At 41.3% G+C, this 252,195-nt stretch overlaps 4 protein-coding genes across 7 annotated transcripts; 2 read left to right on the forward strand and 2 right to left on the reverse strand.

Annotated features, from left to right (window-relative positions):
- Positions 1-1,842: 1,842 nt before the first annotated feature.
- Positions 1,843-12,238, reverse strand: LOC306702944 (protein kinase C and casein kinase substrate in neurons protein 1-like; the record flags this gene model as incomplete). The annotated part of the gene is made up of 9 exons (XM_079168709.1): positions 1,843-1,952; positions 3,814-4,010; positions 4,682-4,788; positions 4,893-5,013; positions 6,458-6,633; positions 7,182-7,337; positions 8,579-8,814; positions 8,993-9,149; positions 12,179-12,238. The coding sequence occupies 9 exons, from the start codon at positions 12,236-12,238 to the stop codon at positions 1,843-1,845; spliced, it is 1,320 nt and encodes a 439-aa protein (XP_079024835.1).
- Positions 12,239-40,770: 28,532 nt separating this feature from the next.
- Positions 40,771-44,585, forward strand: smim29 (small integral membrane protein 29). 2 transcript variants are annotated; one of them, XM_079170471.1, is made up of 5 exons: positions 40,771-40,859; positions 41,335-41,685; positions 41,815-41,840; positions 41,972-42,077; positions 43,094-44,585. In XM_079170471.1, exons 2-5 carry the CDS (start codon positions 41,578-41,580, stop codon positions 43,160-43,162), a joined length of 309 nt encoding a protein of 102 aa, XP_079026597.1. In that variant the 5' UTR covers positions 40,771-40,859; positions 41,335-41,577; the 3' UTR covers positions 43,163-44,585. The 2 variants fall into 2 exon arrangements, with proteins under 2 accessions (XP_079026597.1, XP_079026598.1); XM_079170472.1 differs by having other exon boundaries at positions 41,981-42,077.
- Positions 44,586-44,729: 144 nt separating this feature from the next.
- On the reverse strand, positions 44,730-52,271 carry hmga1a (high mobility group AT-hook 1a). Of its 3 annotated transcripts, none has more exons than XM_079170444.1 (5): positions 52,244-52,271; positions 50,011-50,129; positions 48,961-49,041; positions 47,490-47,561; positions 44,730-46,772 (listed from the first exon to the last, which is right to left on the reverse strand). In XM_079170444.1, the coding sequence occupies exons 2-5, from the start codon at positions 50,107-50,109 to the stop codon at positions 46,707-46,709; spliced, it is 318 nt and encodes a 105-aa protein (XP_079026570.1). In that variant the 5' UTR covers positions 50,110-50,129; positions 52,244-52,271; the 3' UTR covers positions 44,730-46,706. The 3 variants fall into 3 exon arrangements, with proteins under 3 accessions (XP_079026570.1, XP_079026568.1, XP_079026569.1); XM_079170442.1 differs by lacking the exon at positions 52,244-52,271 and adding an exon at positions 50,884-50,958; XM_079170443.1 differs by lacking the exon at positions 52,244-52,271 and adding an exon at positions 50,854-50,900.
- Positions 52,272-116,370: 64,099 nt separating this feature from the next.
- On the forward strand, positions 116,371-233,387 carry LOC306704185 (metabotropic glutamate receptor 4-like). Its single transcript, XM_079170429.1, has 10 exons — positions 116,371-117,029; positions 178,995-179,211; positions 199,439-199,574; positions 202,567-202,721; positions 203,393-203,533; positions 216,027-216,227; positions 222,809-222,945; positions 224,304-225,239; positions 229,761-230,007; positions 233,252-233,387. Exons 1-10 carry the CDS (start codon positions 116,496-116,498, stop codon positions 233,299-233,301), a joined length of 2,754 nt encoding a protein of 917 aa, XP_079026555.1. The 5' UTR covers positions 116,371-116,495; the 3' UTR covers positions 233,302-233,387.
- Positions 233,388-252,195: the final 18,808 nt, after the last annotated feature.

A 252,195-nucleotide genomic window follows, 5' to 3' on the forward strand; every position in this document is an offset into this window, starting at 1 on the left:
TACGCACGTCAAGGAAGTGGGACAGTTTAATGATAGTAGTCCTTTTTGCTATGCTGGACAGCTTTACTCTAAGACACAACTTGTGAGCTGGTGATGTGTTTCTCCTCATGTGTGAGACCCAAACCTGTCAAATCCTGTTCCAGACACAGAGCTAAACACATCTGACTGCTGTTGGTCCAGTGACATTTTAAAACTTCCGGACAACTAAGTTATAAAAAGCATCGGTTCCATCTAATCAGAGATTTAGGTGCAACTCGTAGCAAGATAACTCACTCATCCACATCTGATGAATTCCTGCTATGAATTTAATTTCTACGTATTAAGTTTGAAAATGACCATTTAATGCACTGTGTGTGTGTCATCTTACATGCAGTGCAGCACTGGGGACAAATGTGTTCCCTGTGTCATTGCGTGGTGTTTTGCAGACAAATGAAGTTTGGGTGGACTGGGAGGCAGCTACAAGTTGATCCTCACTGAAGCTGTTTCACATGTGATATGTGAAGTTATTGCATGGAGAGAAAACAGATAGTTGATGGTATTGGGTCATTCTTTGGCTCAGCGGGGAGACGGGCCACATAACTAGTGCTTTTTGCTAGGTAGGGCATTAAATGACGGTGGAGAACCGTGTTTAGACAACGCGCCCTCTTTCGAGCCCAGACACTAGTACATTCATGTCCTGTTGAAGAGGCTTCGATCTTCAGACAACCGTCTGCCTCCATTGGCCCCTCGCTCTGGAAGAAAAGTGCCCGGCACAGGCAATGTTCAGAACCAACCTCTTATACTGCAGTGGCAACCCCCAAGAAGATGACTTGATCCCACTTTGCTCTGAGGGAATGTATCACTCGTGTTTGCAGTAGTGGATTAAAATGAGACCAGAATTACTGAACCAAGAATGAAAGCCTCTGCAGAAACTGTATATCCTTTCCTTGGGTTGCATGGAGATGATATTGTCAACGGGTTTGTGATGCTAAGAAAAAAAGAAATATGTCAAAAAAGAAACAAAACAAACAAAATCAGTTCATCAACAAGCTTCCTTTCATGAAAACAGAAGCATGTCCAGAAGAATGTGATGCTAGTCAATGAACTCTGCATTTTGTAGTTGAAGTGTTGCATCAAGTTGTAGCCTAAACGAGGCTGCAGGATTCAAGGAATGCAAGTTTCTTTTTTTTCTCTTTTTTTTTGCATAGCACATGCTGCTATGCAAAGTTCAGAAACAGTTAAAAACACATAGCACTGCACACACTGGAACAGAGGTTGGACCAAATCACAAAGAAAAACAAAAAAACAAAGAAAACAAAAGGATACTGTTTGTGGTACATTTTAACACTACACAGCATTCCAGATGTAAGGATGACGACTGACCACACACAGCATTAAAAATGCTACACAAAGATGGCATCACACCGTATATACACAATGCAGGTTTAGAGAAGCTCGTCTTTGTCGAATGGGCATAACTGATTATATTATCTTCCCATATTCACAAGAGAACAGACTGCAGTTTACTGCAAGTTTAAATAAGCTGCATTATATGTTAAATACAGCTACACATAGAAGCAATGTGTTCCTGCACTGTCTTGATGTTATAGTTGAGTGTGTATATACTGGAGTAACTGCTGCTCCTGTTTTTAAATGTGTAAGTCCACCCACCCCAAATGCTGGATAAAATATATTATATTGATATATTGTCTTTTAGGTTACTAAGTTTTTATTTAGGCAAGACTGCTTGGCGCATCTGTTGGGCAAGGGATGTGTTGCTCTTAAGTCTCTGGCTATGTGCGATGCAATTGGACGGGACAGTTCAAGCTTCCTCCAATGGCGTGTCCTTGTCCAGTAACGTGACTAGATTGGCTCGACATAATTGGCCGGGTACAGTCCCTCTCGGCCAGTGTCCAAGCGACCTCTACACCAGCCTTGCTCGTCTTCGTCCTCAGTCTTGGTCAGTTCATCACCTGTGAAGGAGACACCACTCCTGAATGAACACGCAGTCTTTTGTGAAATAGTGACTGTAAATCGAAAAATGAAGGTATCTATAAATTAAAGCTCCACATTTATTCTGATTAATGCACTCTAGGTCTTTTGTTTGTTTTTGTACTGTATCGGAATACAGTCCCCCAGTCCCAGAAATATTTGGCAAATATTTTTGAAGTTATCTAGCCACTTAAAAGGAAATTGTTGGGAGGGTTAGATGAGAAAGTCGATATGGTTTTCGTGCCTGTACAGTAAATATTAAAATACTGTCAGTAAAAGGTTAGCTTAGGTTTCTTATATTCCAAGAAACCGTTTGACACAAAACTCCAGATGAAACAACAACTTGTCTTACACTTTCACATTTTTGTGTGGTAGGGGAATACAGAATTTGTGTTTTCGTTCTTGTTGGTTTAAAGGACCAGTGTTTAGGATTTGGCGGCTTCTAGTGGTGAGGTTGCAGATTGCAACCAACTGCAATCTGACTGCATGAGAACTACGGTGGCCGACGCAAAAACGTGAAAAGCCGTATCTAGAGCCAGTGTTTGGTTTGTCCGTTCTGGGCTACCGTAGAAACATGATGGTGCAACATAGTGCACTCCGTAAGGAGGACCCGCTCTGTAGATATAAACGTCTCATTCTGGGGTAACGAAACACAGTGATTCCTATTTACAGTAAATAAAGAAAACGTACTTATTAATATCATATTACATTTCTACCAATAGATCCCTATAGATGTTACATACTGGCCCTTTAAAATGATCCAAATTTAAAGATGAAGTTTTCTCACAAAAGGTTTCTTTATGTAATGAATTTAATTTAAATTAACTTGATAAGGTAACGCGAGCAAAGTTTCACCCCAGAGTGAAGGCAGAGTAAGTTAAAGGTGCCCCGTGGAGCTTCTGACCACCGGTGGCATTATGGAACAATGTTTTCATGAGCGGGTTCCTGTTTTGTTTTCGCTCACATGAACGCACAACAGGTACAAGCACATGTGTTCCTCGATACAATTGAATGCTTTTACACTATTTTACTGAAGTACAGAAGAAGAACCAAGAAAAGCAGCGATGTGCCAACAAAATGCAAAGAGGAAGTAAAGGAGGATGCAAACAATGCAGGTTTCTAAATATAAAAAATCAAATCGGCTTTAGGGATTTTTCTAAGATAAGAAAACAATTCAACATGTTTGTTAGATCTCAAAGACACACACAATGAGTTTTGGTGAGTAACACTTATTGTAAATAGTAACTTTGCTTACAAAATGTCCACAGGGCAACCTTCTTTTTAGAAGAAGAAGAAGAAACTAACAGAATTTACATGTGGGTATTAACCGTCTTTAAAGACCCTTTAGTCATTGCCAGATATCCATGAGAGGACTTAAAAACACCTCATCTCAAACTGTGTGCTTCAAGATAGGACCTGGATGTGCAGAACAAGAGGATGATGAAGATGCAGAGCTGTGGCTTCATCAGTAGCTTTTCTGAGTAAAGCGTGTTGTTAAATCGTTAGTCATGTCGCTGTGTTGGGCTCTAAAGCACGTTTTACCACCATTTCCCAAAGAGCTTGTGTTAATTGGTGGCAAGTGCCTGTAATTTGTTTTCCATGTGGTAATTATTGACTAACCACTGCTATCTATTCTAGAGAGGAAGTGAGCTGTAGAACAGAAACCAGGAGAGAACTGGTGATTTTTGACCACCTGGTTGATGCCACAGCTTGTCATCTTATGATTAAACTACAGCGTTCCAGCCCCTTTATAAACATTAATACGTTCATAAATGAATGAGAACACATGAACTGTATGATAGTAAATCATATCTCCTGTGTCTTCTGGTCACTGACAAATACCTGCTTTGAAGGTGAGCTCATCCTGCTCCTGGCCTTCATAATCATAGAGAGCTCGGACACGGACGGCTTTCCCAGTGCTGGAATCTTCTTCAAAAGAATTGCCGTTCCCGCCGTTTTCGTTGCCAGAGAGCGTAGCGGGCTGCTCGTCATCGGACCACTCGGTCGAGTAAGCTTGGTTTTTTTCATAGCTGCTCACACTGGAGAATAGAGGAAATGCAAGGTGAGTAAATAATAAAAGTATTTTCAAAGTCAACAAATTGTCAACAAATCCCACAAAAAGGTCCAAACCAACACATATCGTCTGCGTAGCTTATTCCTTATTAAAAACAAATTAACAGTCGCATCGTTGCACCGGGAGATGTTTTCCTTCTTATGAACATGGGCACTGTAGTTTATTTAGAATTGTTCCCACGTAAACCATCCTGCTGCTGTAAATACTCACTAACATCCAAAATCTACAGCTGAAAATAGTCGCCAACAAATACACAATTTACTCCTGATTGAGTAACTTTAACTAAAAACTACAGCCGGTGTGTTTCAGGAAATGATTTAGCCATTTAAAAATGTGAAAGTATGTATTCATGACCCATTTTTAAAGATGTGTGTACATTAAGGCCCAATGGGCTTGGGAGTGGGAGCTGTAGTCAGTGTGTATTGAGACAACACTAAAACTTGTTAGTTTTGGTCTTTTCATGAGATTTGTTGACACAAACACTAATATTACCCATCTTATCCTTCAAAAAAAAATGTATTTTAGAAATACGAGTTCAGGCCATGCAATGTAATGATGACATTCTTAACGAAATATAATTTCATGATCATTTATGAGTGTGCTTTGCAATGTGCTTGTAAACAATAGATTACTAACCTGCTACGGTCACCAGGTGGAGCCACATGGTCGGTGCTCGGAGTGGGTGGAGCTCCGTCTGGTTTCTTCTTCTTTGGGGGAGCAGCGGCCTGGTCTGGGTTGTATTCCTGGATATTAAAGTAAAAGGAAACACATGAAACCGGAATAAAGAAGAGTACTAAATAAAGAAGAGAGTTGTCTACTGTTTGTGTATGGAGGTTCAACGTTGTACCTCAAAAGCAGGCCAGTTCATATGCATCCCAGGGCCGTGGTTGTTGCTGAACCACTTCAGATCCTCTTGTGTGTTTGACGACAGCACGGTGCGCTCCAGTTCTCTGTATATTGTGGAATAGCTGAGGAGAGGAGGAAAATGGAACAAATGGTGAGGCAGAAAAGTGCCAGAAGAGACCCGGGGTCTGCTGCCAACTTGGCGACAGAACCCACAATGTAGTTCAAATTCTGGGTTGAGCGAGATCCAACATTAGGTCACGACAAGACTGAAGTGTCCTCCAGAGTTTTCTGCCGAAGCCCTCAGCAGCTGAAGTATTTTGGCCTGAATAGTCCTGATAATCTTTTACAAGGATATTATTGTTTGTATTGCTACAGTTTCCCCAAATCTCCGCAATGTGTAAGAGATTAAAACGGTGTCGTTTTATTACCTATTTTACATGATAAACCTCTCTGTGGTGATGATGATCATACCAAATCCCCACAAAATACACACATACTATACTGTACTTTGTTTTGTTCATCAAACTAAAGCAGCCAGTGTGAATGTGTGCTTTTATTTTCAGTGGGCATTCATATACAAGTCATTGCAGTTGTAGTAAATACTAATCATTCACAGAACATGTCTAATAATCTAATTTTGTCTTCTTATAGGTGGAATCGGGAAATAACTTCTGAGAAAACAATAATTTTATATATATAAAAAGAGAGAGAGAGAGAGAGAGAGAGAGAGATTCAGTGATTAATATAATGGAAACTACATAAAATGATAATGAATATCACATTTTTTGTAGCGCATTATGGACAACCACAATAGCAGTTAAAACCGAGCTGTCGCATGTTTTCTTCTCCAAAAACCAGCCGTTCAGGGCACCACAGGTGAGGTCATGAGTAGTAAAGTGTGAACGATGAACAGTCGGGACATCGCAATCCTCTGAACAGCAAAGGGCTTGAATCACGCATGGCATCCAAAGGCAGGTTTGATGAAAGACCCTGAAAACCGCTTTGCTGTGGGTCCCGGCTTTGTTGTGACACACAGGTTAAAAACAACCCAGAATATGACAGGCATTCGACTTCAATTCAAATTCAGTTTGGCAGAAACGTCATTGACTGCAAAATCAATTAATTAGTGCTGTGAGTGTGACCGCTAATGAGAAATGCATGCCTGGTTGAGAAGTGTGTTGAGATGAATCAATTTGAAGCGAACTGTGCTGAATGTGACAACACAAAACTAATCAAACTAATCCGTTGTCAGATGTGTTTGCAATGTGATCTTTTCTGATTAAAAGTTACAGTATGCAATCATGCTCAAAAAGTTCTTTGCCCACGTTGCATACATAACGATGAACTAACTGAATTTACATCGGATTGAGGGGGAATAGTAGAAAGGTAGATGAACACTGCAGGGAATAAAACACAATCATATACACATAGCAGGCCATAATGATCAATAAATATGTCTTTTTTTAGTGTTGTACTAAATCATATGTCGGAGAAAACACAGTCCATGATCTCAAAACTGCAGCTCTATAACACTTAAGTAAAGCTGTGTCCCTTCGCCCGGCTAACCTTTGGTTCTCGGTGAGGTTGAGATGGCGTTTGATGTCCAGCAAGGCCTCCTTGAGGAAGGTCAGCCTCCTGATTTCATGCTGCTGGCACTGGTCAAACACCTGCTCCATGCACTCCATGTACTGCGGGGTGCACTTATTCAGCTCCTCCAGAGACTTCTCATACTTTTCTTTAGCCTGAGACAGAAAACAGAAAATACGCTGATAACTGAAGCCTCCGTGGAAAAGAAACCGGCGCGGTTTAGTTGAAATGTTCCTCCGAGGTTGCACAACAACTCATCTTTAAAGAGGGTTTATCATGGCGCTGTGACAATGTTGTACAACTAAATATCTGTTCCTAGAAGCGAAACACGATTGCCTGTACACTGCATACATCCATCACAAAACAACACCTTACGCTGTTTATTTGAATAAGCATATGTGAAAATAACCTGATCAATTAGCCTGATTGATAGCCATTTAAAACCCTGACAGGTCACTAATTTAAAGCTGCTGTGAGAAAAAGCCTGGGCCAGCAAGGTAAGTAAACATGACGCTTTTCTGTGTGTTTGCATAGAAACATGTCTTGGATCTACTGACCAGTGTGACAATGTTTTTTATGCATGTGATTGTGTGTATTTACGTGTTTTTTCACATCTTTGTTTTTCACTCTCCTCAAACTAAATAGAACAAAACAGACTTTTCTGTCTTCTCTTGTTTTTTTTTCTCCACGGCCTCGTTCTCACCTTTTGCATATCCTGTTTGCATTTGTCCACTTTCTCGTGGAGTTTCTTCTGCTGGTCTGCCGTGACAGAAGCCTCAGTCTTGCCGTTGGCCTCGCGGGCTGCAGCCAGCTTCTCCTCCTTGCAGGCCAAGTGGTATGTCTTCTTAGCTGCCTCCATCTGTCGGTCCAAACACAGCAGGCATTACATCTCACATACATTATCTAATGTGACCGAAGGAAGTCACATCAACTCATCTCAAAGTAGGACTGACCTTGCCCAGACACGAATTACGGATCTTAATGTGATCAGTATCTGAAACTGCATAGATGTTATTATGTCCTTGTGTCCACGACCAGAGTCATATTTTGCTACTTATGGTAAAAAAACAAAAGTACAAATACCCAAAAAACCCAGTCAGAGTCAAGGTCAGTCAGGGTCTAATATGCTGTGAGTCCTCTCATATCTTACAGGTCCAGGCCTAAAGCAACGGACCCAAACAACCTTAAACACAGTCTGTATTTAATGGTTTTAGACAGTGAAGTTTGTTCAAACGTAGCTCTCAGAGCTGTGAATCTGTAACCACCATGGATGCAGCCACAGACTTTGTCATGGAGAAACTCAAGGATTGGCCTCAACAGGGCCTCCCCTCAGACACAGCTTAAACCCACAGACACTCAAAAATTGAGCCAACATAGCCTAATAGTGCGGTTTCACATAACCTTTGACTAAACCAAATACATGAAAAAGTTCAGTGGACATATTTACCACCAGCACCGATTGGACATCCACATAAACTGTCAATAAATAACATTTAGTCCACTTAAGGGCAGTGGAAACAAGTTGGGAACACAGCGTTGACATATTAACACCTTCTAAGTTGACTTGTTAGAAAACAGTTGCTTTATTTACACATCCAGCAGTTACGGAGCAGCATTATCGTTTATTTGAAGTCGTGTTCGCTACAACCTGATGCATGTAAGTCCAACATTCACTCTCTTTTTGGTCTCCACTAACTCCTGAGAGCAACATCTGTCTCTTTAGCGGCTAAATATTCCACTATGTTCACCAGCTAGTCTCTAACGGAGTCTGTCTGCAGTTTGGTGCCAAGCTGGTTTATTAGAGCGGCCTGCTGTGGCAGAAAACGACACTATGAAAGCGGTGAGAGAGAACCGAACAGTACATTTGTGGGCCTGGCACTTAAAATCAATGACCACAAAAAAATGTAATCAATCAAAACATAGTTTTAAAAGGTTTTAAATAGTGGAGAGTGAAAGATGCGTGAATGAATGTACAGAACAACATCACCAGCACGAGGTGAGAGCAGGAACGAATCCGAGAGCAGCTCGTTTGTATTAAATGTTCCGTTACACCAAAGACAACGATGATGAGTCATATACATTTGTCTCCATCCCCCTCACCTCCTTGAGCTTTTTGGCCCACGGTTTCTGAGCCTTCTTGAAGCCTTCATCGGCCTCCTTGGCCTCTTTGAAGCCTCCGATCATTTGCTTGTGATAGGCTTCCTTCTGCCAGTTCTTCACTTTCTCGACGTCCTCGTTCATCAGGTTGTTCTTCACATCTTGGTGCAGCTCACTCACCTTCTCTGCCTCGGTCATCACAGCCAGCCAGGCTCTCTCCACAGAGCCGTACTGTGGGCCTGGGCGGACAAAATTATTCATTCCAGATAAAATATTTAGCGCAATAACACGCAGCCAAATATGAGCAGAGAGCAAACAGCAAACTGTGTAAACGGAGCTTTGGCAAATTGAAAGACAGCGTGAAGTCCGTTCATTTGTTGAGCTATTCATTTTATTGACCCCATCCCGCATGCTGACCTTTCTCAATGAGCTGTCTCCATCTCTTGGACCATGCAGTTAGCTGATCACCATACGCTTTTTCTATCTTGGCACGCTCCTGCAGGCAGCCCATGAGGTCATTGCAGAGCCGATGGCCGTCATCAACTCTCTTGACAGCACGTTTGTAGTTCCCCACCTGCAGAACATAGGAACAGATAGGTGAAAGGAACAGAAAGCAAATCAGTCTTTACAAATGTCACAGAAGAAAATCTATTAGAACATGATGTCTACATCAAAATATACAAAAGAAACCTGATGAAAATTTTATTTTTACATCTTTTTAGATATAAGATAATATGCTTCTAGATGTATATGGTAAAATGGGGGACGATTCCCCATTTGTGAAATAGGCAATGCAGGAACAGAGTTGATTTATTTTTGATCAGCACTGTTGTGATCTAGCTTGACAGTGTGATCGGAGCAGTGATTGGCAGCTGCGTGAGAGCCTCCTCGGCTCTGATTGGTTGCTGTTCTTCGGGTGCAGTAGAATCTTGCAAATGTCATTAGGAGACCTTAAAGGAACCTAATAATTCCACAGATTATCCGTCTCATGTTCGAGGATGTAGTGACAGTTTGAGCAAATATGACACAATGTGAATTTAAGTTACCAAATTAGCAGCTTTAACAACAGTTTATTAACTGAAAAGATAGTAGGTTTATGAATATGATTTCTGTGTGTACAGTATGACACATGTGCACAAACCAACACAGTATTGAGAGTCATGTGTTGGTATTAAATGTAGTAGTTAGGAAAATACCCCAAACAAGCTAATAGGCGATTGTGTCCTATATATATATATATATATATTATTTTGCTGGGGAGTTATGAATGGTTCCTCATATAACTCTGTGCGTCTCGTCCCATTTCACCCTATAATGCATGTTAACCAGCCCTGTTGGATATTTTGAAGCATATCTCCTTATTTTCTGTTTTTGTCATCCTACTCAGTGAAACATACCAGTATTCAGAGTTACCGTCTGCCAAAAATTATTTTACTGCCTTTGCTTTTAGATCTCGCCACCTTAAGCGATACCGCCTTAAAAGTGCAGTGCCAGGCCACGTGGCTCCGCCTCCTCAGTGCCTGCAGGGGGCGTGAGCTCATGGTGCATGATGAAGGGAGCGAGGAGGGGGTGGGGGATGCTCGTGCCTGTGCATGTGTAGTTATGCAATGACATGGGCTTGTGTTTGTGTGTGAATGCGTGCGAGTGCTTTAATCCTCTCGAGTGGTGTAATGCAGGAGCACAGATTCTCAGCGGTAGACGACGACGCAGAGACCGAAATACATAGAAACCACAGAGTCCATGTGTTTATGATGCAAATACATACAGTCATGCACATAGGCCTACATCATCAAACGCATAACTCGTGGAGAGTCCGTCTGCAGCGCTGCACTGTGATTGGTCCTGACACGAGCATGCATGTGTGCTTGTCCTGTTTGAGATGAGAGAGCTGCAGGGACGCAGTGAGACAGGTGTGCGACAGTATGAGCTTTGGCCTGTATGACAGATTGCAAAGTCACATCAAAACAGCACGCAGGTGGACTCGTTCTACATATGAAAACACACTTGAGCGCTTGTATTTGTGCAGTGTGGTGATTATATTAGGGATGTATTGAGTTTGAGTCGTGCTTCACTGCCCAGCTGTGTACAAATATCAACATGTCTGATGACAAAACCTGAGGATAAAGTTTTTATTCTGGCATTTATAAACCATGAGCTGACCCGAGCTGTGTTGCTAGTATATGAGGCTATAGGCAGGTGCATGTGGTGAAAGGCCGCCTCAGAGCGACTGATGACTGAGGCTCTTTGTCTTTGTCTCTGTGGGTAAGAGCCATGATACAAAGAAGACTCTGTATTGAGGGAATTCATTAACGCTACTTTGGTGCGGGTAAAAAAGTACACACACGCACACACACACACACACCACATTTCAGCACGTGAGGATGGATTGAACTTGTATGATGATTATATTTGTAGTGTCGTGTTTATTCATTTGTTGCAATGTACCCTGTGATGACACAATTTTAAAGAAATATGATGTACAATATACTGTCAAAATAACTGCAGTATTCTCTTAAATAAGAACGATAAGGCCGCGTTGAAGAAGTGTCTGTAACAGGTTCACATTTGGCACTCACATCTTAAACAAAGAAAGACGGTATTTATTGTGAAATCAATTTAAGTTGTGTGCAAATAGTTAAAGTAAATGACGGAAGCCCATTTATACCAAGACAATGATGATTGCATTGGTTTCATTCTCTTTTATAAAAGTAATTAAATCAGTTTTTTCATAGCTTGTCCTTTTGTCCACCAAAAGATAAACAAAAATAAATACAAAATATATAAATAAGCCGAAGTCTAACCCAAACCAATTTATTTGAATTTGTAGCTCATGCTTTTGACGTACTATGAGCATGTTTATTCGTATCTTTCCAAACTTTTATGTATTTACCAAATACGAATACTCATTCAATTACTTCAAAAAGTACATGTGCATGTGTTCACAAAATAAGATTTTAAAGCTAAATGTGTCAAACCCGTATGCTATAGAGACACTACTGACATGTGGCAACTGTATTACAGTCTAGTTCTACCAAAGACTAGTTACAGCTTCTTCACTTTCACCAAATGTAACTTTTTTTGAGCACTGAGACCAAAAATACAGACAGTGCAAATCTAAATTTGCATAAAAGATTTTTAGCTGCTGTTCTGCTTAATGAGATTAAGGAGGAATTCTTAATCAGGTCACTTTGAAGAAGCCCTGAATTTAAAGCAATATTTCGATATTTTTGGAAATACCCTTCCCAATGGTAGAATGAGAAAATGTATAGAACTCTCATATTTGTCTGATAAATATGAAGCTGCTTAGTGTAGCACAGCGTGTTAAAAACAAGGCAGATCTTACTCGCGGCAAGACTGCTTTTGCTTTTCAGCGTAAGACCATGCTTAATGTTTTGAAAGCCCTGGCAGAGCGACCCTCTGCGTTGAGCCTCAGTAGGTATCGAATCCTGTAAAAACTTGGTGACACTAATCTCAGTGTAATGATTCCAGTAGTGACTCTTTAGGGCTTCAGAAGCCACATGAATACAAGTCAATGTGGCGGGGACAGGCTCAGGGTTGCGGGTTGAAAACCCTTCATAACACACGTGACGGTTCGGTCTTTACCTCCCAGAAGCTGTCCATGGTGTCGTCAGCAACTGCACATTCATCGTAGGAGCCAGACATTTTCCTGGATGTGGCAAAGCACTCTAATGACTAAACCTGTCCTCTGCAGCCGAGCTGGGTTCCTCATGCACTGAAAGGCACAAAGAGAAAAAAACAATAATGTGACATCACATTACACAAATACAGGAACAAAGAAGTGCAAGCGACGTGATTGAGCAGACTTAAGATGGCCAAGCTGTGTAACAGTGAGGAGAAGCAATGTAGGAAACCTTTAATGGCAACTAGAGGAAACCTTCCAGTGTGATGGTTTCTATTTGAGACATTTATAATAATGAGATAAAAATAGTCTCCTCCGCCATGCATCCAGCGCGGTGCCCTGAGGAACGAGAGGGGGCAACTTATACTGGCGTGTCCTAGAAAAGATACCAGAGAGAGGAGGAGCATCACGGCAGCTCTGACCCTAAATCCTTCCATAGTGCAACTCATTCTTCTGACACATTACATGTGAGAGAAATCTGGAACACACACATAAACAGTACACATGCTACACTGTGTATAGCAGCCCAGAATGCACTTTGTATGCAAACACAGAATTGTGTCATTGCCACCATTACTGTTATTATAATACCATTATTACTATATCCGGTCTGTTTTGACTATTTTGCATGTGTACAGTATATGGTATGTTTTAAGCATTACCGTTGTCCTTTGTCTCTGTTTGTATTGCAATACTTTTGTTGTATCTGTAAAAACCTTTATTCTTTTTTTTGTGGTATTATTTTCTTTTTAAGTAACACAAAAAAATCGACAATTTCCTCCTAAATTTCGGATTTTTCTGGTTAATTTTAAGAAAAATAAAAAGAATTGTGAAACCCTGAAATAGAATAGAAACAAATAAACGAATACAAGATGAGCAGACCTATAGATGTCCTTTAATGATGTGGTTTAATCACCTATTACTCCGTAAACCCTACAGAATACAGTTCCTTATGGATTTCCTCCAGCGTTAAAGGTGATTCATATTTGTTTGTTTGACGTCTGGTCGATATCTTACCACCATGGTTTAAACAGTAGAGACTGCGAGGCGCTTTATCCGTATTGAACTCTTTTTGAAGCCTAATCCATTTTGCTCACATGAGTAATGGCTTACCCTTGAGAGAGAGCTCTTCATTGCACTGAAGCAACCAATACAATACGTTGCATGTGCCTCATAATAATGACAGACATTCTGTTGATAATGCTCCCTGCTCTGACATTGTTTCAAGTGGATTTTGGTTATTATCTACTTCTGCACATGGCCCTACAGTGTAAAACTTTATTAGCTTTTAATTAAAAAACGATGACAACTTTTGATAGACATCATTAAGAGCACAGTGCAACAATTGATTAATTCCAATATGCACAACGCAAATTAATTGTTAGTTAAGCGTGCTAGATAGAGGTCAATGATGAAGGATGACTCGTGGCCATGTCATAGCTGAGTCTGCAGTCTGCTGCAGCACAAGGAATATTTCGTTCAAATATGACCAGAGCCCTCCGTGCTTCATCGCTCGTCTTCCTTCTGCAGTCAAGTGCACACTAATTCCTGCAACATCCTTCATCCCTGGAATGAGTCATGAAAAATGACTCTCTGCGTTAGGCTCAATTTGCATAGGGCTGACCTCACTTTCCTTACACACAATGTAACAACATAATTGTCCTTGTGAGGAAAAATAGAAGTCCTTTAAACTACAAGGTCAGCTTATGAAGGGAAAGTATGTCTAGTTGCAGCTCCTGCAACACACTTTGTGTTTTCACACGGCGTCCACTCGTCAAAAAATGCTATCGGGGGAGCGTTCACACCCGGCGTGATTGGATCTGGTTTCAGCTGCAGAACAGGCAATTTATTCCTGCTCACTCTGTGTTTCTATGGAACAGTGACCGATGAAGGCAAGCTGTATTTTATCAAAGGCCTCGGTTACTGTCACCAGCCATCACAACAATCTGTGGTGCTTCTAACAGTCGAGGCTTTCAGGCACTGGCTATTTCAAGAAGGCACAACACAAAATAACCAAAGAACCATTTCATAAATTTGGCAACTGTGCTGTCAGTGTCTGAATCAGAGACAACTTGAGCCTTTCAGCAAAGAACTTTTCTGAAAAGAAGAAGCCTGTTTTGTACACTACTCTTCTATGTTTGATACTGTAGGAAATTCTCTTTATAGGACAACATTTTACTGAAAATAGAGGAATACTGAAGGTTTTGCTCATCCTAAAAATGACTGACAATGCCCTAATCCTCTATCATTATCTATAAAGTACAGTGTAGTCAAAGTTTACACAATCCCCTCTATATCTTTCCATCAGTTTATTGCCCATCATCATAGCTTCATCCGTTGGGACAAACACTCGGTAACCCCCTTCTTGAAAATGCGGACACAAGACCCCATTCTGCCGAACCACAAACAGCAAGGAGGCTTGTTAGCCCCCCTCACAACCTGCCTGACACAGTCAAGAACCCAAACTTGGCATCCATGAAAAAAAATATTTTATCAAGGCATAGTTTGACATTTTGGTAAATACGCTTATTCGCTTTCATCCTGAGAATCAGACCCGGAGATAGAAACCCCTTAAAAGCAACCTGTCCCCGTTTAAAAGGGAACAAAATCTGGAAACCAGATCCTCCAAGGCTCACTTATTAAGTTACTATATCTTGTTTGTTTAATCCGTACAATAAATGAAGGATGATATTGATCTTCGCATTGAATTGCCAGCAAGAAAGCAAATGCATTTCCCAAAATGTTGAACTGCGTCTTTACAATTCCACATTCTGGCAAACTGCCCAGTTAGACTCCCCTTTGAGGATGCTATTCTTTTGGCAGTTGGATATGGTGAGCACATGTTTTGTACCATATGGAGTATACATACAGTATGTGTAATCCAAGGGACCAATAATATGCTTATAATAAAACCCATTTGCAATATGTGAAGGTGAAGAATTGTCGTTATAGGGACAGGGACTAACGACCCCTTCACTCACTACTTCCTTTCTAAGATGAGAGCAGCAAAGTGCAAAACTGTGGTAATGTCGTTTTCCTTGCTCAGAGGCCATCCTCGCCATATCACGAACTACGGAAGCCTTTAGGTGACGCAAAAGGCCCTCTCGAAAGCCAGTGTACGGTTTGTCCTTTCGGGGTTTCTGTAAGAATATGGCGGTGCAACACGGTGGACCCGCTCCCTAATGCGGATATGATGGGCTCAATCTAAGGTAACGACATCACAACAATTCAGCGATTCTTAGTTTTAGGGGATTATACACTAATGAAAAAATTGTTATGAATATCAAAGCATATTCCATTACTGCTAATAGATCATCCGAAAAGCTACACACTGGCTCTTTAAACAAACTGACTCTTACTTGGTTTCCTCTTTAGGGACCTGCGTATAATCTGTTTGCATTTACTTAACATGAAAAATCCTCAAATTCCTCAAAACCTTATTGTTAAAAAATGTTTAGTTGAAGAAATAAAACACACTGAAACCCATATGACATAAAAACTTGACTCTGTGATGCAACAAGGCCTCATGCAGCTAAGCGGCCCTAATCTCAGCAACAAACACACCCAATTGGTTCTGCTACCAGTCCATCAGTCCGCTCCTCCAATTAGCTTCTACGTTCCTGAGTACAACACCTGCTGACATGAAAGCCAGTTAACCTCCGGACCAATGCCAGAATCCCAGCTCATAACAAAAACCCCGTGCATTCAGAGGCTTAGTTTAACCAAAAGTCACACACCTGATGATGTCTAGAAAGCATTTGGATTAACACGATAATTCCCAAGTTAGCGGTCCGCACGTTTCCTTAATCTCAAACTAGAGCGTGGTAAAATAATTCTGCAGCCTGGTTGATGATATGAGAGGTGAAAAGATGAAGGACGAGAGCGGGAGAAGCTTTGAGTTTGTGCAAAGACAGTGTGGACGTAGACGCCATAGAGTCTTTGCTCACTAGACTAAGCAACACAGAGAGAACGCATCACAGATCACAAGTCTTAGTTTTGGTCCATTGTGGGAGATAGTTGTGCGTAAGGGTGGAGGGTAGGAGCGGTAAGCATTGTGGAGAGGGGCTTACACTTATTATTGAGGTCAATCCACCTCAATGACTGCGAACACACCTCTCATTCTTCACTGTAGTAGTCATGATAAAGTCGGAGTACCGTTTCTAATATTAATCAGCTTTTTGCTAAACTAATTTCATATAAGTGGGACAGAACAATGTGTCCAATGCAAAGAAACAAAATACTGCAAACATAAGTAAACTATAAAAGTAACAGCTGGTCTGTACAAGACACATTTATCCATTTGGATGCATCTTTCGGTTTGGAACTGTTATCCACCCACTCACTGACCACAAGACTTGCTGCTGTCAAAGCGATCCCATTTGTAATTGAAAGTCTTTCAGGAGTCTGTTGTGATCGCAGAGGCGGTATTGTTGCCCGAAGATGACAAAATACAATGATACTAACTTTTGCACATTTGTCAGTGACTGAACACTCTTTTGCACATTCACTTACCACGGTTGGGTCCATCATTGAAAAAAAAACAATCCAGAGATTTGAAATCAAACACAACTCCTTGAAAAGACTCCTTGTGGATGTGAGAATTTGTAGTCCAAAAGTCCTTTATGGCTGGTACTTTGAATGGTTAAGTGTGTTGCCAATTTTATTTTTTGCAGCTTTGACCTCTGTGGCAAAAGGGAACTCAGAGAGGACGATAAGTCTGACCGAACCAGCATGTCTCAGAGGCTGAGGGATAATCCTGCAGTGTGCCACTTGAATAGCTTTAGAGGGGGAGGGTGCTAGCTAGGAAGACGAGCAAAGAAGCGGATAGGGCGAGTGAGACAAAAAGTGGAGAGAGGAATGTGATGTTGAGATGAAACTAATTATGTCACTATACATTGGCAGAATAGCAGCACGCAAATGTTGCACTGTTTGTTCGTTCGTTTCGGCGTGTGGACACATGCATTTGAGTTTGTGCGGTGGTGCCGGCACAAACAGCACTGCACTCCTGTGACTTCACAGTTCACAGCAACACAATTCAACTAAATACTACAAGTACCTGCACAATGGACATGAATGCTTTCAGGACATTAAAACCAAATCCTCCTGATCCATGCGAGACAAATGTTTTTGACACAGTCAGAAGCTCCAGTGTTGACAAGGAACCACGACAAACATGTAAGCTTGTTACCGTAAGAAGATTTCAGAGAGATGAACTAACTTTACTCCAGCACATTAGCAAGCACTCGCTATCTCCTGACTGATTGCACAACAGCAATTCAAAAGATTTGCTGTCTTTTTCTCTCTTTAGTACTGTAAGGTAATCAAAGAAACTACGACTTCACTTATAAATGAATGTGGCACGTCAAACACTCTGAGTAGTAATCAATAAAAGCCTTCAGTTGATGCTTGCAGTTGGTTTACGCTGCATTCTGGTTGTCTGTGGATTCTGTTTGATAAGCGCAGCATGTCCTCCTCTACTGAGGACACACAAGGAGAAAGACAGAGGGAGGTCTTTCATTGAGATATGAGCGAGGAGAGGCTGACAGACAGAAACCGAGCGAGACAACGGGAGAAGGGGAGGGGGAGGCGAGATGAAGATTGAAATGGAGGCACGGGGAGGGACGACGTGACAGGAGAGAGGTGAGGGGAGATGAGAAGGGACGAAGGCAGCAGGAGCTCGGGACGAAGCGTGGAGCTGCTCAGACAGCCAAGACCGTTCTCGGGTGGAATAGAGAGAGAGAGAGCCAACGGGGCCAGAAGGGCAGCTGAACACATCAGGACAGAGATGTGATTCATCTCTCGGTGCAGCGCGGAATAAGCAGGCTGTTGGATGTTGCCAGGAGACGGAGCTGCCTTGTGCAGACTTCACACACGCCGCAACAGCCGTGGCCGTCATTAAGCCGGCCATGTGACCGATGGTTTAGACAGCAGCAAGAACGCTGGTTGGGTGACGCAGTGTCAGCTGTCCAAACCGCAGTTGACTCGTGGGACGTCCTCGAGTCGATGCAACACACACACACACACACACACACACACACACACGAGAGGGGAACTTCAGGCGTGCGAGTGCAGAATAGAGAGGTATACATACTGAAGATTAGAGACTCATTCAAAAAAAGCAGTAATCTGGGCTAGATAATTTAAAAAAGACAGAGCAGTAGAGACAGCGAGAGAGGGGAAGTGAAGGAAAACCAGTGAGGGCGGTCTTGTGATGTATTTATCAGCTGAACCTGTCGTGCCGTGAGCCCTCTTCACTGCTCGCTGGGGCATAGAGTAGGAGAGCCAAATGTGGTCTGATGTGTTGATCCAAATAGAGAGTCTGCAGCAGAATTTACGGGGTAAAAGCAGCCCTCATCTTCTCTCTCTCCTCCATCAGCTTACTGGCCTAGGCAACAGGGGACAGCCCCTGAAACAGACTTATACTTAAACATGTATATTTGTATTTTATTAGGAAACATTGCGTCGAGCAAAACAAGTAGAAAACCGATACGAGCAAGGAAGATAAATGTGCTACCCAATCCGATGTGGTTTTGCATGGTGAGGAAAATTCTCAATGTAAACAAAACGTTAAGCACAAACTTAAGTACAGTACTTGAGTACATTTAGTTGCATCCCACCACTGCAAAAAGGGAATACATGTGGGTGGGATTCTTATAATCTGTTGCAAGATGCCACTCTCAATCTGTTTCTAGCATCAGGCCCATCAGATATTTAACAGAATACGTCTTCACAATAAAAAAACATCGAATTATGAAACACACATTTTATTCCGAATTCTAATGACATTATTTAATGAGCTGCCGGGTATTTTAACAATAAAATCTGGTCCAAAGAGGCCTGTGCCTGCGCAGGCCAGCAGTGTGGGTCATGATTTTCGAGCAAACCAACAGGATGACTCAGCTATCTGGTTATGAATGCCTCCAGAGGGGCTCTGGGTGGCTGCACAAGAACCAAGTTTCTGCTTCGTTGTTTGTTCCTTGTGTGTGTGTGTGTGTGTGTGTGTGTGTTGCCCTTTTTTCAATAAATATCGATGTGGTGTAACTGTGTGTGTTAGCCAGGTGTGCTATTGCTCATCTCCCAGAACAACAGACTACACACTAATTCATCAGCATTGAGATGTAAATAACAAAGAGGACATTAGGCATGATTTCTGTAGGGAGATGTTTTCCGTCCCGCATGGAGGTCAGAGGTCATGGTCAGCTACAGGTCATATGGAGCTGGTAGGGATTGAGCATGCTGCCTGTCATCTGACAGTCATAAAACACTTTGTACTGTGGTTCAATCTCCACCATCTGGGTTAATAAAAAGGACTACCAATGAAGTAATGGCCTGGCCACAAACGGGCTTATGGAGTACATGTTGCTAAACTGAAGTAAAAATCAACTTAATGAAAAGAAAATAACAGGAACTAGTGAAACTTGTTTCTTAAGCAGTTTAAAATGATTTATCGTGCCTAGAGTCACGCAGGTAGCAGAGCTAAAGACTGAAATGGCTCAAACTAAAGTGAGTCCTACCTACTGACTGAGTGATTCTACTGAGACAAAGAGACAACACTTGTCAGTTCAAATCTTTTCTCTGTTCTGGCCTTTCCTTAACCCCAATTGTTTTTTTTCCAAAGGCAGTTATTATGCTCCTGTAAATGTAATTACTGCAACACCTCTGAAAAACAACGCAAATACATAGTTCAATTGTAATAGATTCTTTAATTAGCAGCAAGAGGCTGTAAAACACCAAGAATTAAATTAGTCCCTCAGCGAGATCATTCAATAAGCAACAGTCATAAGGACATGATTCACTGTCTCTCTAACCTTGTTTACAACTATGATTGCAGACTAGGCACCGTGTAGACAGAACTTGAAGCATGACTCTATGATTGCACAGCTGTTTTCAGGTTTATTTGGAATATTTCAGTTCATAGGAGAAATTAGATTTTCAAAGCAGCTGTCAGAAGTAGACACCAGTGATAGGAGTGGACAGGAGGTGTCATAAGGTTTCAGTTGTCATCCAGAGGTTAACTTTCTACTTTAAGTCAAGATGAAATTAAAAATGCCTTTTCAACCTTTATAGATCACACTCCTAGTCATGTTGTGCAAATAAATGACAAAAAAAACAATCCTCGTTTCTTCCTGTAAAACTAAATATGGACTTTGCTTAGATAAGCTGGTGCCAACCAATTTCAACCAATAACATCATGACACCATCCATCAATCAATCTTCTTCAACTTTTAGCAACAAGAGAGGCGTGTGTGGAGCCCCAGTCCTCTGTAGCTCCGTATTGTTCTCATTGAAGTGGACGGAGGCACTACGTAGCCTCGAGTTCAGCATTTTGGTCGTCGCCATTTTGGTTTTTGGCTTCACTTTTCAGAACCAGAGGCTGCTGCTTGATCACGCTACATCCTAAGCCCGCCCACTTTTTAGTGGTGCAATCAAGTGCGAAGGATTTGATTTAAATCCTTCTTGCCATCTCTCAAATATTCCATTTCACTGGGGAACACTAAAGATGCTCTAACTTCTGTTTCACTGGGACTTTAATATCTGCTTCGACAACGTTCGGTTACTGGCTGCTGGAGCATTTTCACCTTTTGGATGGACATGAAACTCTCTCTGAACCATCAGAACAGAATATTAACCTTTGATTGGGAAAGCATTGGGAAAGAAATGTAGTTCAGTGACAAGCGTCACAGATACAAGACTGAGCAGATCAAAACTTCTAAATTCAGTCCTAATGAAGGGCTAAAATAATAGTTTGAGCTTTGTAGATTTTTTTTTATTAATTAAGCCGCTTTAATTAACTTAGTTTCTGGGTCATTTTTGGATGAGTTCAGCCACTGTGGGCTCTGACTGGTATCTTCTCTGCTAATGTTCAGGATCAGTTTTGCATTTTTCATGGCTCTAGGAATAGCAATGCCACTCGGTTGCTCGCTCCACCACTTTGGTCCGGACTGAAATATCTCATAAACCACCTGATGAACTGCCGTGGTCATGGTCCTCAGAGGATGACTCCTGTTGACTTTACTGTTCTCTAGCTCCATCAAGAGGCTGATATTTGAGTGAAATGTGAAAATAATGAAATAATGTGCGATAATGTGTCCAATACTTTGCTTTATGACCAAATAGCTGCAAAGCTAATTCTGCCTCAGCTGTATTTTGTGTTTAGTGCTAATCAGCAAATGTTGTGAACATTGTCAACTTTATACCTGAACATCAACATTAGCATTGTCAGTGTAAGCTTGTTAGCATTCAGCTGGAAACACCGCATGGCTAAGTACAGACTCACAGAGCCACTCGCATGGCTGCAGACTTGTCTTGTTTAGCTATATGACAACCAAACCATGAAACAAGCAAACTGTCGCATTATGCGCTCTGTGTTTCTTGGAGTATTGTGAATTTGTACATGTAGCTGTCCTGTTGAACCATCCAAGCCAGACATTTTGTAAGGATAGAAACCAAAAGTCCTTCTTCACACAGATAAACAGAGAGAGATCCAAGGTGGCTGAGACCAACAGAGGGACACAAAGAGAGAGAGAGAGAGAGAGAGAGAGAGAGAGAGAGAGAGAGAGAGAGAGAGAGAGAGAAAGAAAGAGAGAGAGAGAAAGAAAGAGAGAGAGAGCGAGAGAGAGGGAGAAATAAACTATTGAATGGATGCTCGCTGGATCCATCAACAAATTTGGCTGCTGAGCGGAAACATACATTGTACAACAGGCAGCACTTATAAACACACACACAGTCGCGACTGAGTTGTGATTTAACACAGTGTCCCGAGCGCTGCAGCAGTCGTTATGTAACTATCAGGCCTCTTGCCACAAGCTTCCTGGTGACACAAGACAGGGTTAAAAACGTCCAGGGGAGGGGGGAGGGCAGAGAGAGAGAGAGAGAGAGAGAGAGAGAGAGAGAGAGAGAGAGAGAGAGAGAGAGAGAGAGAGAGAGAGAGAGAGAGAGAGAGAGAGAGAGAGAGAGGGAAGAGAGGCGGATCAGAGCGGGGGAGGGGGAAACAGACATATTGTGATGGGTGGTGATGAAGGAATGAACTGCAGACATGCAGCAGTGGCTGTGAGATGGAGCTGAGAGGATGGAGGCTCTGGTTCCGGTCCAGTTTTTCCCGGTGTCCAGGCAGAAAGAGGGAGCAGAGGAAGGGAGGGAGTACATGAACAGTCAATCTGGAAAGTCTGCTCTTCAAACGTGCCAGCTTTCCTCCTTCTTACCGTTTAGCTGCCTGACGCCGCACTGAATACTGATGGGCTGCCTTCAAACGCACCGTCTGTACATGTGTGTACGTGAATTTATGAAAAGTAACGGGGGAGTGAGAGGGGGAGTTTATTGAAAAGTAGAGAGTGCGACGGATTATTCTAACTAGAACGAGATATGCATCGCATATCTCAAAATATTTTTAACAAAATCAGCTAATATCTTCGTTTAAAAAAAGTTTTTAAATGTTTACTGCCCCTATCAACATCGGAACTTACATGCATTTCCTTTTTTAGAAGACAAGGCTCGTTAGTAACAGCCTTTGGTTCTCTTTCCAAAGTAAACGTGACACATGAAACTGCTAAATGAAATTAGCTAGTTAGAAAAATGTATGTTCTTGATGGTAAAAATGCATGTTTGGTTAGTTTGTACAGGAGAGGGACGAGAGGAGGGGGTGCTTACACAGCAAAATGAAAACTCTCATAGTCAGCTGGATTTCACTTTTTCTTAAAGAGGAAAAGAAGTTTAAAATAAAATAAAAAAGGCTAAAAGTTCACCATCTTGGTTTTAGCCTCATACAGCTGAGACTTGATGGGAATGTCATTAATTTTGCAGGTCATAGAAATTATTAGCCAAATAGATATTTTGACCTGAATGTGACACAAGAAAAAAGTCTGAAGAACACCGAAGGTGATACAATTCATCCTGAGGGGGACATGAATCTTTGTACTCGTTGGTAATCCACCGTCGAATCGTAATTTGACTTAAAAGCACAGATGTCAACCTCATGGTTATGCTAAGAGAAGAGTCATTATATCAACAAACAGTAACATTCATCCTCTGGAGACCATGAATGTCTGGACAAAACCGACGTTGGCACCCATAGAGCCTGACAGGAGAATACATGCAACAAAACCAGTTTGCCCAGAGATCTGTCAACTGAATGTCCAGACTATAATCACCTTACATCCCTATTTATACCCAGAGGTCATAACTGACTGTGTGCCTGAGACTGAAGACTTGAAATCATATCTGAGTTGCCAAACTCAAGACCGGACTCGCGACTGGACCAAGACTTGTTTACGGCGAGAGTCAAATCTGACTGCTGAAGACTCAACTCAGCACTAAAAAAGCAAAAGCTCAAGACTGCATCATTTTTGGCACACACATGTAGTATTTATTTGTGGCAGTCGTGACAACAGATACAGCCAATTTGGCTTAGAGAGTGATGGATGGATACGTCTAATCGGGAGCCAAACTAGTGATACCGGTTGTTCAATAAAGAAGGAAGAAAAATAAATAAGTCTGGTGTAAATGTGTCCATGTAGGAATTGGCTAACCAGCCTGAAGGTGTAAACAAGCCACCAAGCCTGGGCGACCTCCCCAGCTGGTGGACAACTCTAAACATTTGACTTTAGAATTTAGAACATCCTACTTTAAAAATGTTTATAGCCAATGCTGCAAAGTGGGTCTGACAGATAACAAATACAGGAAATAAAATGGTCGGTTTTATTTGGTTTCTTGCTATTAAAACACTATTACTGGCTGTGCTGCAACAGCAAATCTAGATTGTACCACGTACATTCTTAACTTCCTCCTTCTCCTCAAAAGAGCTGTTCTTTTTTTTTATATATATAAGAATATTACAGATGTTTTGTATTAGCACCTCAAATACTTCATTTCTTCTTTCTCAAAAAGTAATCATGAATGGATGGACTTTGAGACTTTACTAAGCGGTGATATCTTTAGATTCTTAAATGATGCCATGTTGATATCGTGAAAATGCGGAATCAAATTGTTACATATTGTCCTTAATTAAACATTTTAAAATATCATGACTAAAAACTAAGAATCCCCTGATTTAGAAAATTAAAAACTGAAGAAAAAAGGCATTTCTGCAACTCAAAAATGCAACATTATATTAACACGACAAAAGGTACTTAGAGCACAAAATAATATCTGGACAAGACTGAGAGGGTATAATATCACTGCTGGTGACATTATGTTCTTTAAGTTTCCGCTAAACCTTTGAGAATACTTAGTTTACCTACAGTATAAACTCAGGCCCAGCTTCATCTTCCAGTCCAAACTGCACAGGATCCCTGGAGAAGCCTTACTGAACTGGGCCATGAAAACAACAGTCTGTGCTCATCAAACAGCTGCTTAACCTCCCCGCTGCAGTGAGGTTCTGCCGTAATACACACAATACAAACATATCAAACAAGGAAATCAATATTGCCTCGTGAGTTACTATCCTCTCCAGTGAGAGCTGCGCTTAGTGGGAGAATAAAGATAAATTCTGAGATTACCTCCTCTGAAGACAAACCCAAATTACTAAGAGAGCATAAACGTTAATGCGACCCAAAGAGACTACAGATCAGTGGTTACGGTCGACTGTGGCTGGAAGGCTGAAATGTAATACTACAGTAGCGTTGTAATCTTATACGTAACGTTCATCACGTACAGAGTAAACCAAATAAATAATTAAATAATTAAATCTAATATAAGTCTAAAAAGGGAAATTAAAATGACCTCCGGTTAGCTCAGTGACAGATGGGACCACCCTCATGAAATATTAACACCACTGACAAAGAGCTATGAATTACCTCAAGTGGTGTGCAAAGCGTTATACATTATACAAAACCTACTTAAATAGCACTTGGTGGGCTGTCTGTGAAACTTGAGGATCAAGCGAGCGGGAAGATTTGGGAGAACAGACGGCACAAACGGGGACAACTCACCTTCTCCACCAATGATAGGTCAGGTTTCCATAAACCTTAGAGAGAGCTGTTGGTCCCCTGCAGGAGATCACCTGCGGAAATAAAACATGAGATGTAGGGGGTCAGTCTTTTGAGCGTAAAGTTAACAGTAAGTTAAAGTTCTGCTAAAATGCTCTTAATGGGGATATAAATGGAAATCAGTCAAAAACGCCAATTATTAACAGATTCCGACATTGCAGAAAATAACTAAATGAATGTCAGCCACCTCTGTTTCTTTGTAGCTGTACACCAAAACACCAGCATGTTAACAGAGTTATAACCCAGTTAAACTAAAGGATTTTGATGTGAATTCTGCTAGTATTTTTGAACATGTGTCAGCAGACAACATATACACAGATATAAGAAAATAATATCATATATCATGTATATATTCAGCATTCATCTAGTCACTAACACCTACCACATTATAGCAGGATGCAGCCCACAGAATTCAACACATACTGCTCGCCCACACCACAAAACTTTAAACAGCAATATAGATAGTATTAGAGAAGTATATTCGATGTGCGATATATCAAATATTAAACTTCAAAAAGGTGGAATCCTGTTTATTACACTACTGTTTTTAAGACAGATGAATCATTTGATTGTTAAGATAAAACTGAGACTGAAATCTACAGCATTCACCAACAAGTTATATAATATATTGAAGTATAAAGGTTCAAATGAGTGTGACAATGCAATGACCACGCCACATCTGTTTCTTGAAACATCAGATACTTTGCTCTCTACTTCTCTTCATACACCGTGTTATTTACACTACTATGTGTAATCCCCCCCTGCAACACCCTGATACCATGATTACATTATGACCTACTTATATGCACTAGTGCTGGGATCATCCACTGGATCATAATGCTGTTTTTCTACATGAATTAGTCCAGTGCTGTTTGAAATGTTGAATTTACATAAAATAAAACTAAAAAGGAAAATAAACCTAAATCCCTACATTGAAATAATCTGTGGTTTGATACACTTAAAACACTTGGACTGTAGCTTCATCGTATGCAAAAACAATGAGTCGATTAATTGATTGACAGAAAAGTAATCGTAATGCAAGTAAAACTTCCAACTTCTCAAATGTGAGGATTTGCTGCTTTTCTCCGTTTTACATCAATATGAATGAATACCTTTGGGTCGTAGACCGTTTGAAGGAAATACCAAACATTTTGATGCAATGAAAACAACCGCTAGCCGAATCTCTAGCTTCAACATCACGCTCATGTCATCATACGGCCATCTCGTCTTCTCGTTAATAACAAGACGTTCAGTGGAGAACATCGATGAAGCGATAATGACTTTAATTCAGCTGAATCTGTCCTTGAAAGCGTCACGTGACTGACACAAGTTATTCTCTTTTCTGCATTTGCCACACGCCATAAACCAACTGAGGAGGAATGGTATTTAACTGTAATCTCATGTCTCATATTCATGGGATACTTTATCGCCTTCACACAATCCCTGCCAAGAAAGAAGCGTTAAATGTATTATAATGAAACAAAGGTTGAAAGGTTGAATATCCTGTAAACAATTTAATTTGGGTGGCAAAGTATTTACTCAAATATAGATTTTTCAGACCTCCTGTTTCCAAAGCATTTAAAAGTCAAATTGATCATCTTTGTAAAAACCTCAGACATGTCAATAGGGCTTTTATCGGTAATCTATTTGTGACAGTCTGTGTTTTCAGTCATTGACGTAGTTTGACTGAATGTTGCTGCTGGGATTTGTTCCTGCTGCACCTTATTATGAACAGGATGAGCAATCGGATGCCTGACAATGACCACGTCCAACAGACTCTGGCACAAATTCATGTCGAAATGCTGAGTCACAGTCCCAGTATCCTGTATTTCACCGGACTGTTCCGTCTGAAAGATACAGAGATCAGCAAGTCTCCCGGGGAAGAAATCATCAATCATTCAGCAGGTAGCGGCAGTCAGATGTTAAACTACGACTCGATTGGTGCATGAATAGAAAATGAACAGAAAACTATTTTGATAATAGATTTATCAAATTTACCAAAAAAAAAATATCTGTTTCCAGCTTCTTAAATGTGAATATTTGCTCGTTTTCTTCATGTATAATAACAAAATAAATATCTTTGGGTTTTGGACGAAATATCACATTTGACTCATACACACGCATACACATAACAACATGAACTGTTTTACTATCCAGTCAAGAAGACATCATTAAATCACATGCTTTGAATGTGTTTGTTTCTACTTGATTGTGTCAATGTTTTGTGTTTTTATTGCTGTATGCTTGTGTGTACTATACTGTATTCTTTTATTTATGTTGATAAGCCAATATGTTCTTTTGCTCTCATCTATATTCTTATATGTTGTCCTTAAAGCCCTTTGATTCTACATGTAATGAAATGTGCAACATAAATAAAACTGTCATTGCCATCTGTCTGAGTGTGCCCATGAGCAACACACCCTCTAGTGTTCAAAGCAATAACCTGAAACCGATGCACTCGCAAGTGCATTCACGTGTCACCAATTATCACCAACCGACGCCGATGCTTCACCGTCCACACCAGCATCGATCCAAACTCCAGCGCATGTTTCATGACTGGGCGCGCTGGGACTCCATTTTGAATTTGCCCCAAAAGATCATGACACACACACACACACACACACTGACTCAGGGCTCTGCCTCAGGCGGAGCCACAGCGACGTGGTCGTGGTGGAGAGGAGTGACGTGTTGGGGGTGACGCTGCGTGAGAGCCAGCTGGTAACATGGGCCTCATTCATACTGTTCCACATAAAGAAACACACTCGTTCGAGTAGAAAACTGGAGGAACATTGTGTACCGATTAGCACTACTGTAGATACACTTACAGTAGACATTCATTATTGATGTTATGATTAGCATCCAATCCTGTTGATAGTATTTCATAAAATAAATAGGGCATTAAAAGCATCTTACTTCTGTTCTTCTCTCTGGCACTTAGTGTAAAATCGAACAAACGGAAACAGATTTACGGATGGAAAAACAAAATGAGATGCTTCTTGTGGTGTTGAGGTGCCGTGGATGCTTCCACCACAGATAGAGCCTTGGCTTGTGCGTGTCCCCCGCTGCACTCAGAGAAATGAGACACTCCTGCTGCCCTTCAGACTCTCTGTTCTTACACCGCCTCCTTTTTCACACTTTGTCAGACACCACTATCTCTTCCCTTAACGGAGGAACAGCAGCCTTTAACCCTTTCGTCAACAAACACATTACAGAGGAGATATATATATAAAACACAACCCCACTATTTCACACATTGTCTTCTCTCAGGAGCATCCACAAACGCCAAATACTGACAATGTACCAAAGCAACACACAGGTCACCGACATGAGGAAACACCCCATTCCTCCAACTGAGATGCATCGACAGAGACACAGCAAGAATCGGATCAAACTGAAACCTATTTGGATGCTTGGATGCAGGTTTGAAATCTGAAAAAGTGAGCTGCACTCATCGGTATTCTGCACCAGTTTCTCCGATAGCCCTATAGCGTTGCCCTGATGCATTGTAATGAAACATAAGAGAGGAGACCAAAAGAAGGGAAAATCTCAGCTCAAAGAAATAAGTGTTCAGTAAAATCAATTATGGCTTTAACTGGCATGCGCCGTGATAAGAACAAAGCAACCTTGTCAGAAGAACTGTGCCTGTTTCTGACATCACACAATAAAGAGAAAAGCAAACAACCAAACGACAATAGCTTGAACTGCAGTGCTTCCCACAAATCCCACGCTCCCGTTAATCCTTTGTCATTATGGACATGGCCAAAAAGAAACCAAATTGCAGAGGAGTCAGATTAAAAACTACCTAAAACCATTCAGCAAAACTGCCCAGAACTATTACATTTCCACTTCCTGTGTTAAGCTTTCTATCCACAATCACTATGTTTCTTGAGGTGGACAACAGAAATGTCACAATGAGTGTGTTTTATTAACGGTTAAAGATAACCACAGATCAAGCCAGCGGTTGTGTGAGTGCAAATTGTAATTTAATTCTGACGACAAGCCTCCTGAGCAGCAAAACACAAAAACAAGTCAAGCAGGGAAACACAAAGTAAAGGTTACCGCAGACACACTGAGCGGTACCGCGAGTTAAAGAGGACATATCTGTGGCTTTACTTCGAAGTGAGAGGGAGGATAGTTAGTGTCATAATTAAAAGCTCTATGCATTGTACAAGTACCGCACACACAGACACAATCAACTGCACATAAATAGAGTACGGTTGTGAGGGTTCAAAACCAGCAGCAAAACAACCCGAGTTTCAGAATTGATACAAAAACAATAATGTGTACTACAGCTGAGAACATGTTTTTCTATTTTTAACAAGAGGCGCCAAACTTCTCAAATCTTCTCAAAAATCATAAACACAAGCAGTTGTACAATTTCTTTGCCCAGACAAAATGTTATGAAGACATTTTTAAACCAGGAACTAAAGTGAAAAAGATTATAAATCTGTCCAGACGTTCAATGGCAGCTTCTTGACAGTTTTTGATATTTGGTGTCTCACATCTGTACCAAATACGTATTAAGGTTCGATCCCCAGCTTTACATACTGGGCCCAGATGTAGGCCTATATTGACAGATCTGTGGATAGATAGATAGATAGATAGAGGATGCTAAAATATCATGGAGTTCCTGGTGATGTACTCTTAACTGGTCTCCACGGTGAAGAGTGAGGAGTCTGCTAATAAATAGCAAGTGCTCTTTGACTCCCCTTTACACAATACAATTGGATTACCCCCCCTTGACAGTATCATCATCTCCTCTCTGCAGGCTGGTGTCGGGCTCTCGTGGGGGCACCTTGGCCGCTGACAGACATGCACTCCAGCAAACAGTGGATTCAGCACCGCGGACAGCTCCAAAACAAGCTGAGGCGGGCACGAGCGAGCTGCCTGTCATCTGCTACGTCACCATTTGACGCTACACAAATACCAATAAAACCAATAAAACCCATAAGAGCCCATTTGATCGGTCTCAGTTGTATTGTAACTGGATGCTTTCGAGCAGGGCTGGTTGTTTTATTGGGGGCAGAATGTGACGCCCCGGCTTCCGTTTAACCAGAAACACACCAGCGACCAGAAAAAACATCTGCTGCTGCTAAACTCACAAATGTGGCCACGAACTCGGGTTTAGCCAGCCGTATAAGCCTGGATGCGTTTCAGCTCGGAGGCAGATTCGATGAATGATTAAATAGACCACATGCACCTAATCCCGTGTGGAAAACAGGACGCTCCTCCTCTGTGGTGCGGTTAGTTTGCCAGAGAAGAAACAATGACGCTAGAGATGGCTCCTCTCGCTTTCTGCTGTGACAACCAATTACATAACGTCGGAGCGGAGCGCTCTCCTTAACGTCCATTTCACTGAGAACCCCTCAAATATACAACATTCCTGCCTGCTATCCGGTGGGTTTGTACCCCCCCCACCCCACCACCACCACCACACACATGAAGTAGGTGGTGATTACGACATCACGATCCTGGTCTTGTTTACCCGTTTGACGCATGGACAGGAACATAAAATGGCAATCCTTGACCACCATCTCCATCTGCTTTAGTGCACTTAACATGGCAACAGCGTTTGATATCATATTCCTACCGTGGAGCTATATTTTAAGCAGGCGCACACATCGCTAATGTACACTGAGGTCAAATTCGCTCATTCTGCAGGAGAAAGAGCTGCATAGTAAAAAAAAAAACACACAACAACACCCTGCATCATCCTGTCATCTCAGAGCAACATTAGCTTGACTGTGCAAACCCAAACCAAACGACAAAAGCATGCAGTAGTAATCCAAGATGATGCAAGATGCTCCTCTGCACCCTTGGCGTGTGCCAACAACGGTACACCGTTTAAAATGACGCATGCATAATTCACAAATTGCCATGGTATTGCTGGTGAATCTGTAGCCTACTTGGTGTCGCGGCAGAGACGGGATGAGATTCCTCTATCCCCACGTCGCCCTTTGCTGAAAGGATGCTCAGCTTCTCTTCGCCAGTGCAGCGATGTGCCATCAACACAGAGACAGAGCAGAGACACACACACGGACTGACTGACTGACTTACCCGATGCTGCTGCTGCTGCTGCTGCTATAGGTGCACTACTACCCAGTGGCCTGCGCTGCGATTTATTCGGTATTTCCCCTAGCAGTGACAGAAGGTGACCCTGCGTTCTCTCTGCAAGACTCTGCATCCACTAGATCACGATGCACGCAGCAAGGGGGAGCTCCACGGCACAGGCGCGCGTCGGAGAGTGTGTGTGTGTATGTGTGTGTGTGTGGGGGGGGGGCATAGCGATTTCCTTTCAATGGACAACAAGGAATGGGCTGCAGGGAAAGCGAGCGAGCAAATGCAACTTGGAAACGGGACTTTTCAAATTCCCCTCCCAACATTAGCCACATGAGCTTATGGGGAGCTTTGCCAGATGTGTCAGCATCTGGAAGGGGGTTAGAGGAGTGGGAAACTTGCATTTTGAGGGTTTCATGAGCATTTAAGCTTCATGTGGATCACATTTGAGTCTGTGGAAAACATCTTTTTATTGATAATAGAGATAGGTAATTTCTAAAATAATATGGCAGTTTCAATAATGGGGAGAGCCCCCAATGTGACTTCCCCTTTCTAACCAATAAGGAGAGCGGATTGTAAGAGGGGGGCGTGGCCTCTGTTTCTTGCCCATCACGCCTGCATTGCACTACACTGCAGGGGAGGGAGACAGAATGTTTTTGTCCTTTAGCTGCCGAACAGGCCTACTGAATCTCCATCCACTGTTTAATGTAGGCCTACATAAGGAAGGTCTGTTAGCCTGCTGGCTTCTAAAGATGTGCAACATTCTTATTCTTGTACAATACTGTGCTGCATTTACTCAAAAGCTCATTGTAAACAGAGAAGGTACCCATAGGTGAGCAAAGGAAAGATCATAATGGACATGTTTTAGGAAACGTGAGGACGTGAAGGACTGCGGCACTGAAATCGTGCAATCTCTGTGTCACTTTTGGACGACTGATTTCTGTTTGGCAGACCCAGGGTCAGATTTGATGTGTCTGTTACCTTGATGAATACATGATCAATGGTGTTAGTATTTCACTAAAATTACAAAATCCAATGAATGGTGTTTTGTGTATTTGTAAAGGTTTTTACTCCTATGTGTAATCGTTGCATCCTTTTTCAACCTAAATTACATTTTGAGTGTAAACTCAATAAAGAGAAAATAACTAAATATGTATAATTGACTGTTTCCTGTTACATATATAACCACCAGACACTCACAGTGCAGGCTGGTTTTAGTGCATTATAGGAGAAAACATAAGACAAAACACCGTCCTCCATCACTTTTTATGGATTGGTCTGACAGGAATAAAGTGCTAATTATCTAGTTTCCATCAAAAAGAAATGCAACGAAAACACTGAAGCAAACATCTCTGTTCAATCGGGGGGAATATTCTTGGTTTTTTTTGTTTGCAGCGCTGGTCTTTTCAACTCTCAGCGGAGCGAAGCGCCCTGCCAAAGCCTCTCAACATCGAACACAAACAGGGTGAAGAGAGAAGAGGTGTTTGTTTTTGTGAGCTTGCTGGAGGAGCAAATGCCTTAAAGCAGATTAGCTGGATGCTGCTCTTGGTCTGACTCTTAGGAGCAATAACTTTATGCTCATGACATAATACGTCACAACCGTTCATTTTCAGAGCTGTGCATAAATGCTTTGATGCGCACGTGGATGCACGTGGATGATCTCTTTCTGTTGTTACATATACATGTGTAGGTGCTCACGGACTGTGTGTAACAGCTCCTCCAGAAGTGAAGACGGAATGAAATCTTTGGACTTTTTCTCCTCCCTTCCTTCCTTTCTGCTTGGAACAAACAATGCAAACAGAGAATATAAGGCCTCCTTCTCTCTGCTGTGGTTATGCTGTATACTGAGGAAAATGCAACTTCTCTGTAAGCATATGTAGATTTTTTTGTAGATTCAACGTTAGGCAAGCTATAATCATTCTGAGGAAAAAGCCTGAGAGGCTTTGATCACTTTGGGATCCACTGCTTCTGGTCTATGGTTTATTTTGACATACCGAAAGCCAACTTAAGCTGACGGATAATATAAATTTACATTACGGCACTCAGACTAAATATATGTCAGCTTTAACTGGATATACAACATGTATATGTTCATGAGAAATCTCAAATTCTACCTTCAACAATAGCCCCCTTCTTGTTAATTCAAAGATGTTTAGTGACATCTAGTGGCAACAGACTGGCAGTGCAAACACCTGCTGTAAACACAGTCAATATAATATGAGATGATTTTTCTAAATTGTGTGATAAAAGTTAAGTAATGTGTGACGTACCATACACACAAACATTTGACCCATTTAAACCTTTTACCAGTCTATTGTGTCTCTAGTCAGGAGTCAGGAGTTTAAAGCCCATCTGACCACCACAGTGAAAACCCATTCGTATAATACATTTTTGGCAACTACATTTTTTACATTCCCTGTAGTTCTAATGACACAATTGGAACAGTTCCAGCTCAGAACGCTATGATGACTGACGTGTTCTAAAGTACATTCTATATCACAGAGTGTGGAAATCAGTCACTCTAATGTCTTTAACAACTGGAGAAGAAACAACTCCGGACCCAAACCAATCCTTTAAGATCCAAACAACTCAACTGGACATAATGGCTGAACGCAGGACATGCTGCAGCTGATAACAGGTCGGCATTGCTTTGTTTTCGGAGTTTCTGAGGTCAAGTGAATCAGTGATTTATAGTCACAGGTGGGAAAGGCGAGTGACATATACAACATTTGTTTCATTTCTTTTATTGAAGTGTTTTAATTAGCAAGAAGTGATTGGGACCAGGAACAGTGTGTGGCTACTTGTAAATTGCTTCATCAATTTAAGTACAGTTCACTTGGCAAGTTGTTCATCTTGAATCAAACATGGTGGTAGAGCAATGTGAAAACAAGCTGGCAATGTTTTGTCTGCACACACACTGGGTAATCTGATTACAATCATCAAGGCGGGGCTTTTAGATACAATTAAAAACACTTATTGAGACAGGAACATGTTAAATTATGGCTATTGTCTGTATGAGTTTTTGGTGGCAAATGAGTTTCCCCACTGGGGATTAATAACGTTTTCTAACCTAATCTAATCTAATCTAATTGGAATAAACAGATACACACTTTGCTTTGGGTTTTCTTTGCAGAAATGGCACATAAATGTCCAACAAACAGAATCTTAAACTATAAGACACTGAGTGTTCTGGGCCAGGGGTGCTACGGACACGTCGTTGAATGTTTTAAACGGGACACTAAAGAGATTGTGGCTATGAAGGTCTTAAAACAAAGATATTCCCAGCACAGCAACATGAGGGAGGTGAGCTGCTTTATGATGATCACTATTCAGTTTTCTTTATGTTATTATAAGTCCCATCGCATAAAAAGTTGATGGCTGTAATCAAACTGTAATTCATCCCCAGATGTTCATACTGGGAAAGCTCAGCTCTTTGGACCATGATAAGTCCAACATCGTCAGATGTCTTGAATCGTTCCACAAGTGTGACCGGACCTTCATGATCTTTGAAAAGCTGGATATGAGCCTCTATGACTACATGTCCGAGAGAGAATGGGTCCCTATGCCCTTTAATGGCATAAGGATTGTCATCAGAGATGTAAGGATACCAGATAGAAAGCAGTATCTGAAGCTCTGTCCGTTTTCCACTCAGGCACATCCTTCTTATTCTGTGACTTGACTTCACTTGCAGGTGGCCACAGCATTAAGCGCCCTGAAGGGCCTCGGCCTGATCCATACAGATTTAAAACTGGACAACATCTTGCTGGTGGATCATCAGACACAGCCATTCAGGGTGAAAGTCATTGACTTTGGCTTAAGTCTTGAGACATCCGAAGCCTCGCCTCATCAGTGTGTTCAGCCACTTAGCTACCGGTGAGACTTTTAGACCTTTGACTTAGAATAGCTTGGACTCAAGTTTCCTGTCAGTTATTGAGACGACACTACTCTGCTGGAGCGTATTTGCAGTATTTTCTTCTGTCAGACTAGATTTAAATTCCCAATGTATTTTCCATTGCTCTTTACAAAAAAAAAAAAAAAAAAAAGAAAACTTGATATACCTGAGTTGTAGCTTTGTGCCCGGCTCCAAATTCTCATCAGAGTTGTTTCATGTTAACAAAACAGTTATCATAGTTTCTTGGCTAAAACGATGAAGTGGTCAAATTGTATTGTGTGGTATGCAAGCATTAGAAAACCCCAGTATCATGTTTCAGCTTTTTAAAAAGATCAGCAAACAAACATCATCCCGAGCCTCCTGGAACAGAGTCTACTTTAAAAAGCTGTCTATACAGCACAAGCGAAGGGAAATTGTTGAATTCAAGGGCCCACGTGCAAGTTCCTGTGGCATCCTTCTCATTTAGGGGGTGATTTATGCCCTGTTGTATTTTCATGACAGTGTTCTTCATTTCATACGTCGCTGTTCTTCCACAACCAGGTCACCTGAAATCATTCTGGGCCTATCATTTACTGAGAGCATCGACATCTGGTCTCTTGGCTTAGTAATGGCCGAGTTGCTCCTCGGATTCTCACTTTTCCCGGGGTCACATGAATATGACACGGTCAGTACCATTGCGGGTTCATTCCTACGTCCGTCTTAATGTATGTAGTAATATTTATTTTGACACGTCAGGCATCTTTAATACTTTGGCTGCTCTAAGAGCAGTCGCACCAAGCAAAGTGGTGGGAACACAAATACTCCACAGCTAGTGGCTCTGTAAGACTTTGCTTAGGCACAGTGGTGCTTTGAGCTAAAGGCTAACATGCTGATGTTTAGCAGGTATAATCTTTACCATATTCACCATCATAGCATGTTAGAGTAGTCAATAAGGACGTTTCTGCTGCGTTTTGTCTCCAGCTGCGTTTCATCGTCGACCTCCTGGGTGAACCTCCTAAGAGACTTCTGAATGGTGGAATAAATACTGAGCTGTTCTACCATGGAACTCGCAAGTGCCTTAACTTCCTGCGATGGACACTAATGGTACAGTACTTCACCCTTCTTTGACTTAAATAGCCAAACATGAATTATCCTCGATTCGATAATTTTGCCGTTAGTATAAAAGCGTTAACTCCGATGAAGAGACACTTCAAGTAGATTTTGTCCTCTTTAAAGACGCCAACGGAGTTTGAGGAGGAAACAGGCATCGAGTCCTCGGAAAACACGAGTCACCAGTTCTCCTCTCTGGACGAGCTGAAAACGGTAGGTTGACAAGTAGATGCTGCCACTAAATAGTCAATCACGAGCCAGGGAGGCCGATGCTAATTTATCTCTTCTTTAATTTTGTTTTTAATTAGTTCAGCCCGCACCAAACAAACAGTGCAGACGCTGCTGACAGGAACGCTTGTGTTGAGCTGTTGAAGGAAATGCTTCAGATGGATCCCAGGAAAAGGATTACCCCAAACAACATCCTGGCCCATCCATTCATAACAAGGAGCACCGGCAACAGTTGTTTGTAAGTGTGTATTAGACCCTCTTCTTGGCACACAGGGTATCAAGACAATAGTAGTCATTGTAGAATCCTTTACTGGCTGGTCTAATGTGTATCTTTATGTGCAATTTGAACGTGATCATAAAAGTGTAAATGTATCCTTTGGTAGCAATGAAACTTTAGCCTCTGAAACCAGTTGGAGCCAAGCAATCAGCAACAAAGACACTGCAGAGACCAACGTCGATCACAGGTAGCTGATGATTTGTACGTTTTCTTTAGGTGTGCGGTCGTAAGCACATATTTGTTGGACTATCAGTTTGAAACATTTGCTCTCTACTCGGCACACTTGTAAAAGGGGAATTGCTCAATATATCTGAGCAACAAATTTCATGTGCGTACTATTTGTTGAGTGCATGCGTCTTTGTTTACCTGTGGAACCTCTGATCATGCCCACCCTCCCGTAGATGCCCCATACAGCTGCCGGAAGGCGTCATTATGGTTCTGCCAGCTGAGAAGACCACGCAGAGGTAAGAAGCCACCAGACAGAGTATAGCTCCGTCAGGTACCATCATGTCCTCTGGGCACTAAACCTTCGGATGAGGGTAAAACAAAAAGGCACATTGAGTTAGGCTGTATTAAATCAGTGATCATGTGCATACCTAATGTACACAAACATTCAATGGGCCGGTTACTTGTTCAAACACCAGAAATCTCACCGTTTCAATAGCTAAGTGCATTTAGTCATCCTCAAATACGGTACTTAGAATGGTTACAATCAACATCTTTCTAATAATCATGACAGTGTGAGCACCGAACGGCAGACATACACACTGAGCGGCTAGTTGGTGAACACAGAGGAGCATTTAGCAGCTAGAGAGTGAGATTAAGCCCTCTGGAGAGTGACTATTGGACTTGCATCCATCCATTTGACCCAAACATGACTCTCAATTTATGATAATGTCGCTCTGAACCTGCTGGATGTATAAATAGTCAGTTTACTAACAAGTTTGCCATATTAAAAGCCAATATACAATGTTTTTGCTGCCCCCAAGTGGCACATTTAAGTGCTTGCACTTTTGAGTATTTGCATTTTATGTTACTTGTTATACTTCTATGTCAATACAATTCAGAGGGAGGTATACGGTTTACTCCACTAATGTCTAAATCAGTTTTACATGTATAATATGTGATGAGCTTACAACATAGGATGCATTGTTGTAGATCAAACTATCCAACAGTATGGAAAGTAGTAAAACAACTTGCTTCACCTCAACCAAATAAAACAGTAAAATTCTTTTAACATTTTCAACACAGGACTCTTTTTTTTAAATCAGCCCTACAGAGCTTTTTAGCCTCTTTCGTTCATTTTTTTGTAAAACTGAAAATGAATGCATATGGCTCAAAATGATTCTTGCTCAGTGTTTAGACGCGTGAAAAGCCAATTGATGGCTAATATGTTAGCCGTATCGAGAGAGAGACAAGATTGATATCAACCAGAGAGCTGGAGTCAGGGCGTGTAAGGTCAGACTTTAAAACTGTTGACGTCAGCATCCCGTCTGCATGTGACAGCTGGACTTTTTTTCTCATGTGGAAACAATATGTGAGAAGTGTCAGGTAGTGGATCCTAAGCTGATGCAGGCACAACTTTGCCCTCAAAAAGATAATGTCATTGTTTCCCTCTGGTCTAGAGAGGATTATATGGACCAACAATGACTCTCTGTGTGTGTTTGTGTGTGTGTGTGTGTGTGTGTAGTCCCCAGGCTGTGCAGAACAACATGACCAACATGACCATGGCTGAGGATGATAGAGACCACATATTGGGAACTGTCAACAACATCAGTTATGACAGCAGTCTTGTATTGGATTCCATCAGCTCATTTGTGGACTGGGACAGTGTCAAAGATCCCGACTCCTCCAGCAGTATAAACTCCTCGCACATGATTGGTAGGAAACCGTCCACCAGTCCTCCCACTCTCCATTTACAGTCATTCCTTCGAAGTTGATCAAAGCACTTGTTGTCATTTTAATTTGCAGAGGTCTGTGACCCCAAGAGGAAGAAAAAGAAGGAATTAGTCCGAGTATTCTTCTCCATCTTGATGAGTTTTTTCTGCTGCTTCAGTGTGTCTGAGGACAACGATGAGTGAAGTGCAGTCTGTGAATGTTTTGTGGTAAAAGTCAAGCTCTGTCAAGCTCAGTTCAACCTCATCAGTTTCCACTGCACTGAATCGTCACTGAATCAAAACTCCATCAAGTTCTCAGGACTTTTCCAGAGAGAAACAGCTAATAAAACAAATATCCGTTGTGATCACTCCATTGTTTTGTTTCTCTTAAACCTGTCCTCCTCTGATCTACCGACAGTCGCGTTTTCTGACGTTTTGACTGATTCAATAAAGCTACTTTTGGGCTATTCCATGCTGCTGTTTCACACCTTCAATTTCGTCTCAAAGTGCAAACTGCATATACTAAAAACAATGATAAGAAATCGAGACAGCAAAGATGCTGTGATGTTTGTTTGTTTTCCAGCTGTGAATATTACAGTATGTGGTGCATTTGAGGTCAAATGGCCTTTGCAAACAAGTCACAACGTGTCTGATGCATCCTTCAGACTAAAACTATACATTTGTTTTTTTTCCCACAAGAGGTAAGGATCTCAGAATGATATAGTTATGTCTCTTCCTTTTACATTCATCCAGCAATGTTGTTTTGTCATACATAAATCATTTTGTGACATCCCTCATACATCATAGTTCCCAGATAAGAGTCACCGACTAGTAAACTCAGTTCTGACCGGCCTTCCTTTTGTGCTGGAGAGCTTTAGAGAGTATTTAAAACTTGTTTTAAAAGACAGGAGACAGATTCATCTTACCTGGATGGATGGATGTGACATGGTTAATTATGGTAGCCTCCGTGGGAATTTCTTCAAAACCTCATGGAGTCCCTTTCGTTTCGGAATTTTCTTCCATCTGCCATCTCAGTCCTGCTTCTCTTTGTCAAAAAATGGGGTAAATAACACAATTTACATATTACAATTTATTGCAAGCTACTAAACTCGCCTATTTAATGGCTGTCCGTTTGCCCAGTTTAACAGCTCACGGGAGGCAAAGAGACGTTTTCTCTCACAACCTCACAGTTAGTCTGTTATTTTCTGCAGTACCGCTCCACACGTTTGAATATTTTTTCAACAGCGTTTTAGTTTGACATGGTGGCCACCGAGGTGTTTAATCTCAAATTATTCCCCAAGAGGTAAACATTCAAATCGGTGCTTGAAGACAGTTAACGACAATCCACATATTTCATAGAGGAAAGGTTTTCGCCAATTACGAGGCAATGACGATGGGAGTGCTCGGCAAACAGCCAATCAAATTGCAGGAGGAGGACAGCACTCAGTCTTGAGCATGCGCAGACGGATTTACCACAGATGGGCACTTGATGTTGCCCCTGCCGGCTCCTACTCTGTAAAATTAAAATACCATATTAACTTACTTAACTAATATGTACAGCCAATGATCTTACATTTGGTGATGATAATAACAGCAGCAGCCCTGTATTATTTTATGTCATGCATTTATCAAAAATGATAGGAATTTCTAAATTACTCCAGCAGATGTGACTTTACCCGTTGCCCCTACGCACGAGATTCTTTACAGATGTTTGACCAACACACAACATGGTGATTAGGTTGTTTTTTAAATGTGTTAATATATTATTAGTCTGTGAGAAAAATAAACACCACACAATGTGATGTGTTCCCGAAGTGAAAGAATATTACAGTCCCAGTTCTTCTTTAGCACGTGAGTAGATATCTTAAAATTGTTTCTGTGTAACACCGTTGCCATATCAACACACTAAGATGCTGTGATGATAGCAGATCCTGTTATTTTTGGGATGCTTGCTCCAGATGTGGTTCAAAAGGATTTGTAATTCCCCACGACACCAAATGCACAACGTGAGTGGGAATAAATTGCATGCAAATTAAATAATAAATACATGTAGAGGGGGAAGCCTTGTTTGACATATAATTCGTGAAATTATGTGTGGTCATGGTGCTTTTATTGTGACAGATTCAGACCGGAAGTGCTGCCGTCGGTACCACGCTATTAACCTGCTAACGGAAGACAGCTGCCTGCGTACCACAAACACATCATAACGTCTCTCAAAAGAGAGCTTTTCCACACCGCACAGTGAGTGACAATTTACTCAGATTGATCTAATACGATAAACAGGTCTTTTGTAGCTCGTTAGAGATAAACCTCGTCTCGCGGAGGGGCTTGTTTCTGCTTGTTTGTGCAATAAATCAACTTGTCATTGGTACCTGTGTCATCTAACGGTTACCGGAGCAGCTAACGGCAATTGTTGGCGATGATTATTACGTTAATAGGTGTATAGCATGGGATGCATTAAAAAGGTAGCCGTTAGGTCAACGCGGGGCTTTTAAAAGGGAACGTTCATTGACAGCAGTGGTTGTATTTCCGTCTGATACTTTTCCGGTTCTTGCTAGTAAGACATTAACTGTTTATATTATATTAAATTGGCCAATTTGATTGCGCAAAGCCTTTTCTTAGTTGTGCCTATTTGTAGAAAAAAATGGGTCTTTACTGACGTTACTTCCTTGATATGCTCGCGTGCAAATTATTTTCGTTCCGTGCCCCTCGTCAGATTCGTCGCTGATTAGGAAGGGCAGTGATACCACGTGGGAGTCACATGAACGACGAGGATGAGGCATGAACAACAAGGGGGCCGCTTCAGGAAAGAGCCGCTGCACACTGTCCGACACAGGGACGGGGTTCGCTGCTTGTAGAGGCCCTGCACACTGTCCGACACAGGGAGCGTGTTTGTAGAGGCCCTGCACAAGCAGCGCACCCCCCCCCCCCTCTCCCCCCCCTCTCCTGATCATATGCAATGAACAGCACCACTGAGACCCCTGCCATCATAGATGGAGATGTGGCAGTCAGCTATGTGTTGGTGCCATTTTTCCTCATCACCATTATTGGAATAGCTGCAGCTGTGGTAAGTTGCACTGACATAGGACGACCCACACAAAGTTAACTTGCTGGAAAGCGTGCATACAAGCTGCAAAATTAAAAGGCACCGTCATAACACAGTACATGTAATAGTGTTAATTATTGTCTGTTTCAGGTCATGTATATCCGTAAGAAAAGGAGGTAGGCTTTTAATCTACCTGCATTGATTTTTAGGGCACAATGCTTCTCTGATTAACCCGATTGCTTTCGCTTCTGTGAACCAGTGGACGTCATCAAATCGATGTTGGGATTTCTTTTGTGTTGTCCCGCAGAATCGACAGACTCCGTCATCAGCTGTTACCGGTTTACACATATGATCCTTCAGAGGAGCTGAACGAAGCGGAGCAAGAGATGTTGTGGAAGGAGGAGGACACACGGGTAGGATGCACCCTTTGCTTTTCAGAACTTTTGGAGTTTCGTGTTCTCCGGGACATTTCTCTGAATGCGAGTGGGACGAGTCATTGGGAAATCACATCGAAGTCGGGATCATTACTTAGAAAATGTAGTTACAAGTTATTCTTTCTAAATGTAGAGGGTTGGATTAAGCATGTCAGATCTTAACACAACTGATATTTCCACAAAAGACACGGTCGCCTAGTTCTCTCTGAGTGTATTTCTTTAAACTGTGTGGTTGTCGTTGATTGCGCCATAACAGCACATCAGTTCCTCATTTGGTCAGTCACTTCCTCCCCCACATAGAAACTTGGCTGCAAGAAGTACAGTAGAAAGTTTAGTGATAGTGGTGGTTGTAGTAATATAGTAGAAAAGTTGCACTACTCGTTTTGTTTGCAAGCCTCAAATCCCTCACAATATCTGTCTGGTGGCTAGTTTTAGTTTCTCCCAAAGTTATTTCCTAGAATCAATATTTATGTTCGGTTAACAGTAGTTACTAAAACCAAATCTATTTGTCTGAAGTTCCTCTGATACTCCTGGTGGTATAAATGCTCTAGTTTAGAAATATAAATAGATGGTTATAGATAGAATAACACTACAGGCATGACATAATTGACCTGGTTAATTCCAGTCAGACATAATGCACTGAGCCATGAGAAACACTAGGGGGCAGTGTTGTCCAAGGGTAAAGTTGTTCATTAAGTTTTACTCCACAGTTGTTGTCATATTAAAAAGGGAAGAACAATACCATCAAATACAGTTATGTATTAGTTAAAGATGCTACTATTGTTATTGTCATGTTGTCCTTAAAGGGTCTGTTCGCCCAAATCACAAAACATTTGGCCACTTACATAATCGTCATTGCTTGACACCACTCGGTAGGTGAGTCTTTTTTTCTTTTTGTGTGATTTGGGTGAACCAACCATTTTTATCACAGTAACAACAGTTTACATATCCTCATTAGAAATAATATTGTAAAAATGAACATTTTATGTCCTCAGATTGTACAAGGCTGGGCCAGAAGTTATCAGCAGCGACGCCCTCTTCTGACCAAAGATGTCAATGCATGATGGCGGTAAACCACGGCACAGAACATTCTCAGTGTGGAGAAAACCTTCAGCCATTTTTTGAAGTCATGCACAAGACAATCTTTGTTTGTCTGATTTATCTTCGCCACCGTTTTGCCGTCATCCATCCTGTTTTATGTACAGACCGAGGCTCCAATCCTGTAACAGACACGGTGCCATTCATTAATTTATTTGAAAATATTTATTCAAACCTTTCTTTTTTTTTACTGTGGTATTCACTGCTATGACTCAAAGTTAAGACATGTGTAGTCTTTCTAAAGATGAAGGCTCCTGTGGGTTTACTCTGCTGTTTACATGCATTCTGTTGTAGTGGGCGGCATGTGGCAGGCGGTTATGTTCCTGTGGGTTGCAGTAGGCATTTGCACTGACTTTAATTTGGGGGCGGTGTTGACGGTGTGGTGAGCGTATGAATGTTCTGCACTAGTTTTAAAGTCATCACTCTTGCAGTGAGAAGTTTGGATTGGTTGTTGTGAAGAGGTTGTTTGCAGTGCATTAAAAACCAATATGGCTTCTTTGATGAAATGCTTTCAGTTTTCAAGTTGCATTTGTTGACATAAAGCACTATAGTGTGACTTTTAAATTCAAATAAAGAGAGATATGAGATATTTATGAGATAGTTTAGATAGGTTGGGTGAATTATCAGTTTCATTTTGAGTCCAAAATTGAAACGTGCCCCTTTTGGTTTTAATTTCCTCCCCACGCCCCGGATCTTTTTTTGGTTTAGCCAAATCCTATGACTCTTATCAATGGCATGGTGTAATAACACCAACCCCCTCACATCCACAACATGAGCTGTGACTAGTGCCCTGAATATGTCCTGTCTAATGGCATGGCACCAACATAAATGCACCTCCAGCTGAGGATGGATGCCAAAGGTCTGACTGTACCAAGCACTCAGGAAACCTCGCTCGCTCCTTTTCTTTTCTGGACGAAATGTAACCTTCATTTGCCTTTGCAGTCGGGAATGTAATCTTAATACAACGAGGTGTTCTTTTAAGGGGAACATTTATTGGTTAGGATTATAAATGTCTTGGACAGATGATGCCTGAACTTGATGTTATGCATCACATCTAGATGTCTATCATAATGAGAGCATTTTTATAGACTTTAACTTGTGATTTGTGGACCTAAAAACATTTATGTTCCTCCGTGCTCCCCGGTCATCTTTACAACTCACTGTTCATTTTATATGAATTATCTGAAGACTATATTTTGTGTTAAAAGACAAATTAATTTATGAAATAGTCTAGTCACAATTGAAGCTGTTCTAATATCCAATCATTACATTGGTTTGCACTGGTATAACAGTTCAGGTCGCACGTGAAAAGTCAATGAACTACTGATGTAAATGTGCATTTGGCAGCACCTTCAGACTGTTGATTTAAACATGAATAAAGTGGTACGACTCGTCTTTATGCTCATTGTTATCTCAATTATTCTGCATGGTATCAAGGACTACGATGCACACCTGCAGGTCTAGTGGGGTGTTGGGTGGAAAAACTGGATGCATGACAGAAAAATTCACAAAGAAAAATTCTTTATTGACCATTTCTGATACAAATTGTTGTAGGGCACCATAGAAATATAGACATTGTACATTTATATACGGTGTACATTAAAAAGAATGATCCCATCCTATTGAGTTTACAGTATATAATTGAACGGATGTTGGCATGTAAAAATGATACCGATATTGTCTCCAGAGTAGTTTGAGGATGTTGGGAAAGATACGCGAAACGACCGGTGTACGAGTACGGCTGACGGGACAGTTAAGTGGAAAAGAGCGGCCAGTCCATCACAAACATTAGTCCATGAACATCTGAACCAAACATTTCAGTGCACCAGAAGAATAAAAACACACCTGCTAGTCTACCACAGTCAGCGAACACAGTCGTCAAGCCGACAGGTCTCCCTGACTCGCTTCACACGTTAACCTGTCTGCGAGCTCCGGTTATGAACGAGCCAAGACGTGCTGCGTGTGCGCACACAATCACAACATTTGACATCTTGGATATACCATGACAGGTTAAAAAAAAAAAAAAAAAAAAAACCTTTGTAATAACATCTTTCTAACTCACGCCAGAGGTTACATTTAAAAAAAAACAAAAAAAAAAAACAGTTAAATGCAATTACACTGTAAAGTAAGCCATTGAGTGAGGTATGAAATTCCAGGCCATGTATCGCCCGTTTGCAGTTTTCCGGGTTCGTAACTGAGGTTGTAGCAGCTTAGGTGTGTGGAAAAAACCCAGTTAAGTGGACTGTGACTGCAGGTTCCCTGACACTTAGAAATACACAAACTTTTTTTTTTTCTCTCCTTGTAGCAGACAGCGAACAACACACACAAAAGACTATTTAAGTAGATTACTGTTCTAGGTGATGACAGAAGGACCAAGCCCGGTGAAGCAGTGAGAGCTAGATGGAATGAAAAACATACTTGCAGCCCTGTTGGATAGTAAACACCACCAACTATCCTGCATTACAATCAAACTCCTTGTTTGACCAATTGCAATTTGCCTTGCGAGTGATTGGGTGAGCGCGTGGAAACTGAGGACCATGTGAAGACAAAGACGCCATGTTGAGGACAAAGACACCGATGTGACGGCATTCGTAAAAGCTCCCTGAAGAAATTACACTGATGCTCTCTGCCAACTATCCTTAAAAACACATATTATACCAAAAAAAAAAAAAAAAAGATTTGAGTTTTATTGAAAAGCAGCACACTCATGTTTGTTTAAATGGTATGTAACCCGAAGGAACAAAAACAGTAAGTAATCAGACTAACAATACACGTTACATCTCCCAACTACACGCAGAGGACCTCTTGAAGCGTAACGAGACCTGAACTGTCCGACAGGATGTGGGTAAAAGGTGGTGAAGAGGATTCTGCTCTACTGGTGGGATGGGGCAAAATCAGTTAATGCAGATTCATTTTTTTTTTTTTTAAAAGCGGGAAAAATACACCTCTACCGCCCGTTATCTCATCTTAAACGCTGAAGCTCAACTCCATCTATAATACGATGCAAAGGATAGGTTAACCACTTCACACGAACACACACAAAAAAAAAAATAACAGCAAGTATAGGTAAAATTCACCTTTGTCCAGTACAAAACATGGAGGGAAAAAAAATAAAATAAAATTCTATATGCCCTACCATCTCAGATGCAGGTTCAACAAATAAGTAACATTAAGCAGAGGAAATGTCCTACAAACCATCTTTAGGGGGGAAAACTGAAATGTCCAGGCTCCTCTGAGCACACCTTTGTCCAGTATAAAAGACTCGTGATAACATGACATGTTGAGAAAAGGACCGTTACCTTTCATGTAATTCTTAGATCTATGCTTGAGCAAAAGGTCCATCGTTCTATCCAGTGCGGCTGCATGATATTTGTACTGCGTTAACCCTCCTTTTGGCAAAGAGGCCTTTGTCGTGAACAGTGGTCATGTGGTGGCACCTGGTGTTGAAGATACAGCCCAGTTCTGGTTAACAGTAAGTCAGTATGTTGAGTGAGGTAGCATGCGTTGTAATTACTGCTCTTCTTCATCTTCCTCCTCCTCCTCGGATGATTCCTGGGATGCCTTTTCTTCCTTCTCCTGGGACAGGAAGGAAAAAAAAAAAAAGGAAAAAAAAAGCATGTTTTTACTTGTAATAAACACCACCCTTAAAACAAAATGTTATTATAAATCTCTCTGATAAACCACTATGGCATGAAGAAGACCCAGGGGAAGAGTGAGCCATCTGTAGTGAAATGTGATTCATAAGAGCGGTGAGTCACAATGAGGCATCCTGTTTTTGCTCCCTTGCTTTTCCTGCTCACACTCACTGCTGCCCAAGATGTTCATTCATAAAAATGAGAGGGTAACTTTGGGTCATTCCTCTCTGTGACTAATTCAATCCAGGCTTGTTTCAACAGTACGCCCCGACCACTCACGCACACGACACAATGCTACTACGAGAGCTTCTTCCTCCATTAAAAAACACGCTGCACGTGACATGTTACGGCAACTCATGTTTGCAGTTACAAAAAGAAGAAAACTCAACATTTGGACGAGGAACACTTTAAGAAGAGAATATCTTCGTAGGTTTAAAGACTACAGAGCTGCTCTAAAATGAACAAACTCCATAACACAAATAGCTGTGATGACTAAAAAAAAAATGACTCATCGGAGAGGAAGGATGCAGGCAGGGGAATTAGGAAAATGCAATTTTCGCCCTGCAGACTGTCATTCCAATCATAATTCAATCCGGGGCAGAATGGTTTAAAACAAAAGCGAGCCCTGATGTTGAACTGTTCGTCAGAGGACTCTTACCTCCTTCTTAGGTCTCCCTCTGCGTTTCCCCCCCACAGCCGTGGCTGCTGCTGCTGCTGCTGCTGCTGCCTTCTGTGAGGAGAAGAAGAAGAAGAGTGCAGGTTAACAGAGCGCCATCTAGTGGGCCGCAAGAGCTGCTGCCAAACGGTTAGATAACAGCTCAAAACTTCTTTTTTTTTGCAATTTACAAAGCTTGTTATTTTTTTTTTTTTATCTAAATGTGCTGAAGAATTCACGAGTAGAGAAGAGTTAATCAAACCGTCAACGAGCAGTTATGTTCAACTATCACCAAGTCGCACCAAACCGTTGTTGTTACCGTTAGCTAGCAGTGCAGATGCAGCGACGCTTTTTGAAACAAACTTATGGGCGTCAAACCTTTCCCAAAGCTCTCAAGACTGCGTTGAGGAAAATATAGGCCTACATTAATCATAATGGCAGGCAGTGATAAGTACGGGTAAGCAGATTATTTATTTTAGCCATTTCAGCTGACATTAAGCATATTTACAGCCCAGATTATTTTCTCTGCTTGTTGCGCCATGTCGTGTTTTCTCTCCCTCTCTCGTTTACTGGGTACGGTGGTCCTTGGAAAACAGTCAGAAGTGGGCCTTAAGCTACTAAAGGTTGAGGAACCCCTTGGTATAAACAAGCCAAATCTCCACAGAGCTCTGCTGCTGGCTGCCTGCAGATGGCAGTCGTAACTCTGCAGTGAGACTGATAGAAAAAAGGGGGCACTGGGTTCATTGGCTATTATCTGGAAGGCCGACAGGAACTGCACACAGGGCACTCCAGTTCGCCGGCCACCTGGTCTGAGGCTCAGAGACAGCTGGTGGGACGGAGCGGAGACACAAGCCCTCTGCAGGCTAAACCTATATCATACATGTATATGCGTGTGTGTGTGTGTGTGTCTCTCTCTCTCTTCCATACATAGCAGTGAAGACTGAGCGCACGGGGGAGCTGGAGGGTTGGGGCGGGGGAGAGAAGAAAAAAAAAAAAAATCAGTTGTTGCTATGGAGACGACGGGCAGAGAAGAACTAGGGCTGTGTGCTGGGTGGAGGCGGAGGGGTGCTTAGTGTCAGCTCGGAAACAGGCTTGCGGCCTCTGCACCTGCACCAAACTGTGCATGACAAGCTGCAGGAAGCTGGAGGACAGGAAGTACAGGGTAGAGCATCACTTAAAAATAAAAAAAAGTAAGGCAGTAAACCAAGGTCCTTACAATGGGAAACCCAAGCCAGGCTATTTCTGACACCAGGAGGAGGAGGGGGGGGCAGCTACATTGCAGCCAACCGATATATCACAAGTAACAGCAGGACGTCCTTTTTTTTTTTTTTTTTTAAGAGGATGGGGTTAGCTACCGTTAAAGCGCTAATCAACCAAGAGGAATCAAGGGTTAGATGAGGGAAGTGGTCTTGAAGCTGTGCCTACCGTTCCGGGTCAGGATACTGAAATCACAACATGGCGGGGGTTGACTTACTTTGCCCTTGGTGGCCGTCTTGTTTTTGCTGCCCTTCGGCCGTCCTCTGGACCTCTTGGGAGCCGGGGAGCCGCTTGGTTCCTGGACAATCACGACGGTGAAAATAGTTAGCATGCCGCAGAGTATCAGCATACGGCGAAACATCAGATAACATTTTACAGTTGCACGCAATACTCTCACAGGCGTAAAGTTCAACTTTAAGGACGGTGCTACTTTGACAGGTGCTCAGAGCTGCAGGAGAACCACGGAAACAAACTATGTAAACTGTTAACAACTAAAGTGTTCATGAAGACAAACACTGGTTGATAAATAGTAAACTCTGACTAAAACTAAAACAACCACACCGAGGTGCAGAAAGGGGAATATCCAAGTTACCACCGAGGGAGGAGGTGGGGGGGGATTACCATCAACTACAAAATGCAAGGTAAATTCAGAGCCTTGATCACGTGATCATGTGTGGTTGTAAGCCGTGTCATGGCGGACCGCTCTCCTGTTGCAGGAGTGTTTACAACTGCAGCTCATAGCAACCGAGCAATTCAATACTGAAACGCACCTCGCTGAGTGACAGCTGTGTGAGCCATTCTGCTGTCATCCATTACATGACGGGCAGAGGGGAGTCATATATGGGGGGGGGGGGTGAAACCTGGTTTAAAGGTGTTGGGTTACCGGTTGCTTACAAACCTGTCAAGACACACAGGAAGTTTGGTGTAGACTTCTATGCTTACGACGACATGGGGGTGAGCAAATGGTCACTCGCTGCAGCCATATGGTGATTCAGTGTGGCTCAGTGGAAAAGCAAAGGGGGGCTTATGTCACGGATATGCACGAGCACCTCACCTGCAACAACATCTACCTGAGCACTAAATGGAACAGATGTGACCGGAGGGCTTGTTATCGTTTCCTGGTTGTTTTTTTTAAAAACACCTCAAACTCCTTTCCTGCTCTTCGTGCACACGCCCACCTTTGGTTGCGTTTCAGGTCGCCGACACTCTCGTGAAACACAAACCGGATGCAATGACCCACTTTAATGCATAAATTGGCACTACTTACGTCAGAGGTCTTTACTTGGGGCTGCTTGCGGGGTCTTCCACGCCCCCTCTTCTCTGTTGCCTCCTTCTCTTTCGGCGAGACTGTCCCCTTGTCGCTCATATTTCCTCAGCTCTTCAGACCTAGGAAATAAATCACACGGGTCAGGCCTGCAGCAGGACGACACGGCGCCAAGTTCTCACAAAAAAAAATAAAAACACAGGGGGCTATTAAACTCACTGACCGCAACAACAAACCAGAAAAATGAGCGGACTGACCGCACAACGGTAACGCGTTTAACTCAGATTAATCCGCGCTTATTTCCAGGTCTATTTCTGTCTCATGTGTGCTCCTTCACGCAGCCGACGGTGCCACACAAACAAGGGATTGACTCAGTCGGCGGTCGCACAAATCTGCAAAAAGACGTCTGAACCCGCTGCTCCCTCCCCGCACACCGAGCATGTTAGAGCCCCCCCCTCCCCTTTACTGTAGTTGTTGTGTGCTGTGGTCGGCCCTGCGCGTGGAACTATCTCGCAGCGTGTCTGCACGCCGGAGACACACACACAAACACAGACCCATACAATGGCTGGTGTGTATGTGTGTGCTCGGGAAGAGACTTCCAGGTAAAACAGAGCCTGCATGGACACGTTAAGAAAAAAAGAAAAAAATATATATTTTAATATATATATATATATATGGAACCAAGCGAGGTGCGTTGGGTTAGTTTGCGGCGGTAACAGCCCGGACCCTCAACAAAAGGCAGCTTCACGTTTAAAGCATGCAACCCCACCTCGAGCTCCAGCGCTGTAAAATGTAATAAAATCCGGTTCTTGTTTTTATCAAGCATGCAAAAAAAAAAAATCTCACCGGCTCTGCCGCTGCGTTTCTTGCACTCACCTATCGCTCGGCTGTAATCGCTGCTCTGAATTTAAGACCTAATGTTTCCTTTAAGCCTGGCTGGTTGTACCCGGTTAAAAAGCCTTGAACGGCTCTATAGGCTACAGCTTTTATTCGTCAGACGACGCACAGCCCGCCCCTTTCAAACTCCCAGAGCGTGCAGTGTTAAATAAGGACCCCGCTATGAATTAAAGAAGAGGACGGTTTTTTTTTTTTTTTTTTTTTTTGTACTAAATAAGCTTTAAAATTCTTACCAGCAGGTTGAGAAGTTTTTTCCTACGACGTCCTATAAATAGCACGTGTGTCTTCAGCAGATAACAAAAAAGGGCGCCAGGCAGGAGGGGGTTTGAGGCCATTTAAAGAGCCGCCCTCATGGGAGGGCGGAGATTTGATAAATGGGCCACCAACAGTGGAGGAGCCAGGAAGACATCCTTCTTATTCCACAAGTTTGATAACAAAATACCAAAAAGCATGTGTTTAAGTGGCAGAATATACTTTCTGCTATGCAAGAAATGTTTACAATGGTCACGTATTGTATGTATGTGCTCAACAGTACATACCAGAGTCTCCACAGTGATGGTGAGTGAACTCTGACCCCCCCCCCCCTCCAATGTAAACACAAGCCGGTTTTAAACTCAGAGTGGCATTTCTTGTTATTTTCCTCTTAAAGCCAGCGGTGGAAGACACATTCAGATCCTTGAGTAAAAGCAGCAACACCACAATTTAAAACTTCTCCAACGCAAAACAGGCGTGTCAAAAATGTTAAGTAAATGTAGGCAAGTGTGCTATGTGAGTCAGCAGAAATGCACTTTTGAGTATCAAATTAAGAAGTATCTGTAAGTACGTATTTCGCTCTGAAATGTAGTGGAGTAGCAGTATAAGGTGTCATAGATCGCTCTTGTGCTATTTTAAGGTGTTTTATTGGTTGTCTTCTAGGATTAAGTCTTCTATTTGACTGTTTTAAATATTATTCATGGTTTCTTAATCGCATATCTGGCTTTTGATACACATTTATTTTTGGGATTTGTAAACCTGCCCAACAACACACAGAAGAATATATATTGATTTTGTTTTTTGTCTTTTCACTATTTTTGTTGCCATTTTTTAATCTCAAACAACCTTTTAAAAGGTCTCAGTCAAAGTTACTGACTTAAAAAATGTGGGATGTATTTTCAATACTGAATGATTGACAGACAGGGATAGTGTTCAAATATTTTTGGGAAAAAATAAAAATACACAAAATAAAAGTGCACTAAAGCAACACCAGGTTACTCCTCTGTTCTTTGCTTAATGTTCAATTCAAATGAGGTACACGTTATTTCAGTAAAAGTTCATACAAATTCACAACAAATGAACTTACCTTAAAGTTTTTCCCTGAGTATAAATGAGTTTATGTGCCCCGACTCTAAAGGACATCATTTGTTCCTCTGGGTCAAGTGATGAGTAAAATAAACTACCTTGCCTACTTCTACCTCTGTCATTCATATAGACACAGGTGAGCCCTTCACGTTATTCCCACTCGGTGTTGATGTGACCGCTTTGCATGTGAAACGGGTCCGATGTCTATTGCATGGCTGTGGGGGATATACAGAGGAGACAAGGTGAAGGTATAGACGCTCCGAACTGTTCTCTAATCAAACCGCCTACTGGTACTTTCACACCACGGTTTCTGATGTAAATGAACTGCCCATCTGGAGTCGATGGCTCCTCTGCTACGCAATTGAAAACAGATACCGAGAATGTATAGTGACCTGAGAGTGGTCCAAAAAGTTTATCATCATCTGTGCATATTTCACTTCTCCATCCGTTGTGTCAGGACTTCTCTTTGAATCACTTGTAAACAAAAACATTCAACCACGTTGTCAGCCCAAAGCCTTTGCTCATCTGCAGACAGATATCGACATACAGTACGCACATGACGAGAGGGAGTGGGAGTTTGGTGAAAAGGGGGATTGCATGGGGCAAGAATGGAGAGCGCGCTTTTCTCAATGAGTAGAATGTTCTGCTCAGCATGTGCTCGCCTTGCATGCCCCCCCCTCCCTCCCTCCCTCCCCATTTCTCACTCTATTCACTTCCTTCATCTCTATCTTCCACAACTACTTCAGCCCCATCCCCCACACCCTCACACATCTCTGCCATACCCAGACCCTAGGAGCGGGGATGGGGACAGGAAAATAGGTCCACTCTGTGTGTGTGTGTGTGTGTGTGTGTGTGTGTGTGTGTGTGTGTGTGTGTGTGTGTGTGTGTGTGTGTGTGTGTGTGTGTGAGGAATGTTGTCCGTCTCAACCATTAGCACCACCTGGAGACCAATGAGGGGACTTGACAATGTGACTGATATTAGCTTTTTGTTGCATAATCAGTCCAGACACTGGAAACTTATAACGGAGCAGCATTTCTCATCATTTTATATATTTTCTTCATTCTAATGATCGACAATGAGCAAACGCTACAAATAACTGTTTATTATCACTGTACAGACACAGCACATGTCAGCAATTTGAGTACAGTACAGTTTTGTCCGTCAATTTCAAGGACAGAAATGATAGGACGGAATTGAACGTCTTATATTTTGTGTGTAATCAGGTCAACATGTTCATAGAATTCCATTCTCAATCAATACTGCAACTGCTTGTCCACTAGTCACTTTGGCTCTTGGATTTTGAGTAGTGAGATTTATTCTGAGATCTTTTATATCAGGATTACCAAACAGTTTGACATCAGTTGGTGGATTTGAACTGAGGTTACGCTAAATCAGTAAACTGCCTCTTATCACAGGCTGATTAAAAAAAATGTTTTCTGTAAAGGAATGACCAGATCTCCACCAGTGGCACAAGAAAACCACGTAACAAGCCGTCGATTTAAATGCTAATCAAGACTTCCAAGAGACAAACACTTCCACATCAGACGCCCTCTTCAGAGACGTCTCCTGGCACGTGAACTCTTACAGCGGCTCAGGGCAGACAGAATCCTATTAACCATCAGTGGGGTCTTGGCCCACTGGCATGCTCCCCCCTCCCCCCACCTATGTCCTCCTGCCCTCCCTCCCCCCCCCCCACCCCCTCCAATATGCTCATCCGTCTTCCTCTCCAGCACGCTCTCCAGCTCATTCTAGTGATCCATTTTTAGGCACTGCGTAAAACCGCAAGAGTGCTGCAGCCAAACCAACTAACAGATGTGGACAAAACATCCTATTCCTGCCTGAGCCTGGGTTTCCCCCTGCTTGTGCTGCTGTTGGCCCTGGATGAGCCTGAACATGACTAACACACACATACACACACACACACACACACAGCACTCACATCCTCCCTCTATAGAGTAAAAAAAAACAAAAAAAGGAAAGGAGCAGGAGTGAGAGACTGGGAGAGGACAAGTGTGGGAGCAGTTGAAAGGCAAGGTGGGCGGAGATGGGAATATTTGTGTGGGTGTCTTTTATATTTCTGCGAGGGGGCGGATGGAGGTTAGTGGGCGGGGGATGGGGCCCGGCTGATTCAGTCCGCTCATGAGTAGTATCTGACTCACACAAACAGGAAGTAGCGCGTGCTGCTTGTTTAGTGGACACGGCCCTGTATTTATGTGACACCCTTAGGGATAATAGGAGCTCATTCACTACCTAATTTCACCTCCGTACATCGGTCACTGAGTCAACGCTCCACTCTCCCTTTTCAAATAGTTTCATTTCCACATCCTGAGATTTCTTGGACTGAGATCTAGCGGGTGCATCAGTCATACTGTGACTCAAGCTTGTGAAATTTGTAAGGGTGAAAACAGTGCCATATTTGAAACTTCCTTTGGCAGCAGCAGCCTTTACAAGCCCATAGATCTCTCTCTTTTTTGTAATATGTAGATATGAAAGTATGCTTCTACTCACATTCTTCTTCTAACTAATTAAATAATTTTAATAACATCCACTCCAATCAATCATGTATATTACTGTGAAAAATCATGCTTATAGTGGATCTTTTGCATAACACAATATTTAAATCGTACACCGTTCCCTCTTTAGCTTTGTAAAATCTATTAATCCCTAGAGGTAAACTCTCTTTACTTGGTGCCTCCATAAGGAGGTCAGAGGTCAGAGGTCAGCTTCAGTGCAGCATCTCTCAAGCCGACAGCAATTATTTGATGACAGATTTTTTTTTTTTTTTTACTACAGCAGCTTTTTAAATATGCAATATTTGACATTGCAAATGCAATTTTGTTTTGCAAGTTTCATGTACTTAAGTTGAGCTATTTCGGTACTTTTAGATGTATAGTTAGTATCTGTGGTCATGGTTAATAAAAGGCAGTCTGCTGTCTTTACCAATAGGTGGCAGACTCAGATTACATTTGCCAAATGACACTGAGGCCAACACCATGTAGCATCTCTGAGAAATGCCACCATCTTGTGGTGATACTTGTACATGCAGAAAATATCTTCTCCTTCCCTTAGAAGACATTTCTCACCGGTTATTTACACGCCAGGGAATTTCCATCACCGTCCACCGTGAACAGATTTCCTCTGAAGACATCCATTTCCGGTGAAGTGTTGTTGTGTTTCTGTTCATACCTCTCCACACGTCTCACCTCATCTCTGGCTGTCAAGCATGTCTCCCGGCAGCCAAAGCACGAAGCAATCACGTCCAGCAGAGGGTAGTCTTACTCTGAGAAAATCTGCTTCAGCACTGATTCCTCACCTGAGTCTGAGGTGTTGCAGGTCTGCTGTCACAGAGAAAAAAAGACAATGCGGTAAACATGAGTCAATGACGTAGACATCTAGGAGTGGTTCCAAATCCATTCACTCCAAACCATCAGTTGACTCACCTAGAAGGTTGAGGAAGAAGCCCTTAAAGTGTGTTAATATACAATTAAGGCTACTCCGAGAAACACAGTTTTGCAGGTAGCCCTCCCCCCGACCCCCCTCCCTCCATTTCCTCATTAGTCCACATTCTGCAGTGTGATTTAAAGCCTGTCCTCCAGAAATGGTAATCAGAGGCGGCTGCATTAAGTTACTACTTCATCCAACTGACCCTCATCAGGTCTAAATCCAACTAAAGTAGAAAGAAAGAAAGGAGCTCTGTCACCCTGACAGATGAGCGTGTATTCAGGGCGGCTGGGAGGGGTAACAGATGAGAGTCACCTTGGTGATGGCGCATCTGGAGTTTTAGAATTCACGCTCTCCCATCTCTGTCTTACCTGATTGATCAAAAGGGAAGGGGGCCCGCCTGCCCATTCCGGGCCTGTCAAATCCCAGCGTGGCAGCTGCAGTCCCCGGAGAAGGCGGGTAGCCCGGGCTGCGTCTGTGCCGGTTACTTATGGAGGCGATCCGGGCTCAGTTTTATCACTGTTTTTTATTTCCATTGGGAACGGAGACCAGATTCTCTCTGCTGAGCACTGATGTGATGACCACAACAAATAAAAGCCAGGCTTTACAGTTGGGGATAAAAGGTTTACAAACTTCTTCACAAAACAGGATTCAGGTCCAGCTGCAGGGTTGAGTCTCCTCGACGTTTGTCTTATTGACTGCAATTTGACTGGCATCCCCCGGTCAGGACTATTGGAAAGAGGACACTCTTTGAGAATATCACTTAAGAGGAAAGGAATATATTACCTTGTTTTTCTACACAACCTGTGCACTATAATAACTTACAGAGGCACGCCATCGATTTTGTGTTTCACTTCCATGAAGTTTGGGGACTCACAAGAGACCGTTTTAAAAATGAACGATCCAAGTTGAAGCGTCAGGAAAACAGCCTGACTCACTATTCCAGAGCCACAGCAGACATTATGCAACTGTTTTTTTTCACAGACTGAGGAGTAAAATAATAATTTAATTTAAATAATACGATGCATTCATCTGGTAAACAACACAGCCATTTCTTTGTTCTTTGTCAGTGTCTAGACAGGTTAGAAAAGAAAAATGGAAGGTTTTAGATAAGCAGATTGTATTTGGAGCCTGCAATCCAGCTGTTGTAGCTGGGAAGTCTCATTGTGGTGTCTGGAGTAATATCAGTTGACAGATCCCCTCTCTGACACCAGGATGTCCGTCTCTGGCCTTGACCACATCGCAGTGTTCGGTATCCTGTGGAAGCGGGTGTCAGATTGCTGCCTATTGATGAATGATTAGAGTTGCTGAAGATGGACTGTGGCACTCCACCCCGTGGGGGTCTAGCGGAGACGGATGGGCCCATTTGTAATGCAGAGGGTGCCCACAGCCGCATTAACTATTTAAGTGTGGTTGTCTGAGGGTATTGGTACACCAGCAGCACTGAAACAAACTACAGCAAGAGAAAGTGTAATCGTAATGTTGATGTATGGGCGCTGATTATAGGGTCAATTCTCTCAATCTGATTATCGGTGAAATGTCACTTATGATTGAACGGGAGATATATTCAAACAATACAATGTAATGTGGTACTAAAATATTCTATGGCCAACATACAGTAGGCTACAGTAGTTTTCATCTATGTATTTTACGATAGATGCCTGGATTTATTTAGCAATAATTACACAGTTCTTTCCTAGTATAAAAGGGAAAGCTACACATTTTTCAGGCACTGTTCAATTTTGAGATTTGGGGCTATTTTTCTTCCGTAATGTGTCTTCTCTTTGACTTCGAAAGAAAACATTTAGCAGACAACTTTTGGGGGGCAGTAGCTCAGTCCGTGGAGACTTGGTTTGGGAACTGGAGGGTTGCTGGTTCAAGTACCCGCATTGAGCAAGGCACTGGACCCTCAAACTCCTCCCCGGGCAGCTGAATAGTAGCTGCCCACTGCTCCTACTACGAGGATGGGGTAAATGCAGGCTGAATGTCCCTGTGTGCTGTGTGCATGTGTGACAATCTCCTTTAAATCAAATCAAGGCTGATTTGATTTAAAAGCTGTTTTCTCAAAATGTCAGACTCTGAGCCAGAAATCTCCACCCAAGCAGCCCTTGCACCAAGCTTTCCTCTCTGTATTCTGAAGGTGTTTACAGAAGGTATCATTCATAACCTGATTTATAGAACATTTTATTCCTAAAAACATGGCGAAAATAAAATTTTTAATGTCTGTTGACAGTATTTTCTGATGTATGCAGTGATAAAAAAATATGTCAAAAAGTCCCTCTGTCAACAAAATGAAACGGTAATTGGGAACCTCTTACGTCTTAATAATAGTAATCAACAGGGGAAGTTTCATGGTGGTATATATATCAGATAAATCGTTTACCATATTCTCATGGGGTGGGTCTACTGAAACACTAGCTGCATTTAAAATGGGTGTGAGCGTTTAAACCTTAATGTCAAGTGCTATTGGCTGTTGCTTTCAGTTTACTAAACGATTCAATTAGGACTCTTCACAACTGGTTACTCCGCCTGTGAACTACTTCTTTGTCTTAACACACACTTTTCTCTATACTCCGTGGGACCAAATAATCCTGACCTCAGATAAAACAGGGTAACGAAGCTTGGCAGAGAGGCTCGGCTTGCCATCCGGCTTGAAATGTTATAGTTACCGCCGGCCTGCCTCTCAGCACGGCCAGTAAATGAAACAAAGACCCATGAAATGTCGGAGGGGCTTCACCTTTGGTTGGTGTTTGTTTTCACCTCCCAACAGACACTGTGAGCAAGTGCACTTGTTAAACCTTCTACAGATGGTCAATATCTTTATCTGTTTTCCTGCTCTTAGCAGTATAAGTCTTGAATAAGGAGAGAAGGGGTACAATTGATTCCACTGTACCTTTCCTTCTCTAAATTTGTTACCCTGAAGCCCGTCTTGTAAATGTGCCCTCGGTGTCGATTGGCCTGAGGGATGGGGGAGCACGGGGAGTAGCTGGGTGCAGGGGTGAGCCATCCATCCTAGGTACCTGGGAGGAGGAGGAGGAGGAGGAGGAGGAGGAGGAGGAGGAGGAGGAGGAGGAGGAGGAGGAGGAGGAGGAGGAGCAGGAGGGGGGGGGGGGGGGGGGGGGGGGGGGTGCAGAGCAGTTTTCCACCTGCTGTATAAATCATCGCTTAGTCCATTCTGCAGCTGCAGTCCAATTAACCAAAGGGGACCCTGTGAATACAGTTAGGTGGTATGATTAATTACACAGTACCGACAATACACACCAAAGCTCACAACATCCAAAAGGGCAAAACATCCAGCACGGCTTTACTTTGCAGATTTTAGACTCCTTTTGAAGTGTCGTTCACTTTGAATGTACACTGTTATTATGGGAGGTTTCTGCCATTTTGCTGACACAGAGCAACTGTGTCATTATGTCTGTATCTGTGAATCTCTCAGACACCCACACACAAGCAAACACATACAACAAATTCACACTTTCCCTTGATGCACAGCTAAACACTGAGCTCAACTCAATGCAATTATCAGCACAGAAGATTATTTACCTCTCAGATGCATTAGAGTCTGAATGTAGCCGTGAGGCAGAGCGTTCCCGTAGTGTGGGACAAAAGCTACTTACTTTTTATGTAGCCCAGTAACTTTATTGTCCCGTTAGTGTCAGTCAAATCGGTGGCTCTGCATTCAGTTCTAAGTACTCTCTTTTTTTGCCAAATGAATTAATGTTTTACCTTTTACTTTTGCTTAGTGTTACATTAACATAGGTCATTTGTACCAATTCGATCTTAACAAAGCTTTTAGTGGAGCTCTGAACTGTGTCAAATCAATTCTACTTCTTTAGCTACATAGCATGATTTCAAAGGCTCGGATACTGGAGACCAATCTCGGTTATGGCCGCCCTTGTTGGCACCTGCGAGGTGTGGTATGCAGAAATTCACAATATCCAAATATCCGTGCTTGAACTGCCACCATGATCACCCATATGTCCTTACATACAAGATAACTATTGACAATGGCATAGCGTATGATTAAAGCTACGGTGAAGTATGGAGGGTAATAACTGCCAGAGCCAGCGGTGCGTTGCAGTGGGCGTTCCTGTACTAATCAAAGTGGGGGGCGTTCTTGTCGGCTCCTGTTGTGCGCCTGATATGGTTATTTAGGGTGCAATTATTTCCTTTTACATGGCCCGTGACAAAGCTCTTACTCTTCCTACTCCAGCTCATTTAAATAGTGCCTTTAATTGAACATAAAAAGGCAGAGGAGAATGTGGTAGGGAAAGGTTAATGGGACTGACACAAAGGGCAGACGGGCAGAGGAAGTCTAGCCTTAAGTGTCACATGCTGCTTTCTTCGCAGCCCATACAAGGAGCCAATTACGCCTGGTCAGTAATTAAGCCAACTCCGACAGGCCAGGCTCTGGCCTTCGCTTTCTGGGGAATTACAGCCATCTCCAAGACAACTGCAGGTAATGACCTCCATCCTTCTATCAATGATATGCTCACACATTGAAGTTTGACTGCTGCCACATCCAATAGAAAGGTCACAGAGGATGTAACAAATGAGAATAGAGGAAAGGAGAGACAAGGAAGTAATTGGAGGGTTTGGTCAATGGGAGAAAGACTGCCCATGCAGCCATTGTGTACTCTTTGTTCATGTCCATTCACGATGTTGCAGCCCAGAAGATGAACAATCAATTTCTGTTCCCGGCCCATGTCGCTTGTTTCACTACAGCATCAGGAAAACAGGTAAACATGGCTGTGACATTTCCAAACAACATTGAAAGTCGAAAAGCAACTTTTTAAGGTATTCATCAGAGGAATGCAGTGTTTGTGTGCCTTCCAGATGGTTTTTAATACGTTTGGCTTTGTAATGTCTTTCATTAGAACAACAGGACAAATATAGATGAAGTCTGGGTTTTTTTCACTGCAGAACATGTGGCAAGTAAGTTACAACAAACAGAGAATTAACATAGGAATTATATTTAATGAGGTTCAAAGTAGAGCATGTTTATTTGATTTAAACTGCAGATTCCTCTATTGTTACGTTCGACCTACTGGATTCACCATTAGTTTGCATTACTGGTGTGATTATTTATATTTATGAGCCTGGAAATGATATTGTGTTTGTCAGCAGAGCTTTACACCTTATGACCAATGACTCACACAGTACGTCAGTAGGTTTATTAAAGGAATAGTTTGTGAGTTTGATGAAAAGTCATGTTAGCAGCCACCTAGCTTAGCTTCAGTATAAAGACTGGAAACGGGGGGAAACGGTGACCTGGCTCTCTCCAAAGGTAACGAAATCCACCTTCCAACAACCAGTCAACTCACAAATGAACGCATAATATCTCGTTTCTTTTACCCAAAGTGTAAAAACAACAAGTTCTGCTTTAGACAGAGCGGTTGTGCCAGACCTTTATGTTATTGTATGTTACCTTAAGACAGGGTTAAGCTAGCTGTTTCCAGTCTTTATGTCGAACTATTCCGACACATCGACACCACGCTGCTGGAGGCCCAGTCTTGTGTTGCTATATGCCAGATGGAGGGAAGGGAGGCACGGGAGCACCAGAACCAGGACTATGCAGAGCACACTGTCTGACCCAGCTGCAGTAAAATGAGAGGTTTTCTTAAGGCAATCTGGTGCATAAAAACACAACCACTGTGGGTCCACAGGGACAACCAAAACATCACAAAATGAAAGTTCCTTATTGATTATTATTAATTAATTATTGATTAATTATTTCAATCAATAGATATATGACATTTAATCTAGAGGGTATATATTACAGATATATGTAACATTCGTTAATGCAGTAATTAATTGAACATTTAAGAACTCAAAGCATTTATGTTAGCGCAGAAAGAGGAGAGAGGATATTGGACAGTCTTGTCTAAAGCTCAGCTGGATTACAGCGGTGAAAACGTTTCATGAATACATGTTTAGAATCTGTCCTGGACGCATAATAACTTGATGTCACACAATGAATAGTGCATTACAGCACATCCCTTAATGAAGCTGGTATTGAAGCTGGAATTATTTCTTTTTACCATTAATGCTTGTTGCCAAACACAAGCTGGTGTACATAGAAATGTATCCCAGCTTCTATTCATAATAGACAAAGAAACAGCTGGGCTCATCAGAGTTGGAAACACACACTAGCCTAAAACAAAACACACATACATAATAAATATATCAATATATCAAGGCATATGGTGATCTGAAAGAGTAAGCTGTTTGATATTTCATCAGAATTACATCAAATTTGACTAATATTTAATTTCACAGTTCAATTTAACAACTTTCACCAAAAGCAGCTAATTACTTCATTACTTTGATTGTTTTCATGTTCACTTGAGATGAACATAGACATTACAATATCCCATGATAAACGACTTGACGAAATACTAGCAGATGCCCTGATGAAGTTTTTAAGGTTTCCATCATTTCATATTTTATTCAGCTGTGTCATCTTACAACTTTTAAGAACACACGCTTGGACGCTTACCTCCAAGAAGTTCAAGTAATAGCTAGAACTCGCTGTAAGTCCTTTAGGGGATCAGCAAAAGCCACAGATCAGACGGGTTTTTCTTCAGTTGCTGTTGGCTTTTATGAACATAAGATGAATACATATTTTCATGTGTAAATATCTTGGAGGTTTACCTCTTCTGTCTCACACAGTTTGCAGGTTTATCTTGGTGCACACCAAGCACATTTGAGCTGTTTTAAATCCTCAAAGAAGCAAGAACACAAACTGAGTTATCCTCAACACTGCAACTGTAAATGCAGTTTAGTTTTGATGGACTGGTGAGGAATATCACACGCAAAAGCAATTAAGATAAGCTTGAATGCTCAATGTACTTTTTTTTGGGGGCATATTCAGACCAAGCCATAACTCTATTTAAATGTTTCTTTGTGACCATGAGGGTAAATCCACAACAGGATGCTGCATGCAAATTCTACAGCACACACATTTGCATTCTGACAGTAGCTAAATCTGGGTATATTTTTGCTAATATAACCTCAAATGCTTTTTTTGTAGCTGGCCATTGATAATCCTGTTGAATAAACATCATTTTCATGTGTAAATATTTCCGTGGGTTCATCTTAGGCAGCCTTCTCTCCCACACGATGCAGGTTCATCTGCTGCTATACAATGCATTGTAGTTGTGTTCTGACTGCAGCTGCTTCTGAAGATTAAAACCAAACACGACTTATCCTGCGCGCTGTGATTGTAAAGGCGTTTTGGTGGCTTTTTCCAGATAGGGTGTCTCAATGTATAACAATGACTCTTGGCTGCCGCCGCAAACATTTCTCTGAATTGGATTACAGTCACACAAGGCAACATTCTGATCCTAGATAAACTGTGGCAAAGGATAAAGGAGAGGAAGGAGAAAAGCACATCTGTGAGGGCAAATGTGACAATTCATTTAAAAAATAAAACTGGAAGTCTGCATTGAAAGAATAGTTCAATATTTTGGGAAATGTGCTTTTTAAGTTTTGCCTTCTTGCTATTGTCGTACCACTACGTTAAATGTGAAGCTACAGCGAGGAGACGGCTAACTTAGCTTCGCATAAAGACTGAAAACAGGGGGGGGTCTCTTATCCCGGATACTTCAGTTTTTGTGTGGAATAAACAAATGTTACTCATGAGCTTTAGATGTGCTGGTAGGTGGATTTTGCTACCTTAAGACAGGGTAGAGCTATAGCTGTTTACCCCTATTTCCAGTCTTTACGCTAAGCTAACCTAAGCTAACTGTCTGTAGCTTCCAATTAAACACATGAGAGCGGTATCAATCTTCTCATCTCACTCTCAGAGAGATAGCTATTGAGAGTATTTCCCAAAATGTTGAGTTTTTCTTTAAGCAGAACTCTTAAAATAAAAACGTTTACACTGTGACTGTATTTGTATTCGTTTGGCAGGCTACTTATCAATGTTTTACCAGGATCCTTGTTTAGGTTTTGGCTGATTATTCACAGGCCAGACCTCAATGTAAGAAGTTAATAATTTCAGCCAAGGTTTTTTTTCACTACTTATTTTCTTGAGGCCAAGTAGCTTTAGTAATACATTAAAATTCATTAAAACAGTTGGAATCAGCCTCTCTGGATAAGTGAAGAGTTTGATGTGTGAGAAAGGAGCAAAGCACATTTTTAAGCTTACCACTCAGATCCCCAAATTACCTGAATGTATAATTTAAAGTGAAACAGCTTCTCCATGTTAATGCCAATTATGCTTTGCACTTTAACCCCTCAGCTATTTGCTCAAGAAAAGAGATAGAACATTTAGTTTGGCAGACTACATCAGAATTAAGTATTCTGCTAATTCTGCTACGCTCCCAGACCACAAGGTGACAAATTCAGTTTGCTGGCTTCGTCTGACCAACAGTGCAAAACTCAACGATAATCAATTTCTAATTATATAAAGCAAACAAAAGAGAAACAGAATATACTTATATTTAAGAAGTTGGGACAAGTAAAATATTTGGAATTGTTGCTTGAAAAGATAGACAGCTGGGGATTCATTTCATGTCAATTGACTAATATATTAATTCAGTTTAACATCCAGTTTAATGTCATAAATGTTTCCAAAATGTCTTGAAACAGTGAAAACCCATCACATAAATCAGATGAACCAAAACATTCATTAAGAATGCAGCAGTCCTTAATAGAAACCTAACCCAAAAGAAACAATTTTCTAACAAAGCAATGCCATGAATCACCTCAATACCAAATATACTGTGTTATATTTTGGCCATTTGTCCAAACTGAAATATATCCCGCTGTCAAAAACTCTGCCAGCATGCAGTTGTTGAAGGAGATGAAGTATCTGCGAATTTGAGAGTAGCTTCTCCCCGGAATGCCAGGGCCGTGTGGTATTAAAGACACCATACTAGCTGCTTAGCCGAAAACAGTAAAAGAAAAACTATTAAAAACAAAATAAGTAACTGAAGGCCTCGGGGTTTGACCCTTGAGGGTTTCGTAAGAATGCGCCTCCGAAGAAACAGACACTAAGCAAATCTAGGGCGAATCTAGTTCTGCTTAATGTAAGAACGGACAGAGATGGTTCTTGTGTTTTGCTGACAATGTCGGGTTTGAGGGAGAAAGATCCTCTGACACATAGACTGGGCCCCATGGCCAAAGTTCCAGTTCCTCTTATCAGGGGGGCCGATCACACATACACACACCCACACACACCAACTGACAAACTCACACTCAGCACATATGCACCCACACACACACACACACCCACAAGCATGACACCTATCAAAAAGGATCACGGTGTTAAGATTGCTTGATCAAGATTTAGGATGATTAAATAGTACATCCATAGAGGCTTAGAAAACGTGTAAAGCCCGAACCCATTAAGGGAACAGGCATAATAGGCAAAAGAGTACGTATAATAAGAATACTCGATTATTTTAATCATAGGCTGGGCAACAAACGATATTATGATTTTGTATTATGATTTTGTATTATGATTTTGTATTATGAGTTGTATTATGACTGATACTATGTTGTATGTTGTTGTCCTTCCTTGATCTGTGATGAGTGAGATGGATTAATGTCATACCCTGAGCACTGTTAAACATACGTTTGTGCAGAAGTTATCACGAGGGAGCAAAGGGGGAGGCAAGAAGTCCTGTGACCTAATTACAAAGAAAAGAGGAAGTCGGGGTTCAGACCAAGTGCAAGTTCAAGTTGAAGCATACGTCAAATCACAAGACAGCTGTCACGAGGCACCTGCCAAAAAGAGGATCTTGCCCTAAGATAGAAAGGAGGGGGACAGCAGATCCCCCGCTTGAGAGTCTGAAAATCTCAATTTTTAAATGTTCGAGGCATTAGTCGGGAAGAAAGACGTATAGTCTTTTGAAGGCATAAGCCTTGGTTGTTCACAGGACTTTTTGTAAACTCCGTGTCTCACTGAGTGTTAGAGGTTTTTCAGTCTTTTCAATTTTGTTCTTTACCTTATTTGTTATCATTTTTGTATGCATTGGGACCTAAATAGGAAACTTGTAATTGGCAGAAAATAAATAAGTAAACTTGTAGCGCTTCGTCAAAGATTCTTTTCCCTGTCCATCGGTGATCTCCGGCCTCCGGGAGAGGAGACACCCCCTCGGGGACGAGACCAGCCCCTGCAGGTAAGCAAGGATCCATGCACGGCTACACGACTGATTGCTCCTTTAGCACACACCACATACACCTGTTTCTAAAAAGGAGGAAGAGATCCGTAGGATAACCTGCACGAGCTTAATATCTGTTGGGCTCTAAATCCAGGGGGTAATAAATTAAGAACAGCTTCTACTTTATGAGCACCGGGAAAATTATTAAGGATTTCTAAAAAGACAGTTGACTGTTGAGATTGAAATTGAGAAGTTGATCGTAGACCAGGTAGCTACTCCTTGTTCACTTAAGGTAATTAACTGGCGAGATCAAATAACTTTGCCCAAAGGTTAAAAGGGTCATATTGGTGATTTATTACTTTGTGGGGAAAGCGACATCCCGTCGGGGATTTTCTTAACAAATCAGTCCAGAACAAGAGGCCAACGCTAAAACTTAAGGCCAGTTGAGTGGAATAATATAGAGGTAAATAAAAAGGGGCTCCGTCCCCCCTCCTCCTTCTAGCCGACCACTTCCGGCCCAGGGGCCACTCACCGGGGGAGACCGGACCTCGGGACAAGAGCCCCGTTGATCCGTGTTCACCCTGAGGGCAGACGGGGATTCTGTCCCTCGCCGCCGAGGATCCGAGTCAGAGTGCACGCAGACACTCCGAAAGATCCTGGGTCAATCACAGTCCGTCTCGGACGGAGAGCCTCTGTTCATTTGGTGGACCACACTTGTGATTAAAAGGGACTGATAAAAGAAATTTAAAAATAAAAATAAAAAACTTATTTTTTATTGATTAAAAAACTTTTTGTCTTTTAATATACATATATCTAATAGAAGGCGCGCGGAAGTATAGCTAACTAATACGTAGCCCGTCACACAGTACAGTAGATTTAGCAAGTAAATGGTTTGCATTTATCTTACGCTATGCATTTAAAGTCTTGAATACATTGAACATGCTCCACCTAAGGAATTATTCCTACTTCCCTCCCTTGTCATGTCTTTTCTAAGTGTTTTTCGTTTGTGTGTGTGTGTGTGTGTGTGTGTGTGTGTGCATCGTGAACTTTGCACTGGTTGTGTTTCATTATGCTGCATTACTGTTTTACACAATGCTGTTGTGTGATTAATTGGTGGGCTCAATCCCTGTGTAGTCCTTTGAGGCATACTGTACTCGTGATGAATGGCAACGAAGTGATTAACATTCTTTATTGTAAACTGGGTGAGAAATGTGAATTACAAACTAAATGTCATATGCTTTGATAAATACACCAAGTATAAACCTGTGTTGAATCACAAGCACTGGGACTAGTATTGATGATGACATTACATTTGAAATAATACTGTTACTAAAAGCAAAAAAAAAAGAAGGTAAAATGCGAAATTAGGTTGAATAATCAGACAGTAAATGTTGATTAACATTTTAGCAAGGAACTCCAAAGAGTGGGACACATTGTAGCACACCTTAAAGCCGCTGTTGCAGGAAGAACAGTGTCTATAGAGTGTTTTCATTGCATGTCACACTATGTCAGATGGGTTCAGTGAAGTCTTGGAAGTCAAACTGTGTGATACCAATTTTGAGGCGTGTCAGTTGGTGTGATGTATGTCAGGTGAATGCTGACGCTAGGATGGGAATGGGAGAGAAAAAACGAATGTGAAGCTGGTTGTGACCACCAGTATATTCTGTTTCATTTCATGTCATATTCTGATTGGTTAGTATGTAAATGTGGGTAACGTGCAGCGACAATCACATCGAGGGACTCCATAATTTCTGACACTGTCAGGATTTTGGTGCAGCCTGATTTTGGTCACTGAAGCTCTAAATTGGCCGTTTATAGTCTCACACTGAGATCTATGGTTGATTTGGCACCTGTGTTTATAAATTCCCATAACAATTCTTCTAATTTAACATGTGACTTGTTTTATATTTCAATATTTAACTCTTTGTTTCAGGGTTACACATCTATTGCTCCCACCAGTAGGTGGCAGGCCAAGCAGTGTGTGGTACATTACTAAAGACACGTAAAGAAGAATAGCGATAGTCTTGCTGGGGAAATATCAACAGTGAAAGTTCTTCTTCTAATTACATCGCAGTCTGAATGGAGTGACACTGACGACACTGTGCAACGTTCAAAGTTGCACAGTGTAATCAGTATAGAGACTATGCATCATTTGTAAAGGTCGAATGGCTCAAGGATGATAATAACAGAAAATGTTGGTTGTTAATGCTGAAACAATAAACATTTAAAAAGCTCTGTGGTAGAATAAACACTCAACATTTTTAAAAGTCCACATCTATAAGACCGGAGAGGTTACTTTACTCTTAAGCAATGCTCAATGCTGTGAAGGCCTCCTGCAGTTACATTGACATTTGTGGAGAGCTTCAGTGTTGCCAGGCAGGACAGTGGGCCAGACAGATCCATGGCCCAACGCCCAGAACTCTGCTTCCCCGTCCCGGGACTCAACATGTCTGTCCCAAGCTGCTCCCGACGTAACCTCTACCAACACTTCCCAAAGTACGGGCAAGTCTCTGTGTGTGTGTGAGAGACAACACACAACTTTTTTAATATTACGTAATCTCATAGGGGGGAACGCGTACAAAAAGAAGGGCACTTTTAAAGACATTTGACTTTTGGTTTCGCACAGGACATGAACATCAGTCTCCTGGGTGAAAGTTATGTGCTTGTTTGACCCATCACCCCCCGACGTCCTTCTGATGCAGACTTTCTTGTTCTAAATACTACATCACCTGACTTCCCGAGCACTTGCTCTGAGCGCTTATTGCCTCGGTGTGAAAGGACACACGGCAAGCAAAAAAACATGCGTATCAATAACACCCGAAATGACTTAACAAAATACGGTGTTATTCTCACGCCATTTGGCGAGACCAGGCTGCACTGTGGCATCTCATTAATTCTTATTGATGTTTGGGTTATGCAACTTGTAGCACATTTCTGATCCATCTGTGATTACAGTAAAGTGCAATCGCAGATGGATACTTTCGTCTGCTGTTTGCACATTGTTGCCTCACTGCCAGCTTTGTTTACAGAGTGATTTCATGGATTTAAAGTGTTTTATTTCCTGTCTTAAATGTGTCACTTTCGCCCTTCTGCAAGGACCGTATATGTGAGAACACACGTCTAAAGATAGTATAGAGAAGATACATGTTCAGCTGTATGTTAATGTAGGTGTTAAAGAAAGATTCAACACATTTCTCCCCTCAGCAACACAAAATATGCTCATATTTTGAATTTAAACAACATATATTTCAACTAAATCAAAATCTGTCTGCGATGATGAGGTTGGACTTAACACTCACAGCTAAACATTAAAATATGATGAGCGGCTCCTGTTGATTTATTAAATCATAAAGAACACATTGTGTCTTTTTGTAAACATCTAAATCTTTGACTCGTGCTTCGAATAGATGCGACCTCACAAATCGCTCGTTATCAGCACCAAGAAACACTGTCACAATTACTGAGAAGCTGGATATTGTTGAAAATCCTGTGGCCAAAAACATGTTTGCTGGGTTATTCTGAGTTGCAGCCTTGTTAGCCTGCACTGCATCACCACCCAGCAGGAGACAGGGTACCATAAATATGAGCAGGAATACGGAATATCCAAACAACAGCATCTCATCTGCTCCGTAAAGAGTTTCCAGCCACGTTGAGCAACATCACACCTCACAGGGAAATTACCTGTGTTATTCCAAAGACATATCGGAGCACAACTCCTTGATTTATCTGCTATTTTGGCGAAACAAGAGCGTGACTCTGCATTTACCGAGAGTGAATCACTCTCCGGATCCTGAGTCTGTCACTGCAGCACCAGAGGGGAGCTGATCAAATCCTGCTGCCCACCCCAAATGAGATGGATCATGGTTGGTGGTAGAGCAGAATAATGTATGGACCCCCAAGCTCATCTGACTCTCCAAGGTGAAAATACGGAGACTTTTATTATTTATTAATTCTGGGTTGGCCCTCATTAATTCAATAATTAAGACTGTGGACCAGTGAGGTTACATTGTGTTTTGAAATTCATAAAACTTTGCTCTATTAAAAACACTGTTATACCTTCCAGTCTCAATTTCTGACTGTGGTGCTCATTATCTTTGCGAAAATGCTCTGAAAATTAGCCTGCAATTGTTCCAGTCAAGAGGTGAGGAAAAACATTATGCACTGAAACTCCGATACAACACCTTTCTTACAGCTTTTTGTATTTAAGCTGTGGCTTTGTGATTGTACCTCTAATCAGTGCTGTAGTCTGGCCGAAGAAAATCAAAGTGAAATAATAAAATCATAGCACAAGACAGTCATAGCATAGCTGTGTCAAACACGAGGCTATTTATCACAGCGTTTTCCCACAAGACTACACGTGTAGACAAGCAAACCGTCTCGTCTTCCACTATCTCAGGATCGTTTTCCAAATTGTTTACAGGGTATGTTTTTGCATAATTTATTAAGCATTGCTGGGGAATGAGGTACAAATCGAATTCTCCGTGAGAACCAATATTTATTCACCTCTTACATAAAGCACTATAATTCATAAAGGCCTGCAGTTTGGATGGGAATTAAGACGCAAATGAGAACAGTGTGTGTAAGGAGTATTTTCAGAAGACTGGGAGTCCTGTATAAATGTACAGCTCGTGAGAATAAAGTCACTGTCAGACTCCTGCAATGGCTCGATATATCATACCTGCTGATTGCTACAGCACACAGATTTGGTTCACCCCTGTGAGTTGTTAAAAAGAATGCGAAGATAAACATAATGCACCATAATAAAGAGGGATTTTGATCTTTGACATGTCGGCACTACTTTCTAATAAGGCACCCTTTAAGAAGACGTCATTTATGGCTTTATCGATGGTCAATAAGTCATTCAATAATGCTTTATAGATCAGTTATGAGCCATAAATAAAAACAGCATTTGTGATGCCAGGTTGGGGATAATCCTCCAACTGCGGAATTGATGGATTGTAAAAAAAACTCTGAGCAAACATGATGGGAGGAAGAAAGGCATTATGGGGATCAGGTGTAGAGCTCTTTCTAAACATGATAACGGAAAACCTGCAGTCTCGCCCAAAGATTGGAATAATGACCTAAATATAGACATTGATGAAGCAACCTGGTTACAAATATGGAAATCGGCAAATAACATTTCGGCTTGTAACAGGACGAAGGAAACTCAATTTACACTACCAGACCGTTGGCAGATTACTCCCCAGTTTAGAATTGAAATGGATCACAATAAATCTGAACTCTGTATGAAATGTTATGCTGAGGCTGGGAGTTGTACTCATTATGTTTGGACTTGAATATATATAGATGAATGTTGGTCAAATGTAGCGGATACGCTATGCCTAAATCACGATATTAAATTCAACAAGGACCCTACGAGACTATGGTTTGGGCCTCCAGACACACAGCTTAAAAGTATACATTCCAAAAGACCTCCATGTATCCTTATAGTGCAATATTGTTGAAATGGAAAGACTGTAAACCTCGAACTGGGCGGCACAATCTTCTTTAATGTGTGACATATCCTTCCCTTTTGATACTGTGTGGTCTGTTAGCCTGTTTTGTACTGGTCTGGATATCAAAACGTTCAAAAAAGATATTAATAAAAATAAAATAACATTTCTAACGGCATAATTACTAAATGGAAACACACTGCTGTGGTACTAATATTTGAGTAAAACAGAATACACTGATGCACACTGAGTCTTCATCCAAACAACAGAAGTAGAATGTTCCACCTTGAAAATGTAATTAAAACATCTCTTGTAAACGTTTCACCTTCACAGTACTGTTCGCTTTAAAGTGTGGAACGCCGATCAACAGCTTGTCAGACTCTGCATTAGTCATGAAATGAGCGGAAACAATGGAAACAATAAGCCATTGAGTCTGCAGTTAATACATGGTAATTGCTCTTGAATCATTCACTCTGCATTTATGACTCACTTTCAGTCATCTTCAACTTTAATAAATACAAATAATTAGGCTATACGCATGTAGATACAACTGGTGGTTATAATAATAATAATAATAATAATAATAATAATAATAACAATAAAGTCCATCTTATTTTATCTGATCTGCAGATTTTGGTCCAGATGTCCTGCAATAGTCTTCCTGATGAATTTGTGGATTTTCAACAACCTGGCATCCTAAAAGTTACTCTTAATAATCATAGTTGATGCATAAAGCATTAGTAAATGGTGTATAACCATTAATAAAACCATTAGTTTCAGATAATTAACTTTGTCTGGTGCAGATATGTTTGAAAATGTACAACTTCGTGTCAAAATCCAGAACAATGCTGCAGTCTACTACAGCTGGAGACTGAAGCAGCTGGGTCGGCTCTGTTCATTCATTACGAGAAGAACGCGGTGCAGCTGATTAGACTGATGAATCAATGGCTGCAATCAGCACGGTAATGATAAACATATAAAGAAAAAGCGATTCCAATGATTAAGTCGAAATTACTCGAGGGATGATCCGGGGTAATCATTGAACGGTGACCAGTACATACACGTCGGGAGTGAGCGGCGTGTGCTTGTGTGTGATTGACCAGTGTGTGTGTGTGTGTGTGTGTGTGTGTGGTGTAACATGCAGTTTGTGCTGAAGACTCAGCGAGGAGCGGCCGCAGTGCACCTACAGATGCGCTAGTCGGCGCCTTAAGAGTGAAATTCATTACGCGTGTGTTGCACATTGAGTGTGGACCACACTGCACTCACGAGGACCTAACCAGGAGGGAAGCCCCCCCCCCCCCCCCCCCCCCCCCCCCCCCCCCTCTGCACGGGTTGTTTAACTAAGTGGATCCTCAAACCTCCACTCATACCCATAAAGGATCAGATGCAACACTGACACACATCGTGATAAAACCGCCCAGCGAGGCGGAGATGCGTCAGTCTGTCTGCAGCCTGTAGATAATGCCTTTCACGGTAGCGTAATTCCTCTTTAATGCCCACATCAGGAGCAGTGTGAGAGCTCGTGAGGGAAGGTGTGATGCGAATCAACACACCTAAACCTGAAACACCTGCAGGCTGTGATCTCTGCAACGTCCCCGTGACAATCATCAGCTCTTTGACGCGCCTGAGCTTCTCCTCTGCCTCACAAATAACAAAACAAAACAAAAACTCTTCAAATGACTGGTTAGCTGCTTTAAAACCGGCTTTCAAACCAATCCACGTTTTTTTACAACCATATATGAAGGCTGTCTTTTAAACTGGAAACGTCCATCTTCTTTTGTGGGTGTAATTCCAATTAAAGACGCATTAGCCTCGCCCTCGGGGTTAGTTCATCGCTTTGTTTAACATTTCGATGTCATTTTTTAAGCATCAATTTTGCGCAGTCAGTTCCCTGTCTTCCTTTTTGTTGTTGTTGTGGTTGTTGTTATTGTTGTTGTTGTGGAATGCGTTGCCAGTATTGCCAGCGCGAGACAAAAGCTCGCATTTTGTAATTTGTAGCGTTTACACACACGCGCGCACACGCACGCACACCAAAGAGAGATATATAGTTTCCAATCCAACGACGTGGGAGGGAAGATCTGTGCAGAAGCAGCAGGGGAGGAAGAAGACGAGGAAGAGGAGGAGGGAAAAGTAGGAGATGTAGCTGCTGCAACCCCTGGAGTCTCACTCAGCACCACTCGCTACTGGACAGCGTCAGAGCCGCAGGAGTTGCTCGAGAAACAGGAGATTTGTTCAAACCTCGAGTAGCGCCGCATCTGCACGGGGCGCTTTTTTATTGCCACCACAGCTGACAACACCTCCGAATTCATACCGGCGTGTTTACTCCCACACACCTGTCTTCTTCTCTCTTTCTTTTTTAATATTTCATCCGTGCGCTTGGTTTTGGCAAGCGGCGTTCAAACAGGAGGCGAGTGCTCACTGGAGCCGGCGCTGCCAAACAAAGACGCAGGAAGAAAAGAAGAGAAACAACAACAACCAATAACTGGACGGCATCCGATATTGCAGAAGTTCTTTTTACTCTACTTTGGGCTCAGTTATATCAGGAGGACTTCAAGGTAAGAGTGTCCGCCTCCTTCTACAGTGTCGGTGGCGTTTAGGAGTGGTGCTGTGTGACAGAGTTATGCAGCTGTGCGTTGTGGCCGCTGCCTGTGAGAGTATGCTGCATGCATACTCTCACAGGCATCTGTATGCGGAGGCATGTTGGTGTGATTTAAAAAGCTTGTTATCGTCAAGTGAGGAAGGAAAAGCCAACGGAGGTTATCTTTGTCTTGTGTGGCGGCATTTGTGATGGAGCATAAACACACACTGACTTTACAAACCCTCTCCTCTGCGTCCGTTGGGGGGCTTAGCCCTGTTTGGGGAAGTACTGTGGTCCCTCTCTGATCACAGACTCAACAGATGAATCACCTTTTCTGAGAGGATTCAGGACTGAGGCTGGCGTTTCTCATGGAGCTGCTGGGTGTGTGTGTGTGTGTGTGTGGGGGGGGGGGGGACTTGGCAATACAATGAACTCCTTCATCAGCTGTGTCTATGGGAGCCCCCTCTGCAAGCCCCTCGCTCCTTTCCGCTCCACTTGGCATTTGCTGTTGTTCCTCACTCACAGATATGAGGAGTCTGTAGGTCTAATCAATGCACTGATGAAGACCGACCTCCGCTTTAAACTCCTGTGATTCAGTGGAGACGGTGGACATATAGGCTGCGCAACCCTCGTCGGCTTGTTTGCATGAATCGGTGGCAATCCATCTTTGCATTTAATTATTCTCAAGTGAGACATGACGCCCCGGCGGGGGGGTCATATGGTTTGGCGACGCCTCGCTTGATTGTGCATCGCTGTCAGAGAACAATTGCGGCTCACATTTCTGAAGCTTGCAGGCTGTTGAATGCAGCTGTTTCAATGTGTTGAAACAAATTTGTTTCTTGAGGAGTGTTTCGATTGATGTGATGAGAAGGAGCGGTTTTTCTTCCAGATTTCAAAAGAAAGAAATGATCTGTTTTGCACAGACATCCTTGAGTGATATGAGTCATCATGTTTTTAAGGTTCCTGCACCAAAAAAGCCTCCATTTCCGCTAGTCATTTAATTCTTTATGCCAGTCTGTGTTTTGCTGAAGGTTCCACTCTATAACCCTCTGGATCCCCCTCCGAATCCAACAGCAACATCTACTTCAAACGCCTCTTCCAATGAGAGGATGTGCACTAATTGAGGGGATACTCTTCAAATTCAAAACTTGACTGGATGTCAAAACACCAAAAGTGAAACCAGAGTAGTAGCAAATGACAAGAACCCACCCATGGAAAGATGTTCAACTCTTTGAAGACCACTCAGATTCCCTCGAAACACTTGTTAAAAACAGCTGCACTCACACAGAAATGTTTCACTGAGCCACTAAAAATTTTATTTGAACCATTTCATTTAGTTTTTGGAAAACAAACAAGCAAATGGATCATTCAAAGCTCTAAAACAAAGTGCTCTGGGACACCCATCTGAAGCCTTCGCTGGGAAAACACATTTCCTTTTCTTTGGCCGTTCCTATTAATTCTCACAGTAAGAGAACAGATTCAGTACATTTTTGCAGCACAAATTCTCCACCCAGTCTGTATCCTTTGAGCAATATCACACCGTCTGCAGCGTAATTCTCCATCAGCAGTCACAGTACGTGTGCATTAGTGATTATCCAGGAGGAACAAAAGAAATGCCTGTCTCAACCTTCACTGTAAGGTTTTTATGTAGACGTATTCATTCTGCTATGAAGAGAGGTGAATTGTAGAAGTCTTATCATATTGGCAACACTGAAAATCATCCGTTTATTGGTAGCACACATGTAAACCTAAATGGCGTTTAAATCAAATATGTCCTTTTTCAGCTGCTTATCCAAAATCCTGATAAGTTGCAGTTCACTAACTCTGTTTTTGTGTTTCGGCTCGATGGCGTTCACCAGAGCATATTTGTACTTTATTATCCGTCTGTTACTGCTTTTTTTCCCCTCCTTTATGATGCACAGCTCCATCCGCCCTGCAGTCACTGCTTGGCTGTGCATGTTTTTAAACAGTATATCAAGGTATTCAGAGTGCACTCTCTCTCTTGAAGAGATAAAAACATCTTAAAATAAAAAAAATGACACAATGCGCAACATTTGCAAACCTTTTTCTTTTGCCCGGACCTTCGTACCCGTCTGAAGCTGTGCAGCACCCCCAACATGATCCACCATTTAAATGGCTTTGTTTGGTTTTGGATATTGAGGTTACGGTTTGGGCCATAGTTCAACTTTGGGTCTGCCAATCGGAGATGGGATTTGTATGCAGCCTGGGAGGTAGCGCTGCCCCAGAGGCCCAGTTCAGGGAAAGAAACAATTACTGCAAAACATATTGTTGAGCCCAACAAAAAGCTTGCATAGTAATAAAAAAAAGAAACGGTCTACTATTTGAAGAGATTACTTGAACATTTAAGAGCGCACCTATATTATTTTGTACGTTTTTAATGGCACAAGACATCATTCAGTGTTTTCTCCTCATTAACAACTTTCTCCCAGAGAGGAAAACAAACCATCTCATTAAGATGCAAAGCTTGGAGAAGCTCCAATACACAGAGTAAGAGATTGACTGTCAGCACAGAGCCCGTTACTTTTAACCTTTACATCCAGATGAGTTTCCTTGTACTATAATCGGTTCTAGACCTGATAATGTTCCCCTTATACCCAGAAAATCATCCAGGATATGTTTACTGTCATTTCCTCCATCTTTGGTAATTCATTTTCCATGCTGCCGCGAGTTAGTGTGACATTATAGGAACAGGGCGGGATAAATCATTCTCCTCTGTTAGCTTCTCTTCCCTTTCCTTTCAGACCGAGCTGAAAAGCCCGATCATACGTCAGCGCTGAAATTCACAGGCATCCAGCAGAGGACAGAGACAGACAGGCACACAGACACACAGGCAGACACACAGGCAGACAGGCGGAGAGTCTTTTCTCAGTGTGTTGGAGGATTTCTCCATATCCATTCCTCTGTTGTTCCTTATCAATGCTTCTTGATCACGGAGTGCCCACATTCTGGATCACCTCCTCCGTTTTCTCCGGCTGGCTGTCCGTCTGCTCATCGGGGGCCCGTATGCGTGGTCTTGCTGTTCTGACCACAGTCTGATGATCTCCAAAACAACAGCAGATCCATTCCTCACACTCTCAACACAATCCTATTTTCCAAACTGCTGATTCTGCTTCTCAGTGATCCTTTAACAAGCTTTCCATTTCATAAGGCTTAGTCATTTCTGCCATATGTGTCTTTCTGTAAAATAGTTTGATTGCAGGACTTTTCTTTTCTTTGATAAAGTTTTAAAGTCCAGATGCTCTTGTGTAAAACTGCCACGCTGTGAGAAAACGCTCTCTTATCTCCAGTGGGGGATTGTAACTACGTACATTTACTCAAGTACAAATCTGAGGTACTTTACTGTTATTCTCCTCTCATGCCACTTTATACTTCTATTCTAGATAAATACAGACGGTTTGTCAACAATGTAAACCCACCGCGTCATTATCAACAGTCAGATCAACTGTATGGTATAAAGGTTTTAATAGTTCATACAGGGCAGGGGGGGTCGAACAAACACAGGACTCTCATCCAGGAGACAGCTGTCTGTGTCCCGTGTGAAACTAAAAGCAAACATGAACGTTTCGTGACTCGTTTGTCAATCAGTCTCAGTCTCAGTCAAGTTAACATCAACCACGCTCTCTATACTAAACCTAACTAAGTGGTTTTGTTGCTTTAAACCTAAGTTCCTGTGAAGACGGAAGTTTATTTTGAAACTACACTTTGCAGAACACTTCGTCACACGCCATCCCAGACGCTTCCAAAACGGACTCTAGTGGAGAACCTAGAGCGTCATAGTTTGAAGCTCAGGGCCACTTGACCAATTGTCGGTATTTGAGTTTAGAGTGAGAATGTGTTGATTTCTCCGCTACAATTCTTTGACATCTTTAGTTGCTAGTTACACAATATACAAGCGCAGGAAATCAAAAGGAAATCAAATAGCAGGTATTTTTTATAACTGTTAAAAGTAAACTCCTGCTTTTACATTAATGTATGAGCAATAATAATCTAATGATATTAGATAAAGGCCATTTTTCTGAGTACTTTTAACATGTGAAGTACATTGTCCTGATTATACTTACATACTTGTACTGAAGAAACATTTTGAATGCAGCACTACTTCTACTTAAATGAAGGATCTGAGTACTTCCTCCACCACTGCTCGTCACAGAGTGGGTGCAGAGCTGCAACACGCCTACAGGTTGAACATCTTCATTAGAGGCCCGTTGACACTAATCAGAGATGACATCCACTAGCACTCTGGTTAATTTACAAGATTTACAACGCAAACAATGAGGCAAATAATCTCTCCATTGCAGCCAGAGAGTTCCTCATAACGGAGACACATTTGACGAGGTGTCGAATTAGTCTTTGTTCTTAGCGGAGGTTATCATGACACATGCTGTCCTCAGCAAAACTCTCTTCGACTCACATTTTAAATAAGTGTCCTCCCCCTGACAGGCAGAGTCTATTCAAATGAGTCGAGCATAATGGATCCATATCCACTAATACATCCGTTATAACTCAGCCAGTGTTATGTTTTTTCTCTAACCTACAGAGTCACGTCAGTGAGATAAAGTAGGAGTAATACATATTTAAAGAAAGCAGTGAAGAAGCACTTTTATGACTCTGACACATGGCTGTGATGTTAGCTATAGGTCCTCTTTGTGTTGTCGTAGTTGTCAAGACATTTTTCTTTACTAAACAGGATGATTATATATAATCACCTGATCTCTTTTAATCCCTTGGTGAGAGCTACAGCAAACTCAAAATCGTTTTATCAAATAGGTGTTAATTCTGCTGGTGTTTTTTTTTTTTTTTTTGTCATCAGCAGCTAGGACTTACTTCAACAACTGCTTCCCTTTACATTAATGTCTTCATACTAATTTTCTGGTTGAGTGGCTCACTTTCTTTGTCATGGATGAATGTTTCCAAATGTGGCATGCTGCTCTCCCCCGGGCGTGGGTTTAGTTGTGTAATTGACAGATTTGATGATTAGCGTTGGATTAGAGTACAATTTTACGGGACTTTTCACAATAAAAAAAAACTCCCAATTTATTCCAAATGACAACAATACCGGGTATTTCTAGAACAGTTTAACTGTTTTCTGATCTGATCTATTGGAAACTTGTATAATATTGTTTGTCAGTTCCTTAAAATCCAAAGGTTTACTGTTATTAATGTTAGAATAATACTAATAACAGTCAAATTAAACTATAAATATCAGTTATTTAGGGAAGGATCATGGTTTGGGTTAAAATGGGTTAAACCTTCGTTGAGGTTAGGGGACCTTTGTTGCCATGGTTACAGGATAGGGGGAAGTTAAAAGAAAGCCCTGTTGACTTTCGGTAGGAAATGGGAAACGGACCGTGTTAAAGCCAGACGTTTGTTGTCCCTTGTTGGCTCTATAAAAACATCACACTACTTCCTCCTTTGCTGCTGCCAGACAAGAGTCATAAGGACTTCGGCCACTAGGGGGCTTTGTCACTTGAACCTAATGGTGTTAGAGGGCAGGTAACACCAGGTAACATCTGTAAATCAGGTGCTTTTTCATGTGTGAGAGGATCCCCTCATGGGAACTCCCTCTGGTACAGACTGGCCCTCATGTTAAATAATCGTGCTCTCAATATTGACCAAAATAATCTGATTATGATTTCTTTCATAATCGAGCAGCGTTACATTGCAGTACATTACAAGTTTCCTTTACATTCAATAGGCTTCTGCTGCTGCTGGTCGTAAATTGCGGGGTCATGTATACGAGTACTCCAGTTTCACACATTCCTTACATTTTTATGTTCTAAAAATAAATACAAGTGTTTCACAACTGGGCCACTACTGAGGCATTTTCCCACTTTCTTTGTCATCGTAAAGGACTGCCCTCTACCACATGAATATGTATGAGCAATATCTTCAGACAAAAGAGATCTGGCTCACAAACTCAAAGCCAAGAGTGACTTAAAGACAAAAAAGTTGGCCCCTCCTCCCCTCGGCTCAACGACACCAGAAGCGTACGTCCAATGACCGCGGTTGCCAGAACTCAGCCCAGTGCAGCACCCGCAGCATCTCTTACAGCAGCAAAAGCCAACCCCGACTACACACTTGTTATTATAACGAGCTTTGTCTGCTTGGCGTTTTGCCTCATTATATTTGAGTTTTTTCATCACTGTGTTGTGTGTCCGCCAATTCTGTAGCTTCCTCTTCGATGCGTGCATGTTTTTAAGATTCCTGCTCTCCTGTTTGGACGACTAGCGTGAAAACATTGCACCTTGGGGATTCTATACTATTATACTGTTATATTATATTATTTATGCATGTTTTTAAAGGAAAATCCTACATAGTATACCTTTAGCTTGATACGAGGTCATGGCTTTGCTATGATAAACATTTTACCTCATAGAATTCAGATTCAATCCGTCTGGTAATCAACAAAAAAGTTTAAAATCAAAATCAGCTCCACTTTCCCCATAATGCATGCAGTTTCCTTTAGCTGTAACAGACCACACCAGATTAGCTCTTGTTCTGCACACCAGCGCCTGGCAGAAATCTCTTGCCAGCAGCAGTGGGAAGGCACAGCCGAGTTCCTACATCCTGCAGTCAACAGCCACCCGGCTCTCTGTGCTCTACTCCTGGCCTTGATTACACATTTGTGTGCCACAGTGGCTGGCTCCACAGAAAAGGCCACACAGAGATGTTAAAATATATGTGCAGTTGGATGGGATGGGTGAATTTATTACAGAAATTTAGAGGATTGTAATAAAACATAAAGTGTACACAGTTAAATATTGAACATTTGGTCAGACGTGACAGGTTGTAAAAGCAAAGCAAATCCAGTACAAACATTGTGAATCCAGACAGTAATCTAATTTCGCTCCTGTTCTTCTCTGCAGTGAATGCTTATAGATCCGCCATTCAGATCCGATTTTTTCATTAGCCTGCCAGTGCCTTGAAGAAAGATGGATGCAAAAAAACCTTCACCCTATAACCTAGACCGGTTCAAAGACCAATATAGGAATCACTGTTGGCAGACACTGGACGTGATTAATAGCAATCCCATTCCCTCCTTGTTTTGCCCAAGTCCACAATCTCCACAATCGAATGTGAACGAAGCACGAGAGGAAGCTGAAGACATGTGTGAGGAACCACAATGCCATTGTTTCTCAGCAAAATGCATTAGCATATCGACTTTGCAGGAGCGCATGCAAGTTACCTCAGGTCACTGTTGATTGGCTGGCACAAATTAGCTGCGATGTGCAATCAATTGAGAAATGCTAAAGAAAAACATGCAGTATGATGTTTTATTCAACATCTCCTGCTCTCTTTGTCAAAAGATCAGCATAGCAATCATATTGCACTCCTCAACAACATCCAGAGAGTTGTGTTTAACAACATTGAACTATAAAAGGGAGACTGCCATTAGAAGCTTCAGTTGTTCACTTGCTTGTGTTTCTGCTTCATAATGGGCCTGTAGGACTACTATGTGCACCGCAGGTCCACTTAATGGTGTGCTGATCTGTGAGAAGCCATTACTCAGAGAATCCTTGTCATTGCCCTTGCCCTTCCACAGTACAACAGCTCACCGGTAATGAGATGTCTGTATTTACACCAAGTCCTGATTACTAATGCAGAGGCAGCGATGTGGGATACCATGTCTACCACTCCCAGCTTTCATGTCTGGCACCTGCAAGCGGGGGAATTGAAAAGGCTTTTCATATTGCCAACATAAAGACACACGTGGGCCAGATGGGCAGCCCAAGCAACTGCCATATAACCCGATGAGGGGAGTAAATAAAGCAAATACCGGAAATGATTTGACTGTAAATTCACAGTACATTGCTGGCTTCTAATTGCATTGATTTCACAGTAAGGTACTGTCACATTTTCACAGTAAATTATTGTGAAAACACAGCTGTACATACATAAATATAAATATATAACCTGTTGTGAGAATTACTACAAAAATACCATTTCAACCCTATCTGCTAGAGGTTATGTTTATATGCTAAACAGTAGTAGGGGAGTGGTCAGGGTCAGTGATGTCCCACATGTGGTTAAGTTTGGTCACGAAATATTGTTTGATTGAGGTTACGGAAAGATGGTGGCTTCAGTTAGATGCTGGAAAAGTAAACACATTGAAAACATTTAACCACAATTGTTTCGATGACTTTAGAGGAAACGTTTTGGGAAATCTCCCCAATAGAGATGTCTGTTAGATGTCTGTATGCTACGTGTGAAGCTAGCAGCCAGCTAACTTAGCTTGGCTGGAAAAAGACTAGAAAAAGGGGGAAACAGCTGGTCTGGCTCTGTCCGTAACTAAATCTGCCCACCAGCACAGACGCTAAGTTAGCTGGCTGCTGGCAAACATAAGAGGGGTATCAATCTAGTCAATTAACTCTGAGTAAAAAAAAAGCTAATACCAATTATTTCCCAGAATGTTCACCTTTCCCTTTGACCAAGTACTTTCATTCCTGAATACATTTAAATGAGTGTCGGCTCTTCGATATTCGGGTTGGGCAGCAGCTTGATAATATGATGAGGGGCCGTGCAATATGTTGCTTGTTATTATCCCGGATTGTGTAATACGTGTAAAGGAAAGAGGCAGCGATTTGTCATGTGTCACATCATGTGTGCAGCATTTGAGCTCCAGACACATTTCACTATGGGGATAATAAAATATATAATATTGTATAATATGTGTTAAATGTAAAGAAAAAATAAATTGTATTCAGTTATGATAATTCTCCAATGTTTAAAAGCAGCACAACGTTTTCTTAGTGACACTATTATTGACTTACTACTATTTCCAACACATTTGCTGTGTGAACACAGACGGGTGTGGACAGCATCTTCAATGAGCTGTTGTGAACCGTGTTTGTTTCAGGTTTCAAGGTACCTCGGACTTACATACTGTGTCCTGTCTTTGTTTACGACCTGGCTGTAATGGGGGCTCTGTAGACTTCCCTCAGTCAATACAAACACTATTCTAGACCCCCGGCTTGGCGGTGGGAAGCACACACGCACGCACACTCGTGCACACAGCAGCACTGCTCGAGTGCCTAAGGCTATTCTTCTCTGGATGTCTTATCCATGTAGAGAAATATTAGTACATGGCATGGAGTGTATTTGATATCTTGCGGCGTTCCACTAGATTTATCTCTACTTGTGCCACCAACATATAGGGCTGTAAGGATAAGAATATATGGCCTCTTTATTAAAAATGGGAGATAAAAGGCAAATATCTGAATTTGTATCACTTGGCAGCGTTCCAACCATCAGCTGCTGCAGTTTGTTTCAGGATATACTGTATGTGTCGGGGTTTCGGGCTCCAGCTATCAATTATTTTAGTAATGAATAATTCTACTGGTTATTCCATAAATCAAGTAATCGGATAAAAAAAAAAATACTATTATTTTTAATTGTTAATATACAAAAGAGGAAATATGGTTTCAGTTTTTAGAAAAATCTAAATGTTTACATCTTGAATTGCATACAATGATATTATCTGTCAATACAACCCATTTAGTTCATTTAAGTTATTACATTCTGAGTTTCCAAGTCTCTAGACTAAAAATGAATTCAACCGTCCCAAAAGTAGACTGTCAAAATTTCTAAATGTTATCCTTTTGCTTTGTTATTGTCATCTATAGTGGTTATTTGCATAAAAACTCATTAAAATTACAAAAAAAGAAATGATTGTATTTTTAATCAAAAATTTGCTTTGATTAAAAGAATCTTGGCATTAGTCTTTTTAATTATGTATGCTGCTTCAAGCTTGTTAGGAAGTTAAACACATCATAACTCCCGCTCTAACATCTATTTTATATTCCTGGGAAAACCTCTCTTTCAACTGTATTTTAAGTTTCTTGCCAAAAATGTAATTTTACGACATTACATTTGATGCTGATGACGTTATAATTTAGACTGTGCTCGCCACCGCTAAAAACTAACAGCTAGCAGCTAACGTTAACTAGCCCTCTTCCTGACACACCCAAACCCACAATGACAAAACAGGGGGATTGCGCATTGTAGCATAAAAAAACATGACGGGAGTCGGGAAAGATATTATATAAATATGTTGAACATATTTAAAGTCACTATCATGTTAGCCCAACTGTTTTTTTTTGCTATTTGTTGTAATCTTTGATGAAACTCTGGCACAAGAATTTCCTCCGGGATTAACAAAGATCTATCTTATTTTATATCACGGTTTACTTATCAACAGGAAGCAAACGACAAACACGTACAATATGTGATTTCGGCCTCACACTTTCCTCCATCCACACTTGGAGCCATCACTGCACTCACACAGGACGATGTCACAGGTGACGGCATATAAAGTCTGTGAGGGTTCACTGCTTTGGGCTTCAGGGTGACATCCAAAACTGGGCTCATCTGTTTTACTGCTATCTGTGTTTTAGATCTGCTGGATCTGTCTCTGTCGGATGTGTTTGCCTGCTCCTTTTGTTGCCAACTATGAGCCGACTGTGGCGGAGTGAATAGCAGGGCCGTCCTTCGATCAGAGGATCGGCGGTTCGATCCCTGGCTCTGCTAGTCGCATGTCGATGTGTCCTTGAGCAAGACACTTAACCCCAAAATTGCTCCTGTAGCTGTGCTTACGGTGTAGAATTGTGATAGAATCTGAATTGTAAGTCACTTTGGATAAAAGCGACTTGCTGCTAAATGACTGTAATGAGCCTTTTGTTCGATCATTGCTTCTAGTGAAGTGCATTTAATTAAACTTTTCCAAAGGGTCTGCATTTAGTTCCTCTACCAGGTGCCGTACCTGAAACTGGGACAAATGTGGATGCACGGCTTCTTTAATGATGAGTACATCTCACCATACTAATGAAATACGACGAGACGTTTGAGACTGGGAGCTTACAAGTGGTGGAGTGTTTTACCAAGTTAAAACTGGATCCATAATAGCACCGGCTCTCAGAACCTCTCATTAAGCGTATTGTGTGAACAAAAGGCCATCCCTCCAGGTGTGCTGTGTGGGTAACAGCCAGTCTTTCATCCCAGTGCAACAGCAGCCACCCGTTCAGGCTTTTTCTAATGAAATGCTCCATCTCCGTCATCAGACTGCCATTTCCACGATCTATTAAACCTCATACATTCATTGCACTAGTATGCATTAAATGCCATTGACTTCTGCTATCCTGCAGCATTGTTTCAATTATGAGGAGGACGGGTGCCTTCGCTGACGCTTCATCAAGAAGTCATATCATGAATTTACACTTTATGGATTTTTTTTTCTTTCCCCCCCGGAGGAGTTCAAGATTACTTCCTGTGTGATTTTCCACCTTGTGTGGTGGCCTTCCTTCGTGCACAAATCGAGGATCAGTGGCTGGTGTCTAATGTATGCATATTGCTTAGTTTTCTTTGATGTTAATGTGTTTGCAGGGTTTAGCATTCACCAAGTCCAACACACTTCCTCCAAAGTTGCACTCCACTTAAATGACCACAGGGTTGAATTATGGAATAATCTCCACCAACAGAGTGGTGGGTCTGCATGTAATGGCGCAGCTTAGATGTTTATTGGGATTTAGACCACAATATTTGCCCACAGGGTACAAAATAGATGCCAGTGTGACAGCTTGGGGAACCAAAAATAAGAGTTTGCAACCCCCAACATAGGATTCAATAAACATGAAGTTGTTTCAATGAGGCTGAATCTCTATCTGTGAAAGCAAGGACAACAACCTCATCTCATGTAATCACTTTGAGGTACTTTACTTGAGGATTTCAATTTTATGTTTCTTTATACTTCTACTCCACTACATTTCAGAGGGTCAATATTGTACTTTTTAATTCACTATAGATTTATTTGACAGCTGTAGTTAGAGTTTACATGTTTATATGGGGTGGGCGAAATGCCCAAAATCTTCATGGTCATTTCATGTCACGGTAACAGTATATACATCACTATACAGTAATTGTTCTGTAAATTAAATTAGGAAATGGTTTAAAATAACCACACAGTACTTCATTAAATATTTTCTTGTTTTCTGTTCGACTTCCCTAAAAACAAAAACAACTGCCTCATATGAGACAAAAAAAAAAAAGAGTAAAAAGATTAAAAGTAAAATTCTTTCAAAATGGAAGATTTGAGCTCATGATCACGAGAGAATAGCTCCTGAGGTGGAAACAGTTTTGTTAAATCGTCTGGCGCTGAACACATTTCTACCATTACCCGGTATATTCTGTCATATCACCCGTCCCTAGTGACCCCTTACAAAAACAGTGTCTAGTTTGGGCTCCTTGTCAGATGTCTGTGAGTGGTTAGTAGTTCCACCAAAGAGACATCTCCCCACTTGAATGTTTAATTTAAATTCCTGTTCATTTTCACAAAAAGCAAAGAATAGAGAAAAGTCCAACAATACACATTTGTGTTGCAGAACTCAGATTTTACTTCTGAATTCAGAGTATTTGATACTTTTACTCAAACAAATGATGTACGTACTTCTTGCTTCACCGGGCGCAACAAACTGAATTTAAACCCAAATATCTTGTAATATTATCATATTTCACCCTGACATTCGACAGCAAGTAACCAGAAAGTGTTTCGCTGCCAAAGCCGACAACAAAGCCCAGAACCTGAACATGTGAGCAATCCAAGAGTTCTATTTTTAAAAATGTCTGTCAGCTTTTAATCTGTAGGTTTACATCATGAAGAAGTTGAAGAATGAGCTCTGTCTCTCACCGGTTGTTAAATACAGTCGTACATATCGCTGTGACTCATGGGAAGGCGTCTCATCATTTATTCTGTCCATTGTAGTCATGAGATAATGAGACAGCGTATTGTTTACATCACACTCCTTCAGTATTCAACGATAATAAGGCACTGTACACAGAGTTAAACAAATTTAAAGAGCGTCTTTGGTAACGGCTGAATGAGGTCAAACACTTTCCATATCGTGCCTCATCATAGATCATCAAACATTCATGTCAAAGAGCTGGAAGCTTTTCCTTTTTAAAGAACAGTCCAACATCCCACTGCACAAAGTTCAGCACTCTTTTTTGACAGCAGTCCAGGGAGGATCAAAGCACTCCTGAGAGCAGATAGTGGCCTTATGTTTTATTAAGTATTCAACATTCATTTACATTTGAGGTAAAACTGCTTGAAATCTCTCAAATGTGAGGATTTGCTGCTTTTCATTGTTCGATTGAACATCTCTGAGGTTGGTCTTGTGAAACAAGCAACTTGAAGAGATCACTTGAAGCCCTGACAAATTTAATGAAAATTCACTAATTGTTTGATGATTTCATAGCAATAAATATATAAATCGAGAATTTATCGGCGGACTAATTAATAATAAAAAGTTACTGTTAGCTGCAGCCTTTATGAATGCCTTGTAAAATATATGACACTATTATTTCGAATGTCCTCTCGTCCCACTTTAATCTTTGGGAGACAAATACCCAGAAGCATAATTAACATCATGTGTTCCCATTTCTTGTGTAACAGCACACTACTGGTCCGCATCAGGCATTCACGGGCACGATGCCATCACAAGAACAACAAATCAAAGACATGCTGCAGTCATAATACCCAAATGTTTACCTGTTACAGAGTAGAGCTGAATTATTAATGATAGTATTAGTTAACAAACCCCATAAACCAGAAGCTCTGCCAGAGAGAGTTGTCTGTTCCCTCAAGCTTATTGAGTGGGATGCACAGGATCATTAGAGGCTAATGTTCGAGGTCAGACGCCGCAGTAATGAAAACATACAACCTCAAAGGACGACACGGCGAGCTTAGAGGCAACTCGTGTGGGATTATCTCTTTGAATTTTATCAAATATATTGTTACATCAAACATACACTGTATAGTCCCGATGAGCTGATATTAGATGCTTTATTTCCCATCATGCTTTTTTGTTGTCAGTTTACAGAGAAGGATTTTGCAGCACACCAAGTCTCAGAGAGAATTAAAAGCACCGAAAAGGTCATTTTTTTTTAGCATTTAGCTTGATTGAATGATGCATGAATGATGCATATCTACAGTTTACATCTCAATTCAAGCAGCCGCCTACTCATACATTCACTAGAGCTGAAAACCGATGAACAGAAAGTTCAGCTATTTTGATCGTCATTCGTTTGAGTCATTTTTCAGGCATAAAAAAAACGCCAATTTCCTGGCTCCGGCTCATAAACTGTTTACTGAGGTAATAAATCAAGTGAGAAGTAAGTTACTTTTCTCATCGACTTCTATACAATCAGACTTCTTTTTGCAACCGGAGTCGCCTCCTGATAGCCAGATGAGAGAATGCAGGTTTAAGGCACTTAAACCGGAGTGTTGCCACCTGCTCCATCCTCTAAAACAAGAGAATTTAGATAGATGAAGCACAAAACTGATTCATTGATGATGAATATACTCGTTAGTTGTAGCACTACCATTCCCTAAACTATCCAGCAACCCTAAACCGATCTGCTCGGCCAGACAATCAGTGAACATCTACAACAATCTGATCTTTGATCCCTGACAGCTCTCTCATCTCCTCATTGTCTAGAGATCAAGCTAACTTCCAGCTGTGCTATGATATGGCATCAACGTCAATAATGCTGTTTAAAAACCCCATTATAAATTATATTTATACACTTGTGTTCCCCCTCTCTTGTTTGCTTGTTGCACGGCACATGCCTAATCTACTTAAAACAAGTTGATAAACTGCTAATATAAATGAGACTGCCTGGCCACCAACGTATCTGTCTCCATTAGGAAGCGGATCTGGAGAGAGTTTCTATTAGCTCACTATCAAGATGGGGAGACTGTGAGGAGGAAATTACGCATGTCACAAGACAAAGTGTGGTGCTGCCCACAGCTAAGCCCAATGGAGGATGAAAAGCCTTAATCAACGACAAGGACCACCGGTGACAGGGCACCATGATCGCCCAATGTGTCTCAATGTAGAAGATTACATCCAACCTCTGACGGATCGACACTTCCTCTGTACGTTTCGTGGCTGGAGAGGGGAAAGAACAGCTTCCCCTCGCCTTGCTTTATTCGTTTCTATCAAAGGTCTTTCCCACATTTGGGTCATTATTTTTTTTTGGTCTCATCTGCAAGGGTAATAACGCTTACTGTTCTCTGACAGATAACAGCAGCAGAGTGAGCCCCGGGAGGACCATAAACATAACTCGCCAACACTGTTAGACAGTAAATTACACCAACAACGGAATGGAAGAGTTCAAAATATCTGAGGATGTTTCCATGTAAGATACTTAAACTCAATTTAAAAGGTCGTTAGCCATCTGAATGAGAACCCTCACTGCTGTGTTGCTTTCATATCTGTTTCCTGTGTCACTCTCTTGCCCTTGTCATATTACTATTATGAATAAGCTACGTCAACAGTGTTGGCAAAGATTCTGCCTTCTGTTCATTTCTGTGCTTCATTATTGTCTGACCTTCCGAGGAAGACTTCATTTACTCAAGATATGGCTCGAAGCTACAATGGTGCTTTCCATCGTGCAGATAGGATGATGAGTTCAGGGCTATGACAAACTGACTAACAAACAACAACAACAAAAAACAATGTGTGTGGGCCTTTGTCTACCAATTGATGGTGTTGCGGTTCTACCAAAACAATTTAGCATCATCCAATGCCAAGGTTACTGGCCATGCCTACTTCTCCTTCTGATATTCTTCTCCTTCATGGGGCACTGGATGATAATTAACTTGATTTAATTGCCCTGGTCCTCCAAGACAACTGTGCTAATTAACACACATGAGCCCATATTTTCATCTTGCTCTCAAATTAAAAGGGTGCTAATTGATCAAATCAAAACTGTTTGTCTGTATGCTGCATCTGCAACAAAGGTAAAACCCATATATATTGTCTTTTTTATTTCATACATTCTGCTACAGGTGCCTACATTACCCACAATGCATCACACCTGCACACAGTTTGGTCAGAGATTCATGAATGCAATGCTCGTAGCAGTGAGTGAGTGCGTGTGCACCTTTGTGTCTGTCAACAGCTGCAAACTGCATAATAATTTGGGTGGCCGGTTACGGCTGCTTAGCCAAAAACCTCTCGTGGTTGCGGTGACTCAAACTTTCTCAAAACCCCTTACGTTGCTGTTTTTATACTGCCTTCGACTGCCTTTTGACTCCTCACTTACTACTGTTAACCAGCCCCCATCCAGCCCCCACCCAGTTAAGGGTTAACATCAATGTGACAAAGGCCAATTTTCATTTTCAAGTTCATGTTGAGCATTAAATGAAACATCCAAGCGAGTCAAAAAGTAGAGAAAAACAATATCAGCGCAAATAGGATTCATCATAAATGTCACATCTAAAAAAGGCCACATGGCAGTTAACTCACACAGTGTTAAGCAGTCTTATTAAACCATATCTCACTGAATGTTGTAATTTCTAAATATCATACATAATGCCTGGCATATCAAAGGCTTTCATCGCGGTGGTATGTGCTTCTTTGCTATTGTAGATTTGCTGTATATTTCAGTTTCTGCCAGTGGTTATGTAATGAGGCTTGTCGCCAGGGGTTGAGCTAATACAAGGGACCCTGCTCTCTTCCCTGAGTAAGTGCCAAGAAAGAGAACCCAGGGTTAGAAGGAGGAGGGCAGGGGCAGTAAAAGCCGGCCTTCTAAATCCCAAAAGCTTTATATGAGATTGAATGATCAAGAGTGAATACAGCATCCTAACAAGAGCGAGAGATACTGTAGTTGCAGGACTTTTATCTGGATAAAGAGCTACAGTTGGGGGCGTAAACATTGACTGTGCAGGCAGTGAGGTTGCATTTGAGCTCAAGGGGTACAACGTGTTGGGCAGAGAGCAGGCCCTTGAAAGCAACTCAGATTGGAATATTGGAAATATGCCTTTGTTCAAAAAACAACTGATACCAACATAAAAGTGGAGTGATTTGCTATATATGCCCTCAAAAGGGTAAAAAAAAGTCAGTAGCAATAAGGAAATAATATGTTTATTCTACATTAACTATAGGAACTATAAAACAACTATAAACTATTCATTTAAATTATTTTCTTAGTTTCTTTGGTGTTTTATTCGTACAGTGATGATTTCTGGGTAATATGCATGATGATATTGTTCAATGTCGAGTCTCTGTTTAATCACGTGATGAGACGGTACGATGATGGGCTCGCCACACAAGCATGCACTGGGGCCCACTGTGACTACCTCACGCCACCGGCCACACCACACCACAGGTCTAAGATGTATTTCATGGCTGATATGAAATACTTGTCAACTCTGTGTCTCTACTGACCTTTACAATAAAGAGCCTGCAGATATGACAGAGGTTCAGTAAATTCCTGTAGGCGGTCGGGCTGCGGTTTCTGCAAAACATATCACCGTGGCACAGTGACACTTGTCATTGTGAACGGTTGGCTGGGAGCGGTGACAGGGCATCGAGAGCCGGAGCTAGTCTGTCGCTTGTCTCCACCCGGCCGCCTACAGTGATTCAAAATGGCAGGGCAGTTAAACCCTCAACCACGAGCGCTCTTCAGGGTATCATGTCATGTTTAGTTTGAGGCAGACTCCTGACGCTGCATTTAAAAAAATAAAAAAATAAACCTCAAAAAACATGATGTTGCTTTCTCCTGTTCTCGCACTTTTTGCAGCAATCTGGTGCTGCAAATGAACGTTGAGATATCCGACACCCGCAAAGCGATTGTGCCTGTCAAGGGGACTGGCAGCGCAGTTATCATGTAATAACAGAGTTTCCTGGTGGAGCGGCACCTTGTTAAGACTTCATTGTTTTCCATTCTAATCTGGTTATCCCCTGGATTCCCTAATTGGGGGTTCTGTGTTATTTGTGTTTTGGACATCCAGCATTGCCAGCTTGCCCAAAGTGTTGTTGGATAAGCAGCAGCTCTTCAGGGGTCGAATCAGAGCCTGGAGGGAGCATCAGGATATATCTTTGAATATAGCTTTGAAGCTCTGAGGGCCGGGCAGAATTCACCCAACTGCCAGTTTAATGGATTGAGAGTGGCTTCTCTGGGGGGGCCACAGAGACAGAGCTATTTGCCGTGCTGGTTAGAAGTCACAAGACAGAGGAAACGGATCTGTGCTCTGCCTGTCTCTCTCTCTCTCCTCTCTCTTATTCATGTATCACTGTGTAACTGTGAAACAAGGAAGCAAAAAGGAGTTTGAAAATACTGACGCAGGCACACATTTAGTCAGTGGGTGCGAAGTCAATACCGCATAGATTAGCACATCTTACCTTTCGGAGTTTTTATCCACATTTCAAAGAAATCTTTCAAAGTCTTTTCAAACAAAACTGCAATCTAATGAAATTATAGTTACGGAGGGTTTCAGCTCTGGATAAACTCAACCTGTCCTTACTCTCTGAAAAATTCAGAGTCATCAATCCTAACATTCCTAAACTACATTAATATTGTTTTGGGAATAAACCATATTTAATGGCACTGTGTTTTCACTGTAATAGAAAGGAGGGGGGGGGGGGGGGGGGGGGGGGTGTAGAAAGGAAGAAAATAATTGAAAATACAAGATGAAAAATGTCTTTATCTTAGAAAGAAAGAAAGAACCTCAAGGACAGCCATATGAGTCAAATTAAGCTGAACATCAAACACTGGCCGCAGCCACTACTTTAATACAAATGATGAAAGAAACAGGAAAAACAAACTTGCACACCCTAATGCTAAACAACGTTGCCTCTCATGAGCGACAAGTTAACGTTACTGAGAGGAACAGCTTTACCTTTTTCCATAATTATGCTTCCTCATATGGTTTTCTTTCTTTATTATCAGTTTGCATTAGGGAGTAGAACAAAGATAGCCTTTACTGACAGAGCATGGGTCGGACCACTATACACTCAGATGATTACTTTAAATATTTAATATAATCCACTTTCAATGATTTGAATAAAAACTGACTGCATGGCTTGATGTTGAGAACTAAGATTGTGGCTTGGGCATTAGTTTCAGCTGAATAGAATAACAACGACAAACACCTGTATCATCAAAGAGGAGCCGTCAGATAAACCTCCCCGAGTCAACTGGAGAGTTTATGAGGCAAATAAAACTGTGGCCTGAATATCACAGAATTTAAACAGCACCTCTGTGTCACAGTAAGAAAAAATACGATGTATATTATGAGCTACACAAATCTGACATTTACAGACTGGCAGCCATTTGGAAACTGCTTCTATCTATAACCAATGTGCGTGTGGGTGGACAACATGTTTGAAGAACAAAATTGGGATAATGTATCAGTGGGGAAAAACACTAATTACAATGGGAGTACATTTACAAAAACTATATATATATATTTCAACCCACAAAGAATGTGACAGAATGTTAAAATGCTGCAGCATCTGTCAGATTGATTGTTCAGCATTGTCGAACAACTGCCAGGAATTGTGTTTTTTTCTTATACAACACCAAGGAGGTTGAACATTCTGGACCCTCATAATGTCCAAGAATCTAAGATGATAATGTTTCCATACCAATGGCAATGCCAGAAATCAGATTTTAGGTGGTCCTATATACTGATAGATAGATATAATGTGTGTCAGAACTAAAGTGAGGGGGGTCCGGGGGAAAAGCCCAAAACTGGTGGCCTGTGGCAAATGCTAATGCCACCATTCCATCATATGCATTGATCTTAATTACTGCCGATTGTAAACGTAGTGGATTATTGTACAAATTAGGCTTCTTGTATGTTTTAGCCCTGGCAGTTGGAAAAAGCTGTTAATATTTCAAACCAGGATTATTCCTGACTGAACTTTCATAATTAAGAGTTGTTAGACCGTATTTATTTTATTGATGTATGTCACTGAGGATGTCCCCTGTTCAATTCTTACTGCTGGACTTGAATGAGTAGTCGGCTGTTTTGGCCGGCAGTCGACGCTTGGATGGAAAGCTCTTCTTTTCATAGTCTACATGTTTTTTTTTCAGTGATTATATTGGATGTGCCAGTTTAAGATTGAGACGGCACAGGAACATCTGGGCACACCCGTGGCTATGCGGCTTCACCATACACACTGCATAACAAATTCAGCAGTTCCTCCGCGAACACCAGGATGAAGTCAAACTGCTTCCATGAACTCCACAAACACATGAAACCTTTATGAGATGTTCTAGAGTGCAGAGTGTAAAGCAGAGACCCCTCCTCCTTCACCCGCAAACAGCTGGAGGCTTACACACAGTTCTCCAGCAGCATTCAAAGGACTGAAGCTGCTCAGAAGCAAAATGTCGGTCCGACTCCTCGCTTTGTGCCCGATAGTCATATCTGAGTTGAGAATATGGTTTTAACGATGGCATCAACCCTTGTCTGAATGAGCCACTTCTTTGTAAATGTATTCTAGTATTTATGTGTTAAATACACAGAGTGAAATGAAATGCATGTCTTGTTCGCCTGATTAAGATCACTGTTATACATCTAACATACATACAGCATGTGAGCAAATCCAGACCGTGAGCAGTTTCATGTGAAAGGGTTGAAAGAAAATAGTTCCTACATGCCACTGCTCACGACTGTCTGCTGAAGTGTTTCCATCGCTATATCATTCCTCTCCCTGTGTGCAGAGCTACTGTATATGTATGCATACTGTAATAGCCACTAACTGACATTTATATTTTTTGCACTTATTTTTTGCAGTACTTTCTGAGCGACATTCTGAGCTATTATGGAGTGAAAAAACATAAAAACCAATTCAGTTAGTGTATGTAAAATAACCATCTTTTAAATTGGTAAAAGAAACTCAACAAATTGGACGTTAACGGTTCCAGGATGCAAAGCGCGTCTGGTAAGTGTGTTTTTGCTTCAATAAGGAAGGACCGGACGACAGACGAGCCTTTTAAATTGGGTTCAAAGCAAAAAACGCATCGTGCCGCCTATAGCCTCTTATACTGTAATATAACAATATATAATAATATATCAAAAGTGATAAATAAAGGCCGAACAGCTCTAATTAGTTGTCAGTATGGGGTCCTCCTCCCATTACACAACTCACTCCCTTCCCCACTTCTCCTTCCCTCCTCTTGCTCGTTCCCTTCTGCCCCGATCCATTTGAACCTACTTTCTCTCATTGATGCTCTCTATGTTTAAATTGACGGAGGCATTTCAAGGTTGTCTCCATCTTTGATCGTGACACAGTGGACCCCATAGGAAATATCAAATATTAAAGCAAGAGCTTAGTATTGCACACTTTGAGGCACGCTATGCCATGAGAATGCATAGTGTGATGCTCGAAATGCAAAACAGGGGTGTTACAGGCTTTCCATGGAAGTTCCCACGGGATCGTCTTTCCACTACTTTGAACAGTTTCATATTTGAGCACAAGAACATTCCCATAGCTAGAAACAGGTTAACAGAGAGTCTCGTCCAATCATGTTGAATCACGGGCCATGAAGGGCAGAGAGCTTTCAGATTATACCTGGTGGTTTCACTGAGTGGGTGAAGAGATGAGGAGGAAGCAGTCAAATCGTTTGGGGTTGTTTTCACAAACAGAGAGAGCAGAAAAAATAAATCCAGTTTAAAGGTGATTCAAGAAAGTTCTCCAAATGACTGAGGAATGAAAATGCTTTTATTTCAGCGACGAGGTTTTCTTCATCTGGCTCATAAAATGGGATGATGGAACACAAAATGATAATACTATGACCTCAGTTTACTATTTCACTTCCTTGGATGAAAGTGTGGTTCTCTGAAAACGCCTCTCTCCCAAATCACATCAACGTGTCCTGCGGAACTGAGCACCAAGCAAGCTAATTCTTGTTGGTAGGCGGGTTGGAAATGGAAAAAAATACGAAACATATGTCATCGTTATATTCAAAACCTGTTAAAGTCGAAGACAAACAGCCACGAGTCTCCAAACAACGCCTGTGCATGTTTGCTGAGAAGCAGGTTCCTGCTATTATTCTGATGCGTTACAGACAAGCAGAAGCCCAGCGTGTCCTCCTACTTTTACAGAGAAGAAGCAATCATTCCCATGTTTGCGGGGGAGGCACTAACTCACAATGAAGAATCATATACAATCGACACTTCTCATCAAAGACCCCATTTACTCTTCACATCATACGTCTGTCCGCTTCGATAGTGACAGCTGAAGTGACTCGGAAATTAAACCAAAATTAGCCATCGTTCTTCTCCGTCTCTTTAAAGCGACTGGCAGTTACCAAACAGCTTTAGTACCATCTAGACTGAAGTTGGGCTGATTTGCATCTCGCCCTGAAAGACCTAGACGGATTGCAGTCAGATTTATGATCTGGCTTACAGAGACTCATTCACTCTACGTGGCTAAGCGTAAATGAAAGTGAATTAAAAAGCCTCTGCATTTGATCTGGATAGACGAAGAATGACACGACGAGTGTAAATGGGGCCAATGGGATGCAAACACACATTGCACCATGGCATCAAATCCCAGTCTGGAATATCTTTCAATTATTTCTGCTTGCATTCAGTTGAGTGGGTACGATAAATGTGTCATAACACTTCTGTCGGTTTTTATGTTAGGAGGTGATGAAAATGAGTCAAGACTTTGACCTATAGTGGAGCGGAAAGCCCACATAAACATGTTAACGCTCATCGTCGGATGACGCAGACGGGCGTGTCATGAGCGATACCAACAACAATAGAGAAGTCTGTTAAACCGATCAATGCTGCTTGTTTGGCTCACATGGTGCGCACATCCTGTGGTAATGCCATTAATCTAAGCCGTGGAACAGTGTAAATGGTGTAATAGCATTGATTTATTGAGTGACGAATACAAACTCGTCCCTAATGAGACAAAGATCCACCACAAATATCACCTATATGCACAATCTGATCTGCAGGACCGTTATAGCTGCCGGTTGCTCTGAGGGGTTTTGAGCCTATTTCTGTTGGTCCTGCAGCCAATGCTCGTCTCTTTAAGAAGATCAATAGAAACCGCCTTTAAGGGCTTCATTATTCTAATGCTTTATATATATTTACTAGGACTTAAACTCATTCTAGTTTCTCCACTGGCACAACTAAAGCTTCGCGAGTGCAGCCTCTGGTGCAGTGACGGTTCAAATGAAACCAGCACACTCCAGAGCACATGATTTGACACCCCTTTTGGGAAACTGTGATGTCACCCAAAGACAGCGACAGTGCTTTCACAGGGGTGTGGATATTTCATTTTCTGGGTCAAAGCTTCTAGCCTCACTGAAACTTGGTAAAGCTAAAAGAAACTAAATAAATACAGTCTGTGTTTTCACTTCGTTGACAACAGAGACGTTCTTGAAAGAGTTGCTCGATCAAATGATATTTTGTTGCTGAAACAGTTTATGTGCATAGAAAGCAGCACTTTACTGCCTCTTACATAAGTCACAAGTCATTTGAAAGTCAAGCAAAACAACGTTGAAGATCCATCGCAACAAATTTCTTTGCCAATTTCCATCCCCCTGTGTCTCTGAGACAGATAAGGAAGAAGTCCTGACCCTCGCTCCAGCGGCACTCCTGAGAGATGAGAGAAGCTAAAGGGGTTGTGAGAGTTCACCTCACAGGTCCACAGGGAAATGTCTCTGCTCTCCTCACTTCTACTGTCAAACGTCAGTATGCTAATAACCAGAAATCCATGTCAACAATGTTATGGCGTGCCATGCTGAGCTTGCGGTGCTTCTGCAGCATTTTAAGCGAGTCCTCTGCGGATTCCCTGGGTGCATGTGGCTTCATCTTTTCAGTACATGCTAAGGCAGATACGATCTGATGAAGCATTAAAGTTTCAGTGAGCCTTTGTGGTCTCTGTGGAGGGGGAGCAGATGCTGCATGTGTGTTCCAAGGTTTAAATCACATTTCCAAACCCTTTGGGAATAACCAAAAGTGGAAGTTGTGTATTTTTATATTTATTTTTAATAGAAGGGGCAGGATGCAGTTCACTTATGCATGGATGGCTACAAGACATGCTGCATATAATGTCACTGTACCAATACGTATTCAGCACTTTTACTGTTGCTCGTATGAAAAGTTGATGATATACACGCGCTTGTGTCGTTGTAGTCTTCAACTAAAAAGCCCAATAATCATAACTAGTCCCTGAACTCTGTTACATTTTATCAAATGCTAAGCTAACTTAGTTTGTTCCAGCTATCCGAGGCAGCTTGTTCAGGTGATCTCTCATTGTCCAGTCTAAAGTGTGACAGGTTGTGTTTCCACATTATTTATTTCCCAAAAAGCTCTATGAAAAGGGGAAGTCACCCACTGCATACTTCTGACTGACGGAATAACTGAATAATTCATGCTAGATATCATGGGTCTAGGGTTAATGTGGATCGATAGAAATGTATCTGCATTGTTTTTGTATTAGATCGTGGACTGCGTGTCTGGATTCATATTGAGTCGTCTGAGAGGGAGAGATACACACACACACACACACACACCAACACAAAGCTGCCTTTCTATCAGGTGCGGCGGTTGACTGAGCAAGCATTTAGTGTTGGTGTTTGTTTGTGTCTGCCACAGGATGGTTCATCCATCTGCTGCAGTCCCTCAGCCGGATGGTGAGATTCCAGTGTCCAGTGGAAAGTGACAAAAGAGGAAAAAATAACCGGCTCCATATGCTTAAGGACAAGAGAAACACATTAAGAGTTGAGAATTACTAAGCAACCTCACTTCAAAGAGATGAACAACTATGCTTGGAGCGTTTTTTCTCCTCTTTTGTCATTGAGCTCGTCTTGACTCACTTCTTTCAGCACCATCAGTAGACCATTACTAAAGTGCCAGAGAGCAGTGCAGCGATTGACATTTCTACAATGAACACACACGTAGTGTAAGTTGTTGCCTTATGCATTGAACTTTTTGTTTTTAACACGTCTTGTTCTGTATTCATCAAGCAGCCTCAGCCTCATCACCACGTCAAGGACAAATAACTACTTTTTCAACCTTGTTGCACACAAACTAAAGCGAGCTCTGATTATGATGGCTGTGTAAGGAAATTAAAGTGATTACTGTAATGTGGAAACCTTTCTCGCCCTCACAGCAGCTACAACAGCATGGACCTTTAATAGGTGCACCGCAGATAGAAGGGGTTTATTCTCCGCAGTAATTAGTGCTGTTCAGAGATGAAGCTCTCTTTAAGGGGAACGTTTCTTAATTGCTACCTTTGTCGCCACATTGCTGCTGTTTGAAAGGATAATAACAGTCGGTTAAAGTAATTGTTGCTATATGAATTCATTTGTTGAATTGTGCTGGAACGTTCGCCCAAGAAACTGGTTATTGTTCTTCACTCAAAGCTGTTGCATTGTTGCACAGATACTGCTTATTATGACCAAAATTATGCTAATATGCTCCAGCAAGAAATCCTGATAATTTGAAGAAATAAGGGGATAATGTGCACCTCCAGGGATTTTAAATTCCAACCTGGAAACCGGTATTGGTTGTGAATTTAACACATCGAATAATGCAGTGGTATTCATGAATTCATTAGTAAACAACTCAAAGGTTCCTTGTGAAAGGCCAGTGCAGACCTGCATACTGCCCTTGGAAATTGATATGCTGGCCATTGACAGTGATTCAAATGCCTGTGGTTCTCCCTCCTACGCCTTTCCCGTCAGAGTAAGGGAGATAATGAGACAGCACGCATTATTTGGCCTCGCTGTGATCATGCTTTACCAACCAAACAGCAGCAAAGATAACCTAGCTGTTTCAATGGTCCTGCGCCATCAGAAAACTGTGATAAACCAAGCACTCTGCTGTAGGCCATGTGTACAACCACGCATACATCATCGTATAAAGAGTCGGTGACAGCAGTTGACAAAAATCTATCTTGTTTTAATCAGTGGAAAATGGATTGCTGCAGATTTGGCACAGTGTGGGTAAAAGCTATGAATGCAGGAACATGCTCGTCGTACAAAATCTGCACACAGGCATTCTCTATTAGGCTTGTAACAAATCATGAATATTCATATATTACACACTTCCCTGGACAATGATCTTAACTTCCCGTCAATCTTTTTACAAAGAGCCCATGTTCACTTTTCTCTAAGTTTGTATTGTTGAATCCTCTTTTATGTATCAAACCAAAGTATATACAAACATACTGTATACATACACACATATACATACATATCTATACACATATATATACATATATGTATACACCGATATGGGCAAGCTGGTCGGGAAAAAAGCAAAATAACTTCTCCATCGCGTCAAAGCTCCGGTGCTGATTTTTGAGGCGAGTGCGTTAATCTGACCCTGGACCTCTATCACATGTCATCCCTTGTCTCTCTCCCAGGCTTTCCTGTGTCTCAAACTTTGGTTAATAAATGTGAAAGATATACGCAAATTAGCCGCCAAAAAAAAAAGAAAAGAAAAAGATCTCATCCCCTGAAATGTAGATACATTCAGAGGGTTGAGCCTTTACACCCATTGCATGCCTAATCAACATCCACTGAGAGAGTTTTGGCTCATTAAACAGGCCCTTTGTGCCGGCATTAATAATGGAGAGGCGATGCGAGAGTCGTGATGTGCTCAAAGACCTGCCATCTAGTTAATGCACCATTAATCGTGCAGGTTAAGACAACAGGCTTGGGGGCAGCTGACCCCTCCCATCTCTTTAGGAGGTGAAGTCAGCAAAGTGGGCACCTGGTCTCCTTGTCTCAGATGCTCATCGAGTCCACCTGGAATGCCCCGGACTGATACAAAACGGAGCAAAATGTACTCACGGAATAGAGGCATTAATGTGTGACACTTTGTTCTGCATTTTACAGAATTTATGCATTACAGCCTAACTTCTTTGTGTATGTCAGACGCACATTTTCTTTCACATTTGTACCTTGCAGAGCTAAAATAACAAGGTGAAATTGACAAAATATGGGTAGAAAACTAGCACCTTGTGGAGAGAAAACAAGATGTTAATGTAAGTGCAGCACTAAATCCTTAATTCCCTCTGAATATTTTTTAAGCACAATCCTTATCATGGCACCTGTGTTTGCTTCACTCAGAAACATCCTGTCGCTCCCATATGAAAATGAAGACACAAATCCTCAATAAACATTTCTACATACTGTACAGAAAAAAAGTTGTATACGTCGGAACATGGTCGCGTTTTCATCGTGGTTAAGAAATAAATTCCAACAGAAATTCTGTAAATGTATGAAATTAGGGGAAGAAGTTATCACGGTGAACAGAACTGTGGACTGACCTTTCCCCTGCACCCACGTGCGCATCGCTTCGCTTAATCTGACTACATTTCCCTTGACTGGGGACAGACTGCTAGCTTTTCTGACTCGCTCCTATTCCCTTTTCCTCCCACCTGCTTCTTGAACTGAAATCAATGTTCCAACCCTTTCATCCTCTCTGCAGATTGCCTCAACCGGGGCAGAGTCTATCAGGCACCACCAGACTGACATTTCCCTCTAGCTGCAGCACCTACGGGGGACTCCATAACTGACTCAGCCCCCCGAGGGACGGATAATCCCGGTCTAAAACCCCCAGATTCTGTGATTAATGATATGTCTAGTGGTTGTGACCCTTGTTCTCTTGCTGTGATGCCTTGTGTCGAGCCCAGGGAGCTTTGGCGAGCTGACAAGGGAGACCTGTACGATTATGCACTGGCTCAGCAAAGCAGCCCCCTGGCGAACATAGACGGAGCTTGACAGGACCTTTATTAGCAACAAGACATGCGCTGCATAAACAGTATATTAACAAAGCGTGTGTAGCCACAGCCATTTATACACTGTATGCGCGGTTTTGCAGTGTTCACAAAGAGTGTAAATTTATTCGAAATGTTAACTCATGTGTGGTTAAAGCTGGGCTTTTCTACAAACATGTATTCTGCATAAAACCACACATATGTTAAAAGGTACCCTGCGGAGAGTTTCCCATCAAATGCATATTGCATTGTACTCTTGAAGCATAGAAATACATAAGTTAAATACATTTCCTTCTTCATAAAACACTAGCAAAGATGTTTGCGTCCAAGTTAGTATCAACTATCAGTCATCTTCAGCTCCGTTTTCTGCCACCAACTATCGATCAGTGTAATAAACTTCATAAGTAAGTCTGCAATAATATTCTTGGGTACTTTTAGAGCACAAGAAAACAAAAGAAAACTGGGACCAGCTCACCATCAAATTGCTAGTTGATAAGAATGATAGGCCAGTGGTGTTGTCGATTATACAACCTTTGTGTGTCAAGTTCTAAAGACATGCTGGTTAGGAGAACTAGAAATGTAAAGCTGCCTGTAGGTTTCAATAAGCCTTATACTTTCATCCGTTCTAAAGCCAGCAGGGGGCGACACCTCTGGTTGCAAATAGAAGTCTGATTATATTGATGTCTATGACAAAATGACCCTACTTCTCACTTAATGTATTGGCTCAAGTCTTGTTCAATACAGCATGATGCTCATTTAGTAAATTATGATCCTGTTTAGAGAAAAATAGACCATAAAGCAGGGTATGCTTTAGGGCGGAGCTACCTTGTGATTGACAGGTCACTAACTCAATGTTGTCAGGTCTGGGAGTTGTCAGTGTTTTCGTCTTAAAACTTGTGTGTTTTCAGGTCATGATAGATAATTGTAACCTGCTGGTTGCCTAAAAGTGTCTGAATGAGCTTTAGGTTGTAGGCTACTGAGCTCAACCGTCACATTCTTCGAATGCTGGTTGCAAAAATCCCAATGTCGACGGTTAAAAACCCTTCAAAACGGTAGTCCACAAACCAATGGCTGACGTCACGGTCATTATGTCCACTTCTTACATACAATCAGAGTCTGTGTGCATGTTAGGGTACATCGGGCAACGACACTAACAGACACTGAAATGGCTGTTTTACATTTACGCATCAAAAGGCTTGTACATATCGAAATGTTGACATTTGCTTGGCAACGTGTCCAAGGTTGGCAAAAGAAAAGTTGTGTGTAAGCTTGAAGTTAAGTTGTTTTTCAAGGTTTTACTTTCAGACTTTAAGGGCAGTAAGTCAAAGGCAACAGCTCCGGAGGGGCTGCTCAGTGACCAACAGATAAAACTGTGAGTGTACTGTTCAGCCTCCAGCTGAGACTCTGTGCAAATGTGAGAGTATGCAGCAGGGCGTAGCTAAAAAAAAAGAGACCTACACACTCAGAAGTACGGGAGAGGTACATTTTCATACTGAAACTATTACCATAACAGGCGCATAATGGGCCTGGGTGTATATATTTCAACCCTTTCATAAAAGGCACACAGTAGGTGCTGATAGTTTGAGGTCTAGATGTGATCAGGCTGAAGGTTAAATCAGGCCTGTGCACCACTGTTGAGGCTCTGGTTCAATTCCCGGAGGCAGTGCTTCTGGCTCGGCTCCACTAAACACAACTGCTTGTTCTTCCAAGTGAGAAGCCAATGAGGGACCAGGTCCTGGAAACTGGTTTTGTCAATAAGAGTCTTCTGCCTTCACCTTTCCAAAAGCAAGATTGGGATTTAGCAGTAACAACTACATCTAACTAAAAATGCTAAACTCTATGTGATGCCAAAAAATAAGATAATTGTTTACAGGTGAAGAGTTTTCACTCGGGGTTACATACTGTACTAATCCAACGTTGACCTCGTTGAAAAAGGATTGCAACGTGTCTCCATCAGATCATTCTATCCACAGGAACACTTTAATGGCTGTTTGGCAAAGTGCTCAGACTAAAAAGTTTCAGACAGGCACACGATTTAGACAAAGAAGGAACAAATCAAATGTTTGAGAGCAAAGTCAGGGATCGTGCTTCTGAAATACTGTATAAATTTGAATACCCATCTCTGCCAAAGTGGAAAAATCAAAGTACTTGTTTCAAGTATCTCCGTTTCACTCTTTTGCAGCTTATCTCCTAAATAAGTTGACTTCGGTGCAAAGCTAGGCTAATAAACTTCAGAGGATTGAATCTAATCCAGACGCACCTTAGATTACCGAACAGACAGCACCTGATGGGTTTAGCGATCAGCTTTTGTTCTTCTCCCCCAGACCCAAAAGATCAGTGCGTCACTAGAAGACGGATTACGCTCCAGTACTAATCTTCACCACAGCATCACCGAGTATCAGGCGGGGACAGTCTTTTTTACAAAGATACTCATACAAATCTTTTGCATGATCCTGTTATGGATCAAAGTCTTTCTCGAAGCTTTTTGCTCAGAAAGTCCCAATTGTTTAATCAGACACCTATTTCCTCCGAGGAGCCTCACGTTAATGACCCCGTTTCTCATCTGGGCTCCTCCCTGTTTTCCTCTGGCGTCGAGGGTGAATGCTTAATCTTCAGGGGAAGCTGTCAGAACATGATGAATGCCAGCAGCAGACTGGCTCTCAAAAGCTGCATTAATTTTTAAGCACAATTACTAGAACAAAATTTCTTTATTAGGCTACGGAAGATGACTGCAGAGGCACACGCAAGGCCTGGAAACTGGCACAGGGGTTTTGCTGCAACAGTATTTTTACCATATTTGAGTCTGCGAAAGTTTTTGCTGAAATGTCAAAGAGGGTCGTGAAACAGAGTCAGAGTTCTCACAAAAAATGTTTTCGCCTTGATCTCCAGGCACAGATGGCCCGTGTTGTGGGGCTGTTAACCCGTCCAACTCTTAGCTGTGGTTTGCAATCAATGTTCCATTCATGCTGTGCCTCGTCTTCTTTGATCCAAGAATTAACCGGAGGAGAGATGAAAGGAACAATTTTCAGGTCCCACGCTTCACTTAATGGACCGTCTTACACTAAGTTAGCTTGGTTTACGCTAAGCTTTGCTACAAAGAGAGGTTTGCATTCTCCCACTATCTGCTGCGGGAAAATTCGACGAAAGAGACCGAGGCGAGAGATAAAGAGGACTAAGGAGGCTGTGATAGAGTAGGGAGGGGTGAATAATTAATGGGCTGTATTCAATTGTGAAAACCCAAGATGCACACAGCAAACCTGCAAGTATGGATGCTGCAGAGGGAGAGAGAAAGAGAGAATCCTAGCATTTCAGAACATCCAAGCATGTCAAAGGACCCTGAATTGTAAGGTGTCCTCTTTTATCCCTGCAAAAATGATGTTTGGGAGACAAAGACCTTGAAGTTTGACACAAGGATTTGTGAGATTGCCAGCGAGACTAAACAGGAAGAACCCTGGGATCGAATGAGTTTCCTGCTGAAAGCCACAAAGAAGCCACAAGGCTGGCGGCACCCAGGGTGTCTACTGTTTCTGTGTATCGACATGGAAGACATATTTTCTATTTTATTGCAATCGGCGGGGGAGAGCAAAGCCGTGCGTCATCTCAACCTCAAAGTTCTTTATTTTAACAGCTTCTATTCTGTGGTCATTCCTTTCGCTGAAAATGTTCAGTTGACACATTCGGGACATCGCGTAACATTTAACCATCTCTTTCTCGTATTATATATATTCGTATGAGATTCCTATGATTAGGCGTTTAATTCCTGGCGCAAAACCTAATTTTCTTTTGTACAAAGTTAATTCGTCTCACTTAAACCTCGTGAAATAAGCCACCAATACTAAGAGGCTTTTTTTTTGTCCAACAAACGATTGTCCGAATGTGTATAATCATAAAAGCCTCAGAAAAACCATCAAATATTCACATTTAAGAAGACATTTTTTGCAGAAATGTAGCTTTATAAATGACCACATCAATTAACCAATAATACTGTCAGTCAACCTATCGATGAATTGACTAATTGTTTCATCTGTTAATATGAGATATATGAGGAATAGCTTTTTGAAGATGGCATTTTCATAAAGGTTTTGTTTCATGTTACAGCTCTGTTCTACGTTTCTTCACAACAAATCCAGAATAAGAAGCAGTGTGAGGATGTATTCTAGCGGTCATGTCAATTATAGAGTTTGTCACTTGACTTGGATTTTCACACTTTCCTCCGGTGGGAATGAACGGACAGCTGGACAGGTCACCATTATCACGTCTCATTTAGCCACTAACACCTTCAATCACTGCAGCTCACTGTCACCGATTCAACGCTCCTTGAAAGGAGCTTCTATGAAGTCTGAAGGGCGGTTACTTCTCAAGTCCTCAAACAGCCTCTGCAGAAGGTCAGAGGCTTCTGATGGCAGCGAGCTCACAGCTGACGGGCCCTGTGGCCGAGCTCGGGGCCATTGTCACGAAGCCATGTGCTGGACCCCTCTCGGAGAGACGCATGCATGCGTGCATCGTGACTGACTTGAAACGCTGCTGGAATGTCAGATTTTGGATTCTGTGCTCACAGTGGTTTTGCATAGCCGTTAATCACAGTTACAACCTTGAAAGGCTTCATAATGGCAGAATCATAAAACAGTAAATGAAAAGGAAACCTCCTCCACACCCACCTGAAACCATTGACTGAGAATAACTACGAAAACATCAATTAAGAAAGAAATTGCGAGGAAAAGGCCACATAGAGAAGAATGCCGAGAGTACACAGGCATGAAGAAAACTTGTTTTTTTTACTGCTTCTATCCTACGCCCAGTTGGATGATCCAGTAGCTTGGAAACAGTATTTGTGTAACATCATTTTTGTAACAATCATCATGCACTATTTGCCCGCGGCGCTCTACTGTACCTCTTTAATGGTTTGCGAGACACGTTCTGCCAAGAATCACAGAAAAAGGCTTGGAACATGAAAAAATAAAACAGTGGCAGATTTTGACAAGAGCGCACTGGCAGCCCAATTAGCAATGATGCAAAGCTTTCAACCTAATACCCCTTGATTCACTGTTTTATTCCTGTATTTAACACTCGGTTCCACTCCTCTTGGCGTACTGATAACATGCTCTTTCAGCCACACTCCAGCTGCCCAGCATGCACATTTGACAAGATGAAGGAGGGCACAAACTTTTATAAAATCTTTAGTTTGGGGATTAACTCCATGTCATGAGACCAAATGCTCACTGGGTACCCTTTGAAGCCGGATAGATCCCTCTAAGAAGAGATGAATGGCAAAAAAAAGAGGAGGGATTTCAATGTTGGCAGATAGTATTAAAGCAAGCTGCGCTCTGCTCGCTAGTTTATTTAGTAACGATACGTAAATAAGAAAGAAGATAAGTAAAGTAGAAAAGATAACAGCGCCAGGAAGTTAACGTACTGGTTGTGATGCGGACAGAGACCTTTGATGGGAGTGCCAACGAGCGTGTGGCCTGATGCTCCTGCAGCTCATTATCAGTCTGCCGTTGACCTGTAACACAGCGTATCGAGGAGTCACTGTACCACGATGCTGTCTGTGAGAACATCTTGTCCACAGAGCCTGAGCAAAGGCAATTATTGTGGATGAGAAGTTTTGGCATGGTGGACCAAATCACAACTATTTTAAAGTACTTTTATAACCCTGTTTCTCCAAAGAGTGACATTCAAAGACAACTTAGGTTTAGGCGACAAAAGCACTTGGTAGGGGAAAGACTGTGTCATGTTGGGAAATGTGCGTATTTGCTTTCTGTGATTCTCATCTCTGCATGGTTAATACAGCAGCCGGCTAACTTAGCTTAGCTGAGAGACTTACGGGGGGGAAACAGCTAGCCTGGTTCTGTCCAAAGGTAAAAAAATAATAATAATCAGTTTAACAACATCTCTGAACATCGTGTTTGTTCAATCTGTACAAAAATAAAAGTGTAAAAACAGCAATTCACTGCGACACAGGGGTTATGCGCTGGGCGACTTCTTGGTCAGGGTCAGTTGCCTGGCAACCAGGGAGGAGTCCAGGAAGTTACTGGTGGAAACAAAAGTGAAAAAGCACATTTCTCCATGTGTAGAACTTCTTCTTTAAGGTTACTGCCCTTTAGTCACAGTTTACTTTTTTTTAACAAATAACCAAAATGGTGGTTGTTCCCTTACCTTGTTGCCCTAAGAGTTAAAATCATCAGTCAATCAATCAACAAGTCAAAGCAACAGAAAATGTGTTGCCAACTATTATGTTAACTGATTGATCAGTTCAGTAAATTTTTTTATTGCAAAAATGCCAAACATCAATTGGTTTTAGCTTCTTAATTGTGAATATTTATTGGTTCTAAACATGATCAGACTTTAGCTATGATGTTAATTATAGTAATGTGTGTGTAGAATGCATATATAGAGTATAGGAGGAGTCTCTATGCTCCTTTTTCAGCCACCTGTCCAGTACAACCATGTTTTAGAGTTTGTCACTGAGCAGCTCTTGGACGAAAGGATACATCACAAAAAAAACCCCACTGACAACCAGCAACGTGCAGGTGTTCAAGAAACAGTAAAAATAAAAGATGAACCGTAGGAACATTCAAAATCAATACAATCACCAGAAGCCGTGATCTTGGTAAAAAAAAAGGAACCAGTAAAATTGATGAATACGGCAATAAAGCAAAGACTATCACCGGGTAGGAATGCAGGGTTTAAAATTTGTGAGAGTTCAGCGGAGCTCATGCACAGAGGAAGAATGAAACAAGAGCGTCAGTGCTTTTCCCTGTGCACTGGGAGAGACGTGTTATCAAGGCCCTGCTGCTGTGACCTCCTGACACTCATACAAATCCCTCCTTGGAGTAAAGAGCGCCGCAGGAGTGAGTCCCGTTCGCTTTTTTAGCATGTCTGGTTATCTCGTCTCAAAGTCAATGGGTTTTTGTGATTAGTTTTGTTTTTTGGTCAGAAGTCTGAAATAAGGTTTGTGGTTATTAACACAAGCTTGAAATATTTTTGACAATATAAAATACGTCAGTAAATACCCCTTTTTGTGAATTTTGAAGCTTTTCCGTGTCTTTAAAAAGGCGGTTGCAAACGCATTACGCCTTCACAGCCTCTTTGTGTTCACTCTCTCTCATGTGACCTGTGGTGTATTCCGTTTATAGCCTGACGCTAGCTTTTGACTCCTGTTGATTGCTTTCTCGCTTGAAAAACCATAAAAGTGGTGTTTATATATGAAGATCATCTTGCTGAACAAAACGTGTAAGCATCTGTGTTTGCCACAGAGCTAACGTGAGTGATGCTAACGTTTGGGTGGACCAAGAATACGTCGTCGCTGCCATTTGGCTGACAATCAAACAAAATGGTCAAACTGTGGCAGGTGGTGAGGCTTGAGGAAGACTTCTTGGGGTGAAAAAAGTTGCATTAGGTGTCAGGTGAATATCATAAATATCAGATAAGCAAACATATCAAAGATAATAATTTCTAATATGGATGCAATTGTGTGAAATGCTTGTGTTTACAACTCACCAGTGTTAGCCATTGTTTCAGGGAGGCACAAACCATTTTGTGAGTCAAATGTAAACCAGCAGGTTTGGAGCTCACCCTACGTTTTCCTGAAAACACCATATATCACAAAGGGAAGATTTATCTCTCTTCGTTCTTCATCAAATATAATGTTGCCTTAAAGCCCTTCAGGAACAGTCAGCTTTCCTTTGCATCGCACGTCTGTATGTAAAAGAGCACAGAAGTGAACGGTGGTGTTCTCATGCTAAAAAAATCCACTTTATTCATTCAAGCGTGGCTCAACATTGAAACCCTCTTTGACAGGATGGCAGTAACTGGAGGGATGCAGTATTCATACAGTCACTTCTGTCTCCAGGAGCAGATAAACCCGGGCTATACTTAGAAGCTCAATGTGCGATTTGAAATATGTGATTCCTCACAAATAAGTCTGTGTCCCCCTATTGTTACCATCAAGGGAGGTTCACTTGGAGCGTTCGCTTTCTCTGACAAAACTATCTCCCTCGCACACTCTGAAATGTGCTCAACACTCTGAGCCAGCTATTACTTGACTATTAGGGTGCCGCTCTTGGGGAGAGATTTATTGGATTCAGAGAGCGCTTTACATGGCAGCTGCCCCAGTCGTCCTCCATTTGATTTCTGTGCAGCAGACACAAAAAGAATGTCTCATTCTAGCTTGAAAAATATTTGCCCGGTAGCTTTGTTGTTTCTTCAGACCTACAGCAATGTAGTAGCCACACTGCGTAGGAAAGTTCAGACTTAAGAATGGTTGAATACCTCTAAATGAACTGCAAAAATATTCTAGTACTCCTTTGCTGGGAAAGAATCGATTCTTATTTTCGTCCATCCTCTCGTTTTGTGTCATCCCCGTCTCTCTAATCCCACGCATGACACCAGCTCATCGATCTGCAGGATACAAGCGTCACAGCATCATCTGGCTCGACTATCGATCAGCTTGAGCGGTTGTATTCATTCTCACTTGGTTGGGAACCCCGGCAAATGAAAAGCCACATGTGGAGCGACCGCGAGACGCTGTCCCATGTTCAACATCTACGTTATTGTTGTACTAATCCTGTTTCGACCGGTGAATCTACTAGGGTGTCTCTCTGAGTCATGTCTCCCCGTGAAGCGAACAAGCGGCAATTTATAAGCAACATTAATCAGCTGCATCGACGAAATAAAAGATTGTTTGGTTAGTTGCTATTTGAGGCTTGTCTGCAGCCTAGTTCGTAAAAACAAAAGGGCATTACACTGCAGCTGATTCTTCACACCGTCCGCTCCAGAAGTTTGTCTCATTTGGCACATTTAGGACAACGTGATTCAAGAGGTAACGGACTACCTGGCTCCTCAACAGCAAAGCTCAAAGGGTGCTTTTTGTGTGTGTTGTTATAAAATGTAGTGGGACATGAAAAATGTGTCCGAGCAAAGTGGGACACACATAAAGACTGTTCATTGCTTCACTGCCTCTCATGCAAACATTTCATATCTCTTTCTCTCTCTCTCAAAAAAAAATAATTGAATTAAAAATAAAGCAAACAGCAGGACAAAGTCACACCTCTCCTTCACCCCTACAATCTTTCTACCATTAATGTGCATATATGTTGGCAGAGCCTTAGAGGATTTAACCATGAATAATTCACACCTTACATACATGCAAGTATGTTGCGTCATGTAGCACAGAATCTGTATAAAGAGCCACTTAACGGCTGCGACACATGCGGCCGTCCAACAGTTCAGTCCTTTGATTCAATTCTATCATCCGGATCTGTAAGAGCAACAAAGGCGTCCGGCTGAGGGAACGATATGTGTTCCTGCACAGAAGATACTCTTGTACTCTGCCTGCATTCAGCCTGTATCGATAGATTTGTTCATTTGAACAACAACAACAAAAAGGAAATAACATTTGGGATCATTTTCCGTAACAAGGACACTACGATTCAGGCACAAACACAAAAGAAATAGTCTTGTGAATCTATATTCTCATTATTTTGTCTCTGTGACCTCTTTAACGAGTTGTCTTGACTCATTCTGCATTTTCACCGTTAGACGTTCTCCACAGAAGTCTTGAATCGTCTTCCTTGTTAGCCCTGGGCAGTAACACAGACTGTTTGTTAATGGAATCTGCATATTGCATGAAGAAAGTGTTAATGAGCGAATATGAATCGACCCTAATATCTCCAGCTCTGGTTGAGCGAGCTAATGGACAGTGTCCTGGAGAGGGAGAAGAGGGTAATGGAGAAAAAGGGGAATTAGTTTTGAGGTGGGCGTCTGATGCCTGTAATGGAAATGGGATGAATGCAGAGCACATAGTACTATAGAGTCACAATGCATGTAATGAAGCTTTGTGCACACTCCCCTCAGCTTTCCATTTCTTTCAAGCGCTTGCTCTGCTCCTGCACCCTGGTGTCCTTGTTTTTTTTTAGTCTGACTCATACAAGGGAAGTTTCACACAGATTGAATGAGACAGTGACTCAGAATATAATGCATCCCCGGTGATTTGTGTAATATTTGCCAAAAAGGTCACTCTGTTATCCCAATGTCGAACACAGGGGTTTTCAAAGGGATACACATACTTTATAACAATAACCGCTGTCCATAATAAACATCCATACTTTTGCTTTATCCAGAACTTGCCTGAGAATCATCACGTTTTTAAGTTTTCCTCAGCATCAAAGTGATCCAGTGATAGTTGTCTTTACATCCATGGGTACATTGCAAACAGGAACTGCTGATGGCTAATTCGGCGTACTTTTAAGGGTGTTCAGGTTTACCAAAGCTCTCCCAATGCATTATTGGATTTGTAGTTCATAGAGGATTATTTACCCTCAACATGAGACACAGACTATTTATAGGCATGAGAAAACCATTCATATTCCCTTTTTTTAATTTTGCTCTATCAATATAATTGAGTAGAAGGTGTGTTGAAACCACCTCAACACACACACATACACATCAGCTCCACAATTCCACCCATTTCATTTACTATTTGTGTGTACAATAAATGCAAAAAATGTCAACTGTCACATATAAAAATGGTTACGAGACCTCTCTAACATGCTGCTGTAGACTGCATTACATTCTCTCCTTCTGCAGGATACTGAAGTGTAAATAAAGTGGATTCTTCTCAAACACCATAGCTAGTGAGTCACCGCTTTTACAGGATCTGTCACTACTCTCCTCAGCAACGAGGACAGGCTTTTTTCCCTCTACTTTCTCTACTTTTATTGTCTAAAAAACAATAGCCACAGTCATCACTTTGACGTCAATAATAATTAAGCTCCCGTTTCTTTTATATTTCAGCAGAAAATGACACAGAAACAGTCTATGTCACAGACAAATTATTATTCAGAGGCAACTGAATATTACAATTCTCTCCTCTGATGGATTGCTTGGATAAAAAAAAAGAGACAATATCGTTAAAATGACATTTCTTTAGAACAGCTGCTCATTGAGTCACAAGGAGCTACTCAACATTTTCTATTAGCACGTGAACTTAACTAATACCTGATCATTTACAATGAAAAATAAAGATCTATATCCGAGCAGACCAGCAGGCAGTATAACCCTCTCTGTGCTGAGGACTTGATCTCCATTCTCCACTGTGATCATAAGGTCTTTTGGGCCTAAGTATCTCCTCTGCTGAAGCAGAACGGCCAAAACAGCAGCTCTCTGTCGGATTAGGACGTAACTGTCAGGCGGTCCCAGCTACACTGTGACAGACCTATTAGCAGGCCGCATGTCATTGTGGGGCTTTGCAGACACGACAGGATGTAAAATCGAGGGTGTGTGTGTGTCTTGCTGCATTTCTTTGGTGCTTTTCGGAGTTTAGAGAGAATGAATAAAACATCCAAACATGACACCATCAAATACTCAAACTAAAGTAAAGGCCGTAGTAGTAGTAGTAGTAGTAGTAGTAGCAGTACACTTGTCGCACCTGTATTTTCAGCGCAGATTATTTTGTATTTCTGAAGATAAAATATTCACACTTTGTTTGGTTGCATAGCGTTACATGTTGTTAGACCAGTGTCATTGTTTGGTTCAAGTAATTCTTGTTGAATAGGAGACACTGACTAAAGACACTAACTGCATGATTGTGAACAACACCAGCTAAAAAGACGTCTTTGATGCCATTTAATACAAACAATAGCTGAAATGATATTCAGTTGCTTATTATCGTCCCGAGTTGCCTCGGATGCTGTCTGGCTTTTGCTGGGGGTTTGCTTGTCTTTCTGCCTCGGTGTTTGGCGAGTAGCCAAAGGCTGATTCAAAGTTTAGAATTCCTTTCGGCAATCTTTGATCATTTGGCAGAGAAAAGGTTTGAACCGTTTCAGAGGCCGTTCTCATGTGTCCCTTCATTTATAGCATTTCATCTTTTTTGCAGCTCTCGGATACTTAAGTACTTAAATACCTCAGAAAACCTCCCTAGAGGGCATTCAACTTCCCCATGCTTGTAACAAATTTCAGTAAATTGCTCTCAATTAAAACGTCAGAACAGAGTGTGTGGTGCTGCTTAAAAAAGAGCCTTTATTCAAAAATCTCCATGCAGCTAATTGCTCTGGAAACAATTACCAAGATAGATTTTAAAATATCTATAAAGAAAATATATTAAAGAAAAAAAGTCTTTCTCTAAAATAGTCAGTTGACAGCAACCATGACATGAAATGACCTGAAGTCACTGCTTACTCCACGCACACCCACATGTTTACCTTCACTTTCCTTAAAGCCAATTTAAAGTGCAAAGAAATGAACTGAGCCTTGGTGAGATGGCTTTATCGACTATTCTCTGTTGAAAATTGGATTAATTTGCACCCGCAATGTAAACAAACAGACTTTAATAGTGATTAATTCAACTTTAATGAATGGTTTCCGTTCACTCAGCCGTGTAAAAAGCACACAAATGCCAAAAGAAAGAAGGCGTCCCTGTCTCATCAATTCTAGGCACACTCCAGTAGATACTTTATGCAAAAGTGTATTCCATGGCAACGTGTCATTCCATTTTAGAGAAACCCTCAGTGGACTGAACCCCACAAGCTCTGTCAGCCATCAGTGAGGGAGTGCACACAGCAGCGGGGGACCGTGGTCGAGTGCAGAGGAAGCCGGAGTTCCTCCCCCGTCACAGTGTGGGGAAGACGGCTGCTGTGTGGATTCTGCGATTTCCCCTCACTCCTGCTCTCTGCAGACAGCTGATGTTTATCTCCTCTGCCCATCTGGGCCCTGAAACTAAACATCTGGTAAAGCTGCCGCTGTGGCGCGCAGTATTTCTCAGAGCGATGACAGTGTCGGGGCACCGCTGTCCACCTCTTCCAAAAAGATCCCGAGAGGCAGGGAGGCCCTCATCCGAGTTGTCGGGGCTTATTCTTAAAACTCAATTATTACAGTATTGTCCGGCACTTCATTTATCTGGTTGTTTTGTTCAGCGCTGCACTGTAATTATCCCGACTGTAGTTTGTCATCACAATGACAAAGGATAAGGTGATGTGAAATGTGAGGCAAACTCCTTGCCTGCAGCTCCCTAGTTTCCAGTCTGAGATTATGATCTCTTTGAAAATGATCAAACAACATTATTATCAAAATGCAATCGTCAAATTAAAAAAGCTATTTGCGGGCCACCCGTGCTGCAAATCTTTGCAAAGTATAGCATATGGCTCTGGAGAATCCTCATGGTCCAAACAACATTGACCACTTTCTACATGTTGGTTTTGTCCTGGTGCTTAAAAAACAGGTGTCGCTCCGTCATCGCTACCCAGGCGCAGCTTTGAGCAAGTGCAGCGGTGTCGCTTCTTATCTGTTTGTCTGTTTTCAACTCCATTATAAAAGGCTGAGCCTACGTGGCCGTCCTTCTCTTCGAGGCTTTCCCCTAGAATGAAATGTTTTGCAGCGACTGGTAGGCCCTCATCCATTATGGATGCTCTGTTTTAGAGGGGCGATCTGTGCAGGGTGATATAAATATCTCCTTTTGGTTCCCAGCAGGGCGAGATGAGCGGCACAAGACGGGCCGCCTTGAAGTGTTTAGAGCAGGCCCGTCTTTATTATTTGATTCGATGTCCAAAGTTAAAGAAAGCAAAGATGCACACGTGACGGCGACGTCGTCTTTCATTCATGAGTCGCGGCGAATCTCTTGACTCCAACGAGATAGTTCTACAAACGCGTTCTCAACATTAGAGGGAAAGATGCTACCCACTACAGCTCCATCTCCATTTAAATAATCGCAAAATATCGCTGCTCCACTGTGATGCGTGCGGCAGCTGCTGCAAGGTAGCACACCTTTGTGGTCTTGAATGAGCTTTTGCCCTCTGTGTCCTCTGTTATGGGCCGCACCGCCGCGGGACGCTGTATGTTAGCACACAAAAGCAGCATGAAGTAAAGCCTGACAGATATGTGTGTGAGATGGTCAATTGAGGCGGAGAGAGAGAGGGAGAGCTGCAAGACTCTCCCACTGTGTCCAGATCCTCTGCTCTATTAGTCTGGCACTGTGGGGGAGGCAGGCCTACTGTTGAGAGAACACACACACACACACACACGGAGAGAGTACCCATTACCACTCTTGATACAAGGGTTATGCGAGACTACGAGGGATCAGATGTGCAAAGAGCAGAATGTGTTCTCAACCCGAGGAATATTGTTTCTTTCGTTATCAGAATCCCATGCTCTTAATTTAGCACTATATTTCATAACCTTTTGGTTAAAACACTCCGGAGAGGACCTACATGAGCAGAGCAGTGTGCGGTTATGAAGTCTATGAAACGGTGCCAAGCAGCGAATCAGTTATGCTCAAGGCACATAGAAATAATTCATCGCGGTGCTCTGAAAGCAGCCGAGGTATGGGTGCAACGCAGAACAGATTTCCTGTGTGGGGTGCTGGGTCTCCGGTATTATTTCTGCTCGAATTTTAGGAAATGGAAACTAGTTTGCATCGCTGACTGTCCAATGCAGTTTTGAGTATGATATTATCAATTAAAATATGGAGAGTGTGACATAGCAATTTGTCTCCCATTCACTGTGTTAAAGACTGATACAAGGCAAACCCACTGCATTAATCTATTGTATATTAGATCAATGCGATTGCTTTTAATCTATCAAGCCTCCCTTTGCTCTTTCTGTTGCTTCCTTAGTGTCTAACGCCTCCCCTCTCTTTTTTCAGGAGGAGCTGCTGTGGAACCCACTGGCTCGTCTCATGACTTTCAGCCTGCTTGAAGGACCAAGAGGAGCGCTAAACGCACCCGAGTGATCCTGGAGAAGCAGAGAAGAGAGGCCGACTTCCCACCTTTGTTCTTGCCTTGTGAGAAATCTCTCTGTGGACTCTGTCTCAGCTCACCCCGGTGCTGTTTAGTTACTGCCTGAAGCCGCCACTCTGAGGTGCAGGAAGAGAGTGAAACACAGAGGGGAAAGAAGAAAGAAGAAAAAGAGAGCGAGGGTGCATAATTAGTACCAACGAGTTTGTGTCAGAGCTATAAACCATGAGAAGAGACTTCTGAAGACGACTGTGCTCTGAAAGAAATTGTGCCTAACCTTCAGGACATTTGTGTGTGTGTGTGTGTGTGTGGGTATATGCGTGCACGCCGCTGTCTTTTTCAAAGCACTTGAATTTGTATGTGGATGCAGATTTAGCCTTTCATTATGACTCTGCGAGGAGGCTTTGAGAGAGCGTGGATTGGCTGCAACAGAGGCGTCTGCTGCTGGGTGTTGCTGCTCACTTGTTATTTCTCCATCGCCTTGGCAGCCAAACCCAAAATGCCAGGCCACACGCACCTCAATTCAGTACGCATTGATGGGGACATATCTCTGGGTGGGCTGTTCCCAGTGCATGCGAGGGGAAACGATGGCAAAGCCTGCGGGGAGCTGAAGAAGGAGAAAGGGATCCACAGGCTGGAGGCCATGTTATTCGCCCTGGATCGTATCAATAACGACAATGAGCTGCTGCCTAATATCACTCTGGGGGCGCGCATCCTGGACACCTGCTCCCGTGACACCCATGCTCTGGAGCAGTCGCTGACATTCGTTCAGGCATTGATTGAGAAAGACTCAACCGATGTCAAGTGCCTCGGCGGAGGGCCGCCCATCATCACTAAGCCTGAGAGGGTGGTGGGAGTGATTGGTGCATCTGCCAGCTCCGTGTCAATCATGGTAGCCAACATCTTGCGTCTCTTCAAGGTCAGTTTCTCCTCCTTCTTACTTTACTTTTTCTTCACTGTCTTTCCGATCGTGGTTGCAGTGCACAGGTATTTTAAAGTATTCCCGACAGGATATTCCCTCCAACATATTTTTGGAGATCAGATTCTCAGTTAAAATCAATACAAACCAAAAGGAAAACTTGGAATTTCATTCCGACACTGTGGCGATATCGCCACACTGTAAGCAAAGTTCAACTTAATTGAATAAACATGCGCACAGAAACACACACGCTCTTTCATTCCACACTTCACAGTGTCCTTATTGCTTCTCCTTTGACCTTTTTATTTTCCTCAGAAGTTCGAATCACAGTAGTTTCAGAAATGTCTTCCCACTGTCCAGAAAACTAGGATCTGACGACTAAGCCATAATTCTCCTTACTAATGACATTCATTTGCCAGGAGTCCTTAGTGTTAATTCTTCTAATTAATCCGGGTAAGCCATGCATCGCACCATGAGCACATTGCATTGCTATTGAATGTCGTGCATAAAATGAGCCCCTGCAGTGTGTTGGCTCAGCAGATGCAAATATAATGTGCAAATGAGAGCAACACATAAACAATATATGACAGGACTTTTGTAATACCTGCTCAGTGCTATCAAACCAAACTGCAGGCCACAACCCGACTAATGAGCATAAGGACTGTGTCAAAACAGGTTGTCTCTTTTTCATAATATTCCAATATTCATGCCCGACTAGCTGCAGTAACACGTCAGTGGTTATGTAATGTAACCCTTGCTCTACGAACTCGAGTGAGGGCCTCTAATGGGCTTCCCGGGCTTGACGGACTTGTTTTTACGAATCGACTGAAATTGTGCATGTATGTGCCCAGTCATGAATGTAATTAACCCTGTAGGGACTGAACATTAGGTTTATAATTGTCTTACTGTTGCTTTTCCTCATCCATGTTGCTTTTGGTGTTTAAATAACAAGATAATCAATATGAAGCTGCTGTTCTATTCACAAACAGCCCTATAGAAGATGAGGCCTGAATGCTCTGCTGTTGCATTGATTGAACAATGTCTCAAATGCCACTCTAGGGCCGACTAACTGCTCAGCAGAGGGCAAGAGGGCGAATAGTAAGGCAGAATAAATACCGCATTCCTACATCCTTGCTGCTTTTTTAGAGTGGTGGATCAACTAGCCAACACAAGGCTGGCATCAGTTTCCAGCAAGTCCTGGTTCTGTACATCCAAGTCTTTTTTGTACAAACCTGGCACAGAACTTTCACCATAAGTGGAATACACATAAATTAATCTTGCAGCTGAGCAAAAAGGAGGTTGGTGACATATCTCACACAGGAATTGTCTCATAGCTCAGCACAACACACAAAGGGTCGGACAGCACACTGCTCCAGCACTCTATGTCACATGCCAACATCTTTTCGGGCTGCACAGGACTGTTTTATACATGCATTAAATCTGTGGGAAATGTTTCCAACAGGGATGCACTGATCCAACTTTTTCAGTCCCAGTCCTGATACCTGGGCTCTGGGTATCGGCCGATACAGAGTACCGATCCAATACCAGGGATTAATAAATAACCTGTATGCCTCACTGTGTGCAAGTGGCTGGGATTAAATAAAATAAAGAAATAAATAAAACGAAGGCCTGCTGCCAGACGCCTTGTGGAGGGCACATCAAATCACTAGCGGAGGGCCTGTCCACTCGCAAGCTTGTGCGACTACTTCACAAATTGGAAAGCCTCTGTTTGAGCAGGATTTTGCCAAGGAGTTGTTGTGTGTTCCAAAAAGTTTGCCAAATCCTGCAGTGGGAACAAATCCCCCCCCCCTCTAAAGGGCATTGAGCTGTTCCGTCCAAGACTTTGTGTTCTTGTGCAAAAATGTAGTTTTGTGTGAGTATGGTGCTACTCAGATTCTGAAAGGGTGCACAAGTTATTCTCCCTCTGGACTGAGGTCAGAGTAAGCAGTAATCCTGTTTTTGATAGACAATGGCCTTAAAGGTATCTGCCCCGTGGGCTTGAACAGCCTGCTTGAGAGGGCCTTGAGCACGATGGACAAATCCCACTGAGGGGCAGAGGCGAATGCTACAGGATGAGGCCACTTCACTCCAACAAGGAAACACTATATCTCAAAAGGCAGCTAACAAATACTCCCTTTCTCCAAACCACTCATGGCAAAAGATAGTGGGAATATAAACTTTGATGTATGGAAGGACAATCAAGACTCGAGCATAATAATTCATTTCATAGAGTAGGAAGAGATCATGGCATATACCATTTCTGGGTACAATACTGGAATCTCCAGTCCGTCCTTTATATGATACAAACAATGGGCGGTATTGGGAGAAGCCATTAGCTGAGCATGTTCTGCATATCACAGAGCTGCAGCTGCACCTGTCCGACTCTTTGCATCCACAGTGGGATGAGACGGAAGGACGGAAAAGCATAAGAACAGGCTTTCATGTAATAGAGTATGTGCAAATGCATCCAGCTCCAATGGTGGATTTCTCACTGGTGTGGGGAAAAAATCACAGGGTGTTCAGTCTCTACACGAACAGTTGACATCATTCCAGCTTTAAAAAGTGTGTGGCCGTCTTGAGTCAGATGATAAAACCATTTCAGACACATTTCGGGTTTATTTTGGAACACCAACATGGCATTGCAGTACACCCAGGATGAAACATGGATGGTAAACAGTGGTGCTGTTTGTAAGGTAATCAACCCTGGAAAACCCACGATTGTCGAACATTATACGAGGGTTTCTCCAGTCTGAATGTGTAACACTGTGGTAATGAATTGTATAATGTGCAGCAATGAGTAGTCCAAATTAGTTTTTATTTAACACCGACAGACAAGTGCTTCACAATCCCTGTCTGAAAAACAGATGCCTATCAATGTCACTGAACTGAAAACATTGTCTCTAACAGACACAGCAGGTCAGCGCGGCTTCCCCTTGGCATATCTATTTCTTTATGTCTTTGAAATTCTTACTTTGTTCAGTGTTGGTTTTCATAATGTTACACCAAATGCCAAGATAGCATTAATTGCAAATAAAAAGCAGAGCCAGTCACAACACTGGTGGCGACCTTTCTTAAAAACATCGCTCTTTAGATATTCATTCCTCTAGTATTTCAAATAAACATTGTGGAAAACTGGGAAGCTCTAAAAGCCTTTAATCGACTTATCTTGTGTTTTGCAGTCGACAGGCGGAACATTTTTTCATGAATCACACTGATATGGAAACAAGAAGCCGTGGAAATGTGATTTGTATGGGGTCCGGATGTGGCCTCAGGTGAAAAGAATATCACAGGGTTTAATATTTTTAATAATGTTAATACTACACGAGTCAAAAGATGAAAGTGAATATGCATGAAGTAGACCTGGTACTCGTTTTCTAATTTACTGTCGTGAACCAGATGCATATCACCTCTTTGTTTACGTTAATGTGTGCCCTTGTTTCTATAATTTTCTCTTCAGGATTTAATCTTCATGCGACCAATTTAATAATGTAAACAAGTTGATAAAATGTTCCCCCTGTGCTTAATGTAGCCAATTATTAAATAATCAATTAACTTGTTTGCAATAGTTCATTTGATAATAGTATTTAGTTCAGGTGATGGAGAAAAATGAGCCTTTTATTTTTGCTGACAGCAAAGTAATCCATTACTATCGCAAAAACACGAACCCACAACATATTGAGAACTTCTACCACACATGCAAACTAGAGTGATGTTAGAGTGTATTGGTTATTAAGTTGGCCGAGTTTTCATTTTCTCTCAGCTCTGGTGGAATTGCATGAACTTCTGGGTCGGGAGCAAAATGATGCTGATTCTCTGGCAATTGTCCAGATGCATTGTGGGAAAGGCAGGTAATCACTAACTGGTGCAGAGGAAGATGAGTTGAGGAAGAGAGGGTATATTCAAAATAAAATAATGGGTGGACTTTTCCTTCAAAGTATTTCTCTCAAGAATAAGCTTTCAATTTGGCCTTTTTGAACAAATGCTATTTGAATTTCAAAAAATGCAAAAGTCAGCGAGACCCATCAGAAACCGCTCTGCTGCAATCACAGTACATGCAATCCTCAGTGCTACCCTTACCCCTAAGGATATTGAATAATAAGTGGAGCTAAGGTTGTACTCCTGCACGGCACAGCTCGGCAGGTTCCGGTTCTTTTTTCCTATCATTAAAGTCACATAAAACCATAAGTAGGACTCCCTTGAGTGGCAAATGAGAGTCTCACTGCTCACCACTTCCCTCTAATGACTTCAAAAGTCGGGTTCTTCCTCTGTCAACGTTTTCCTCGCCTAAACTGCTGGGCTGAAACTAAACCCAAGATGATGATGATGATGGGGATTCTTTCTTTTTTTTTTGTGTGCATATAACACAGCCACTGGATTGTTTTGTAGACAATCCAGGTCTAATGATTAAAACATTAATACGTTGTTATGAGGTGTTACAGTATGTGCTATGAGGTTTGGGGGGCTAATTTATTTCTTATCATGCTGTATATTTATAGTTGCTTCATGAAATTCTCATGTTTATTTGATGACTTAATAAACAGAAACACATGAAAGCATACAATAAACATAACATACCGCCGATGTAATTTTGGAACGGATGCTGTTGCCATCCTCGTGAGGGAAAGAATTTGTTTCCTGACTGTAACTGGCTTCATGCTTGCAGTTGTTTTTCCAGCTCCTTACTTTTGGGCTCTTCCTTATCCTGCTCACAGTCTTTGAGTGCCTGAGGGCGAAGTGTTTGCTCAGCACTTCAGAGCAGGCAGGATTCCGTCCCCATGGTGTGTCATGAATATTTTACGATATTGTTACGTAATTTACGCCCAGGGATTGGGGTTGAAAGCTCCCTCTCTGCGCGCCCTCCTCACTGGGTCCAGCCTTTGGTCTGTTCTCATCAGTTGGGTTTTTATACTACTCCATAAGCAGGAGCAAAGGGCACCAGCACTTGTGGTAATTAGTGGTCGGTTGCTTATGATACTCAAGACAGACTGAGAATAATTAAAGCCCCAGGCTTTTGATTGTGTCTCTTACACATCACTGAAAACAGCTACACTGGGCTGGCTTTAGGGATATTGCTGCAGCAGTCAGAAACTGCAGAAGCATGCGTTGTGTTTCAGGTAGCCAAGTTGCTTTGCTGAGACAATCATAAGCTCTCAGATAAAGAGGGTGGTGGTTTGGGCAACTTCCACGCAGCAGCTCTCTAAATTAGGGACAAGCAGGCAGAGTCAGTTCTGAAGGAGTCTTTCCTCTGTGGAGGAGTGAGCTTGGAACTGTGGAGAAAGATGGAGTGAGGAGAGGAGAGGTGCTAGCAAGGTAGGCTGAGCAGAGAGAAGAGGTTTAACTATTTTCCTGTTGTGCTGTCTGTGGATAAGAGACCTTGCATCCTACTTGCTCTTCCCTCATTAGAGACAGAGGCAGAGGCCCTGAGGCACAGTGCCTTCCTCCCCCTCAGCATTTCACTTTTGGATTATCTCGCCAGCCTAGAGCATCCTGATCTCACTGCCAGAGCATCAAATACCGAAGTCTGAGCAGTGGCACTAGGCGTGCCGATACTGACGCACAAGGCACTCTTTAGCGTCTAACTCCATTGTAAACCCATCCGCGTCATAAGTAGCTCAGAACAATGGATGTAATATTAAAAGCAAGAAAGTCAGCAAAGGGCGGGAGGGAAGGTTGGTGGAGGGAAGGTTGGTGGATGGGTCAAACAACACAGAATTTGTACTCAGTGGACCTGCATTCATGTCCCCTCTGAAATCAAAAGTTGAGTGATTTCTACGTTATGTCACTAGATGCTACGTCACTGAGTCACATGACTTAAGCTACATTACCAACGTGCTTATGTTAAGGCAGACCATGTTGTTTTTTCTCAAGCTAACCGCCATCGTTTCACAACATTAACAACGTGTTGCATTAACCGCAACCGTTTCACAACGTTATCCACACACAAACTTTCTATAACAAGCTACTACGCAAAAAGGCTGCCGCCAAGGGCTTCTGCCCCAGTAACACAATATGACGAGTGTGAATGAGATCACATTGAATGAAGTGCACGCTAAAAGAGGCTATCAAATATATGCACACATCTGCTTTTTACTGTCACTCGTGGTCGACTCATGGTCAATCCATTCATCGAGCCATAAAGGTAAATATCTTTCCAAGTTAATGTCAGACATGACAATTCAGCAGCATTGATTTAATAAAATGTTGCTGTGAAGCTACACAGATATGGTCGAAGGGGTGCAAGTTTAAAAAGCGTATAGCGTAGTTAGCCATAAAACAAAAAGTTGTGACGTTAACGTGTTAGCAAAGGGTTGCCTATTTACAGATCCCGCAGGCACAGATACACATTAGTCTCATTCGGAGCCATGTTTACTGGTGACCTGACAAATGCAAGCCCAATAGTGACTCTTCCTTTAGCTCAGTTTTAGGTCCACCAACTTCTGAGTAAAATATTTGGCTCTGTCGTTTTGTGCTTCAGCAAGATGTGTGTGTTTTTTATAGCTTTCATTTTAGCTGGAAACAGCTTCCTGCACTCTGCAAAGTCCTTTTGACCCATTGCTCATTGCAAAATATCAATTTGTGCAGTTTTAAATTCTGTATGATGTCTTCTGACTTAATGGACATTTTTGTCAACTCCATCAGCAATCTGATTGCTTTATGATGGCAAAGGTTCAACCTTGACCTTTGAAGAAGTTACATTGTGGTCAGATGTCCACTGACAGACAATAATCATAACATAAGTAGGGCACACTTTAAAGAAATTGTGTTCAATGGGATTCTCGATCGTCAGAGTATGGGACAGTTATACGCTACACTTGTTAGTGCTCTATCACAGCGGGACAGTGCTCCCAAGGTTTACCCTGTCACCTTCACACACACACACACACACAGAGAGAGAGCGAGAGCGAGAGCGAGAGAGAAAAGGTCTGGATAGGAGAATTGATTCTGACTAAGCTCACTCCCATTCTGTGCTAAGAGTAATTTGGTGCACACTACGCTACATTAGCTCATACACGCAGCCCATTCCACCCACCCACCCATGCCCAACAAAATCCCATGTACTCGCTGACATTCCTACACCCGTCGAGTCTAATCGAAACAAACAAACAGGGAAGCGAAAAGCAATTGTTTTCAGTGTGTTCACAGACCAATGAGCTTCCACGGTTTTTATCCGTGCCCCTCAACTTGACTTTGACAACTGAGCAGACTAAATCCATGACGCCGTCTCTCTCGACCCCAGATTGCAGACATCCTCCATCCACCATGCTCTGGCTACAAAGGAGAAGCTCCTTTAGTTCAGGATTAGTTCCGACTCAACTCACTCTGCCCACCCAAGCCCAGGCGGTCAATTCTCAGGACAGTCATGAGTGAAGGCTGTCCAGAGCCTTGCCTTTTCTTGGCATTAGTTTATCCCCTTTCTCCTGCCGCCTGCAAATCCCTCAGCAGGCAATCCGCACCACTGCTGGTAATCACCAAGCACGGTGACAAAAAGCTACTGTGTGACTGTGTCCTCATGTGCATTCTCTTTCTCGATATGTTAGGTTTCACTCAAATTAATTCCTGGCATTTAATTAGTGTGCACTAGCAGGCCCACTGAGGGGATGCTGGCAGGAGGGTGAAAATGTATTTTATTTTTTTAAATGTATGATTTAATTCTGCTGAGCATTGCTGTGAAATTCTCAAGCCAAGAGGGACATCGAAGAGCACAACACAAACAGGGTTTGCTTATGTTCTCTGTACTGGAGCTGTCACTATACCGCAGTGGTTGCAATCCTCCAATCTCGTACATTAAGATGTGCATCATGGTGCTCTGCTCTGACTTTTTAGAAGTTTAAAAGAAGAAGAAAAAAAAAAAAAGCATCTAAAGAACAGAACAAACAGAGCCCTGCCATCACATAGTTTTCCTGAAAAGAGCGTGGGATTAAAGGCTTGGAGCTGTCTCACCTGCATAATCTCTCCGTCAACCCAACAATCCATCACTGTCCTGCTGTGTTGAGGCTGTGCTGCTTAAAATTTACTCAGCCTTAAACAAAGGGTTGATTCCACAAGGAAGATAAAACAGAAAACCTTGAGTAGCTCAAGCAAATTCAAATAGGAAGTAATCAATGGAGCCATGACAGCTTCCGCATTGATCGTGGGAGAGGGATTTTTATGTTCCTTTAACTTAAAGCAGGCAGACTGACAGTGTTCGATGGCGGAAAATGAGAGGTAACTGAGAGCTCAGTTATGTCTTAATTTCAGCACAGCAGTTTATGTGTTCTGCTCTTTAATAATAAATATAAAACCTATGAACAAGAAAAGGTCAATATAATAAAGATTTCATAGGGCCACTGTAAAGTTCCTTCAAGGGATGATCTTAAAGGGATTGTTCTGTCAGCCTAATGCCAGCCGTTATCTTGAGTTTACCGTGCAGTGGGGACAGAAAAAGAAAGTTTGGCCGCCTTCAGGCTAAGCAGCTTGGACGTCATCCAGCCTTCCAGCACATGAGACAACATGGAGGCTCCCATGAGTCACTGCTGTGTCACACAAAGGGACTTGCTTTCTGGTCAGAGGCAGTTGGGATTTACCATGAAAACCCAACATTCAGGAGGCTATAATTTTGAAATAACTGGGGCAAACTGATACTAATTTTACATTTTGTTTTGTAGCGAGCATTGTGATATCGTAAATGGACAGCCATTGTGTGACACTGTGTATTCAGTGGACTTGATAGATCAAACAATGTGTTTCGCAAAACCGGCCCAGAGAAAAAAACAAGATTAACAGTCTAAAACCATGCTAACACGCTCAATGAAACATGCTGATATTTGAGATGTTCAGCATCTTAGCCTATGTTAGCATGCTTACATATGCTAATTAGCACTGAACACAAAGTCAAGTTTAGGCTGATGGAAATGTCATTAATTTTCCAGGTATTTTTTCATTAACCAAAATATTGAACAGATTGAACTACTTGAGGAAAAGGTAAGGGATAACCAATGTTATTATAATTTGTCCTGTGGGAACCATGAATATCTGTACAACGTTTTTGTGCTAATCCATCCAACAGATATTGAGATCATTCAGTGGATAAATGAAAACTTTCAACCTGCTGGTAATGCTAGAGGAAATGTCAGAGGATCACCAAAGTCATTAGGGTTCATCCTCTGGAGAATACAAATGTCTGCATCCATACAATAGTTGTTCAGATATTTTGGTGTGGTCTAAACACCCACGACAACAGGGTGTTGGTAATACTCTGAAACTGATAATTGACGAGAGGGTTTTGCCTCTAATCTACCAACTAGACTGATAGTCATATACTTTCTATTTGAAAAAAAATAGAAGACATCAAGCAGTAGCTACTTTTTGCTTTTAGTAATGTTTAATTAGAATGTCATACGTCTTTTAATTGAATAAATACAAACTCTGCCAAAAGCAAGAGACGTCAAAACCATAATTTCCTACAGTATTATTAACGTGCAGAAGTTAGGTGTTGCACCAGGACGATATAATGAGGATAGTACTGGCGTCATGAATTATGCTAATTAATATCTACATTAATTCCTTTGATTTTCTTGGCAGAAACCATTGGAATTGATTAATCTAATCTCACCCATTGCTTTGAAATATATTAAAAACTTGTTCCAGAGATATTAATCATTTTATTTTTAAAGCTGTGGATCCATGCCATGAGTAGAGCTTTGATTAGCTCGAGCATAATTGCTTATTCTTCACTTTAGAAAAATCTAAATGTTAAGCGATGAGCCAAGAAAAACAATTTTTGGGGTTGCATTCCAATTTCATAACACAGATGAATGTAAAAAAAAACAAACAAGCTGACAAATAAATGAAATGGTTTCAGTGAATGTGATAGTTGATATTTACTGTTTGTCTGCCAACAGGCAAAGATGAGATGAGGTAAAACAACAGCATGCTATTTGCATCCAGGTCTCACAAGCCAACAATACTGTTTGCACCCGATACAGGCACACAATAGATACTGTAAGTGTGTATGTGGCCTATACTGTAGGATACATGTTGTTTCCTAAATCTAGCAAATAAAAAGTCAGAAAATAATAAGTCAACTCTTGGTGTAAGTCTTCAGTTTGACCCAATCAACCACAACAACCTACTCCCTACACTTACTTTGCCACTATTTATACTACTACTACTATTACTACTATTACTACTACTAGTGAATCTTTATAACCTGACCCGCCAGATGGTTTGTTACACAGAGACATCAGAGAAGCCGTCATTGGAAACTATTTGGAAAAGGGCAAGCACTTTCAAAAAAATATGCGGCAGGGGATTGGATGAACCATCTGTCACTTAAACTCTTGCCAAAGTGAGTCAAGAGAAGAGCAAAAAACTTCTTTTCGATTGAGAAAAAGCCTTCAGTATTTGTTGTTTGCTCTTCTTTCAATGAACAAATACTCTGATATAACCGATGCTATTGTAGCATGTACACTAACCTCTATAGGTTCCACCATTGTTGCTTTGAGCGAACAGACGCCTCTCAGTGACGTCGCACACACCTAAGCCACGCCCATACACCTAAGCCACGCCCATAGCTGCCCTCACAGGACTCTGATTGGTCCGTGCTTTGGCTTACCGGAGACACAAACGCATTACCTGAAGCCTGACAAGATGGATTTTCGTATATGATCTGGCAGCATCGCAAGAATCCAGCTGCTTTGTAAGGTACAAATATTTCAGCCAGCTAACTATTGCTAAAATAAGTAGCATGTTCAACTTGGCCAGGTGTGAATAGCTGAATAGCTGCCGTGTGACTACTGATGCACACAGACACTTGCAGTGCATCTATTCAGATTTTGTATGCTGTTTGAAAACATTCAGACCCTTTGCTTCTTGCTTGTTTTAGCTCCAGCATACATTTGTAATGGTCTTACACCAGATGGTCCCACTAGCCTCATCCATTTGTTTGCATTTTCTTCCATCAAGATTCCCTTGAGCACTTCCAGGTTTCTGTTTCTGCGGCAAGTGCAAAGGTGGAGCGCTGCCATCGAGGAAAGAGACTATTTGCATGGCTTTACGGCGGCTGCCATTTTATGAAGTCAGTTGATATTTAAAACCAGAGTCCAATGAGACTGACTGCAAATATAGAGACATAATTCAGAAGCCAATCATGCATATTTGTACACATTCACACAACCAGCTGGCAGAGGGGGATCAATTCTCATTCACAGGCTAAGTATCGCCTCAAAAGCTTCCTCACGCGATAGATCCTTAAAGACTAGCTGTCTGTTTGTCGCCCCATCACCTTGTTTCTTTAACCCGCGATCATTAAGCTATCAAGATTTGAAGACCTTCCATTACAAACACACTCCTGGATATTGACCGTCTTCAAGCTGGAGAGACAACATGTTTGCCTTGTCTGAAAGTCAGTGTTTGAACATGTACAAATCAGAATTGTAACATATTGCTATTGATTTCTCAAACAAGGTGACATGTTGGCATTAAACTTCAAATGACTGTTACATAATAGTGGCAAACTGGAAACATCTCTGCCCTGCTCCCTCTGAAGATAATTTCCTTAATTCGTGTCATTAAATGTTGTATCAATAATGATTACATCATTGTGGGCAGTTTGAATTCAGTAATATCTTTCTACACATGGCATCAACAGAAGTGTAGCTGTGTTTAGCAGTCCGGACAATAACAGCAATAAGAATAGTAATAACACAGAATAATAGTCATCTCTCATGAGGCCAGCGAGCCACAGATTCTTTGTGAAATCTTGTCCTCCGGAACCAGCATTTTTTATTTCATGTTGAAGTCGTGTTTTGTATCCTGAGGTCCTTTGTGTTAGTCACCGCTGATCTGTCTCATATAATGCCGTTTGTTACACAGTTAAACATATCTTGTAGATCATCTTATCTAATCTTGGTTGCACTAAATTAAATCACTTAGTATGAAGTGATAATAATTCAAAATGAGCCTCAATAACAATAATGATAATAATGTTTGAGGAGTGTTTTTATAATTGGTAATTGTTTGGGGCTGTAATACTTTGGATGCAGTTTCTCATCCCGAGAAAACAGTGGTAGCGTAGACAGGTAAACAGTGCTAGCTCTGTTAGCGCTTTTGCCGTAGATGCACTGCAGCTGTGCATCTACGTGCAGCTCAGCTGTCGCCATGTTGAGAGCTGTTGAGAGGCAACAGAAATGCTCCCAATCTCGTATTCAGCACCTTTTTTATTGTTTTGCCCTCAAATGATCTTTTTGAAGATACAATGTTTCAGAATTCAGAACTTGAAATGCTAGATAAATGGCTGTTGGTGAATAAATTGACCTGCAGATATTTAACTCTTAGTTGAAACTAGTATGAAAGAACAATTACAGCACACCTTCATTAAGTATATTATCGGTCGGATGTAAAGGTGCAGATAATGGACGCGCAAAAGTTGCGGTCAGATTTCTTCGGGTAGTTTCCAGATTTGAGTGGCCACAAGTCCTCAAATTAAAACAACAAGGTTACTCTCCACTCCACATCTCACCTCCCATTTCCTTTCATTTCCTTCCCTTTTTTCCCTCTCCTCCCCTCCCCTCTCCTGCGATAACTCCTTCTGAGAAACGACTCTCCCTTCGTGCACCTCTTCCTCTCTGTGTGTTGCGGAAGTTTGGTTAGGTTAAAGCACATTGGGAAACATCATGGTCACGGTGAAAATAAATCAACATTGATTGTTGGTTGTAAACAGGAAGAGAATCGCAGCCTTGTGTGTACGAAAATCGAACCACTGCCGAGTTACTGGCTCTATAACATCATCAAAACATTTCCGACGGACAAGCTGGAGGGCTTTGTCACTTACATGTAAACATATGCCATATTTAGGCAAATGCTCAAACTAGTGATGCAGTCGTTTCCTTGATAGCAAAGTCTCTAAATATAAGTGCAGTATATGGAAACATATGTATAGATAATAAATGATGCTTAAGTTTCAGAGAGTTTTTACTCTCCCTGTTTCTCTGCACACGACTTTTGCCGGTTATACAGATTTGATTCTAGGAGCTCCTGGGTCATTGCCAAGGAGGCTGCAGTTCCCCCATCTCAAGCTACTTGTAGTGCATTTCACACACCATGATATCCTCTCGGGTGGGGATCTCTACCCTGTGGGGCTCCTCGATAGACTTGTGACGTGATCCACAGTGTTGCGAGTCCCTGCTGCTGCTGACACACAGCAAATGAAATGTCGACAGAGCATCAGTTTAATCACATTAACAATGTCACATTCTTTATTTTGTAATGCACGACTTTCTGAGTCAGGGAGAGGATTTAATAATCTTTATATTATAGCCTCCCGTATTTTGTTTTGACCTCAGATTTACTGTCTCGTGCGTCGCAATGACACGGCAAAGTCGACAGTACAGATGGTAAACCCACAAGATCCTATTGACCCCTGCTTGAGTACGACCATTACTTAAAACCGGAGTAGTATCGACACGGGGATGAATACTGTGAATGGATGGACTTGTTCCAAAGTCATTCAAAGGTCTTGTGCCATTAGATTTAAATGATAGCGCAGGGTGTGTGTGGGAGATCAATATCCGAGAATGAGCATAACAAATTCAACTTTCTATAAATTCTGTCATTGATATGTTCAGCAAACAAATGCTGTTGATAGAAATAGTTGAGTTTCCTTCGTGTCAAACAATCTATTATGTGCCTCAGGGGAAATATGAAATCACTTACAGTTTTCACCCTTTGTGTTGGAATGGAAAGCATTCTTGCAGCACGGATTTAGCCATATTATGTGAATCACAAGAGCAAAATTCTCAAAAAAAAATATTTTTACCACTTTCATACAATATATATATATACTGCAAGACTTTTGGTGCATGCAAAAGGAGGAAAAGCTTTTTCAATAGACTGAGACATAGAAATATTCTATTTCGGAAAACATTCCTCTGTATAAGTAATTAAGCAGCCAAGGGGGGAAAGGAAAGCTTTAGATAAGTATATTCAATTACACAAAGCAGGTAATTATGCCCAATGTGAGTGTGAAACTTACTTTTACACAAACATAACTTAGTTTCAATGGTGCTTAGAGAGTTCTAGATAAACTCTGAGGAAACTCTGGGTTAAATCAGCTTTCTTTTCTTTTCCCTTCTTACGGTTGGATCAGCAACACAGGATAAAGGTTACAGCTGGATAAGGAGGATAACACGGTTTACACCAATCAGGGAGGTGATGTATAAAGTTAGCCGGAGTTTGAACCAAGGAAGGACATGTTTTAAATAACAAAGAGCAGTCCTTGCAGCAGCGAATGTATCCAGCCAGCGACCGGCCTCCGAACAGCATGTCTCCTCCAGAAACAGATTACCTGTGCAGACAGAGACACTTTTGTGTAAAAGCCATTGCCATCGACTCAGTGAATACATTACCTGCCTGTGTACTGTTCTCACAGTTAATCAACTAGTCAGTGTTAATGGAGGCGTCGCATCCTGACATAGACACCGACGGCGAGTCTGCAGCTGCAGCAGAGTGCTTTTACCACACTGTTGTTTCATGTTTTAAAAGCACAATAGACGGCTCATGAAGTTACCCGCGTTGTAAACGAGGTGGGGCGGACTAATTGTTTCGTGGCGAATGCTTAATCACACGGGATTCATGCATGAATTACACTGCCCAGCAATTTAACGTTACATAATAAACAATACGGATCGCACGTGACATGGAGGCGCATTGTAAAATGTCCTTTTGTTCAACAATATGAGATATGTGGAACTTCTTTTGTTGTGCGTACAGAAATGGAAAATAACATCTTCAAATCCTCATTACTCGGGATGTTTGGGAACTATTCAAGGAGGAAAAGACTGTCCACGGTCAGCACTGTGGATTATCCAGAATAACTTTTCTAGTGCTGTGAGCGCCACAAACAAAATCCAATTTCATTCATTGCTATTCAGAGACATACTGTCTGTCACTGTTGCTCAAGCGAATGTGTTGTATTTGGCTCAATATGGGCCTTGTGTTTTAGCCAATAAGGGAGAATCAGAGAGTGAATGCATGTGTCTGTCACCTGCAGCTTTAATGGATATCAGAGTAACATGAGGCCCTCAACAGCACCGCAGTGACGTCATCACATACAACCTCAGTGTATTTGGCAGATCTCAAAAGTCAGCGAAAAGCATCACTACCAGGTTTAAAAAAAAAAAAGAAAGATTAATCAGTTTCAACTTTGAAGCAGTGCGACAAACAGTCGGTAGAGTTTTAGGATTTTCAGCAAATTTACTTATTGTTCTAAATATTTCATGCTGCCGTCAGTCTTTGTAAAAGCCACATCGCGGGTATTGCACCTATGTTTCATCTTATTTCCATTTGCAGGTCCTAAACATCAAAGATCTCCCTCAGGTGAAAAGCCTGGTTTGCTTGCACATGGAGAAGTTGGCTGTCTGTTGGCATCAATGTCAAAGCGCACACAGGAATGACTAGATTGAAACACTCAGGCAATCAGCCTGCACTGCTCACAGACTTTAGCTAGGCACAGCTTGATTTTGAGCAGGAGAGACTGCAGGCACACTCACTCAGCCCACTCTGTTGTCTCATAACTGCTGTACGCTGCATGTGCTATCAATGCTTTTCGCCGCCCCGCTTCTCTTTTCTGCAAGTTAAGCTGAAAAAAAGGGAGTAATGAAATATTTAAAATCCAAGTATTGAGGTTTGCAGCGGAGTGCCTTTCTTTCTCTCCGCGTCCCGCAGACGTTTCACACGTAGGCGTAGTTTGGCCTTGATTTAATTCAATTTAATGAAATCCAACTTATCGGGAGACGAGTAAATGATCACCGGAAGATTTAGATGGCGTCTATTGGTTCGTGCAGTACGAGGGCAATAAGAGTGGACAGTCTTCCACTAGTTTACGATGCACGTTTCTGTGGGATGGGTTCTAATTTGATTAAACAATCTCTGCAAATTAAATGTGATTTGCATTACTTTGTTCAGTTGCCTGCAATTAAAATGCTCTTCAACAGGGGAGAAAAGGCCACCCCAGACACATGGCACTCTTAATGCTGTGTCAACCCTCAAAGCTTCTGAACAAGGATTTACTGATCTCCTATTTCGTGGGAAGTGGATAGTGAGAGTATTCTATTGTACAGACTTCCTGTGTTCTCCTAAAATGTTCTCAATTGACCTCAAAGAGCTGATCCAGAAACTAGTTTAAATTTAAACAACCCTCTGCTTAAATGTAACAGTTCTTTTTTATGGTCTGTCATAGAAAAGAAAGAAATAACCCCATTAAATCTTTTTTTATTTAGGAATGGGGTCTTAATAGCTTTGTAATAGATAATGAAGTGGTACTAATCAGTTGCCTTCAAGTACTTAAGGGATACTCAGAGGGGACTCAAATCCCATAATATTAAAAAGACAGATAAAAGCTACCCTAGATTAATTTAAAGTTACAGAATGACAACATGATCTACATACGTTTGAGTTGAGAAACTTGCCATTAGGCTAAAAGCCAAATGTTTTATCTCTCGTATCAGTTTTAAAGCTTCAAACTTTTCTTTATTTCTTCCCAACAATCTTGTTCGTTTGATTTCGGTCATTCAATGCACATCCGATGGGGTACAGCCAAAGCACACAGATCAATAGTGAAGTCGGAGGCTTTAAAAGCTGGCAGGATGAATGGATGGCAGAGTGCTTTGAATTATTCAATGGCGCTGTCTCTTTTGCGCTGACCGGACTGTTTACGCAGCTATATTCAAAAGACCAAGATGTTAAATATCAGAACAGACACCATTAACTCATTATTTTAACACACCACTTCTATTCAAGAAATATGTTTTCTTGTGGGAGACAAGCTATTAATTTCTGCTTTGTTACAAGAGAAATATATATATATATATATGAATATATATATATATAAAAACAGCCGTAAAATGAATTTAGACCCAGTTGAACAGTGTAGGATGATATCGCTGGCTGTCCAGATGGAGAAAATGAGATTCCTGCTTTTTATGCAAAACATGCCTGTAGCTTGATCGCATTCAGCATTCAGTCGACACAATTTGGCCATTGATGACAGCAATAACTTCAAAAACAAAACAAACACCAAACAACAATCAGTGGATGCTGATGCCTTTTACTTTAACAAGGCATGGCAGCCAATGTCACATTTCACATAACTGATGCACCGGTTGCTCAATTTTCCAGCCGTACAGTCTGTGATGTGCTTGACCTTTATATAAATACACAGGAACACACATGGGCGTCGCTAAGTAGAAAGTGGTCCTACTCAAGTGACTAAACCATTCATCTTAAGAGGGGATTTCTAACGGTTTAACACGTCCATCAGTGAGCCATTCATCACAAAACATGCTTTAACCACCATTTAATACCTAGCAAACATTGCTCCAGTTATAGAGAATTGGAGCTTAAGGCGACACGTCTGCATTCAAATCGGCAGGATCCCCTCTCAACATGACATACTTCTGAAAACAAACAGGAGCAGCATGCAGGTACAGATGAATGTTTCTGTTATAAGCTGTTAGCAGGTTTCAGACGATTGGCCCCAGAGGGTCAAGTCAGTGTTAAAAATGCTAAATGACGATGGTTAAATCAAATCGAAAACAAAGCAGGGCTGCTACTGTCTTTAGAAACTGTAGACCGTCAGCACCTCTGCCTGTTATTAACCCAACGGCATGATGTCTGCCTGTTAGCACACAAGCTTTCTCAGAGCTAACAGAGCTTCATGATCAACAGAGCAGCCGGGGCTCTGAGGAAGTGACAGGTGCAAAACAAAACACTCCAAAAGAGCACAAAATGTATATGAATATTCATTCCTCAGGCCTCGATTATGGAAGCACAATTGACTAACTCTTGAAACTAAAGGCACTTGGCTGCAGTACACATTAACATGTTGTATGTGTCTTACATGTAATCACCCTTTAATTAAAATAGTCTTTACTTATATTCTCTGTCTTTCAACATTTTTTTTTTTTTTTGCACAAATTGTAAACATTCACGATGTGAGCTACAAGAAGGCAAAGTCACGTGTGCTTTCCTTCCATATTGAGCTGAACAACCAGGGCGACACTTGGAAACTCAAATAGCCAATCACATCTCTGAGCACATTTTGTTCCCACAGCCACTATAGTTAGTGTCAGGGACATCCGTAAGTCTCTTTCTACGTCGAAGAAATGTACTCTGTAGTACAGGAGGGTATCAAAATTGGTTTTAAGTGTTCAAGCAGAAGATTGAATCCAAAAGAAGCTGAACAGAATAAAAATAAATCAATGTTTTTGAATATCGGTTGAAAAAGGAATGTGCAGGTGCTCGAAGACATTTCGAACATTTTTCAATTTTAAAAGTTTTAACGACAGTAATTGAAGGCAGTCATCGACTTTAATCTGGACTAAATGTTGGATGTGACTCTGTTCATGCTCTGCAGCAATATGTGCAACATGATACTCTCAATAGAAAATAAATAGATCGATCTATTCATTCCTCAGAATATAGTCGTTTCCTTTCAAGTCCCTGAGAACCATTACGTAGAAAGAAAAAAGATCTTCTTCACCATTATCTTTTGTCCAGTTATCCATATTGGATGTTTTTGTGAAATGTGCAAAGAGGAAATATAAATGTGGGTATCGTATTTTAACACAAAGCTGGAGAAGACAGTGTGAAGAGAATCATAATGGAAACATTTTAGCACTGAGTGCAGTAACTCAGTAGTGGACACACTGATTTCATGCTGCATATATTAATCAAACAGGAAGTGTTCTGTGGTCCTGTTGCATCCGCGTAATTACTGCGACAATGAACCGAACATGTTTGATGAAAACTCTTTGAGAGATGACGGCAGGAGAGTAGACAACAAAGATGCACTCAGCTCTACTCAAGTCAACACCTGTTCCCATTTGTTTCCGAAAGACTGACACACCGCGACTTGTCAGCCGGAGCTCGAGGAAACAAGATCTAATTAGCTCCAACCTCCTTCTCCCAACTCCGAACCACAATTATACCTCCTTTCCTGACACTCCACAGCAGGACAGTTGTCATCAACTTCCACTTTTATTAGCTATCTGTAGTGGCTCTTGACCGAATAAAAAGTGGTCGGATAATTAGTTGCCCTGGAGAACAGGGGGTGAAAAAAAAACTCTGCGTTGTTTGTCACTTGAGGCTATCTTTTAGGACTTATTTGTCAGAGAAGAGACAAGTGAAACTAAACAGCACAGAAGAGGGAGAACTAAAAGTGAATGGGTTTGAAGAGATGGAGAGTCTCCAGTGGTGCAGGGGAGAAAGGGCGCCGAACCCACAGGCGTCAAGTCCTAAAACTCCTGAAGTGCTGTAGCAGCCCGTGAAATGGCTTCCCGGGGTCGCGTAACCCCAAATTGTATCGAGGGGTTGCTTATAATGGCATGTATTCCACCACCTCCTACTAAACCACTGAGCGATAATGGCAGGGAAAGCGTACAGTAAATGTGGGCAGAGTCTTCAGGCTTTGTTTCTGTTTGTGTTTATCAGGCATCCACAGATCCCTTCCAGTGTGGGCGTCTAGGGTAATGGATTAGAGTTCTGGTGCCAGTGATATCGTGCTTGAGAAAGAACTGCATATTTTAGAGTTTCTTTGTCTCCATGTGAGGCCTGTGTATTTCACTGGTGAGTTAGACTGCTACTGATATGCCCCCTGGCATGGCGGTCCAGTGTGAGCGTAATTTAGTGCAACAACACTGGCCAACCCGAGGGTGTGGGAGAATGGCGGGGTAACAGGCTGGCCAGGGAGGATTAAACATTAGCCTCACTTAATGCCTGCAGAAATATGGATCTTTTTATTTTTGCATGCAAAATGCAGCCAGGTGCACCAAAAAAGGTACTCCTGGCAGGTATTATATACACAACCTGCCAATGTTTGAGTGATGACTTTAGTTAAAACTGCAGAAAAGAAAATAAACACCAGATGTTTTGGTGCTTGAAATAGTGTTTCTGTTTGTTGGCAAGTGGCATTTCCTCACGTTACCTGCACATTCTTCTCAGCTTTTTTACAAATCGGTCCCATTTCAAGTGAAACATTTAAATTTCAAACATCTTGGTAGAATTTTGCAACAAAAACACAGAAAGGTGTAAGATTTCGACGACGGTGCAGCACATCATCCCACGTCTTCCCTGCTCGCATGTTCTGTCACAAGCCTTCCTTGATGACTGACATCATCTGTCAGCCATCAATTTTAAAACGGGAGCTTATAGAGGGAACAGATGCAAAGATGAAACAATGATGAAACAATAATGAGACGCTTTCTGACATCGTATGCTTATTGATGCTTCCTGAAAATCCTGAGATGCATCAATTGTGCCCGTGTCTCCAGTGGAAAGTTGCGCAGCTTCATCTAATCAGCTTGCATCCTGTGGCTTTGTTGAAGAGAGTTTCCCATCTCATCAATATCACCATCGCCATGTCAGGATTACTTGAATTAAGGGCTCAGAGCCGGTAGACTACATTGGTCTTTACTGAAAAATTCACATTTGTGCATCCCATTAGTGAGTTGAGGAAGAATCCAAAACATTGAAAAAGGCAGGGGAGATCTCCTGATAGGATATTTAAAGTGCCCACATTAATTCTGCTTGTAGTCCACCGTGGCCTAATCAAAGCCCACATAAGTAGGAGCCCTCGGTGAGCTTGTGGACTCACATTACTCCGCTCTGGTTTTCTAGGTCCCCACATACACTCGGAGTCTGATGGACCCATTTTTATGAGCCCAGTAGAGCGGTGCAGGAATGAGTCCAAAAACAAGGAAATAAGTTAGTTATTTTTCTCACTTCTACTTCCCTCTTCTCAAAGTCAATGGGATTTCTGAATGGGTTTTTTGGTTAGATGCCTGAAATCGGGTCTGTGGTTAACACAAGCTTAAGAGAGTTTAATGTTTTGTTTTACAATATGAAATATGTCAGGAAATATTCCTCTTGTGAATTTAGAAAATAAAATAAAAAGACGTTGCAAAAAAGTGACGAAATGAGACTACTAAACGGCATCACGCAGACTTCACAGCATCGCTGTGTATACTCGCGCTTATGCGACCATGTGTAGTTTGATTATAGCCCAACGTTAGCTAATCATGTAAGTGGTGTTCATTTGTGAAGATTATCTTGCCGAACAAAAGATGTTCGAATCATAAACTGTTTGCCACACAGCGTACTTTCTGCAATAATCTAAAATCTAACAACATGGGTTTTTTTTGCTTTTTCGAGGAAGCCTAACTTCCAGGGTTGGCATACAAAAACACGTCGGCCCTGCAGTACTCTATTTGGGAGGCTTCATTGAAGGCTTCATTGAAGGCCAAATGCCAGACCATCACAAATCCATGTGACGCCTATAAGGATGTTCAATAAGAGAGGCAGTTCGTCTTCAAAGCTTCCTGTGCTCATGTGATCATGTAACATATTGGTTGCATATCCACAATTCTTAAACCTAAATAGCTGATATTTTTAGCTACTTGGGATACAAGTGGAAAAAGCTGCAAACAACAATACCATATTATGACTTTGTACAGCAGATCGTGAACTTAGCTGCTTATTGACAAATCCAGCAGAGACGGAGCAACATGAGCATTATTTGATGTCGTGTTTCTGGCTACATGATGAATGTAAGACCAGTTTTCACCCTCCTGTTAGCTCTGTTTTGCTCTCCACCGACTCCTGAAGGAAATATCGGGCTCTTCAGCTGCTAAAATGCACCACCACGTTCACCAGCGTGTCGCCAACTGTGCCGTTTGTTGCTGGTCAGGAAGCGTGCAGAGGGGCCTTTTAAAGCTTTTCCTTTTTGGCAAAAACAGCTGCCTGCTGCCTTTGGAAACGATGCTGATGAGAGCTGTGAGAGAATAAAAACATTAAGCTGAAGGCCGCTGAACGCTCTGTCGAGCTGAAGGAGCCTGAAGAGCCGGTGGATGATTCTCCATGGGTAATACAAAAATATTGATTATAGCAGCTTTTTAAATTCGCTATGACAGGGTTAACAAACAGCTTTAGTCATACTGCATCAAGCTTTGCTTTGTCTTTTAAATCGTGAATTAGAGAATTCAAAGTAGGCAGGTGCTGCTCAAATCTAATTCAGTGTATAATCGTCCTCTGCACATGTTTTGTCTTCTCTGGTAATTTGACCACCGTGCACATTCTCATAGACGACGGAAAGGTTGTCTCCACTCTCGACAAAACAACATGCCAGAGGCTTATCAAAGTGTTGTTTGAAAAATATTGACTCTAGCAACACAAAAATAGTTACATGCAATACAGAAAAGTGTTTTCTTCTGTTCCTATTAGAAATACTGCACGCACACCTGCCTGTTCTATCACTACCACATGAAGAGAGAAAAGCAGAACTTCAATATGTTGGTGCTGAGAGGCAGACTTGTTGATTAGATGTTCAAAATAAGAGCGTAGTGAATTAAATGAATCACACCTTGAAATGATAAATAAACCAGAGGCCTTGCTAAGCCCAACAGAATGAAAATGCAGCTATCCCTAGACCCCGAATATGAGCCAGAGTTAAATGGAAAGCTACCATTAATGCTGAACTAATTAACGCCACACGACAGCAGCTCACTGCTCGCTGGTGGACCGGGGTCATTATTGAAGGAAGTGAGAAATCACCACCGGCATTAACTCTGACATAAAACAGCCGCTTTGCTACCGGATGCTCAAAAGGCCGAACGCTGAAGTTATACATCAACTGATCGAACCAATTGTCACATATCGCCCGATTTAAATAAATCAATGAGGCGATCTTAAAAATCTAGCAGCATACACTCAGCTACTGATAACTCAGCTGATGCTTCACGCCGCTCCTGCTGTTTCTGGTTCTGCCTCCCACGTTGCCACATGCCACCGTAACTAATTAAGCTGCTGCCAGTGTCTGCTGCGACACCCGCTAAGAAGCAGAGGGTCCATACTTGGATTGCTTTAAGCCAATGGCCTTTCATTATATCAAGGCCTTAACTCAGCCATAAAGTCCTGCTTCAGGCCCTGGAAACCGCTCATTAGCCTGCTCCTTTCACCGCCAGCCACACATGCATTGGAGCTCCTCGAAGAGAGCCCTTTCCCTTGAACTCATTAAATGCCAGGGCCTTCACTTCCCAAGGAATTTTGAACACAAAGACGCCTCTTTAGCAGAAAAGACTGCTGGGACATGCAGTACTCTTACCCTTATTTAACCTACATCAAAAGGTTTAACTCCTACTCACACTAACTTTTAAATCACGATCTTGCCGACAGTCAGATTGACCCCACTGTCAGATATGAGTTGTGTCGATCCTTTCTTCTAACTCTCAGCCAGAAAGCGAATCATTTCCCAAAATGTCTAACCGTTCAATTTAAAAAATATATTTTACAACTATTTGCCATGTAAAGATAAAGTGGAGTAATGTACCTCAGCAGAGAATGAAGCCGCTCTCTGTTAATGTAATCCGAGCTTCTCCTTGCTTTGTTGAGCTCATGGCCGCTGTTCTGCACTGCGCTCATACGGCACTCGTATGGCGGTAACATTTGATAATGCGCCGCGTCGGCGTGGAAGCGAATGCACCCATCCTCCTCCATTTCCCCCTCAGGTTAACACTGTTAGGGCTACCAGCAGTTTTGCAGTAATTTGCACCGTTAGCACCGCTAGCTGCGAGCCGCCGGCTCAGACGTTGAGAGCCGTTGAGAGGCAACAGAAATGCTCCCCATCTTGTGAAGAGCAACTTTAACCCTCATCTTTAAATAAAAGAAACAATTTGCCTTGCCTACGTAGGATCATAAATGACATTGTTAGGCATGGGTATCGAGACCTCATAATACAGCCGAGTCTCAGACTTTAAGAGTGTTCGTCCAAGACAAACACCAGCATTACGCTGCATACTTTATAAAACTATAAAATAACTTCCGATCAGTATAAAGTGAGTGTGAGGAAGACATCGTGCTTGCACACAGATTGGCCATTTAGCATTCTAAGTAACACCTCGGCTGCAAACTTGCAACTTTATATTCAAGCTTAGAAGTTGTCCAGAACTTTTCCCTGGTATAAATATACTGCTGCAATCTTAATCATTTCGGGGCATTCCGGATGCTTGCTGAGCTCATACCTCAAGTGAAAAGATTTGTAAGCATCCACCAAGAATTACAACTTGCTCGCTACCTCCCACACATGAGCTACTCGGATGAAGATTGCGCTGTTGTCTTTATTGTTCGGGGCTGTTTCCGAGGTGCACAGCTTTGTTTTTATTTCATTTAATTTCTCTTTTGTTATTGCGCTCACCACAGACTTTCACACGACTGCTCGGATTAATTAGGGAAGTTACTTGGAGAGCGTAGTGCTATCTGCCAAACTCGACCATTTCTGGGTGAAATGGAGCATTGCATTAATTCAGGCAGAACACTGCAATCATGCACTCCATCAGGCGATCACTATTAGCTCTTACAGTCACCAATCACATTAAAAAAAAAAAGTCAATGAGGTGGTCTTCATAATCTGACAGCACAGACTCGTCGCTCCCTTTGCTGATCATTCAAGCCAATACAACACCACTAACTAGGGTTTTAAAGAGTCCCGTATCCTAATCAACTGGCAGGTGTCACTGATCTATAACTATTTGCACACATATTTTGTTGATGAAAGCACTCTTATCCCGCCATCTGTACGACTCGTGGACACACGATGTGGGTAACTCACACTTCGTTCTTTGTGTAAAGCCTTTAGATAATCCAATCGTCTTGAATCTGTCAATCATTGCCACTTCACAGGCAGAGAAATGTAGGTACTTGAATTTGTTGTGCATTGGTCTGCATTGAAACACTGAAAAAAAATGACATCGCTGCACAAAGGTAAGCATCGGGGCGTAATTAGCCATTTTCTCCAAATCAGCATCGACACACTTCAGCATCCTCGTGGTTCCAACAGCAGACAGACTGCATTTGTGAATGGGAGGTAGGATTTTACACTCATACAAGACGAACAACATCAGAGGCACTTTTTGATTATTAATAGGATGTAATGTCTCGGCATGGTCTTTAGCCTTGTTCTGATTATGGATTTAATAAACCTGCAGTCTGCTTTGGCGCAGAAACTCAAATTACTGTCGTCTCATGAATAATAGATCCTGTTTTAAATACCGTATGCTTCTCAATTCATCAGCGGGCATCCAGTACACTTAAGGACATTCTGCCTCCGCTAATGTGTTTTGGGGGGATTTTAGGACAAAGTGTGAGTTACATTTTCAGAGAGAGATTTTCTTTTGTGAATCCCAGAGAACACTGCATGGTGATTCAGTGGAATGTCTGCAGGAGGTGAATGGGGATTATACTACACTGAAGCTGAGCGTTGAATAGTCACTGTTGACGGGGTTTATACAAGCAAAAGTAAGGGATACCCTTTAGAAGAACCAGATGGGCTTATACACAGACGGAGTATAATAACTTCTTGCTTACCAAACAGAATATATGTTTTTAAATCCAGGGAAGGATACATTTTGTTTTCCATTCAAATGCTAATCTTGATTCAAAGTCATTTAGTAGATCCGCTCCTTCATGAATTAAAGAAGAACACATAGATGGTGGATCCCAGACTGCATGCCATTAGGCGGGACAGTGGAAAGTCTGCATGAGATGCACACATGACTGGGTGAGTTTCAGAGTCAGTTTCCCCAAACACAGGCCAACAAATGCCCAACGCGGCATGTGATGTTTGCAGCTCAAAAGAGAGATGTTACTTCCACTTAGCTTGACTGGTGTCAAAAGGCAGGATGTAAAGCTTGTACTCGTGTTTCAACAACAAATATCACGTCGGCATTATGATCACATATAAGGGACGAACCAACCTGAACCAAGAGCTGCTTTAATAACTAAATGATACGACTGAAACCCATCAATGCTGGCGCCACTATTGATAAAAAGAATCTGCATTGGAAATGACATTTTCTAAAGTAGCAGGGTGTGTTTTACATAGATGGGGACATGGTTTGGATTCTGGGATGGCTATATATAAGGATGGCTTGAGGGAGATTCAAATACAAGTCACTTCTGCTTCAAATGCCGTGCAACAGTTGTTTGAAAGTTAAGAATGTGCAGTTTGTTCTGTCTCTTTTATTAATCCAAACTTCCCATTAAGCTGAGTGGGAACAGTGTGTGAGTGAAAGGACCAAAGGGACAACACTCAAGCTGTTCATCCAGCTTGACAAATTAAATGATACTCCATATTGACTAGGAAATGATAAGGTGTCGATTTTTTTTTAAATCTTTGTACCGCCCACTTGTCATCCTCCTCATCTGTACTACTGTCACTCTAAAACATACCTGCCCTCGGTTCCAGGCATCTGCTGGCACGGCGGCACACACACACACACACACCATCTCCGTTACACTGGCACCGGCAGTGGAGCTAATGTTTGCCTCACTAGGGCTCATTAAGCCGAGACACACAGTGAATATTGTTAGCAGCAAACACGAGCAGCAGTTGATTCTTTGATGAAAAAAAGTTGAGAGAAATGATTTCGTTTTTTGTTTTTTCTCTCTCTTATTTTGTTTGTCTGTGCCAGTTGGGTAGCTTTTCTTTATTTGTTTGTTTGTTCTTCTCTTGTGCAATAGAAAGGAAAATTACCTTAGAGACACTAAATTCTGCGTTTCTGTGTACACCAGGGTTGGAAGTGAACTATTTGCCACTTACCCACTGTGGCTGGTGGACTCCAAAGTGCTAAAGTCCAACCCTGGTGTACACTTAGAAGCAGGTAGTTTGATGTTTGATTCTTTTTAGGAATGAAACAAGTTACTATTTGTGTTATTGTTGTTACTTTAAAAGGTGTGTATATACTCATATAGTTGTTCTAATTAAGCTTCTGCTTACCTGTACTACAGCATCTTTAGTCGACAGGAAGCATACGGGTCGACATCCACGTAAGCAGCTCTGTGAGGAATGCTTTTAGGTAAACGCTAACGTCAGCAAAGTAACACACTCAAAATGACAACATGCTGATGGTTGGTATGTATCATGTTTAACAAATTCATGGTCCTATTTTGTAATGTTATGTTAGCATGCTGAGATTTTAAATGAACGCTAAACATAAAACGCACCTGATGGGAATGTTATTAGTTTTGTAGGTATTTGGTCCTAAACTAAAGTATCGGCCACATTAAATGATTGAACTGGTAATGACGCTGGAGGAAAAGTTAGGGGTAACTAAAGTTATTACAGTTCATCATGAGGGCGTCACGTACGTCTCAACCAAAGCAATCCATCAAATAGCTGTTACGGTATTTCAGTCTTTGGGTAGATTAACAGTTAACAACTTTTTAGCAGTGTTGTTATGTTCTTTCACAGTTGTTACATAGAGGTGCGACTGTTTCATGCCACCATTATGTCGCAGCACCTAGTTATGACCTCTAATCCGCAAATTTCACATTTCAAATTGGGGATTTGGGAGCAATAGATCAGGATATATACCTTTAAAGTCCATCATTTACGAAAAAAATAAAATGTTCTTTTGAACACAAGCTTCTAAACCTCCAATTGTTGTGTCCTATTATTCAAACAGCAGTAAACACGTTTGTCACACTGCAGTACTGAGTTTTTACCAACAAACAACATGTGTCTCGTTAATCTCTGCAGGTGTGGGATCACATCAGTGTCACTCATTGCCGGAACTGTTCTGGGAATTGGTCCAAAACAAAAGAGATGTCATGAAACTATGTCTCTTATGAAATCATGTTTTATGCACAAAAAAAAAGAAGCCTGTATGAAGTCCACAGACTACTTAGCTAAAGTTTCACACATCAGAAAACTTTAAACAGAAATGCCTGCTTGCATCTAAAGATGGCGGTCTTAGTGATTCAGAGGGTGGAACACCGGCGGGCACATGGTACAAAACTAATTTCACCAAATTAGACACGATTTCATCAGTGTTTACACACCTCGGGCAAAGTCGAGCTATAAAATTCAGAATGAGGAACAGACATACAGTAACTAGCCTAATGACACAATGCAGAATATGAGAGTTAAAGAAGCTTTGTCAGACTCTGAGGAATGCAGAGAAGCAATACTGAAGGTCGGGTATTACAAATATTGATTGGGAAAAGTTTTTGTTTTGAACAAGAGCGTACATTTTGTAAATTCAGCGTTTTCAACTTTTCATCTGTTCTGATCACAGAGAGAGAGACATATGTACACGATTTGTTTTTATATTTATACAAAAGGCACCGAAAAGTTAGAATGAAACATCCCACACCTGCAGGGCCTAATGAGACACGAGGAGTGACATCTGTTTCCCCAGATTTGTAGCTAAACTGAAGTGTGTGAATCCTCAGTACGTGGTGAGCTGCTGTTCAAATAATACGACATAAAGAGAGGAAGTGTGGGAGCTATTATGCAAAAGAAAATCATATTTTCTTTTTTTGTGGCACCTGCGACCTACTAAAGGCACCAAATCCTAAATGCAATACTTAGTCAGTAGATAAACCAGAAAAATCTATCAGCAAAGTTTGAAGAAGGTTCAGTTATCAAAACGCAATAATGACTTGTTCCTACACAGTTAATCAGCTCATTTCCATAATCTAATGTTTCCCCATTAACATTATTGATGAGTGTAGAGCAAGGTTCAACGAATGTAAGCAGTGTTGACTTATGATTTGAGATAAATGTGCAGTCGTGCATTCCAAGGAGGGGATTTATGTTCTCTACCCTTCAGCAGAACTATCAGCAGAGCGTTTGTTTTTCTCCCCTCCCCAGTGCACTATTTACCAGCTGGGAGGAAGTAAATCTTATCATCTAAAATCAACTAATCAAACAGCAAAACAGTTTACTGGAGAAAGCCCTCATAATCACATGAGTGTCCTTAAACATGAATGCGAGGATATAACTAATTAACCTGGGTTAAATATCGTAACCTTAAACACAGCAGACAAATACAATTTAATTCACTTGATTAGGATTTTTTTTTTCTTCTACGGGAGGAAGGAAAAAATTAATATCAAATACATTTTTTTAATTAAAGACTTTTAAAGATATACGAGAGAGCTATAACGTTTATACTTCTCAGTTTTCCTTTATTTTTTTGTCTTCATGAACATTTTCACACACACACATCTATCTGCCGTATCCACTAGCGTAGCTCAAGCCAGCCGCCTATAGAAAACAGGACTCACTGTTGCCTCAGAAACAGCCTGATGCAGATGCAACAAGGTATGGTCCACAGGGATCCTGGTCAGTGCTGCTGACTCCAGCAGATTCCTCAGCAGCAAATTCACACACATTCTATTACACCTTATTGTGGAAGTGCTCACATAGATAGTTCTACAGTAGCTTGAGATGATACAGAATCTAAAACCATTTGATCAAATCCGACAATATGTCTAAAGTTTATTTTTTTCAGTTAAAATGCATATTAATGGTGTTTGCAGAAATTACTCAGAGAGAGCATTCATTGCTTCACGTCATGACAAACACATCCTGAGGGCTTTTGGGGGCGGCTGAGTCAGTCAGCCATGATGACAGGCGAGAGCACCTGCTAGCCTCGCGGTAACCAAGCAACTCATCTCCCTGAAGAGCAACGCAACATGTTGAGCCCAGAAAGAAAAGGAGCACTTCTGATACACTAGATAAGTCTGTGCAACAGATCGGGTGAGGAGCATTAGCTCAGAGTTTAGTTTCACTGCTCTGTTCTTCACGAGCTGGTTAACACTAGCTACCCGACCAACATCCACGGCTGGAGCTCATTATCTCAGAATACCTAAATTCTCTGTGGGGTTCTGTTCACAATCTGGACGAGATAGACCGATGTTTCAGCGGCATCAAAATGGAAAAATGGCTGATATGCCACTTTGGTTTAAGTGGCGCTTGTCGATTCTAAATGGCTCGTCACTGCTCTGCTGTGATATGGCCTTTATAGACTGTATGTTACACTGTCACGTACCACTTCCCACCGCCATATAACTATTCTTATTGACACACGCCGATTATAATATGCCGCTGTTGTATATGACCTGTTTTATTGGAAGATATCATCGTCCCTGTCCACCGTCCACCGTTCACCACGCCGTGTAATTCTCGTTTTACTGTCATATGTTGCTTTTTTAGTGGTATTAAATAGTGGCTTGCTGTTGTTCAACAGTATGTCCCTGGTGTTCCACCGCCACTTATCACTGCCCACCAGCATGTCAGGATTCTTTACTGACATATGCTCCAGTGGAAAACAGTATACCAAATACACGTATACCGTTCCACTGACTTATATGGATAAAAGTGTCATTTTGACATAATTCCAGTTGGCACATAGCTAGTGTTGATGGTCCAAAAGAAGCTCTGCTAGCAGTGACAGCTGCTCAAAATGAGTTTTTTTTTCTTCTTTTTTTTGCAGTATGATGTTATGGAATTAGCTCCAGGTTTTGCACAGTACCTGCTTGTGAAAATTGTAATGTATTTAAGTGGTGTGTACCACTCAGAATAGACAATGTGTTTCAACAATATTGTCACGACTTCAACCCACTTTCAGAGGTTTTGTGTACACTGTGTTTAACCATCATTCAGCTGGTGAATGGTGGGCCATTTACTTCCAACATAACTGAACCTGCGTGTTTAGATATAAAGTGCCTTTTTTTATGCTCTCACAGTGTATTGTATTGAGATCCTCCAGTACTAGAATACCCATTGGTCTTGCTATTCTCTCCTATCCTATAACTGGATGTGTTTTTGCATTTTCATACTATTAAAACCTGTAAACACGTGCACCAAACTATAGAAAAACTTAAACTCCCCGGAGGGTAATTGTTTCTGAGCTTCAGATTATCACCAAACTCTTTCCTATTTAAAGGCGTCTTGGCCATTGTTAACACTCAGACAAATGCCTCCTGTTGCTGTTAATAACTTAATGCTTAATAAACTTAATGCTGAATATTCATGAGAACTGGTTGTGTATACATTGAACTCTGCCCAATAAAGAGGAGAGCATCCAGAGGGAGAATTACATACTGTAGAACTCTTTGCTGCAGTGGACAATATTGTATGTTGTGAGTATCATCTTCTCTATCCGCAGTACTTACCCTCCAACAACAGAATCTGTCACTCTGATAGTCACACAGATAACATATCAGAAGGAAATGAACGCCTGCACTTCCTTTTGTCTGCCCCAAGGAAATTCATATCTAAAAACTTGCCTTATGATACACAATATGATGAAAAAAATGCTGGAAAAAAAAAATAGATGCATTATGAGTCACAGTCACAGGGGTACAAACAGATAACAGCAACTGCTACCCAGACAATTCTTTGACTCAGCACGCTGCTCTCGCTGGAACTCAAATCTCTCAGACAGCAGTGCAGAGGCCCTGCTACTCCTATCATCTAGAGGTTTTCAAACTAAAATGATTCTGTCCGGGAAGTCCTATTAGCTCAGTTACGCCTGGGATATGTGGCTGATGAGACGATGGGTCCCGGAGCCCAGTTTGACACCGTGATGCTCTGATCCAACAGTCAGTCTCTCTCGCCCTGGGTGCTGCTGTGTGCAGTATCAGACCCAGAGGAACTGTAAGGCTGCAGGAGCCTCTCTCTATCTCAGTGCCCTGTGGCTCAATACTGCTCCACGCAAAGGCAGAAATCTTTAGAGGACATCCAGGATCACTCCGCAGGACAATAAACCGATCCCTCCCTTGACTTTATTAAAGCAATGTGTCTTACTCTGAGAGCAAATACACAGTGAGATGGGAGTTTAAGTGTCCATCAAAATTAAACATATTGCACAGCTCTTGAATTAAAGAAACCTTTTGTGCTTTGTCTTGCGTTCAATCGTATCTGTGTTCATGTTCACCTTCTTAGAGAGGCATCTCTGGGCTAGCCTCAGTTCCACTAGCTTCTGTAACACTGTTCCTGAAGTTTACTTTCCATGTTCTGAGACAAATCTCCATCCACTGCAGAACTAAAAATACTAATAGAAGTTGTCATTTTTTGAACATAGTTAATCAATGATTACTTGTGTGAGCACGTACAAAACTATATTAGAAAAGTACTTGCGTCATCATAACTTGGTTTTGTTCATATCCATATAATGGATACGCTCTCAGTCAAGTTATTTTGGTCAACCTCTGCTTCGGCACCACACTGTCCTCGCTGTCCTGCTGGTGTTACTGACGTGTCTAAACTCGCTCTTCGTCTCTGGACTCGCCTCTTCTGTCGAATGGAGACATTCAACCTACAATTGTCTGGGGCTTACAGCAAATGGTATTTGTTAACGTGGCAATAGACAAGTTTTTTTGTTTTAACTTATCATTATGAAGTAAATGTTGATTGCATAATGTAATTATTGAATAATGACCCTATGAGCCCTGCTTTCACTATGCAATTCAGTCCGTTTACCAGAAAAACGAGGGCTTGATTTACGGTGCAAAGGAAGAGGGCAGTGCTTGAGTTGCGCCTATACTTGACTGTTGCGACATTATAGAATACAATATCTAACATTAACATTATTTTCATACAAAAAATATAATGTCTATAAATAGAAGACTTCTACCAACTTAAACAATGTTTCATCTTAACCCACCAATGGTTAAACAGGTGAAATCTCTATATTTTTCAACATAAAAAAGCTAAAGTCTCTTTTGTTGAATTAATTTAGATAACACAGGATTCTCTTAAATATGTTGTACAACCTTGACTAATCTTTAAGTCAAGCCACAGTCATCCTCAACAAATCCCTCATTTAACTGAAATCCATTATTTTTCGAAAAAAAGAAAAAAGAAATCCCGTGATTCTACAGCCAGGCGCTCTAGCCTGAGTCAACATGGATCAACTGTTAGGCCCGGGCTGCAGAAATGTCTCTCTCTCTGTGTCGTGTCCCTCGTCCACGCTAAGGCCGAAATATTTCAGGGGAATCCCACATAAATCAAAACCCATTCCTTCACTTGATTGCAGTGAAACACTAACATTCTCACATCTAAAAAACATTTGATTTAAATTCTCTTAAGTAACTCAGATTGACTCACAAGGGGCTCTCTGCTCTGCTTTTATTGTTCATGCCAACAGTTTTCTCATTAAATAAATAATCATACGTTAAATTGGAATGTCTTGTATTGTAATTACAGCATTGTGTCACTCTGGTTTGTTCTTTTATATTGAATGTATGAGGGACTGCAGCTTGGGAGTGATGTAAAAACATTGCCACAATCCCACTGAGAGAGTCAGCATGATGCTGGTAAGTGCGCACCATTTTTGCTTAAATGTTAGCTCCGCTTCTTCTCCTCCTCCACTAATGGCTCCAAAACAACCGGTTGAAAGTGCGGCAGTTAAATCCGCTGAGCCAGAGAAGACCTGCTTAATCATTTAGGAAAAAAAGAAGAGTACCTTCTTGTTGGTAAGAATGATAATGAAGTGCAAAACCATCTTGTGTTTTTTTTTTTTCCCTGGGAGTGTCTAATGAGAAGAGGTGCCCTACTTTAACAAAGACTCTATCTTCTGCAGCGCACACAAAAATCCAGGGAAGACAAATATAGATAACATAATTAAATCAAACAATGTGGAAAGAAAATAGGAGCTCAGTTAGATGAGGAGCTCAAAATGGTGAACTGGATACTGAACAGCAAAGCCCTGGAGACATTCGACACATACAGTCAGGATGATGGTAGATGGTTATTTATGTGATGCTCTGAGGAATTAAAATGTGGGTTTGACATACAGAGGTTTTAATTAACACTCACTCAATAAGGAAAGCGAATAAACATGCCCTTCAATCTTCTGTTTTATCTTCTAAAGTGTGTGTTCACTCTTGTAATTGGATGAGTTCAAATAGAGTTAAATATTTTCTTATATGTGAATCCCTAGTCAGGTGACGCAAGACATTTTAGTGTGGAAGTCACTGGCAGTTTTCAGCACACACTCAAGTTGTGTTTGCACTCTGAATAATATAAAAAGTGCAAAAAAAAAAGGAGGAAAAACACCCTTATCAAACTGCCTATTTATCATTAATATTTTATAAACACTGGAAGCTGGAGTGCGGGACTTTTACATATAAATGAACACCTCTTACACTCAAGTCCTTGCCAAACGAGTTCACACAAAGCTGACTCGGCGTATCGCCACCAGGGAAAGCTCTGTCTGCTGTCTGTGGTGACTTTCTGCTAGAAGGAAGAAAATCCTAAGAAGCGTCCCAAGGAAAGTTTGTGGGGTGGATCCATCGGATAAAGAAAGAAAGAAAGAAAGGAACTCAATGTTCAGAGGAAAGATTCGTGTTTGTGTAATTACTCTCACTGCCAGAGGGGGAGACAGAAAGTTCAGCATTCCAGCTTAAATAAAGTGTTTATAACACTATGATGTAGTTGTATGAGCAGATATGACGGCCATAACATACTACTGATAAATCTGGTAAATAGATCTTGAGTTAAAATGTTTGTTATTCATATTTTTGAGATCAAGAATAAATGAAAGAATCTCATACGTGTTTACACCTGCATGTGAACGGTTTGTACACGTGTTTAAACAGTTAATACATGTTGACGTGTGTTTTTATATACGTTTAGATATAATTACAGCTTATACCGTGTTATCAATCATTCATCTAGTTACAGATGCTTCAGAGAAGACGTTATATGGAAAATAAGGGGAGAACAGTTAGTTTTCCTATTGCGAACCAAAAAAGTGTAACTATGGAGACAATGACGGACAACTTTTATGTATATTTAAACCAAGAGTAAGACTCTTAAAGCATTTAGAAGCTCAAAGTCAGCATGAATATGGACATCTTTTGAGTTTTGTCACTTTTCCAGTGATGAAATAAGAAATAACATGTCGAGTGGCACTGACAGACAGACTTAATAACAGAGTACAATGAACACCTGTAAACTCGGTGACCCTGATCACTGCCTCTTCGTGGCAGGTGCCATCATAGCGGTTATTAATAGAATCACTGCTGACTGCACTCCAGCAGGTCGTCTATGTCGGAGGGACTCAAATCGCTGCAAACTAATGGCTTTCATTTGGATCTGACAGCTTGGTATTTGCAGGTCCCTCTTGAATTGATAGATTGCATAATTTGCAGTCATTTGTTTACCCAGCGTGTCTTGTGTGAGCTATTTCGCCTCCGCAGAACTGCTAAATCACAGAACAGCAAACGGATATGATTAATAGGACGACTTTTAATGTTAAAGCAGATTATTGTAAAAAAATTGAAATTGATTTTGCTCTGAACTCGCACAGGTTTGTGTTAATTCTGTTTAAAAGCAGGTTAATCAAAAGTGGTGAAATGAATGTAAACATCAGATGGCAACATTACATTGTAGCATGTGAGCTCTATCTGATTAATTGTCATTGGTAGCAGGTGATGCTGACGTCTCGACTCCCCCCCCCACGGGGTTGTTGCTGCCATGTGGCATAATCACACCAACTTGCACGGTAGTCTCCGCACAGATGACAAACTAATGAAACCCCCTGCCCAAGTCGTCCAGAGGGAGTTTGTGTACGATGGTAATCTGAGAGCATCTCTAGCGGAGCGCCAAGGAGCGTCAGCTGAGACGTGATCAAAGAGATCCAAACTGTGCTGCTGTAGGGAGGTAGAGGAGCTGCACTAAAACACCGCAAGAAACTCGCCGGCCAACAGCTGTGAAAAGATGGATCCATAAGAGATAACCTCCAGAATTTATACTGGCGTATATCAGATGGTTGTAAATTTGGAAAGAAGCTGAGTTTCATCATCATCCGTGCCCTTATTTTGAACCCAAGTCTGATATGTCAGGTATTTCCTGATACTGGCACTGTTATATTGATCAGTAGGTCATGCCATATTTGTTGATTCGACTCCTTTTCGCCAGTGTGAAGACAATCTCTGGAGTCGAAATGTGGAAATGACTTCCACACAGTGGCACACAGAGCAGGAACCCATAACCCAGACTAATGTGTTTTCATGCATGTCCTTCATGTCAAGGTAACCAACAGCAATCTGGCTTTATGGGTGGAAAGAGACATATCGGGCCAGAGAGAACAGAATCAAGTCAACATGAATGAGAGTACAGACCAATCCACAGATACAAGCCCAACGCGAGCCTCTCCCTCGAAAGACGTTTTTTTTTTTCTTCTCCTTTGGTCATGCCGACTTCAAAAAGTCCTTTGGTCGTATGCTCAAACACTACACGTGCAGAAGAACATAGAGCATATGTCTGCTTTTGCAGCATGCACACATATGCTGTGGGTCATATTAAGGGAGTGACAATGCCAAAGGCAACATTTGGTTTCAAGGTTTTCCTCAAAGCTTTAATCTTTTCTTTCCATCAGTAGCCTACTGGGTCGCAACAATTCAATGATAGTAACCATTAAAGTGAATGTGATTAACATTGTTTTGTCTGGAGTAACTCATTTTACAGATAATATACAGCACGGTCAATCAAACGACCACTGTGGCTCCACATATGATATGGTGTGTTATGGTGGAGAGTAACAATACAATAGATCCTCTTGTGCTGTGAGGGGAACATGATGCCAAAGGGAGATAAAGCCAGAAATGACAGGAACATGAGAGCGTGTTGGTACCTAGTTATACGTGTGGGAGTAAACATGAGACAGGGATTTATTAAACTGAAAAGAATCAATGAGCACGTTTAAGCAGGGTATAATAAATGACAAAAAGGCACAGAGTTTTCTCTCACTCCTCACAGTTTTATACAAGTGTCCTCCAATGTGAAGCCAGGCGATAAGAGACGGATGGATGTCTACAATAAGGTTGACAGATTGAGAGCACAATACATACTGCCTGACGCAATCAAAGGCAATACATGTTTGTATTTTTGCTTTGCTCGCTTCCCGCTTGAAAAGGCAAAAGATAAAGTACAAACAAAGCAAAAAATAAACACCACATGCACTAAAAGATCTCAGTATTCTTCCCTCATATATAAATATATATTTTTTGTTGGCAGTTTCTACCTCACCCTAATGATAGATAACAGCTAGTGTGAGTGGCATGTGGTATTTCCTGCCATTTGTTGGGAGCAGGCTGCCATATTCACGCTGTGACACATTGGGACTGCACAGTGGAGAGTGCCATTCACTACTGCAACACAGCTGCATGCAATTCTGCTGAGCTGTCAGTGCATGCAGCCTCTCGTTACAACTGAAATTTATGTTGCGGTGTAAATAATTAAAGAGCCGTGTTTGTTCTGCAGCAATAAAGAACACGCGGAGAGTCGGTATCACAGCGGGAGCTTTGCCTCGAGGATCTTGATTGACTTTCAAGGAATGTGATCATTATTGCGTCTTGGTGGCTTTCTTCGGCGGGATCAGTGCGACGAGTGGGCGAGAAGGTGAGGCACAGGCTGCCTGATGGGATCTGGGAAATTGGCAAAGTAGTAAACAGTATAGGACCTTGATGGATGGTTTGGAATAGAGATGCAGAGTAATATTTTGGGAAGGGAAATCTAATTTTCTCAAAGCTACCTTAAGGGAGCACTGAACTCAATCAAACATAAATGTAATCAAAGATGCCATCGCTCTTTGTAGCTGCAGAGGGATCTCTCTGACCACAGCCTTATAGTTCTCTCTCTCTCTCTCGCTCTCCCTCTCATCACTCCATAAACAAACACACAACAGCTAGAGTGGTTAAGGTCACTCAGGGTTTATATTGAACAAGTGCATGAGGGAAGCACTTTATTGCTTCTGTTTGATGAAATAATTGTGGTTTTATCTTACCGGCTGAAGGCTCACGTTGAATAAAAGACAATGCAGATGTAGTTCTCAAACAAAATAAGGACAGTAACCAAATGATGTAGTGCGCCTGTTCTTCTCATGTTTGATGCACAGAACTACGTGGTTCTGCAGCACCTGAGATAACAACATGGATAACAAGGAGGGCATCAATTGCTGGCCGACAAGACACAGACAGGCTGCTGCTGTCGATATCTGCTATATGTGCAATGCTTTAAGCGCCTCAGCACCAAGCATACATTACATCTCCGGGGAAAAGTGAACCATGGCAGTGTATTGATTAACGGGCCCTCCATTTGTACGACACTACTCTCTCTGCATGTGCGTTTGGAATACGCTGACAACTAGGCGGTCCGCGGTGATTGCTTTCTCAGAACAATGGTGTTGTTTTTGGAGAGCCACGATGTCGGGGGCGGCCACAGAGGCTTGAGCCGCCGTGTCCCCCACCTTCACAGTCAAGAGTTGCCCAGACTGGATTTGTGCATGTCTGAGAGCATGTGTGAAAACACAGGGGACGGAGATGTGTAATGAAAGCCCATTGGCTAGACAAAGGGTAACTGCAGGCCGCCTGGTCTCAATCCATCAGGAGGTGTCATGGGGGACGTCATGAGGGCTGGTCTGGTGGAGAAAAGAAAAGTAATATAAACGACTAAAAAGCATAGCCGAGACGTGTCCGGTGTAAATATCCTGTTAGCATGTGAAATGCATCATACATAGGTAATGATTTAGGCGCGGTGCATAAGGGGACTTAATGCAAATTGTGTTTTTCTGACCAACTTACTGGTTTGGGTGACCATTGTTTTGCTAAAGAAAACTAATTTCAGTACATGGCTGCTGTGTGAATATAACCAGTGACCATTCACTTCCTTCAAAGTCTAACTACTTGGCCGGCAAACAACAGGCATGAATCAGACATTATGCTGGCTCGAATACTTGTTATGTAATCATAAAGCCAGACTTCTGAAAAGACAAAAATACATTTTCCTTTCAATTTAACTCGATTTGTAGTGACATACTATCAGGATGTAACTAGGACGTATATTTCCCATACCACACGTTCTCAACTCTGCTAGGTTTCATCATCTATGATTATACAAGTGAGTTATGCAAGTATTCCTATAATGTGTCTATCTATATTCATTCTTACCTAATGAAAGAAGAATATTTACATGCTTGTGAAGCTGACACAAAAGCATGTTTACCAGTCGTTTTTTCCCACCCCAGGGACACGCTGTAAGCGATATCAGCCAAGACAGACAGACAGAAAATCTATGGGAGGGGGAACTGTGCCTTAAAAAGGTTATTTCCAACAGAGGGACAGAAATAAAGACAGAAATCCGTCTTCATTGTCCTCAGTCCTTAGAGCTGCAGTGGGCCCTTTTAATGGCAGTTTGAGCTCAGTGGCTGTTTCTCCCCAAACAAGGCCGCACAATGAAAACAGATTTTTAAGAGAAGGATTTGCTCAAATTGCAATTTCCCGAATGCAGCTGCATGATAAATAATGTTTACCAATGGCCAATTACCATATCAAGGGATATTACAGGCTGAAGTGTAGTTGTGTGGAATGAATAGGAGAGGAAAATGTTCGGAGGTTCACACAAAGGTCTCTTCCATTAAGGATCAACAAGTTATAAAAGACCGGCAGGATTATAGGTTCTGATTCCTCTTGCAGATTTTTCTGTTTGCTGATGGAAATGTGTCAAAAGCTAAATTAATCCAAATACAATGACTGCCTTGGCTTTCAACATTCATAAATAATAGCCCTGCTTTTAAAAATAATAGATGACAGACTCAGTCTACCTCCTCATATTTCATGGCCGATTAACAATTGTGGCTCCCATACCACGCATTCATATCGTTAACCAAAAGTGTATGCTTTGTGGCTTTCGTAATCTTAGGCTGCCCACATGTACCCGAGAAAATGCTTTGAATAACTCTATCAATGATTCTCATTGATAGAGATCCCAACTCCACGGGAGAACTATCTATGCATTATTTCCTTTCCTCTCACTGATCACAAGTGGACCGTTAACCTAGTTTGTATAACATCCATCAACTACGGTATGAAAGACATTGGTTAAATAACGCTTTGGTAAAGAGCTGGGAACCTTAGAATACATGGCACATTTAATTGCTGTATTTCATTGGAACTGGGAAGTTGAAATTTCTGAGTTGCCAATGGGAAATTTCAACTAGAATGCCGCCTAAAGACATACGTACCCGACCGACCCCAACCTCAAAATCCAAGATGGCTGCTCCATGCATCAACAGTAAAACAAGTTGTAGTCATATGCTGTTAATTAGCACTTTAGTGCAACCTTTGTCTCATTAAATCAGTCATATATACAGTCCTGTCCATCTCCTATCTGTGAACATGTTGCTACGGTGTTTGTATAGGTAAATTATTGCCGTAATGTGTCGCTATCGACTGGTATTGCTAATCATAGCTAACCTGGCTAATGGAAACCCCATGAAGTTTTCTGACTTGTTGTACGTTAACGCAGTCAACTCGGGTGTGACGTCATTCCCAGCTCCTAATTCCGATTTCCGAGGTAAATAGAACGCAGCATGAGTATTGATACGGCAAGGCTATGACTTTGAGGTGATTGATTTTGGTTCGGGGAAAAGGTCATGTTTAATGACTTGCAAGTGCTTCATGCCAGCTTAGATCCATTCCAATATCAGGCAGGTAAATATCAGACAGAACACAGTTTAATCAAAGTGAAGAGGGATTTAATTCAGAGCTTTTTCCCCCACCAGATATTCCACTGAAGGTAAAGAAAGTACACTGTCCCCACACAGTATGTGATTTGTGAGCTGTAGATCGATTGCAAGAAACTTTGCACGAATCTCTTTGGGATATTTGGATACCGATTTCCAAACTGCGTCAACCCGACTTATGTTACTGAAGGTTGTGAAAGTATGCAGGGCAACAAGCTCCAGCAACTGCTGACAAAGCCTGTGACAGGCTCCAGAGCTCAGTGGTCCCTGGCTTGTAAAAAAAGTAACTCTTGCTAACACGTGCTTGTTACGCAGCTAGAAATAGTCACTGAATAATTAAGAAATTACACCTGAAAGACAATCTCATCTCGCTATCTGACACCCATATATTAACACCTCTTTCATATCAATCCCAGACTCTTGCTTTAACTTGACTTACTTGTATTGTGCCATTTAGATCTAATAACTAGATGAAGTTGCGGAGGACAGCAAAAAGTTAAAAATATTCTCACTCTGGATGGCAATGCTGTCTATCGTTGCCAGTATTCTCTGCTGGCCTCACCTAATTTTAAAATCCTGCTTTCTTTCACATGTGTCCATGTGAATTTAGCATAAGACTTGATTTTTTTGTCACCCCAGAAATGTATATTAGTGAAACAAATTGCAATGCCAAAGCAATGAACCAAGAGGTAAGAATGAACACTTTTATAAAACCAGAAAAGCAAAGCCTACATTCAGTTTGTATGTTTCCACCCTCTGCATGCAGAACCTTGAGTTACTGTGACTTACGCACATGAGTTAATGAGGGCTGGAGGATATCAGTAAAAGCTCTCGAGCCACCAAAGAAGGCACAGAAAAGTTGATTTGATAACCTTTTGTCAGGGACCACTTTAGTCCTGTTGTACACACACATGGTACAGAGGTACTTAAGGAGACACTCATTTCACTTTCCTATTAACTGCCAGTACCCTTGTCTCCGTCCTACACCCGCAAGTATATTGATTCGTCACAAGAGTGGGGCCTCATACTAGGCTAAGATTGCCTAGGTCTGGATTCTTTGAGACTTTTTGAAATGGAGTGGGGACTGTTCCCGTTTGTGATGTGAGGGTATGTCATCAAAATATGCTTGATGTACTACAACACAGACGCATTGGCTATCTAACACTGTGTGAGTATACACACAGTGAGTTACTGTTAACAGTTTCCACTGACACCAGATCCGACTGAGAGTGGTACAGCAGAATTAATCATCCAGTCTTTCCAACAGACTTGGTTCTGGAAGTTTAGTGACGGAGTGACTACTCGCAAGGATGGTCGGTGAGCTATTGTAGCTGGTGAGCTAACTGCTATCACGCTAGCCAGCTGAGACACGGTTTGTCAATCACAATAGCTCGCTGAGCTTCTTTCTATTTGCTTTGTACTGTGACGTTTACTCAGCTCTGGCATTTTGTTCTCACTGATTTCAAAGCAAAATGTTGCCATACTAAAACAATGTTATGATCTGGCCTTGATCCACAGTTATTTAGTTGGTTCAGTAAATGTGTCTGTCCACCATCCTGAGATAACAGATGTGTTATGGCCCGTGAGTTGTGACCAGACGGCAACCTCTGGTTCTGCCAAGTGAAGCCAACGTGGAAGTGTCTTAAAACTTGCAATCTCTCTTCTTACCAGCAGGGGACGACTCCTCTGGTTCTACAATGAAGTCCGATTGTATAGACGTCTATGAGAAAATGACTTTACTTCTCACTTGATTTATTCCCTCAGTAAACATTGTCAACATGAGTTTATCGTCTCAATCACTAGTTTCTAAGTCTTCTTCAATACAGCACGATGTTCATTTAGTAAATTATGGTCCCATTTAGAGTCAAATAAACCATAAAGCAGAGTATGCTTCAGGGCGGGCTTACTGTGATTGACAGGTCTCTGCCACTACCCGAGCCGTGTACTGTGTCTCTACGTCACTCCTCCGCATTCAAGATATGGTAGCTTCCGTTTACCGGTTGCAAAAAGTCAAGATGGCGACCGCCATAATCCAAGATGGCGATGGGCAAAACTCGAGGCTTTATAAGCGGCGGTCCACAAACCACTGGGTGACGTCACGACGGCTACGTCCACTTCTTATATACAGTCTATGGTTGTGACTGACTCTTAAGAAACAATACCGAATGTACCTGCTTCATCCCAAAAGGACTCTTTCCCCAGTCTTAATTAGTGGGTCGTCTACAATCAGCGGGAGTCACACACAGATATCACAGACTTTCCATCATACCATTGCTCTATTTATGAGCCTCCCCATACACCAGCACTACTCTCCAGGGAGGTCATTAATTTGCCTCTCTTGTCAGTGCTATGCCCCACAAAAAGTCCATCAGAACTTGCAGGCTGCTTATCTATAAGGCTACATTTGCTCCACTAGACATTATAGCCGTGTGTATTCTCATTAGAAAGACGTCGTTTAATTACTGCGTCATGACAAATCCTGTAAGAAGCCCATAAGACAGATGACCCTCTTTATTTTTTGGGGGGGTTTCTTGTGTGTTAGTTTCAGACAGAATTTAATTATCTCTAACAGGATTCACATTTATGTAACGTTTCATAACGGACTGCTCTGTAAAATAGGACAAAGCCAACTTATCTTAGCGGCATAGCCAAGTGCCAAGCATTGGCTCGGATGGACAATCAACACTCCACAGTATTGATTTCTTGTCTTTTAAATAGTCTTCATTACTTTCCAACAGTTCAAGTGTACAGCGACAAGATATGCGGGACAGAACAAGGTGGACGACCAGATGTTTTCCAGCGTCGATAAAATGGTCTCAAGATAAATGTAATGCATTCGATGACTCTGATAACCTCGGGCTGCTCCTTGTGTGGCTCTTCACTCCCAGCTCCTGTCTCAGCATTTATCAGCGGACCACTATAGCAGGCTGACCCCTTGACCTGCATGAGCTTATATCGTGCTTTTCATTCCAGGCATAGTGCCACGGGTGGCTGTGAAAGGTGTTTAATGAACTGTCTTGTACGAAAGAAGGTTGTGCTTGCCCATCAGCACTCATCCCTCCTCCCTGTTTCTGCATCACTTTCTTATTTACAGCCATATCGCTGTGGCTTTTTGCTGAGCTAGGGAGTTTTCCCCAAATTGGAAAGCCCTGGAGGGGTGAATAGTCCATCTGTGAGAAGATACATCATTTATTGGGATTTGCATGTTACAGAAGAGAGTGTGAAGGAGATACTTGCATTTAATCCACCTGATTTTAGACAACTAATTTGTCAATGCACAGATTGAATCACATCAGAGAAAAAGGAAAGGTTTTGTTGACGTTGAAAGCTAAATTGGATAGATATAACAATATCCTACAAATATTTTGGGTGAACAACATCATTTTGTCTATTGGTCTATAACACCAGCCACTGGTCAATGGTTCTTTGTTGGAAGCCCTGGGAGTGTGTTAGATACATTCATTGTTTATTTATTCAATATTGACCATTCTGCACATGAATAGGAGGCTTAAAATAGAGAAAGAACTGTTCACATGTATACTTCCCCACAGAGAGAGACTCTTTGCAGACCCATTTCTTGATTTTAGACTTATCAGATTTGTGTGAGTTTGCTTTATGCAGAGCACTCCTCTAATGGTTACAGAATAACAAGTGGACCAGATTATCTTTAGTGCAGACAAAAAAAAGCACATAGGGTTTGATTTGATTTTATCCTGAAGTCAGTTCCACAGCAATTTACTAGTCATCATTTTTAGCAATCATAAAACTTACTGTAATTTACTAGTTTTATAAGTACTATTATGTATTATGTATACTAAGTAGAGAACACTGGGGACAGACAAATAAAGGCAAGTTAAAAAGATTTATAATGCTTTTTATGTGCTTTTCATTTTAAAATAGCCTTGTTCCTGTTCTCAGATACTGAATATTTTCTCATTCGCTATAACAAATAGCTTTTTAAGGCTATATAACAATAAATAACTGAAATATATACAAGAATTAACATGCATATCAAATAGTCAGTTGCATCTAAAAAATGTTCTTTACCACAAATCTGCACGAAGCTATATTATTGAAGACGTTAATGTTTTGTCTACATTTTTAAAGGATGCAGAGCTTCCCGTTAAGATCATGATTGTATGAGGCCTGCTCAGTGGTGACTAATAAGATATCTAGGGAGTGTCTCAAAGGTTAAAATAATGAACTATCAGATTATGGGATCGGTTAGTGTGATGATTATTTTATCAGTAAGCAGCAGAGATGGAAAATAGATGATCACCAAACAAAAGAAAATAAAGGTTGTTTAATGTCGTTCAGATTGCTCCACACTGGAGTCTTTGCTGATTGTCCCACCATAACATGCCAATTTACTGACAGAAATGTCCCAGTCCCCAGAGTCAGGTGATGGTTTGGGATGTTCTCTGCATCATAGGAAGGGAATTGATTCTGTGTCTTTGTATGTTTTCAAAAGGGTTTCTACGAGACCAGTGATGTGCAATCATCATATTCCACAATTAATCTACAGAGATTAGAGACAATATGAAGAACACAAAGGCAGTGAGTGATCTTACGAACACAAGGTTAATGGTTTGTTCTCCATTAGAGCTGTAGAAGGTTGTGGTTGTAACAGGCAGCTCCCAGGTCAGAGACACTAACGGTGAAGAATTGACTATTTAAACGTTACGGTTGGACAGCCGGATGTCGTAGAAAAGGCTCTTCTCTTTGAGGGAGCTCTCCCAAGAATCTGAGTCGCACCTGTGTGTGTAATGCAATACGATCAGCACCAGAATGATTATGAAGTTGAATCAACACTTCTCTAAAACAGTTTCAACTAGAGAGGAGAGTGCAGCTCTCCGCCAGTTATGTCTGCAACAACTATACTGCTGTATTGTGTGATTGAATAAATACAACCCACGATCGGCTAACCCCCCCTCCCCCCAATCTAGACACTAATGGGCTGTAAGGCATCGAAAAACAGTTATGCAGTTATGTTAGCTGATAGCGGTTAGCCAAACACACCTTCCAAAACAGTAAGTTAGCTGGCTTCGTTGATTCCTAGCACGCTAGGTCACCAGCCTTAGTCTGTGGCATATGTGCTTGCCAGCTAGTAAGCTAGTAAGCTAGTTTCAGTGTGCTGCTGGCCAATCCAAATGATCAGAGGAGAACCATTTTTATTAAATCACATTTGATTTGCGAGTTCAAGAGGAGTCATCAAAATATTAATTCTACTGGAAGAGAGAGGGTTTATAATGGAAAACGCAAGTTAAGTCTTTTTTGACATATATCTGGCAAATAACACAGATCTTTTGCTCTTACTGTAATCATCGTTTGGCGTCTCTCTGAAGGAACTCTACTTTATACCTCACAGGAGAGCTGTAGACAGGGGAAAGGGGAAAAGTGGAATAACATCATAAATATGTAATAGCCACTCTATTGTTAAATGGCTTTGCACTTTCAGTCTGGGCTCCTTCCTGAACATTTAGGTAAGGATCATGAAAAGGACATACAGTGAACACCATTACTCGTTGTTTTTTTTATTATAGTTACAAGGACTGTTGGCAGATGCTTTTCAGGTGGTGCATATTCCTTTAATATGCTGCACACTTCATCATGTCACATTCCCATGGGGATACCTTCAAAACAGTAAAGTGACCCATATTGTCTAGAAATATGTTCACTTAACTATTTCCCTATCAGAGAAACAGCCTATCTTGAACAAACTCATAAATTGCAAAAGGTTTTCGATTACCGCAGTGCAAAGCAAACACAACTAATGTAATGGTTTCAAGAGCAGGAAGTTGCCTGGAGTGAAGTGTTCCCACATTTACGGGACTGAATTAGATCAAAACCATGTTTGTTCCCTTGCAGATTTTAAAGTTGCAGCATAAAGCATGCGGTCCACATTAATCTTTGATGAGATCAACAGCAAGACTACAGTGCCCTCATTCGTTACATCTGACCTCAGTACTGTCTAATCCTGCAGGTAGAATTAGTTGGTGAGTGATTTTAGTTTTAAATGTAGGCATGAAACGATAGAAATACCTTCCGTGCTGTTTCACTGCAGGTTCTCCACTGATGGCATTAATGAAGTGAAAGCACTATCCTGGCTTTCTTTTCTTCAGGCTTTCCGCTGGGGTTTACGTTTCCCTGCTGATACAGTTTTATATCAAGAAGCACTTGAGCCTGGTTTGTTGGTTTATAGGAGTGAGCTCCAATTTCTTCTCTTCACATCAATGACAACACTTGTTTACCTTGTTCACTTGGGACAAATGTTCAAAGTTACATCCTGGATTCAATTTCGCTTCGGCTTTTTAGTTTGTCTTTGTGAACAAAACAGCTGGGCACCAGTGGTTTCTCTGACCTCTATTTGTTTTTAATGCTCCCTCTGAAATAAGCCTTCTATTCCCCCCTCGATCCACTCTCCTCTGTGGGATCCTCTGACACATTTTACAAGTTTACCCAGTTATGAAGGTGAAACACTGGCTGATCAAAGCCTGTTGGGAAGCTTATGAATAGAATATGATGTCTTAGACACACACAAAATATTTGAACCAATATACATACTTTCTCCTCATTAGGCAGGTACGGATTTCACAGCAGCTTGTTTGAATGTGTGCATGCCTAATAAGTTGGGAACAGGTGAGATGAAAAATTTTTTAAATCAGATCTACTGTATCTGTACCGTAATTATAAAGCAGCTGAAAGACTTAAGAAGACGGAATGGAAGATTATTTAATGTTCTACATATTTTATAGCTCTAATTGAGTTTGAGTGCGTCTACTTTAACTAACCCACATAGCCTCACCTAGCCTGGTACAGTATCCCACTGTGTGCATGACAAATGAGGAAAAGGAAATACAAGATCATTTGGCTCACATTTGCGAATTAACACCCACTTGGAGAGCCAGTTATTTTGAGGAAAAAAACAACATGCTGCCATGCTGGCTTCTTTGTAGAGGTTCAGTATTATTCCAGAATATGACAAATTTCATAGAGGATCAATCAGCAAAGTCCAGGGCTGAACGGCAACATTTGATGATAACGAATGTTTTCATTTCAGTGTTTGTGTACAGAATACAATCGAAGAACCTGCTAAAAAATATTCAGTTATGTGGTCTAAGGGTGAGTCTATCGATAATCAATGTGTAGCAGTTCATTAGGAAAGAAGTACAGTAAATATAATGTAATATTTACTGCATATCTTTTGGGTTTTCTGAATTAGTAGCATTAGTGTTTTGTGTTTAAAATACTTGCATGGGGCTGAACAAACGTTAATGAGCCATAGGATTTCCAAATAAACTTCCAAGGTTGAATGGCTTGAAGTCGATGGCAATTCACCTAAATACATACTGAATAAAATGTTTTAGGGGCTCCTTAGAGGCACAGTCTTCATTAATTGACATCTCATCTTTCATGCTAAAGCATGAGTCTCTCGCTCTCTCTCATCTGCCTTGTCCTCGTCTTGCCTGACTTGTTTCCTGAAGCAGAATAAATAGTGGTGAAAGAAAGCAGGAAGGAGTGAAAGTGAAATTTGGGACACACCCTCACATAAAGCCGATGATGCCATAGTTTGGAAGTGGCTCCCTGTGGTCCACCTGCAAGGAAAACTCATCTGAATTCCCAGTCACTTCAAATGATGTCTTCATCTATTCTAGATTAGATGAATAATGTCACTTGATACAAGGCGGAATTCTGATGTATTCAAGGAGTCCATGCTTTCATATTAACAGATGGATCATCTGTGTATTGTATTTTGCAGCCGTCTGCCACAGTGTATTTTCAAACCACGTCTAGGGGACACCGCAGTCAGAACATTTCTGGTTGTACAAACATGCTGTTAAAAATTAAAACCCCTGACAAGAATCTTTTTTTTTTTTTTTTTTTTGCATAGAGGATTTTGAGTCATTCTGCAGCCATGTGAGGCTATACTTAGCATTTAGCTCATGCTAACAAGGTTTATGATTTTCACCATTTTAATCTCGTGTGTTAGCATGCTAACACTTGCCAATTAGCACTAAACACAAAGCACATCTGCAGCTGAAGGAATGTCATTGATTTTGCAGATAAGACGCACTTGTCAGTCTCATATTTCTGATCTTTTTTTCACATTTACACACATGTTGTGCCTACGTAAAACTATCATGAGGTGGACAGATAGTAACTTTACAACCACACACACACACACAATACGTGTCGGTGAGAGAGTAAGTGAAAAAGCGCACAATTTGTCAACCTTAAAATCATTTGGAACTTCTAACTTAATCAGACACTTATTATATTGTCATTCATTCCAATGCTGCTGCTCAGAGTGATCGCGTTGACCTGCTCGTCTACCAACATCACGGAGCTAAATGGCTAATGTTTACATTGACTTGCATTATGGTGTGTTCTAGCTCTACCCAGTAATAATGAGTATTGTAGTATTAAATTATAATGCTAATATAAGATGTTTTCATGGAAATATTAAATAGATATTAGACGAGCTGTTAAACTTACTAACACTAGCTCTAAGCTGCTTATGATTAAACGGATCTTTTAAATCAAAGCAAGTATATAAATAAAATACAATCTTTTATTCACTGATAATTTGAATTGTTTAATGCAAATAACTACGATAGACTGTTTTACTGACTGTAAAAAAAAAAAAAAAAAAGTGTTAAAGCCTTGCTGACAATTATGGTTCTTAGAAAAAAAATCATCAGTTCAGACTTTTAAAAAATCGCAATCAGTGCATTTTTAGTATTAATTAAGAAACCACAGTACTGGACACAATGAACTTTGACCTGATGATGCCCCAGATGAACAGTCAGAGGACAGTCACATTTCTGCTGCTGGTGGCGCCAGAGGAAATATTAGGAGATCCCTAAAGTCATTAACATTAATCCTCTGGGTACCCTGGACATCTTTATTGAATTTTACAATAGTCCATCCAATAGCTGTAGAGATGATTCCGTATATAGACCAAAGTGGTGGTCCAACCGACCAACTGGCAGATGGATGGACCAACAGGCTGACTGTGTCATCCCGAGAACCAGTATGGCTATAACATGTTCTTCTTGTTATGAAGCGATCATCGGTTATTTTAGTAACCACACTGATGATCAGTGGCGATTGCTCCACTGTTTTAAAGGGACTCGCCCATACTAATAATACAATACACAATACATTGGCTTCGATAAAACTAACATCCTGTCCAGCAAAAATGTAATGAAATTCAATAATTGTTATTTGCTACCAGCTTAGAGCTTGCCTCTAACCCAGAAAGTGAATCAACTACTTTTTATTCTAGAGATGGATCCAAAAATTGGAAAACTTGCTATTAAGAAAAATATATTTTTTCATGCTGTCCGGTTGTATTACAAATCAAATCTCCTGCTAACTTTCCAACACAGACATTTTATGAATTAGAATTAATTTCATGGGTATTATGCAGGAGGAAATGGAACTGGTTAAATAAGCTGCATTTGAAATAAAATACTGTTTAGCCTATTTCAATATGTAGGAGACACATTTATTTATTCTAAACATGATATTTCCCATCAGGTTAGGGTGTATGTTCAGGACAATGTGATTTGATGTGAACTCATTATTTTTAATTAGCTCCATCCTCTCGGCCCGTTATCACCAGTTCGACCGATAACACTGCTGTCTGTCAACACGTGTTTGTGCCTGCTGCTGAGGATTATGGCTACTGCCAGCAAACCGGAGCCCCGAATGCAAAAAAAAAAACTTTAATGAACTGGCTTGGGCTGGATTTCTTTTAGGTCATAAATCAGTGACACAGAAGAATGAATCAGGCATGTAATTATACAAAGAAGTTGTGAAAAGGCCTAGAGGGGGGGGGGGGGGGGGGGGGGGGGGGGGGGGAGAAGAAAAAAAAACAGCCACTGCTGCAGCATCATTGGTTCAACCCCTGGCTGCTTCTGGCGTGGCTCTATCAAACGAAACTGGCAGTGCTCATTGATGTGAAGCATCGCAATAAAATTAATGTGAAATTCCTCAAGAATTCATGATTCGTATGCAGAAACAACGAGCAGCCCGATATGCTGTAGATGGGTTGGGGAACACTGACCTCATGATGTTTAAGGCACTTTTAAGATTGGCCTAGATCAATGAATAAATGAATCTGACACAGCGTGCAAGACTCGTTCCGAATATTCCCCAGAAAATATTAAATCCATTCATATCCCAAGGCACTGTCGAGAAATTTTTCCTTTCAATGATGTCTTTTGAACCAATGCAGTAGAAAATGTGCGTAGCCTGGGGAGAGGAGACGAGGAGGGCACGGGTTCAGGGATGTTGAATACAAAAGAGATATCCATTGTGTTAACCGCAGACACGTTCAGACATTTCATTATATTTCACTCTTATTAATTATCAGTTGTGAATCTCCTGGAGCTTTCATATAAGAGTCTGGCTTTTTATAGCTGTGTGCTACTTGATGAAAATCACTCTTGTGTGACCATTTGAGCTTTTTTTGTGTGGGTTGTAATTAGGGGTGCAACGGATCATAAAACTCACGGTTCGTATTGTAACACGGATCAGAGTCACGGATCGGACCAGACATCGGATCAGTACGAAAAGATAATCAGGAAGCAAATAGAACTGTTAGAGGTCCCCGGTCACGTTGTTTTTACCATCGATACTAATTACCAATCATTGATGATCGATATTGGCAGATACAGATCCCTTTGTTGTTTGATTATAGTAGCTGGTCTACAAGGCTCCATCTGTCCTAAAAAACATTTCAACCACTCTGAAGTTAGCGTAAACCATAAAACATTAGAAATTGTATCCCTTTACTTAGTTTTTTCTTCGGAAAAAAAGACAATTTAAATGATAAGGAAATAAAAGTTTGTATTTTCATGGATTAAAAGAAATCTTGTCATTAGTAGTTTTTATGATGTATTATAAGCTGCTTAGAGCTCGTATAAACAGGTCATAATTCATCTCTAATATCTATTTATGTTGTTGAGAAAACATCTTAATTAAAAAACTGAATTCATTCAAGTTTCTCACCAACACTATATTATTTCGAGATCACATGTGAACCTTCGATCGTTGGCCGTTAGCGGTGCTACCATCATTACAAGCTCTTTCAACACAAAGTTGTCGTTCAGAATGTAAAATTATCAGAGATCAGAAAAAGCATAAATGCCGATGTCCTGTGATGGTTAACGTTAAACAGTGGTCCGTTACACCACTCGTTCTAATGCTAATTCAATATGATCAGAGGGAGGATCAGTGAAACGTGAGCATTAATTGCACTTTTCTTTCCTTTCAGATTTTGTGATAAACAAGTACATTATTGTTTATGCAGTGATTCATTTATTACAAATGTAATTTAGTTCAAATCTCACGACATTCTCAACCTTTAGTTGAGCTCATTTGCATGTTTAACGCAAGTGATAATTCAATTTGTAATGGGATAATTAATCACAGTTGCCACTGTCCAAATTAATGATTGCCACAGCTTAACAAATAGAACAACAACCCTGTATGAGCAGCATACAGTGGCTTCGGGAACAGGAGATGAACAATAAGTGCCAGGGCACATCAAATATTTAATTCAGCCGCAACATTTTGTTTTGTTTTTGCTGAGGCAAAGTATGAAAAATGAGCTACCTATTTGTGACAAAAGGTTTAAAATGGAATGGAACAGCCCACCCCTGCACGAATGGGGGAAAAAAAAAACATTTAATCTATTGCCTGTCTGTTCTCTTTTTCCAGAGATGCAAAGATTTATGCAAACCCGAACAATGCAGAAATAGCTACTAGCTACTGTGTGGCACTGTGTGTGTGTGTGTGTGTGTGTGTGTGTGTGCATGTGTACGTGTGTATGTTTGTGCAATTGAATAAACAAACTATGACAAAAACAGTTGTGTAAACTGATAGTGTACATTATATCACATCCAGGGCTTTTCACAACTTGTAAATCAGGTCTTGGAACACAGGTTGAAGTGGCCTGAAGATGTTTGGTGCCAGAATGCAAGCTAATAAGTGAAACTGCCGATAGTTTCAATGTGGAAAATACGGTGGAAGTTACACATCACCCGATTAATCAATTAAGCTCCAACTCTCAAACGTGTTACATATTCTGATCTGTTTTCTCTATCAGAAAATTCAATGACTAATCTAGAAATCTAGAGTTTCTTTAGACTGTTTGAATGGCTGTGGCAGTAGTCGCTGGGTTGCCAGATCCCTGGCTCCTCTTGTTATCTTGTCCAAGTGCCCTTGAGCGAGACACCGAAATCCCAGTTGCTCCCGATGAGCAATGGTAATGTGCGTATGTGTGTGAATGGATGAATAAGAGGCAAATTGTTAGGTGCATTGTCCATTAAGGTAGAAAAGTGCTATATAAGTGCAGTCCATTTACCATTTAAATTCTTGTGTCATAATTACAGGCACTTTTAAATGTACCTCTGACGCTCATTTGCTGAAACTCAATGTAGAACTGCAGGAGCAACGGTGACATGGCAGACACCACTGTTAACGACAAGCCACACACTGAGGCACGCACTCAAGAGGACACGTGAGCTGCCATTTTACTTTTGTTCTCAATAATTGAAATTGTGAGCCTAATATTCTCGGCAGTGGTTATTGTAGCCCATGAATGAACCACGGGGCGAATTTCCTTTGGAGTCCTTTTCTGGTGTAAAATAAAGATCTAAATTGCTGCCAAAACCGTTAAGTAGTGTACTTTACACAACAGCGAGGACTAGGAAAAGATGTCGTAGGATAGTGATAAAAGCAAAAAGAGCACAGAGGGAAAAAATATATAATTTATGCAGAAATGTTAAAACAGGAAAAGAAATACTGAACATTTTCTACCTAACTTTTTGTGTGCTTCAATGTCATGTTCTCTAAAAATTCCCGCTGAGTTCAGCTTGGCAGAAGATTCATCGAAGTCCCGTATTTAACGTACAGCACGTAGGAACATCTGCCATTTCCAGTACTCTGTAAACATAACTGTCACACTTATGGATCTAAACAACATGCGTGCCAAAGGCTGTGAGAGGAGAGGGAAGCAGGGAGTTGTTGATACGCTATATTTAGCATTTCTTGGTACATTCATAAATACAGAATACTGCTGCCACCAAGGTTGGCTCGTTCGACTGAATTCTTTATTTTTTTACTTTTACTCATTTTTGAATTTGATGGTGGACGGTAAATATAGTGCAGTAAGCAGCAAACATTTGATTTACGACATAGCTTACCTCTCATAGACACATACTTCCATGCACACTAAACATTCAGAGTCACACTTTGGTGGAGTTGTCAGTGGACTTTCACTGGGAGCAGAGCCAAAGTGTTTTTAACACAGCTCTTAATGTCTCTGCTTCGCTCCCATCCCATTGAGAACAATAAAAGCGTTTGTTGACGGTAATGTCTCACACTTTCTGTCTGTCTGGGGCTTTCGAGTCTCCTGAATCCATAAAGAATTGGATTTTATTAAGAACACTAAAGTTGAGGCATCAACACTGCTAATGTTGTGCTGCTAGCCAACTAAACCTGCCAACAGAAGGGAACAAGAGTGCAGTCCTGCTTCGGCGGTGTAATTTGTGCTCTCGAATCACTAATTTGTGCTTTCAAATTAGTGATTTGTGCTCTTGATTTAATATTGTTACTGCCGTGAGGCACCTGCTTTCAAGCTCTGCCTCTCGCCCCCTTGCTGCCGATACATAGACCACAAAGCTAAACCATAATGAAAAATATCCAGTAGCCGTAACCAGGCCGCCTCCTCACACAGGACGACGCCTGAACGTCAAGCTTTTTTTCCACATTCAGAACTATTTGTGTGAAAATCCCAAAATCCCTTGTTAACTTTCTTGAAAGTTAAAGTTTAGCCTCTTTCAGACTGTAAAGCATTAGCAGGAACCATACGACTGTCTCCAAATTAAGAATGACCATTTCCAAAATGGCATCACAATGATTATTTCATTAATTATTTATATTGATTTCAAGCGTATCCAGTCAAATCTTTTGGAATAAAGCACTTAGTCCTACTGGACAAAGAGACACCAATAGATAGTGCTTATGTTACCTCTTAATATAAACTCAGTATCTGCGCCCTACTTTACATTGACTCTAACAAGCGACTCAGGCATCGTGTTTGTGATGGACGTTTAGATATCTAATGTTGCACTTCAGTATATCACGCTACAATTCCACCTGATCAAATTCATATTTATATATTTTTTATGTGGTGTGGAACAACAAAACTGGAGGGTCGCCGCTCGCTCTCGCTCATTCGGTTGTAACAACTGTTGAAGTCGTGCGTAAAAGCCAACTCAGCTGTGCGTAACAGAGCTCAGAGCAATATAATAAAAGAGCTCATGCTGTACACAGCTATCTCTCTCTCTTCTGCACATCAGCGAGCACTGAACTTCAATTTACCAACAGTATTCATGTGATATTTACTACACTCTTGGAAAAGCTGTCTGGATGAAATGTCACCAACAGGACTGGGCATACAACTCGGCATCATGTAACTTCATGCATGTCAGGCTACAACGTCAGCTGATGTATTGTTTTTAGACTATTATTTGTAATTGGAGGTGCAGTGAAAAAAATGTTGTGGAGCTCGACTCCTTCAGCAGCCACAGAGATGAAGCCTGCGCTCGGTGCACTCATCGGGTTGAAGTTCTTTATTAGAAAGTAGAGAGAGGCTGTATTTTTTCGAGGTCAAGGGGAAAGTCAAGAGAAAGTATTGATAAGGTTTGGGGGAGTTCTGTCTAAAAAAAAAAAAAGCGATGTCATTTTTTTTCAGGAACAAGTTTGACTTTTCTGAGCTTTTGCAACTCAAATAAAAGGCATCAGCCAATCACGTTGGGCGGAACAATATTCAATATTCAAAACGTTAGTGCACAACAACACAGAAGCTCTGTAGTCAAAACCAAGATGGTAAGAGTTATTCACTCCTTTCAATCTTGACAAACGCACCAACATACCAGATCCACTTCTTCCTTTCTTACCTTTCACAATAAAAGCCCTAGACACATACACTGCGTAACGGTTTACCAAAGGAAACTCAAATTCACTCAGAGCATTTTTTTTAAAAGGAAACTCAATAAATTAGCTCACAGTAGTTTAGGATATATACGACTATTTACCTGGGTTAAGAGGATCGTGGTAGTTACTCCTCTGCCTGCGAGAATCTATTCAAAACCTGTCGCAAATTTGCATCACTGCCAGCGTGAATAGTTGTGATGCTGGTGTGTAAAGGCCTTTAGAGTCGAGCTTCATACTAGTAGAAGGACATGTGGCAGGTGTGATGGAGAATGTTCCCTGTGCTAGTACATTTCTACTGTGACTTAGTTTATGTGCCTTACTACATGTGGTTGTGTGCCTGGCTGAGTGGTGGCAGGACCATATGGGGTATTTCTGCCTTTGCTTTGATAAGAGGAAGTAACCAAATGGGGGTGCAGTTGAACCAGAGATTGTTCAGGTGTGAAGATTCCTGGAGATAAGCAAGGGTAATAAAGACACATGTCTTTGTGTGACGAGGCTCAGAAGAGGCAGGGGATGACTGGAGGGGTCAATGGAGAGCTTGAAACTGCTGATCAATTGTTATAACGTAAATACCTGATTTTTCAGTATTCAGTATTATAGGACTCACTCTGTACTATTGTATAGTTTTTTTTCCACCACACAGGTCAAAGCAAAACAATTCTCAAGAGGCTTTTGATTTATAGAAGAAATGTTAGAGTGGTGTGGAGGGAATGTTGGAAAATATGAAGTTAGCCCTGATGATACTTTGCAGAGAGGGGGGGTCAGATCCTTGGCTCGAGCATCTGTGCAGAGCTTGCATTGTTCACTTTAGTCTCACCATATTGATCTCAGTAACAATGGGTTGAAAGACCTCGCTGCGCTTTATGACTCAGCACATTGGTTCTGCAGTTAGTCACACAACCTGCTGTTACTTGGCAGAAACGAAGTGTCTTAATGACACAAACACTGAAACTGTTGAATGGCTGAAAATAGGAAAGCACAAAACAATTCTCTCCAACACAATAGTTTGATCAATCAGCATGCCAGGAAGAGCTTAAACTTACCACTGGGGGCGAATGGAAATCTACACCGTGGAGATTCACTGACTGGATGCTTCACCTTGGATAACATTCAGCTGCTTCTTCACTGAATGGTGAAGACTACAGCGTGTGCCTGAAGGTGCCCGCGAGTGTCAGCCATTTGGCTCTGCGGAGCTCCTGTGAGAGCAAACACAGTAACTGCATTTGCCTCGAACTGAACATGAAAACCAGGAGTAAAAACATCCTGTGAATTAGAGGCTGCAGCAGCATTTATTGGTGGGGCTTGTACAGTTTCCCCTCAAGGATACAGACAGGCGAAGAAGTCTGGTGGAACTGACCACTGGCTAAACCCCGCCCCTCTTCGCTTCTGTCGCTTCGCATGCCAAGCTTTCCACTCTAGCACTGCAAATAGTTTACAGTGGCCCATTTAGGACTAGAGCGTGTTTTAAACTGAAACTTACCTGCTTTCGTCAACCTAAGCTAGCAAGCTAATTAACGCTAACTGTGATTCTCCAGCTGACTTTTTTAAACGTTTCCATCTAACTAGTTTTGAACATATAAGGGTTCTAAATGTGTATGTGATGGCTACATACTATATAGTGTACACATAGTAAAACTAAACTTTACTTTCTCATTCATTCACAAATCTCTCTCGCTTTCCAGCTTCTACTCCATCAGCTGACTCTGGCCGATCAATCTTAAACCATACAGATTTCGCCACAAACACGATCATATCTTTGCTGGCAAATTTAGAAAAAAAAAAACGTTTTCTCGTCTTTTGTCAGTTGCCATTTTAGTACAAATTGGCGCAACCCTCCTCCTCCTCCTCCTCCCCATTCACCTCTAGTCTTCATCACATCAGGGCCCAAGGTTCCTTCCTCATCTCATCATATTATTATTATAATATTTCTGTAGAAACCATGGCATCACTACCCCCCCCTTCCCCTAAATATGACTTAGTCACGTTGGAGTTCAATCGCCAAGGACTCTCCACAATTCTTCACTGATCGAATTGCAGTCAGTTCATGCTAAACGTTTTCTTTCCGTTTTTTTTTTTTTAATAGATGAAATATATACTGCTGCCAACATATTTGCAGGAAGTATTTACTGGAACATTTCCAGAGCCTGACTAAAGCTTTTCACCCCCCCCCCCCCCCCCCCCCCAGCAAACAGTAGCCTACAGATGTACAATATTTCTGTACAGTTCTAATGAGCATCATTACTCCTGCATTGATATAGTGCCAAATGAGCTCATTGAATTTTTAAAAAGGCAGTTATTTAAAGCAAGCGATTTGAACATCAAATCTGAATCATAAATCTGCTTGAGACTCACATTACAGCAATTAAGCATATTTCCCAAGCCCATTAGCAATTAAATGGATAGTGTTGGGGTGCTGCTGTGCAAAGTTAAGAAGTTCTACAAACTTGAGGGGGGGAGGGTGACGTAGTGAATTGGTATATTTTATATAATTAGTATACTCTGTATGAAGTGATGGGGTCACAAAGCGCTCACATCAGACAGGTAGCTCAGCCTGAACAGATGGTGAGTGCATACAGCTTCACTAAAATACAGCCACAAGAAAAAAAATGTGAACAAACTACTAAGATATTTACCACTGAATCTCTCATGCGAGCAGTTGCATTCCACTGCACAGTCCAGCTCTCATACGTCAAACCTCCGCCAAGATATTCTCTCCTCGCCCGCATGTGGCATATATTCTCTTTTCACAACACATCCCGTCTTTATGTTTTCCTCCCAATCCCCGTTTCTTTTTCTTTTGATTCTCTATAGGGGGGGATCAGAAAGCGGGCCTTTGCTGAGGAATTTAATTCCTGAGTCAGTGCTGAAGAAGTGACTGTGACTGTTAGAGGAAGCACACTGCTCAAGACTATCGCTGTAGTCCAGTGAGCAAGAACTCTCGCCAACACAAACACACGATAAGCCCGGCCCGTCCCGCTTTCTTAACAGAATGCTGAAAACGTGTGATTGTTGCAGCAGCGAAAAATCTCTCAGGTGAAAAATACAACACAGGGCAGCTCTCCTGCAGCTCCCACTTATTTGGCAGATATGGGACTCGACATTTCACGGGCATCACCACAGTACACGACAGCAGCAACATTAAAAACACCGAGATATAGAGAGCGAGAGGGAGAGAGATATTTCCAAATCAAGGGGGGGAAAAAAACATTTCCTTGGATATTTTTCATGCATTGCATGATTTAGCTGACAAACGATTTTCTAAAAACATTTTTCAATTACCAAGCTACTAAACTACACTATACTTTATTATTCCTCGAATTCAGCGACTGGACTGAATTTTAAAGCTCACATTGTAACCTCAAACAAAGTGTTCTTTTTGTCAACACTTTTGGAAAAGATGTTGAACAGCTACTGTAATACACAGTGATAACAGGCCCAGAACTAGCAGGTGCGGTCACGTCTATCAGCAGGGATTCTGATATGTTATCTGGGTTGTCAAAAAAAAAAAAGCAATCCTGCTGCTGGATGCCATGGGAAGTAGATGCCGGAGAAATGTTTCTATACGTGTTCCATCACCTCATATTTTACATAGCGTACTTATTTTGCAAAATTGCTAAATATAACCACATCTAACACTAATTAATTGAATTTACAAAGTGATCATTTCCACTGTGCTGCTGTGTGCCTGAAACACTGAAATAGTCTAAAATGAGACATTATTAACACCTTCGCACAACACATTTTCTGATTGCTATCCTCGCCTGATGACGTCAAGGCAGTGCGAGAAAGGACTAAACGGGTTCACACTTTTACTGGTGACAAGAGGGAGAGAATCGCAGATGTAAAAGGAAGAAAAGTTCTGCCTGTCGCCGTCTACGCTTAATTCAAGTGAGCAAACTTTGGGGGGGGGGGTCAGGTGTGCCTCAGCCTGCCGCCGTCACCAGGTGTTAAATAAACAAGTTGTGTCGGCATGTCCAGGTCAGTGTCTCCAAGAGCGTCCCATGGGGATGCGTGCAGGAAGCGTGTCAGCCTCCAACACGGATGTCATCTCACAGTTCACGAGGCAGAGCGATTTGCACAAGCAATTCCTAGATCTAAGCAAGCCAACCGACGCAGAAACGCTGCGAAAAACCCGGCACAGTGTGACGGCCGGGGAGCCATCAGCGCGGGAGGCTGACATGCAACATGCACACGGCCCATTAGCACACACAAGATAACCTTTTTCTGGCCTTTTGCACCTCCTCTTTGAAAGGGATTCAAGTTAACACGGCTGCTTTTGACTGGCATGTTTGCCGCATCACAAGTCACTACATATGAAGCCACGCCTGCGCTGAAGCACAACTCTAACATATTACAATAAAAACAAAGGACTCAAGGGGACATGTTTTACATTAATTTACTGTATGTTGTGCACCAGGCTTTAACCGGAGGTTCCTTGTTGCGAAAAGAAAGTGTGTGTGCCGGATGTACGTGACATGAATTGTTGAGCTGTGGGTCGTGGGTGCGGATTGAACAGCTGTGCTCCTAGCACAGGCGTCGGCAGCGACAAGCTGATCCTGCACTGATCCTGCACAGTGGTAGCAGGATCAGTGCAGCTGACCACTTGAAAGGCCTCCGATGTGTGAGGTGAGGCAGAGAGGAAAGGGACCGCATCACTTCCACAGTCAGTGGAGTAAATATTTGTAAAGTAGAGTGTTGGTGGGTAAAGTCTACTTGGATGTAGCATCTTACTTTATTTTCCCGCCACAACGTAACCTTTTTAAATTGAGATTTATTCAAAGCACATAAAAAAGGGCGTCCGTCTTCTTAGCTGCAACAAGTTTTAATTGATTTCAAAGTGTTTTTCAGTGTCATATTCAGATTATCTGTCCATCGGCAGCTCCCCCCCATCTCTGTCAGGATGCTCAAGAGGTGACAGTATTCGTCAAAAATCCCCAGAGCAATGCTGAGGTGCCGTGACAAACAGTATTTGGAAAGGATGAGCAACATTTCATTCAAGTGTCAGTCATGAGATGAAAAGGCAAAGTCCTTATTTATCTTTGAAAAAATGTGTTGCTCCAATTCAAATTCTATTGAAATAATTCAATTTATGGCATAGGCAAAAACTACGCAATACAAAGTAACATTTTTTCTTTCATTTGTCGACATTGTGTTCTTTTGTTTGAGTTTACTTTAAGGACGAGTACTCTGCTATAATACTGAGCTGGACATGCACATTAAAACATGTTCACCCACTGACTCTGTTCTGGTTTAAAGCAGCTGCGACTCAGCCTTCTACATCTACTGCCTGCATTCATTAACCCCGGAGAATCAGGACCAAAAAAAAAAAAAATGCATTAGCATGAAAAGTGTGTCCATATTTGAAGTTAAACCATGAAACACATTATTAAAGGTCATAAAATCTGCTCAGTTTACTTCTAACGCGTGCAGCACAGAAGCCAGAGGAAGATCACAGAAGCTATGATAGCCATAAATCTGGAATAACTTGAGCAAGCAGAAATTGAGATTTCATACCAACTAAAACCACTTTCCCACTCAACAAAAAACCCACTAACACCCACTAACATCTGGCTTTCTGCCTTCAGTGGAAAATGTTACAATGGCTCTGCAGTAGTCACGGCTTTTTATCGGCTCCAGCTCCGATCGGCAGCGCTGGAAACAGGACACCAGAGTGGAAACGCTTATTTTCTCCCGCTTTTCTGGTGCGGTATATAGAATAAATTTAATCAACAGGGATTTGGACAATTATTCTAAGTGAATGTACTGTATGTATAAAAAAAAACCCAATTTATACTTCCCTCAAAGAACCAGACAACAGTAATTTTACCTCACTGATCATTAAACTTCATTCAAATTCTACAGAAACCAGGAAAAGAAAAACAGAAAAGTCTGTTGCTTGTTTTTTGCAGGTTTTCCCAATGTTAAAAAAAAAGCCTGTGTACGTGCCTCCAAGCACAACTCTGGAAAGTGCCATCTACAGCAAAGCTGTTTTCATATCTCATTAAAGTGTTTTTTAAACAAATGTATATGAATATGAGATTATTAGTTGATAACTATATCAAGATTGTCTAAAGCAGTTACAATCACTGCAATCAGCTCAACTTCCTTATCTTCCACCTTATCAAGTTATCTCTTAACAGTTGACTGATTTCTAACTGTTGCAGGTAACACAGTAATGTTAAATCCTATTTATGGTTTTTCTAGCCTTTCATAATAAACAATAAAGGCTTTGTGATGTCTGACCAGAACACCGGGTATTAATGAAGCTCCAAAGGCAGATCATTTTGTGCTTTTATGTGCCTCAACACCGAAGAAACCTCGCACTATGCTCGAGACAAGTGTGAATCCCACAGCAGCTTAGTGTTGCTCGACTGGTGTGGAAAGTATATTTTAGCTACAGCTAAGCCTGTGATCATCAGGACTATTTAAAGCAACAGCACGCCAACTGCGGAGGGGGAATAACAACCAAAGGAGCAGTTCAGCAGATGTTAGGTGTCATATCATAGTCATGCGCTTGAACATGAAGCTGCAAGGAACCGCTCCTGCTGAATAATGTAATGCATTCAACACAAAGTAAACCACATCTCTCTTCCTTCCCCCCCCGTAGATCCCTCAGGTGAGCTACGCCTCCACGGCCCCGGAACTGAGTGATAACACCCGCTACGACTTCTTCTCCCGGGTGGTGCCCCCAGACACCTACCAGGCCCAGGCCATGGTGGACATCGTCAAAGCCATGCGCTGGAACTACGTCTCCACGGTAGCCTCCGAGGGAAACTACGGAGAAAGTGGCGTTGATGCGTTTATTCAGAAGTCCCGAGAGGACGGTGAGTCTCCTCTTCAAACGTTCCTTCAAGCATCCCAGAGTTTGTTCAGACTGATGTGAGAGGGGGTTCCAGCTGTGAATTTCCTTTTGGAGAACCATCGAGAGGGGTTCCCTGTGATTGGACACCTTTAAACATCTGCCAGTAGGCAAACTCGCCTTGTAAACAAATCAATTCATCTGAGAAATCAAACTATTCAGGTTGGTGCTACATTGGATTTGATGCGACAGTTGTTTTATAGAGAGAAGCGTGGTTTGTCTGCTGCTGAAGGGTCCTGTGCTTATATGTCGGGAATTTAAACCATTACTTAGATTTGATGAACTGAATATGAAGAAGTAGGTTATAGGGCTGCAAAACTAATCGAATATTAACCAGAACAGGTTTTTTGGATACCCACAATTAAATGAACACGATCGAGTAATGTACTGTAGGCCAGGTGAATTCAGGTGAAGAAGTACCTTATTTGAAATCCTATTTTTGATGCAAAGCTTCGTTAATTAGCAGAAATGTGGCACAGTGTGAAAGTAAAGGCAGTGTTCTGCTGGTTGGAGTAAAAAGTTTCGGTACAGTTTTACTTCTATGCACTGCGCATCAGGACCAGTCTTATTTTTGATGCCAAGCTTTGTTAATTAGCAGAAATGTGGCACAATGTGAAAGTGAAAGCAGAGCTCTGCTGGTTTCATTTTGAGTAAAAAGTTGAGGTGCTATTTTATTTATATTTTCTTATGCACTGTGAATAAGGACCAGTCTTGTTTTGATGCAAACAGGTTTGTAGATTAGCAGGAATGTAGCACAAGATGGAAGTGATAGCAATGCTCTGCTTATTTTAAATGTGAAACACTTTTTTCCTAAAATGAAGTCATCGTGATCTCAATAATCCTGATAATCATGCCATAATCAGGCAGCCCTGGTAGCTTATATAAGTAGCTATTTTTTGTGTGCAATCCTATTAGCCAATAAAGCTGCAACACGTGGTGGACACTAGCCAGGAAACATACAGCTGTTAACAGGTGTTTTCAACCCAAACGGTTCTGGCGACTACCTGAATAAACTCTGTACTGCATTGGCTCACGTGTGCGTCTAATCGCCTTTCACTCACGTCACGGTTCCTCTTGTGCTGGCAGAGCACCTGCTCTGAAATAGGAGCAACATAATTCACTCAAAACGGCGTTCTAAGAACTGCCATCATTCCTCGTTCTTGCAGGGCCGACACAATAAAAATGGGGGTTCTTAGAATTGAGTTCTTAACTTTAAAAAAAAGTTCCTCTGGTCAAAAAACATCTTATGGTGCAGTAGTTCTTAAAATTACTCTAAAGTCAAAAATGGCAATAATGCTAAGTAACTGAATATATGAATACAACAATAACTTAGGGCCTGATGACTCTGAATTCAAAATGGAGGGAGCTCTTGTTAATCTAATGCTAGTTCAAACAATAATCATGTAGAATAAAAGGTCCTATAAAGCCCTGTGTACCAGAAGCTGACAAAGTCCTGAGGCCGATAGCTTCTGTTGCACTACAAAGACAGCATGTGAAGACGAGCATTCTTTACCTTACAATGTTCCAGATATGTAAATATTTACTGCAACCTTTTTTTTTTTTACTTCATAAAATAGAGACCTTTGGGTTATGCTGAAGTCCAAATTCTTTCCATGAAATCTGACTTTGCACTTAGCTCCAGACTTCAGGGAAAACATTTGTATCTGCCACACAAGAGCATTGAGGCTCCAGCGCTAAAGCCCGGCGCAACACAAGGAGAGGGCATTGTACGGTGTTGGGAATACAGTCCGTTTGGCACAGGGAGCTGCCGGCGCACGCTAAGTCTGACCCCTGACCCTCTTTGAAGCACAGCGTAATCACTACCGACATGTCCAGTACTCTCTGTGCCACTGCGTCCCTTTCTTTCCTGCCAGCTCTACGCTGCAGCCCATCATCGGGCGTCGTGGAGAAGCACCAGCAGCAGATTACATTTTCAATATGGTTTGAGCTGCTTCTCTTTAAAAGGAAAATGACAAAACCTACCTTTAAAGATACTGGTGTTAAATGCTAATTAAGGCCTAACGTTGCATATGATTTTAAATATTTTGATATATCAATTCTCATAAAAAGGACAGACGTAAAGAGGATAAAACCTTTGGAAACAGTGACGTAGAGGATTACATGGGTGGGTGGAAAGTGTGATTCCCTAAATTCTTTGAGACTTTACAATATCTAAAAATCTTTGCTTTGTTGGAATAAAATGCCGTTTTATAGAGACGTAGGTGTCTGTGAACGGTAGAAATAAAATATTAAGTAATCGAGTTGGTGGCACTAGATGAAAACCATAAGCCAGTGGAAACAATCCAGAGTTAAACACATCAAAATAAGACTTGAATGAGATAGGAAAGGTATTTAAAAACACTGTTCTGCTATAGAGGTTGTAAGTATACAATGTGTTTAAGGGATAAACACTTTTTTCTGAGAATGAAACTCAGAAGGATAACCTGCGCCTACGCATCGAGGTCTCTGGAGCTGTTGTTTTCTCTACTCTTAATGACTCACTCGGTTCGCAGGTGTAGAATCCCTAAAGGTGCCTTCTAGACACTCAGCACAGCTTTCATTAAATCATGAATGCTTAAAGCACTGAAAACGTCTCCTTATTCCGCTTCTGTCTCCAGCCACAGAGATCTGATACTTTCTAAGTTAGTTAACTTAATTTGAAACGTTTTGTAAGCATCCAAGGGGGTACATGCTCATTGCATCATGTCGGTTATGTATTTTTAACATGGTGGTTTGTTTGGTATGTTGTGTTGGGATTAAATCAGTGATCTGGGGGCCTTATTACTCTGAATTGATTCATATATTCATTTAGAACGCATCCTCAAAAAGAGCAATTTCCAACAAATAAAGGCACAATTGTTCATTAACTTCGATGTTTCAGACTAAATTCGACATAGTTTTGTCATTGTCTAATGACTTGATGTCGTGTTTACCTGCCTCAGTTATAATCTCACTACTATTTAGGCTATCAATGACAAAATTGCTGCAAAACATCTGTGCATGTGCAACCATTAGAACCGTTTTGATTGAAGTATGATTAAATAGAGGTAACTAGCAGTGGGGCAGTATAATATACCGTATAATACAATTTAGTTTATATTACAAAAAAAAGCAAACAAACACAGGAAACGTAAGAGCGACGAAGAGCTTTAGAGCTGATGGTCTTCGGTCGTCCAGAGCAAAAGGTCGATGTCTGCATTGAATCATTCCCCCCCCCCCTCGTTATTCACATGTGATCGCCTGGTTGCATACGCACCCCCGCTCCACCGGATCATCAGCTGTTTTGTTTTCGTGACGCCTCTCGGTGTGACCCCCCCCCTCCCCCCTTACAATGATAAACCAGGATTTAGACAAATATCTGTTGAGTCTTCCGGCCTACAGCTCCTTTAAATCTGTCAACTGGAGTGATTGTTTCACAAACATCTCCACCCGTCTGTTCTCTACATGCTGAAGTATACCGTTTGATTCCCAGGTCCTCTCCTCCTCATCCAGACTTTGATTGATTATAGGACAGAGACACTGACGACAGGCAAGCGGCTCTGTCAAAACCAAAGCCACAGGTATTTGGCTGCTAAATGGGTTCTGCAGTTGTCTGCTCACATAATAAAACAGCCAGATCAGAACTGGCCAAATGTTCCATCTCATTAAGCAGCCAAAGGCCGTGCTGAGCAGCAGTCTCGCCCCCCGAATGGTCCTGTTTTCACTGTGTGGAAAATAGATCTGAGCTTTGAATGGCAGATTTGGGTACGATGAAGTAGGACTAGAACCATGTAGTTTTTTATTTTTCTTTATTATTTCTTTCTTTCAAAAAAAATGTAAACGATTATCGACATCTTGGAAGCTGTTTCCAGTAGTAGGATCAAAACAGTTTTTATCTTCTTAAAAACAGATTCAGAAAATAATAACTGCAGTATCCTTATAGTAAATATTTCCTTGGAGAGAAAGTGAGAAGAATTTCAGCACCGCTTGAAGGACTTTATCTTTGAGATAAAGATATTTGTTTTCGAAGCCGTTTCAGCCGAGATGCTTCAGCCCCGTAGAGAAACAGACGCGTTGACCCACAGACCAAATGCCTGAGAGGTCCTAACATCAACAGTGTTTCTGTGGTAAGGTTCACTTATATTTCCAGCACAATCCGAAGCTAGTCTCAAGCTCATGAATGAACATTATGGTTTTTATATTTTTTTTTATTTGGCCTTTTCTTCACAGCGTCCTGCAGTTTAATGTTTCTGTTTAAGGCTAGCTGGAGGACAAATGTAAAAATGTCTCCCGTAGTGTAATCAAAATATCCAAAGTATTCCAGCAATTCAAGTTTTACTGTCTTTCCATTTGCATCCTCAAAAGGGACTAGAATGAAATACAGAGTCTGACATTCCACAGATCAACTTATAGGATGAATGTTTTTAATATAATATTTTTGGTCAGTTAAACATTTAAAAAAAAGGATATTAGCGCGTGTGGTGCGGCGTTTTGAGGAGTTGTGTTGGATGTTGGCAGAAGGTCTCGCTGGTGAGAGAATCTCCACTGGGCTTTCAAGTGGAGAAAGAATTAAACTGGAAACAGTCTTTGGTCAGACTGGCTGGACTCGAGTATCGGTACCGCGGAGCAGAAACAGTTCGACACGAGGGAAGTTGATATCTTAGAGGAGGTTGAAAATAACCTTTAGAGTTCTGTGAGAGGAAGCATGTACTTCAATCAAGACAATTGGCATGTTTCCTTCTAGGTGATCTCGTCTTTTGTACTTTTGTTTCCTCTAAATACAGCATACTTATTAAAAAAAATGTGTAACCATGATTGTTTAAACTCAAAATTAATCCAATGTGTTCAGATGGCGTTTAATACAAAATGTGAGAGGATATGTGCGGGCTCTTGAATTTAATTGTAACAGTCCTTCGGTGGTGACAAATCAGATATAACAATGTAGTGATGCATTAGCGTCAACATGTCGTCAAAATCATGATCCAATTTTTTTGGTTTCTTTCTGAAAGCTGCCAATTTGACTTTTGGGGATTTTGCTGACATCAACATTTGTCTTGGACACTTCATACAGTTGTGCCAAAAAACAAAGGTAAACTCACCGAGCAGGCAAGGAACAGCAGCGTGTGTCATCGTAGTTCTGTTAGCTATTAGTCAAACACACCATCCAACACAATAACGGTGTACAAACAATTTCGGCCCCATTGTTTCTTTAGGCGGCTGGGGGTCGGCGACACACTCAGCTGTGTCTTCACTAGCGGCCCCTACCGGGGGCCACTTAGGAGGGGAGTGAGTGAGGAGCCAGTCAGCAGACAGTCAGTGGGACCATGAAACAGGCTATAAAAAGGTGTTTTAACAAAAGCGTGAGTCATAACAACCACGCTGCGTTCTTGAGCATGCAGCCGATATTGTCTCTCCAAAATATTGTGCAGTTTGCTGCTGCAGCAGAATGCGAGATTCGCCGTCGACAAACACATTGAGGCGCACATTCACTCATTCACTCAGTCACGCGCTCACACTGTCACAGTCACTCTCAGTCACAGACGTTCACGGGAACAATCGCATGATCCTCCTGGGGGGAGATAATTTCGTCTGACATATTGCCATTTGAAAAACCCGTCATGATGATGACACCGTTCAGCAAGCAAAAAGAATCCAGGGGCTGACACACTTACGAGACTAATGCAAACAGGTTCTGTATGTGAAGCTTGCATGGTCCAACACTAAACATTCATGCCTCTCTTCCCTCATCTGCACCTTCACTGATGAGAAATCTTTTACTGGATATGGCGTTTCCTCTTCCAGTGAGAATAAACTAGTTAATAAGAAAAAAAGCTTTCTTCCCCCGGACTATGTCATTTGTAATTATCTCCGCTGGAGGATCGTGCGATCTGTCGCCTGTGTGTGAATACATCCGTGAGTGAGCGTGCGTCTGTGTGACGTTCCACATCCTGCCGCAGCACACTGCCTTACATGTTGGGTGGCCAGTTGTGGCTGCATACTCAGGGACCCATCGTGGTTGCACACTTTCTCTTCACTTTTATTTCCTGTTTTATACTTCCACTGACTGCCTGCTGACTTAACCGACCCTCGGCCTGTAGGGGCCAGTGGGGGTCTAGCTGACCACCAGCCGCTACAGAGAAACAGTGGGGGGGATACAGCCTGCTCACCTTTATTGTTTTTGAAGTGCAGTATGTGTTGGCTAACTGCTAACTGCTAACGGAACTACTAGCACCCACACCCCCAAACACACTATGCTGTATCTCACCACCACTCAGCCACCGCTTCACGAGTAGACAGCTTCGTAAAAGCTTGATTTTGATTTGAAGTTTGGTTTGGCGTGCGCTCCTCTTTTGCATTAAAGTTAAAATATTCTTTTATAAATTTTCAGAGCCAAGTGCGGAGTCACACCGGGAGGCAGCCAATCAAATCAATTGGGGGTTGTTTTCATTCAATCCCGCAATGCAGCACTGGTTATTGAAGACACACCTGGCAGAGATCTGCACCCTACACCTCTCTAGTTTCTAGTTTCATCTGCCTGCCGCTGGGCCGTCGCTGAAAAGCTCCACCTTTTGAGACAGAGCCGTTTTCAAAAAGCTGCAGTTTCATTTGGGTCCTTCTCATTGTGTAACATCTATCACACCGCCCCTTGGGATTAAGGCCGGAGTGTCATTAAGATGATAAAACATGTTTTCAGTATGATGTCTCGCTGTTGTCACCATTGAAATGCAAGGTTGTCCTTGATGTGTTCTGCTCCCTCAGTAGATTTCTTTCTGTTTGTGCTCCTCTCTGAAAAGCTGCTGTGGCTCCAGTGTCTTGATTAGAGAGTGTACGTGCCTCTGCGGAAATGGAGGTCATTTTTTTTTTCTCACCCTGTAAAAAGGTGAGAAAGTGGATATTGCACACTTATTATATTCCTGTATGTAATCAAATTTAGTGGATTTTACAAACTCAGGTGTTGACACACTTTGAAATAAAAGTACTACAGGAATGTATCTTAGACGCATCCAATACAACTCAACCACAACAATTTTTTGTTTTCTTTCTCGGGGTTTTCTTTTTTCAAATCCGACACATATTGGATGGATCATTTCAAATCATGATTAATCAGACTTTTTCCTTTTTTTAAAAGGACAGTCGAAGCCGAGGAGGAGACGGATGGCAAAGCTCAGGGATGACAGGGAGATTATGCAAATGTTAGAAATTCTGTAGCCTTTGTCACGAGGGAAATGTCAAGAGGAATGACTGGAATATTCATTAACCTGAAACGCCTCGAACGTCTGAAAAAGAGGTTTCAGTAAAAAATGTTAAATGTTTTGTATGTTTAACACTTTATTCTGCAAAGATGAAAGAAATTAGCAGAACAATTCAATAAATGAGGTGTTAGCATTACGCCAATTTGTAGCTTCAATAGAATTTCCTGTTTAATGTACTAACTCATTCTAATTATACTTTGTGTTCAAGAAAGATAGGAAGGGAAGAGGAGAGCAGAGGAAGGAGGCTAGGAGTTCATGTCCCCTTGGCTCAACATGTCAAACACAGGAAATCCCTGTCAGGCCTGTCAGACAGCTGCTCCTCGTGCTTCAGGCCTCATTGAGTCCTGATAAATGCTGCGTTTGGCTTCTGAGCGCTAAGAGGAACATTGAGACGAGAGGGGAATTTGCTATGACTGTGCATCCACCTGTATATTTGGTGTTTCACCCATTACCCCCCACACTGTTCACCTGCTGGTATTACTCATACTAGTGCACATCCATCCAGTGGTTAAGACACCAGGTAGAGCTGGAACCATGTGGGAATGTTGCTGTGAAAGCCACAGAGCAGTTCAACAGCCACATATGAGGATATGTTATGATAAAAAGAAAAAAAGCTGGAAAAGTAATAATTTAGAAGTGTCAGAACAAAGGCTGGCATCCGAACAAGGATTTAATCCAAGACATTAACGCAGCACGTATTTAACTTCTGTCATGACTTGAACAAATATAGAAAAGAGGTCATTTACATAACCCAAATCATTTTGACTGGATTTCCTCTTTTACCTCTCTCCACTACAGTTACATTGTTATGCTGCTGAGCCCATTTAGTACTTTTCCATGTCTTTAAAACTGTCACAGCTACACTTCTGAGGACTGCTTTCTGTTCCTTGCAAACACCTGGAATGTGGCACCTCAGACAGTGTGAAACTCAATGAAGGGTTGCAGCTGCTGGTGTGCAGAGAGAGAGAACGATTGTGAAGACTCTGCCACAGATCTTCTATTTGCATAATGTGCTTCATCTCAATCACGTCACAGACACTTGCCAACACTTCCCCAAACGTTCCGCTCACAACACAAAACTCAAATCTGTGGGTCTGGTTCATCCAGCACAACTTTTCTCAGTTATTTTCTCTAATCCTTTGTTGGCATTAAAGATTCGGTTGACAGTCTAGCAGTTGGCACATTTGTGTCTGTAACATGTGATTAGGAGAAAGCGATCTGTTCTGCAAAATGTGGAAATAAGATAAGCTGTGATTTACTGAAGGAATTCCAGCTGTTCCGAGAAATATTTAACCTTCTCCACTCTGAGGCCAGAAGCTTTGAGACCACTATTTTCCCACCATAACAACTTAACTAAACGTAGCGTGCATTTAAGTTTAAGCTTCTTGGAGAAGTGGTGTGCCCAGCAAAGCTGATCTGGCTGCTGCAGGAGGCTGTCGTGGGGCCTGCCAGAGGCAATATTAAAAAGTGAAGCCACTTTATCACAAATAGATGAACCTTCAAATTGGTTGGATCCTGCTGCAGCTTTGAGGGGCACCTGTAAACCTTGGTCCTGACTGATGGCGCAGTACATTTTACAGAATGTGCAGCATTTCTTAATGAATATATTTGAAACATGTACTTGAAATGCATTTCTGAGAGTAACATTTTGTCTGGAACTGTATGAAATAAATCTTACTTAGTACTGGATGCAAAGTCAACTCTTCAGTAAGTAGCTATTGAATGGTTTGCAACTATTGATTATTTTAACGAGCGAGAAAGCTTCAGAACTTTGTCTAAAAACCATGTAACGAAATCATGAAACCATTTTTTTATATTGCTTGTCCAAATGGTCCAAAACCTCATAGATATTCAGCTTACTATTAAATATAACAAAGAAAAGCATCTCATCCTCAACTAGCAAATCTCTGAATGAATTGACTAATTGTTGCAGCTCTACTGTTGAGCAAGTTTTCTGCCATTTATGTGGCTACGGCTCTGTTTCCGCACACAACTTGCTGCTGGCTGTATCAGCAGGTTACAATGACAAGTGCCAGCAAAGTCAAGAAGCTATTTATCACAACCTCAAGCACTGATAAAGACACTATTGTGATGTGCCAGGGGACGAGAAAAAAGTGATTTAAATTCTGAATATCATCCATTATTTCACTCATCTGTTGTCAGAAGTGTTTGCCGGCGACTGAAGGTAACGTATCGACTGACAGAGCCTGACAGGCTCACATCAGATGTAGTTGCAGGGAAGTTTTCAGCATTCAGTGAGAATGAGCACCTCAAGGCCTGACTGCTCTTCACCCGTGCCCACGCCTGATTAGACTGCAACATTAAATCTTGGCTTTGCCTCGTGTGAGGAAGCAGTATGCACTTTTACACTTTACTCTTCAGCTATAAGGTTTAAGAACATTTTCATCTTAAGAGCTTTGCAGATTCTCCGTGGTAAGAGGAAAGTCCCATGGTTGTCAGGTGAATCATTTTATCACGGTGCAGAAAAGCTCATTTCACAGCGCTGAGAGGCCCGTCTTTGATTCCTAAATCATTTGCACCGAGAACGAAAATGTCATTCAGTCATTTTGTAATCTAATTTATAGTTAGCCCCAGAACCTGTTGTCATGTACCCCGAACTATAAAGCAAGGAATCGCTGTCTGTCTGTCAGTCTTGTGTGTTCTTCAGCTCATCCAATTTACTTCACACTTTGCAGGTGTATTGTTGGGGAACACATGGAGGCCTTTGTCAAAAGAAGTTGAGTGTGAACTAGTTTGTATGTGCGATTCTCAAGAAAGCTGCAAGCTGCAACACCACAGGCCCGTTCTGAACAGGCATGTTTTCAACGATCACTAGGATGCAAAGTGATCGTTGTATACGTTAAAAGTACTATATGTTTCCAGCATGCACCAGATTGAAGGACGCGTGTGGGATGAATGATATGTTTGAAATAACATGTTCCGTCACTGCTGCCCTCTTGCCCTCCGTGAGCTTCCCCTGCACTGTGGGGATAAACAGAGAGTGGGTCCATTTCCCTCCGGGACTTACAGAGAGCTGCTGATATCGGAGCAGAGTTGCTGACAGATGTAATACCAGCACTGGTTGCCGTTTGGCTTAAGAAAATAGCCATGCCAACAAATACTTTCAGTTGATCCATCAACTTTGAGGCCAGAGTGCAACTACATCTCCACACTGCTGTGTTCTCACTTATACTTTCGCAGATTGTTAGCAGAGTCATCAATACGAGATTGAGTGGTTCATTTTTTTTTATTTCAGAGACCAAAGATTAGACCCATGCAGTTCACAACATTCAATTCAACAAGCTAGTCAAGAGTGCGGCACAAGTTGGGGCAGTAAAGCTGCTTCATCGCTCCCTTTCCTAACCTTTATTATAGTGATGGAAAGTCGTCGGTCTCAAATGAATTGCCTCAGCTCTTGGTGCAAGAATTATTTTAAAATAATACCAGTAGAAGTGCTACTGACAACCCATCTGCCAATCATAAACATTGTAAATATAGTGGGTTAAACCTGCCTTGCTGAATGAGCCAACAAACAGAAGTTCACATGGGAAGTAATGAGCTCACTAAATGCTGTGAGGATCACAGTCAGCTGTGTCAGTTTGAAGTGCAGATTTAACAATGAACGTCAGAATCTGGCCATTAAGTGTTTAATGGTTTGGTAGTGTTACGTCCGATAGCTCCGCTTCTTCAGTATCACGCTACCTGCAGGCTGCTCGCCTGTATTGGCTCGAGATTTACAGTAACGTTGTGTCTCTGACCCCCGTAGCCCTGCGTGAAAATATATGGCCCCCCCTCATACATTTGAACAGCTTAGTACAAGCCAGGTGGAAACCTCCCGGTCTGAAAAGTGAAGCCAATGCGGAAGTGACTTAAACTTGTAGTTCTTTTAACAGCCAGCAGGGGGCGACTCGAGGTAAGATTGTATAGAAGTCTATGAGAAATTGATCTTACTTCTTACTTGATTCATATACAAAACATTGTAAACATGAGTTTATGGTCACAATCACTTCTTCAATACAGCATGATGTTCCATTAGTAAATGATGGTCCCATTTAGAGTAAAATAGAGAATGAAACAGGGTATGCTTTAGGGTGTGGCTACATTGTGATGCACAGGTTGCTACTATGACAGTGTTGTCTGGTCTGAAAGTTGTCTGTTTTCATCTTACAACTTTAAACCTTTCACAGCGTGTTTTCACTTCATTAAAGTTAAGAGACCTGAGTGGTCTCGTAGCTGATGCTGCTAACAGCGCTAACAGTACAAACTATTGCAAACATGCTGAGAGAGCCGTCGGTGTTTACCTGAGTGGGAACCAAGAGGGCGGGTGCTATGCTTCCACGGGGACGCTGTCACCAGATGTAGAGGCCACTGGAGAGCGTTGCAAAGCACTGTGCTGATTTAATACATGCAAGCGCACATTCCTGGTTGATTACTTTGTAACTTGAGCAGCATATGAGCACTGTTTACCTTGCAATCGTCACATCAAATGATAAATCGATAGTCGCCCTTAATACCTTTCTAGTGGAGGATAATCCTCCTGGTATAATGAACAAACTTCAAACTCGTGGATCTATGACTCAAACTGGACACCCTGAATCATATTTCATTATCAACCAATGCGGCGTCACACGTAGTACAAGCCCCTTCAAAACGGGCTTGTTCGGAACCGACTGATTGCTTGCCCTCCGACATCGCCGCTTGCAGCCTTCTTGAGAACGGCCCAACAACTTCACACTCTGCACCGTGTTTCCTTACAGGCTGTACCCAGCATGCCGCTTGGTAATTTAGTGGTTCCCTTTCAATACACACCACAACGTGGACATAACCCACTGCTAATAAATGTGTCCCGTAGTTCTCGACAGCTCACACTGCTCTTCTTTGGGTGCTCACCAATAAACCTGCCAGGGGTGAAGTCAATTGGATGACATACATACATACGGACCCCTTCCATTTTCCTTAGATGCAGGGCTGGGTTTAGTCTTCACGCCCACTCAGTCCCCTTTTCCAGATCAGCAGTCAGTTGAACATGCAAAGCCGTCTGCATTTCTGAATAATCACCAAAGACATTTTTCTTATTTTGAAATTACAAAAATACGAATTTAAATTGTTAAACTATTCATTTTGAACAGGAAATCAAGTGGGTTTCCCCAATTTCATCTGGACTGAAATAGAACAGAGAAGATCCAGTTTGTGATGGAATCACAACAAAATGAAATTATGTCCGACCAACGTCCTACATTGAGTTAGCGGAATTTGCATTTCCTCTAGAATAAATTGTATTATTTAATTACCACTTAACAGTTGGTAGCACAAACAATTTTTTTTAAGTTTATAATGAAGGAATCTTTAATTGTGATTTACTTAATTACCATGCTTATGAACAAATGTTTTAACGCTGACAACCGTTTAAAAAGTTAAGTTAATCAAATTAGATTTTCTTCAGTAATTTCAAGCTTTTTCATGTTTTTGTTCATGTAGTAGTATTAAAAAAAAATACCTGCAGCTGTGTATTTGAATATTCAATACTTGAAAGAAAAAAACAACAAGTACAAATCTTAATTTACCCACAAATTATAAATTAGTAAATTGACCATATGGCCTTGGGTTTATAGGTAGTAATTATACTCAATTATGCCATCACAGTAAAGTAATAGGTCTTAACATATTTAAAACCACAGTGCCAAACGTGTGAATTCTGTAAAATGTTGTTAACAAAAGACAAACACTGCATTCTCTGTATCCTACCCTGTAGCAGTCCCTCTCTAGGCTAAAATATGATTAAACATCATCTTTGTTTTGTCCACTGTCAGGACAAGATGTGTTGCACATACAGTATGCACAGAAACTTGAAGGAGAAACAGTCTCAAATGTTGCCTTGTGTTCCTTTTCTGTTGGACTATCAGTTTTTTAGCCTCTTCAATGGTTAGCGCTGTGACAGAAGTGCAATCTTCAGAAAACACTGTTCTTGGGACTCATTGCTTCGGTACTGGCCTTCAGTCCATCACGTTTATGGAACAGCTTCTGAAACACTTCAGAAGTACATTTGAGTTCTTTGCAATCGCTCACATTCAGAATGAAAAGCTCTCTCTAGCTGAGCAGATGTGTCAAATGAAACGTTTTCATTCTCATCCACCGACTTATTCTGAGCAATGCCCAATTACACCGATACAAATGACAAGCTACGTGTAGAAGGACAACGTATTCTATTAACTGTGCAATTGTGAATATGCTCAAATTCATGCAGTAGAATTTTATTTCTATAAGATAGTCCCCTTGAAAATGTCCTTTGTATGGTATTTGTTCAGCCTTCAGGTCCTCTAACACGCAGCCTTAATTGTCTGAATTCGTCCAGGCATGTTAAGTAGGTATCCTCCTGAATTCTGCTTTAAATAAATTCAAGCCAAAAATTTTAGTTTAATTAACTGATGTAGTTATCAGCATTATTTTGTCAACACAACTCATAAAAAAAATAACATTTGCATTTAATTAAATGGCGGTTAGAGGACCCCTGAATTGCTTTTAGGGTAAGATTAAAACATACACATTTGTTCTAGTCATACGATTATTGATGACCCCAAATATGTAAATCATTGTCGAGCATACTTTTGTTTCAGATATTTTAATAGAAATGGAGGCTTACTTATTTTATAGTAAACATATGGGAAGATGCATCTAAGCAATCATCGTCTGCATCAATCTAATCTGATCTAATTCCACACATCACCATGCAGATGTCTTTCTTATCAACATCAGATCATCTCCCCATGAGTATACATTTGAAACTCATTATAAATGACTACTGTATACAGCAAGCTAGACAATTGTTCCTTTTCCTTTTTTGTTTTATCTTGTTTATCAGGAAAAAGAAAAAAGGTCATCAAACTCTGGTGCATTTGTTAAACTGTCCAATTCTGAAAGACTACTTTTGAGTTAATCACCAAACAGTACAACAGCATTATACTTGTTATATCTCACACTCTACTGTCCTCAAATGTTATAAATACAGAATCGGTACCAAGTACGAATAGAAAAATGCTGCCTCAGCATTGTGAATTGATTTGAACTATGCGATACTTGAGGTGGTGCTACACGTTTCAAAAAGCCTCTCACTTTTGTGTTGACTTTGGATCCGTAACACATTTTGGTAATTATATTGCCTTATCTCCTAAGAGTCCTTTAATATTTTTTATTACGAACGAAGAGGCCAGACACATCTTTCAATCTGATACAGACCACTTTAGCACCGTGTGCAGCCTCAAAATGCATCAGGGAATAGAATCAAAACCCTCAAAACCATTTTCAATACGGTTATTCATATTGCAATGCTATTGTATTTCCTTAAATGATACAGGTCTTCCTATTTTCCTGGCCTCTCAGTATATAACCTTCTATCTATTCTCCTGCAGATACGTATTTGCATTAGCAGAGCCGAGGCAGACAGAGAGCATGTGTTTGTGATATCTGAGAGGAGAAACTTGACTCCCACCAGCCTCACATCTAACCAGCAGTACATCACGGTCCACCCAGGGCTCAAGACAGGGTCTCTGATAAGAACCTGTGGACTCAGCAAGCCCCTGTTAACATAGCCAAGCTGTGCAGAAAGCTCACGCAGACACATCCATGTGTTCGCAATTAATTTTAAATGGAAAAAAAATATACTGTATAAACACACATACTATATATACTGTACAACACTCTCTATGGAAAGAGCTGTTTGGTCAAACGATGAGGGGTTGTAGACGTGGAAAATGACACTCGGCATAATGCAGACAAATTACAGTGATCTATAGGTGGAATTGGGGTCATTCATCTTCTCCCCTCTAATAAGAAAACCATTCATGTGGTTCAAAGAAATTGTATTCTCTTCCAAATTTTAAAGCAAGTAGTTTGCACTTCTTATGCGCATCATGTCGATTTTTATCATTTGTGTTGTTTTTTTTCCCTCCACGTTGCAGACGGGAGCAGGACAGTTACATCGCAGCCATCCTTGTGTAATAATGCAGAGAAGGATGGAATTTGGTAGTTTGGGGTTATCTTTGTGTCTCAGGAGTCTATAATAATTATAATGGCATATTATATTGCAATTGATCCCCTGAGGAAAAATTCGTTTTTCTTTTTTATCCCCTCAGACCTGCACAGTGAAGTAGGAGCACAGAGTCAGCGACAGAGCAGCGCCTCAGGGATTGAGAGGGATTTAGTGTCCTGCTCCAGGACACTTAAGTGGGGGGGGGGGGGGGGGGGGGGGGGGATGTTTCTGGAACAGAGGACTAAACCTGGGACTTTTCTGTTCAGGGTCACACTCCCTAATGATTTGAGCCCAGGCTTTCACACACACTCACCCGCAGCTGTGGCGTGGAGGAAAAAAAAGGAACACAATCAGTAGCTAATGTACCAATATTAAAACACAGCACATTCCCTGCAGTTCATCTACGGTCATATTTTGCGACCGGGGATCGGTCCGATTTTTTAGATTTTAACAATACTGTTGTTTTTTTTCTTGCCTAAAAATCAATTCCATCCATTTTCTCTCCCTCTCGGGGGCCTGAGCGTGTTCCCAGCATGCACTGGAGGAAAGGCAGAGAAACATTGGGCAGGTTGCTCGTTTATCGCATGCCTCTGATCAACTGATTTGCATAAATCATTTGGTTTACAGTTTACCAACTCAGAAGGGGTATTATTTATCTCTCCATTTAGTGCTATCAGCTCGACTTGGTTCACATTTTTCACTGCTTTGATCCCATCCGAGAGTTCTTGTGCTAGGTGAACCGCTGTGATCACATGCACCGCTGAGGCTGAGCGTCACTGTTCTTTACATTAGACTGTTGGTCAGCAGCCAGACATTGTGTGTCGATGCATTGATGGAACAACACTGCCGTTCAAAGCAGCAGAAGGGAATTCAAAGCTCTGTGCGCCTCAAACAGGCTGTGTGATTATTAACCGCTTGTGTCGGTTGCCTAACAAATCATCTGCTGCCAAAGGAAGTAGCAGCTACTGTGTTGATGTTTTCAATCAGCGTTGAAGAAATTGACAATTATTCAAGCCTGCGGCGATGGAAAATGATTGAACATCAGTACTGTAGAAGCAACATTAGTTTCATTTGAGCTCTATGCATTTTCCCGCTAGTAATGTTCTCCAGCTGCAAATCAAGCCTGCTTCTGTAGGTATCTCTACTGAAGACATCCCCAAAAAAAACAGGCTATTTATATACCGGCACCTTCCCTGTAACACCCACCTGGGTGTATTTTGCATGCTTCTGCACTACTTCTCACCGAGCACAAGCGCTTTGCTGCCAGAGAGTATTTAATGTTTATGGCAGCGCTGTCTCTCCCACGGGTGTCAAATGAGAAGGAATATTAGTGTTCTGAGCTATTAGGAGAGCAGAGACTGAGGCTGACAAGGGAGGACTCGAGAGAGGAGGCTCACAGTCTCCTCAGCAACTGATATTTTTAGAGGTGGTTTTTTAGACGCTCAGATGTTAAGAGTGGTATGGGCCGAGTTGCCGGGAGAGAAACACGCCGCTTCACTATACCAGTAGATTTGATTCAGATCAGTTCATGGGGTTCTGGCACACTGCAACAGGTTATTGGGAAAATGACCAAAGTAGCATGACGGTTTATTAATGTCTTGATTGTTTTTTTCACTTTGAGAGACCTAAAACACAACCCAGTTGCTCAGTTTAGGTTTTAACACATGCCACGATTGTTAAATCTGCATAATGTTCAGGTACTTTTGATGTATAATTGTAATTAATCAACAGACAAAACACACAGGGCTTTTCAGGGCTGCTACACATGTCTAATTAATTGCTTTATAATTGTCTATCTTTATGTTAAGTAACATCAGGTGGGAGCCGGTGGTCTGGCTCAGTTTGGGGAAGTCTGATGAGAAGCGGTGTGCAGACAAGAGGAGGAGGGAGTCTCCCTAATTACATCCTGTCCGATCGTAAAATGGAATCCAGCAAAGTGTTTTATTGAAAATGTTATACCTCTTAAGAGACTTGTTTTTATAATTAGCTAAAATTAATATAAAATATGTAATGAGGAAGACCTATAATTACCAAGCCCAATTAAAAGCCACTTAGGCGGTGTGAAAATGTCCTTTGGAGCAGCTTGGCGTAGCTGGATCAACCTGCGAAAGATATCTCAGTGTGCAAATACTGTGAAAACAACATTATTAGGTCTGCATGTACGCACGGTATGTATCACTGCGTGTCATAGAAACAAAACCCTTGCTCCGGGAAAGTGTTCGCAGCAAAGCAGAAAAAAAGGAATTCATACTTGGAGCAGGTGAGTGTGATGTTTGGTCGCTGCTCCCTGTCACGGAGTTTGAATTGGGGTCCTCGAGTGAAAGGGAGTGCGTCTTTAAACCTTTGCACCTAGAGAGCAACGGACAGACAGATGCACGGATGAATGGGTAGCGGTAGCAATAAAACAAATTGCAGTGTCAACCCTACAGCCAACAAAGTTCCAACACCGGGGCCCATGGAGGGACTTTGTTCAGTGTGCATCAACTCCCACGAGGCTGCTCCTCCTGGTATTCTCTCCAGAGGTTACGCAATGCTGCAGCCTGCTGCTGGTTGTGTGAGAAGAGGAGGAAAGAAGGGGATGAGCGCTCTGCTTCCACACAGCAGATGTTGGGGTGGGGGGGGGGGACTGAAGTATCAGTGAGGCAAAGACAAAGAATCTAATGATTGATCGAGCCTCAGAGCAGAGAGCTGCTGCTGCTGTTAAATTTCCCATGTGTCTATCATGGTAGTGTGTGTGTGTGTAATGACACAGAGAGGCAGACAGATAAACCTTCAACACTGACGATCGTAGAAAGGTACACAAATATTGTGAACTTTGAAACTATATTTAGCTTCATTTGTCTTGTTAATAATTGCATCTGCAACACAACACCTACCGAGTAAAGAACAGCAATTTCACTTCTCGTGACCACTACTGTACGTACGGCTCTGGCTATTTATAGCACACATGTCATCAATGTATGTCAAACGACCTTTAACAGTGATATTCAGTCTCTATCTATGTCATGTGTCACACTGCATAGATCAAAGTGAGCAGATAAATCTTCTGTCAGTGTTCGCTCATATCAAAACATACTGAGAAGATCAGGCTCACAGGGAAAATAATGCCTCTAATGCAAATTAAAAGAGGAATAAAATGAAGCTCACAGAGGTATTTGATCAAAATTAAACAATGTTTTACTATGAATGTTGTTATTATCAGAGGTCTTTTCATCTTACTTTCCCATCTCCACCATATCATCATATCAGCCATAGGTCAGGTGTAAACATGTATGACTGGTCAGTATGTGTGAGCAGGCTTGTTTATATTATACACCTCGCCCCAGTTCATTAAGTATAACATGTGTGTTGTAATATTTAAAATGCCCTACTATATCTAGAAATCTGTGTTAACATTTTAGGTTTAAGAAATGGAAAAATAAGTTAATTGGGGGTTTGATGCAGCTTTGATGAAAAGATGGAAAAAAAAAAAAGAGTCTTGCCTGATTGCAGAAGGAAACATCCCCCAACAACAACAGACATGGGTCGGCACACACAGAGGAATCTCTTCCTCCAGTGAAGGAACTGCTAATCCATTTACCAGCCAAGTGGATGTATAAACCAGAACTGTCGTGCTCTAGCTGGGACACGCTTCTCCACAGGAAGCCTATATACACGCAGCCTTTCGGGAAAAAGCTGAAAACAAGAAAAAAAACTAAAATAACAAAAGCGCGAGTTTGAAGAGAAAGGAAACATCATTAAATTAATCCCCAGTGTCCAATCAGAACGCTGTTGCAGGCCACTGACTGAAGCCCCTCACTTAACCCAGAGTGACTTATTGTACCCGCGAGCAAAGCAGCACAACATCATCGTTAATATAATGGCATTCCCTACTCTTCACTCATATTTCCAGTTTCCCAATCTCATACTATCTGAGCTGTGGCCAGGCCTTGTTTCATGGTGTGAGTCTGGCTGCTGTGAAGTGAACTACAGGGTATTGTCCCCGCATTGATTGGCCATTGAGTTAGCTTCGTGCTGGGTCACGAAAGGGAAATTCATTAGCATGCACATATACTCTCTGTGGCATTTTTGGCAGAGCCACAAAACTGTTATCCTGACATGATGCGTTGGGAATTAAAAAGGTTTTGTTGGTAACCAGAGGACGTCCACAGCTGCCTTCAGTTCAATACCAGAGCATTTGTAAGAGGCAGAGGGCTCTGTTTAGACCGATCCGTGGGGAATTACTGTCGGTATTGTGCTGGCCAGAGCCTAACGAGCTCTAAACTCAACTAATCAATGTCACTGGACAACGCTGTGGGCTTAGCAGCATGTGATTTTACTGAAACTTAAGTAATGTAGATCATGTTTATTTTCTGTCTCTTTCAAAAATGGCCCAATCTTCAGGCAAAAAGAAGAGGAAATTTAGTAAACTGTATTTTTTTTTTTTTACCTCGAACAAAATAAAACAACTTTTGTAATGACAAAAATGACTCTGAACAAATGGAACAAGTTTTCAATTACACAATTTATAGACTTCCAAATGTCTACCAAATTCCCCTGTCTCACTGGCAGCACCATAACCTGAATTGATGGGTCTCCGTGCCTCAAAGTTGCCCGTTGTGGTCCAGGGAAAGATATTTTTTTATTACCTGGTATCCCTCATACTGTGAAATATGGCACCTTTGCACATATTACAAAAAAAAAGTCTAGAGGATTGAAAAAGATTGGTGTGGGTTAAAAGATGAAAAGAAAAAAACTAAATTCAACACTCCAACAAATATGTCTGGTGAACAAGAGTCTGAAAAAGATCCCCTGAAACAGCGGCATTGATATGCATTTGACGTTAGAATGTCTGCTAATGAGATGCTCGGATGTTTTTGCAGAAGAAAAAGCACTTTGTTTTTTCTTTAAAATGTCTAATTTGGAAACGTTTCTCCTTTTTGTCTTCCAATTAGGTGGTCTGTGCATTTCCCAGTCTGTGAAGATACCACGTGAACCAAGAACCGGAGAGTTTGACAAGATCATTCGCAGGCTGAGTGAGAACCCCAACGCCAGAGTGGTCATTATCTTTGCCAATGAGGACGACATCAGGTGAGTGCAGTGGAATCCTAATTGCTGTCAGTTAATAGAACTCTTTACCCGACTTTTAACCACCTATTGATTCTTCTCTTTATAACATTTACCTGCCAGTTTCTCCTTAAATGAAAACACACTGTTGTGATAAGTTGAAGTAAAGCTGTAAGAGTTTTCTAAATCTGCTGATGTCCAAAAGTTGTTAAGTAATGTCTTAACCTGGGGCTGCCTCATGTGCTGGCATTAAAATGTTCAATTGTCTTTTGCTGGTGAAAAACAGTCTGCTACCCGCATGTTAATATGTATGAGTTATAAATGACAAATATGAATAGAGTTGGGTGTATTCCTATTTTTTTAAGGTTCGTCACTGAAGATGTTGTCGCAGCTATTTAACAGCCAAGTGAAGTAGTTTTAAACACTAAGTCTAATCATCTAATGCAATACAATGGAAGAGGCTTGCAAATAACAAAGCCCAGTGGTGGAAATCATTACTCAAAGTACTTTGCTTCAGTACGATTTTGATTTATTTGCTCTTTACTTGCAGATTTACATGTTTTAAACACTTTTGGAGGGAAATATTAAGCAACATTCTGAGTGCAGGACTTTTACTGAAGTAAAAGCATTGGGCGAGTGGTGGAATCAAACTGAACACATTGTGTTTTTTCTGTGCTGATGATGGAAGCAGCTAAGGAGTGAGCCATCTCACCTACTTCTTATCTCCGTTGAGAGTTGCACAAGCACAGCATCGATTGGGAGACAATGGTAAAGAAAAAGTTCAGCTAAAGCACGAGCGCGCATTTCAACCATCCTGGAAAAGAAATGCAGGACATAATAGAGTGAGACTAAACTCGCCCTACTAAACATACAAATTAACTTTAGTCTTTGTTGTTATTTGATAACTGCTAATAAATAACAGGCTAACATGTTTGGGGCTACGATTGATTATTTTAAGTCATCAAGTATTTTACTGATTATTCAATTCATTCATCGTATAAATGCTTTTGTTTTATTAAGGAGCGATAGTAAATATACAAGATAGAAAATAAGATGGAACAACTTATTAGTTTGCTTTCTATTTAAAATAAACTTTCTTTCTGCTTAGGTTGCATACAATAATATCATCGGTCAAAACCTATTTAGTGCATTTAAGAGCCATATTACATTTGAGCTTACGGTCTTAACCGTCAAAGAATCTAATCCTTTTACTTTATTATCGACATCTATAGTGGTTGTTTGCATAAAAAGACACGATTCAAAATATCAAGAGATAAATAATTGTAATCAGCATTTTCTCGAGGGATCATTTCAGCCCATTAACAGTTAAGTCTTCTCTCCCGTGTCCTTGTTATCAGAGTAATAGCTTTGACATCCAGTCTGCTGACCCTGCAGGTATCTATTCTGACAATACTATACCAAAGTACAATCACCAGTCACCCAGCTCTCCTTACGGGGACGCGAATGTATCAATTAAAACTCACTACCCATTATTAAGACGGAGAGTCTGCATTAAGAACGAGGTAATTAGTTGGAGGCTGAATCAACACACACAGCACTGTTGTGGCTTTGTAGGGGGAAATGTTTCCCAGCAACCAGCTGGTAGGCCAGTGTATTCCTGGTGGAAGTGGGCAGTGATTTGGGGCGGTCTTTTGATGATGACCTGGGCAGAAGTCCCAGCGCTCATTGACTTAATCCGGTCCTGATAACGGGTAATAGTCTGGATAAAAAGTAATTACAGAAGACCAGGAGGATTTCAGCGCTGCATTCCTGCTCTATCCTTGAACCCAGTCAGAGTAAAAGCCCCAGAATGTCTAGAGAAGGAATGAGAGAAAATAAATATACTGCCTAGTTTTAGCTTCATAATGAGCGGGAGAAATTATGAAATCCTTTTCATAATGTAGCCAGGTAGGTTGGGCCTTTGTTGTGTTGCTCTGTGGGAAAATAACACGGTTTCACAACGTTAAACTACATTTAATTAAATCATCCTGTACTGTGCGCTTCAATTATGTAAACATTGTATTCCTCCACCTGATTATTTTACGCTTATTGCATATTTCAGTTATCAGTTAAGAACTTAATGAGTTGGGAGGTGAACCGGCTGTCAGAGTTCAATGGGGATCATTCGCGACCTCGACGCATCACCTTTACATCGTGTTAAACTCGTCAGCCTGTCTCGTCGTGTCTCCGTTATGCAATCTCCCGACGGTGAGAAAAATCTATTTGTATTTTTCCGACATTGAGCCCATAATTGCATCTTGAGACATGCTCATTTCACTCAATTACTGGAGACGAGACTCAGACAAAAATCATTATCAATCAAACGTGCGTCCCTGGGGTCATAAAACTAATGTAAAGAGACATAAAGTTAGTTGAATGACTCATTGCTCGCCCACACGAAAAAGCATGTGGGGTGCCATCCTCCTTTATGCAACTACAAAGTCTTATGAGAGAAGTTAAGACAGCATATGCCATGTAAAAGAACAAAGCTGATGTTGTATACAATGCAATATAAAGCTTAATATTTATCTTTTGTTGCAGCATCTTTGGGGAGATATGAGGGTCGGTAATGCTTCACATCACATGCCAGGTGGCCGTGTTTAAATTTGATGTTGCTGTGCTCGAGCTTTCTTGATGTACCTCCGCTGCTACAGCAGAGCTCTTTTTACAGCTCCCCAAACTAATCTCCACTGGCAACATGCCTGGACAAATATGACAAGGGTGTCATTCTACCACAGCCGAGAAGAACTGCTCTACACGGGGATTGGACAGCGTGGTGGCTTTTCAATTCTGTTGAAGTGCCTCGGTGCAACTTTGTCCGGACTCAGAATAGAATATTCTAGTTATGGAATCGCCCGTATGGCAGCCGCACTTCCTCTTTAGGGTGCATTTAAAATAGCCTTTTTTTATAGGCTGTATATCACTGAATGTGCGTGTACAGTGAATACAGTAAATAAAATGGCAACGCAACATTATATGGTGCAATCAAACCGCTCTCCTCCTCTGTGTCCCACAGGCGGCTCCTCCAAGCAGCAAAGAAGGCCAATCAGACCGGACATTTCATCTGGGTGGGTTCAGACAGCTGGGGCTCCAAAATCTCCCCAATACTGAACCAGGAAGAAATGGCAGAAGGTGCCGTCACCATTCTACCCAAACGACAATCCATAAAAGGTATTGAGAACACACCCTCTTCACTTTACCTTGCAGAAGGCTCTTATTGGTTTATTTTTTTCCTTTTCTGCTTATTGTAGTGTATGTTTGCCTCCGCCAATTATACCTCCCCTCAACATTCAACATAAATGATTTTTAATGAGAGAGCTTCAGATGACCATTAATGTATTTTACTGGCTAGTGTTTGCCACCGCTTTAAAGCCACATTGAATGGAGCCCATGGTGAGAAACAGGGATCACTGTATCCTCGTGAATAACGCCTCTTTATTGGTGTTTTTTTTACTTGCACAAGTATGGATATCGTATGCTCTCATATTATTCTGTGCTGGGCTCCTTCTCAGCTGTGTCTCAGATAACCAAACCTAAACTGAGGCGTTATTTTACGGCCCACATGTCCCATCATGCAGCAGTGCTAGACTGAGTATTGTGTTTAGTTTGCTGGCTGTTTCAGAATGTGAATGCTACTTGATAGTGGGTGTTAGCTTGTGGTTTATGGTGATTGTCATTTGTGTGCTGGTTTTTCGTTTTAACCATTAGTATAGAGTAAATATACCAATCATCACCAATGTTATCCAATAAGTCCGGGGCCCAAAAGAGTTTACATTTTGCTCAGCTTATTCAAACGTCAAAACGTAACTGATTAAAATCTAACGGCATCTCATTTCTTTCAGGTTTCGATCGCTACTTCATCAGCCGGACGCTGGAGAACAACAGAAGGAATATTTGGTTCGCCGAATTCTGGGAGAATAACTTCCAGTGCAAGCTCAGTCGACACGCTGTGAAGAAAGGATCCGGCATCAAAAAATGCACAAGTGAGTCTCCACCTAATAGCAGAGAAGGCGCTCGGTCAATGGAGAGCACTCAATCAATGACCAAGTATATTGATTGGGTCTTCTGTGAATACATTATGCGTGCGTGTGTGTGTACTTGGTGTGCATTAGTAAATGTATTTGTCCTCAGGGAGAAAACAATCGCGCTCGTCTAATTTAGGTTAAATGTAATGGGTGGAGATAAGTGAATGAGAATCTCTAATTTCGTCCCAGAAAAATGAATGTTCACATTAGTCGTCTGTTGGCTACTTCAATTTGCAGTGGGCGACACTAGCAATCACGGAACTCTGCCACCGCATGCGCTGAAAACATAATCAATAGTAAATTCAATCAGCCCATTAGAAACAAGCTTTCAGGTTGTTAAAATCAGTCGGCTCCCCAGGCCTGTCTCATCCCAGAGTGCAGTGCAAGGCTGCATCTCAAGTAGTCCAGGCTGACGGATTTAAAGCTGGTCACCTGTAATGTTTCCAGGCGATACATTCCTCAAGTTTATGTTGGAGTGGCGTACTACACAAAAACCGACGCTGTTCTCTGCTGTGAGAGAAGCCGATCGGCTTGTAGGGTTGCGGCTGTCCTTCACCGACCCAGCCCTGGTGGATGATAGTGCTCACGTTAAGAGAAAAGTCCATATAAACTGTGTGCTGAAGCACGCATTTGTCGACTAATCCGTCATTTTAGCCAACTTCTTCCGTTAACAAGGCATTTTTAAATGCTTTTTCATGCTGAATTACTCATTTCGAAGATGCTTATGTGCACATCTCTGGTAAACACCAGATTTAAGGCGGTGCTTTTGTGTGATTCTTTGCAGAGAAACTCAGTTTTACAGATCTGTCAATAAAATCAACTGGTATGACATCGTATGAGCGTTCGTCCACTAAGAATTCCTTTGGTCCAGAACAGCATTAACCAGTGTGATAGTGTTAAGGAGAGGTTGCCATCAATCTCCAAGAGGGTAGAAATATGAATACAAATGAGAAAAAACTCCCACACACCGTCTCTACTGCTGGAATATTAATCAATGACGCTTCTGACTTTCATCAGGTATCATATATATAAAGAAGAGGAAAGGATTGTAAACAAATAATTGTGACAATGTTATGCAACACAAAACACTGCAGCACATTCCTTTATGGAGCCGCCAACTATCCAAAGGTCAAAAAGAGAAAACGATGTGTAAATAAGGGCAAGATAATACATCTTACAATACTAATAGGGGCGAAAGTTAGCTGGAAACGTCCAAAACTACAAATCTGAAAAAAAAGAATTTAAAAATAAAAAATTAGAGAAGAAACTATTTAATACATTGTGTAGTGTTGTAGACGTTTTGTCCTGAAATGACTTTTATTTTGTTGTTTTGATTAGAACTATTGGATGTGTCTTTCTGATCCGACTAATGTTGGACACTGCACCCTCAACATGTCACCAAACACCACAGCACACAAACTAAAGTGGAACAACACATGAATGGGCAAAGCTAGATAATTAACTACAGATTTAATTGCCGCCTCTCAAAACAACAGCGTGAGAGATATGCTTCCAACAATCTACATTTGCAGGTTTCAGGAGAATACATAATCTTGAATAATTTCTTTATTTATCAGTTGTCATGGTGGCTGCTCTTGGCCCTAATTGCTGCAGGCCCCTTTTCTTCCTCTGAGTAGCCTCCAGGGCACAGTCTTTTTTATACAAGAGGTACAATCATTTCACTCAAGAGCTTTTCGCAAGTACTATCACTAGCCTCCCCTTGTTCCCTTTGTAAGCACCATCATTTCCTGTCCCCACTCATGCTCTTTTTTTTTTACCTACTATAATACTGAATTGTATAGATCACACATTATACATCGAGTTTTTCAACAGTATATTTAACAAGTAGGAACGAGTAAATTCCTCTCTTGAAAAATCGGTGTAGAGCTGTAATCAACCACCAGGGATCACAAATAAATAAATAAAAGTACTAACACGATCAGATGGGCAGGTAATTATTATATTTGTGTGGTCATGAAGCTTTTAAGTGCACAGTGCAAGCAACTTATTTATGAAGCATAACAGCATGGTAGTAACAGGTCATTTCCCAGGGCTGACACATTCAAGTGTATCTGACTGAGTTCATAAAGAATGAAGAACACAAACATCAGTTCTTCCTCCTGTCCTCTGCTGCCGTGAATCACTGCCTGCAGGTACGCTGGTAGATGGAGGAGGGGCTGCTTTGTCTTAGTCAGCATAAGAATTTGCCAACTTTTAAGATACTCGTCAAACTAAGCAAAATAGTTTGACAACATACAGACAGCTTTTGTTCTACCTTGTGTAGCCGAGGGTTACGTTGCACCTACACTTTATGATGGTAATATAATACTAACACAGAGGATCTGTAGCATGAACTATAGACTGTGTATGAGAAGTGGACTCAAGACGTCACAAATTGGTTCGTGGACTGCCGTTTTGAAGCCTCTAGTTTGGCATTTTTTGCCAACTTGGTTTTTGGCAACCAGAAGTAACACAAGAGGGTGGCTAATATTACACTGGCATCCTGAATAAAACATTGTAGGCGACCAAAAAGGTTACACACTGAACGATTACTGTGAATGGTTTAAAAGGTAGCCAAGCCCTGAAGCATATACTGACGATTTTATTCTAAATGGGACCAAAGTAAATGAACTTCATGCTGTATTGAAGAAGACTTAAAAACTAGTGATTGAGACCATAAACTCATGTTTAAGATGTTTATTGAGAAGTAGGGTCATTTTCATACAGACTTTTCTTTGTAACCAGAGGAGTCGCCCCCTATTGGCCATTTGAAGGAATGCAAGTTCAAGAAACTTCTACGGCATTGGGTTCACTTTTCGGAAACCAAAGGTTGCTACCTGCAAGACGGCCACAACATTATAACTCCAACCTAGGCAACAAAAGCAATTCCATGATTTAACAGCCTATTCAAAGTACTCTTGTCCATAAACATTATTTATTATATAAACCATTGGAACATTAAAATGATCCTGAACATAACTAGGCTCTTTCTGATAACAATGTTATCGTTTTTATGGAGCTACAGCATGTTAGATAACCTAGTAGTTCATTCTGAGCTAAAGGGAAAAAAAGTCAATGTTCGAATAATTTTCGTGGACAACACAAGATTTTCTTGTCCTTCCATTTGACCAGTTCTCACATTTTCCATGACTTTTCCATGACTGGAAAATTGGTCAACTGTCAGCACCACTGTGTGTGCTTAGACACGCTAAGAAACAAACAGCCCTGTCCTTGCACTGCAGTGTTTAAAAAACAAACATTTGGCTGCTTCGCTTACAAACTTGTTGATATTTCCAAACAGGGTTTTCATGGTTATTGTCACATGGCAGAAAATGCTCTTTCAGGATGAGGACTAACCAATGAGTTTGGCAAATGTAGCGCTATATTGGAGAGGAGCTGAAGTGTGAGCTCAATGTCCAACCGCCTCAAACAGTGAAATGAAAAACATCACTCTTACTAGAGCCCCGATGTACACGGCTTCAGAATGTGGAGAAATCACAAGCTTAACATGCTCCTGGTTATGGTTGCTAAGCTGTGACTGGACAATCGTTGTTAGGGGGAGGGGTTTAGTTTTATTTTTTCTAGATCTCTACATTTCAAATTTGAAAACTGTGCTATCAAGCTTATAGAATTGCACAGCCAGTTTGCCCTCCATTCTTTTAAAACCTTTCTGCTTCTGTCGGTTTCTACAGAAGAATGAGCGGAATCCCAGAAACTCCTGGTTAATTAAACATGTGAGGTTCACAGAAAATACAAACAGAAGTTTGACTTTCTCCCTGGTTCAAATGTGAACTGTTTGCCGTGTAGAATCCAATAATTCTGAAGTTTGCTGATCTGATCTGCTCAGAGCACTCGCTGTACATCACACTATTTCACGCTGCTGAACCATAAAATACGAGGCAACACGAACGAGAACTGGCTGATACGACAAAGTGGTAACAATAGAAAAATGTTGCACTGGATCGTGGCGTGAGATTCTCCATGACAGTTGCATTTGTCAGACATGAACAGGGCTGATACATCAAGCATAAATACTCAAACTCCTCAAATCTACCAGGTTGAAAATGATACGACATGAAAGCAGGAGAGGAAATTGTTAAGTGATTTACTTTTTGTATTGTAAAACATGAAACATGCTGGAAAGACAGAGAGAGAGAGTAAATCAATTTGCAAACAGTCCAGCCATTTCATGTCGCATTTCATGCAGCATTTCATCCATGCAGCCATTTCATGCAGCATTTCCCATCATTAGAGTTTTCTGACAGGGGTGTTGGCAACAACAAAAGCCTCTGCAGGTGCACTGCCTCATGTTCGCGTCATTCCAGCACACACAGTGAGGTTCAAAATTTGAACGGATCAAACTGGCTCGAGTCACTCTGTTGCTCTGCATCCCTGCAGACATGAGTCATCCAGGCTACCAGACACGGGTATGTGCCTGCATGCCTGCTCAATTGTCTGCTGTCCATTGCTCACTGAAAACATCAAGGACAACAAGTGCTGCTAAGCAATGTTCTCTCACCTATTTGATTCTTGTAAGATGCGACACAAATATCAAGGTTCAAGTAAAAGAGATGGCAGACAACAACAAAGAGAGATGTTCTCTTCACTGCGGTTATTACGATTGACTTGCAGTGGTTTAGAATCATCACCCTGTATGATATTACTGGGGAAAAGATGTCCTTTTTTTTTACACTCAATGTCTTAGTTTAGATGATTCCTCATTCGCGATCCATAGCTTACTGCTGCAACAATGAGTCCGCTTCATCTGACCGGCCGTGTGTTTGGAGGCTATGATGGCAAGCACTGCATCTATTTCTGTCCCTTGGGAGATGATGCCCTTAATTAGAACAAGAAGATGGGAGGGGCTTGTAATGGCTGTCAACCCAAGTTTGGCCCGATTCCCAATGTCCACACTTCAGGACTCACAGACTTGGAGGCACGTTCCTGCGGAGTGTGTTCGGGGGTTTAGAGCTGTCGAGTGCCTGAAGGAAATGCCCACCACTCAGCTTTGTGACGTTACACACGGAGAAAAAAGGCAAATAAAGAGGAGGGCACATGGGTATTCAATTGCTAATGAAATGTACACAGAAACACTACAAGGATTTAAGATTATACATAAAAAAGTCATGAAATCATGGGCTGTATTACATACCTGGTTTACAATTACCTCTCGTTTGAAAGGAGAAGAGCCTGGAAGACGTTCAAATCACGGGGTAGAAACCATCAAATTAAAACCTGCATTGTACATGACATGTTTTGGAGTCATCAAGGTAATGTTATTTGTTGCTAAAAAGTGCTATCCCACTCATATGTACTGTTTTAAGCTCTTGCAGCCTTTCACACCATTCACCAGGTGAGGGCTTCAAATGGCTTCTTTTGTCCAGACAACTGGCCAAAACACTTAAATGTAACAAAAGCAAAGGTAGCAAATCCTAAAATTTGAAAAAGGTGGAAACATAAACATTTGGTTTACAAAGGATTTTTTCATTTATTAGAATAGTTTTTAACTTAATTAAAAAAATGTATCAATATATATTTAATAGTGAACACTATAGACTAAAATTCTAGGCATCACAAAGATTTCAAAAGAATTGACATTCTAGTTTCCTGCTTCTTTGAACGAAAAGGTCGCAAGAAAAACAATTTGCCTTCATTTAAAAGAAAATATCGAGCAAGGGCATTCAGTGTGACCTGGAGCCTTCTAGATCATTGTGTTCTTTCAGAATCTCAAGGTTTGCCTTGAAGAAAACTCCTGGAGCCCTCACAAAACACACTATTGCAAGGTTTGATTCTCATTTACGTCAATGCTCGTTTTGCACTGCTGACTAACCTTGGCGCAGCACATCTCCACATCCAGTTACTGTTTGTCTGTTTCCATCCATCAGACAATGGAGCCGCAATTCTAGACTCGAGTCTGAACACGCAGCATGTGTCTGGATGTGGATGTGTTCTGGTAGTTCTTCAGGTTTTGAGGAAGGATGATATCTGCTAAAACTAAATATCAAAGGCACTACATTATTAAAGATGTATTAAAGCATGACGACTGTAAGATCAAAAAGATTTACAGTCATATTTCAACAGACAGTGCAAACAAATTAGACACCTTTCAGAAATATAGGTAAAAGACTACATTATAGGATTATGTTTAGACAATGTAATAGGGCTGTCCTCGACCAAAGACACTCAATACGATTTTGGCGATCAGTTGATTTAATTTAACTAACAGCTTTGTAAAACCGAGCTTCTCCACCACCAATCACACAAAAGCACCACTTTGAACTCTGTGTTAACCAGAGATATGCTCGTTATTTTCCTGAAAGTAATTCATTCAGCATGAAAAAGCCTAAAAATGACTGCTCGACCTGCGACATAGTTTAAATAACATAGACTACAGGGGCTCAACCTTATTGGATCCCGGCACGGAAAGCGTGGTCTTGTGGACCAGTGTGTTGGTGGAATGGTGTGCGTAACCAAACTCCTTTAAAAGATCCCCTCCAGACCTATTTAAAAGGTGTATAAAAATAATCTATCTGTAAGAACAATTCTGCCTGATATGGGTTTTTCTTCATTGTTCTGCCTTCCTTGACGACGTCAGTCAAAATATTCATGCATGTAATTAGAAGCCGCTCCGTGGTACAGTACTTCCACCCAGAACGTTTTCTTAATTATTGGCTGTGACCTCGCTGTGATCATGCGAAGGACACAGAGACTAAGACTCGACAAAAGCATGGCAATAACACAGATGACGAGCCTCGAGCTAACATTACAGTCAGTTCTCTGTAGGTTCATCATCACTGTCACAGCTGTACCTGTGGATATTTTGCTTTGGGTATGCAATAAAATGTAACTATGAAGGCCAAGGCCACATGAGAGTACAATGAGCCTAAGGGCCCCTACCCACCAAGCACCATCACGACTCAACTATTGCCCCGTCCAACCTGCACGGACATCATCAACGCTTAAATACAATGAGCAGCTTGCAAACAATAATGCATCAACAATCACTCCCTTTGTGCCAATATTCATCTCTCTCACACATAATGCATGCATAAGCACTTACACACATAGAGAGAGACAGAGTGTCAATGGAGAACTTCCTTTTCTTTACGAGAGTCAGTCGCCTCTAACACTTCACTCAGTCAGTCAGTAAGAAATCTGAGTCAGATGTACAGCTGATAGAAAAAGTTTTCTTTCCTCTCCTGGCAGGTTGTGTCGAGAGTAAAAAAAACAAAAGAAAATCCCTGCTGCCATTCAATTTACGCATGGAGCTTCCCGGTGGCTCCTCTCTCTGTGAATTTCATTTTTATATTACTGTGCATGCTGTCTCACCGTCACTCCGAATGGAACGGAGCCATCTTTTGTGATATTCGTAACACCTGGGCTTTTCCCACTATTACGAGTCAAAATGTCTGTGAAAAGGGCCTAAAGCAGAAATTGTCACAAATGGCCTTGAATTTTTCTCGATTATTCCTCCTTTTCTTCACTCTATTCCACCCCTGATCTCCACTGAAATACTGCACTTTATAATAGAGCAGGTGGGAAAAAAAGCTTTGGTAAAACACCCATATACGGACTTCACATACAGATTACAATCTTCAGTCTAATTCCGTGGCTCTCAAACTGAGATCTATGGGGTCACACTATGATTAAAAGGATCAGAAAGGAAAAAAACAACATTTCTGTTGCACACAAATATGTGTGACTTTTAGTAGTTGTGTTATTTTCTTTTTTTCGTTGAATTACTGGATACTTTCACCATAAAAGTCCTTCACATCCAACATTTTATGAGGTCATAAACTAGGGATCACAAGCACATATTGCTGCCATATTGCTACATTTTAACGGGCCAAAAGCCAAAAAAAGAGTTGGGAACCACTGTTCCTACTGACCTGCATGTCTTTGGACAGTGATGGAAACCTGAAGGAAACCTAAACATGCAAACTGTATACAGAATCTTTTGGCTGTTATCTGAGCCTCTGAGGCATCTTGCCATTAATGGGCCAAATGTCTAAATCTTTGAGTAAACGAGAGAGAAAGAGTGTTTCAAAGAGACAGAGAGTAACACATTAAAATGAGAGAGGCTGTGACAGCCACGGAAGGAGACAGACTGTCTATCCATGCTTCACGTTGCCTGTAGCACACATTTACAGAATAACTGGGGATATTCAAGCTGCTTAAACATTCAGAGTCTTGTCACTGATGTTAAATTGCCTTTTCTTAGCGAGCAAATACTGGGGGAGCACATAGATAATAACAACAAGACAAAAAAACTATTCATCTGTTGAAAGCTGGCACTTGTTTTGAATGAAGTGTCTGTTGAGATAAGAAATGGCTGCCACAGACATCTTACAAGTCGTGCAAACAAAACCTGATTTCACTTTATCAACCGCTGCATGTCGCTTTTTATCTGATCATGACGCACTGTTAACAGCGTCTTGTGTTGGGCTTGTCTTGCCACAAACCTGTGAATGAGAGAGTGGAAGGGCCAAGCATTTGTTGAGCTAACCTTAAAGATACTATATGAAACGGTTTACATGTATTTTGTATCTTTGTTCTGCCAATGTGTGAAAGGACTGTAATGTCATTTAAACACTGAGACCTTCACAGACTTTCTCGGTGGCCTGTAACAGCCTGTGGACTGATTTATATGTAAAGGAATTGGAATGGCTTTGCCAGGTAAATCCAAAGATGTGGTTGGCTAATTGATTAGCATGCCATTAACAAATTCCGTTATCAGCTAACGTTATGAAGCTAAGGTTAGCCAGCTAGCCGTAACTTAGCTATGCAGCATGGATCTGGTGTTGGGTGCTTTGTAACGTTAGCTAATAAAATAACTTGCAAACGGCAAGCTTGTTAGTTTCATGGAGCCTGTGATCCAAATAAAATAAAGGACCATTACAGATATCAAAGTTATTCCAAATATGATACATGATTGTAATGTAATGTCTCAATCGTGCGTACAGAGTGCGAGCAGACACGCTAGCAACAGGATGTTGATTGCAGTTCACTTAACGGCCACCGGTGTCATGAATAACAAGGACTTTCAGAAAGTTCCACATAGCAACAGCACAAATGACTCAAGTTCTGCTCCTTTACGTACTTGTTACAGAACAATAACATTTCAGTAATAATAAAAGCCTGTAAAAGCATAGTGTGGCCAATTCTCACTAGAGCACCCTTATTAGCACAGCAAATTGATTATGGTCACTCTTTTCACTTTTCCACACGATGTGTTACATACGCTATTATTTCGAATTACTCTTTCAAATCATTCTTTGATGATACAGATACAATTAGTTGCTGTAATACAAATTGCTCCATTACTTCCAAAAGTTTTTTTCCCCCCTCAAGCTGAGTAGAGATCGAAATCAGGGGGATTTAATCGTCCTTAAAAAGCTTCAACCTTCAAAGCACAGGAAAAGTGACTGACACAGAGCATCTCCTGCACTGAGACAAATGAACCCGTACAAGAGGGTGTCAGTGGTTTTGGATTGACAGCAATAAGCTCTTAAGACATTTTCACAAAGAGCGAAAAAGTGTCAAATGTTATCTGTCACTTCAACGATCACTTGTCGTCGTCGTCCCTGTTTCTGACTACAAAATATGTCGTATTTCCAAAGGGGATTTGTTGGCAAAGCTTTGTCAGACAACTGCTTTTAAAACTTTGCTAAGTGTCTCTCAAATTACGTTTCCATCACATTCAGGGAAATAACAATGAGTAAAACTTCTGTACTTGTTCTCATAATTATCTTCCTTTTTAAAAAATGTTGAGCTTTGAGGACTTTACACACCAGGGGTGGGACGAATAAATGACACGAGAATATGAAATACTTGACTGCTAATACTTCGCATCGAAACTATTCATTCTGGCAGCGATGCCAATATGCAAAAGTTGCAGCACTTGTTCAATAACTGATTTGAATGGATTCCCACAGGTCTGTCTGAGGTAAATCGTTGTGTAGCCCCGAGCTAATGCGAGATATTTCATTGAGTTTACTTTTACCGAAATTGTCTGAGTAAATTTGAGTCCTCTATGGTTGCCTTTGTCAATGTTGAAAGGAGTAATAAAGTTTCCCGCCTTGGTTCAGACCACAGAGAATCCGTGTTGTTGTACAGTACGAGTGTATATTTTGAATATGTCCGTCCCGCAAAGCGTGATTGGTCCATTATTTGTGACGTAATATCTGTCAAAGTTCTCATGACAAAAACAGTTTGACGTACAAATGAATTAATCGTACAAAAAAAGAACTCCCCCTTTGCGTAAAGTCCTTTAAGAATCAATTAATGAAAAAAAAAGTTAAATATATGAGTTGACGCAAGGAGCTTTACAAAATCAGGTCATAAACGACATTTATACCTCAGTCGTTCTCTCTGTTGACCGATTTCTGTAAAAAGCCTTTTTCAGACAAGGAATATGTTATCTTTCTGTAAAAGTGAAAACTTTTTTCATTCAGAGATTCAGACGTTTCTTTTTGTGTTATTGTTCCTCACAGCTTCATTCAGACATGGCAGCACATTTCCTTAAAGAGCCACAGTGCTTGTGACATATTTGTTACCAGTTGCAAGTGAGAGTGAGAGAACAGCTGAGAGTTAAAAAATATCATCATGTTAATTAAAGAAGAAGACTTGTCTTTTCTCTCACAGGCTGCAAAGTGAATCTACCGATTTATTTTGATAATGATAAACACATTTGAATATGAAGTTATTAGAAAGTGAGGTTTACTGCCTGACACTTTACAAGTTAAGATGGGACCTTTCCTTTTAATCCTATGACCTTTTTGTGCTTTGCTGTATATTGATTTATTCATATATGCAGTTGGAATTAAAATTGGACAGATTATTACTGTGGTTATAAGTCTGAACATGCACAGTGCTTTTTTCAGCCATGTGACCGACATGTTCATTTGCCATCAGATAAACCTAAAGAGGTGCGTGTCTGAGAGGGCTGTATTTCTACTCAAGCTACCTTTTAAAAAAGGTTGAAACTTTTCCAATCTTGCCGGTTGGTTTCTGTCAGTTCTTTCCGTTTCTTGAAGCAGTCACGGTGTCCTGCTGCCACTCAACCCATCTGGCAGGGCACTGGCTATCAAAAAGCATTACGCTGCTAATTGAAAACTTGCTTGGCGGTTAACACATTTTCAAAGCATTAGAGCAACCGCAGCTATGATTAATATACACCTGTCATTACTAATTACGTTAATGCCGAAGAATGATTCGGCCCGTCTTGCTGTGTCTTCCCCCGTCTCTACTCCATCACACTCTGCTCTCTTGATTAATGGATGTGAGGTGGCCTCGCCTTTAAGGGGACAAACACAAAGAGATCATATAAACAAGACACGAGAGCGTGCACCAAAATAGTCTTGTTGAATAATCTAGAGTGGCTCTTGTCGACGATGAACAGACCTTTATGAGGGAGGTTGCACATTTGGTCAAAAATGACATTTGAATATTCGTTTCCAAAAAAAAAACATCGGTGTTTCGTGCTGAACTTCTTTCTATGTATTCCTGTCACAACATAAAATTATTACGCCATCATTACAGTTGTTGAATTATTTCTTGTTCAGCTTTACAAAGTCCCACTGAATCAAAACACTTTCATTATATCAAATGTATCAATCGGCACTGGCTGATTATTTTACATAAAAAATGTTTTCATATATGTGCACCTGCGTTTTTTTGCGAGTTTAGTGAAGCACACAAATATCCTGCTGTATAATATTTTGAACGTATTAACCGTATCTCTATTGATCGATAAAGGCTTCCAGTCTTCCAGGCAGATTCCACTCACCCGCTACGTTTGGAGGGGAAATAAAATCAGTAATCAATACCACGGAGCCGACAAGAGAACTATTTTGGTTCAGTCAATGTTTGCCGTCAGTCAGCCTGGTGAAGGCAGGTCAGCGAGCTGCTGTCCAGTCAGTCGGGCAGAGACGTCTAGTGGGGATTCGCAGTAAAACGTTGCATTTCCTTTCAAAATTAATGAAAGCGACGTTGACGTGGTGCATTCAGTGCGTGCGGGGCAGACAGCTCCTGCTATACATGCATGTGGAGATTCTGTGATTAATTTAAAAAAAGAAATAGCATATAATCTACAAGCAATTCAACTCCAATCTCTAAAGAAATGCAATCTAGTGAAAAAATGATGGGTTCACAATTGAATAATCAAGCCTCTTGGAAGGCTGTCATTTGGAGGATTTTACACATCTAGTTACCAATGTTCAGTTTTGCATTTTTGACTGATGATGGAGAAGCTTTTATGTTCTGAATATTGTGTCAGTCATATGAAATATTCTAGTCTTGACTCAGCCAGTACATCACAGCATGGGAACATAATGCATGTACGTTAAACTTAATCTGTGTTAAGACATTTTGCAGTATTTATGAATTCAAGTAAGTCTCATGTATAGACTCATTTTCAAGAGCAAATTTCTGTGTTGCCGTTTCCTTTTAGACCACGAGCGGATCGGCAAAGACTCGTCCTACGAACAGGAGGGGAAGGTTCAGTTTGTGATCGACGCGGTTTACGCCATGGCTCACGCTCTGCATAACATGCACAAAGACCTCTGCCCTGGAAAAGTCGGCCTCTGCCCCAAGATGGAGACCATCAACGGCACGCTGCTGCTCAAGTACATCCGCCATGTCAACTTCACAGGTGTGTACTCCTGATTCCACCGAAGGCGGGCTCATGTGCAAAGCTGTTCTACCTTGTGTGTATTGCGTAACGTGTATGTTTTTGGGTTCACCAACATGCTCATAAACAGTGGCTTCCAATTATCAGGCTACTGAATGCAAATTACTGCGAGCACGTAGAAGAGGCAGAGATCCGTAGGAGGGTTGACAGTCAGCAGCAGAACAGCGGGTCTTTATCACAGCGGATGATGTGCAGGAACTGTGCTTAGTGAGATTTCCCGCCTTATCTTGTCAGCGTTGAATTGCCCACGCAAGAGATCTTCTGCTCGAAGTGCGCTGGCTGCCGAGTTAAAATTGTACATAAAACGAGAGCAACATCTCAAACAGGCATCGGGAGTTTTCCAGTGGCGGCCCTATGTAGACTTGAATCCTGACCAATTCAGTGGTCTGTCATCTCAAATCGTTAAATAGACTTATGAACACTAAGGTCACACACACACTAACATCAACTGGAGAGAAGTTTTGACATTAACGCCTGTCTAGTCTCTGTTCCACTACTGTAAATTACTGCAGTCCCTCATCGAGTTTGTCTTCCTTCCTTTAAAAAAACAACTTCCTGGATATTTACTTTACACATTGGAAGACAAATAGGCATCCACTCCTAGAGCTAGACCCTTAAATCAGCCAGGCCAGGATATCAGTCAATAGCAGATGCATCGTAGCAGTGGATTTGTCGGCCGATATGCAACTACAAATTGCTGTACAGACACGCCAGACTAGGTTTGAGGCAATTCTCAAACGTCCTCTCAATCCTGCTCTTATCATTAGCCCTTTGCTTAACCTGCAGCGGTCTAGGGCTTATGGGAAATAGTGTTCTTTTAATGCAGCTATAAACAACAATATTAATTAATATTAGATCAGGTTTTTTTTCTAAAAGACTATTATACATGTGCCGTGAACTGCACAACATACTGTGGAGTAAGTTTATGTACCAGGGCTGACTTTATTTTGGTATTTGATTCTGTTTTTATAAATCTCAATGTGATTTCAAATGAGGTTTTCTTATTTCTGTAACAGAAGTTCCTGTGTCACTTCGGCTTTCTGTAAAACTTAAATGTAAGTGTTCCACTGAGGCCAAGTGGAGAGGCCTCGTACACCATCTGTAACTGCTGTTGTTCAGCAATAAATAATGAAAAAAAACATTTCTAGCACGATAGTGTTATAGCGCCAATCTTAAAATTCCACATTTTAGAGCTAAAGCTGCACCTTATTCTGCACCGTTTGTCGCCAGTCGTCCTGGGTAAGAACAACTACAACGTTTAAATACAGAGCAAAGACTGACTCAACTACACTTGATCTATTTCTGCATGTGTGGATAGTGCCTGAATAATTTACATAAGACAAAAGTCTCCTCTGCACATATACATTTCGTGGATTTTGTGCAGGGATAGCTTCGTTGGTTTAATTGTTTGAGACACAGTGTTTTGTCTTGTGCTATTAATCTTTGATGACTGCTTTTGGAAATCTTGAAGAGGATGAACACTCAAACATTCAGCTCAAGAATGTAGAAAGTGACATTCAGAGGACGTTAATTAACAGTCTCCACACATAACGCATAATTATACAAATGTAGCACTATAACATAGCAACAAGACAGATGCACTTTGAAACTTTGAAAAATGAATTATAGGCTTACAGGTAGAAGCACGGATGCATATTTAAAGGAGGTCATGACAGCAGCATGTGCAGAAGTTTGACCTGCTGGCTTGTGAGGAAATAACAGAAATGTACGCTGAGCGGGTTCCAACTTAGATCAGCGTTAGTGGTTAGAACAACTTGAGCTAATTATACATCGGATGAATAGAGGGTCAAAGTGTTTATGCAATCAAGCAGAATGCAATGCGAGCAAACCTGCGCCACCCTCACAGATGATTATACAGTACAGGAACATTTATTTGTGTGATAATTACTGGGTGGTATCTTCAGGGTGAGGGGCGGTCACGCCTCTGAAAGTGCAGGACAAGAATAATTTGATGTAGATGAGAAAAATAAATAGGAACTTCAGGACGAAGCAAAACGCTTTCCCACTGCTGCAGAATCCAGAGCTCAGTTTGCAGCTGGGCTGAGAGAAAGACAGCTGGAAGCAAGAGATGATGTCATGCACTAGTTCTTACTCGTTAGTCAGGGCTCAATCCTTTTTGGTGAAAGGATAATATAACCTAAACTATCTCAACTATCATTGTCAAAGTCAACCAACAGTCAACTATTGCTTCTCTTAACCACAATAAGGTGCCTTAATCTTAACCAGCTAGTCTTTGAGAGCCTAAACCGAACCAAACATGAACCACAGTGGTCTTAATAACCACATGTATATGAACAGTATTGTCAGACAGCATTGGCCTGCTGACCGAAGCGTTTTATAGTTTTATAAATGGGTGACAAACTATGTATTTTGTTGCCTGGTTTGGATGACTCGTTGGATTTGAGTTTGTTTTGACCTATTTTGTACATCATGTCTTTAAGGCAAGGCAAGTTTATGTGTTTAATGTGATAGGAAATGCATATCTATAGGTTGAGGTGGGAGGGAGGATGTGGAGTTTACTTTATTCAACGTCTCCATCCTCGCTGCTCCAAGTTCCCCATTCCATTTTTCAAGAATTACAAATGGAAAGGCAGTAATTTGAATGATAATATTGTTGTTTCATGAAGGCACAAAGGGCAGAGAGAGAGAGACGGGTGGCAGCAACAGGGATCCGTTTCGTTGGTAAATAAATTGAGGTTATATTGCAGAAAATGGACAAAAACATTGACGATTTGGCATTTACTTCCTCAGATGTGGTTTGGTTTTATGTAAGAGACTTTTAAAGTAGACACAAAGTAATGAAGGGACAACGCAAACATGGATATGAATGTAGTAGTAGTATGGAGGATTCTTGTATTTGTATTAATGTAGTCAACGTAACCTTTATTGTTGGGGATGATAAAGGTTAACTTGACACTTGTGTTTGCAGCAGTTACTTTTTAACCCTAATGGATATTGAAAGGAAGCTTTGCAGCGCTCAGCAGTGTTTTACTGTAGGCCCCATCTTCAAAGTCAAAACATTGTTTACCTGCACCGAGCGTGCTTATTATTATGTAAGCAGGTCAGTCCTCGTTTTTGAAGAATAAAAAAAAGAAGATGAAATTGTTTACAGTTGTATCCTGAAGTCATATTTGGAAGATAGATCTTTTTCTCCCAGCACTGGAGTAAAGCTTTAATCTGAAGTGCTGTTCAGCAGGACTTGTGATATGGAATGAAACTGCAATTCTTTATGCATTCCTTTATTCTTGGTATTGTATTACTGGATGGCTTGTCGGCACTGAAGTCGTTGGGGTTGCTACAGGGATGGCTCGAAAATCAATGCTGCACATTACCGGAATGTTTCCTTGCGTTTAAACAGTCTTTCGGCACAGAGGATTTAAAAAGGTTCGGAGCAAAACAACAGGAATGTTCACATGACCCCAGAGTATTCTGGGAGTTCTCGACAGACGTCCACGCTGACTTAAGGAAAGAGGAAAACCAAGCGCTGTAGATACTGTAGATGAAGTATTCAGAAATGTATTCAGTGGTCCTCAACGCTAGTTATCCTGAGGACATTTTGTTTTATGGAGTAACCTCGTAAGACGTAAACCCGATAGTGAAGCCGTGTTACAAGTGTTGTGATTAAGTTGGCTGTAACATCGGGTTTACTTTGTCTTTTAGATGCAGCTTAGTAAAGGATCTTGCCTGTCCAGGGTAGTAGGAATATTAAGCAGTGCAGAAACTTGTGAGGATACAGTTTGAGAGACTAAATTGTTCCTGAGGTCAGTGTCATTAGAGAGGGAACGCTGAAAAGATAATCAACCCCACGATCGGTCCTTAACTCTGGCCAATTAAACGCCTAATAACCATGTAAGACCCGGCTTCCATTTACAATAGAAATAAATTACAGTCTCCGACGGCTCTGATTCTTTGTATTTCTAAATCAAAGCTTTGCATTTAGGAGGAAAGCGTGGTAATTCTGTTTTCTTTCACTCGTATTGTTAGGTTTGCAGCAAATGCCTTCACCAAAATTCACTGGAACCACCTCTGTGCTTTTAAAGTGCAACGGCAGAATCTGCATCTTATTTTGATTAGTTTTCATGCAACATGTGTAAACACATTTGATTTCTCGTGACTTTGGCTAATGGCTTTTAATGGAGTGGAAGGGTAATTCTTTTTAAAACTGCAAACGTGACATACCGGAAATTACTGTTTTGTTTTGAACGCATTATCAATTCTTGAGAGAGGCTGAGTAGAGCTTTAACTGAGTCTCCTTCAATAGACCAGCTTTAAAATGGAGAGTAAACATCAGGAGGTTTGGAATTTCAACTAGCACACTAGTCGTGGTCGGGAAGATTTTGAGCAAATTTGAAAAAAAGTGATCAGTTCACCAGTTCGGTTCAGTACAAAAGAAAAAAAGGAGCAAATATAACTTTTAGAGATCACTGTTCAGGCTTTTTATACACTTCTTAGAGCTAATGTAAACATAGTCATAATTCATCTCTAATATCTATTGACGTTGTTGTAAAAACATCTCTTTCAAACAAGATTCATTCAAGGTTCTCACCAACACTATATTTAATGAGATTTACTAAACAGAGCCTGAACGCATCATGATGTAACTGAAGGAACCCTTCCTTCGTTAGCTGTTAGCGGTGTTGTTACCGTTAGCTCTGTCATTTTAAACAGAGTGATTGTCTACAATGTAACATTATCAGAGGTCGCGCACTGGCAAAGCATGAACGCCGATGTCCTGATTGAATATTTTACAGAATATTGGCGGATCACGATCGTCAGTAAAACTTTATTTCACACTGTGATGATTAAAGTTAAACGGTGTAATTAATCTGCGGTTCACATGCGTGCCGAACCGTGAGCGGGGGATCCGTACGGGTCACGGATCGGCAGCGGTCCGTTAACACCACCAGTTCACAGCCAGTCACAACTCCAATGAGTAAATGTGAATCATATTTATATGTTCAGTTGTTCTCATCTTATTTATAATTGCATGGTTGTAACAATACAGTCCCTACAGACAGTACAGTTGTGTTAGTTTAGCTCTCAAAGTATAAACTGAATTTTACACACATTTTTTTAACCCAGTTTACCCACTTTAGATTTTAATTAACTAAAATGTGTTACTGTGACCATTCCATTTTTGGTGCATTTGGGCAGAGCTGCAGCTGCTGATGGTGTGTTTTTTCCCCCCTAAATCACCTGGTTTTTATTGCTGAGATTTTTGAGGAAACACTTGTTTTGCAGCGTTTCCTCAAAAATCGGACCTGGTTAATAAAACAAGCCGTTTGTCAATGTTTGCTGGCTCTGCACGAAACACACAATGGGGTTTTTTTTTGCAAGAGGTGAAACTAATCGATTAAGGCAATCAAATTAGTAGTAACATACATCCCACTCAATTCCCTGTATTGCTGAGATGGGCAAGAACAATTTTCATAATTGCACATGACCGCCTGCTGTTAGCAGTCTTAGACGTGCCCTCTAGATAATGCAGCAGGATTACACTGATGCAATTAGATCCTACGGGTTCTGATCAGACCTCTGACACACAGAAACCTGCAGTAGGGAGAAAAATGAATGTGGTCTCAATGCCTGACTCGCAACTTTCCAACTCTGACTCAGAAGTTCAAACAACAATCAATATCGTGTGACCTATACTCAAGGCAACAACACACTAAAATAAACAATTCCCTTTAATGGTATAACAGAGGAGAGTGTAGTCAATACTTGTGGAGCATGAACAACTCTCTCGCAAATGATGGAAAACACTGAGGTGGTTTCTGGACATCATGGACATCCCTCTCCCTTTGGTGTAGCTCTAGAATTTACTGTACACAACATCCAAATATTAACTGTGAGCAATCCAAAACACATTTCAGCTGCACGTTAACGAAGGGAATTTATTCCCCTTTACAACCCCCCACATGTTAGAGAATTGCTGAGTGTTAGAGGGTCGCATTGAGGGAGAGAAAGCACATATGGTAGAAGCAAATAGACAGAGAAGGGGATGCTATTAATGGTGCTTTTGCTCAGAGAAGCTCCGCGGTGGGCTCTCGTGACTAAATCTGTGAATTTTTGCTCCCTTTCACCACGATTTTATAACACGTTGCGAAGCTGCAGACGGGTTTTGTAGGTTGGCTCGGCAACAGGAAGCGAGGGGATGACAAGAGACCTCAAAGTGCTAATCAAAATCAGTGCTGTCATTCGTTAGCACTCCGAATGGGGACCTTGTGGATAACAAGCAAACGGGGCAATAAGCAGAATGAAGGGGTGTGAAATGATGTGGGAACAGCAACAGACAGCAGCCCCGGCCCTCCTCAAAGGACCAGGACAACATGGCTGTCAACATCTATTTTGCTCCCATCATTAACACCAGAACAGCATTAGCCTGAAGTCCCCTTGCAGCCTCATTACATCTCACAGCATTGTGGGAACTGCTTGAGTTCGTACTGTAATGTCCAACACTGGACTTCAGCTTAAAACAACACTAACATATACTGTATATATATTTTTTTTTTCATCCTCAGGAATCGCTGGCACCCCGGTGGTCTTCAACGTGAATGGAGACGCTCCTGGTCGCTATGAAATCTACCAATACCAGATGACAAACAACGCCACAGAATACAAGATCATTGGCCACTGGACAGATCAGCTCCACTTAGACGTAATGGATATTTTATAATGGATGAATGCTGTGACCCTTATTCCTGTAGAGAGGTATTGAATGGAGGAATTCCCCTTCATCAGTTAACAGAATAAGCCGAAACTCTCTCAAAATATACCTTCTCATTTGAGCATATTTTCTTCCAACGGTGCCAAAGCAGCCTCTTAACCATTTTATGTGACATTTACAGCAACTTTAATGTCGCTACAGGTAGTAGAGCTTCGTTTATTCACCTCCTCATAACGTATCACTGTTAAAAGATAATTCTTAATGCATCTAGCTTATGTCGGGTTTTATAGGGCAACAGTCGACGGAATACTATTAATAATAAATCATCCTCTTCCTGGTTGGCATTAGAATTTATAAACATGCAGGCAAACAAATGCTTTGGGTCAACACAGAGCGTTCTTCCACTCACAATTATGCCCCTAAAAGTAGGTCTCCAATGAAGTAAAAAGCCTTTTTTTTTTTTTTTGCATTAACCTTATTTTGACATTTGCCACCATTACATGGTACAGTAATACACCGGTTCCTTGTTCACGATATAAACATATGCATGAACCACAGAATCTGTAGCTTTGCATGTGTTTAGCATCAAAATTGCTTTGTATTACATGCCAAACTTTGTGAGGAGCAATGTTTATGCGTCCTTTTGTTGTTATGCATCATTTATACATGAGCCCCCCGGCGAGACACACACTGAAGGTATGGTTTAAGATTACTGTAGACATCGAGGTCCTGAGCCTCTGCTGCATACTGATCGACTTCACCTGCACGGCAGCGTCACCTGCACACCGCATTAATGAAAAATAAATAATGTCAGTAATACAGCACAGGCACATGATACCGCATTGAGACTAAAATAGCACGCAGACTCGATTTACTTTAGGTCCTGCAGTCAGTGCATCATTCCTTGTAAGTAATTAAACGGCAAAGTTGTTTCCTGTTGAGTTATAATTCGATGAGTTGAGACGATGATGCCGTGATAAAAAAAAAAAAAACTGCAGCTTTCATGTGGCGAATATCCCATTTACAGTTTGCTCAGTCGATCAAGCACTTCTGTGTGTGTGTGCGTGCGTAGACTAATCTACCAAGTGTTAATTGAAATGTGTCCTCATGCATTATGCATTATGTAACTGGTGTAACGATAAGTAGTAAATGGTGTTCATGTTTTTGCTATACCGACCCTTACAGGTACTCTTTAATTACTATTGTGAGCTGGTCAAAATGTGATAATACTGAGTAGTTGCCCGGTATTCATGCACCTTGTTTAGGTTTCAGGGCTGTGAAATATACGAGTAAAAGATTGTTGGTGTGGTGGAATAAACTGGTAATATCTCTATACTTTTTCCCTCCAGACCAATGAAATGCAGTGGCCTGGTGCAACGCAAGAAGTCCCGTCCTCTATATGCAGCCAGCCCTGCCGGCCCGGGCAGCGCAAGAAGACGGTGAAGGGAATCCCGTGCTGTTGGCACTGTGAGAACTGTGACGGTTACCAGTATCAGGCCGACACGTACACCTGCAAGATGTGCCGCTTCGATTTGCGGCCTAACGCGAACAACACCGGCTGCGACCCCATTCCCATTGTGAAGCTGGAGTGGAGCTCCGGGTGGGCCGTGATCCCCGTCCTCATCGCTGTCCTGGGCATCATGGCCACTCTGTTCGTCGTCGTCACCTTCATGCGCTACAACGACACGCCAATCGTGAAGGCGTCGGGTCGAGAGCTGAGCTACGTGCTGCTGACGGGCATCTTTCTGTGCTATGCCACCACGTTCCTCATGATCTCCGCTCCGGATGTGGTGATTTGCTCCCTACGGAGGATTTTCCTGGGCCTGGGTATGAGCATAAGCTACGCGGCGCTGCTCACCAAGACCAATCGGATCTACAGGATTTTTGAGCAGGGCAAGATGTCGGTCAGCGCCCCTCGGTTCATCTCCCCGGCCTCCCAGCTAGTCCTCACCTTCAGCCTGATATCGCTGCAGCTCCTCGGGGTGTGCATCTGGTTTGGCGTGGACCCGTCGCAGGCCATCATCGACTACGAGGATCAGCGCACGGCCAATCCCAAAATGGCCCGTGGCGTCCTGAAATGTGACATATCGGACCTGTCCCTCATCTGCCTGCTGGGTTACAGCATGCTGCTGATGGTCACCTGCACGGTTTACGCCATCAAGACCAGGGGGGTCCCCGAGACGTTCAACGAAGCCAAGCCCATCGGCTTCACCATGTACACCACCTGCATCGTGTGGCTCGCCTTCATCCCCATCTTCTTCGGGACCTCGCAATCAGCAGAAAAGGTAAATATTATTTCAAATGTGATGGAAGTTTTGCCTCATTTTTTTTTTACAAATGAGCTCTTTTAAATGGGTACACAGATGCCAATGTTGTCACTTAGCTTTCATCAATTGTATCTAAAAAAGAACGCCGTGGCAGCAGGTCAATACAATTCGCTCGTGCATGTTGGATGTCACTTTTCCATTTGGAGTTCTTCTATATTTCCGATGCGCCTCATTGTGAGCAAAATGGCCACTCAAATGATGTTTGTTGTATAGCATCAGCCTCTTGTGTTTGTGGATACTGCCATTATTCATCATGAGATGATGGGCTTTGTGCGCCGCTGTGGGGATTACAAGGCTTTTAGAGCCGTCTTGAGGATAATTCATTCACCTCAAGTTTGCTTGGATATGTTTTCTGTAATTGTGTTTCTGTGCGTGTTTGATTCAGCTTTACCGGGTGGTAATACCGAGTAGTCAATCACCGCACCTTCAGGCGCACACAAAACAGGCGATACAGGTTTGTGAAGTAGCACAGAAATCACTGTGGCTGATGATGTTGCTTGTCACAAATAACCTCTTACAAGTGCTAATTTAGAGGTTGCTCAACACGGAGGTACATTGAGAAAGCAGACAGAGGAAAAGTCAAACTACTGGTAGCAATAGAGGCATCGGTATGGGAATACTACTGTTTGGCGCTGCATAATAAACTTAATAGCATCCTTAATACTGCCAACAACATAAAAGAGTATGTTATAGAGCCACAAAATGAAGAGGAGAAAATGTGTACATGGACATTTTGTTCTGGTAAAGGAATGGAAACTCTTTGTTCTCCTCAGTTTGAAAAAAATGACTTGTTTGGTACTAAATATACTGCAACCCAACAACGATATTTGATAAATATAATGCAAGTTATGATTGGAAAATGTCACTGGGAACAGTCATCTTCACTTGCTTTCAGTATCAGCCTGCCAAGTAACGCAGGAGGAACATTTCATTATAGAGAGAATAATTTGGAGAATGGTGTTTTGAAGTTTCCTTTCGCTCTCTGTGTGCCGTGTTCAATATAAACAGCACAGCAACTCAAAATTCAGCGTTGACTAACACACAAAACACATTTGGAATAAGCTTGTGGCAGAATCCATTAGGTCCTCTGTGCCCGCTGGGTTTTCTGTAGATGTGGTGGAAGCCCTTCAGGATCAACAGGCGGCAGAGCTGTTGCCTTAATGCTGTGAGGTTGTGAAGCATGCACACAGCTTCACTCAGATTCTGGCCAAAAAAACTCATTAATGAAACAGAAAGCCAAATAGAAATAACCTTCACGTGTATCTCCACCACTGAAGAGCAGAGAAATCATTCTCAATCTTAAGTTTTCAATCTAATCCAATCGCCGCTTGCACAATTCGAGGACTTGTTATGTTGATATAACAGAGGGTGACGGTCATATTAAAGTACACCATGAAATAATACAATCTGTAATACTGCAAACCAAAAACTATTACACCCTATCAGGATTATACTAGGTCCTGCAAACTTTTTGGATTCTACAGTTTTCAGAGAAGCGGTTTACTTTACTTCCCTCAGATGGATTGTATCCTATTCATTGATCCATCCTTCAAAACAAAAACAACAAAAAACAACAAAAAACAACCCCAACTCACAGAGACAAGCACAAGACTAATAGTAACGCATGCCCTCTGTGTCTGGTGAAATATGGGAGGTCATTTGCGGGTCGATTTCTTTGACAAATTATCGGCCTATTGCCAAAACATGTGCTGGCTTAGAAAGCCATTGTGGATCGCCGGCTGCAGGGTTTTTGCCATGCAGCCAAAACTAACCAGGCCACGATCCGTCACAGCTTTTAGCCATAATTCTGGCGTTATCGCTCATGACAGCATGCACTTTGGATTTGTCTATTCTCCCTGTTTCAAACATATTCTCCAATGCCTCCGATGGGCTGGGAGTGTAACATAGCTTTTATTAAATCTTTGTCAATTCACTGTGCTGTGAGGCTGAGCACGCTCACAGGGCTAGCATCTTAACTCGATATATCAGTTGTAAAGCTGATGGCAGGGATGTCACAAGCCAGGAGCTCATGAACCTTCAAAATCCCACAACGGAGAAAGGCTGATATTTCTAACACATGGTGGAGCCCTTTAGCTTTTGCATCATCATCTTGATGATGGTGCCAGTACAAAGTGAATGCTACACAACACATAAACATTGGCCACTGCCAATGGTGAACGTCATCTTATTTGCCAATATGCTGACGGAAGTCAACGAGGCAAAAATCGGCCAATTACGATGTTCAACTGCTAATTCGGTGCATCCATTGTAAGCAAAGCACAGCGTTAGTAACATTAATGATGGCTGTCTTCTACCAAGTGTCCCAGCGAACCAGTGACACAGCATTCCTGTTATCATTAACACCTTTGCTTTTCTGTGACATGAAATACAGGCAATAAAAATAGTTTGCAAATAATTTAATTCATCCATATTCAGAAAACCCAGAGCCCAAATATGTGGGTGCAAGGCCTTGGAGGAGCTGTGTTAGTGTGTTCCTGTTTGCATGCTTTGCGTGTAGGTAGGGACAGCTCTGGCAGCTGTCAGGACGAGCGATTTGATCCCTAATGACATAAAAAGGAGCAATCCTGCTCCGGAGAAACTTCATAATGGCTCAGCCTTCTGAGGTTTCCTGTCCCCGGCCCTGTTCCCTCGCTGCACCGATGGAGCAGATTGGCAATCATATCGGCGTGTCAGAGAAAATTTATGTCACCGGGGCCGATGGAAGTGGCCAAGGGTCCTGACTCTCCTCGCAGAGTGACTCTACTCTGGTCTCCAGAGGGGTGGCAATATTGTTCCGAACTCACCACAGGCCACGTGTAATCTTCTCAGGAGATTACGACCCCCCCCCCCTCCCCTTCACCTAGGACTGCTTGCATTGCAGTATGGTGGAACACAATGCCCGATCACTTCCATTTGGCTTTGACATCTTCTTTTTCTCACTTGACATGGCTTTAGGGAACTTAATATGTGCAAGGCGTCTCTATAGCTTTTTTATTACATCAACATATCATTGTCACTGTACGACCAGTCATGCTATTTATTTCATATTGTACATCTATGCTTTCCCCCCTAAAACTGAGTGTCCTATAAGATAAGGTCCTACCAAAAACACTCAGACTAAAAGAATGCTGTAATAGCCTATACTGTAGCTCGTTTCTCAGTCAAATTAACAATGGACACCTTGAAGATGGTCTGCAAAGGTTTGTAAAAAAAAAAATTGTAAGCATCTTGAAATGTGAAGATAAATGTTGTACAAGCTGATAGACAAACATATGTCATGACCCCACAGTGGGAAGCACAATTTATAACTGTTGACATGCTGGTGGTTCAGGGCCCTGTGGGCTATTCCCATGCCAAGAGACTCAGTCATTTGTGATGTTTGCAAATGTAATGTCAGACAAAACCTCAGGCAAATCTCTCCGAAGGATGTCTGCCAGCTGTGTACAGACTGTACGCTCTTCGCCTTGTGTTCATCAACTTCAGAGGACCCCTGCCATCTTATTCCGAGAGGCAAAGTCAACTGTTCTCTAATTAATGGTTTTGACACCAGATCACTGTGAAAAGATGGAGCGGGATAATGATGAAATTCCTTACTTTGATGATTTTCTTTCATAATCGGAAGTTCACTTTTAATCTAAAGAAATTATGCTTTCACATTTAACATTAATGGGTCGATATCAAATATGATCTATTAAATGTTTTTACATCCCGTGCGCTGACTCACCACATTCCCCACATCAACAAATCAGAGACGGACTGAGTCTGAGCTCTGGGATGATTATCATAAATGAAAAATCACTTGCAGGCACTTTTAATATGCTGTAGGATCTCCGCTCCACAGCGGTTTGCCTGCGGCCATATATCTGCTACCCAGCTGTGAGCTGCAGCTGTCACTGGCTTCGGAAAGCACACAGTTCTTATGCTGTTGTCTAAAACCTCGGGGTAAAGACATCAACACGCAGACTACACAGACACCTAGCAGTGGGGCACTGCTATTAGTTGTGTATAGTAAATAAGCAAACGCATCGATGAAAGCACAGCTCAGGGGTGATGAACCCAGCACGTGAAATTAAAAAAAATATGAATAAAGGGCACTCTGATAGTGTGTGCTGTCCAAAGTGAAGTTCTCCTACATGTGAAGCTGTGATTTACATGAAAATGTTACCGTCTCCTATTCATATATTACTTGCGTATGGCAGTGTCTGTCCTTCAGGCGTCATTTTGAAAAGCCTCGGTCTACTGAAAGCAATACATTCACGGTCATCACCATTCTTCTTCCTGCAGCTTTATTAGAAAATTGACTCAGAATAAAAGACATGAATTCGATTTTCCTTGATGGACTTATTCAAACTGTGCAGACTCGACAGTAAGTGTGCTCAATTTAACCTGATATTCTAGAACTAGGACGTCGTCACTGCCCATCAGTCAGTGTAGCCTCGACAAATGATTCTGTTTGCTTGTGTCTCTTCCATAATACAGATGTACATCCAGACCACAACCCTGACCATCTCCGTGAGCCTCAGCGCGTCAGTCTCTCTGGGAATGCTCTACATGCCCAAGGTCTACGTGGTTCTCCTCCATCCGGAGCAGAACGTACCAAAGCGAAAGCGCAGCCTGAAGGCTGTGGTCACTGCAGCCACTATGTCCAACAAGTTCAACCCCAAAGGCGGCCTGAGGCCCAACGGAGAGGCCAAGTCTGAACTCTGTGAAAGTCTTGAAACACAAGGTTGGTATAACACCTGATGGGGCAATAACCAGAAAAGAAAGAACTAAAATGTTTTCCAGAGAACCTCAAGCAGGAGTTGATTTTATGCTGATGCAATGTGCTGCTTCTCTGAAAAAAAAACAGAAAGCAGTAATATAACTTCTTTTCTATGAGTTCTGGAAATTAGCAAGCCTTATGTGAGCATACAAGAAATTAGGGGACCATTTCAATGGCAACTTAAGTGGTATTATATTATGGTTTCTGATCCATTGCAGATGATATAAAAAAAAAAAAATGTGCGAATAATAGGGCTGACCTCAACCAAAGAAAGTCTTAGCCCATTAACACTAATCGACTACTTAGTTGTTAGTAATCGACAGATCTGTACAGCTGAGTATCTCCATTGACCAGAGATGAGCTCATAAGTTTCTTGGAAATAAGTCATTCAGCCTGAAAAAGTATTAAAAAAATGGGCTAAAGAATTCTTAGTAGACCAAGAGACCAATTAGTTGACTTATCGACTGAGTTGGCAGCCCATGTGCTATATCGAAATACCAAAAAATGTACTTGACAGAAACCGGAAGTAACTTTTCTGTTTCACCAGGATAATCCATGTATTCAAATTACATGGAACAGAAGAAGAATAATTCCATTCTCACTAACTCAGACCACACTGGATTTGTGAATCAGGAGGTGTGACAGTGCGCCCACTTTATTCTGATTTTTGAAAAGGAACTGAGGGGAGAGGTTGGTCAGTGTTGGGGGGAAAAAGGCGATTTCAATCACCAAGATGAAGTGTGTGAGACGGCCGTCCCTGTGTGGAGCCATGGTTACATCCAATCAAGCAACCACACATGTTCTGATTACTGAAAGTCCTGATTCTGTACTCTGACAGGCTCAACAGTGTAGAATGATTTGTATTAGAGCAAAAGGCCAGCGCCCACACTTGTATGAATGTCTTTTTTCCGACCTCAGAATGTAGTCGTTATGTCTCATCCTATTATAGACCATTTATAGGCGCTGATCTCGCCCTCTGGTTTGAACTGTGAATCTAACAACTGCTCTTTGTGCTTGTGTGTCAGACTGTGTTGAGGGAGGGGAGCCTTGTGAGGGACTTTAGACTCTCAGGTAACCTGATTAGTCGATGACTTTGCCCTTTTTTTAAATTTCTGCTAATGTTCACTACCACACCCCGTGCCTGCCTATGCTACGCACAAAGCATCCCGGCTGCCCCCCCCCCGGCTAAAACACAGCACCCTTGAATGACACCGGGCAGTAATCACACCCTCACAAATCCACCCTTGACCAACAGACATTAACTTGGGTCGACACTAGTGGCGACCCAGTGCTGCGAAATGGCAAATCAGCAAGGTAAAGTCTGTTAGTGTGGGAAGATGACACCACTCAGTCTGAGTGCAGGAGACAAGCGATAGCCATGTGTCCCTTGCAATTTGTTTCCCCCGTTGACAAAAAATAAGGAATTTGCGGTAACGGGACAACAACAATAAGAGGGAACAGGAAAAGACAGATGGGTCTGCCAGCTCCAATTCTTTCTGGACCATCTATTCTTTATCTTGGCCTTGCAGCACATAAATATTCAAATAAGGTCCATTTATCAATGCTTCTATGTTTTGGACGAAATAGTGAGAATGCCCCCCCCATATTCGTACACCCAACATGGCACCGACAAATATACGGAAACATTTACCATTACATGTCTCTCCTCGACAGCACTTTTGGCTTTGGCTTTCAGCAGTCTTCTGATTGGATTCATCCCCTCTGACATATTCAATCAGCCAAGACTGCTGCGGGCAGATTGGTGGTGTGATTACCACACACACACCAAGCATGCTCGCTGAGGATAGTTTTATTTACAAAAAAAAAAAATGGCACACACGGCATACTGCGTGTGCATCGGAGCATGGCTGCGTGCGCACACACACACACACACACACACCTACACACCTACACACACCTACCTACACACACCTACACACACACACCTACACACACACACACACACGCAGTGTACTGTATGACAGTGGTGTTTCTGGGCTTGTTTTGGTCACTGTGGTCTGCCCTCCGGTCATCTGTCTTATGTGTTTTATTCACAGCTGATCGAAAATTCCATGAAACATAAAAAACCGAATGTGAAAGAATAATGAGCTCTATTATCAAACATTGATGAAAACACCTACAGTGCCAAGTCAGATCACATATTGTCTAATATGCTTTACAATTGTAAATGTTAATGTGATACACTGACTGCTGCATGTTCTGCTTGGTGCACAGAGAAACCTCAGGTCTTTGCATGCGGTAAAAGACCAATGCTGTGATCTGCTCGTGGCTCTATTGACACAATCAAATGAGATGATCAGCTGTGAGGAAAACATTATGACAAGAAGATTCCCTGATTTCATTAATAATACTTACAGTGATATGGCCAGTGAGACCGCCTATAAGTCTGATTCCATCTGCATCACAAATATTTAAAATGTCTGCAATGTCACCACAATAACAATCAACACCCAACAGTAGTTCTTTTCTACCCATATGCTATGAAGTTGTGTAAAACCTTTTTTTAGAGATGAAACAATAATTTGATGTATCGGTTAGTTGATGAGCAGAAAATGAACCAGTAACTATTTTGATTATTGATTCATTGTTCCAGGATTTTTTTACAAGCAAAAATCCCAAATATTCGTTGTTTCAGGCTTCTTAAATGTGAGGATTTCTCTATTGTCTGTCATTATACATTGAATATTTGTATTATTATTTGGTTGGACAAAACAGCAAATCTAAAAATGTCATTTTGAGCTCTGAGAAATTCTGATGAGCATTTATTTTCAATAGTTTCAGAAGTTAAACAATTACATTAATTCGAGAAAGCTAATGGAAGATTAACAAAACGTCCTAATCTATTGTAGATCTTTATTATTTAGCATCGTTGTAACAGTTTGTTCTAAATCAGTCAAATTTCGACTTCCTTCAGATTTGCAAATTCTGTTTCCCATTTCTGTTTGAATGCAACACAATGATAGAGGAGGCGTCATCGCTGTAGATACAGCTTTCCCATTACTACACCCTGCTGTTATGATTGGTTCCACCTGCACTCATTTGATGAAGGTTTCCATAAATAGCACTTCCCATCAATCTGGACGCCAACATGTGCACTGACAGAGTACCGTTGCATGCCTACTTGAATCTCACCCGTTGCATTTTTAACCCTTTCCTTCCTTCTCCTGCCTCCTACCTTCACTTACAGCGTTGGCTTCCAAGCAGACATACATAAGCTACAGTAACCATGCCATCTAAAGCCAGGGACGAACAGAGGAGGCGGAGCCGGGGCCTGCCCGAGGAGAAATCACCTGATTCTGGGGAATACTGGAGGGAATACTGGAGGACTTCCAAAGCTGCAACAGCAGAGAAGAACTGGGGGTGGAAAGATGGGAATTTGTCACTCCGTGAATAGAATGGATGTCATATTTTTTTAGAGAATCAGGTAAAGGCTTAAATGGCGAGTTTATGAGAAATTAGTAGTTTTGCAGGAGGGAGATGCGTAAGGGAGATTGGACAGTTAATTTCCCTCTTCCCACCCTTTCTGAGACACACGCGAGCGTTGAGCAGTGACGCCTCCAGATGAACCAGCTGGAGTCTACACTATGTTTTCCTTCTGAAGTGTAAAGCACACAATTTCAGTTCTGATCTGAGGCTGAGTCGTTTGTCTCATTTCTATAAAAAAAACAGGGGGGGGGGGGGGTTCTGTTTTTTGCTCAAGTCAAATGCAGTATAACAGTATAAAAATAGTCATTATTTTTGGTTACTGATATTATTGGGGTTGAAAGCTGCAGTACTCTTCAAACTGTACATGCCTTACTACAGCACATCCAGTATTCCTACACGAGCTAACCATATCTGAAACACCTGGAAAATAAAGCAGTGGGTCATCCCAGTTTTTTTCTTTTGGATACACGTTTCATAAAAATAATGACGATGATGCCATCATCTTGGCAAACCTAGTGTACAGTCCCAGAGCATGCTTGTGGGAGCATCACGTGTACTGTGCTGTGTCGTCAACGTCTTTGGAATGCAACATTCGTCATGGTCGTCATTCACAGTGGAGATGTCACTTTGGACCATTACCCAACTGGGTTACCCTGTGCTGAATCAAGAGGCATTTCAAAAAAATATATATAAAACGCAAAATTGCCATGGAATACCTTCACAGCTCACACCACACTTCATTACTGTCAGCCGGGACCTAAAGACTTGTTGACGCATACTTTAAGCATCCCAGATTGACTGGCCTTTATTTATCATGCGCTTGTTGAAGCATTTGCCAATTCAAGGAGTTGAATGATTGTGAGAGTTCATATTTCGTTAAACTTTCAGTTCAGCTGATATTCAAAACGGTACAATTCCTGACAAAATGACAACACATTTGCATTTGGCATTCCTTCCAATAAATTACACCAACTGTTATTTATATATTATCCTGTGTTTACTATATTTGTGTATTTTAATGTTTCAAGATATACGATTTACAAAAATGTGTTCATCATTTTTATAGCAGTGGAGCTGGAATAACCGTCTATTCTGTCACTTAAACACTTGATTTGTGACGGAATAAAACTACACATCAGTCTGCTGTCGTACCAGATATATATTAAAGCTTACAGTATGATGGATTACGCAGGCCAGTATTACATGGGGACCTCTTACGATTAGTGATAGATGCGCACGTAATCTGTGTTCCCGGAAAAGGATTTTATTCCCTTTCTGAGTCATGAATTTCACGGCCACAGTGGAAATTGCTAATGAGAGTTTTAATAGTATTTTGGGTACAAAATTAGGCTCATGCAGCTACTCAGCATGAAGACCCATTTGGAAAAGGTGCAAACCTTTGAAATGTTCAAAGATAATTAAATGGATGACATGCAAACGATCTCTGTGTTTTACCTTTCAACACACCCAATACGACCATTTTAGGGTCGACACTAGCTCTGCTTAAATATTCTCCAAAATCCTAAAGAATAGTATTTTGGTAAATGTCACATTTTCACAGATTAAAAACATGAATCACTTAATTTAGCCTGCGTTAAGCGACAGGGTTGCTAATACATCTACAACTCTATGCAGCTTTTAGGTTCATTCATCTATACATTTCTTTAAATTGGTAATCCCTGCTCATTCTGTCGAATATACATTATTCATTTTGAGATGAAAAGGGGGAATGTACAGCTACTTGATAAATAAAGGCCAGTGCCTTCATTCTGTGCCTCATTTCCATTAAACTACTCCTGCCATTCTTTCCACGGATCCTTCATGGTGTCATTTTATGTTGCATCCATTACCTTTCAAGTGTATTCTGTTCAAACATCAGCAAGAGAGGACTCAGTGTACAATTTACAAGTGTGTACAAGTGTGTAAACTCCATTTCTGTCCCAAGTCTCCAAAGTATTTGTCATTAAAAAAGTGACTCTGGAATTTCTCTCATTTAAATGTTATCCTCAGCGATGCAAAAATATGTATGTTGCATGTCAAAACTCATAACAAGTCATGTGAACAATCTGAGAGAAATGGTGTAATGTCCAGAAGGAAAATTACTGCAGAGGATTATAAATAACTACTTTGGTTTGAATCAATGATTCCTCTCAGCTTCAACAAAAGTCGACGGTGTTGCCGCAAATGTTGTTTTCTCATCAGTTGATAAAGTATCGTTTGTGGGATTGTTTGTGTTTGTGAATATGATCATTTACCGCTTTTTTTTGCCACAACCCCCCTACCTCCCCTTTATTTTTCTAAAACACTTTGTCTGTGTTACAAAAATAGAATATGTAAGTGCTGACTGAAACTAAGTGGCAAGTTAATGTACGTTATTACAATGGATTGATCCTGTCTGCTTTATGTACTGAAATATAAAAAAAAAGAAAGATAAAAAAAGAAATACAGTGCCTGGATATTTATGAATTATCTATAGAAAAAAATTACAATGTGTAGAGCATGTTCATTTTTATACAAGATATTTCTAATAAAAGACTGTTTTGCTAATAAAGTGTGGCCACGTGTTCTTATTAAGCATGTGTTACAAAGAAAAGTGTTTCCATCAGCAACAGGTAATGACCACAATCAACATTATCACTAATTAAATCATAAGTACAAAGTTGACACTATATTGAAGACTAAGTAAAGGCATGCAATGTGATTTTAACTGATGCACAGACAGGATGTTTGTCCTTCGACAGACATTTGAACGAGCGATTACCTCATCAGTACCCGAGAACAGGTGTTCAGATTTCTGTAATAATCAGAGCTGAAGCAATCAAACTATTGGTCGGCTGACAGAGAACAGATAATGTTTAATCAAGAACTCCCAAATATTTTCTAAATTACAGCTTCTTCAATGTCAGGATGTGCTGCAAATGAATACACTAAACCTGTAACGTGTTGAAGAATTAATGACCTTGTTGTCATAAAGTCAAGTTACTTATGCAGCGATACAGATATACTGATATCGGGCCAATACTGACTCAGATAGCTGGATCTGTGACAAAGGGGCCCATCTATTCAATTCAATCTATGATACACGGAAATTGTAATTCCTGTTTAATTTTTGACCAATTTCTTGCTGCATTACAAAGCTTTAAACTTGAATTGCAATTTCTGTTAATGTTAAAGATTTTTAACCAAGTTACCGATGTGTGATTTATTCATTTTTGAATAAATAATTCAGTAAATTTATATCCATGTGTTAATTTCTTTTACATTTTGTTTCACAAAGTTCGGAAGGCGATGTTTGAGTCAGGCCTTATGTTGTCTTAGACATGAAAGAATGATCCCAGTGACTTCCACACATCGAGGCATACAGGTATTAAACACTGGTCTCGGATCAGTACTCGGTATCGGCCGATATCCAAAACCCAGGTATCCGTATCAGGTATCGGGACGAGAGTTGGATTGCGCATCCCTAATTCAGTTTTCGTGAAGCAACTGGAGACTGATGCATAATTTATCAACATGATTTAAGAGTGGGCGGCCACATTCAGATCACATACAACGTCTCACCAATGCAATGGCCCAGAGCCAAGACTTGTACGTCCCACGAAATAATCAGGATTCCTCATTTTCCTCATTTTTACTGCTGAATCGTACAGCCATGTGATATGCCAAAGGAGAAGCTGTCAGGGAGCTGAGGAGAAATGGATTTCAACAGCAGTTAAAAATACAAAATTGGGACGTCACATGGTGAAGATCTCAAGGCCAATATTGTGCTGAAACTTCTTTTTGAACGTGCCAACAGAAAACAGAAAATGTCGAAGTAACTTATAAGTCAAAGTCAGCATTGAATGACAATGCTGCCTGTTTTGCTGCGAGTTTCGCCAGCAATCAGGGCCTTAACCTCGGTTTAATGGTGGATCGATATGGTCAGCCACACTTGCAGCACAAGCCTTGAACAAATTGAGAAAATATCATACTATCTCTAAAAGCTGACAGATTTATGAGCCACTCCAAATGAAAAGTAGAGCCGGTGAAACTATCTTTATAGTGCATTTATTGCAGGGTGGAAAATGCCACCTGGATAATCCCTGACACAACACTGTCATTAGCCTCGTGTCTTCTAAGTGAATCTCCTGCCCTGCACAATTAGCAACACAGCAGTATGTACAAGATTGTACAGTCTCTCTTTCGCTGTAATATATATATATATATGAGACTTCCCAAGGAGGTCATTTACATTTTTTTTTAAGTTCTAATAAGGTTTCTTCTCCCCAGACCATGCACTACAAAGCATTTCTTGGGTTTCATAGAAAAGCAGGTCTTTTCTTTGCAAGCCAGTATGTCGTCCTAACTAATATGATCACAAGATTAATGAAAAACACAACTCTGGAAGAAGTGGACCCTTAATCTGCAGCAGGACATTTGGTCTCGGCTTCTGAATTTGCATCACCTCAGACACACGTCATAGTTAGTGCACACGTCTTCTCAATAAAAACAGCCGTGCTGTTGTCCTTTGGCCTCGCATCACGAAGAGGTAATTCATTAGTGAAGCCTCCATCCACTTCCAGCTACAAACCACAATGTAATTACATTTTTTTCCCACAAAAGCTTTCTACAGAAGCAAAACCATCGTTATTGTCAGATTTCCATCTTTCCGACAGTACATAATGTGTGACGAACGCTTCAGAAAAATCAACAACATTTTGTTCTACACGTCTCATCTAAAATCTCGCCCCAAATAAGCGTGACAACAATTCTGGGAAACTTTGACAGAACAGGCTGCTGAGCACAGCGCATTGAGGAAAGGACAGGAGAGGCTATAAGTAGAGGTTGTTAAAATGTGAATAGCTCAACAAAAATATAGCACGTGGAGCCTCCAGTTTACAACACTTTTCAACACATATTGGACATATAGATTCCATTGTTTGAGAATTTTGGTAATATGAATTATCAAAGAGATTCAACTTGTGTTTTTTTTCCTTGTTTGTGATGTACAAGACATTTTTAGGTTCTCTCTACTTCTAGCCATGGTTGTGATGTTTCAATAGAAGTGCAGGACTTAAAGATATATATAGAAAATCAAGGTCACAGAGAGAACAATGTGACGGGAGCAAAAAAACGCCCTGAAACTGCTTGGGGTTCAGAGGGGTAACAGACTAATAAATAAGAGCCTTATCATTGCGTGGATTAGTAAAGGTTACCTTCCTGTAGAACATTTGAAATGCATTGCTGTATTTAACTAGATGTAGAAATAAATGTCTGGCTCTGCTTTTGGATCCCACTGCAACTGGAAAGGTTCAGGCTGTAAATCAAGAACAATCAAGCAGCAAGCAATTTGTCATCTAGTGAAATATAATGACTTTATCCCACTAGATAAAATACAGATACTACAGTTACTTAACAAACCTTTCCCACTGAAGACATTTTAACTTTTTTTGGGATGTCAAAAAGTAACCGTTTGAGCGGCAATATTTATTTTGACAAATTGATGCCATCAGTTTACCAGTTAAAAGAAATGTAGAAAAGCTGGTCCACCTTAAAGATCAGCCCACCTTAACTGAGCCTGAGTTGTTGCTGGCTACGGGGCTGACCCCGACACTTTAATCAGCAGGTAGCAAGCAAGACACAGGAACTTGGTTTGGGTCTTGAGGAGTGAGTACCATTATTTCACAGACACACTACATTTTGGTGGACATTTGTTCCAAATTTGAAGACATTCCCTGAAGGTGTTCCTGAGATATTGCATTCACGAGAACGGACAACTCAAAAACACAATGCCTCGCGGCCCCGGCTGTCAGCGAGGCAAAGGCATCATGGAATGCACACAAGCTGCACTGCTATAGCAGAAAGCTGTAACGTTACTGGTGACTTCATACTCATCGTCGCTTGACATTACGCCATGCTAACGCTACACTGGTGGGAACCCTGACAGAGCAAATTGTATTGAATTTGCCACCTTAACACTGCCATAGCATACCATCGTCTTCGACACGTCTACAGGACACTGATGTACTTGTCAGGCAGGTACAGAGTCGCTGTGACTGCAAGGAGGTCCCCCCCAAAAAAGGACTGCTTTAGAAAGAGGTAGCCCATAATATAAACACAACTGTCTGCAAGCTGTCCGATAACAACTTGCCATTGGAGACATACATCCGTTAGGAGCTGCTATGAGATCATTTGCCATCAGTCATAATCAATTAACCCAATTAGCAGATGCCTGCCTTCATCACCTGACGTGTTTTGAAGGCACAGTGGGGACTCTCCCAGACAGCTTTGTCAAACAGCAGACCAATATATATTTGGTTAATTACATCCACAAATGTTTAGCACAAACCGACATGTAGGGGATTCTGTTGAAACTCCACTTCTGATTTTTAACACTTTTTAACAATTTTGACAGCCTCAAAATAACTTTCTTTGCCATAACATTACAACTGACTTCATTCAACTCTCGTTCTCTAATCCAACTGATTTGGAAGAACTTTGGGTAACTTTATTAGATGGAAGATAGCAGAGAGTGACAGTAAATGTTAAAGAAGAGAGAGAGAGAGAGAGGGGGATGATATTCAACAAAAGTTTCCTCAACCGGACTTGAACCAATTACAATAAATAGTAAACATTGAGGATTTTGTGCCAAAATTGTATTACCAAGGAGCATATGGACAACAAATGACCTCCCATATGATGAATTTGGCAAACTTTTTGGCAAAAAACATTGAAACACAGGCCTGACGTCAGGTGCGATTATAAGCATGGTGTTGGCTAGACATCCTGATTTGTGCACAAAACAGAGATGGATCTTGCGCTTATGTGTTTTACTGAGATGGTGAAGTCAGTTCAAGAAGTATTCATACAGCAATATAGAAATTGCCCAAGAAAAGAATAGTACAGCACAGGCATGGTTTAGGGAAAAGCATAAAGAAATAGGTCTTAGTTAGATGATATTTGTTTGGTTGCTATTAGGAAGGTACTACTTACGTGAAGGTTTTGTTGCTACTGCTGAATAGTTTCTAACCCCGTAAACCCGAGCTACCCTTTGTCTGTGCTACTCACACAGTAAGCAATGAGATCCTGAATTGGATTTTTCTTTTAAATTTTTCATGCATGGTTTATCAGCCCAGGATGCCCTATTCTCCGTATCATTTCCTACAAATGACCAAGAAAAGAGCACATCTTTTGAACGTTTTCCCCATTAAATGCAATATTACCATGTCAACATTCCCATTGTGCAAATTAATAAGTACTGCTCATTGAGATCATTTAGGTAGTACATGCTGAAAATAAAAAAAGGTTTTCTCCATTTGAAATATTACTTTAATATTTCCGCTCCGCTGCTCTAACCAGTTACTTTATGTCGTCCCCGGGAGGAAAGCATTAAAATGTGTCCGAGGTGTTTGTTTCTTTCTGGGACTGGTGAAGTCACAGCCACGATGCTGAGGCTCTGGTGAAGGTGGATTGAATTTAACCCTCCTGGGTTGTGGTGCATCTCAATGGGCTGAATGAATGAGGTCAAAAACACTCTTGTCCTCTTTGTGGTCAAACACTATATGGTTGTCCTTCTTCAAAACACTTGATGGTCGTCCCAACTGCTGCACGCAGTGTTTCATTCATCTTAACTCCATGAACGTGTCTCACTCTGTGTGACTGATGTTGGCGCCAGACGGGGTTTACTGAGAGTGATGGAGCTAGAATGCTGCAAAGCTCTAATGACAAAAGGAATGAAACTAGGCCAGCTGGAACTACCTGTTTACTGCGTAAGGTTGTATTTTCTCATAATATAAATACATAGTGGATGTATAAATATTAAGGTTTCACATCCCAAAATACATATTAAGAAATAAACTATTCTCTTTATCACATTGAACCTGCTTTAACCAGTTTTTATAAACCTCCTAACAAGAAGGAAAAATAAAACACAAAAGACTAGGGGGGGATTTCCTGGGTAGCACAATAAATCACAGGGACAACCTATACAATATTGGCCCATTACAGCGTGAAGCCTATTCCTGTTGCAAGATTTATATATAATCTAAAAGAAATAATCCCGCTCTAGTTTCTTCTCAAGGGAAGTGTGTCCTTACTCCAGGTAAGGACGATAATGATCTGATTGGAGTAGCGTTGTTCCGTGTTATCCTTATTCCACTTAAAATAATTACTTATGTGCAGGGTTTGCACTGGCCTGTGTTATTTTCTCAGTGTGTCAAGTTCGACCGACGCAACGACCTGCACCGGAAGTAGAGTTAGTAAAAGTGCTAAGGTTGTTACTTCTTTTATTGTACTTATTCAGCCTTCATCCATCCAGTTGGTGATTGTTGGAACAGTGGAAACACTAACAAAGTCGAGTTTGAATGAGGTGCGTTTTGATTATCGGCAAAGTAAAATCACTGTTGTCTGACTGGAGTCTGGTGGATTTGAGGAGAGCATATTAATTGTATCTTTTGCAATACATTGTAATAATTGTACCAATCCTTGTTGATTTCATCTATTATATAGTCACGTCAATGCGCATCACATAAAATTGCACCACAAAAAAAAGGAGCAACAAATAGCGTGTCCACCCAGGTGTCATTTTTCCATCGCTAACGCTCGGAGCTGGAGCCGATGAATAGCCGGGACCTCTTTAGAGTCATTTGTCCCGGGATTGAATGCCGATTGTAACCTTTCCTACAGAAGACAAAAGCCAGATGTTAGTGGGTGATAGTGGGGGATTTTTTGGTCACGTTGGAATACAAAATACAACAAAATGTCAAATACCTCAGGCTTACCTTCGTCCACTGGCTGTGAGGGTACAGTAAACCTCATTATGAAGCCAGCACATGAAGGATTGTGGGGGTTCAGCACTGAGGTATGTGCTGCAAATGTCCCATCTATTAATCCCCACATGCACAGCTAAAATACACACAACGGTCTGAAAGGTTATCAGTGGCCCAAAGTGAACTAAAAGTGTTTTCAGATCTCCAGAACAGACTGCTATAATGCATCCTCCATCCAGGTTGTGAAGAAATAAAACCAGTCTTGTGTGAAATATATTCTAGTTGGAAAACATTAGACCAATTAGTGTGTTTTTAAAGATAGCCGGGTATGTGTAAAAAGCTTTTTGTCACAAAGGTTCATCAATTCAATTAGCGTTGCTGTTTTTGCACTAGACGTGTTTTTGTATTCGTATGTTTTTTTGTCAAAAGATGTGAGAAACATTGCAAAGTACACATTCGTCATAAATGAGTTGAATTAAGTAGAAAACAAACTTATATTTGGTTACAGCCCCCTTGTGAGCACCGAGTCTGCATGCTGACACAGTGTAAGGACATAGTCCTCTATCATACATCAAAATCAGCCGAGAGTATCTGATGAACACGTATTGTATTTGTCATTTAGCTCTTGCGACGGTAAAATGCTCATCTGGTATTTGGAAGGAGAGAGGCAAACAGATGTGACGTTAGTGAGGTATTTTAGGTGGCAATCTGTTCTTCGACGACGTCCTACAAATAAAGTCTGACAGCCAGGTCTGTTCCTGGCCAACCGTGTGTTCTAGAAACGCTGTTCTTGGTTCAATACAGGGGAAAAATGCTTTTGTTGCCTTAACCACACACGCCACCACACCGCAATTGGAAAAACAAATTAATAATGTATAAATGTCATTCCTAGGAGAGAGGCTTGTTCTGGCACTCCATGATTCATCATTGTCAACAAGCACAAACCGAATACTTGGAGAAAATAATAATGCTAAATAGTGTAAATAAATCATTTAAACAACCTCTAACCCATGGGTGCATTTAGATCAGCATGAAGGAGTTAATATTTAATGGGATTATAACAGGAATGTCAGGAAGATACACTGTACCGAGCTAAAGAATAAGTGTGATCCGCATGCTTCTCTCTATACAGGTCAAATCCCCACAGTCACCTGAAGGCAGCTGGACCGGGTGTGTGATGGATCAGCAGCCTCCAATTTAAAAAGACAGCCACGCTACAGCCCGCAGTCGTTACAGTTGGCCGTCCACAGTGTTTAAACCACATAACGTCGAGACTAAGCCGCTGAACCAGTGACTGTAGCCTGACAGAAAGGTTTTTGGGTTAGCAGCAAAAGCAGAGGAAACAAAACATCACCACCGTGATGATATTCATACAAATGAGCTACGAAAGCGGTTCGTCTGGACTGAAAAGGCATTAACGTTCAAACAAAGAGCTTCTTTATGAATGTTTAAAGGGCTTGTGCGTCTTGAGATGACATGTGATATTTTAGCGTGCATTATACGTGTACAGCATCTTTATTGTGATTAGTCCCAACAAGTTCAGGAGTTTATGGACACGCTCCATCAAACAGCCAGATAGATAGAATAAGTCTCCACAGTGGAATCTGATAATTGAAATTCAAATGAGCACACATCTACTACAAACATTTAAATCACCCGGGAAGAAACTCATTATGCGTAATAGCAGCCTTTTCCTGGACCTCAAATAATCTTAAACTGCATGACAGCATAATGGAACCCTGTTGAGGAAAGATAAATATTCCATCAGCAAGACTCCCTCTTTAAAATTGCAGAGACAAACAGAGTGTACTGTTCGAGTTTGTGCGCTACCAAAAAAAACTCTCACCTGGTTTTCAAGGTTGGAACTATATCAACAGTGCATGAATACAATTAGCATGTATTGTTGAAAGTCCCTCAAAACTGAACCCTCTGACACAATTTCCCCAAAGTTCTCAAATACAAGTTGACTACGATATAAAACGGACTCCATTGCACACATTTTGAGGTATTTTACGTAAGTATTTCTATTTTATCCTACTGTATACCTCTTCTGCGGTACATCTCAGAGGGAAACATTGTACTTACTCCACTACATTTATTTGACAGCTTAAGTTTGCAGATGGAGATTTTACAAACCAAAAATATGATCAGTTAATAAAATATGAAATATTTGTTGTTGAAAGGATTCAAAATAGTGTCACCTGAATCCACTACAACATTAAAATGCTGCTTTTACATTAATGCATTGTATGCATAATTATACAGTACTATAATATACTAATATCATATCACTGTTATGGTCCATTCTGCTGCATAATGAGTCAATTTACTTTAAATAGTTTCAGTGCATTTTGCATCATAATACTAAGCTTTTACATGCATGACTTTGACTTGTAATGGAATTTTTGTACTCCAGTATTACTATTTTTACTTGACTAAAGGATCGTAATACTGCCTCTATCACTGCCGTGCAGTACACGGGCATAAATGCAGTATGACTTGCACGTTACTGGGCAAGAGACAGAATCATGTGTACATTACCATAACTCCTTGCACAATAATAACATCATGCTCACACTGACAGGATGACTTAATGGACCAGATCACAGGATGAGATCCCTCATTTATCTCTAAGTATGTACACGTGTGTGTGTGTGTGTCTGTGTGTGTGAGGGTGTGTATATAAGCTAGTGTTTGTGCATTTGTGTGCATGCCAGCTGGATGAAAAGCCAGGTGATAGCCACACTTTCTGCGTTTGTAGATTTGCAGTAGTCCGTCTTCTGGGAGAAGATGTCAATCAAATGTGTACATGCCCAGACAGGAATTTAGTAATATTCTCGGCTGCTATTTTTAACCAGGCTCCACAGCTGTTTGTGCCGTCTTTTCTTGTCCTGCCTCGCTGTCTGGTTTGCACATCATCATCTAACTGGAACACCCACACAGACAATATTTCAGGTTGAAACGACTGATACACTGTAGATTTAAAAGGTGAGATATTGTGCTCATTTTCACCTTAATGCGTCATTTGGGTTTTCTACTAGAACATGTTTACATGCTTTAATGTTAAAAAAACACTTCATTGATCGAATACTGTCAGCCTGAATTTACCTGTATTGACCCTCGGTCTGAAATGCTCTGTTTTAGCATCCGTCTCTTTAAGCTCCTCCTCCCAAAAAAAGCCCAGCCTGTTCTAATTGGTCTGTGTTTCTGGTCCACCGCATCTGTGTTGACAGCTTCTAAACCAGAATCATCACAAAAGATTATGGGTTTCCCTGATGTTTTGCAGCAGTACAAAACAGAGCGCAGTGAGGAAGAAAGAGGAAGAAAGCATTCGCTGTGAAAAGATACAGAGCTAACGTTGACGTGTTAGCATGGAGCCAAATGTAGCAGAGAATGTCATGTAAACACTCTACGATAACTATCAGGCTACAGGCTAGGAATGTTGAATATGTAATAAAATATGTGAAACAGTAGTCAAGTAATTATTTCTGGTAAGTAATTGGCAGGAAGAGACCGCTGTTCACCCCTCATGTGAAACAAGAAAGACAACCATGATCTATTTGTCAGTTAATTTCCATACTTCCGTAGTTATTTAAACCCAAACCACGATCTTTTCCTCAACCTAACTAAGTAGTTGTGTTGCTTAAACTTACATAAGTAGTTTTGTTGCCTAAACACAACTAAGTTGTTTCCTGTGAAGTTTATTTAGAAGATACTGTGTGCATTTAATTGACACGTGTTGCTGGACTTCGGGGGCTTTTGAACAAATATTGATGTATGTGATTTCTTGCGAATAAATCAGGATATAGGCCTTTTTTAATATTAAGTCTCCATGCTGCCACCCCATTCTGGTTCTAAAACTATTAGCATGCATCACCTGTACATGTCACACACATGCCACTGGCCTTTTTAAATTACAAATGTGGCTATTGTGTTTCGTGTGTATGTGGATACGGTTGCTGCTGGCCTGGTGACACTATAACAGCTCATGATTTAGGACTGTCAAGACTCCATGCCATTACTCTTGTCCTAGACACCAGATTTCTCGCTCGTTCTCTGCTTCACCTGCCCCACAGTAGGTATTTACGTGTTCAGTTAGCTGCGCTACAGAAGGGCCGGCCATATGTCTCCACGAACCCTCTGAATAATTTAGCCCAACAGCCATTCCTATAAAAACCCCATCTATATTAATGAGCAGCCTCCAACCATTTGGATCACTGTATGGCAGTTGTGGTCCCTCCATCATGCTTGAGGTGTCGTAGAACGCCCGCCTTCACCCGGACAATCTCAGGGTAGATACAGTGTGAAAGTCTGGTTTGTCTAAAATCACACCTTCTCCCATTCATCAACCATCTATTGCTTTCACGTGATGCCACAAACACACAGACTCTCTCCTGGACAATGCAGCCCATTGTGAGGCAGTCTTTTTATACCCGTCATCAAAAAGGTTTGGTTGGATCTGTTCACGCTCAACAGTGTGAATGAGGCCTAATTTACCTGCAGACATTACTGAGTAGGTATTTCTGTGCTAACTGACAAGAAACATAATAATAACGTGTGTTGCTATAAAAAAAAAGAAAATAAAAGATGAATGGTCAGTGCCTAGGCTGAATGATGAGTAGGGTTTAAAAATCTAAGTGTTTAATGTTGGGATTTTATCTGCGCTCATTTAAAAACAATAAAAATTGTTATGAATCGCAATACATAAAAAAATAGGGGTTTTATTCTGTAATTAATTTGAGGGTCTTTGGCACTTAAATGATTAATCCTCCTTGCAGAAAGACCTTTATTGTAAACTGCAGTGAACAGTTTTCCTGGATCAGGAAACACAACTTTTAAATATAAAACCTGGGCGGAAATCAGCGTAAACCAGTGTTCTCCTTTTATAGTCTAAAAACAATGGAGGCCTTAGTGATGAGTAATAGAAAAGTTCTTTCACCAAAGACGACACAAAGTGCCTGAAACTGTACTTGCATATTGCCTCCAGTTGTTTCACGAATGAGCATGTTTCACAGTCTCCCCCGGTGTTCATTAAAGATGAAACACATTCGGTTCAGATTATCCCCCTTATGAAACATTTATATCTTGTCAAACATTTTAAGTCAAAATAGCTTCTCCGCCCGCCGGACTGTTTGGTCATGGTCCAGTGGCGGCAAGTTAACAGTACTCAGGGATCAATTTACTTTTCATCAGCACTCAGTTTGAATCATTAATGAGAGTTTGGATATCTCCTCCGTTTTGTCCACAGAGCAGAAGTGAGCTGGATTTCATTTGAACAACTAATATTTATATCCAACACCATCAATCCTGCGTCAGAGAGGAATAGTACAAATACTAAAATCTATAAACATGAGGGCTGTTTTGTTCAAGTAGATACAGAGCCGAGTAATTACTTTGTGAAAGGGGATGATGTTTTTCATCAAGTGATTGGTGACTGGTGTGGAATTAACTTCCTCCCTCATCTGTCTAATGACATAACCTCACTGCCTCAATTTGTCACTTTCCTGCTTATAACTTTGGATCTGGAGCCAAAAAAAAAATACATTTAGTTTTATCCATAGCAAGAAGTAGATCAAAGCGATTCTGTTTATTTCTTCTTAATTTCCCCTTCAAAAGTTTGGCCTGGACTTCTCTTTACAGTTTACATATATAAACAAAAATCACCTATTGATCACCACTGGTTGGTGAGTTGCCTTAAAACGGAAGAGCAGAGTGCAGTGCTGTGCAGAAATTCTCTGACTGCCCTTCCCTTTCAATCGCTCTCTCTCTCTCTCTCTCTCTCTCTCTCTCTCTCTCTCTTGTTCCAATAAACATCCAATAACACTATGCCATTCCTCAGCAGAGCATCTGCTGCTACGGCTGGCCATTTGTCTTTATGGTTAGTAATTCACTTACCAAGGGGAGCAGTGTATGGCCCAAACTTTCATCAGCAGAAGGGTTTTTCATCTGAGAGCTAATGAAATGAACATGGGGAAATTAATAAGCCGAGAAATACAAAAACGGAACAAAAAGAAAAATGGAAAAACTCCTTATGGCCGACCACAAAAGTCCTCCTGGAGTGCTGCTGTACGCCACAGTAACGGTGTTGTGTGTGGAGCAGTTATTCACTGTCAGCGTGCAACAGCTTGCATGCAAGTTGTGTGGCCGGCATCCAGCGAAACAGTTTGCATTCCTGTCTACCACCTGTCCTGTCTGTGCTATGCTGACATATCTATTAGAGGAACAGGAGTTTACCCAGGAGATTATTCCTCAATGCATTTTGGAATTGGCCGTCAGAGTAAAACCGCTGTATTCGCCATGCTGCGTCAACACACAACGCGGCGGCTGGCTTTTCTTCTGCTGACAAAAAGCTACCATGACAAGAATCTCGTCTTCTGGGGCGGCAGCATTAATCTACTTCCTGAACTCACAGTGTGTCTTCAGGAACTTGTTGTTGCTTTACAACAATAGATGGTCAAAAGCAGCTACACAACAAACTAAGCAAAGTGTGAAATGTTCATGTTTTAACTATATATATATATTATATTATAGTTAAATTTGATCATTTATTTTGTGTGTTTCCTGAAATATTGTTGCGTTTCCTGACATGTTGTATTTTGACCCTCAGGGCCACCATACTGTAAAGACGTCAGATGTGTTCTTCAAATTGCAGGTTTTGACAGCCAAAGAGTATTTGATGAACCGTCTATTTTTAGTGCTTTTATCGGAGGTATTTGTAAATAGTAACCTTCTCCACAGGCTTAACCAGCGGGAGGCAGGAAGTGACAATATTCTGATGCCGCTCAGCATCACACACACTGCCAATGAGTAATGTGTGGCAACTCTTTGTATTTAAATAGCACGCAGCGACAAAAGCAAACCTTGAGAAATAGATATGACTCAATCTTTCAATTTCATGCTGATAATCTGCAACCTAATCCTTTAGTAAAAGCAGAAGAAATGATCGCTCATGGGAATATAACCTTCAACGCGTACAGGAAATGAGACATTTTAAGGCCTTTTAAATAGATAAATGTTGACAGATGAGATAAAAATGTATTTGAACTTCTCAAAAGAAGTCTAAGTTACAAAGTGCCACACAAGAGTTTATCTGATTCATTATTTAAGCCTTTTAAAGGAAGGGATGTTCAGTATAAGTATATATTTGCATTAAAATTCATTTCAACGTCATTCCTTCCATCTATACTCCCGTCATTTAGGCTTCCTTTGGTCAATTTGTATATACTATGAGATGTATTACTTTGATAAAAAATAATGTCTAAATCCTTATATTCACTTCAGAGCTTCTTTGAAACAATGGATGCAACTGTTTGATTGTGAAATTGTTGGCCGATACCAATGTTTAAAATAGCAATTCGGCCGAAAGCAGACAGATGTTTGTGCTGTTAATTTGTTTCTGTTATTTATACCCCGTTTGTGCAAGGTAAAAACAAAGACATCTTCATATCACAAAATGAATAACTGAGCTGTTTTAAAGTCGTTCCGCATTCATTTCATTGTCTTTGACTAAAACAAAAATAACCTTTAAACCCGTCGGCCTATGATTACTGTGGGATGAATCAACCAAATAATTATACAGAATCTGAATGCCTCGTGTGAAAAAAAAAAAATAATAAGTGAAAATTAATGTGAGACAAGGCGCTAGCGGCTCATTGTTATGGTCTACACTTAAGACAACATGTTGATTAACACCGAGTTACTCAAACAGAAAAAGAAAGTGAGAAATAAAAAAAGCTGGGTTTGATTCTTATCCAGAAGGCCTCGTCTGGTCTCAGAAGAAAAATGAATATGTATTGTTGTTCAAAAGATATAGGAGGGATCAGACAGCTTTGGACTCCATTGTGTGTAGCTGCCGGTGGATTAAAGTGAGTTTGCAAAGCCTGTCTTGGCCCTGAACTCCAGGAAAGATGAGAAGATTAAATGTCTCACCACGTGTAGTAAAATCAAATACAAGCCACAAAGTCACAGAAGAGGACTCCCACCTGGGGCTTAAGACGGCACAGCATGAATACGTTCAGGAGCAGAGAGGCCGACTATAGAATCGGCTGAAAATAGACAGTGCTTAACAAAGCTAAATGTGGGTGATCATAATCTGGCACACTTAGTTATAATAAAATATACATTTCTCTTCATCTGTGGCTTTAATTCATACCTTCATTCCATGTGATCTGGTTTATTTCTCACCTTTTTCGAGCTATGGTTAACCTGAATTTTAGAAACTAGACCATTTAATATGGCAAAAAGCCCTAAACTATAAAAAAGGATGTATAGGCGTATCCCATGCCACTCATTTCCAACATATTATTTGGCACCTTCCTTTTATTCATGACAAGCCCTCCTGTTTTTGATCACGCGGTATATAAGAAGTGCACAGTGAATTGAATTTCCAGTTCCAGCATATATGTGGTTATGTTTTTTTTTGGGTCCTCACAGATGCAGTGCATTATGCTTGTTTGGAGCCAAGGCTTCTTTTATAGTGAGTAATGGTTTTCTGCAGGGAAGGAATCCAAGTCCTTCCAATAAAGTGGTGGAGGTATATCATAGCCCTCATTAAGCAGAGCTATTATGAACCTGCTGGTGCACAGTGCCACAAGACAGGATGAAAAACTGTCTCTCTGGACTTCCATTCCTCTGGCCTGGGTGAACAATGCAGCTTTGCTCTCCTCCCTCGATATCATTTCAGCAGCTCCAATAAAACGGGTGCATATTCATGTTGTGACATTTCTGTTTAGCTATAAACCATCTGCTCCAGGTCGAGATAAATTCACTTATTTTGGCAATGTGAGTGTCTTAAAACGTGCAATCTCTCCAGTGACCAGCAGGGGGCGACTGCTGCGGTTGTATAGAAGTCTATGAGAAAATGACCTTCTCACTTGATTTATTACCCGAGTTTGTGGTCTTAAGTTTTCTTCAATACAGCATGATGGTCATTTATTAAATTATGGTCCCATTTAGAGTGAAATAGACCATAAATATGCTTAAGGGCGGGCGGGCGTACTGTGATTGACAGGTTTCCGTCGCTACCACAGACGTATACGGCGTCTTTACGTCACTCCTCCGCATCCCAAATATGGTAATGTCAGTTCATATGTTGCAAAAAATAGCCAAGATGGCAACTGCCTGGGGGCCCCAAATAAAAGGACTCCAAACATCTATAAATATATTATGTTTAGATATGAACAATGTTGAATCATGTTACTATTCTAATTCATTTTACACCCAAATACCTTACAAAATGCCCCTAAAGCACTGCAACTATGCAACTCACCCGTATACTACTAACTCTGTACTTCTACTTCAGAGGAAAACATTGAAGTACCACGTTTACTTGACAGAGAAATGATATTGGCTACATTGCAGATTCAGATTTGGCTCACAAAATATAGCAATTAAAATATGATACCTTGTTATTCATTAAGCTATCCAGCATCATATTAGAATTGAAAGGTCCCTCTTGAACAGACGTTGAGTACATGTAAGTACATTGTGCTGAAAATGCCTCTCCTTCACTCTGCACTTGAAAAAAAAAGATGAATTTAAGACTTCACTTCGCCGTATTAATAGTTTTACTAATTTGTTTGGAGTGCTTAATATGTCACTTTATCAAGTTTTAATACGTGTTCCTTGGAGCAGGTAATCATTCAGATTACTTGCTTTTTAACCCAATTTTGAACATCAAATTTTAATGAAGGGACTTTATTTTCCAAATACAAACTTTGACAGAGTATTGTTTGAAATTTAGGAAATGAGTCACTGAGAGTCCACTTTTTTTTTTTTTTTAATGCCAAAGTTGTCAGCCAAGAAGCCAGATGGAGTCATGTATCAAGATAAAGCTGCCTCAAAGTGCCAATATATCACATTGAAGCCAACGATAATATATAATGACCTACTGTATAATGATACACACAAGAGTCTGTGTGTTTATGGCCAACAGTTTACCCTTTGGAGAAGAGAACAA

This window comes from Pholis gunnellus (assembly GCF_910591455.1).
Source record: "Pholis gunnellus genome assembly, chromosome: 2".
Taxonomy (NCBI): Eukaryota; Metazoa; Chordata; class Actinopteri; order Perciformes; family Pholidae; genus Pholis; species Pholis gunnellus.

What these genes read in the sequence shown, in the direction of transcription:
- hmga1a (XM_079170444.1), bottom strand. Translation starts at nt 50,109, where the DNA reads ATGAGCGACAAGGGGACAGTCTCGCCGAAAGAGAAGGAGGCAACAGAG. An exon ending in CCCAAGTAAAGACCTCTGAC is followed by an intron (nt 49,042 to 50,010) that starts GTAAGTAGTGCC and finishes GTGATTGTCCAG; the next exon opens with GAACCAAGCGGCTCCCCGGC. An exon ending in GAGGGAGACCTAAGAAGGAG is followed by an intron (nt 46,773 to 47,489) that starts GTAAGAGTCCTC and finishes TTCCTGTCCCAG; the next exon opens with GAGAAGGAAGAAAAGGCATC.
- smim29 (XM_079170471.1), top strand. Translation starts at nt 41,578, where the DNA reads ATGAACAGCACCACTGAGACCCCTGCCATCATAGATGGAGATGTGGCA. An exon ending in TTGGAATAGCTGCAGCTGTG is followed by an intron (nt 41,686 to 41,814) that starts GTAAGTTGCACT and finishes TGTCTGTTTCAG; the next exon opens with GTCATGTATATCCGTAAGAA. An exon ending in GGAAGGAGGAGGACACACGG is followed by an intron (nt 42,078 to 43,093) that starts GTAGGATGCACC and finishes TTATGTCCTCAG; the next exon opens with ATTGTACAAGGCTGGGCCAG.
- LOC306704185 (XM_079170429.1), top strand. Translation starts at nt 116,496, where the DNA reads ATGACTCTGCGAGGAGGCTTTGAGAGAGCGTGGATTGGCTGCAACAGA. An exon ending in CAGATCAGCTCCACTTAGAC is followed by an intron (nt 222,946 to 224,303) that starts GTAATGGATATT and finishes TTTTCCCTCCAG; the next exon opens with ACCAATGAAATGCAGTGGCC. An exon ending in TGAAAGTCTTGAAACACAAG is followed by an intron (nt 230,008 to 233,251) that starts GTTGGTATAACA and finishes CTTCACTTACAG; the next exon opens with CGTTGGCTTCCAAGCAGACA.